The 288,358-nt window shown below is 42.3% G+C and overlaps 5 protein-coding genes across 6 annotated transcripts; 3 read left to right on the forward strand and 2 right to left on the reverse strand.

Annotated features, from left to right (window-relative positions):
- Positions 1–4,547: 4,547 nt before the first annotated feature.
- dpysl3 (dihydropyrimidinase like 3) lies at positions 4,548–36,550 on the forward strand. The gene is made up of 14 exons (XM_053441946.1): positions 4,548–4,757; positions 15,041–15,129; positions 16,798–16,982; positions 18,705–18,869; positions 19,400–19,461; positions 20,271–20,351; positions 21,595–21,663; positions 22,940–23,060; positions 24,273–24,429; positions 24,775–24,916; positions 26,043–26,213; positions 29,605–29,784; positions 31,865–32,021; positions 34,808–36,550. Exons 1-14 carry the CDS (start codon positions 4,719–4,721, stop codon positions 34,900–34,902), a joined length of 1,713 nt encoding a protein of 570 aa, XP_053297921.1. The 5' UTR covers positions 4,548–4,718; the 3' UTR covers positions 34,903–36,550.
- Positions 36,551–38,090: 1,540 nt separating this feature from the next.
- On the reverse strand, positions 38,091–99,725 carry stk32a (serine/threonine kinase 32A). The gene is made up of 12 exons (XM_053441981.1): positions 99,382–99,725; positions 94,319–94,374; positions 92,592–92,743; positions 83,589–83,762; positions 71,211–71,248; positions 57,510–57,599; positions 54,979–55,082; positions 52,496–52,612; positions 50,659–50,784; positions 48,382–48,510; positions 42,116–42,180; positions 38,091–40,856 (listed from the first exon to the last, which is right to left on the reverse strand). The coding sequence occupies exons 1-12, from the start codon at positions 99,431–99,433 to the stop codon at positions 40,739–40,741; spliced, it is 1,221 nt and encodes a 406-aa protein (XP_053297956.1). The 5' UTR covers positions 99,434–99,725; the 3' UTR covers positions 38,091–40,738.
- Positions 41,133–107,851, forward strand: zmp:0000001268 (CYTL1 domain-containing protein). Its single transcript, XM_053441983.1, has 5 exons — positions 41,133–41,225; positions 105,576–105,741; positions 106,008–106,052; positions 106,297–106,443; positions 107,595–107,851. The coding sequence occupies exons 1-5, from the start codon at positions 41,161–41,163 to the stop codon at positions 107,637–107,639; spliced, it is 468 nt and encodes a 155-aa protein (XP_053297958.1). The 5' UTR covers positions 41,133–41,160; the 3' UTR covers positions 107,640–107,851.
- Positions 107,852–109,663: 1,812 nt separating this feature from the next.
- On the forward strand, positions 109,664–145,286 carry stk10 (serine/threonine kinase 10). The gene is given in 22 exon segments (XM_053441006.1): positions 109,664–110,154; positions 120,082–120,246; positions 126,201–126,249; positions 126,774–126,923; positions 129,131–129,203; positions 129,962–130,070; positions 130,072–130,157; positions 130,616–130,697; positions 134,363–134,497; positions 136,194–136,556; positions 136,689–137,135; positions 139,794–139,918; positions 140,991–141,114; positions 141,294–141,473; positions 141,592–141,684; positions 141,822–141,951; positions 142,085–142,209; positions 142,381–142,569; positions 142,662–142,787; positions 142,928–143,041; positions 143,381–143,553; positions 143,638–145,286. Coding segments are annotated over 21 exon segments (3,165 nt in total). The 5' UTR covers positions 109,664–109,995; the 3' UTR covers positions 143,522–143,553; positions 143,638–145,286.
- An 817-nt stretch (positions 145,287–146,103) lies between these two features.
- On the reverse strand, positions 146,104–179,707 carry sh3pxd2b (SH3 and PX domains 2B). 2 transcript variants are annotated; one of them, XM_053441675.1, is made up of 14 exons: positions 179,325–179,707; positions 176,158–176,238; positions 168,489–168,564; positions 162,633–162,709; positions 157,580–157,671; positions 154,548–154,573; positions 154,167–154,202; positions 152,704–152,835; positions 152,330–152,431; positions 150,394–150,511; positions 149,846–150,030; positions 149,661–149,707; positions 149,450–149,575; positions 146,104–149,330 (listed from the first exon to the last, which is right to left on the reverse strand). In XM_053441675.1, the coding sequence occupies exons 1-14, from the start codon at positions 179,394–179,396 to the stop codon at positions 147,786–147,788; spliced, it is 2,715 nt and encodes a 904-aa protein (XP_053297650.1). In that variant the 5' UTR covers positions 179,397–179,707; the 3' UTR covers positions 146,104–147,785. The 2 variants fall into 2 exon arrangements, with proteins under 2 accessions (XP_053297650.1, XP_053297651.1); XM_053441676.1 differs by lacking the exon at positions 154,167–154,202.
- Positions 179,708–288,358: the final 108,651 nt, after the last annotated feature.

Genomic DNA, 288,358 nt, shown 5'->3' on the forward strand with positions numbered 1-288,358 from the left:
CGGAGAGAGGAGGAGGGAAAGAGTCCGCCCGGGTCGAGATAAGAAGCAGCAGCGGTAAAGAAGTGCTGCAGAACCTGGAGGACGAGAAGGTGAGGAGGCTGAAAGTTGATGAAGTTGTCCGCACCGGCTGCAGACTGGTGCCCCTGCAACATGTGAACATGACAGGGCTGCTGTCCACTGTGTGTGTGCGTGAAAGTGTTACACTCTATCTCCTCTGTTAAACCTCCTGTAGGCTCAGTTTAATGATGGTTAAAAGAGGGTAAATATCAGTAATGTCAAGTACAATGAAATGAGATGGTGATTGAAGAGTGGGGTAATGTAGGACTGTTTAGCTGTGCCAATTTACTCTGGATTTGTGGACCACACCTTAATAAAAATCCCAAATCTGGCACATCACCATATGACTCAACAGACAGTGAAGATAAATATCCCTAAATTCAGATAATTTAATATTTTTGCAGAGTAGATAGTCTGAGCAACAAAACAATCAATAAGTAGGTATAGTTTTCAACAAAGGTTCAATTTATCAAGGGTTTGTCATTCTCTGCTCATGAAGAAGAGTTTAAAACCACAACCTTCTTTTAGAAAATCAAGTTTTAAATTCAAAAGAAACAATGCTGTGACATTTATTTCGGATAATATCGATATTGACTGATAAGGTTTGTCCAGCCTTAGTATCGTAGTCATAGAATCTCAAACAGTAGGAAACACAGACTCAAGCAGCCGAGAGTGAGGTTGAAGGTTGTTTTCTTGAGAGAGAAACTACAGACGTCTGCTTAAATGGCTGTGGAGTGAGACAGACACAAACATACAGAAATATTAGTTTGTCTTGTGTTATCTTGTTATAGAACCATGGGAAACCTCAAATGAGTTTATCTGTCACCACTGCAGCTCTGGGCCTCTGCAGACGTTGGCTCTGTTTTTGTGAAGCCACAGGATTTGCTGCAGCGTGAATGCAACACGTGTGACATTCAACAACATGTTGACTCGCTATCTTTGCGTGACGGACTGTTGATCCATTAATGCAGCAAGTTCAGATGAACAGTCAGCGACACAATCCGACTCGACAAATCTCTGTTAATTCCATCATCTCATTACGCCTTGTTCTCCTGCTGAGTTTAATGACACCTGATGGGAGAGTCAGAGCCAAGAAAACAGCAGTGGTTACATTTATTTGTGTTTTTGACGATTTTCAGCAGTTTCTGTTTAAATCTGTGGTACATTTGGATCAAATCTAACTCCCTTCAGTTAAAGAGTCCCACTAAACCATGACTTTGTGACAACATGCTCAAGTTACAGGTGTGTTCAGTGAGCTGCATGTTCTGTTGGTGTGTGTGTGGCACGGTGAAGAGAGGTTCAGTGAGAGGTCGAGGTTTAGTGTTTCAGCACCATGGAGAGGGAGGCAGAGTTTGACCTTTTCAGCTCTATAGAATCAAGAGAGAGTGAGTGATTGTAAATCTATATACCCTTTAAAAAAACAAAATTCTATAACTATGACAAACCTCAAGATTTAATTTGAAATTTTTGCTGCAGAGAATTGTTTTTAAAGGCCGTTCTGGATGAAATGGAGATTGTTTTTCTTTCTTCTTCTTGAAATGAGAAGCAAGGCAAGATTATTTGTTCAGCACATTTCAGCAACAAGGCAATTCAACATCCTTTCCATAGAATATAAAAGGCATCGTGACAAATTGTAAAAGCAACATAAGATAATACATAAAAGAAGCATTTAAAGAGTTGAATACATAATAAAAAACACATAAATAAGATGAGAAATAAGAGTGAAAATAACAGTGCAGTGTTAGAAATGAGCCTAAGAATGAAAGAGCAATTTGAGGCCAAAGTTTAAATGTGTGGGAGCCAAAAAGAGTTCAACATTACAAAATGATCTGCTGTGATACAATGCTTCAGATTGAAGTTAATTAGAATCTATCGTAACGTAATTGTCTGCTGATACGCCTGATGTCAGCTCAAACCATTCAGCTCTAATTCAGCTAAATGGTTTTTGTTGCTTTTTACTTGAATTCTTCTTGATACAAGTCTAATTGCGTAGTGTCGGTAAAACCAAACTTGTCTGTTAATGTGTATGTGATGGCAGATCCCAGATTTGCTGTTAAACACACACTCTCACTGACCTTTCTGTGTCTCTGCATCTGAACAATGCATCTGAACTCTAGCTTTCCTTCAATGTCACAGCCCATTGTAGTCAAACATTATTATCTTATCCACTAAGTGTGAATGTGCATGTCTTCAGTGTGGTGGCCTGTTTCCCTCCTGGTGGCCTGGTCCCGAACTGCAGTTCTGCACCTCCTGAGCTAAAAGGTGATTCAGCAGAAATCCCCAGACACCGAGTGTGTTTTTCTGTTTTGTGTAGAAAGTGTGTAAGGACACTGGAACAACCACAGAGACGGAACATGCTTATTTTTCTGAATTTAGTACATTCACTTAGGTCTAGTGTCACATACAAAGTAATGACAAGTTGAAAAAACTGCCTGTTTGTGGTGTTTCATAAGAGTGTGTCCTTTTTCCCAGTTGAACTTTAAAAGCTTAAAACTATTTTTTGAAGAGGGTCCTTATCTAATATTTAAAAAAACTGAACCTTAACTCATAAAACCAAATATATTAGCTTGTAGATAAATATTTTTTTTAACTTGTGTAGTTATGATTTGAAATATTATTATGAGTTGTGGCGGTGGTATAATCAGACCGACTGTTACATCGAGGGCTGTGAAAAACGTCGGTTAACCACATAGAAACAAAGAGAGTCGTTGAGTTGCATTATGGGAAATGTAGGATCCAGTCTTTTATACCACCTCCTCATAGCAGGGATCATCTCAATCTTTGTTTATATTGGAAATATGTTGCTAAATTGCTGATGCACCCTTTTAATTCCACACACACATTTATCCCAAAACCCAAATTCAATTCTTCATTAGTGTTTAACCAAGAAGAATTCAAAGACAGCAGAGACATTGAGGCTGCACTCACTATTGCATTCTTAAATCCTGGGTCATCCTTGGGTAAGAAGTGATGACACATGACCAGGAGTATTAAAGGTGATCATTCTGGGCCACCAGGGTGCAATGGCTGCTGGTGCATGTCTGATGATCTGACAGTGTCTTTTTTCTGCATCCTTGATCTGTCTGTCCCTCGTCTGTCTGTCAGTGTCCGCTGGTTAATGGGATCTGCAGAGGAAGCAGGCGTACATACTTCAACTGTGTTGTTGATGCATTCTCCACGGCCGGGGAATGCTGAGGTAATGCCTTGCTGCCTCACTGCCATGAAAGGGCATGTCAGCAGAGAGGAAAACAACCAGTGGCTCTTTGTTTATCTGTTTATGCAAATTATCTCCTCCCAATATACACAAATACAAGTATACTGTTGTTTACATTTTTGTAGAAAACTTCCAAAAGTCACTTTAGAGTGTAGATGCATACATATGTTCATGCACAGGCACACCCTAAGTCACGTGTCTGCGCTGACATGCACATCATTGGGAGTGCATTAGTACTGAGGGGGGGGAGTGTTGGAGGAAATGGCTGGTGGAGTGAAGAGGGGTGGGTGGGGGTCGTCCACTTTAGGTCCAAACAATAGAGACACATGGCTGGGTGGGGACATGCACAGAGAGGGAGTGTGTGTGTGTGTGTGTGAGTGTGTGTGGGTGTGTGTGGGTGTGTTGGGGGGGTAGACATGTGGGGGGTGTAATGTGGTGGACAGCCTCTGTGACAGCTGCTCCACCATGTCGTCCCTCCCTCTGTAGAAAAACATAAACCAGTTGTAAATCTCTACGATAATGATAGCATATAATAATAATAATAATAATAATATATTATGTCAAACTTTACAATGACTGGTGAAGTGTGAGTCTCTTTACTGTCTTGAATATCAGGGTTATTCTTTTATAGTTCTTTAACTAGACAGATTTTTTTTTCAATAACACATCTAAGTTTTGAAATAATTACTCTTAAAAACGATGTAATGGTCGATGTCGATCAATAATAAGTATTTGTATTTGTACTTCATGTATCTATTATTTAACCTAAAGGTACATATGATACACAACACCTCTTTTGCCCTAGAGTCCTTGTCGAGCAGTAATGAAGTAAATGTTTTTTTTTATATAAATACAAGCAGGAACAAATCAAACACACACACACACACACGCGCACACACACACACACACACACACACACACACACACACACACACACACACAAACACACAGACACACACACACACACACACACACACACACACACACACACACACACACAGAGAGACTTGTTACCTCCTTATCTGTCTCTGTGACCAGCAGTGAGACACAGACACAGGACAGACATCCTGTGGGTGGATTGTTAAACCAGCTAGTTCAGGTTAGCTCGATTAATGTAATAATGAGGGAGGAACGACCTCTGATTGGTCAGACTCACAAACTACCACAATTTGAGGGATAACGAATGAAGCGCTGCAGGCTGCACCACTGCGCCCTCCAGCGGAAAGCTCGCCACACTGCTCCTCTTCCAGTGGAGCGTATTGAGGGAGGGGCCGGGCTGAGAGAAGCAGAGACGCTCCTGATTCTCTGAGCCACTTTACATCGCACTGACAGAGGGGCCACCATTCCCTGAAGCTCCCATCCAGGCGAGGGCTGCAGCATCCGCACAGAGGGAATCTCCATTTTCGAACCGCTTAATCTGTGAAGGTGGAACCGAATCAAAGCAAACATGTCTTATCAAGGAAAAAAGAACATCCCGAAGATCACAGTGAGTAGAGAGAGTTATTCGTCCTCTGTGGGAACTTTGATGCTGTGCTGTTGAGGGTGTGTGTGGGGGGGGGGAAAGATGAATAAAAATCACTGCGCTTCTCTGCGCCATGGATCAGAAACACACGCTGCGCCGGGCGTGTGCGTTTCCCTCTCCATTGTCAGACTTGGCCGCAGGAAGCCGATGGGGGTGAAAAATGCTGCACAATGAAAAGGCACGAGCCGCTGCCATAGAGACCGGCCAGGCAGGGAGACGAGGCGTTTTCTTAAAGGTGTCCTGCATCTTCTTTGTTGAGCGGATCACTGCGCGCAAGAGGAGCCGGCTCGCCCTGAAAACCATCACTGAGAGGTTCCTGCAGGGACGAGATGGTGCTCAGTCACCGGGTTTTACATGTGCTCTGGTGGCCGTTGCTTATTACACGTAATGAATGGGCTTTGTTTTCACGTTTTAGCCATTTTGACAAGAATGTGCTCAGGCCTTTCTCTCTGTGGAGATGAATCTGGGCCTAATTTAACTCTGCTCTCATTTTCCCTGAGCTTTCCCCTGATGCACAAATAATTTGCATAGCACATGCTTCAAAGTATCCTAATGAAATTATAACCTTATGGTGGCCTTATGTTAATTTTGGCTTGAAAATAATTGAACAAAAGTAAAAACAATTTGTAATTCTTGTGCATCGGCTCATTGGTTCCAAACAGCACCTTATTTCTTTTAAGGTTAATAAATAGAATAAATATGTCCCCCCTTCACACCTCAGACACTGTCTTCTGATCATGATGCAGGCTGCTGCAGAGGAGAGTGAAGAGGAGAAGGGTGGTGGTTGGTAGGTGGGGGTGGTGTACACGCCCATTTGTCATGAGCTGTGAGGAGCCGGCCTTGTAGTGAGGCCGCACCTGCAGGAGAAAGAATCAGGACTCCTGTCATGGTCGGTCCACTCCTGATGTGGACCGACCATCGGTGGTGAAACAGCCCTGCAGTGCTACACAGCCGACTGGGTGTCGGTGTGTGTTACAACTGCAGAGAAACACTCCCTCTCGTTGTCTCTGTGTGTGTGTGTGAGTCCCAATCGCCTTCCGTCTAGTTTTCATTGTTGCTGCTCAGGGCTGCAGTCGGGGGTGTGATGCCCAGCTGTGGGAGACACAGCCTTTGTCTCCTCCTCTCAGCTGATACCACACCAAGGAGGGAGATTTGGGGGGAGACTGGGCCAGTTGTAATCTATATCTCTATTTTCAGCCATATCTTGCATTCTTTACACTTAAAGTAGGACATGTCTCTAGCACGTGCTCGGGTGGGCCAAGATTTTCCAAGTCATTAGAGGGATGGAATTTCTTTTCCACTATTTGCCCTCATTTAGTCAGGCTAGTGCAATCTTTCTTCCGATCAATTTAACTTATCAAGATTTCCTTCCTGGTTGATGTGGTGACCCCTGTGGTGACTGGTGGTAATAGCAGGTGTCGGGACACATGATTCTGCACAAAGTGATACCCCTATCAACCACCGGGGGAAGCGACCACACCTTAAGCAGCTAAACTGAAACGATTTGCGAAAATCCAAATGAAATTGATCACGTTTTCTTTTAATAATGAAGATCGTGAACAGTTTTTTTTCATGGTTGAATTACCGCCACACCAGCCGCCAATCACACCAGACTGTGCCGGTGACAATGAGAACTCTAAAGAAACAGTTACACAATGGGTGCTCATGAGACATTTTTGGCTAAAAATAGCATCCACATGGGAACTGATGTAATGATTTAACTTTAAGAACGACTCTAGTTTTTCCTTATCTTCAACATGAAAGAGTAAAAACCAACAAGAATTTGATCTTTCTAACCAAACACCACGATGATTGTGGAACCTTCTCAAAGAGCTTTTTCTTTAATGTTGTAACAAGTGGTTAGTGTTATGTGTTATTCCCATAACCACAAAATATCTCAGACATTTTGACCCAAGCAAGGTCAGTCACAAACGTTTTGGTATTTAAAATCGTGCTATTAACCGCCACTGTTATCCAAACATTATGAAAAACACTTAAACTGAGACACATCCAGTGTTCTCCTGTACCCCTTGAGTAAGAGGAGTTAAAAAGTACATATAAGTACTATAAGTATATACTTCATCCTTTGTAAAGTCATGTGCCTTTAGGATTCAATGGGTTTCTGTCATAGCAGCATTGTTGATTTTAGGCTGTGTCTGAGATCCACTCATTCACTAAACCCCCACTTCACTATATAGTGATTTCTAAGTAGAGATCTTTTGGACACTACTCGTTTCATTCTCTCTGCGCTCCTATTACACTTTTACAGCCACAACTCTGATTGGTGTAGACATCTAGCTAATCGGTCTGTGAAAAAAGGCCGGCAAATATAAACCTGTCAGTCTTTATCCTATAGTGATAATTCAGACATTTTTAATAAAGAGTAGAATTACCAGAGGCGGAGATTAGCTGCCCCTCTCTCCTCCTGCTTATGGTTAGTGACCAACGGTTGTGCTCTACTTTTCATGATGCATTGTGGGAAACGATGAGTTCACTATATAGGATTTAGAGATTTCCGTGAGTGAGTTTGGACTCAGCCTGTTCGTAGAATTTGATGACAATAATTTCTATTCTTTAACTTAACTAAGACATACTGTAGTTATTGTAATGTCTGCAACACTGGTCTGAGAGATACACTGATCATAGTTAGACCACATGAACATCTTCACAGGAAGCCGTGGTACTTTCTCATTCTCATTTACTTCCAATAAAAGGACCTGGAACACGCTTCACTCCCGCACACACGGAGGGACCACAGCCCTCTCCCCCCCCTCCTAAACTCTCCCTCTGTATTTCCAACGTCTGTCCACTCCGTTCCAGCTGTTTCCTTACGTCTGCTCTCCGCCAGAGTGTCTCTGTCACATTTCTAGGTGTGGCTCTTCCCTTCCCTCATCTACCCTCTCACAGCGGCCTCACTGTTGCTCCGAGCTGGGACATGTCCTCGTAAACCCCCTCCAGCTGGAACCGTCATCTGTGGGCACGAACCGGTGCCCGGCAGACGGTGGCTCTGCCCGGGGGGAAACAGGGCCCCCACCACACCAGACTATGCCTGTGCCATGCGGGCTGCAGCGGAGTGGGCCCAAACCAAATACCCCGTGGCTACCCAGATGTTGCCTCGCGACTCGCCATGACTACGGATATATACAGCACAGTTGCCATGTGAGGAAAATACAAGCCGTGTGTTTGGTTGGTCGTGTGGGCTGCTGATTCGACACACACGTTTGGGAGTCTGTCATACAGGCACGTCCTCACTGAAGGAGTAGAGCCTGTGTAATTCAACCTGTCTGGACCAATCAGATCCAGATCCACACCGGGGGTTGTTTCTCTCTTTCTGTCATCGCCATGGTAACGTGGTTATACACTACTCCTCCCGCCTCTCACGAGATCGACATTCCGGTCGGGCGAGTTTTCTTCCCCCCCCCCCCATCCCCCGACCTCCGAGCCTCTGCAATTAGTTCAGATTGATAAGTCCCATTGTTTGCGCTTTTCCAGAATGTGCAGGAGAGAGAAAAAAAAAAGATCCTGTGCAGTTTTGGGTAAAGAGTAAATATTTTTTGCTCGCTAGGCAACAGGGGCTGAAGCGGAGGCACTGGTGAACATTGAGGATGACTCTCCTCTTCCAGTGGTTCCCGGCCTGCCCCCCCCGCCCCCTCGCCGCTCTCCCCCGCCCACGCAGCCCTGCCTGTCGCAGCCCCTGACGAATGTCCTCCCAGGACCCTGCAGACCTTCTCCTGTGTAGCTGTGGAGGTTTTTCCAGGAGCATTCCCACGTATAGAGCACCGAGGATGAGTGGTTATTGTGCGTTTCCATCCCGGTTTATGACAATTCTCCCCTCTGCTGTCTGGTGGAAGGTTGGAAAAAACTTTCTCAGTGGCCGGGCAGTACATGAACAACATCCTGCCGTCTATTTTGGATTCCTGCTGTGCTGGCTTGTGTAAAAGAAAATGACAGTTTCCTGTGCAGTGTGAAGTGCTCTATTTTTGGTGCTTTGGTCTGTCAAGATATTCTCGTGACGTGAACTCAAAATGACTTTGTTGCCAGAATTGTCAGCGACTGTAAAAACTCTTTCTTATTACTTTCTCCAGTGACTTCAAACCTTGAGACTCATCAGAGGAGTGAAGCAGCTTGAATCACACAGTCAACCCAAACCATCCACATTTTTAATTTTGCAAACTGGGATAAACCCTTTTTGTAAGGATTTGTTGTTCAGTTGTAACGTTAGCATGACGTTCGCAGTAATCCTCCTCCGGCTGTCCTAATTTGTCGGGGGAAGAAATCCTGTGCTCAGTGACTTTCCGTAGAAAAACACCAAATCCTCTTCTGTTTACCCGGCTCCAAAACACTGAGATTAGGTTACAGTCCCGCACGCACACTGTCATTAAGTGTGGAAGTGAAGGTTTAGTGATCGTTGAAGCCAAAGATATTTCTTTACGTGTAAGGGTTCAGGGTTCAAATAAACTGAAAGTCTATTATAAAGGATTTTAATATTTTTTTAATTTAAAGTTGTGTTGTTTAGCACAGTTTGTTTTGTAGGCAGGACACAGCTAAGCCCACATATCAAGAATTTTCTCCCCTAACAATATAGGTTGCTCGGTGAAAATATGTTTCGAGATAACGTTAGCAGCAAAACACACAGATGTGGGTGATTATATTAAAATTAAGCCCAGTACTAACACAATGCATTCAGCAAATTGTATATGTATGCATTGCAACTTGCACAAACACGTAACACAATATAAATTCATTGATCTGGTGTGACAAAGGCTAGCATGAGCGCTAACCACTTTGGAATAACTGAATCCTTCCATGTCAGAATATGACATGTGAATGCAGCATAATGCATATTGACTCTTATTGGTTCTACCCTGCGTCTGTACAGTTCATTATAACTGAGATTCCCCCCCCCCCTTTAAAACACTTATCTGGTGTAACAGTGACATGACTGACAAAACGAGGACATGGTCAGTGACCCTGGAAGGTCGGAGCAAATCAGGATCAACACCACCGACGCCCTGTGTAAATGTTTTAATCCAGATAACATGTAAGTGCAGTCAGGAGCTGGAAATGCTTTGTAATAGCAGCTCAATAAGGATTCATGATGCTTTGTTCACCCTCATTTCTCATCAAGATTAAAGCCTGTCATTAGTTGCACATAGTGATTATCTAGACTCTCATATCGAGCGAACCCAGATCCTCCATCTTGAAATGGTTGTGGTCGTACGGTGTCATCTCAGACTCGGGGCTCCACCACCACAGCCACTGAACAGAATGAAGTCTTCCTCGTCAAAAACTAGGGTTGCAACGACAACAAAAAATCAAAACACCACAACGGTTGTGGTATCTGGTCAAAGTGTTGTCTCATTCATGTCTTGACAAACGGTTTGTGTTATTCCCTCAACCACAAAATAGCACAGGCAGTTTAACTCCAGCGATGTCATGGTTACACGGTCGCTGTAGTTTTGTTACTTTGTGGAGAAAACTGTGAAAAGTTAATGACTTCCTGTCGACGCGGTTACACGAAACCATCAGAGCCCCATTTAAAGTGAATTAAATATGTAGAATAATGCAGAAATAATTAGAAATCATATTTGGAAATGAAACGACAGAATCCTGTGGCACATCCACTACATAGCTGTGGCGGCAGTGGGAAACAGCTGTCTCCTGCGATGCCTTCTATGAATTACTGAAGTGTAATATGTTGCTGTTTGTGGCCGAAGGACCTGAACGTCTGTGAACGAGACAGTTCGAGGCTCTCAGGGAACCAGCCCCCCCCCCCCCCCCCACCCCTCAATAAATGCTGCCTGCGTTTAGATTCTTTGAGTGTGATCAAGAGGCTTTATTGAAAAATCTCCTGTCTCAGATAATGTGCTGTTAGTTTGCCAAACAGCACCACCGCATAGATTCAAGTTATATGTGGTGTGACAGGTTGGATACGAATGTTACTATTAAAATCCTATTTCTGCATCATTATTTAAGGTGTTGAAAGGATTTCAGCATTTGCTTTGGATGTGAAAATACTGAAGACTTATATAAAATGCAGTTGAACAGTTAAGTTCATTATGTATTTTCACTGGCAGATGCATTAACGGGGGAATCAGACAGTTGCTGGGTTGTAATGGAAATGGAAAGCTCTATTGATTGTCCAATGACTGCAGTCTCCTGCATGCTGTTATAGGCCAGTCAGGAGAGTGGGCGGTAGTTGACAAAGGAGTGTGTGTGTGTGCGTGTGTGCGTGTGTGCAAGGGACCCATGCATAAGGGCACACCCCTCACTGCGGTATCATAAATCTGATAAAAACTCACTGTTGAATTACTATTGCATTAAATCATTACATTTGATAATTTTGCAGTGAAACAGTTTGCTGTGAGGCATTTATCACTGTTTTAACTAGACTGAAAGCTGCAAGTTTAATATTTATTTGTTGGTTGCTTGAGCTGCATCAGTTAGTTGATTAGTCGATAATCCGAAAATTAATCATCAGCTATTTTCATAATCAATTGATAATTTTAGTTATTTTTTCAAGTACAGATAACAAGCCGGGTCTGGTTCAGTTCTCACACGTGACAATGGGAGGATATATCAATTGTTCTCATTTTCAACTAATTGATTAATTGATAAATCATGGCTGCACAATTGTGTGATCACCAAACAATTCAACAGAAACAATAACGCTGCCGAGCATTGTCAGTCCTCATGGTTTGTGCGTTTTAAAGCTGCAGACTTTGATGAAATCTGAAGCGTTTCTCGTCTACGTCAGGCTAAAAATAATATCCTACACGTCATCTCCATGAAAGAGATGAAGGTATCAGGATCCACTCCCTGTTCTCTCCTCCCTGTGAACCACAGTTTTAGTGCAGCGTGCGCCATGTGCTCTCTGCAGCGATGATCTATGCTGGTGCTACGTTTCCAGCCAGTGATGACGGTGTGTTGTAATGTGCTGCTTCAGGGTGTGGTTGCCTGGGCTCTGTTTCACACCACTCCATCACCAACACACACACACACACAGGCGCAGGAACACATGTATTATGAGCTCAGCAGATATGAAGCTTGTTTCACTCGAGCTACAGACAAACCGTATTATGCTCGTTGCTCTTTTCCTCTGACATGTGAAGGAGTGGCTGCAGTTCATTGCAGTGATGAAATAACGGGTCCGCAGCCAAGACATCTCCTCACACATGTGCTGAAGGGAGAATAGAGAAGTCTGTCTTCTCTGCAGGAATCCATTATGCTGAGAGTGGACAGAGGAACAAGCTAATATTATTGTTTTTCACAATAACTTGTTCCTCCAGTACATTGCCTGGTTATTCATAGCAGACTGCTGTTGACAGGCAGTAACCGATGATTATTTTCACAATGGATTCATTGAGCTGTAATCTCATATGAGAGCGGCAGCGGTTCAAATCAATCAGATTAAATTTAACCAGCGGATACTTTGTTGATCAGATCTTTTCCAAGATGAAAAGCAGCAAACATCTTCTTTTCTTGACGTCACGGTCTACAGCGGGCACTCACGACTATTTCTTCAATGTTTTATGGACAAATCCATTAATTTATTAATCTAGAAAATAAACAGTTGATTGATCCCTGTAATGAAATTAATTAATTGACTTCCTACAGTCAGACTTGGCATAATTAAACCAATTTGAGCTGAAGCCAACACATGTTAAATCTTTCATGCTTGATAAACGACTGAACTTATAGAACTTATGCAGAGCTTAAAAATGGGGGAAAAGAGTGAACCCCTGAGGGATCAGAGCAGCAACAAGGATCCTGCTAGGAGAACTACTCCACATGTCATACATGAATACAAGTGAACAGTGTGTGTGGGGGGGGGGGGGGGGGGGTAAGGAGCAGAAGCAGCATACAGTACTGTCATGAAGGTATCAGACATGTCAGATCATACTGCCTCCACCACACACCTGCATAATAGCATATTACTGGGACTAGAAATAGCAGTTCTATTAAATTGATGGTTAATGAAATGACATGAATTGATGGAAATGTCTTCAGTTAGCAAATTAAACCCAAATAAAATCAGTCCAGAATCAAATTAGATGAAATAAAAACAGCATATTCTTATGAATTATCATTTCTGAGTATTTGATCAAATCTAGAAATCCTTCCTGCCCTGATTAAGTATAAACAGTTAACTCACAGACGACTCAACCAACCAGCTGCACCAGTACCCGTCTACAAACCATCACCCCCCCCCCCGCCCATGTTGTCCCCCGCCCTGTTCAGCAGCAGCAGCCAGTTGAAACCCGAGCAGCCGTCCAATAAGTCAGCAAAACCAGGCCCGCTCTCCCCTCCTCTCTCTCTCTCTCTCTCTCTCTCTCTCTCTCTCTCTGTCTCTCCCTGCAGTCGCCATGACAACAGAGTTAGTCCTTGGCGCAGCAGCAGCAGCAGATTTGATGTCCGACTGTGATGTCATGGCAACGCCCCGATCACACCACATTACCAGACTCAGGGCTGAAGGCTCCCTCAGACATTACTGTGCTGTAGATACATTGTGTGTGTGTGTGGGGGGGGGGGGGGGGTCACATTCAGGGATTGTTAGTTCCTAATGCAGATGTTTTATTAATATCCTGCCTCGTAAAGTGATCAATAATCCACAGTGTCAAATATAATAAATCTCTCAGATGAATGGATTTAACTGAGAAAATACCAGCCACAGATTCTGTTGCACAACCAGATCTGGATAAAGGTTGTTTGGATGTTAATCTGTGATCAGTGGTAAAAAAGCAGCTTCACTTCTGTGTCCTGCAGCTTCACACATACGTTATCACCATGGGGGGTCCAGGTCATTTATAAGTTACAGTCTCTCCATGAATATCATCTCCTGCTGTAAAGATTGAATATAATGATTTATCATAACTTGATGCTTCTTGTTCTCTGAGGCTTCAGGACGTTTCTTTCAGTGAGAGATGTAATCTGTTGTGTCTGAGAGAAAAATAATCCAACAAATAATCCCAAAACATATTACAGAATTATGCTTTTATCAGGATCACCGTGGAAAACATGATGTTTGGTTTGTAAAGCATACGCTGACGTGATCAGACTGGAACATATTCATCAGTATAGTTCACCACTTACTATCTGTTGAAGGCAGCTGCATTGTGACAGTCAAAATGAAGAAGATGAAAACAACCATCAATTTGAGAACCAGTAACCGAATTAACTTTTAATCTTTTATAATTTATTCTATTGCGTACACAGACAAAACACACACAGAGAGAAAACAACGAACACACAGAGCCAGACTAACAAACAATAATGACAGTCATTGCATGTTCAATTTAAAATGGCTTCACTGTGCCACACCTATCAGGGCGTCATGGGCGGAGAGAGGTTTATCTTATTTGTTTGACTCACTTGATCGACACTGATCAAAGTGGCTGATGTTGTTAAAAACTACTATAGTTTTATAGTTAAACTATTTTATAGACATATGTATATATACGAAAATTTGCAGTGATTCCTTAGATGTCATTATCAAACCTTTGTGAGCAAGAATGGAAATTGAAGCTTAATATTTTACAGTTCAACCATAGCCTTTATTTAATGACTATAAATGCAAATAAAACACAAATACAACCAAACCTTTTGAACTTGAATGAAGAAAATAAACGTAATTTCTTTTAGCAATATATAAATATAATAATAATAATAATAATATACACACGAATTCACATCTTTTATGCCATTTTTTTGACATAAAATAAAAGTTTGCAAATCTGCGATATGTCTGTGACTGGTTCATATTGGCTGATTTTTATCTGCTCCTGAATAATCGATCAAGCACAACAGTGAGCACGAGTGTGAAGAAAACATGGATACAAATATGGGTTATTCTTGCAGCTGGAGTCAATCGGCTTCACTACACAAGACCACAGGGGGAGAGACGACAGTGTGTGGTCCTGTCCACAGCCGAACTGTGCGTGGTGTGTCCACTTGGGACAACAGCGACAAACATGCCCTGTCTCTTTCAAACTCTGGATGAATGAATGAATGAATGAATGAAACATTGTCCTTCTCCTCCGTGTGGGGAAAGGGAAGGATAATATTTAATGACAGAGAAATAGGGAAGCATTGTTCAATTCCAAATCTAGAACCCGGAACGATCTGGCTGATACTCACCCTGGGAGATGATGCCTGCCCAAACTGGGTCTTTGTTGCAAGAACATCTGATTAAACTCTACTGTCTCTTCTTCTCCCCCCCCCCCCCCCTCCCATCATTCTCTCTGCAGAGCGACAGGCTTCTGATCAAGGGCGGGAGGATCGTGAACGATGACCAGTCCTTCCATGCCGACATCTACATGGAGGATGGCGTCATTAAGTAAGTCATCCACTGCCCTCATTTCTGCTCCGTCCCCATTTGCTCTCATTCCTCAGCTCAGACAAATCCTCCATTCACTGTCCTTTAGTCCAGTTAACTTGTTTCTCATATGTTCCAACTCCTTCACGTTAAACAGCGTCGTTCTTACGAGAGCACAGATGGCTGCTGCAGCTATTACGGAAACATGTAACTCTTCTAGACATGTACAATATGTTACAGGTTGTTCAATCCATCCAATGGATTGTCCAGATGAGTTTGTGTAAATGTCAAGAGTGAAATTCCGTCAGAGTCGTTTTCCTGGAAATATCTGTATATGGTCATGGTTCTCTATTACCTAGATTCTATATAAAGATGAAGGCATGTTTCCAAATTCTTCCGCTATCCAAGAATCACGTCATAAATTATAGCCACAGAAGTGAGGTCCTGCAAAAACACACGCTCGACCAATCACAAGTCAGTTTATACACGTTCAATAAAATCAAATAATGAAATAAAATCCAATTTAGCAACTTCATTGACAGGGCAACATTTTAAATGAGCCGTTCAAGTTTGGCTCATTCATTAACATGGAGGAGATGGGATTAATGACCTTTACTGCAGCCGGCCACCAGGTGGAGATTGAGACGTTTCGGGTTCACCTTTAGGGAGCCATCACGTCGTCCATCCTTATAAACAGACTCTGCTCAAATATCAGAGGTTGCAGGTAAAGTCTCATCTTAACCAATAGTCTTCCATCCATGGGGGTCGTGAGGTGGCTGGAGCCAATCCCTGCTCTTATTGGGTGAATGACGGGGTAAACCCTGCACAGGTCGCCCGTCCATCAACAACGCAACAACATTCATGCTCAGATTCACATCTACAGGAAAAGTAGTCTCCAGTTAACCTGACCTGCATCTCTGGGCTGTGGGAGGAAACCAGAATACCCATAGTAATGGAGCGAACATTGAAACTCTGGACCGAGACAGCAGTAGCCACTGCACAAAATATACATAGAGGTCTATATAGAGTCTATAGAAGGGAAGTTTACAGGTTAAAGTAAAACAACTGAACATAACAGTGACTTCTAGATAAAATGTACCTACAACACAGGGAGGTTGTAGTTAATAGTGATGAACAGCCACACTGGACTCAAATTCTGTCTCTGCCAGAAGAGGCCGAGTTTCCTTTCTCCTGAATCAGTCAGTCCTCCCCCCCCCAGTAATGTTCCCACTCGATTCTCCAATTATAAACCCTTTGTCCCTGCTGCCCGACTGAGGGGCAGCTCAGAGAGAGGCGCCCACTGGAAGGCTGGTGTTGCATAATAAACACCCAGAGGACTGCCTTGGCCTGTTCCTCTGTCTGGACTGTCCCCTCTATAAACTCTGAACAACAGCAGGGTGTTTTTTTCTTTTTGATTTTTATCAGCGCTGAAATGTTGATGTGTTGACATGGTGACAATGTGCTGCTTCGAGGTTGGCTGACTTTGTGTTGGGGTCATTTTAAAACCTGTTTTTGCTTTAGAAACTCCTCTTGGCAAATGTTGGGCTGGACCAGCAGGAAAAACCCCCACTGTTGATGTTTATTTATTTCGAAATGTATCAACATAATTTGATTGTCATTGCTTAGTAAAAGCAGCAAAGTGTGAAAGCATTATCATAGAATTCTGACCAAATCCTTTTCCCTCAACAGGCAGATCGGAGACAACCTGATCGTGCCCGGTGGTGTGAAGACCGTGGAGGCCCAGGGCAAGATGGTGATCCCGGGCGGCATCGACATCCACACCCACTTCCAGATGCCGTACCGCGGAACCACCACCGTGGACGACTTCGCTCAGGGATCGAAGGCCGCTCTTGCCGGGGGCACGACCATGATCGGTGAGGTTCTGCGGCAAAGGAGCTTCCACACACACAGAGGGGGTCGGGGGTGGGGGTGGGGGTGGGGGTAGGGAAGGTAGAGAGAGACCCCAACTGAGGAAAAAGGGAATGGGAATTCTGTGTTTTGGGCAGCTCTCCAAAAGAGGAGCGCACAAAAGACTAAGTGTGAGGGGGATAGCATTGGGGAGGGGAGACAGGGGGAGACGGGGGGGGGCACGGAGAGAAACACTAATCCCACAGAAATAGAGCACCAGTGCGTGTCCTCGTGCACGTCCGCGTACAGTGTGAGTTTGTGCATGTGCACAGTTCATGAGACCAGACGCTATCACAGCCAACAGCTGGTATATACCAGAGTCTCATTAGCACCATTAACTTCTTTGGAGCTGGCTGCTGCTCTGTTGCTTATCTGCCACCGTGGTTCTGTGCACAGTCACCAACAGGCGTGCTACTGTCAGGCAGCTCCATTCACGGTCTTCCTCCAGCGCCAGATGATGTTGTGTCTGCGCGCTGGTGCACAGAGAAGTGAAAACAAAAACACTGGCTCATTCGGTTGGCGCGGTACACAACAATTGCTTTGTTCGGTGGGCGCCATTCTTCCAGCTCAATCCTATTAACGTGCAAAGACTAGATAAGCAGATCGGGTCGTCTTTAATGAGATGAAGAAGCCGGTCAGGTGGCGAAGCAGCAGGAGGCTCTATTGTATTAGAGCTGAGTAAGATGGAGCCGGATATTCCGTGCACTGTGATACTGTTGTGCACGAGGAGGATTTACTTTGTGCACAACTCATTTCGAAAGCTGACTTAGAAGATTGATCCGACAAACATGCACCAGTGCAAACGTTTGTTTCAGTGGACCAGCGAATACGTCCCTGTATGAAACCACATTAAACATTTTATATTGCAGATTTTTATATTTATTTGCACCAAATTTCACACAATCATTGATATCACTCCTTATAAACACGCCAGGGTTTTGTTCAAGATCCATAAAAGCTCTGCTCCGGATCCACACTAAAGTTGAATGGGGTCGTCCTTGGGTCAAGCTGCGCCCTTCCACAAAATGTCATGGAAATCAGTTGAGTAGTTTCTGTATAATCCTGTTAACAATCAAGCAAACAAACTCAGACAAAACCATAACGTCCTTGATGGAGGTCATAAATTGACTCAATTTACTTTTGTGGGACTACTCTAACTGATGTTTCAGCTTAATGCATCTAGAAATGTTATGTTCATACGCTCCACTGAGTTTTAAGCACACACATTATCCAATATCCCCCAATCCCCTTTAGTGTCAAGCTGTAATCTATAAAAAATTACTATGGTTATGTAACGGTGTAAAAGCTCCACAAAAATACCCCCCCGATAGAAGTGTCCCCGGATAGTTCAAGGACACACCGAGACAAAGATGTTCGAAATGTAATGTGACATCTGACACTGTGGCTCGCTGCAGGCTGAGCTCTGCAGGAACTCAGACAGACAGCTTGTTATGCAAGATCAACAATAGAGGGAGGGTATGGGAGCAGGAGCAGACAAATCCTGACATCACCTTGTCATCATCTTCCTACGTGTGACTATTCCGACCCCCCCCCCCCTCCTAATTTCTGTCTCCTCTTTGTTCGTCTATTCATTTCACGTCACCTGCCTTCTCCCCTCTTTGTGTCCCTCTCACTCATCTCCCTCTCACTCATCTACCGTCCTCATCCCTTTGTCCTCTCTCCTCCAGTGGACCACGTGCTCCCGGAGCCCGGCAGTAGCCTGATGGAGGCCTACGACCAGTGGAGGCAGTGGGCCGACGAGAAGTCGTGCTGCGACTACTCCCTCCATGTGGACGTCACCCACTGGAACGACAGCGTGAAGCAGGAGATGGATACCCTCATCAAGGAGAAAGGTGGGCGGCGATGCCGTGTTTAGATTTACAAGTTTTAAATTGTCTCCGAAATGTCGTCACAGTTGTTGCAATAGTACAATTAGTATCTCACACACGTATGAAAAGTCAATATGAACTTAAAGGCAGCCTATCGTGTTCATTGCTGCAGCTCCTCTTTTCAGCCTCTGTCTGAAATGCTTGGTTTTAGCTCCTGTCTCTTTAAGGTCCCCCCCCTAGATAAGTCTGCTCTAATTGGCCAACTGGTGCATTCTGTTGTGATTGATCAGCCGAGTGTGTGTTGGAAATGTTTATCAGTGTGCGTGTCAGACTAGTCGCCAGGCGTGCATTAAGTAAATGTTTGGCCCTATGAAGTCATGTGACAGGCAGAAGTTTTACATTCACAAATACTGAACTGAAAAAAAACACATGTCTCCTTTAATTTAGATAAACTATGGTACTTACTTCTAAATATAATATCATTTTTCGATTTGGGATTTGACCTCTGACCTTTCACCTCTTCTCCATCGTGTTGAATCCTTGTGTCTCCACAGGTGTGAACTCGTTCCAGGTCTACATGGCTTACAAGGACTACTACCAGATGACCAACAGCGAGGTACACTTGAACATTTAGTTTGCCAGACATGCACAAACACAGCCTGTGTGGTTCAGTGTGTGTGTGGCTGCAATGCCAACATAGATTATCTTGGTTTCACTTGGTTTCACTTGGTGTGAAATGTAGAGTTTATTGTGTAGCAAATAAAAATCAATACAATGAATCCTGGCTGACTGGCTGTGAAACTGGATTGGTCGTGCCTTGTTGCACAAGGGTCGTAAAGACAAAAACAACATGGCAACAGTTTGGCTTCAAGTTCAGAAAAGGAGAGTAAACTACGACCCACCGTTGGAATTCACCGTAAAACACCATTTCCAAATTGAATTATAGTTCAAGCAAAGCATGAATCTGGTTCCTCTCTCTCCTGAAACACCCCGTCCTTGTGTAACCCATAGCAGATGATGTATTTTGAGTCCATAGTGTAACTCAGTGTGATGCCTGTGAAACACAGAGTGTGCGTCCAGGCGCTGTGAGGCCGGTTCCTCCGTGTTTCTCATGCAGCTGTGGCTAATTCCGTTGGTCAGAGGAGCCCATGAGGCAACTGAAATAGTCCAGCTTGAAAAAAAAACTGATGTCATGCAGCAACAACTGCAGCTCGTCCCACATGACTTCGACCGCCTCTGGAGACCACACAAGATAATTGCAGCGTGTCGCGGTGCACTGGCATCATGTTGATTATCAGGTTCCTGTAAAGAGTGGCTTATGGTCGACCCCCTCCGTTTAAAATAAAGGAGTGTCTCATGGTTGTGTAAACATTTGGATCGGATGACAAACTTTGATTTCCTCTGTTAATGTGTTTTCTCCACCAGCTCTACGAGGTCTTCACCTTCTTGGCGGAGCGGGGCGGTGTCGCCCAGGTCCACGCGGAGAATGGCGAGATCATTGCTGAGGTAAACCCAACGGATAGGCCTCTCAAACATGTCTACTTCTCTCCCTCCTCCTCCCCCCCCCCCTCCTCCTCCTCTCTCCACTGCCTCGTTTGCTTTTAATCACTTGTCTCGGGTCCAAATCTGCTATCTGTTTCGCTTTAGTGTGATTTATTTCAGTTTATCTCACGTCAGTCCACCTGTCGGGTCCCGACCTTATCGCAGCACATCTCACCACCGGCAGACTAAACACACGCTCGCCGGTTGAGGGAGAGAATGTGCTTTGTGTTGGACAGTAGTGTGTGGGTGTAGTTTATACAAGGCCCCGCCGTTTTGTGGACGGATGAAGGTGAATTAACCGTGAAAAGTTGGTGGATTGAGAGGGTTGGTTGTTAGTCAGAGCTCCAGAGCATGTCTGGATCCTGTCACTGTGTGTGTGTGTGTGTGTGTGTGTGTGTGTGTGTGTGTGTGTGTGTGTGTGTGTGTGTGTGTGTGTGTGTGTGTGTGTGTGTGTGTGTGTGTGTGTGTGTGTGTGTGTGTGTGTGTGTGTGTGTGTGTGTGTGTGTGTGTGTGTGTGTGTGTGTGTGTGTGTGTGTGTGTGTGTGTGTGTGTGTGTGTGTGTGTGTGTTGGATCGGATTCTTTGCAAAGCCCAGCTGTCCTCTCCAGCCTTGGAGACCAAAGTCTGACTTCCATCAGGTTTAAGATCAGAAACGTCTCAGCCCGTAGATGATGCTCTGACCAGATTTAACCGCAGAGCTCCTGAGATAGAGGGGCCTTTGTTTAGACCAGAGTGGGATTCAGAGGACATGTTTTAACCCAGAGACAATAAAGGGTCTCTAGATGCATGATGGAGGAAAACTATGACTAAAAGCCATTGCACATTAGTAACATTGCACATGGAATTAATTAATATGTTATTAATATATTTTTTGAACCTTCTATGAGTGATATTTTGCCTTCATCTAACCACTCAGTGGAATTAGTAGAAGAAGAACAACTTCATCCTCTATCCTCTCTGATGTAAAGTTTATACGTTGATGTATTTGATATATTTTGCCCCTTTGTGAGAATAAAACCTACAACTTTCCTTAATTGCTCAAAACAAATCTTTTCTTTGGGGAAGCTCCTCCTAATAAAGCAGCCATGGTGACATCAGGGAAGCTAAGTGTCTCTATAGGGGTCACATAGTCGTTTGTGTGGGACCTGATCCACATGTTAAAGCTGCTGTTAACATCCCATAACACTTTTTCCCTGTTTGTTCAACAGGAGCAGTCTCGCATGCTGCAGATGGGTATCACTGGACCAGAGGGACACGTGCTGAGCAGGCCGGAAGAGGTACAACACACACACACACACACACACACACACACACACACACACAAACACACACACACACACACACACACACACACACACACTCACTTCATATACCGATACAGTGAATATATTAAATGACTTAAAGCTTGTAGTCATTTATTTAAGATAAATAGCCTTAGTTTCTATTATAATATTGTCTATTTCCATGTGTGTGAACACCTTGGTAGTTTCTCATGCGAGTATATGTTCTGCCATTTGGCTCCAACTCTTTCAAATCATCAGATTTGAATCTCAAGACACTAACTAAGATGTAGTTGTGGCCTCACGTACACACACACGCTGTTCGTGAAGATTCTCGCAGACTTTTCATTCGCACGTTTTTCTCGTTACGAACATTTGGTTTCAGGCTCGTTTAGAGACGGTGGGTGAAAATTCTTCGGTTCCCGCAAACTGTTGCCGCTAATGCTCCTTCAACAAAAGGCGAAATGAAAGCCATGCGCTCCCGTCGGCCTTTGGCTCGACTGGGATTTTTCCACTCAGTGGTGCAGCAGGGTGATGCTGTCCCACTGTCACGCACTTCCGTTGAGTGTTAAGAATCAAAAGCTTGGAGACATAATTTAATTGAGCAGAGGCAAAGTCGGATTAATGTTTTTATCGATGTCCGGTGCATGATAATCAGTGTGGTTGGCGTCACCTCGCAAACTAGAGGAGACATGAAGGAAACAGCCGGGTCAGACTGAAACAAGAACTCAGGCTCCGTCATGCAAAACCATCCACTAATTATGCATAAGTCATAAATCCCACCACTACGCTCCTCTGGGTGGAAAGCTATTCAGATTACACAATATAAACATTTGTGACTGACCAACAAAATGAAAACAAAATGTCATTGTAAATATTATTTTCTAATTCATTTTACATACAATTTAAAAAATACATTTTAAACCTAAAAATATCAGCCACCAACTTTTTTTCCATGTAAAGCTATAGTGGAGTAATGAGAGTGAAGTCCCCCAGCATGTTGGTGTTGAAGCATGTTAGTGCATGTGAATATCAGTCTGTGAAACTGTCCCCCCCCCCGTATAAAACACGAGCCCCTGGTGGAGACAGCAATCTTTGCCCCTTTTCCTTTCTGTGTCTCAGAGCGCTGGATTTTTACTATTGCAGGTTATTAGTGTATGTGTGCAGTACATCATGACTTATTCAAATTTTTGAGCTATTTTAAGTTTATTTGAGAAAGCATCGATGGGAAACACGTTTTATAACCAACCACAATGTCCCGTCTCTTCTGTAGCTGGAGGCAGAGGCGGTGTTTCGTGCCATCACCATCGCCAGCCAGACCAACTGTCCTCTGTACGTGACCCGGGTCATGAGCAAGAGCGCCGCTGACATCATCTCACAGGCCCGCAAAAAAGGTAAAGACGTATACAATTTATTATATCCGGCGAGCATCAAGAAATGAAATGATATGTTTTATGATAATAAACAATTGGTTTGTGTGTATTTTACATGTCAGTTACATAATAGTAGCAAATAACAAGTGAATAAGAGCATCACCAACAGCGGATTAATAAAAAAAAAGGGATTTGGATTAACAGGAACAGATTTTATCCTTGACAGATTTTTTTAATTGCTCAATCCCAGTATCAGCCACTGACTTTTGTTGATATTGCAGTGTTGTAGTATATAGTGCATCAAAAAAGAGAAGTATTGCAGTAAGGGCCATTTTTTTATAATGAAAAGTCTTCAATATACAGATTCTCACTCAAATATGAGAAAAAAATGAAGTTGAGTATTTCTCCTTCAGCTTTATTTTTGTCACTTAAATGCATATCTGCTGGTTGGTCTAGGAGGGTAAAAGTGCAACACTACATCAGAGTTGAATTATCGAAATAAAAAATATGCTGCACATTATAACTTTGACATAATTCACCTCCACTCATAGGTTTTGGTCATTTATCGACTTTCTTAGACGTTTGCGGTGCACGTCCCAGTTTCCCTGCACTTATGCCCCGATAATATAATGTTTCTGTCTCTGGTTTGCAGACGTCCTCAGCTCTCGACTCTGCTTGACATAATATAAACGGATGATTTTCTATTCTCAGATGTCACACAGCAGATTCCTCACAGTCCCAGTGAAGAGCACAGGTGACCCAAATGGTTCCACTGGCCGTGATGGATTGTGAAATGTACAGTCCAGGAAAAAGTTCGAAAAGGAAGAGTGCTGACGTATAAAGGAGTTTTCCGTGATTTAATAAACAGCCATCAGGTGCCTTTAAAGGCTTTTCACCTTTATTTGGATCATGGAACATTGCGGTCTGAGCGAGAACATGAAGAAGTGTTAGTGACATGAATCAAGCTCTGCTCGGCCGGGCATTGGAAATAAAGGCTCAGCTACAAATGAGCCAAAGTGAAATTTGCACATTGCCAGGGGTGAAGTTTGGCTGAGTGCAGATTAGGCAGAGTTCCTCACCTGCAAACACTCAGCTGAATTACCAGAGCTTTTAGCCAGATTAAACCGCCGACAAATTAATCAGCGTCGATGCCAAGCAACCCTAAAATAAATCAATTTGATCCACTCGACATTTGATACCCACGCGGATTTTTGCCTTCGTTCCTTTTTCCAGGAAATGTTGTGTTTGGGGAGCCAATCACAGCCAGCCTGGGGACTGACGGGACGCATTACTGGAGCAAGAACTGGGCCAAGGCAGCTTCTTTTGTAACATCCCCCCCCCTCAGCCCGGATCCCACCACTCCCGACTACCTGAACACACTGCTGTCAAGGTACGTGTCACAACAACAGTAATACCACTTTACATGTTACCTGTACATACAGAGGTCAAGTATGACCTCTGTATTCGGAATTAGAAAATAAAACTACGCTATGATAGCTCAGGAGTTGTTACACTGGGGGGGGGGGGTGGCGTTGAGTGAGTTAGTCGAATGGAAACAGGAAACATTAGTAACGGTTTGTGCTGGAAGGACAAACTCTGGCACCGGGCGTGTGTCTCAATTGCTCCCAGTCCTTGTACCGTGTTGCTGTGCCTCGAGTAAACAAACATCACCGCTCCCCCGATCGCAAACTTTTCAACCTAACTCTGTGTTTCTCTGTGTTTCCTCTTCGGCCAGCGGCGACCTGAGTGTGACTGGCAGCGCTCACTGTACGTTCAGCGTGGCCCAGAAGGCCATCGGCAAGGATGACTTCACTCAAATCCCAGAGGGTGTCAACGGGGTGGAGGAGCGAATGGCCCTCATCTGGGACAAAGCTGTGGTGAGGAGAGCACTCAGAGGGCTTCTGTTTCTTCCTCCTCCAGGTTTTAAAAACAGGGGAGGAAAAGAAGAAGAAGAAGAAGAAGAACAGAAAGAAAACAAACAAGAAGAAGCTCACATTGTTATTCTTCTTCCTCCTTCATAAATTGTCTAAGGCCCATCTTTTGCCAAGTCGTCCATCTGTTGATCTCTTTTCCTCTTCAAGCTGCTGTTGTAAAAAAATCCACATCTTTTTCATCTGTGCGGTTTCTTTCTCTTTTTAATAAGGACGCTCTTGTTCTCTCGTCTTTTTACTATGATCACGTAAGATCAGTATTTTTCCCTCATCGCTCAGCTATCACTCTCCCTCCCTCCCTCCTCCCTCTCTCCTTCCTCTCTGCAGCTTTTGGATCAAACACACTACTCTCTCTTGTTCTCCTTCTTGCTCTTTAGTCGTCACTGCATTAGTGCACCGCTCACGGACTGGAAACACGTTGCTTCAGACAGCTGTGGACTGACAGGCTTTTAGAAAGTTAAACTAAATCAATTTCCTTTGGGCAGTGAACACACAAAAACGACACTCTCACTAAACTTGGACTGAATGCAGCCTTCTGAGGTGCTGTTCAGATCTGCTCTTTTAATTTTGCACAGATCCATGATAGCTCTATCCCCATGGACGGTCATGAGAATGTTATGAATCCAGCTCCTGCTGCATATGATATATTCACAGTAGAATGGCATTCAGAGAGCGCATACCTCCGCCAAGGCCTCCTCACTTCAAATATGCTGCATCAAATTACACACACTCTTAGATATCTGAACCATAAACATTCCTGTTTGTTTTTCATCCAGATCTCTTTGTTATTCCTCGAGGAATTCACAGCAATGTTGAAAAACGCCCTGTTTCTTAATGATGAAGATCAGGAATGTTGCTCCAACATCTAAATGGGTTTTTCCTTGAAATTTCATAGGAATCCGTCTGATAATTTTTGTGTATTCCTTATGTTTGAAAGCATAACCTCCTTGGTCGAGGTAATGACTAATCTGTCTGGGCTATATTTAGACGAAACATCAACGTGCATGTAAGATTAATGAAGTAATGCATTTCTTTTTGATAAATCTATGCTTTCCCTTTCTTTCCCACCCAGACTTCAGGGAAGATGGACGAGAACATGTTTGTGGCAGTGACCAGCACCAACGCAGCCAAGATCCTCAACCTGTACCCCCGGAAGGGCCGGGTCGCCGTGGGCTCTGACGCCGACCTGGTCATCTGGGACACGGACTCCATCTGCACCATCACTGCCAAGACACACAACTCGGTGAGTGCACAGATCAGAGTTTGCCTGAGGATTTGATTCAGTCGGAATACACCTCTCAATTTACGGCCCTTCTTCTGTCCTCATCCTCTTCTTTAACACTTGAACCAGTAGAAACCTGTTGTTTCACACCTTCTCCATCAATCTAGCATGGTGTAGAGGTGAAAACAGAATGACATTGAGGTTTTTGTTTTACATGAAGAACATGGTGGCTGGTATTGATACAGAAATCCTGATAGCGGTGTCAAAGCAGCATTTTTTTGCAGAGATAAAATGTGACTGACTAAATCAGACGAGCGGGAGGAGATTAGATTCTGTTAAAAGAGGTCTGATTGTCAGGGATGGATTAAGGCACAATATGAGATATGACATAACAGTAACATCTGTGAGAGAGAGAGACAGAGAGCGAGAGAGAGAGAGAGAGAGAGAGAGAGAGAGAGAGAGAGAGAGAGAGAGAGAGAGAATGAGCGAACATTCCTTTTTAGCCTTTTTGTCAAAAAAGCCCATTGCTCCTCTCAGCGGAAATGCAGTCTCTGTGGATTTTCGCGACTAATGCGAATCACGCTGAACTCGCCACATGACCAGCGCTCGTCAATTTGATCTTCACTAAATACAAAAAAACTCTTGGCACTAATGATCTGGAAAATATAGATTTAATGAAACACACCAGTTTGTCCAAAATACAAGAAAACTCTGCAAACCCTTTCCACAACGCCCTCTACACTCTGACAGATTAATCTCCAGGGGAATCGATGTGCTGTTTAATCAAGAGGTATTTCCTTCCTCTATATCTCATTCATTTGATCCAAAATATTCACCTGATTGGAAAAACCATTGTGGATTTAAAGAATGTTGTTCAGATTGGGTTACAGTAAATACAATATTTCAAGTATTCGCTCAGGCCCGAGAGATTTGGAACATCTGCACACGCTGCCTGTTGGACAACTACTTATTTCATTAGTAGAAAACGGATTTGGATAGAAAACATTTAAATTCATGGGAAACACGCAATATGAATCAGAAGTGGAAGTGGAGCGTAGCCACCAACGCCCTCCTTTAAATTCCACTTGTCCTTTTCTGATACTTGTGTTCCTGGCCAGTGGGTTTGAGTCGCCGTCCTTCAGTCCCTGCTGGAGGACCACTTGATTTTCATATATTCATATTTGGAAAACTCTATTCACCTGGCTGCATTTTGAGTTATTGGGCAGCTGTTGCTCCATTCGAAGTACATCATTGTAAGCAAATTAAATGTTACTTTTTCCAAGGTCAGTGTAGTGTGTGTTACACGGCAGTTACAAGAAGTTCCTTCTTTAAAGTCTTCACCATCTGCAACAGAAACAAGCTTATAAAGTCTCTTACGGAGATGTTTTGGCCAAAGTGCTTCTTTCTCTGCAAATTTAAAATGCTTAGAAAGGCCTGGCCGTGGTCTTGAAAGCCCCCCCTACTTCCATGTGATGGTTTAGATGTTGTGTCTCGGTGTAGATTTGAAAATGGGATTCAGACTCAGGAGCAGTTGCTGGTAGCAGGGGATGTAAACTTTGTCACATGTAATATTCATGACGTGAGAAGGTTCCAAATTGTTCACACTGTTAGTATTGGCTCTGAAAGGTCTAAGGCAGTTTGAAACACTAGGTGGCGTCGTGAGCCGTTAACCCGTAAATCTAGTTTTTTTTTATACATTTGGTCATAAATGGGATATTAAAACCAGCAGTATTGTATTTCATCAAATAAAAGTGATTTGATTTTGTTTACAGCTCAAACAACACATTGAGAAGTATCTCTTAAATTACACTTAATGATACTGAGTCAGCCGTCGTGTCCTCAGAGTTATTAAAAAAAGAAACATGGTACATGTGAGTAACGGGGTTTCTACCATTACACCGACATTAGAGGTTAGAGGTTGTAATGTAATAGAGGATCCCAAACCCAGAAGGCAGGAAATGAATGTTTCGAGCACAGATCCTGCTTTCACAGAAATATACATGAGTGAGTGAACCACATCCCAACAGTCTCTGTAGCTTGGTCGTATGAATGATGAGGTTAAATCTGGTCATTTTTTCTTTCCCCTGCTTTAAGGCCTAGCCGTTGTTTAGCAGGAGTGCAAGAACATCGCTCTGTCTCCATAAGGAGGAGCGGAAACAGGGAACTGGACTAATAACATGCCTTCTCCAAATGTGGAGTACATCCACTGAGGATCCGTGGCTTCTTACTTAATGATGTCACCCCTCTCATTTCCTGCTCAGTCCAGATTAAATAGCAGAGAGAGAGAGAGAGAGAGAGAAGGAGGGAGGATAAAACTGGAGCACGGCAGCTCCCAACTCCTATAAATCTACCTTAATGGACGGTCTGATGTGAGGCCAAACAGGAGCAGTTTACTCAGGAATGCCTTCTCCTGTTCACTAAATATAACTTAGACTGCGTTGTGTCTTCGTTTGTTATCGGTAGATCAACATCTGGTCCGCAGCGCTTGTTATTCTTTATATGAATGCATGCATGCACATAAGGATATTCTGACACACAGACAAAAACAGGCAGCAACACAACTTTTTTGGAACGCACACTCAGCCGAGGCATGACATCATGTTTGGCTCACGCTGAGTCGTAGTCATGTCCTGTTCTGGCCTGGATCTGGATGGCAGCAGAGAAACAGGGCCGTGTGTAGAGGAAATAAGCAACAATGGAATGAGGGGAGGGGGACAGCGAAAGGTTGAGAAAACAATGCGAGAATGCGTGAGGAAGAGAAAGACGGGATTGGAAAAACAGACGGGAAGAGGGATGAGTGGGTAGAGGCGGGCAACTGGAGAGAGCGGAGGGAGGAGGGTGAGAGAAGGAAAGTGAGGGAGAGGCAGGTGTTGCTATGTCAATAAGAAACAAAGTGATGAGTGAGGGGTCGTGAGAGAGTGGAAGAGAAAAACAGCTCCCCCTGTTGTCCTCTGACTCTCCTGCATCCTTTGTTTCATCAGGAAGGTTGAAGAGTCTACGTTTTAGTTTTTTTCTCTCTCAAACTTGATTTAATCTGTGAAATTGAATTTCCTTTTTAAAACCACGCCCGGTGAATTTTAAGCATTTTAATCATGTGACCACATGACAGATAACCAACCTCTGCTGATTCTCATTCGTTTCATTTGTCTAAACTTGTGCTTCAGTGTAGAATTGATAAACACGATTATCTTTTGTGCATCTCAGAGCTTTTTATTCTTAAATAGAAATGTCTTGATTTTTGTGAAAATGTATATTTACACATCCTATAGATATAATTGATAATTTATAATGAGCAATTTTTTGTTGATGCTTTGTAATAATCCCATTTATTCATGGCTTCTTAATTTATACTGTTTTGCTGCCAACCTGATTTCTCTCTCAGGTATATAATAATTCTATGTTTGTGCTCCAGGCTGCTGAGTACAATATCTTTGAGGGCATGGAGCTGCGTGGAGCCCCACTAGTGGTGATCTGCCAGGGGAAGATTGTGATGGAGGACGGGAACCTGCACGCCACCGCTGGCGCCGGCCGCTTCATCCCCTGCTCTGCCTTCCCTGACTTTGCCTACAAGCGAATTAAAGCCAGGAAGCAGGTAAATCTGGTTTTACCTTTTCACACTGGTCCAGTATGTGCACTCTGTCACCGTAATCGCCATTTTGTCAAATCTCCAAACGAAAGGCAAACTCTGATACAGAGAAAATAAGTTGCTGAACATATAAAGTAAAAAATAATCCATGCTGAAGCTCCTCTGAACAGAAGGTTGAGCCATCATGCTGCTCATCACTCGGGAGAAAGAATGATTGTTGCTTTCGATAATCACACATGTCAAACTGTGCTGCTGTGGCTCAGGAGGTAGAGAGGGTCGTCCACCTCTAGAAGGTCGCTTGTTCGATCCCAGGCACCCTCCCACTGCATTCTGAAGGGAACTCATCCAAGGTACTGAACCTTAAACTGCCCCTGACGCCTGTGACAACATAGGATGATGATGCACACTGCGTCTGGAAGGTGCATATGATTTGTACTGTGCTGTTCCTGACAGATGAGACTGGAAAAAACCCTATATGTATTATTTACAGAAGATAAGAAGTCAATTGGATTGTGACATGTGGGAGTTTGGGCTGTGATACAAGCTTCAAGGATGTTTCAAAGTGGGAGGGAAAAGATGGTGTCAGTGAAATGTGCTCTGGGGGAGATACAGTCTTACATCAGCCTCCTGAGTTCAGCCACAGGCTGACGGCTGCACTTTTACTAAATGTTGAAGCACTGTGCAGTGAGGGTGGTCAGGGCTTTGTCATCATGGCTTTTTGAATATGGATAACTTTCCAAAGAGAGCAACCACACGCAGTAAAAGAGTTACCAAAGTCCACAGTTAAAAATGAGCCTAAAAGTTGTTTAGGCAGGTTGCCCTTGTTATAGGAAAGGCCACAAGGTAGCCGAGTCTTTCCAGTAACCGGAACGTCACAGGAACAGCAACAGCCAATAATGTAGAAATAATATTTAAACTGGAATTATAGTTTCTAACAATTTACAGACCTACACTACTCTTAGCGCAATATAAAAACCAGAACCTGGCTAGCTTAGCTTAGCACAAACGACTTTAAACTGGGAGAAACAGCAGAATCTGTCAAAAAGAAACACAATCGCTTAAGGTAGCAAATCACTGTTCTACATCTTGTTTGTTTAATGTAAGTGTTGAACTGTCTGTTGTTTTCTTGACCTCACAGTGAAGACTAGAAGTTCCTTGTGGCTTCAAATTTAGTGTTCAGACATGAGAAAGACAGAAAAAGTGTCTTTTCCAAAACAAACGGGGTTAGAAGACGGTAACAATACGTGAAGAGGAACAACACTTTAAATGTGAAGTGAACTGTTTTACAAATTACAAACATAACATCAGACTGTGAAGAATCCAAGTTGAAGTGCATCTGGATGGAATACATTACACGGCTCTCACAGTAATATTCCCTCAAACCACAAGCAGAGCGGTTGTTAAGTTGCTTTACCTCGTTGGAAACAAAGGTCACAGGGCATTAAGAGTTTATTACAATTATAAGTTTAACCACTTCATTAAAAACGGGGAAAGCAGACTTTAAAGGAAACTTTAAACGTCTTTTTATGGCCCTAGAAATCTCCTGGTTTAACAGTGTAGCCGTTTGCATCCGGCTGCTGGTGAGAAAACGGAGCCGCGTGCTGTTTGTCTTGGTAGCAGTCACTATTTTGCTTTGTTCATTCACAGATGTCTCTTTTTAACTCTTCACAGAGGCTCCAAGTCTCCACCGAGCCACAGACACACAATGACCCGTTCACTACATGGAGTTTCAGCTTGATTTAAAGCACACAACTTCTGAATGCCCTGTTTTTTTCTCTCTTGCTCCGGTCTGTGAAAGAGTTTGCCTTCCTGTGTCTGTGTTTGTATTTGTGTGTGTGTGTCTGTTGATCTGGAACTGGTTCCCGGCAGGAAAAAAAAGAGTTTCCTGAAAAAATGCATATATCATTCGGACACAAACAACCATGTAATTCTAAACAGGTGTGGGCTCGGTTGCATTCAGAGTTTTGTAATGCCAAACGCCATAATGTCATTCTTTGTTCCATCCTTTTTTTCTCCCTCCTCCTCTTATGCTTCTTATGTCTCTCTGCACCGCTCATCGTTTCTCTTCTTCTGGTTCTTCCTGCAGCTGGCGGTCCTGCGGGCGGTGCCCAGGGGAATGTACGATGGCCCGGTGTCCGAGTTCTCCATGTCCCGTGGAGGAACCCCCATTGCCTCGGCGCGCACCTCTCCCACCAAACAGCCCGTCAGAAACCTGCACCACCAATCTGGATTTAGTCTAGCAGGTAACCCTGCACTCTGTGGTGAGCCCGGCTTCTTAATATGACCCCCCCCCCACCTCTTGAACACGCAGTCCTTCCTCCTCTGTTGTTGGTCTGTATTGGCTTTTACCAGCGTGGCATGCATGTTCAACCACATGGAATGATGCATTAGGCATTAACAACGACGAGAGACAAAACCTCAGAAAAATAAAGGTTAGCATTGTTTATCTTACAAAAATCAGTCATCTGAGGTCATCCCCCCCCCACCAGAAGGGGGCCGCTCCCTTCGTTTGAGAACCACTGCTGGACAGAAACCTAATAATCTTTCATTACCCTGTCTCAAGTGTTATGATGTGCACAGCATGGCATGCATCTGCCTGCAGTGCGTCATGCTCCTGGGTAAGAAGTGGTCGGGTTAACATGACGATTTGTCAGTTTATTCATGTCATTAACTTGGCTGACTTTGGCTTCTTGGAGGGGTAATGAGGCACTGAGCTGACAACATTAAGTCCAATTTATATCCAGGCAGTTACAGTTGGCTTCTTCAATGTTTTCGCTTCATTGTGGTTTTTAACGTGACGTCAACATGACTCCCAAATTAAAACCGCACAATGAGAACGTTGATTGTGCGTTAGCATTCAGGTTAGTGTGAGTCTGTGTTGTGCACATTGCTTTAAGAAAAAATTAGGGTTTCTATCAACCTGCATTCTTTCATGTATTTCAGAATGCCTGTATTTTGCCTGGAATCTTTCTGACTCTGATCAGTGTCTCATCTCCAAAGAATGCCCCTGAAATCCTTTTCTTCTCCTGAATCACTGTTAACATATCTCACACCTCTCAGACAAACCACTGCAGGCTCTTAAGGACTCTAACCACAGCTCACATGTTCAACCAGAGCAGGAAATGAAGTTTTCCCCACGGATGCACTCATTGTAAATTACACGGGATGTGAGTGTTGGCTCGAGGCCCTAAAATGTACAGCCTACCAGATTTCAGTCCGGCCACTTGGACACGGTCTGCTAAGAGGGCTTGTTTAATCTGAGAGGTCACAACACCGAGGAGTCACATCTCACATCTGCTCCGTCCTGCAGAGCCGCTGAGCGACGGTTTCTGCCCGTTCGTGAGGTCAGCACCGGATTAGCTCAGATTTAGAAAACAAAAGTGAGAAATTGGTCTTGTCAAGCTACCAAATGTACACACGAGTTACTCAAGCAGCAGATATGTCAGTGTTTCCACAGTTTTATAATCAAACACAGCGACTGTAGCTATTAGCTCGTCCTTCCGTCCTCCCCCGGCGGACTAAACGTGTCCATGTGCAACCTTGGGTAACCTGGAGAGACTGCAGCTGTATCCAACGTGATCCTGGAAGTCGCTCTGCCAAATGCACAAACTGTTTTTAATGACTGATAACTCATTTAGAGGGGAAAGTCCACGGAATTGCGTTTATCCTTTGGCTGTTTATGCAACCTATGTTTACAAATGGGGTCGATGTGTGATACCTCACCGATGAAAATGGAAGGTGACCTTCGCTGGAAAGAATTTGGAGCACAGAATTGACTGTAAAGGGGAGTAAGGCTCCTGGTTTTTTCCCAGGAGTTGTAACTGTTAGGCGTTTAAGTATATGTGTGTGTGTGTGTTTGTGTGTGTGTGTGTGTGTGTGTGTGTTCTGCTTGTGCGTACTTGTGCACATGTGTGCGTGCTTCTCAGAGCGAGTCAGTCTAATGTCTATTTTAGTTGTTTCTTTTCCAGGGTCACCACCTGCAGAGTTGATTTACTTCTCTGGAGCTGAGATGTGAAGGACTGTTTGCTTAGATGTCAGAGTGTATCACAGACTGACATCATTGGACTTTCCATTTATACACTCTCTGATAATCGGTTGCAGCAGATATACGCTGGCTCATCCTCTGGAAAAGCACCAACGCTCAATGTCAGGCTGTAGCTTCTTTTGTCAGTGTTTCAGCAGCATAAATACCATCGATCAAACAATAATAGTGTGTCTTGAAAAACCTCTGGAGCACGGAAAGTAATAATGTGAGTATGTGACAGCAATTTTTCGTGCGGCACCAAATCTGTTCCGTGCAGAGTGAGTCTGAGAGAATTGACAAATGGTACCAGCACCAGTTTCCAAGGGAGAGCACAGGGAGATAATGGCCTCATCAGTATCTGTATAGTCCCAGAGGTCTCCTTTGTGATTTATTGAATCCGTTTTATGGCATTTTCTGTAGCGAATGTCCCTCCTCTGTCACAGGAAGGTCTTTGCGTAAAGAAACAACCTTGCTGCATATTTGTCGATCATATTTAAGGAAAACTACTTAACAGAACAGCAAACTGCACATTATTCCCACTGCAGCAGAACCTCTCCAATCATAGAGTGCGTAGACACTTAAAGTTTTTTGAGACCTTTGTCCATTTTCAGGGTAAATCACAGAGGTTCAGTCTTTGTGGAAGACATCATTTGATTTAACTGCACTATAATATTTAGTACTGTTGGTGATTCCCAAATCTAAGCTCAATATACATCGATACAATGTTTTACTGTTTATAATGTAACAAAGAGTTTAAAACCAAAACCTTCCTTCTGGAGCATTTCTTCTCACTGCTTCGGGTTTTACAAGTTTTCATTTCTCTGCAGACTCGCAAGAGTTCGTCTTCTCTCTCTCTCTCTCTCTCTCTCTCTCTCTCTCTCTCTCTCTCTCTCTCTCTCTCTCTCTCTCTCCTCCTTGCTCTTCCTTTCCTCCTTCGTTAGGTGTCCTTTCCTCAGTTTCCTTCTTAACTCATTTTAACTTCCTTTCCTTTTCTCTCTGTCCCAGGTCCCACCATCCCAGACGACCTCCCCATCAGGCCTGCAGGCCGCCGTATTGTAGTGCCCCCCGGTGGTCGTTCCAACATCACATCTCTCAGTTAAATGGCAGAGAGACCAGGGGATGCAGCCAGTAAGACGGCAGCAGCCAGTGCAGGATGGAGGGAGGAGGAGGAGGAGGAGGAGGAGGAGGAGATGCAGAGGACCACGATTAGATTAAAAGTTAAACGAGCAAAACACTGAATCCTCATGCCTTACCTGTCACAATGCAACCTGGCTCAGATGAGAACAGTATCTCTTTTCCTGGGGAACTTGGACTGGAATCATTAGCACCAGAGCACAATACACATAAACCAGTTTACCGTCTCTTCTTCTTTGTAGAGAGTACACGACACATACCGTGAAAACATGCCAAGAATTCAGTGCTTTGGCAATTTGGAAAACACACTGGTAAAACTTCTTAACAATCACATTCAACCAAGACAACACAAAACAAAACAATAAACTGTTCTCGAAGGAAAAAAGATTCGGCTTTTCTCAGAATGATGCTTTGGTTGTTTCATCCTGTTTGACGTTCAATGTCACCCCCTTTTTCAGTCGCCCGCTTTCTCCATAGGCAGCGAATCATAACACTAGATCCCGCATTAGTCCCGTATTATCACGCAGTACCGTTGGTTAGCTCTAGGTGGCATTGTATATACACTAGATGTGATGTAGCTTTGTGAACGATGTCGTTGCAGCCAGTTTGGGTTTATTGGATCAAGTCAAAAGTGGCGTTTATTAAAATCCCAGAGCAGGAGCGCGGTGGGGACATGGAGCCGCGTGGGCCACATGAAGATGGGCGACGTGATCCGTGATCCTCTCGCCCCCCCCCTCCTCTGAGACGCTTTATAACGACCCGCCCCCTCGGTGTATTGATTACATGATTTTAAGGCTAAAGAATAGAAATGTTAGAAAGGGATTTACATTTTCCTCATCCCCCTTTCTCGCGCCCTTGTCATGGCTGTTTGGAAAACAACGTTGTGAGAATCCGTCCTTTGCATTTGCTTCTAGCGTATCGCCTGCTTCTGTCATCCTGAAATCATCTTGAGAAAGACAACAGAGGGAACAAAAGATTTGAAAAAACAAAAGAAAAAGAAAACCTGAACAACAAGTACGAGTGAACTCAACCAACTTGAAGGCAACTACTTAAAAAAAACAGTTGCAATGAAATGATGAAGTATCAGAAACCTGTTTTCAGTTAACAGCACTTCCCCTCTGGCTTTTTCCTTTTCATTCCTGACAAACCCGGGCTGTCGTTGCGGGACAAGGAACACACCATCGTTCCCTTGTCACCTCAGCGTACAGCCCCGTAATGCATTCCTGACCAGTACCAATTCAACATCAGCCTGAATATGACCTGAAACGCTCTGGATGAGCTCGCGTCAGGGTGGGGGGGGGGGGGGGCCTCAGAGCTCTGTTTTTTGTGTCTCTGCTTTTTTTCTGACGAGGCAGAGGATTGTAGTGCAGTGAGGGAAAATGTGTGTTTTTTGGGGAGGGAGGGAAGGAGATCTTTATTTGGCAGTAGTGTGGCGAACCGATGCAGGCACCAGTGGTGGTTTGTGTGTATTTATGTTAGTTTGACAACCTTATTGTTTTTATGTTGTTTCTTTTTTTTTCACTGTTGTATCAAAAACCCAGAGATGGCAGGTCAAAATAAGGTGTGTTGTGGATGGTATGATTTGTTTCCTGAATAAACATGAGTTGCAACTGACTGAGACCTGTTTTATTGTGTTATTACTCAACTTGCACAAAAGGTTGGCATTAAGATAGAGATCTAGATGAGAGGAATTGTTTTCTATATTGAAAGAATCACAGACATCCGTTCATCAAAAGAGAACAAGTAGGCTTGTTTTCCTCTATTATATCAGTGCTTTGTAAAAATTATTTAAAAAATGGCCTTCTCATTGATTAACTTTGCATTTCTTTAAAATAAAAAGAGATGTATACATTTTAAATTTAAGGAAAGGGCTGTAATAGGTTGAATTTGTGTGATATCGGTATTATTGATATGGAGTTGGATGCTTCAATTCCTAGCACCATCTCGATAGATCTTATATATTGCTTCTATAAATGTGCATTAAAATGTGCATTACAATTCTAAGAATTTAGTCAAAAAGATAAGACTTATTGGAAAGATGTCATTCAGGCAAACAAATCTTCTTATGATACTAAAATACACGGATTTGGTGCTGGTCTATGTTTCAAAGCTCAAGAGTCGATTATGGGCAGAATGTGGATTTCCCTTTACGTTAACTTGAATCCAACCTGCTCCTGCGTAGTTACTTGAAAGTTCTAACCCCATCAACAGATAGGGGGCGCTATGGGAAACAACAGGAGGGCTTCCAACAAAAGGACAGATTATTTTAAAAAGTCCATTACAAAATGTAAGCTTTACTGCAGATAAAATCTAATGTAGCTGAATAAAACTGAATAATTCCCCTTCACAGTGAGGTGCATTGGTTCAGCTGTATGATAATATATGATGACATCATAGATGGCAAAGATGAAGATTGTTAAGATGACTCAGCAAATCAGTATAAACAGGAAGGGCGTGTGTTTGTTGCATATGAGGAAGTAAACCTGTAAACATAAAACTGTAAATAGAAGACACTTCTGAAGATGAAAGAATTACCTGATGTAATTCATTCTTTTATTAAATAAGAAAGATTTTGTTGTGTTTATCCAGTGTAACGTTTATGCGGTAAACTGAGCTTTCCCTGCTTCAGTGATGCCAGGCAGACATGGGGGAGTATTTTTCAGCTGAATCCCCCCTCAGCTCAGCCACAGTGGAGCAGGAAGGAGACTGTGCCCTCTGGTTGACCTTGTACAAGAGGTAAACAACAATCTGTAAACTGTGCATGTGTGTAGGAGGGAGAAGGAATACAAAAAACAAATGGTGCAGGCCTGATGCTGAAGATATTATAAAAAGTAAAGAATGTGTTTTGGAAACCAGCTTAGAGCCGGTTCACGTGAAGATAAAATATTTGTTATTTTTTTGCATGTTTATAATAAATGTTCATATCAAGTATCATATGCTAGTGGTTATGTGAAGCTACTCCCAGGACCACTGGTTCTGAGTTCAATGTTATCATCAAAAACAAGATACTAAGATATTACTACGGGATAGGTTAAGATAACATTTGATCCTGTAGGTATTATACAAAATAATCCCTGGATCATCGAAGTCATTTGGATTCATATTTAGGAAACAGGAATTTCCTCTTAAAAATTACATGGCAAACCTTCTAGTGTACAGCCAATGCATTTTTTATTTTTCAGTCTGGAGCTTGGTTAATAACTGTGCTTCCAGTAATCGACCACTAGGGCGCAGCATTGTGTTTAGGAAGCTGAACAGCAATCAAAACCTACACACATACAATATCTTCTTTCCAAGTTTAATTTAAGATACAAATCTTCTAGCATCCTTTCACTCTTCATAATAATGATTAAAAAAAAAAAGCTTTTATTACCAGTGGCTTTCCTTTCCCCATTTAATTCATAAAGACAAAATCAAAATGAAGTACAAGGCAAAGTCAGAACGGTTCAGAAAAACTGAAATTCATTTTTTAAGGCACACCTTAATAGTTTGCAACTCCATCACGTTTGAATACAATGAACATACAGTGAAAACAGAGGAACAACAAAACATAGGTGGGGGATGAAATTCTCAAATGGGAAACAATTCTATTATTATTAAAGTTTGTTTTGATTAATTTCTAATTTTTCCACTGTCAATTACTATTTGTCTGTTATATTTTATACCTTCACTTTTAGTAAGGATCAAATCTGCCACGTCAAAAAATGTGGTGCTCCTATTACATATGAAAGAATTAAGATAATCATTAACAAATGTATTTTTCTCATATACAGTCCATCTGTATCTAACCCACTTTATCTTACAACTAATACAGGAAACCAACTCTGAAACTGTTCAGTTACATCAGTGACGACGATAACAACAACAACAACAGCCACAACAACACAAAGTCAAAACATTGTACCAATTGTAAATAGAAAAGTGCAGACAGTTTTGAACCAAGTATTTATATATGTTTAAATATAATTACAAGTATTATAGACTTGAAAGGGGTTGAGTCTTATTAGAGATAGATAAGTCAATTGAATGGCTCGGCCTTAGTAGAAATCACAGTTATTTATTGTTTGTGAAAAAGCTCAGGTTTTAAAGTTGAAGCAAACCAGACGTGTGCCATGTCTCAAGAATAAGGCAACTTACAGCCTCTTCACATCTCAGAGGCCGGTGTGGGTTCGTCAACAAGTCTAAAGTTAATCTTACGAAGGGCAGTTCCTCGCCTGGTGTTTGTTTCCCTTCAATAATTTGAATCAAACATTTTGAAAAATCAATTTTGAGATTTAGTATTTCCCCACTGTGTTTTCCAGATGGTGTGGAATCCCAGATTATTGTTAAATACCATCTCCACACAGCTGCTGATGAAGAGGAACACTTCAAATTAGAGCAACTCATTATAAACCCACTGTACAGACTCATCCGGTGGCACACGTGTAATTGATTGTATCCAACACAAAAGAGAAAGGACAATAAAAAATAAAAAAAAATGACAAGAAACAAATATCATTGCAGACAGTAACCAAAGAAGATTAATCTTATCTCGGACTCAATTTAATCCTCGTCTATAAAAACCAGTCCTAAGGGAATAAGTATTCACTCACAGTTTAAGATTTTTTTGTCTCTCTGTGCATTAATGCTACAATTGATGAAGAAGCATGTGCAAAAGCGAGGCTCAGTGCAGAACACATAACATCTACCGACTAACTTTTTCTAATTCTTCGTAGCTTTGCCTGAAGAACCTAGCGGGTCACCTGCAGATTGAGGCGAAGGTTCATCCAGATTATCGGTGTGAAACAATTCATCAGAAACGACACATCAAGTGTGGCCCTAACTACAAAGCTCCATAAAAACTTTCAAGGTCGCGAATAGACCTTCAAGATTAAATTCAAACCTTTTGTTTTCTGCATTTCGAAGTTCTCTATTGGCTGTACAGCAGGTTGAATCATACAGAAGTGAAGAAAAGCTGCGTTTTGCCTTTGTCTGCATCGGATGAAGCTGGTTCCTTGTACCAAATGTTGCAGTCTTTGTCAGCTTGACTATCAAAGCTCGGCATAATGACCACTACCAACATGTGTCTGCTGCTATGATAAAGTTAGCCGTTCATGCTCAAGTCTACAGCTCAGCTCCCTAACTTCTAACCTGGAGGAATCTGTGGTTGCTGCGATAAAAACAAAGGCCTCGTTTTACCTTATTAACCTCTCTCCCTTTAAATGTTTATGGACTCAGTGTTCATGTCGATGTCGGAACTCTTTCACTAGCCAACCCAACTCCCTGTGCCGTGCCATTCAATGTAGCACAGGAGGTACATTGCTATATTTTTCATAATTAACCAGAAAGTGCCTTGCTGAGACAAAAAAATCTAAGTCTAAGCCGTAGTAGACCAGGTCTGACTTTATTTCCTTATGGCAGCCGATGTGGCGTCGTCTCCTCTGTGACCTCCACTTCCCATCAGCACACGGCAGGTTGAGCCGACCTCAGAGCACCAGGATGATGAACTGGAGCATGAAATATGAGTGACGCCCTGCACGGAGTCATTCCTCTTGGTGACAGGAGAGTGAAAACCCTGGGGTCACTTTCACTCCTGCAGTCGTGCAGCTCTTCATAATGTGTTTCTTTATCTGTGTGAACCGCGATGCACGGGGGCGTACATTTAGTTTTTTGAATAAATGCAATGGTGGTGCAGGAACACTGGTGACCTGCTCTGAGAGTGTCTGTGTGCTGATTGAGCAATGTGGTGTCTCGTGTGCAAATTGCTGATCTACAAGCTGTGGGCAAGTGAAGGTGATAATGGAGGGAGTGGGGTCACGGGATCTATCCTGATAAGTAGGCAGCCGGCTTAACATTGTTATTCTGTCCGTCCTCTATCGCCTTGTTCTTCTCACACGTGGAAAGCTCTGAAGTCTCCGAGTCCACCACCGCTTTCTTTGACCTGTTGAGAAAAGAGCATCTCCTGTTAAGATGGAACAGATGGAAATCCCATTATATATCAGACGTATTTCAGGTTGGCCTCGCCAAATGGAAATGATCTAATTGACTGTATTTTGTCTGTTGATTAATGAGCAGAGACCCTATAGAGTAAATAAACAAATGGAAATATCCACTTCCTGCAAGCTTTTATCTTGCTAGCGACTTTTTGGGGGGACTTTTATTTTGAAGCTTTTAAGGAAGTAGCGTGTGACAATGATTATTTGACTAATAAGCTTGATTTCAGGAGGGAAAACAGTGTTTGTAAGATGTTCTTTTTCAAGCTAATGGTCATGAAATGGATTATTAAGCTCCCAGCCGGAACAGGAACAAGGTAAACGTTCGTTTATTGTGAAATTTGTCCATTTCAGTGACATTTGATGTAAATTAACCTGCAAATTGAATGTGTGGTTGTCACAGGATGCTACAACAGTTAGCTTAAAGGTACCACAGTGATAAGCTAATGCTAGCTAGCTCTTGTTAGAGGAGATATGTGACGCAGTTTTTTCACCTCACTCTTGTTCAGGGTGACCTCCACTGTCTGTATGTCTAGTATTAGAAGATTTTAATAAGAAAATGAAAGCTAAAGTTTGCAACTTTTTCATTATGGCACTCAGAACTTAAATATTATCCTTAAGAGTAAAGTCGGGCCATTAGTTCCATAACAATAACTGTAGTGATGTACAGAATGATGGACCGTACAGTGTTTTCAGCATAGATATATATATATATATATATATATATCTAAAGGCTAGATGTCTCGGCCAACGGAGTCGAACGTCCTGACATGGTGGCCATCTTGCCACAGGCGGCTCGCTCACCCGTAACATTGTGTTGGTATTGGTACGTACATTTTAAATAACCATAACTTGCTAAATTTTCAACCGATTTTTAAACGATTTGGTTTGTTATAAATGTCAAGATGTAGTTATGACACTGCATACTTATGAATAGTTATTTTATTTTTCAGAAAAATAGAATAATGCTCTAAAATAGTTACATCTCCCTTTACAAATATACATCAATAAATATTTTATTTTATTTAAAAAGTACATGGACCACTACCAACACAATGTTATGGGTGAGCGAACCGCCTGTGGCAAGATGGCCGCCATGTGCAGATGTTCGACTCCATTGGCCGGCAATGCGGACGAGACATCTGGCCTTTATATATTATCTATGGTTTTCAGGGCATGTGCATGTAAGGTCATGTAGGCTCCTTACCTTTCTCTGTTGAAGACGATGAAGTCTCTCTGGACGTTATCCATTCGCTGCTGCATCTGACCGTTCTGGAGGAGAGACAGCAAATCAAAAATCACTGCTGGCACAGCTTAAAAAACAAAATCAGGATCTAACATTATAGCCGTTATTATTCCAGGAACTGAATCACAATCGGGTAGAGAGGTAACAACACTATACTTTTGTAGTACCTTTCACATTTCTGTGCTAGAGTCAGTTTCTTTCCAGTAGAGGAAACAGTTGACCTAACCTTAGGTCAGAGCAACCGTCCCATGTGCTCTGATCTGTCCACCTGCACCGTGTACTTGTACATATTTGGCACATTAATCCCGCTCCAGACTGAGCTCTGGCTCTGGGAAGCTGCTGACTCCCTGCCCGTAGCTGTCAGTCACACAGCCCCGCACAGCGGCTCAGTACAGGTGCTCTCACAGTGGGGGACCCATTATATCGGGGCAGCCATGTTGTTAGAGGAGACAAAGACGTGTATGTATACATTTGGCAAGTGAACCAAGAGGGTTTAGTGTTCATTTTGTTATACTTTTGCTTGCTGGCAAGAGAGAGAGGGAAAGAAGAAGAAGAAGGTCACTTGGCAAATATCTTTCTTACCCGTGGGTTTATGGTTAAGGGGCCGTGTCACTGCAGGTTGGCAAAGTAACAAAACAGCAGATTCACATGAGCACCGGTGGATGGTAAGTGCATTAAGAGAAGAGAGTGAGCCTGTGTGTGGCCGATGCAGGATAACGAAAGGACGAAGAAGACTGACACAGAGGACGAATAATGTATCATCTGTCAAATGTTCTCACCGTGATAGACGCGATAGGAAAAAATGTACAAGACAGATTGGACACAGAGTATGATGCAGTGTCTCACTAATGCTGCTGTATCTTAGCTGGAAAGGTATGTCAGAACCTGACAGTAAAAATATTTGAATTTAATAACCGTTCATTGCTTTGTGAACATAACCCCCCCCAAAAATTACAGTGGTGGCAATGGTGGAGACGGATTGCACACAAGTTGTACTGTCAAAATGCTTGGGGGGGATGGATCCACTTAATTCTTGGTATATTGATGGAAATATGTAAAGAAGCTTGACATTCACGCACAATGCAACAGGGACATTTCCTAAACTGCACAGGTCTCCACTTGCTAATCCGTCTCTTTTCCCCTTCATTAAATGCTTTGAGAAAGACAGTTCAGGGGCTAATTGCTCCAACTGCTGGATTAAACTTTCAATTTAATGAGACAAACCATCAGGGAGTGCTCCGCTGGATGAGAGCCCATCTGGGACCTTTCTTAGCAATCCTTCTACTGGGCTTACTGTGCTTTGTCTGAACACTGAGCCAACTTGTGTTTTCAATGTGACTGCTAATGTGTACAGCAGTTGAAAGAGAAACCGAGTGATGGTAGCAATTCCATCGATTTAAGACAATACCGTTTTTGAGAAGTAATGTGGTACGTATGGTTCATGAGATTTAAAAAAATTATATTTATTCTATGTTGGGGAATAATGAAAAATAAAGTTTAAATTCAATTCCCCAGTCACATATTTAACTTTCAGTTGAGTTTGTCATCGTTGTCAACATCCTGGACTACAACTGTTTGACTGCTTCTGAAAATATGCATTCAGAAATAAACTTTTAAGTAGTAATTTTACATTACTTATATGCAGCTTCTGTTTGCTATAGAAAGCACAACTCTTTCAACAGTTGGAAAGTATTAGGAAGAATGCCAAAACCCCATCCTCCAACTTTGCCACACTTAGAGCCACAAGCTGCATTTAAAGCCGTGTTTGACCCCACTTTTAACTTTACTGCTGAGTTTTCCTCTTCATCATAAAATTCAATTTAATGTTACATGCAGATGCAATAAAACAGGGCATCTTGATGTGAGAATGAATAATTCCTCTTTTTACTGCATTTGGCCACTGTTTGAATCGAGAGTCAAACATGTTCATGTACGTTCCCATGACCAAAACATTTAAAGACACAATGTTTGTCACTGTGTCTCTTCCTGTGGTGCTGAAACACTCACATAACATGGTGTTAATGCATTTTTAATATTATCTCAAACTTGATATTCGTGATTCATACCTCATCACATTTTAGGTCGATATGCTGAACTTATTAACAAACAATTACTTGTTTACACATCCAGAACCTTCTGCACTCACAGTCTTTTTTGCTTTATTGTGGTCGTTTTAACCACTCTACATCTGAAGTTAAATTTCAAATACCTTTTAAAAACCCTATCAGGACTATAAAAAACATGAATGATGTGTTCTTCTATAATCTGTTGTTATTTTCTACATTGTCTCTGCTCTTGTGATAGAATTATTACACCGGGGCTGGATGCAGGACACTAAATGTTATCACAGGCACAAATTCCCAATAACTCTCCTGCAGTTTATCTCTCTGTTTGTAACATTAATGCCCCAGTGTGTACATTATCAGGATACAGTCTATAATAACACAGTTTTACAATGTTGCACTCTGTAATCAATGTGAATGAAATCTCTGATTAAAAGAGAGGTGTGTGTGTGTGTGTGTGTGTGTGTGTGTGTGTGTGTGTAATTTATTTTGTTCTCACGGCACGACTCCATTTTTCTGCTTTATATTATCCGTGATTTAATTGAGCTAATTCCATGCTGCATTATGAGCCTAGCAGCGACGGGGAGGCAGTGGCACAGAGATAAGAGCGGCTAGAAAAATGGATGAGGCAGCTGACGTATACTGTTTAAGTGAGGAGTGAGAGCGACGTGTCGACGGCAAGAAGGAGTCTGAGGACAAGGGAGGTGAAAGAAGGCCGGAGAGAACAAGGGAAAAATGAGGAGTGAAGTCAAATATGCAAAAAGAATACAGAGTAGCCTCGGGGTAATGAGGAGGAAGTAGGCTGGGACATCTTTCTTCATTCAATATTGATCTGCTATGCTTCAGAAATGCTGCTCAGAGCATCTCAACACACACACACATAGACACGCACACACGCTCTTCGTGTCAGTCTCACATGCATCATCACAAGTGGTCCCACAGGTTTTTCTGTAAGTGGATATGCTGAAGCATTGCAGCAAGACAAACTAATATTTGTAGAGAGTGAAGCGAGCAGTGTCCCAGACAGCCCACACGCTGCATCATATGACCACTTGTAATGAATAATAGATAACTCATGAAGCGAGTCACTTTTATAGAAAGGTGAAAAGTTTCGCAGTGTACTGAATGTATTTGAGTTAATGAAACAGAACTAGAAAATACTTTATTGTCGTTGCTTCCTTTAAAAACACAGCATGTCAAACAGACAGATAACATTTCATTAAAGACACTTTCATACAACCAAATTAAATTGATTTATAAAAAGTGGGCAACACTAGGAGTGACTGTCTTTTAGTGATTGGGATATTTGGTGGCGAAATGGACAAATTATTTCCTGCAGATGTCTTTCTTCAGTCTGGGTGACTCTGTACTTTGCTGTGAGGGGAAGGAGCTGGAAGTATTGATTTAGGGGATGGCTGTGGTTGTCTAGGATTTTGCCACGAAAGCGTTGTACTGCCTTGGTGATGGGACAGCGGGGCTTGTTTACAGCCAGTTATTGTACAGACCAATTTTCCTCCTCTCTCCATATTCATTTTATTGAAAGTTTCTTGAAGAGGGAGCTGGTTGACATACATCATTATTCAACATCTTGGCTCGAGTTGGTTACATTTTTATAGATGTAAAGCCACACTAGGCAATGTAACGTTTACTGAGGAGCAGCGCCCTCTGCAGCTGTTGACTGCAGTGACTTAATATAAATTAATTTCAATGATCTGCGTAAAACCTCCAAGAAAGCACACAAACTTCATTCTTTCTTATAATAAACGAGTTACCATGTTTCATAAAGACCTGCCTAACAAATACAGCAATTCTATTCACCAACAAATACGGTGGTTTGATTAAACAAATCAAGTTACAAAAATACGATACCCTTACAGTTACTTAATATTGATTTCCCTTAGTTTGACCCTGTGTTGTTCCTTCACCAGTCTCCGTAGCCATCATAGATGTTTTCCCTGAAAGGCTGCTATCTCCATTTCATTAGAATATGAGACTTTCTCTTGGTGAACGTGGGCCAAGGGGATTATGGATGTTGTCTGGCTGCACAGCGAGATATCACTGATATATTACAACACATCGACAGGTCCCCACAAGCTGTTGTCAACTTTTATGAAACACGGTGTACTTTGGGCCAGCTCTGATTTCTTAGTGCAAGCTGGCAAAGTGTAGTGGTTCGGGAGTCGAGACCAGACGTATTGCTCCGCTTCTGTTAGAGCAGAGTCTCACAAACTGTTTTGCTCGTTGTAATGTGCCAAAGAGTCGAGGGAAGAGAGCCTGACTCACTGACTTTGCAATGGCGTAGGTTACATGTGCATATCCGTGTGTCCATAGGGCGTGTTTTTTATTTCAAGATAGCAACCTGACCCCAACTTCACTGCTGTTAATTAAAAGTACACAAATCTAAAACTAAGACCAGTTTGATTGCATTTAAAGCGTTCATTACCTAATCTCTCTGAACTTCTACTGTCTCCGTGGAAATAATATAAAGGTTGAACATTGGACAGATGCCTAGAATTCAGTGTGGCACTTCCCTGTTTTACTGATCAATGGACTCTTTTACTGTAAATACGTTTCTCCTGATAAACCCTGGATGCCTGTTTTAAAGCGGCATCACAACAATGAGAAAACTGGCAGGAAAGGGTTTTAGTTTCGTGTTTTAGTGATTAAACCATTTATTTTATGCGCTGCATCGATCTAATTGAAGAATGACTCAGGACCATGGACTGTATATAATGATGGACTCCATGACAGATGTCCAAAAAGCGAACAGAAGCCAAATCATTTTGATTGGTCCCTGTTGGCTGGATGCAGTGTGGGTCATAAACCCTGCCTTCTCCATGTTAGCGGATGGGACATGAACGAAACTCAAAGATCTATGTACATGTGAATTTTTCTATTGAGTCTGGCTTTAATTAGTTATTTGACGCTATAAAAACTGGGTTAAACGTCAGGATTGAGAAATGACTCGCAATTAGTGGAGCACATGTATCAGCTTGACCTTGACTGTGCGGCTCCTCAATCACTAGTCCTCAGGTTCTGGATCCAAAGCACATAAAAAACACAAGATGGCGGCACAATCGAAAGAAGTGGACACGCGTCCTTCATGTTTATACTCGGTCCCTGCTCAGGATTGGTAGTTCAATAACCTGCAGGGTCACATAACGATTTATTTAACATGATGTAATAAAGGCATGTCTTTGCATTTCAGATTGCAGTGCCTCCAGAACTACGTTCGTACAGAGAGGACATTTAGAGAGCGCATGCAGGGTACTGAAGGAAGGGTAATAAACAGTAAAATTGTATATGGCAGCAGTCGCTTGTGACTAATGGCACACATACCAGATTTTGTGTTTACCCTTAGAGGAAGGCCTTGCATCAAAACAAATTACTCGATTTTTCTTGTCCCGGAGAATTTTTTTATGTTTTCTCTAAGCGATTTTAATACTGTGGGTTTTATTTGGACTTATGATGCAAGGACACATAAATGAATGTGGTGTATTATGTTACATCTAACCACAAAACATAGACAGTGGCTCTGATCAGTTCCCACAACTGCACCAGACTTAAAAAAAATACACTCAGTGCTGTTGGTCGTAGCTGTCAAACTGCTTTCCACTTCTCATATGTCTCACTTGACCGGGTGATAAAATGAACCTTTCATTGCTCCCCTCTCGCTCTTTTGTATAAACACCCTGAGGACCACAGCTGATTTATGTATAGATGGAGGGAAAGACTGGATATAAAATGTAAAAAGAGCTTTGATGATTGCATTCATCGCCTTCACCATACACACAGCTAGCCGTCGGCACATTTACTCTGATGAAAGGGCTCTAAAATGTGTCCTTGGCATTCCTGATGGCACTCGAGACACGTTTAAAAAGACAAACTAAGGACCAAGTTATAACTTGGAACTGGGGCAAGTGAAAGCAGTGGTTAGCTTTCTTTAATGCATATTGGAGAATTGAGAGGGAGATGTGCGATCCACTCAAGGACATACTAATCTAAATTGAATAAGAGTAAAAGTGATAAGCAGACCTGTCTTAGTAGGTATGTCTTTGTGATTCCTTACATGTGGTTGTTGTCTCATCATGGTCCAACCTCTTTTCAACAACAGTGAAATGTTTATTTACTTATTTACTTAATGTTTATTATTGATGGCCTTACCTGCGGAGACCCATCCGATCCCTGGTCCTTGGTCTTCCTAGCGAGCCGTTTCTTCTTCTTGTGAAGTGGTTTGGACTCCAGGATCATTTCCTCCAGCTCAAATGTGGGGTCACAGTTTAGCCTCCGCCTCTATAAAGACACACATACAGGCCACCATAAAACAAATGTGCATCAAAGAGTGATCTCATTAATCAAGCACTTTTAATAACTCTTTCAGTTGATATTGTCATAAAAGTCAAATTGTCGAGATTACAGTTGGAATAATATTTCGTGAATAAAGTCAACTCCTCAGGTCCATCAAATCTAGTTAGAGGAGCCATTGGCAGCTTTACATCATTGCAGTGTTAAAGGTGAGATTCTGAAGTGGTGAAAATGTATTCATTGTATATAATTGATTGCTGTTTCATATCTACATTGTGAAGTCTACCCAATTATCCGTAACCTTGACATTACCAACCATGCAGAATTCAAGAAGCTTCCCCAGAATGTTGGTTGTTCCAGCCCAGGCTCCTCCACACACTGAATCCTATATTACCCTTGACAGCTGTGTGTGAATGATAAGTGATACAAACGACTGTGTGAAGGTGACCTTGGTCAACAAGAGTGGAAAAGCACTATACAAATGCAGTCCATTTAGAAATCCTTTTCTGGCTTAGCTGGATATTTTGACTTTATTCTTGAAATTGGGGTTGTGTTGATTTGTACAAAACATTTGCTCGTGTGTATTTCTGTGTCAGTGTTGTAAATAATACTTGCCGATAAAAACAAGAAGATCAAAACCCTAGAATCTCCCCGCACTACCATCTGCATTACGTAAACTAATATGCGGTGATTCGATTTGGTGAGTTTTATATTACACTAGGATATGATAACACGTGTTTCCATACAGAATGATGCCCACTTTGATTTTGACATGCAATATTAAAGTTGTGATGGCGGCAAGCCAACGAAAACAAAGCAGAGATGAGGGGAAGTTGAAAAACAAAACATCAGGCTGACTTCTCCCTTCCTGTTCAAACATTGATAGTCCGTAAGAGACTAAAGACGGAGGATGGGCCTATAATTAGAGAGACACTGTCGATTCCCGAATCGATCCTCTGTGCTTTTCCTTCTGCTGTGCCAGCCCGGCCGCTTGGGGATAGCTGCTGCTCCACACACTTTCTACTGGATTTAGATAAAGACATTTAGCCGCGTATTCACTAGCAGCAGTCATTATTCTTTGTTGATATAGCGCTGGCACTAAGCGGAGACAGTTACTGTCACCATGCTGCCTCACAAAGACCCACACAGGATGGTGTTTTGAATTCATTCATCATTCTGTTGCTGCGAATGACCAGCGAGACGACTGTATTTACACAACTGATATCTCCACGTATAAAAGCTTACACATTGGCTATGTACTTACAGTTAAAGGAGTTATAGATTCAGTGTGACCAAAGTACTCCAATGACAGCTATAGTTAATGACTTTTTTTTTATTGGCAGTCGTATGACATTGAATCTGATTAACTGTGAGGTAGGATGTGGACATTGCAGCCTCACATTCAGATGCTGCATTTTATTTTCTTCTGCCCGGCTACCTGCTGTGAAATGGGCCACAGTAAATCAGTGCAGCCTCTTTAAGACCCCGGCAATACAGAGAAATCATAGCACGTCATCGTGCTAAACCGAGCAGCTTGAAGTCATGAGGCCTGATGATATTATTACCTGTGAGCACTTTCTCTATAATGATGCGGAGCACAGCTGTAGACCTGCAGGTAGAGATGCAGCGCCTCCCGCTGTCCTCTTGTATCTAAGAATCATGCACGAGTGTGTTGCTCTGTCTTGTTCTGCATCTGTCCATTCTGTGTGTCTACACACTCAGTGGGAGAGCCTGCTCAGCCCAGCAGGGGGCAGTGTATACAGCTCGACAAGAAAGAAATGACATGAAAAGTGGCTACAGCTTCCTCACTACATCTGTGTCCCCTTGGGAGAATTACTGGAATGGGCGAGCGGCTGCAGGTATAGATGATGTTATTATGAAAGTTTTAAAAGAGTAGAATCATGCTATTATACTATGTTTGGAACAAGGCATCCACAATTTGCTTATTCACTGTATTCTTTTTTTTTTGTATTTTTTTTTATCAGATTCTGCTGTGTTTTGTATTTTATTGAAGCAAAGCAGGGATTGGGGAAAGAAGTGTCAGAAAAAAATAATTTTATTCTCTTCTATTCAGATGGGAGCATTTTGCTGGGTAGCATACAGAGGACGTGCTCAGCTTTTTTCCCTGATACTTACATTGGGAATAAAGCCTGGAGGAAGATGTTTGCTGAGCACTGCGTCCCAGTTGACGTCTGACATGTAGTCCAGATCCTGCAGCTCAGCTAGGCAGGAAATGCGCTTCTTGACATCTATGCAGAGCAACTGAGGGAGACACAGGGATTAGAATAAAACAATTGTCCATGGGTTTGAAAAGTTAGAGACAGAAGCCCACTGAGACGGGAGCATGTGTTTTGCCCGCAAGGATGTGTCTGAGAATGAGGACACAGGGACAAAGGGGGTTGAGGTGGCTGACACTGAGCGGGGGACACGGCAGGGTGGAGAGGAAGAGAGATAAAGACCGACAGAGGGAGGGGAAAAGGAAATGAGATACATGAAGCAAACGGTGATGAGTAGAAAAATCGGCAGGTTGTGAAGTGTGAAAGATGAACGACAATTATACAGAACATGAAATTCTCCTCTTACAGTCTCACTTTCTATACATCTCTCTCCACCCGCACACTCTCACGCACACACACATGCGAGTGGAATACCAATGAGGTGTGCGGAGTCTGAGCACGAAGCAATGCAACAGTTTGACTGCAGTGGATCCCCGCCAAGACAAAACCCAAAAGCTACAGCAGCTCTGCAAGTGGTTTAATTGGGATGATGGAAGAATAGAATTCTGTTAATTATGGTTTAGACTGTTGCATTGACAGAAGGATGTACATAAACAAATTATTGTAATAAAGCAATGGCATGAGTAGACATAATTTGAATTCTCTAGCTGTTTGCAGTTTGTAAGACCGTGTCGACTTTGTACTATGTACTTTGTATGTTCAGAGCAACAGTTACACCACGGATCAACATTCTTCGACAACAACATCCCTGTTTATGAAAACTTAATTATAATTCTGAAGCTGTACTGCTTGCTGAAGGGTTGTTATTAACAAATAAGACATCTGTAGACAAACAGCTGTGGCTGAATTGGCGTAGAGCGTTTGTCCTCCAACCAGAAGGTCGGCAGTTCAGTGTTCCCCATCTGCGTGCCTAAGTGTCCTTGGGCAAGATACTGAACCCCCAATTGGCCCCTTATTGGTTGTTGAATGCACTAATTGTAAGTCGCTTTGGATAAAAGCGAAAGATGGAACTTACGCCCTAATTAAAGACTTTCTAGATGCCACGTTTTTTCCCAAATGAAGTGCTGCTGTCAGTTATAGAAAAATTAAGTATTCAATTTTGAAAAGTCAAATCCTAACTTTTGCACTTTGTTTGGCCAAAATCTAAAAAAGCTTAACTTCATCAGACTGATCCACGTCTGCCTGATGTCATGTTACATCTGAGTAGTTCGCTGGTTTGAGTTCTGTTTCATCACCTGAGGAAGGTTTGGTATACACAACATATTTAAGAGCCTTATTGCTCATAAGGGCCAACTGTTAGATAGAGTTTCCATGGGATCAGTGGTAAAAACATCTAAAACACAACTCAAATGGCAGTAGAGTAGTTGTACACTTGGTTTCCAGTTTTTTTTATACGAAACATGCTTTGAAATTTTAATATTTTAAATTGTTACAAACATTATTGAAACTTTGTTTGTTGTATCTGCTGTCCAGTGGGGATGTAGGGCTGTGGCAGCCCCCTATTATATTTGCTTGTCTTTTGGCTTTTTAGTTCAACCTTTTTATTAATTATTGCATCATACAAACTAAGAGGTTCAAAGGAGAAATCACTATGCGGTTTGTTAGCGGCAACAATTTTCTCACTTATTTTCAGTTTCAGGCACAGAATTGTCTGAAAAAGTGACATAAACCTCCCTTTATATATTATATATATGTATAAATATATATTCTGCATTATACATGTGCCCCTTATTTACCTTTCTGAGAAGAGACTTCATCTCCAGAGACCAGCCTGCTGGGAAGCTGGGATGGACCTTGTGGAAGGTCTGAAGGATCTCATTAGCTGGTGTGCTGGATCTCATCACATATGGTCTCTGCAGGGAGGAAAAAGGAGTCGGTCTGTTACAGAAAGCTTGTACCTGTAGCTACGCACTGCCTGGGGGACTTTCTTTGATGAAGTACATGTCTTAAAAGTTTGTTCCTCTGCAGTTGGCCCTCTCTATTCACTGTCACACCTCCTCTTCTCAAGCACACCATCTGTTCTTCGCCTGTTCCCTGCACTTATGGGGTCAAATGACAGAGGAAAAAGAAAATGGGCTATAAATCTCAAAAACTCTCTGACTCCCAGCGTGAGAGTGCTCTCTGTGTGGGTCAGAAAGCAAAGGGAAGCCTGAGAGTTCTTCACACCCTCACACCATCTATTCACTTGAGTTGGAGAAGCTGTAGGTGGACAGTTGTGTCCTTAGCTTTTCTCTCCCAGGTTGTTTACAGAAGAGCCAAGGTGTAAAAGGGCAGATATTCTGTTAACTGGTCCAGAATGAAGGGATACAGGAGGGATGAAAGATAAAATCGGAGCAAACATGTGGCTTGGGTGATTGCCTTGCCATTCTCCACTTTTATTACAGTCTCTTTCAGATGCACAGTGGCAATTATAGTCCAATTCCACAGATGTGCCCTGTAGAGGGCACATACTGCACAAGCCAAGGTGTCAGATAACGCTGAAATATTCTTTTGGACTCAGATGTTCAAAGTCGGAGGATTCAACACGGACAAATTGCCTCATGTTTTACAATATATTTGTATTTGTTTGTAAGTTTACGAGGTGTCTCAGTATTCCTCCTCTGGGGCTGCAGAAGTTTCTTCAAGTTTAGAAAAAAAAACACGACGAGCAGAGGAGGAAAAACTAAGTGACAGTGAATGTTTATGAGCAGTTATAGAGAGATGCTAAGATGCTGGGATTTGTATGTGCAACCCGTGATCAGGCCCAACAGGAGAGCATGGTCAGTGAGAGACAGGAGATAAATGGTCTAAAAACAGGGTTTGACGATGAAAGAAATTCAGCCAAGGACTTACAAGTACAGGCAGAGAGTGAGGAGACTGAGATGCCTGGTAAAAACTTTATGAATCTTTGTGACGCTCCACTGGCCCACCAATGTGGAGGCCTGGCACGAATGCAGGCCAGGCCGACCCCTGTCTGAAAGTGAAGCAGGAAATGGAGCGAGAAGTGGTCGGAGCTTATGAAAGAGAAATGATGGAGTGAAGGCTGAGAAAGGGGGTCAAAAGTTCCCTGGAGCCAAATCATTCAGCACATCCAACAGAACGCTGTCTCAACGCCCCGAGAGTGATTTATGATTTGTAGACGCTGTTGAAATGTGGCAGTCAGAAATAAATAAAATACAGAAGAAAACCATTCAGCGACAGAGGTGGAGATGTGGAAATGAATTGACAGGGAGACGGTGATGGCGGTGTGCAGAGAGACCAGTGGAAAAGTCTCAGACAGGGATTATAGAGACACTTCCTAAAAAAGTGGAGCACGAGAAACGGGAGTGAAATGGGGCTAAACTCTGCTGTGTGTCACTCAAAAGTGATTTCTTGGTGTGACGTTCTGCTCAGCAACACTCTCCTGGATGACTGACGATTGAAGAGCACTTGAAAACCACAGGGCACAATTGTGAGGGATAAGATAAGGCAATTTGAGGTATCGGTGTCGTTTCGAGGTCGGAAAACAAAACGTACTCTAAAAGGGGCAAATGGGGGCTTTGTGAGAACTAAAGATGTCTCAGGGGGAGTGAGTTGTAGTTCCAAGTGCCAGGAAGTGATTTCCACTTCACTTTGTGACAGCTCCGAATCAGTTTCAGGTGTTGTGCATCCTTGTCAACGTAGCCAGAGGTTATTGTAGTTTGTGTGATCATCATCCTGAAACACGAGAGGACATTCTTCAGCTGCAGCCTGACTTGAATCGACAGTGATCAGGCCGCTGCATGCTCCGATGCTCGTCCTGATAGATTAAGGCGGTAAAAACAATCCTATCCTGTTTTTATTTCCATGACATCCAAATTAAACTCCTCCAGATGGGACCAGCGAAGAATCCATTAAATCATATTTAGAAGATCAATTCCAATTATGTGGCTCTCAAAATAACTCAGAATCAATTTTTTTCCCTCTCCTGCTGCAATTCGTCTCACACCGTGACTAAACATTTTAGCATCCTCCCTCAATACGGCCAGGGGAAATGTAAAATTAAATTACGGATCCACCCGCCTGTTGTTCTGTGGAGGCCGAGGAGCGTCTGTATATCTGCTTTCTTACTGACAGGACCTCTCCAGTACACTCTTGTACATGTCATATGTATTATTAAGTTCAGTAAGAGTGCGCCAGGCCATGCTGGAGTGAGAAGAGATGAGACTATAATCACTCTCTGTGTGTGCGCGTGTGTGTTTTTTGTGTGTGTGAGTGTTACCTGTCCTCTTAGTAGTTCATAGGCTGTGATCCCCAGCGACCACCAGTCGACAGAGAAGGAATAGCCCGGGTGGGAACCCTCAAAGGTCTGAAAGAGCTCAGGAGCTGATGGACAGAAATTGTTTTGACAAAATTAAATAGATGCATGGTGAAGAATAACACTTGAATTAGTTTTTGAGGTTTTCGAAGCATGACTGTTGCACTAAACACAGTATTTGGCACTGAATTGTGATTTATTTAAAAACTAGACGCTTAAGTTAAAGCCCTGCTTTAATTTTCTCACAATTTAATAGAATGTATAATAGATCGCAGCTATGGAATAAATCATAAATCCCATCTCCTCCATGTTAATTAAGATTAAGATTAAGATACATTTATTTGTCCCAAACACATGCACAGACATGCACAGGCACACTCATGCAGGTAGGGAAATTTAACCTCTGCTTTTGAACCATCTGGTGCAGGACACACAGAGCAGTGAGCAGCCATGCACGGCGCACAGGGAGCAGATGTTGGGGGAGTAAGGTGCCTTGCTCAGGGGCACTAGACAGGGTAGGGAGAATCCTCTTGGATTTTTGGACAGATCAATCCAGGTTCGTCTTTTGTTGTTTCTCTGTGGAGTCGAACCAGAGACGAACCAGAGACCTTTTCTGCCCATAGTCCAAGTTTCTGCCACTAGAACTGGACCTAACTAAAACGGCAGAGTACAAGTTGAATAATATTTCATCGAAGATTTGTGGACATTGTTCGAGTTGTGATTACACTGACGTATTTCTAATTGTTCAGTGGTTGAGCAAGTGTATCGATGGGACCATGGTACCAGGGCACTTTCACCTGATTGCAGCTGTGCAGACTTGCCTCTAAATACAGAAGTGGTTTAGCTCCGTCCATCATTATATTCAGTCTTGAATTTTGCAGCTTGTTTCAGTTTTGGTTCTGAGTTTGGAGAAAGCTGACAGTAGACTTTACAGAGGAGGCTGAACTCATAACCAGCCAGTTTTCACACCTGATACCCAAGGTTTTGTTGATAAATCCCATAATCATTTACTCTGATACAGTTTGGAGCCGAACAAAGGAGACCTGGGTTCACAAAAGAAGAGATAATTGAAACCTTACCTTCTAATTATGAGAATAAGAGAAGGTATCTTTGTGAATCCATTGAGATTGTAAAGCATTGCAAAGTCTTTGTAATACATAATTGAGTAAACAGGTTTTCTCTGAGGTTGAGCAATCAAAACCCTTTATTTGGTTAGTTAAGTTATTTGTTTTCCTCCCTCCGTTGAATAATCTATCCCATGGAAAAGGCGGCTCAGCTTTAATCTTGTTCCAAATGGTCAAAATGAATTTCAATCACTCAGCAACAACATGCAAACATACACCCACAGACACACACACACTCCTCTCCTTCATGGTAGGTTTGCTTTGCCTTCTTGCAGGGGAGGAGGGAAAAGAGCAGTTAATCTACTGAACCCTCTGAGAGAGGTTTTACTTTTTCCCAGAGTAGCCATGAATTAGCCACGACACCAAAAACTATTCACCCTGAAATCTAGTCACATACGGTTTGCAAGGGCAGACACACATAAACCAGTTTGAGCACACACACAGTCACACACAGGAACACACACACACACAAAAAACCACATTGCCGCAGCATTCATATCTCCCTGAAATCCTGTTAGCTCCTGTCTGATCTGACCTGAATCCACATTGATCTGATAACTACTGTATGAGTCACGAGGAGGACAAGGGCAGCTGTACGGAGATAAAACCTGCTCTCAGGTTTTGGGCTAATGCATCAGAATAAAACAAATATGCCTCTTGCATATATACTAAATATACCTTCTTAAAATGTTGATATAATAAAGTCACTAACATGGAGATAATACATTTAACAGAATTTCCGCACAAAGCTCTCAAAGCTTTTAACCTTCATAATGTGCCTGACAACAAGTAGTGCCTGTGTGGGTCAATAAGTCCTCACTTATTTTTAGATGTGTCTTCTTTGGGGATAAGACATTACCGACTGTGAAGGTGATCTCAACTGGAGGAGTGAATGTCTCATTATACTGGAGCCATTCCCACAGATCTTAAAATAAAGAATGAGTTCTCTTTGGTTGTTCTTTTCATCCAGCAGTCCACCCACTATAATTTTTTTTTTTAAATAAACATGTCCACAGTTATGGACATGTATGTAGGAGGATTACTAAAAAATTGATTTTCCACAAAACCTATAGGGAAAGGATGATAAGGGCCCAAAGAACAACAGATTAAGTTTAAGCTCAGATCTAGACGATCTAGGGAATCGAGAATTATTGTTCTTTCACATTTCACTTGCTGCAAATAATGTATTGATCTTGATCTGCTGTATTTTGGTGACTGAAATTTATAAGTGTGTAGAATTTGTTGCAGCTTGATTGATTATCAGGGGACTGTTGGAGCGTTGGCAGACGTTTGCATTTTACTGCGTGCCATTCTAGTTTCATAATGTTTTTACAAGCCTCGCTCTGTATAGGTCAACCGTGTATTACTTACCCATGTATGGCTTGGTCCCAGCAATGGACGTTGCTTTTAGGTCCTCTTTGACGATAGCTGCTATGTTGAAGTCTGTGAGATGGACGTGGCCTATAGAAAATAAAAGATTGCATTACCTCAGAGTGACAAGAATTTTTCATACACATATTAAAACCCTGAGGTGGCCTGGAGCTCTAAGCTCTGTTTCCGGCGTCAGTATAAACCGTGTTTTTCCCTTTTTTCTTTTTTTGGAATTAAAATGTAACCACAGCTCACAGAGAGCAGGTGCTGGATGCTGCTTACGTGAGCATTAGATATGCAAAAATGTGCATTGAAGGGCTTTTAACCTTCTGATGTAACCCCCTTGCCATATACTCCAGTGATCCTAATGCACTTACTCTGAGATTATTGATAAGTATCACTTGTAAGTGAACGGAGGCTTCGTTGATGGAGGGAAAGTTGCATGATGGTGTATTGTGACGGAGGTGCTGGAGCAAACTCAGTGGTTTTCAAAGTCAAACCAGTGACCTGTGTCTCACCGTGCTGCAAGATGGCCAAGAGTCATTGCCATGCACGCTGAGCACAGAATAATGAGGTGTGTTTGTGTGTGTGTGTGTGTGTGTGTGTGTGTGTGTGTGTGTGTGTGTGTGTGTGTGTCGTACTGAGTAGGAGAGTAATACAGAGTAGAGGAGTTTTTGCCGCAGTGATTGTTTGCATGAATGGATATCCCCAGTAATCCCCCCCCTAACAAACACGTACAATACCACATACATAACAGCTTCATAGCCATACTGTACATTATATGTAAATATATGTGTAGTGAATCACACTACCCACAATCAGATAACTGCATGTGAATTTAAAGCAGGCGGGAGCTGGCCAGTTGAAGAGAGTTTATCTGTACTGAAACACTGGGCCTTAAAGATAAGCGCCTGAACAAAGATATCCCTCTCGTTACTCTCTTCTCTCCGACTGTTATCCACAGCAGCCAGCGGGAGGAAACACATCCATAATCATAATGGCGGGCTGCTGGGCCAAAAAGAGTCTCTTGAAAACAGCAATTTTGAAAATTTAACTGGGGACCAGTATCAAACTGTTCCGATGATGTCAGCTGTGATCTATTGCTTGGTCAGTGCGAACTGTTTATGGTTCGGTCGGGTTTGGGGAGGAGAACAGCCTCAGAAGCTTTTACAGTGAAGACTTTGCTTCATTATTATAATTATAAACCCTGTGCACTGGAATAGCCTAAAGCAGGATATCGATTTAAACCCTGTAAGTGCAAGTGTTACGTCACATACACAGATTTTAATCAAACTTTGTAGGAATATTACTTTCGAGGAAATCTCAGGATGATTTACTTTTGGAACTGATGAGTTAAAAGTTTAGGGTCTTAATGACTTAATTATGGCATTTAAAAAAGGTTGGCAATACCTGATTGGGGAATACACAGTGCATGCATACTCCGCTGATGCTTTTCATTAGTATATTTTCTAGTATTAACTATGGAGCATAAAACTGGACATCACAGCATACAGTGTCTACACTGTGCAGGCAACACTCAGTACAGTGAATGGGTGAAATGTGGTTTCTGATTGGTTGGGTCTGTGAAAGTGATATTTCATTATCACTATAACTAAAAATTTTTTAGTACAATGGCCTCCTGTAGAGTAACTAGCAGGAGTCTGCCATAAAGAAGCTAATCCAGCTCCTGTGATGAAATATGTGAAATTTCCAGTCGAGCTTGACAATTACTTTTCCTATTTTTGTTTCATTAATGTAATTGCACTAAATCCATCTGAATTACCTGCGGTTGCAATGCTTCTAAATTAATTGTTTTTTAAAGCCTAATTACAGTTCTTTGTTGCAGTGTAACCTTGGATATTAAGCTGCTATTACACTTGGTATGAGATGGCCACTACACTCTGCTAATGTGTTTGCACTTAATGAAGAGAATACATTTACAAAATTTGAATTGGTGAACAGTAGTTTAGACAAGTTCTCTTCACTTGAATAACATTCAAATCTCTAGCTCTTAAACAACAGTTTGTGAGTGAGGTTAACCCTTGTGCAGCCAAACTGTCTGCTCACAGCTTAGTTATCTAACATGTTTTACTGGGATTACCTGCACAACTGTTGATGTTTGATCCTTAGGTTATGTCACACTGCTGCGTGTCTCTTCTATTATTAATATCTCTGTGCAAACCACTACCTCGCACAAGCCTCATCACTGACGCCAACTACATAACATCTGCACATACACACAGTCACAAAGGATCCCAACGCATATTCCCGGTAGATACAAGACATAACTCATGTATTTTATTAAAACTATTATGCAATGGGTATTATAGACGAATATCAAATATCTCATATTTGTTAAACTTAAGGGTTCACAAATACTGGAAAACAGATGATTGTAGAGTATGATTTAGATATCCTCAATACATAATGATGAAACAATAACCATATAACTGTTTGAAACTATTCCCAATCATTGCAAGTAGTCAAATACATTAAAGAAAGAAAACTGATTTATGTTAGTGTTCACACAGCTGGAATCATTTCTGCATCTCGCTGGCAGTTATTCCATCAACACCAATGCAGCTGAAACTGATTAACAACCCCTTCTGCTACTTAACTGACCAGATAATTATAAAAAAAAGTGCAATTGAATTCATGCCATACCCTGATAAAAAAGTGTTCCTTTAATTTGTTTCCGACAGAGGCTGAAAAGAGGAGCTGCAGCAATTGACAGTATGAGGAAAGTGATGCGTTTTCTGAACATTAGAGCATGTGAACCTTTTCAAATCAAAATAATGATTTTTAATATGAGCATAATATGGGTCTAAAGAACTTTGTCTATTTACATGTTAAAGTCTCCCATCTAGAATTTGAGTCAGTTTTCTTCATTGGGTGACAAGAATTGAAAGTTGCATCTGTCACTCTAATACCTCTTGTTTGCTTTCAAGATTGCTTATTGACACAGACAGAAAGATAAACACTATGAGAACATGAAGATATGTATAACATGGCAGGCCATACAACCTAATGCTGCATCATTATTATATTAACTTGCAGGGATTGAGGGTCTTAATGCAGTTTTTTAGGAAGGGGAACGAGCCATGATTTTCCACATAATATCCCTTTAATAAACTGCCTGCTTTTATAGGTAGGTATGTGTGCGTGCTCAGGCCAACCCTTAACAACGCCACTACTGGAGCATCTCTCAGCATCCCAGGGCTCAGCCATTAAAAAAAGAGACATCACACGTGCATGAGTAAATTGTTTTTCCTCATAAGAAACAGCTCCCAGAGGAACACAAGGCAATTCCAGTTTGCAAAATTTATGTGGTGTGCTGTAGCAAACAGCCCGCTAGCCCCCCTCGGATACCTTGTGTTGTTTTAGACTTGGAAAGGAGATGTGTGGCTAGAAGGCATGAGGAGGAGAGGAGGGTTTATCGAGGTTGCACACAAACAGAGAGAGGGAAAGGGAGAGGGAGAGAGAGAGAGAGAGAGAAACCACAGGTGAACGTGTGCTGACACGAAATCTTGTAATCAGGCTGAGGATGAACAAGCTGCCTCTCTCCTCCTCCTCCTCCCTCAATCTGTTTATTCTGTTCTCTTTATCTCCCTTCATCGCTCCTCCTTTGACAAATCTCTCTTTCCCAAAATGTCGGCTCATCACTTTGCTCCTTCTTGTCTTATTTTGTGGTGACAGCAGGGCTGCCATCCCACGTACCCCCTCAGCTCTCCTGAGCAGCTGCTTGGTGCCCTCTAAAGTCTCAGGACTTTCGTGTGAGGCGTCTGTCTGTGTATGTGTGTGCAATATTTAGCCAGAAATATAAGGTGGTATCAGGTTATTTTGTTATGACGACCCTCTGTAGACTGCATATAAAGATGAACAACACATCCACACTTCCTCCTGTTGGGCCAGAGCCCAGCGGGGGGCCGCCAGACACTGGAGCCGAGAGGAACAAAGGGTTGTTAAACTTTGGGCGGGAAAACATCCTCCTGCAGGCTCAAGAATCTCCCCCTGGTGGTGGAAAAATGTCCTGGGGTTTTCCCAGAAGCCCCTGCTCAGTTCCAAGCCCCGCCCACTCAGATCCATTTCTGACACTCAATTGGCTTAAAGCCAGCATCATCCTATGACCAACTCCTCAAGGAGGAGGACCTCTCAGGTAGAACAAAACCACTGAGACCCCAATAATCGCTGCCATTTTTTTACCCTGCTCTGAAGACAACACCAGGCCCCCTTCGGGGCCTCTCAGCTGATTCAGTTGCTAACGGGGGCAACCTTAACTTTTAGTTTATCAACCAGAGTTATTTTATTTCATTTCTTTTATTTCTTTATTCAGTCGACGTTTTTATTTTCAAAAGGACTTTTGCTCTTTTAACTTGAAGAGGCCGCGCACAGGAACTCGCTCGCCGGTCGAGCATCACAGACTTTCTTTCCAAATCCACAGCGGCGTTACCGCTGTTCATCCCCTGCAGAAGCGCGAGATTCATTCCGCTGAGGAGCACGAGCTCCACATCCCTGAAGAAGAAGGACGACGTTCATCCCATCGAAGCAGCACGAGAAAATCCGCTGCTTGTCCGGTCCAGCGGCCGAAGACCGCTTGAGAGACCACGTGATTCACTGGCCCGACGCGCACGCACACCGCGAGGGTGGTACAGTAAGAGGCTTTATTGTCTGGGCAGATGTTAATATAATACGTAGCGTATTGTTTTAATAATTGAACGTATTTGTTTTGTATGAGACCGCCGAGTCTCTAATGTTTAGCGGCGACTCGCCACTTCCGGTTTCCGGTTACGGCCTTGTGCCACAGTTCTTAAGCGCCGTGAGCAGCGTCTCCAGCTCATTGTGACCGTTTGAACAACTTTAAAGAGACTTTACCGGTCAAACCTCAGCACACAACGCCACTTGGGTGCTGAGTGGTAAAGTAAATGTAATTTGTCTCTGACGGTGCTTTTAAGAGCTTTGCTCCCTCCTTGTATTCTCTCTCTCTCTCTCTCCTTCTAAACCGACCTATATACACATCCGATCTGTATTTAGAATACAGTTCATGTAACATAGTTAAATCTATATTCAGAGAGGCCGGACACATCTGGAAGCCATGCGGCCGAACGCCAAAGCAGAGACAAAGAATTCTCTTTGTCTGAAAATCCCTTTGTGTAATTCATGTGACGACCACCAGTGTGAGCTCCGGCCACATGGTGTCATTAACATAGACTCCATTTTGGATAACGCAAGTTAACCACCATTTTGAATCTATTATTGCCACACCTCCTCTCTCCCTCTTCTCCCATTCTGGCTCTAAATTCATAACGGCTCCGCCATCTTGTTTTGTAGTCAATCCGCCATTTTGAGAGTTTTTAGGCCTTGATTCCACGAATCATGATCGGCCGCCATCTTAGATGTGACGTCACCAAGTGACTGCGTCATCGCCACGCCCCCCCTTCTTTTTCTCTCTCTCTCTCGCTCTCTCACACACCCACACACACACACAGACACACCCACACAGACACACATTGATAGACACAGACAGATACACACACAGATACACATAGATGAATACATGGGTTTTTCTAAATTGTGATAAGCGGCTGCTGTTGTTATCTTTGAAATATGGGAGTTTGTTAAAATGATGAATCGTTAAATAACACTAACTTTATTTCACATGCATACACATAGACACACACACACACAGAGAGACACTTTGACACAGACACACACACATACACCGAGACAGACATACATAGGTAGACCGCCGGTTTTACATGTATTTTCTGAATTGTGATAAGTGCTGCTGCTGTGTTTATCTTTGAAATATCGGAGCTTGTTAAAATGATGAATCATTGAATAACATTATAACTTTATTTCCCCTTTTTAATAAATGCTTTTGTAATTAAAGTATCTGTAGTCTGTGATTATTTGTGCATATGTATGTGATTGCAGCTGGATTATGATTGCCTGTGCTCGAACTTAGTAGCCTTCACTGTTAATTAAATAATTATTAATATTAAATATTGAGATTATTGATTTGACATTTATCATTATGAGACTGATATTTATAGATTGTATCGTTGGTCCCTGTAACCAGGGTGGTGCCCCGCGACAATAAGCAATGATTACAGATTTGTATTATTCTTAATTGATAATTTTATTGTTTTCATTGATTATTTTAACTATTATTAATGGATAACCGTATCATTTCGAATTAAATGTGTTACATTTCTTAATTAATAGCTTTATCATTTTTGATTATTTTAAGAAATAATTGTTATTTTAATAATCATATTTCATGATTATTAATAATTAGCCAACGTCAATTCTACTCCTACTATTGCACAACATAAATGGTGCCCCGTGTGAGGGATTCTAACTCCAGCTGTATCATAATACTGTACAATAATCCAGATTCATTTTCCCCCAGAAATTAATTTTTGAAGAAAAAGATATTAATTAATTTTTTTTTTTCTTCCAAAACTTTTTTTTTTATCCCTCACAACATAAATGGTGCCCCCGTGTGAGGCATTCTAACTCCAGCTGTATCATAATACTGTACAATAATCCAGATTCATTTTCCCCCAGAAATTAATTTTTGAAGAAAAAGATATTAATTAATTTAATTAATTTTCCCTTCCAAAACTTTTTTTTTATCCCTCACAACATAAATGGATCCCCGTGTGAGGGCGGAACGCTTCACGCATGCAACATAAATGGTGCCCCTGCGTGAGGCTATCTAACTCCAGCTGTATCATAATACTGTGTACAATGATCCAGAAATAATTTTGAAAGTTATTTCTCTGCAAATAATTTTCTTTTAATTTCTAAATTCCCCTGCACCTTTGCAACACAGGTATACTCGTGCCTTGCGTATCTGTGGTTGGCTGCAGAGTGCAATCGGTGGTTGTGTATTCGCGATGCACAATATTTATGATTAATTTCTTAAAGAGAAAAATAATTTTGGAAATTTATTTTCTCTTTGAATTTTTTTATTTGTAATCCCTTTGCACCTGTGCCAAACAGGTATACTATTGCCTTGTGTATCCGTGGTTGGCTGCTTATTGCATATTAGTGGTTGTGTCATCTCAATGCACAATAATTATAATTAATTTTCTTAAGAGAAAAATAATTTTAGAAATTTATTTCTTTTTGAATTTTCTTTATTCTTAATTCCCTTTGCTAAGCAGGCGTTGTGTATAGCTATGGTTGGTTGCTGACTACGTTTCAGTAGGTTAGTAATATTTTTATAGGAGATTTTCTGCATGCTTTTTAATTTTAAGGAAACAAACTAGATTTGAGAGACTAGTTTTGTTGAGACTTGTTTGTTAACCAACTAGGTCTTAAGGATTGAGCCATCGAGCTATCCTACATAGCGCTACTATATAGACACAGAGTGAAGCTCACCTGTGCATCTTGTGTAGTGTTTATTAAATTTTTATCCGCTTTTAACCTAAGCAAGCTTGAGCGGCCCACCAGGCTCTTTTCGCACTCAGAAGATGAGTAGCATGGACCATCCTGGGGCAAGGCTCCCTCAAGACCAGACGACCTGTCAGAGACAGTCGCCAGTCTGATCAATTTTTCTAGTGATGAAGTGAGTGAGTTGAGTGAGTATGATTTAAGTACCTGCGATCGTAAGATTAAAGAACTGTCCATTCACCTGATCAACCCCACTGGCCCGCATCCAAAAATACCCCATGCTCTGGGTCAACTGACACTCCTCTACCAGCAGAGAGCCGAGCTGCAGGCCCAAGAACATGCGAAGGAGCTCCAGGCCATGCCAGCAGCATGTCGAGCGGAGCAGGAGAAAAACTCCCACCTGCGGCATATCATCGAGACCCGCACAGAACAGGACCAGGCGGTGCAGGAGCACGAAGCTCTGCACGGAAGGTCAAAGGTCAGCAGAAAGGGGGGCACAGTCAAACAGAGCTGCCCCCCCTCGAGCTGATATCCCTGATGACAGGGCCAGGAGCTGACGTCATTCCCGGTGGAGCCAGCGGAACAGAGACACTGGGAGAAAAGCTGCGAGCACAGCTACGCAACCCTCTTGCAGAGGAAGCTTTGCTCTGGAGAGCCAGACACACCCAGCAATTGACCGCTCCAACCCCCTCAACACCAAAGGGGGGGCCGGGCTCAACCCCTAGACGTGCAGTGACCTGGGACCGCTATGAGGCACTCCAAATGCCTTTCCAGCGGACACACAGCATCCACTCCAGCCAGAAGGAACACATCCTGCACGGAGCCATGCTGATCCACACCACAACGACGGAAGGAATCCGTCCTGGAGGGCTGAAGGAGATTTCCCAGTCTGCCACTCAGGCAGGGGCGCACCATGACTCACGGTCGCGTCCTGGATGGTCCTCCACTCCCGGTGCAAGAGATGGTGGCCACAAAGATGAATACTGTGGCACACACAATTCAGAAGACCCTGATGACTCAGCACCCCCTCAAAGAGAGGAAATCTGCACCCGGCAGCTAGAGCCCCTTAAAAAAGACATTTATCGCTTCGACCCAGACAACCGAGGGTTCAACGAAGACGACACCGTGGTTCTGGCAGTTCAAATCCAACTAAATGTGGACCCGGCGCTGGAAGATGACAACTTTCCCCACGCCAAGATGAACCCCAGCAAAGAGAACCAGGAACAGCGACCCTTCCAACAGGGCGCCCCACAAAACCAAGGGGGTGAGGATTTCAACCAGCCCCACAAACAGTTTCGACCTCAGCACCTGAATCCCTCTCAACAGAGGAGTAGGGGCTGGAACAGACGGAAACCCTATCAGTACCAGGAGTATAGATGTGGTGACCGAAATCCAACACATGGGATGCATCCTGGGACAGAGGAGTAAATACAGAGATGTGTGGATGAAGCAATGAGAGACATTGTGCCACGTGTTCCTCCAGGCTCCACTGAGAGACCAGACACTGAACCCCGTTGGCGAAACTAGGAGCAGACGCCCTCCTTCTCCACTCCCAAAGATGACTTCAATGACGGGGAAGGACCAAGGCGCTGCCAGAAACCCCCTCTCACCTCCACATCTGAAAAGGGGGGGAAGAAATCCCAACTTTAAAACAAAAAAACGCTCAAACCACTCACTCCATCAATAGCTGCATGCTTTAGACCCTCTGTCAGTAAATTGTATAACGTAGTTCAGGTAGTGAACCTCCTTAGACCTCGTTGAGGATTTTGAAGTCGTTACCACTACGGTTGTGCAGCCCTCACGGGTACACTTGGCAATTCAGTCTTGGCAGTGAAATTCCAATATCTGTAGATCTGAAAACCTAGAAATAGGATTTATCATAAATTCACAGATTAGCGAACAACAGAACGTGACTCGCCGTTCTAAATGTTTTGGTTTGACAGGATAACACACATGTTTACCTCAAAACACCAGCACCTACTCAAACATTTTCTTCTGTTCGTGTTTCCACTTTTCTTTCATTTCACTCTTCACCAAAATTCATTGGTATTTTAACAATAACTGCCGATAAGCATTATGTGAAGTTGAAAGTGTGTGCCGTGTTTTAGAATATATGTTATTTAGCCTGTCTGCCCAGACAATTACCTCTCTCTGTTTAGACTCATGCCTCGAAGACATTTATGCCTCTCTGCCTCATAATGAACTAACTTTCACTGCTTCAACTCCACTCAAGGATTACCTCTCATGGATTATCACTGGACTCTCGACCATAGTTTGCCCTGGAGACCGGGGTCACAGCCCACTCTCCAGACCAAAAGGGGGACTGTTGGGCCAGAGCCCAGCGGGGGGCCGCCAGACACTGGAGCCGAGAGGAACAAAGGGTTGTTAAACTTTGGGCGGGAAAACATCCTCCTGCAGGCTCAAGAATCTCCCCCTGGTGGTGGAAAAATGTCCTGGGGTTTTCCCAGAAGCCCCTGCTCAGTTCCAAGCCCCGCCCACTCAGATCCATTTCTGACACTCAATTGGCTTAAAGCCAGCATCATCCTATGACCAACTCCTCAAGGAGGAGGACCTCTCAGGTAGAACAAAACCACTGAGACCCCAATAATCGCTGCCATTTTTTTACCCTGCTCTGAAGACAACACCAGGCCCCCTTCGGGGCCTCTCAGCTGATTCAGTTGCTAACGGGGGCAACCTTAACTTTTAGTTTATCAACCAGAGTTATTTTATTTCATTTCTTTTATTTCTTTATTCAGTCGACGTTTTTATTTTCAAAAGGACTTTTGCTCTTTTAACTTGAAGAGGCCGCGCACAGGAACTCGCTCGCCGGTCGAGCATCACAGACTTTCTTTCCAAATCCACAGCGGCGTTACCGCTGTTCATCCCCTGCAGAAGCGCGAGATTCATTCCGCTGAGGAGCACGAGCTCCACATCCCTGAAGAAGAAGGACGACGTTCATCCCATCGAAGCAGCACGAGAAAATCCGCTGCTTGTCCGGTCCAGCGGCCGAAGACCGCTTGAGAGACCACGTGATTCACTGGCCCGACGCGCACGCACACCGCGAGGGTGGTACAGTAAGAGGCTTTATTGTCTGGGCAGATGTTAATATAATACGTAGCGTATTGTTTTAATAATTGAACGTATTTGTTTTGTATGAGACCGCCGAGTCTCTAATGTTTAGCGGCGACTCGCCACTTCCGGTTTCCGGTTACGGCCTTGTGCCACAGTTCTTAAGCGCCGTGAGCAGCGTCTCCAGCTCATTGTGACCGTTTGAACAACTTTAAAGAGACTTTACCGGTCAAACCTCAGCACACAACGCCACTTGGGTGCTGAGTGGTAAAGTAAATGTAATTTGTCTCTGACGGTGCTTTTAAGAGCTTTGCTCCCTCCTTGTATTCTCTCTCTCTCTCTCTCCTTCTAAACCGACCTATATACACATCCGATCTGTATTTAGAATACAGTTCATGTAACATAGTTAAATCTATATTCAGAGAGGCCGGACACATCTGGAAGCCATGCGGCCGAACGCCAAAGCAGAGACAAAGAATTCTCTTTGTCTGAAAATCCCTTTGTGTAATTCATGTGACGACCACCAGTGTGAGCTCCGGCCACATGGTGTCATTAACATAGACTCCATTTTGGATAACGCAAGTTAACCACCATTTTGAATCTATTATTGCCACACCTCCTCTCTCCCTCTTCTCCCATTCTGGCTCTAAATTCATAACGGCTCCGCCATCTTGTTTTGTAGTCAATCCGCCATTTTGAGAGTTTTTAGGCCTTGATTCCACGAATCATGATCGGCCGCCATCTTAGATGTGACGTCACCAAGTGACTGCGTCATCGCCACGCCCCCCCTTCTTTTTCTCTCTCTCTCTCGCTCTCTCACACACCCACACACACACACAGACACACCCACACAGACACACATTGATAGACACAGACAGATACACACACAGATACACATAGATGAATACATGGGTTTTTCTAAATTGTGATAAGCGGCTGCTGTTGTTATCTTTGAAATATGGGAGTTTGTTAAAATGATGAATCGTTAAATAACACTAACTTTATTTCACATGCATACACATAGACACACACACACACAGAGAGACACTTTGACACAGACACACACACATACACCGAGACAGACATACATAGGTAGACCGCCGGTTTTACATGTATTTTCTGAATTGTGATAAGTGCTGCTGCTGTGTTTATCTTTGAAATATCGGAGCTTGTTAAAATGATGAATCATTGAATAACATTATAACTTTATTTCCCCTTTTTAATAAATGCTTTTGTAATTAAAGTATCTGTAGTCTGTGATTATTTGTGCATATGTATGTGATTGCAGCTGGATTATGATTGCCTGTGCTCGAACTTAGTAGCCTTCACTGTTAATTAAATAATTATTAATATTAAATATTGAGATTATTGATTTGACATTTATCATTATGAGACTGATATTTATAGATTGTATCGTTGGTCCCTGTAACCAGGGTGGTGCCCCGCGACAATAAGCAATGATTACAGATTTGTATTATTCTTAATTGATAATTTTATTGTTTTCATTGATTATTTTAACTATTATTAATGGATAACCGTATCATTTCGAATTAAATGTGTTACATTTCTTAATTAATAGCTTTATCATTTTTGATTATTTTAAGAAATAATTGTTATTTTAATAATCATATTTCATGATTATTAATAATTAGCCAACGTCAATTCTACTCCTACTATTGCACAACACTCCCAATGTAGAAAAATGAAGCCAAAATACCGATGCAGGCGCTGCCAAACTGCGCTGATGACATCGTGTGGAACCAGATGTGCATATATAGTCTTGGACCTTCGATACTCACTCTCGAACCAATCACAAGTCAGTTTCATTTATGAGTCATGATGAGTCACCCCGTTTAAAAGCATCAAATAACTCATTAGTCAAATTGCTAGATCATTGGAGATCGATGTGTACGAGAACTGCCAGGAAATGACAGGAAGGACATTTTTGGCCAATGTCCCCTCTTCTAACATTAACGACCTATTCTGTTTCTTACCACGAGGGCGGCAACAGTGTTTATGCAGTGTGGAATAGCTTAATCTTTCAAGTTGAACTTCTTAGTCGGCAGTTATGCGTCACTTCCATCACTTGAACCAGGTATGAGTCACTGTTATGATTCCTAATGTATTCACTCTGCCCAACAGATTCTTATACACATGAAGCTAATGTTTAATTTCATGTAAGAGCCTGCTTTTCTTTTATTAACAATGTGATGGAAGTCCTGTCTCCAATAAACAGATCAAGCTGAAAGCCACCATCCCGGATCTATAATAAAAGCGTTCCCAGTTTGTTGTGGAGTGATTTGATTGTCCTTCAGAGAGCCCCTGACCACAGCACCATCAAACGTACAATCCTTAGAAACTGGAATACAGACTGAAAGCCAGGAAACAGTGGTCAACCTCAGTGTTGCTCTGGAGGATGTTTGGGGGGAAATCGGTGCTGCCTTTGGGAAAGGCCTTTGTAGAGGAGAGGAAGAGGCTGTAGCCATGGTTTAGTCTTTTCGGTTTAGTGCAGCCACATGTGTTTATCTGACGATATCTGTATGTTTCTCTGCGGTGGATCATAACATGAAGTACTTTAACGTTCTTCTTGATTACCATATTGATTAAGGAATTCACAGCTTCACCTTGATTTACAATCGTCACCCTCCCTCTGACATAAACACAAACAGCTCTGCAGGGCTGCTTTCTCACCGGGTGCGTGGGTGTGGGTGTGTCGGCACCTTGCCTATTTCTGAGAAGCTGAAACTGACACTAAAACCTGTGATGCTTCGATCAATCATTCAGAACAGGATTTCCTCTGGAGGAGGCTTGATAGTGTTCTCTCCTCCACAGCCTGCTATCACATCACTCCTTATTCCATTTCATAATTCAGAGGGAAAAAACAAACAGCTAACACGAAGGAAATATCAGAAGGCTCTAACCCAAGACACACAGAGGTTGTGCCCTCCTTCCCTCTGCTGCCTTTAATAAAATTAATTAATATATTAGGTACTTTACATCTTTATGCTGCGCACTCATCTATGCAATGAGTGTGAAACCTGCCTCGGGGCAATGCAACTACTTTGATCTGTGCAGAAATGATCCCAGAGGCTGGAGGCTTGGTGAAATCCTGAGGGCACAAGCCGTTAAGCCTTAAATTCGGGACGCGAAGTCATGTTAGGTCACCATGTGTGTGAAGTCAAATGATATATACATATGTTAAAACAACTACAACATCCAAACCAGTCTTACCATGCTCGTCCAGTAGTATGTTGTCAGGTTTGATGTCTCTGGAAAAGGAAACACAAACAGTACAGTGGGATTAGTTTGTGTTTTCACTGAGCAGTCATTGAAATCACGAACAGTTTCGATTGGCTTGTAATTGCTGAACAAATATTTGTCATATTCTTATTAACAGTATTGTTCGGAAAATAAGCTGAAGTAGGAGTTGTATTTGTATTCGAGCCGTTAAACATTACTGACAGAATAATAAATGTAAAGTATAATTATAAAAAGGTCAGTTTTCTTTTCTTGAAACCTGAAACCACCTGAAACCTTCCTGATACAAATTAAACTTGGGGTGTGTGTGTATATATATATATGTTTGTGTAGATTATTGCAAATTATGCAACTATTTTACCTGATTTGCTCGAGGTAGAATTTCTCCTCTTTCTCTCTCACTCTGAACCCAGAACACCTGTTCTTGAGCTACATAACTTTGGTGACAGGGAACGATCGCCTGCGTGATATTTAGCGAAGGCACTTGTGCCATTATGGCGTCAGGAAGCAGGGGATCATGACTATGAGTCATTTCAGTGAGTCAACACTTCACAATAGAAGTGGTTTCCTGTCCATAAAATCTCTCAACCGAGTTGGAGGCCAACAGATGTGATAACCACTTATGACTGTAGAGGCCACTGGTGGTTAGCAACTCATGCATAGTGATGCTTTAATCACCACACAGCTTCACTATGATCTCTTCACTATTACTCTACATCACTGATTTATAACATGTTTTACATTTCCATTTTCATTAAGACGATTTGAGGCAACACCAAAACACAAGCTCTTGAAATATTTAATTTTGAAGACCTGGATTTGCAGCCCACTACGTTAAAAGAGTAGGTTGGAGATGATGAGGTTTAAAACTCAAGCACGACTTCACAAGCCTCAGAGGCAGCTCACTAAAAATTTAAGTTAAATATTGATCATTTTGAATTAATGAAAAAACAACCTGCTTCATTGCTTTGGTACAGGAACCTGCTTAAACGTCCCCACGAACATCATGCATCTTGCTCTAAAGTTTAGTTTACTTTTTAATGCTTGACGTCATGTTACAGTGAAGCCTTCAGACCAGTCGTAGGAATTATTTAACACAGCAGCAATCAAATAAGAGCAGTTCTGTCGGAGTGAGATGACGCCTCTGGTCCATGACTGTATTAGTCACCACTGTCTCATCACATCGTCTCATATTTGCTTCCTTAAGAAAAAAAGATCCTTGACTTTGGCTCGTTGTGAAGCCTTTAGCAGTAATGACTGTAGTGCTCCTGCCTGACAATGAATCAAATGAATTAAACAGCGTGGGTGATTTCTTACTCACTGACGATGACGTTTAAGTTTCTGTAGGTGGCACTCCGCTCCTGGTCCGCCCTCGCCCACTCTTCTTCTACTTCTATTATAAGCCAACCACTGTTTTCTGCCACAATAATATTTATCCGGAAAAATCATCAAGTGTCAAGGATTTTCAAGAGGTGAATAGAAAAGAGTTTGACTCATCATTGTGTTGAATCATCTCGCTTCACTGATGATTAATTAAAACTTACCGTGGTAACTTTGGCATGGCATTGTGTTTGCAGCAGTGTGTATAGCAGGTGTGTGATGAAAATAAATGAATATGCATAAGGGAGGGGGGTCACATCTGTGACAGCAGGTGAAGGTGTGGGAGTGCAGTGGAGACACATGAGAACAGAAACAGGTGTAAGATGAAGCTCTTCTCGCTACTACTGCTCATTTCTCCTCCTCTGTTGAGTCTCCAGTTTTTCTCCTGTTTACCAAGCAGATCTATTTTTCTCAAGCTATTTCTTTTTTCTTTGCGACGCCACATGAATCCTAATGGCGTCCAGAAGAAAACAGTTACTCCACATAGTGTTGGAGTCCGTACTTTGAAGAAAAATCTATACAATACAAGATTTATTGGAGAAATTACTACGAGTGTATTTAATTAAAGTATGTAAGTAAAATCACAACTCATAGGTTGTGGTTAATATGTAAATACAAACTCTTATCTTATTTTAACTATTTAGATCGACTGTATATAAAGAGGTGTTGATGAACCCTATTTGTTTTGCAATATTTCAATGTATTATTTCATAGTTGTATATACCTTTATTTGATATTCAAATTTTTATTATTATTTATCACCTTATTTCCACATTCAGCTTTCTGCGATGGTTTTGTGATTGTTTCCGAATCGCCGGCTCCTCTCATGAAAGCAATGCACTGTGGGTGGCCTGTTCAATATTCCGTACACACACACACAGTCAACAGTTTCTATGAAGAGAATGATGAGTTTTTAACAGCAAATTCAAGAAGAGCACAAAGACTGTTGATTCCCAAATTGTAACACGCTGACTAAAAAAATGACACTGAAGAATACCAAGGTCCCTGATGACGAGCGGTCTGCTCAAAGAAGAGATCAGGGCCCAACACTGACGTCCTTCCTGGGAAATGTTCTTATTCAAAGCAATGAATATATTTTTCCTCATTGTCACTGACCTTTATTTGCCCTTGACCCTGTTTTAGCTTTCTTTCACACCATAACTCTGTCTGTGCCACTCAGACCATTCCCTCAAATCATATTTAACTTTCTCTTTTTTTTTTGTGTAAAGCACCAACGCTGATACATTTGTGTGGCTGCGGACTGAAATTGAAACGGAGCCGGGGTACAGGGTGTTCTCGGCTTCTCCCTGGATCGTTTCCAAGCAGCTTTAAAAATGCTATGAACTCGGATAGATGATATTCAATATTCAGAAACCATCCTCAAACCTTCCATTTGTGCTTAATGCTCAGTGGATATCCTGAGGTGGACATCGATGGTAACTGAATGATGACATTTGAGAGGATGCCTGTGGTTGAACATTAGCCGGGACGGTGAAGTCACAATAGTATATATTCCTGTCCTCCTCAACTTTGTGTTTCAGACAAGTTGATTGACCTGTTGTTGGAGCTTTTCATGCATCAGCTGCAGTAAGAACCTTGATTTCTCGGCGTGAAGTCATTCATGTGCTCTGATGAATCACAGCAGTTCCGAGGCTGCAGCTCTGTAACACTGTAGCTCCGGGTGACAGCGAGCGTCTCCTCTAATTAAGTCTCCCGCCCCGTAGGAGCTCAGCAGTTTTTAGCACATCAAAGGCCACGCTGACCTGCGTGTTGTGTGCACGCGTGTGTTCCTATGCCGCCCCCGCCCCCCCCCCCCCGGAGACGAGGACAACCTGTTGCATCGAGCTCGGCAGGTGGGTGCTTTGGCGGATCAAGTGGCGCAGGCTCAGGTGGGGGTAAGAAAGGTCGGTCGTGTACGGCTTAATTAGCTGACATTTGCCTCAAAGGCTGGAACGGAGGCAGAGACCATGGGCATGTGTGGCCGCTTTAAGGGAGAACAAGGAAGCCTCTTTAAAGGCCAATGCCGCCATTGTGAAGCCACGGGACAAGAAGGGGAGGAAAAGACAACTAAAGAGATGGAGCAAAGTGGCGAGCCTCGTTAGGAGGCGACGTGTGGTAAAAGCCAGGCTGTTGAGGTAGAGGTGTTGATAGTGATCATAACTGATTTGTTCTTCTGTGAGTGGAAATATAGGAGCAACTTAACCCTTTGTTTCCGCTCTGTACACATTTTCACACACATTCCACAGCTGTATGTGTTTGAAACACCAGTTAACTTTCACAAGGCTTCAATTTATAGTGGCCGAGACCAGTATTATGATATATGTAGAGGCATATTAAAACATTTATGTATCATTTTAATTATTCCTAAGATGTTATTATCGAACCTTTAAGATAATTAAAACTTGATATCTTACAATTTAACCTTAAACTTTATTATAAATGACTGAATAAGACGAAAAGCCAAATATATCAAAGTTAAACATATTTTACCCTAAATATAAACAGAACTGCTTCTCTGCATTGTTTACTCTACAAACTAAAAGTTTTCATATCCCTGCATGTCATTGAAAATATACTAAAATAAAAAGAAGAAATATCAATTTGAAAACAAAACGATTTGGCACCAATAGTTTAAATACACACAACATTTTTTTCAAGATATTTACAAAAATCTAACATTATGAAATTTATTCAAAAGAAATCAAATAACCAAAGAGGTCAAAACTCCAGCAGCTTCTGCAGGAAAAAAAGCAACTTCATTGTTCGACCGACGTGTTTTAGCTTCCGGCTTCATCAGGGTCAAACTTCCTAAATGGGCTCAACTCGAGGGGTTTTACACTAAAATAGCCAATATTTATTACGTCTCTTAGACTTATGAGGCCTACTCTAACAGTCATAATCAATACACACAGCTTCTCTGTTGCATTCAGTTTAATGATCCGTGAACTAAATTCTGTTTTCCTTTCACAGAAGCTGACATAAAAGAATTACCCAGCAATTACAGCGAGTCTTTCTCTAGAAAATTGTGATAATGAAAAGTGGGTCAGTCTGCTCTGCAAAGACAATGTCTAGGGAAAGAGCGTTGTTAATATTCACGGGATCTTTTTTCCCCCTTAGCTCCGTATTGAATGAGAACTCAGATTGTCATCCAGCCATTGTTGTTTTAAGACCGCGTCATTGTGGCCACGGGCGGCGATAATTCTGATTGAAGTCGTTAGAAAACATTAGAAAAACCTCCTATAGTAAAAGAGACCGATATGAGTTGTCACCTGCTCCTGTTTATTATGTGTAACTGCAGTGCATCATCTATCAGTGCTGAGAACCAGATGGGTCTCTTGCAGCCGTCGCCCCAGCGGAGCTCTCTGAAGACGGCTCGGCTCGGCCAGGTGACACCTCGACCATCTGCAAGCCACGTGAACGGGCTGCTCTCAGAGGTGACACGACAGAAAGTCCCACGAGACTGACAGCGCAAAAGTGTGTGAATGTTTTGGCCAAACTTGTGTTACTGCAGCCTCTGACGACATAACCTGCAGCGTGCTGACAGTAAACTATGAGGTGAGCAATTTGTAATCATCACTCATTGCTGTAGGATATGAAATTGGAGCCATTATGATTTTCTGGTTTTATATATTCGTTTTTTCCCTGAGGCATAAACAGCAAAACTACATTACAGTGATCCAAAGCACTTTACATATGAATAGACACCTGTGTGTGAATCACTCGGCAGAAGAAAGAGTGACAGAGAGAGACGGAGCGGCGAGGAGGGAAATATAAAGTAGGTGTATAAAATATACCAATATCAACTGAGAGAGAATACGTAAAAGGGATGAATAGGGAGAGATGAACAGGTCAGACTGAGAAGTGAGTGAAAAAGATGAAGAGTAATGTGAATGAACTGGGAGAGTGACTATTGCAGAGAAAACTAAATGTGTTGGATGAATTTGGAAATGTATGTGGGGGTTCAAAGAAATGGCCTTTGGTCAGAAAGATAAAGAGAGGAGGAGATACAGTGAGTAAAGAGTAAATGAAGAGGGGTAGGTACACAGAGCAAGTTGAGTAAAAGGGAGGAATGGTCGCTCCTCTGGGTGAAGACGGAGGGTCAGGAGAACTCGGTGCAAGTTGATCCCCTCGGCTTTTCTCTCGGTTGACTGGCCCTACAAGCTATTAGCAGGATCTAATGGCCTCATTACACCCTTCTATCAGAGGCAGAGGGGTAACTGGGCACCCCACCTGCTCATATGATACCGCAGCTGACACTGGAGCAGGCCAACCTATTGAGAACGGAGGCACACATACACACAAACACACACACACACTCAGAGGTCATCCAACCATACTGCAACACACTCAGATCATTCAAGGAGCTCAAGTAAAGCATATACATGCTCACACACATGAACACACACAGGTCTGTGAAGTATGAACCTGTTCCTTTTCCTGCCCTGATGATAGAACCCACAGTTGTTATCCATGGAGCACATTCAGAACATTTTACTTATAGTTACATTGTTAATTACATTTGCTTATTGGTTCTGCAGTTTATTTTGGAGTTATAAACAGGTTCCTTGCGATAGCACAGTGGCTATCAACGTTTATTCCCAAGGTCTTCAATTTAATGTACTGACCTTCTGGCCAAACAATTGTTATATATTTGCACGTAGAGACATTTAAAATTAGGCATTTTTGCTAGAAAACAATTTAAACGAATAATGAATCTCGACTGGGATTAATTCTCAGTTCTATGAAAAATATTTTTGACATGAAGTGAAATTTAGTCTTGTCTGTTTCTTGTTCTCAACCATCTAATATCTTTTATTGTTTTTCCCCTTAAATTAAACTTGAAATTTCACAGATGAAACTATTTCTGAGTATAGATTACTGGATTTTTCAGGGCGTCAGTTGCTCTCTGTGAAAAACTAAAGACCTGTTCGAGAAAAGCCCACGGCTCGGCAATAACACAAACTCCCAGCAAGCAGCACACACATAAATACACATGAGCACAATACAATGCAGTTTATGTGCATAGAAATGCATAGAGAAGCAGTATGAGAAGCCTTCAGCTCCGAGTACCCACGCCCACCAGCCACTGAGGAGCGAGGCAGACAGCCGCTGCCTTTGAACGTGAATTGAAAGCCCAACTACACCCACGGAGGGAAACAGCTCCGACCCAGCTAACTGCTGCGTCTCTCACTCAGCCTCACTTCTCTCAGCTAAAGACAAACCGCTCTGACAAGTGTGAGAAGGGCACAGGTGTGTGTGCCTGTCGCTGTGTTCATGCACACGCATGTAGATCGTCACTGCGTGTGTGTGTGTGTGTGTTTGTGTGTGTGTGAGAGTAGCCCTCGAGCCGAGGGATGTTCATTCCTTATTCAGTGACACATTCTGAATGTGAATGGTTGACAAAGTCTGGCCTGACAAGTCCCCGGTCTAATTTGCAGCTGAGTTTTGGGAGTCGGAGAGTGCAAAGCTGAAAGCAGCCAGTCGGCACTAAAAATGTCCCGCATCAGAAAGATTAAAAAATGTCAGCTCTCTCCCACCCTCTCCGTCTGGGCTCTTTAACTTTCTATCTCTGCCTTTATCTCATTCTTGCTGTCTGCCTACGTCTCTCTCGTCCTTTCTGCGTCAGGCAGGCATTTCGAATTAGATACACAAGCGGATAGTTAGTGATCGTTTCTCGGAGCAGACTCGCTGGTAAACATTCTGTTGTGTTCGGAGCGCAAACCTCCTCCAATTGGCTAATCTGCCGCTGCGAGCTGGGTTGTCCAGTGGGAGATTTCCAACAGAGATGATGCTCAATTCCCGATTTCGTGGTGTAAACTCTGCACCAGCTGGCTTCTTAATCTGCATTTGTGAAATGTGAGCGTATAATTTCTCCCACCCTTTCTCCCCTCCCTCACCGTACTTCTTTTTTTCTTCCTCTTCTGCTGGACAATAAAACATTAACACACTCCATGAATAAAGAATACTTCACTTGAAGACATGACAAACGCTCGCCGTTTCCGGGAGCTGATAGAGAGTAAGAGTAACGACTCTGTCTGCCTCCATGCAATCTGTGGTGCTATGGAACGTCCCTTCGTTTTAAGAACCGAAGTCCCACTGAGACTCTTCTTTCACCTTCAATTAACCAGAAAGGTGAATTAAGAACGTATTCCCTTTCGGCAGTCTGGGCTACAGGCCCCTGAACGGGAAGGGGATAAATTATTTGAAGCACACTTCTTGTGCCACTCCCACGGAGAAATAGTCAGACCCTGAACAACCTAAGACTGAGAAATGAGGGTGAAGGGAGAGAGGAGCATGGGAGAAAATAAACGTACAGTCGGTAGAGAAAATAGCACAGGAGGGGAGAAGAGGTAGAGCGATGCTGAGGGAGATTATGATGGAAAGGTACTTTATACTGTGTGCGTGAGAGAGAGAGAGAGGGAGAGGGAGAGAGGGAGGCGGAAGAGACGAGAAAAGAGATCAGAGCTAGCGGAAGAGAATCCTCCTAGGCTGGAATGGGCTTACTCCATGCAACAGCTGGGTCTCAATACGCTTCGGCTCATTTGAAAAGGAATCTGAACATAACAAACCACCTGCATGATTTCCATGGCAACACCAAAACCATCAATGTGTTAATCTGTCTCACAAACTTCTCCATTTTGTTCACTTGAAGCTGAAAAACTTGTGTGACGAGCATATTGTCCATGATTCGAATTTAGATTCTATTTAGTATTGTAGCGAACTTTAATCAAATAAGAGGAAAGAGTATTTCTGTTAGCAACTATTTCCAGACGTGGATTGATACACATTCGGAGCCGAGGGATTGTTTTGAATTGGACAAATTAGTCAAAATAAACTAAAGTGGTGATTTTGACGGTTGTGAAGTTGTTCAGACCCATCTTTTCATGAAACTAGTAAAAGTGACACATCTAAAAATCCAGCTTTTCTCCTTTGTTCAATAATAATCAACAATCGCAAACCTTCTCTTAAATAAGGGAAATTAAAGGATCACACAACCATATATAATATTCCTGAAGTATCTTATAAATACTCTTTTTTTGTTTGGATTATGTCCAATTTCTTCAACAATATTTATATTATTGATGCCTCACTCTTAATGGATAGTACGCAGTGTCTGCTGCATCACTATCCATCTCTTTCAGTTTGTTAGGAGCTTAACAATAAGTCCCATAACCACTTAAATGGAAAGTATAATCCCTAAATGAAACGCAGGCGTATTGACTTGTTCAGAGTGCTGCATGGCTGACAATCTTTTCCATTAAGAGGAGTCCAGGAGGCACTAAAAGGCACCTGGGGATTGAACCAGTAATAAGTGGTGTTGATGTCAAAGAGCCTGTGGTGAGGTAGACATACACGCACAACCCCTCCAACCCCCACAACCGCAAAACACACAAATGTGTCTGTCTCCGTCATGCGCTCGCCATTTATCTTTCCACTTGTTTGGAGACCCATCAAGTCTCCGAAGGTGTCGTCTAATTGAGACTCATTCTGTTGTGAGTATTTCAGACTCCTCAGAGGGTTCGGGGTGGTAACAGCACAGACTGACATCGTGACTCAGGTTAAAGAAGATACAGTATATGACACTTTGATTTGACTCATAACGCAAATACTGGAAATGACCTCTAGTAGCCTATAACAACAGGCTGCATACATGTCATCCACTTCACTATCTGATCTGCTGCAGAATATAAACTCAAGTTGCCAAATGTTTCACAGAGAAATGGATGAACAGACTTTTTTTGCCGAGCAAATGGAAAAACATTTAGAAAATCTCCCCAAACTGTCTCTGATAATCTCCCATCACAGTTTACAGACTATCGGCTTTAATCGTCCAGACATCACCGCTTACATTCTAATTTGCTTCTGCAATTTAACCCCCTGAATAAATAAGTGTTGATCTTTTCACTCAGCGTTTAGTTTTGTGAGAATATATTTTCATAACCAATACAAACTTGTAGACTAAATTATTCAATTGAGACCCAAGTTGCAATAAAAAACTAAATTATTGTTTCTTATTTAAATTATCTTGGTTTGTAACATCCACAGCATAATCACACACCATCCACCTCCACTTAATAACATAGAGGAATTAAATCAACTCTCATCTTGCATCACTCTTCATGCTCAGAGGCTCCTCTTCTCTCCCATGATGACGCTCCCCTCTCTTATTTTCCGTGCAGGCGCAGCCAGGATTAGCTGAACTCCTGTTGTTAACTTCTCTCGCTCCTCTGAGATTGCTCATATTTGCCGTACGCTTATACGGTAAACAGTGCACGAGCTCATCATTGGAAATAATTAGCAATAAACACAGAGACGTCTGTGGTTTTCATTGCTGTTGCTGTATTCCCAGTCTAGTGCGATTATATATTCACCCTTATCCTAACCACGCCAAAACCTAAAATCCAAACATAGAGATTTCTAAGCTACTAGAAGAGTTTGTTCATATTCCTGAGGTAAATTATTCTGTTTGTGCTTCTGACCAGAGCCCGGGTGGAATACACACCTTTAGGCTGATGCTCCTAAACCAAATATTTACTAAAGCTTTACCATGAGGATATAGGGCCTCTGTTATTTGCTTTATACATAATGAAACAGTTTTTCTCTGAGCACTACCATTCCTGTTCTATGCTGATGATACCACCTTGAATGCCAGCTCGATCATCCTAATAAAATTCAACTTTAGTATTATTATCAGAATCTAGTTTGTTTAACCTTTCAAAACTAGATTATTTGAACCGTTATCTGTTGTAATACCAACACTGGATTATTGAAATTTCCCATATTCTCCTTCTGTTTCCTCCACCCTGAAATAACTTGGTGAATAAACATGACAACACATCACAGGTTAGCTTTCTCATTCCAACCCCACTGGTTTCCAGTACAAAACACAACAGTGGAAAAGCTGACGTGTACAGCATGAGAATTAGCAATTTGTTTATATCTCATCGAAAGTTATTGAAGTATACAGTATAGTATAAGACATCTTTCCATCACTAAGCGATTGACGACCATGTTCCACCTTAGTCATTATCAAACTTGTAAATCAACATAATCCCTTTACCGTCATGTTGAATAAAATTATGCAATGATTACCATCATATCTCCTCATAATCAAAATCATGAAAGACCAGCGGAAGTCCAATGCATATATCCTCCCACACATTCACTCTCAGAGATGTAAGTGCTGTCACTCGCCGCACCAGAGTCAGCTTGTCCACATCTTGGGGAGGAAATTAGAAATACAATTTCCATAGAGATGAGCCATGAGTTACTCTCAGCTCCTCTTCCTATTCGAAGCTAATGAATGCAGATTGAAGAGATGTTGATTCCATCTAAACAAATGCCCCCGACACCTGCACATCAAGTGGCAAGTCTGTCCTCTCCAGCACTAAAATAGAAAAACATAATTTAAATATTCATCTCCCTCTATGGACGGAGTGAATGAGCAAATTAATAATATATACCACTTGTTTCTCTCTCTCTTTCCTTTGGAGGCCTGAAAGCATGGATAACAGCGAGAAGACTACTTTGAGTTAAATGGTGTAATCTGTTATCAGGCTGTGTTGATAAGTTTCTGTTCTCCATGACATTTTATAAAAGAGGTAAATTTGATAATATATTAATAAGGCCTCAGAAATATTAAATTCAATGTACACAGGTATTCCCTTCTATAATATATATTTTTAAAATATTCTAGGTTTAATATGTACTGGTTACATCCATGTTTTTATTTACACTCTTCACCGGAGTGTCGCTTTTCATCGGCATGAGCAAACTATTATTTTGAGCCTGTTTCTAAGAGTTTTCTTTAATCACTGAGATAAAAACAATCCAATACTTAAGAAGCTATGGCAACATCACGGGACATCTGAATTTCAGAGTTTATGTCTTTTTGTTGCGTATCTCCAAAACCGTTCATCAGCTTGGCGATTCCTATTCCCTATTCCCTAGGTAGTGCAGAGTCAAATCTGGTGTGATTTGGACATGTTTAATATGAATACACTTTGAATAAACAGTCTACATGAGCTGTATAGCAGCAGCAGCTGGGACTCATCAATTTAAGTGACAGTAAGTCACAACAATACCATCAAGTTAACGACAACGAGAGCTGATTCTTCAGTTTCTGCGTATGGAGTAGAGTCCGGCAGCCAGTCTTTACATGCAGAGAATCAAAAGTCACCTTTACAGTTTCATAAAGAAAGCTGAAACCATCATTACCACAGCCCCTGCCAAACCGGCATGTTTAGAATGGGCACTGCTCTAGCTGGATTGAAATCCAGGACTCTGAGAACCACCCACGCTCACGTCCTCTGTTTGACCTGTATTGCTGGATCGGTAAAAACTAGCAGTGAAGATGTTTTTATCCCAGATGTAATTGGTAAAGCAAATTAAAACAAATATTTAATATAAAAGGGATTTTCTGTCTTATTGGTTTAGGTCAACTTCACATTTGTCAGTCTTCAGTGTTCTTTTGGCCGCATCGATGTATTCTAGATACCCTAAGCTCCTTGAGTCACTCTGGGCTGTAGCCATGTCTTTGTTGCCCTTGAAAATCCATGGGTCTGCCATAGCCAAAGATATTTCTGCCTAAAAAGCACTTAACCTGCATTTTATAAATTAGATGAGGCAGCACTGAACCGGTGCATTTCGTGATGGCCATAGTCTGCGGCTCAGGGTAAACTGTTCTGTCAGGTGTGACCTTCATGTCAAGATAGCTTGACCTTTCTGCACAGCGGTGGGGCAGTCATATTAGAAAAATAACATAGAAGTGGCCAGCCAAGGAGAAAAGAACACTGGGGTGCTGGATGCTCATACCTGGTGGTGGTGGAAAAACAAGGGAAAATACCGTACAATATAGAGAAATAATGGGGCAGCCTCTTAAACACCATTTCTCTTGTGTATTTTGAGTAAATAGGGGGGATTTAATAAATGGTATTAAACTAGGATGTCCAGTTGAGAGACAATTCTCACCTGTGTATGATGCGCTTGGTGCGGAGGTACCCGAGAGCCAGGGCCAGTTCACAGATGTAGAGTTTGACAGTGCTCTCTGAGAAGTGGACGTTCTGCTGGAGGTGGTAGCGCAGGTCTCCTCCCAGGAGCAAGTCCACCACCATAAACATGTCCTCCTCATCCTGGAAGGAATACCTGCAGGGAGAAGGCAGGTGGTCATATTGACGGGGGAGATAAATAGAGACGAAGAAGGAAGAAAGGTGGACAAAGAAACAGAGAAATGAAAGGTGAAATAACTGTGACGATAGAGAGGATGAGAGACGGGCAAAAACACAAATCAGCAACAAAGGTGGGGGTAAATATGGAGATGTGCAATTTGCAGGAGAAGAGAGAGAGCAGAGAAATGAGGGAAGAGAATAAAAAGTGAGCGGGGAAAATAAAAAATCACACATTACCATAGATCAGTGATTAAGAAGAGACACCAACACCGTGAAAATAGCACAAACCGAAGCCACGCTCGCAGATTGTGGGTTGTCAAACTGATTTTATTATCTTTCTGTAGACAAAGACCAAAACCCATCAGCAATAAAAGAGGATGACAAGTGCAAATTGAACTCGTGTCAGCCTTTCTGCTCCTCAGGCAAATCAGCCTTTATAAGACAGTATTTTTCAAGACCTTGGTACCGAAGGTTTCGACGAAAACAAACAAGACAAAAGCACCCATCAGTGTTTCGGCCCTGTGACGTCTGAAAACACAGACTCCGGAGCCTCCAGGGCTGTTTGAGGTTCGCCGGTGCTCTGCTCTTTGTGTCTCAAACCAAGCAGAAGGAAAACACTCATCACTCTGCTTCATGTTGCAGGAGGAGCAGCGACTGTACGTAGAGGCTCAGTCCTGCCTGAGGAAATAGTCTTTAATACCAACCAGCTCAGAATGAAGCTGTTATGATAGAAGACAGAAGAGACATATGGAGACAATATGCAACTTGAAAGGTTGTAGATTTTGCAATGATCAACAAGTAGATAATTCTGGCATGTTGCTGTTGAGCGTCTATCCCATCACCATTTGCGGAATGAAAATCTTCAACTTTAGCTCAATAACAATCGGCCTCTTCTCAGCAACACTCTGCTCAGATGGCTCCACGTCCTGCTTCTGTCTCTCTTAAGGCAGAGCAGCTTTCCCATCACACTGTTGCTATTTTATAAAAACATTACTCTTATTAAATATTCCTTTCGTTAATGCGGTGTACAAGAATAAAAATGGAATTGTGTGCTTTGGTTTCACCAATACGGAAGGTTTCACAATTGCATAAAATTAATTTCTAGCCTGATAATGTTTTTTTGGGGGGGGGCATGCACCTTGGTGGTCATTCAGCTAATCACCCATCAGTCATGCAGAGCAGGGCCACGGTGTCAGCATGCAGCTCATAGTGTAGCCGTTTAAGACGCTGTTGCTCAGCTCATCACTGATTTTACATGCTGAGCATCCTGCTGGGTCCAGGCTCCCACCACCACCACCACCACCCTCACTCCCTCTCTAAACGATGAGCTAATTAGTGTCTCTCCCACAAGAAGCTAATTTATGCAAAATTCATGTGAAAGAAATTGCACAAGCCAAAGATTTCCTGGCTCGCCTGAAGCACCGCCCTGTGTACAGTGTGCAACACGACGTCCTACATGTGCAGCCTCAGATCTCCAGTAAGTTTGGAGAACACCACCTCCCTCTTTAAGCCCTTCAGTGAGTTCCTGACTAGAAACCCAGACGGTTCAATTTAACTGAACACTTCTGAGAGGTTTGAATAAAAATCAACGCACAATGACTTAAGGTAGAGTATTTTTTTTGCCACCTAGGTGAACTCCTTTCCCCGGTGTTGGTGCTTTTCTGCCCTGGATGGACGGGGATTGATTGAGCTGACTCCAAACTGTCTGCTGAGGCTCAGATAATGCTGAGGCCACTTAACATCTGATTGCCTCCGAGTGTGGAAAGACTATCTGGGAGACGGCCCGTCCTGAAGATGCACACTCTCATACAATGCTGTCCTTCTGCCACCTCAACCCCATGTTTCAGTAAAAACAGACTCTTTAAACATGATATACTATTATAAAATAATTTAACGACAACAAGCACGTCACAGCGCATCAGATTAAATGTTTTTTGCCAATTAATATCAATTTTAAGGAAAGAAAGTATTGAGGTCAGTTCACTCTCTACCCAGGCATTGACTTAGCGATACCTGCACACACAGAGTGCTACAGTTAAAGTAGAAGTGAAATCAGTGATGAAAGGGTTTAAAATTAGTAAGATATAATGACTTTAAGGAAAAGAGTGTGGTTAATATACAGTTGCTTAAAATAAAGAGAAATCAAAAGTATTAAAATCTAATGTTTAATACAAGTATTGGACATTTCTTGCTGTTTTCGTACACGATAAATCAATCTTGAAATGTTTTAAACCAGCAGTGGCGCCAAGACTCTCCTTAATAAGGAGAAGAAATGACATTCTGAGATGAGTGGACTTCATGGGGAGTCTACAGAGACTTGAATCTGGAAAAAAATCTAAGTTCCAGTTGCTGCCGTTAGATGTAAGGGAGTAAGCAGCTGAGTGGATCAGTGTGTGTGTGTGTGTGTGTGTTTGAGTGTGGTCATGTGTTTGTGAACATATGGCACAGAGAGTGGGGAAGTACGGATCAAACGAGTGTCACATTCACATCATATTCTCTTAAATATCAAAGCGATGCCACACTTTGAGACAGGATTTGTGGCTTTTGGGTCGAACACAAATCTGACTAGTGAGTTCTAGATGGTCAACAAACACTTCTCCATCCACAGTGCTCCTGCTAAAGTTTGGCTCCATCTACATGCACACGGAGACTTTGAATTAGTTTCAAGCTTTAGTTTTAGGATACAGGCGAAGGCCATTAGGGAGAAAATATCGCGGAGGAGAGAAGCATGATACAGGGAATAAAACATTCGTTATTGCGAAACCAAGCATGCAAAGAGTGTGCAAAGCAAAATGTGTGTGAAATATTTATGACCCAAAATATGCTAACCAAAAATACAAAGCTGTAAACTGTGAACCGAGGCTAGGAAAACAAACTTGTCAGTGGTTTGCTGAGAACAGACTGTGTTTGTTGGATGGACTCCATTTTACCCCAAGTCTATTAATCTTTTGATTAGGTGTCTTAGTTGTTCACTCTGTCCCTTTTCCTGCCCCCTCCCTCCCTCTCCTCTCTCTCTCTCTCTCTCTCTCTCTCTCTCTCTCTCTCTCTCTCTCTCTCTCTTTCTCCCTCCTTCTCCATCTCCTCTTAACACAGCTAACAGCAGACCGTTAGTTAAGGTGCTGAAGAATCGGAGGAGCATCTGCTGTCACAAGCTGTTAGGCGACGCAAACTGGACCTTAATTGCCTTTTTCTTTTCTTGGCAATAAAAGACACTGGCTGTTTCCAGGAAAACGGCCATTTCTTTGAACTGAATTCTCACCTTTAACTTCATCTTTGAATTTAATTAAACTTTTCCTTTTTCATTTCCTTATTTTGATTGGGTAATAATGTTGTAAATGTACCTACATCATTACATTTAATGTAATTGTCACTGAGCAGTCCCGGTGGTATCAGTGGCGATCCTGGATTATTTCAGTGGAATGGTGTCTTATAAAATAAAGTGGAACAAAACCCAATGAATACTGACTAAAGATCTCTTATTGGTGATTTCAACCAAGAGTCAGTGCTTAGAAAAACCCTAGATAAATCTAAAATGTACATCAATATGACAATGTGTTATTATTACGTGGCAGGATGATGTCCTGGTGTTTTCTTGGGTGAGAAGGTCGAGTTGGTGTTAATGGGGGACATCGAGTCAATTGATGGTACACTTGAGGCCCCCTGTGATACCAGTTTAATTGAGTAGAAAACTGGCTCTCATGCTTGGCTGAGGCTCCCATGTTTTCTGTCCCATAAGTCTTTCCTGCTGAAAGTCAAGGTGATAAAACCTGAGCAGGCCTGCACGTCATTGATTGGGAGGTTTGTTCCGTTCCTCTATGAGCAAACAAGACTCTCTCACATGGTTGGTCAGGAACAAAGCTGCCACAAAGAGGGTTTACAGCTATAATATTGTTGTATACATTTACTGTATAGTTCAATCTAATAACTGTGAGGACCCACTAGACACACTCACTGCCGGACAACACTTTTTTCTTAAGACTGCAGTACCTGAATCTTGGTTATCTCGACTAGGAGGATGTGTTAGTGTTTGTTTTTCTGTAGGATTACGCAAAAACTACTTCACCAATGACCTTGAAACTAGGTGAAATGTTGGGGAATGGTCCAAGGAAGAAATCTTTAACTTTAGAGTTGATTGGAATAAGGTGGTTTCTTCAACATAGAAAGATAGGGTGTTAGCCTTGCTGGAGGGATGCACTGTCAAAAGGCAAAAATGGATAGTATACAGCTGTTTCAACACTTGATTATCTGCATGAGTGCACATCATTGCACTGTAAAATAATTTATTATTCTATGCACACAGTATGTGAGGTTTTAAAGTCACAAATCAACAACATCCCTCTGGGGCTGACTGACCTGGTGCTAATAGTGTTTTCATTGTATTTCACTCTGTACCTGGAGTGTAAATTGTCTTCCTTGTTTCTCTCTCTCTCTCTCTCTCTCTCTCCCTCTTTCTCTGAAATGGTAACATTGTGCTTCGAAGGTGCTTGAATATGAATGAAGGCCTCCTGCCACCGCTGTCAAAACGAATTTGAAATGGTGCTCATTAAGTCGTTTGTCACAGGTACGCTCCGGGTCAGGAGAGTTACCCAATTCACCATGAATGACTGATGTGGTTTTAAAGAGTCACTCTCCTCATTAGGCCACACATGGTTATTTAGAGCTTAAGCTTGAATATAAATATCAACAGAATTAGCCATCATTTGAGGACTCACACTCTTCATTCATGTTTTTCAAATGTAAAAATGTGGATGTCACTGTTTAGCAGCTTTGGCGAAATGCTCAAATTTACACTTTGTTGGTGTTTCTCACTTTTCTTTAAATACATAATAGTCTAAGTATTAAGAATAAACAACGGATGCCAAGATTGATAGCATAATGCCATCATTCTGGTTTTCAAAGCTGCATGCAACATGGACACGGGAATCAAAAACTTAAAAAGAAAATAGATATCATTTACTTTTGATATGGTTTAATGCAGCACGTAGAGATTTTTGCCTTGTTAATAACATATTACAGGAAGTTCTGGAGAGAAGGCAAACAAGCATATAGAAATGGAAGCAGATGTACAAGTATGAAGTGGAAAATAATCACTCCACTGATGAGTACTTTCTATTTTAGCAGAACTATTTTTAAACTGTCGTTCGCATTTTGCAGCTGCAAAGAACCGAAAAAGTCTCAGCGACCGAACAGAAGGAGCTTCTCAAGCATCAATTAGCAGCTGTCACTTGATGCCTGGACCAAAGTCTTGGGTCGGGAGGAGAGGACAGCATTCAGACAGCGGATTAGCACCTGGACATCATGTTGAAATGGTGCAGTCTTTTCATTAGCCTCCGTGGCATCAAGCCTGTGTTATCACCAGCTTGCTGTGTTTCTCTCTCTTGTCCGATTGTTGTTTCTATTCCCCCCCCCCCCCCACGATATCTGTTACTCTCTCACTCATTCTGTTTTCCCTTTGGTGTCTGCCTCTACTCCGACACATGCATTTCAATGTGACCTCCTCATGGCCTCCAGGCAGTCAGTCTGATGGGAACGCATCCTGCACGGTGCTTTTAGAGGCAGAGGCTCCCCAGGCCACCTCGGTAATGGAGGTGTCCGGAAACCTTTGGGGGGGTTTGGAGGCTAATGGGAGGGTGTCCTCTCGAACACGACCCTGTTTCCTTCTTCAAAATGTAACAGTTTTGACATGTGAAGCAGCAAAGTTGAACATAAGAATACTGAAGCAGCTGCAGTTTTCAAATTCCATTAGATGTCTGTCTCTTACTGAAGGACCGGCGGATTTAGCAGATTATGGACCTTAAATCATTCTGAGCAGATCTCCATACTTCAGTATTCAGCAAAAGTTTTTTATTACAGTACATTATGTGCTATAAAAGACAGAACAATATTGATAATATCTCAAGATGTATCCATTCTGTGAAAGGAGAATATCACTCTCATTCATTGCTGGGCTCCTTGGCATGAGTGTTTTTTGTTAATCAACATCTATCCATGGAACGTCGCCATAATAAAGAACACATCAGTGAGATCTCAAACCAACACAGCCAGGCCGACTGCTCACACTGTGACGTGTTGGATTGTTGCCGACAGCCCTGTGACCTCCCTCCACCCCATCACAAACACCTCCGTGTGACTGACAGCTCCCATCGGTGTGTGTTATGCTGCCTGGGAACACATGCATCGATACACTCTCGTGTGAAAGAAAAAAACCATACACACATCGCTTTCAGTAAAACACAGAGGAATTGGGTGTGGACACGCATGCTAAATGTAACTCTCAAACTCCATTTACAGTCAGTGAGTGAAGTGATAAGTCTCCTCCACCAAAGAGGCTGTCGCGTTGGTTTGTTAGCAGGAATTTGAAAAATCAGTAGGCGGGGTTACCACTAAATTTGGGAGTTATTTGGGAATCTTGACAAAAAAGTTCATACATATTTCAGGGATTGTTATTTATGAGCAGTGTCTCTCACAGAATTGATTCAGTCCGAATGACAGGTGCACAGACGAGAGAAAGTGAAAGAGTTCCTCCATGTGATGGAGCTACTTTGAATGACACTCTGCAGCTGAAACTAGGAGGTCTGACCGTCTTCCTGGATGGTAAAATCTTTATGGGCGACACGATAGTGGAAAAAGGGAGAGATCAAGCAAACATGAGGCAATTTACGCAGACAGCTCTACGTGAATGAATTCAGCAAAAACAATATCTTAGACAACTGTGGCCGTTACAGTCCAGAAAATTGATGAGAAACACTGGGCTATTGAAATAACATCAACTTAACAAAAGACACCATCTGCAGTGCGTGTGAAATGTTACTGCCCGACTGTTCTCCTTCTGCTTGGTGTCCCGAAAACAAATGTGTCGCTCACAGTCAACACATTACACACACAACACATCCTCCAAACAGCGAGCGTGCACTTTACACAACCTCCTCCTCTTAGAAGTCCCCTCCGTCAAGAAACAAATCAGCCGCAAAATCTGCAGTTAAAGGGGCAACAAGACGGAAAGCTGAAGACAGCTGCTCTCTGACTGACGTCTCTGAAACGATGTGAGTGGATCCCGGCCTGCCAACAAGGGCTCCCCTTACACAGTGGGACTTATTGCAGAGCAGGCACAAAGGGATGCCCCACCAGTGCTGGCACATCGATAAACTGACCGTATCGCGGCCCCAATGCCAGAGGGTACGCTTCCTCCCAACCAGTATTCCAGGAAAAAATGACTTGTTGAATTTTCCCTGCTCCCTGTTTTTTCCAAATCCATTGTTGCTTTGCTGCCCGGATAAACACCTGAGGTCACGCCCAGGTGCAGGTGCAGGAGAAACGTGAGGTAGTGAAGGAAGAGGAGGAGAAGGGATTAATAAGATGAGGTGGATGAAAAGAGGACCAGGGTACAAAAGAAGAGAGTAAAGCCAGATTTGTCTGCATGTACAGCCCGGCACAGCAATCTCTCCCTGTCTCTGACCTTGAGCGCTTACCTCAGGACAACCATAACTTACGCCAACTCAACACAGCGAGAGACAGACACAGAGAGAGAGGGAGAGAGAGAGAGTGGGCGAGCGGGCACGGCGCTGACCCAAGCACATCTCCTGAGGAAATCACCCCCCGTGCACCCCGAGCGGTTAACGCTGCCAAACGCATTAACTCCCAACCTTTTTTTTGTCCAACACAGCAGGCAATCAAGCAAGAAAGAAAGCAAGCCCTGGCATTGTTTTGTCTGATGAGTCCGTATGCTGCACTTCTCTCCACTCTGTCGTTTCCTTCTCTGCGACTCATTCATTCCCAACGTGGGAGGATTTGTTTTCCTCAATTACTAATTAAAAAAGGACCAGGCACCGATTCTGCCTGAGCAGTGCTTTCAGAAGCAGACCTAGCTGAAACGGGAGCAAGGTGAAGGGAGGATAGAAAAGACTAAAAAAAAGATCACTGCATGGAAAACATTCTCACTTAGTTGCTCAGATGTTTGCGTGTTGTTTTTTTAGGGAGTGATTTTAAAAGCGAACGTGAAAAAGAGGACTAATACGTAATGCTCTAAGTAAATAGATAAATTAAAAGCTGGTTTGTTTTTAAAAACTGGACTGGGAGGAATATGGATGTTATTTTCAGCTTTGGACTTTCAGCTTGAAAGAAAAACAGTGTGTCTTCCTCTTATAGCCCTGCAGAGTGGGATTTCCTTCTGAAGAATTAATGACGCCCTTTAGATGGAAAATTAACAAGCCATCCTTATCAGGCATCTCAAAATGAGCTGGCTCCTTCAAACTGTGATGGAGGATTTTTCTCTGAGATGCTCGGTGAGTCATCTGGGTTTAGCGCTTTCAGATTGAATCAGCGCGAGCGGGGTTGAGGAGGAGACCTCCTCAGCTCCCCCCAAATGTGGTGAGACAAACGGAGAAGCTGCCGAGGGAGGAGAGTCGTGTCCCTGAGAGTCGAGCTCGGATCAGTGAGCAAACTAGATTTTCCTTTTAGCAACTTTCAGGAGTGAGATGATGTGGACAGAGATTCGTGAGTGTTCCTCAGTGGTCCACACCTTTCTGCAGGCTCAAGTCCAGACTGTGAGAAAGGCCCTTTCTTTCAATGGGGCGATGCAGTAGTGCGTCTCTGCTTGCAGGGATTTAACAGACGGGGTGCAATCACAAATAAAATCAAATGATCGACACAGAGCGCGCCAAAAAACATCCAAATGGCTGTGATGGCTGATTGAAATAACCAGTGTGAAACAGAAGCCCATGTGGAGATGATTTGATGAGGTGGAAATCAAGGGGAGCACATCAGGAACCTTTGCAGACCCGATTCAAACTCTCCTTCTGTCGCTTACCAGAAGTTGACCAGGAACGGATGCTCCAGGTTCTGCATGATCTGCAGCTCCTTCAGGACGTTCCTCACTTCGTTCCGCTCCACACACTTCAGCTTGTTCATGTACTTCATGGCGTACATCTTCTTAGTGTCCTTCTTCTGCACGATACAGACCTAATGAGATCACATGAGGATTAATACTTAATCCCTGCCGGAATCAGTCTGATGAACATCGTGTGCGATTATGATGAATGTCGACATTCGTTTGTGAGTAATTATACTCTATCATTTGTTTTATTTAAGCCCAAATTGTCAGATGCAGACGCTACTTTATTTATTTCTAACAAACATTTAAAAACATTCTGATATTCTCTTTGGAAAATAAAAAACTAGTCCAGTTTCACAATATGTTTCGGCCCACAAGTGCTTTTTCCATCACTCAGCCGCGTTTGTCTGCAGCTGTATTGCATGTGACACATTGACACTCCCACGAGATGCTTGTAACATCACTGCAAGAACTGGAAATGTCCATCTAACAAGACAGAAGGGAAACCTCAGGATTCTTCTTTAATCTCCACAATCCCAGTTTGAATCCTCTCCTAACACCTTCAACTTTTCACGTCGGTATGTTTTGCAGCTTAGAGATGGGGAACATTATGTTAACCTTCATTAGAATTAATAACTTGTCAGCAGGGAACAGAGAATTTCTTGCAATATTGCAAGATAAGAACGGCTTCAAACGGCACTCGGGGCCGCTTGCGTCAGTGGAAGTAAACAGCACGGCGCTGCTGGATGTGGTGGTGCGGGATGCAGAATACAACACCTGGTGCAATCTGTCATTGTGCGTTTACATCACACTGGGGCGAGATTGCCCCCTTTTTGACAAGGTGTCTGAGAATACTCAGCATTTCCAATATGCGGCAGTGTAATTCCCCATATTTATTTGTGGTCGTGCTCGTCTGTGCTACGAGCGTCAATAAGCCAGTGATTACTGCTATCGGAGAGAGTGATCTGTGGCCCAGCTGGCACAGTTAATCAGCCAGAGCCTGATCACATCACTCCTCCCTTAGAACAGCTTGCCATCTACTGTGATTAGACTGCTTATCTGCTGTTGGACAGTGGTGTTGCCATGTGGGTGTGTGTTGTATGAGTGCATGTGCGTGTGAGTGTGCGCGCGTGTCGCTATATGTGCTTACATGTACTGTAATTGCTGATGTGGATTGCACTTCGCCATATAGATTAACAGCGAGAGGAAACATGTCTGCTATCACCTCGGATGTGTTTCCACAGAGCAAATTCAACCTGAAGGGCTTTACAAGACCGTATATGATATGAGACTGAGAGAGTGGGGACATGGCATATTATGTGTAGTATTATATGTGTAGTAACATGTACCTTATGTTGAACGGTCTCCACAAGCAAATCAAGTAGTTGATAGACAGATAAATAACAGCCAGCTATTTTGAAAATCAGTCCTTTTGTTTAACTTGTGTATTAGTTGCTTGTCTTAAATGATAAAGTTAGATTGTTATCTATCATAAAGTTATTTCATCTGAGAAAATAAATGAAGTAGATCATTTTGTTGCCACAGTAATATCGATATTTTTGCATTACTAACAGCATCAACAACTTCAGGCGCAGTTCTTTCGATATTGTTATTGTTAAAAATGTCAGTGTTGGAGGCAATCTCCCTGTTTCTAGAGAAACCAGGAAGGCCTTTGGAAATCCCAATGGTAAACATTGGCTTACCTTTCCGAAGCTCCCTTTTCCTATTGCCCGTAAGATCTGGAAGTGGTCGAAATTGACTGTAAAAAATAAGAGATGAAAGTACATTATTGAAAGTCAAAATGAAACTACTTTGCTATAACTAAACATACCAAAATATATGGCTATCACCTTGAAATATATTAGAACACACATTTCCATCCTTTTTCTAAATAGAAATCCGATCATTGAATCACTTGAAATGGAGAAGGATTCATTTAAAGCCTCCGTACAGTTACAGTAGTTTCACCGTGACGTTTTGCTTTGGGCTTATTTTAACAATAGTGACAGTCAAGCTGAAGGAGATGGAGATCCCCAGGGCAACTACAGGTCCACGTACATTATACAGCGGAGAATGGAAATGAGCCTCAGCACAAAGACACAGTTTTATGAGCAGTTCATGTATTCTTTCCCCCTGAACAAAAGCATATCTTCAGCTGCCTGGTGTCATCCCAGCCTTTGTATCATTCTGCACACTGTTGTGTCTCCCTCACACACGTACACACGACATAGACCAGAGTCCCTATCTCCTCCTCCTCCTCCTATCAGCAGCATTTATCGCCAATTGGAAACCGGATGGGTGCTGTTTGTGTCTCGCTGGCATGACAACCAGGACAGAAGGTTGTCCCTCCCAGAGGACGGAACAGCTGCTGCCCACATCCTGCACTCATCGGACCACAGTCACAATCCTGGGGCAATGAGTCTTTCTCAAAAACACACAATTATAGTGCTGACTTCAAGCATTACCTTCCTCTAACAACACACACACGCACACAGACTCACACACTCCGCCTGCAGACACTAGATCTATTGGATGTGACAGCCAATGTTATGCTCTGTTAGTCACGTATCACTGGCACTTCCTCCTCTCACACTTTCTGTGTTGGAGTGTTTATACAGTCTCCTCTGATACAGGGCCATATGATGTCCACTTTAACACACACACACAAAACACACACACACACACGTGCGCGCCCCTGCGAATATACTTGACATATATACACGGAAACACACTTCGGATAAACATGGTGCTGAGCTACTTGGAGATCCTGCACTGATGTTTTTTTAGTTTTTTTTTCAGAGAGACAGCTGTGGATGACGGGGCAGAGCTCGGTGAGAATAGAGAGAGAGAGAGATAGAGAGAGGGAGAGAGAGATGGAGAGAGGCACGGTCATACCCATGCAAAGAGCGAGTCCGACACTGAGCGAGAGACGGGGAGCGAGATGGATATTATCGTATTTTGTTTCCCCAGCTGAAGTTTGAATGGTTTAATCTGCCGCATGAAATGACGGACACACCAGTAACAAAAGCGCGTAATGATCGGAGTCGTCCAAAGTGGAATTGACACATTGACAGCCTCTCTGTGGCTTAAACCCACCGAGGAAATCATCTCACTAAGGAGCTCATCGGCTGGTCAATTTAAATTTGACTGACACACGCTAATAAGTCTGGATTGAATTCGCCGCGTGTTCGGTTTGAGTCTGTGACGATGCTCTATATGTCCTGTCTCTCTCTCTCTTCCTGCCAGATGCTGTCTTTAGCTCAGTGTCCAAGTCCGTCCGCACTAATTTTGGCTAAATTCGAAAGTGCATCTTCTTCTTGTCTCTCACGCTCCATTTACCCTCACAGCACTCGTATACTCTCCAAATGCTTCTATTTTTACTTCAGCCCCCGTCATGTTTACACGTGTGCAGTCATGCGTTGTGGGGCTGCGTGTGGACGTCCCCCCGAACATGTCCACTCGGCCCTTTTGCAGAAAAGGGCAGATGACAAATTTGTCTTCACGCTGACCTGCACAGCAAGTCAGGCAGAACTTGATGATTTCAGCTTAAGATGCTGTTTTGACATCTTGTCACTGACCTTTTAAAAAAAGGGTCTGGACACAGCAGCAAACACCAGCTGCAGGTTTTCATCTAGAAGAGAAAAACCTTCCAGCCTCAAGCCCTCTAGCTCCTGCTGAAGGTCTTTAAGAACTGGTCACAGATCCAGTACTAATAGGTCACTGTTGCTCTTACAAAACAGGTCTCAAACAGAAGTAATATAGAAGAGTGTATTTGCTGAGGGACTATTTTCACCCGTGGATTAATACACATTTGAATGCACCCTCTAGTGAAGGTGTAGGTGGGAATGACTTGCAATAAAGTGTGTTTGTGTTCATAGTAATGATAGAACGCTGCAAAAGCTCGGCTCACTGATGTGTCTGGCTGCACAGTGCGACCAGTTCACTGCTGGTCCCTTAATGGGATTTCATAAGATCACATATGATCATCAACCTATATTTATATTAAGCTCCCCTGGTTACTCATGACTCTGGATCAAATTTTGTGTCTGACACTAACAGAAAAATATGTAAATGAGAGAAAACCAAAGAATGAGAGATGCAGCTGAGCGACTGTTTGCCGTGACGCACATGTTGCTAACACACACCATTGTTTAGTAACATGTTATCACCTCGATCTCTCCCCTCATCCTCCCCTCATCCTCCCCTCATTCCCAGCCCTCACACAAAAGCCTGTAAATCACTTAAGGATCCACCGGAGTGGGAACATCTGCGCTCACACCGTCGCTCTGACAGCTGAAACACAGCCCATGGGTCCATGTGCCACTGCAATGTGAATAAAGTATGATCAGCGGTTAATGGGGCCTGTCCATTAGCCGGAGTCTCCCAGTAACGCGAAGAAGGGCGTGTGGCACGTAAGGGACCCGCATCATTCTCCGAGGAGATAAACATGTCTGGACAGAGTTCACCTTCATGCACACACCTCTCTGTAGATCAACTCACATGAAGTATGAATTATAAACCAAGCATCTGCCTTTGCACTGACGCTGGTAAAGAAAACTGTCTGTGAACACATTCTGCAAATAAATGTAGATTGTTGGCAGTGAGACACAAAATTATTAAAATGCTGAAGCTTTATTTAGATTGTTGTGTTTAGATTAAGACAAAATTCATTTTTGTGTCTTGGTGAAAAGATTGAATCCGACAGTAAAAGCCAGGGTGTGTTGGTTATTTAAATATTCCATGTATAAAATATGTGAGAGATTCACAAGCCGTGGCTCATGTGTCTAATCTGCTTCATAGCAACAGGTCATCAGAGATGGCTTGACATTTTTTTTTAACTACGCATGTTGCCATTCTCTTACTTTACTTTTTCACGACGTCACTAATATGACCTCTTGAGATCGGGGATCATTTTCTGATAATTCTCTTTAGATTAGGTGTCTATTACTTCTGACAATATCTTGGACCAAAAAATATGGGATCATATTTTTGTTGACCAAGTTTGTTTTTGTACGTTGATATATATTTTTTAATTGCATCATTTACCAATATTAACCATTTTAATTATCAAACAAACATAATTCAACATCCTTGGTCGATATCACCTTGCAGCGACCTTCGACGTTTATGAAGTATGAAGAGGAAAACTCCATTTGCATCTTTATTGCCACTCAGAGGAGTGACTGTATACAGCCCGGGATGCAGGAGCCCCGGGAGAAACAGTTTCCAACTCAACGACACATGAAATATTGGAACGTATGGTTCCTCTTTTCAGTTCCATTTCTGACTTTTGAGGTTTTTACCAATTTGTTCCATTTCTCAAGTCTTTTAACGATTTTCTGTCTCTACCTCTGAGTATCTCTCCTTTTCTTTCCCATCCCTGTCTGTCTCCCTCCCTCGATCGTGCCCCCTGTTTCCCAGGTGTCTTGGGATTGCATACAATGTACTGAGGGGACTTAATGGTCCCAGTACAATGTCAAACAATAACAACAGTGGCAAGGAGCACCCGTCTGGTTATTCTCTGACGTGAGGTGCATCACTTAGTTTCCAGCCAGGATTTTTTTTACATTTCTAATTAAAAAATTTGAACAAAAAATAACTTTCCTCTTGTGTTTATTATTTCACTGCCCTCGGTGAAATCGCCCACGCTGCTTTGCGAGGGAGAGAAGCTGCACTGTTCCATTAACTCGGAGTTCACAGAAGCGCCGGCTTTGAGTGACATTCCCAGAACAGCACACTAGATGAGTAAGCTGCAAGGTTAACCATGAATAATGATTCTCTCTTTGATAGAGGGCTGCCTCCAATGGAACATACAGAAAGCCAAAGAAATGGATTTCATCACAGGGTGGGAGGCGGTAATTTTACACAGGCAGGGTGAAAGAAGTAAGTTCGGTTTGTCAAACTGAGAGGAAATTCATATCAGAAAAACATAATTATAATTATCCAAATCAGCTGAAAACCTATTATAACATTAGAAAAATAAGCAAATGCTTATCGTCTAATAGCAGATATACAGAAGCACCTACTTCTTCTACAGGGATTGAACAAACAGGGAAAGCCTCTTCACTTCTGACTTAAACACTGACTCGTGTAACACAGACTTATTTGAAGTCCCCCAGGGCCACAGCCCGAGTGGAATTCATTTCATGGACCGACTCAGATCAATAAGTTCACATTGTGTTATCTGCAGGTCGCAAACATAAAGGAGGACATGAGTTCATGAAGCAGAAAGCTTTTCCCCTTCGATGTCGATCAGTCATCCAGGATAACAGCTTGGCAAGATTCTACCAATTTTAAATAATCAGAAATGTCAAGAGTTTATCACAGCCAAAATAACTGAGATTAAAATGTCCCATAGATATATTTGGGCTTCACAAAACAACTTTATACTCTGTTATTATATTTTATTTTCCATCATCATATGTATGGTGGCATAAATATCCACCTCCCTCTCCATCGCTGTGCCTCCCGCGACGGGGTATTCCTTTTTTTCCATCACCGAGGCACTTAATCAACATTACATCACTCTACCCATTTACTGTAAGTGCACTTAATCTTTCCAGCTAATAGAATAGAATAGCTTAACGCATTGATAAGGCTGCAGAGAAGGTGGACAACCCCTGGGATAAACTGACGGTGTTAATCCTGCTCACGACTTGTGTTGCCAACTTCCCAGCTGTAAGTTCTCCCTGTTAGAGCCACAAAAGCAGATAAAGGACCAATAAGATGTGGCCTGATAAGACCTTTGGATGTTCTCGGCACTCACCCTCGTCCGTGTCGTCGGTGACCGGAGCCTTGCTGGATTGTCCGAGCCCCATGGCTGCTCCTCTCGCAGTTCTCTCCTGTTCTGGCTCCTTTTGCTCAACTCAGCATCGAACGGCTCTCCCTCTGAGACGCACTCATAGCCTGGTCAACACTACAGCCCCTCACACACACACTCTCACACACAAACTCACTCACACACACATATAGCCCCACGTGCCGGACCACTCAGCACTGTCCTTCCTCACTGCTGTTTAGATGAACGCAGGGAGACGGATGACTCTTGCCAGCCGGCAGAAGCAGGGTGGTTGATGTGTTAGTGGCTGTGGCCCTCTGTTAACTGAGAGTCTAACCTGTGAGTGGAGGCAGGGAAACAGGACACCGCCACCACCACCAGGGAGGAGAGGAGAGGAGAGGAGAGGAGAGAGAGAGGAGAGAGAGAGGGAGGGGGAGAAAGTAAAGTTTAAAGGCAGAGCTCCTGGGACATGGATGGACAGAATCGAACGATCGGTGGAAAGATCAATGCTGACCTTTCTTAGATGGAACAAATATATATTTTGTGTGTCCTGCAAAAGTGAAACGTTCACTATCCAGACGCCTTGATGAGTAAGGAGAATGACTTTCTTCTTCTACTTTTCAAATAAGGAGGTCTTCTTCGTCTCGTCTTCTTCTCTCCTTCGTTCCTCCTTTCCGTTATCAATTATTGAACCCCTTATATTTTAAACAGAACGTGATCCTAAAAGAGCACCCTTTGACTGCGTGTGTGTATGTGCGTGTGAATGTGTGCGTGTGTGTGTGATGAATGATATGATCCATTTTCCATTATGAGCACAAGATTGGAGGCTTTTTGATTTACAGTTTGCTGCCGTTGTGTACGGTAATCCCTCAGGGTGCCTCACTCCAATGATTCAATGAGTTACTACATTATTCTCCACTAGCAGAAGACAATAATTAAAACTGTAAAGAAAACTGTCTCGTGAAACATGTGAGCTTATAAATGGCTGTTTAATTTAAACACACCGCCCCTGCATTACATCTTATCTCTGTAGCATCCTGCTGTCAGAGGTGTCAAAAAGTAAGTTTACTCGAGTTATGTCATGGTAAATCACAACACGTCATAGCTTTACTGCTCTGTTGTCTGCAGTCGTATCATTTCTAAACCGAGTGACGTCTTGTGCCAAAGCAATATCTACTCAGAAGAATGAGTATAACTGAGTCATGATTTGGATTTGTGGGGTTGAACAGGCAAACTTCATTTCGCTGAGGCACCGTTAAACCCTCCGGGGGGATAAGCCCTGCATGCATGTCATCCTCCGGCTGCATCATAAGGTCAACACAGCACATCTGAATATCCCACAATCAGTGAAATGTTAAAAAAATAAGTGCGTGAAGCCGCATTGCCGCAGAGGACACGGTGCCCGGAGCCCTGATCCGATCATATGTGGTAGACAGACAGAAACATGCGCTGAATAGAAAGTCCCTGTCTCTCCATCCTCTGCCTCCGATGCAGGGCACCTACCTCTGAACGGAGCCGGCGACTCGAGCACGGGACCATCTCCAGCCCCGGTTTGCTGCAGAGACGCGAGGAGACCGCGGAGCAACAGCGCAGCTCAGAGCATCACTTGTCTGGTCCCGTGTCCGGACCGACGACGCACCGCGGGACACCTGGAGCCACGCAGCGGGACGTGACCTGCGGGATGCGCCAAAAAAAAAGAGACGAGAGATCCCAAATGTTTCTGGAGGACGGAGGGAAGAGAAGAGAGGGATCCGGAGGAGAAGGTGCGCTGGTGAGCGACTGACCTCCACATCGCCGCCTGTGTACTGGGCTGGGAACCAGCGTGCGTCTGGAGAGGCACGTTTCATAGGCTGATGCGATGGAGCTGCGGGGCTGAGGATCCCTGTCGTCAACATTCAATCACAAGGAAGGAAAATAATAAATACCCCTTATGTATTTCAGTAGATGACACTTTATCATATTTTAAAATCTACTGGAGTCTTATAATGAGACAATCATAACAAGTATATTACCACAAGTCCACTGTAAAGTCTTATTGTACCGTTTTTCTTTGAATACAAAACTCTCTTAGTCTTTTCTTATCTATAAAATCTATAATGATATTCTTTATTCAAAGACCTGCAGCAAAATAGTTTGTCCCCTTTAGCTTGTTGTCCTAAAGTCAGAGGTCACGGTCAGCTTTAGAACAGCGCCCCCTAGAGCTGATGCCGGTTTATAACTCACCCGGAACAGGTCACTGGTACATATTCATACATATACTCAGCTGGAGTTGCTTGAGTTGCTTAAAGGCAGATTGTCGACAGTGCTGTTTCAACGCGGTCCCAGGTGGGGGGCGGTCTGAGCCGGCTGCTGCCTCCTAATAGCCTTTAAACTTATATTGAAATAGTAATTACACAGAGAGAATACTCAACACTAATGTCTCTCTGGTGTTTCATTGTGAGTCTATACTGAGTTTATACTGTGCTTTATATTATTGGCTTTTTAATATCCTTTTAGAATCGATGTAATATACGTTTAATATTGTTGAGTGGTGAAATGCTCAGTTCACCATATAGGTATAAGTATTACCTGCTTCTGTTTTGTATTAAAGCGGTCTGTGACCTTTAACCTTTGGTATCAGTGGGTCAAATAACCACAAAGAAGTGAGAAAGTCAGAAAAGTCACATGAGACAACTACAGAAAACCAGAAACCCAAAACATGATGTAAGACAAATAGACGACAATGCAGATTCATTGTTTGTGATCTTTTTACATCACTTTCTGTCTGTGCATCTTGCAAGAAGGGTTTCGGGGGGTGGGGGGGGCTCTCTTCTGTTTACCAGCTCCTTAGACGATTGTCACATTGCTGAAGGTGAAAACTATGATCTTTAGACAGGATCTATCAGACCTGGGCTTCAATGATCAAACCTGACAACTGAGGGACTTCGAGGCTTCAAGCAAAGATCCAGGCGCTCAGGTCGAGGTGTTAAAAACTCACGGCAGCGTCTCCTGTCAGTGATACTAAAGAGTCTCATCACCAGGAAAAAGCAGATCCTAAGACTGGAGCTCAGTGAGCAGTCACAGCAACAAAAAGACGGCCGTCAGTATCAGCAACTCAAGGCAGAAGATTCTCATGCCCGAAAGGGAAGAGAGGATCAGGAGCTGATCCAGGAGCTGAGGAGTGAGCAGGCTGTCCTGTGTCAGGAGTTGGAGGGCCTGGAAGAAAAGAGTGGACGAGCTGACCTCATCCAAGCTAAAGGCCGAGGGAGAGATAAATCAGGCCCTCCGGAGGGAAACAGTCTGGCTGAATGTACTCTTTTACAGGCACGTGCCAAAACTTGATGTGCCTGAGTAGAAACTGCTAGAAAGAGGCTGGAGAAATAGTGTACATCCAACCACGACTCCTACACCTCAGCTGTTCTGCACCTTCCACCACCAACAGCTGAATTCCATAAGGCAGGGGCTCAGTGGTTGGCACGACAGCCTCTCAGACAGACAGTAGCTGACCAGCTGGGCTCTTACAGCGTGGAGTCGTCACTGCCACACTCCATAGACACGAAGCTCAGGTGAAACTGACCCCTTATTGACCCCTGTTAATCAAATTATAGTATATGAAAATGTTTAAAATATATTTTTGTCTTTGGAATTGTAAGTGGTATTACAAGTGGCAAATCACTCAATTGACAATGTTTAAGGACAGCAGGGTCACTGGAGTCAATAGATTAATAGTTCAACATGTGTGAGAGCTGTAGAACGATACTGCTTTCATTCCATCTGTTAGTGAGGTTTAAATTTGTGTCTAATATCCCCATCTGCTGATTATATAATGTAACTATTCATAACCATAAAATAGTGATAATAACAATAATGATGTATTGCTTATATAGCCCCTTTCATACCATATATACGGTAAAAAAAGGGGACCCAGAATTGATCCTTGGGGGACCCCACAAATGACAGGAGCACATGAAGAGGAATCTTCTTCTAGTATTACTGTAAAGGAGCGTTTTGACAGACAGGAGATTCACCAATCCAGCGCCACATCCCCGATACCAACAATATTCTTCAGATGAAACGGACAAAAATAGCAATATATTTATACAGTGTAGAATAATTCTGTCGTCTTGGCCTTTTTCTCCTGATACAATTTGGAAGAGTGCATAGCGAATTATATATACAGTAGAAAGATAGCTAGATGGATAGATAGATACTTTATTGATCACAAGGGAAATTTGGGTAATGTGATCCAAATGTCCTTTATCGTTCACCTCACAAAGGTTCGCCGCTGGCACCTCACAGCAGCACTGTTCCTGGTTTGAATCCCAGCTTGGCAAGGAGCTTTTTGAATGTTCTCCCCGTCTCTGTGTGGGTTTTCTCTGGCTTCCTCTCACAGTCCAAAGAAATGCAAATGTAATATTACTCACTTGATGATAAACATTCACACAAGTCGCCTAATCAAAATTTGGATTGAAATGTTCTTCAAGATCTGAAAAAGAAGAGTCCTGATGCAGATCCAATAACTGAGGAAAACGTAAGTGCTTATACATCATGCATGTCAGCTCTGGGAACTCGTCTGCGGTGAATAACCAGGGCTTTAAAATCAGAATATATGTTTGCAGCTTCAAAATTTAGTGCCTTTTGAGGAGATCCCTCTAATCCAATCTCTCATCATCCATTAACTTTCACGGCCACCATTAACGGAATAACACACCCATCCATTATATAGACTGTCAGGTCACCTCTGTCCAATGTTAGAGGAGGAGACCAAGGTCAAAGAGGAGAATCGCTGAGTGGTCTGGACTCTGAGACCAAGGATATGCTTACAGGGCACACTGCATATTTTCCTCCTCTTCATGCCTCTTCGTCATGTCAAGACCCACTCAGCCCGGGTCATCCATCTTCATGCTGCGGGAGGGAACAGACCTCCAACTTTTGGCGCGCCGCGAGACGTAACAAGCATCAGTCAAAAGCACAACAATCCCCGATTGGGTGTTTGTCAGCATCAGGAGGTCTGCTGCTCTTTTAGATGAGATAAGTGATTGCAATGTCATATCACAGCTGGACGGAGGCCAAGGAAAGCCTCTCATAAAGTAGGAGACCTCAGCTTGTGCCAGTGTTGTCCTAGTTCTGTAAATGACGGTATTGTCTGCCATAGAAAGCCGGGGTGTGGTACCCTTAGGGAGTGAGTAAGGACTTTTGAAGGAACTCAAACATCATGCTTTAGGAAGCTGGACTTCTAGAATTATAAGAGGTACATGTGAAGCTGTAGTCTTTGCAAACAGCACCATCTAGTGGAGAGGAAAAGTGAGCAGTCGGTTTTGTTTTAATATTATACTGCAAAGTTCCTCTGGCAAAAGACTTTACAGTAAATTTTCACTTTTATAATCAATGTTGCAGCCTGAGTATAAACAGTTAAACACTCTCCTCCTCCCAGATGCATGAAAGATTCATTATAGCAAACCTCTATTAGTGGAAAGTGTTATTAAAGCTTTTCTCCTCAAAATGCTCATGTGGATGGTTTTCTTTTCACTTTCATATCTTTTTGAAATTTCGAACCATTTTACATTGTGATGTAAAGATGATATTGAAAATAGCTTTTATGGCATATTAATATCATACACTTTTATTATCTGATCCCTTCCTTGGTCTCAGGACTGGATTATTTATATAATACATTTCATCACAAGTAAACCTAGAGTGTTTAATATTAAAATCCAAAGAGCTACAAATAATCAAATGATATAATTCAATCAAAAATTAACATTTCATTCCATTGGAGCTGTCAATTGAGTCGGGGTCTTGAGCCGCCCCAGGCCTCAATATTCCTGCAGCATACACACAGATTTTATTTAAGGAATGAAAAAGAAATCTAATATAGTCATAGTAAGAATGAGGTAACCGGAAAAATGATAAAGACGGTGAAGATGCTCACACAGTCACTGTAAACAAAATTCCAAATGTATTGTTGTTGGAGTAAAAAGTAAAAATATTGTCATTTATCTCATCTTTTACCAAAGTCACAGTGATCCTTTTAACCTGGCTCCAACTCCTCCATAGAGATAAGTACTGTCTGTTGTCGCCCGTCATTCTTCTGCAGATGCATAATAACTCTGGAGTTAACAGAGGGGGTGTGTTAGAAGATGTCCACATGTGTACGTGGCTGAACGTGTGCATTTGACACAAAGGCTCTGTTGGTGCTGCAGGTGTCACAGAGTCATGGCGATCTTCAACCACTTGCTGCTGGCTTCCTTTTTGGTGCCTCTGGTGCTGAGTTCCCCTTTCTATCCACCGACATGCTACACCAAGGTACTGAACCTGGCCCGAGAGCTCACCCAGTGGGCCGCACATCTGAAGTGGGACCCTGAAACTGTAAGTGAAGATTTTGATGTGATATTTCATTCGGCCTTTGTCTGATTTCAAATGCTCCAAATAGGGAGCACATTGCAGATATGTTAACTTTCCTTTATCTGGGTGTATAAACATGTTTCATTTAGATCGAAACTCATCAGATAAAAGTGTATAGGCTAGATGTGAGAATATTTAATTTGTATATGAGACTGTAAAAGTTGTATTAGATTATTCAAACAATTATAGATATTTTAAACACTAAGATTCATATTGTTCTTTTCATCCAGAGTAGGTGCATGGCACACATGCCAGATCTCTACCTTGATGTCCATGTAAGTATGACTTTGAATTCCACGTTATTATGAAAAAAGTTTATAAATTGTATATTGTTTAATTTCTAGAATCATAGTCAAACAAAGTGTTTTCTGATCTGTTCTTTCAGCTGTTTACCTTTCACTCTGTTTTCGACCATCTGGCTATTGTGACATTTTCTCTGACCTCTGTGGTGTTCTGACTGCAAAACCTCAGCTTCTTTAAATCATGCAAACGGACACTAATTGCTACTCATGCCGCCAGAACGCCTGCGTGATGTACAAAATAAGGAGCTACATCTCCCTGCTGGAGAGCCTGCGACAGCGCCGCTGTGCCTACACCCGAGACGTGAGGAAGCTGTGGGGCAATCTGAGACAGCTCTTCATCTTCATGGGGGAGAAATGTCACGGGGTAAGACACAGCGTCTCAACAAGGGTAACACAATCAGATTCAAATTGTGCCATGAAGATGGATTGAATTGTGCCATGAGGTCGTTCAACTGGATTCAATTTGAGGCATAAAGAAATGTCTTTAAACTATTTCGACATAATTGTCTCTCAATGAATATATCAAATATTAATTAATGCCCTTATTCAATTATCAATGACTCTGTATCTTTAAAACAATCTTGAAGTCAACTGTTTGATAAACCACTTAAAATCAGAATTCATCGCAAGGATCTGATGATCAAAAAAGTAAAGTTTAATTTGCAAGGATCAGAATTGCTTTAAAAAAAATAAAGCACACTGACTCCACAGTGTGACCTCTGTGAGGAAATAAAGCCCAGATCTGTAGTCTGCTTCCTGCCATGATCTTCATCATCACCATCTTCACTTTGTCAGTGGCCACAGCCCGAAACCTGAGGTGACAGCCACAAACTGAATTGTCACATTTCTTAAAAACCAGCACTGAGGTTCATTTAGTTAACAGTGAACAGTTTCCATCTAATATGGATTTTTAGATAAATAGAATCGATCTATTCATTCATATTTAAGTCCCCAACAAATAAACGTGTAAATCAAATGATCCAGACTTGAAACAGGAAAAGTGAGTTTAGCAAACACAGATGACACACATTCAGACTGACTGTCATTTGACGGCTCACTCGCTGAGTCACTCCACGGGATTAAACAGGGTTTATGATGCAGATTATATTATTATATAGATTGGTCCTGGTTCCTCCCTGAGCTGTGAAGTGAAGCACATCTGTCTCTGTGGCTGGTCCCCCTGTAAAACACTGACAGGACCTGTCTGTGCAGAGCAGACCGAGCCGTGACGTCTCAACGCAGCTTTGAGAGTTCATGCAGTTCACCAGTTTCATCACAGACGTGTCAGTAAACATTAACAGAGAAGAAAACAGAGCTTGAGGTTGGTTATGGCCTGGAAGTTTTGTGCTGATGTTTTTTATGTGTACCTGCTGTTCCAGTCTAGATTTTGATTCGTAGACACCTGAAATTTAGCTCCTTATAACAACAAATCCTGAGTAAACCTTATTAAATCCCACATGCTTTAATCCGGTTTAATCACAAACTTTTGTCTTTCTTTCTTTCTTTGTTTTTCAGGACTTGGTGTTCACGATCTTTGACTGTGCTGCACTGGAGCGTTAACGTCTGGATTCTGAAATCACCACGTCTGCTCAGACAGAGACAACATTACAGTCCTCATGTGGAGTGATCGACAGACACAAAGCTGATATTAAACATATGTCGACTATGTTTCTGTTATTAAAAAAGTTGAATATGATTAGTGTTAATGCCACTGATTATCACAATGATCTCAAAGAGGAAACATTTTAATATAATAAACTTCATTAAAAGTCCTTTTGTTGTTTTCTTTTTGGATGATGATGATTGGGAGAGGCTCCGTTCATTAGACTTAGGTGTGTTTTTTTTAATGTTGTTGTTAAAGGTCATCCACATCTCTCACTTTGTCTTAGAATGAGTAATAATATGTGTCATGTAGGCTATGAGGTCAGTATAGGCTACTCTAGAGAGAATTGTAATTATCACAGATACAGAGAACATGACGTGTGTAAACACATAGATCTTTGATGTCCATCTTTCTTTATAGCTTTATAATCGAAATCTGTCTCATTTAGATAAAATATTTTATTTTACTTATCCACCAATAACATGATCTAAACACTTATATTTAGGACTTTTTAGGCATTTTCTCAGTTGTTTCTTGAGTCTGTTTCTGTGTGTCTATAATAATGAACAGTTATGTAACTGTACAAGATAAACACACACAAACAGTTCATGACCAACAAGTCAGTGCTGGGATAGGGGATTAGTAGAAACCTTGAAGGGCTTGTATGGACTTGTATGAGCTTGTCTCTTCCCTGTCGTAGACTAATTATACTTTGGGGATTTAGTGGAGATGTGATCAAATCCCCCCCGCCCCCACAGAGACGACAAAGCAGATGACTGTATTAAATGTCTACAACAAAGATGATCATGTCTATCGTCCCTGAAAAGACAAAAACATTGTAATCAACAATGCTAAAGTCAATACCTTGTATCCTTTTAAACCCATTTAAACATGTACAAATACATGCAGGATAACTGTGCAAGACAAAATGACTCCAGCTAAACCCAGTTAACTGTGATGTAAATAATTTAGGACTTCAACTAACTCACTTTTGATAATTTTCCAAACTTATTAAATTTAATAAAAGAATGTTTAATAACAAGAAGCCCATTGATTTGCCTGAAAAAAAAAATATATATATATCCTTACAATATCAAAAGGGCCTCACTCTCTGTCAGTTCCTGTCAGTGCTTGGGCCCTAAATAAACTCCTCATATTGAATCATTTAGTTTTTTAATGAAAGTCTAGTGAAAGACCGGCAGATTATATAAGATTATTCTACTTTCTGCTGCTTGTCATTCAAGAATTGAGATTTTGTGTCTGGCTGTTAAATAAATCCTGGAGAAAAGAAATATTCCTCAATCCAAAAATATTAACTGATGGATTTTTGCCAAATCATTTCAGTATTAATAAGACCTTCAGAGATGCCCTGCTTTCTGCTTTGAGCTCATGCTCCACACGCTCAACAGGTGTTCACTGAGCTAAATCTGCCACTAGAGGGCGCAATAGCCCAGCTCGTGCAGGTAAGGAGTCATGTCTGAGTGAAGTCTGCTGCTGTTGACCTCAAACAGAAACTACAGCTGAGGTTCAATGATCGAATTTGCTTTTAAATATACGAGTTGCAATAAACGAAACTGTGACGAACACACTCAGAAACTCATCGTCACTTAATTGGCTCTTTATTTACAAACTCAACAATTGAATAATCAGCACCATTACACATAGAGGCGCGGCAGGATTAAGAACCAACAATGAATTGGTTCTATTATGACACATAGAGGTCCATCTGAGTTCCAGTGGGCTTGTTTAATGTCCCAGCTGTTTGAGAAGTGGGAGGGGAGGGGGGGCACGCCCAGAGCCCAACCCGGACATGGAGTCCCTGCGTCTCGTTCTGCGTTCACAGTGACGCGGGCCTGATCTCTCGAAGAAACTACATTTCCATGACGGCAGTGGGAGGGCTGTGGGGCAACAAGGTGGGGCCTGTGTGAGGCGACAAGTCGTGTGGAGCAGAGGAGGCGCAGGCGGACACACACTCACACACACTCACACAGCTTCTCTCCATCGTGTCACTTTCCAGCCGCAGGTGGTCCGCGCGCGTCCTGCGCCACTGCACTTTGTCAATGGGAATCTAACGTGTCCCAACTCCAGAGCTCACGCGCCAACCCAGGCTGGACATGGACGCAGTGGGATCTCTTATTTGAAACCACCTCTCGTTTTATTTCCTTTTTTTTTTTTGGTTCTTTGCTCAAGGACGCGGGAAGTGAAGACTAACTTGGCAGATTTGTTAAGTGGCACCGCGCGTAATGCTCCGCGTGTAGACACCGGAGCCTGTTCATTTCTTTTTAGAGTTGATTGTTTCTTGCGGTGTTCATCATGGCATTATCCCGACTCAGCAAGATGTTTCGTATCCCCACCATCGACATCAAGAAGAAGGTGAAGCAGTACGAGCACGTCCACCGGGACATCAACCCCAACGACTTGTGGGAGATTGTTGGAGAGCTGGGCGACGGCGCGTTCGGGAAGGTCTACAAGGTGAGTGTGGATCCAGAGACACCTGCTGATCGATCTAATGGTTCATCGATCGTTTGATCTCCTGTTGGCTGCCACTTCGAAAACTGTTCATCATCTGTGATGGCTTCTTGGCTGTTTCCACTTTTAAAGTGTCACTCTAGAAAAGTTTTTGTCTAAGTCAGAGATGAAGAATGATCTGTTGTCTACTCCCTACATTGATTTCCTTGTAGTTTGTGTTCCTGTGGTTATTTTGATGCTCATATCTTTGATCCTGATCTTTCCTGGAATGTAAGTTTGCATTGTTTAGGGTTCGAACTACTTCCGTTCACCTCGAGATGCTTCATCATCCCAGCAATTACCTACGAGGTGACTAATGTCTTAACCATGTCGCCTGTCCACAGTCCCACTGAAACTCCAACTAGCTTCGTCACCATTCTTTAACTTTGGGTAACAGTTAAGCTCGATACGAAGCCTTTGGTGGAACAAATATTATTTATAAAACACATTTTCAAAAAGACAGTGCTTAGAGAGGACAAACAAAACATCTAAGACAACAAGTAAAAACAGTTAAAAGAAAGGACAGAAGAAACTATAGCAAAGACAATCAAGTAAAATCCTTTCGATAAAGGTTTGTTTTGAGAGATAGTCAGTTAGGTTTCAAGATTACCTAATACTGTCCACTTCCTCCTGCGACATCTACCTTCCACCCTTTATTTTGAAGATGTTTCAGTTGCTGTTTTACTGAGTTGCATGTAAAGGCCTCACTCACTTCTCTTAGGATCCTTCCCCAACATTTAGAAAGTTCTGTAACCCCCTTCCCTCCCACTGCCCCGTCACATCTTGCTGTGAATCCAATGTGCAGCAGCCGGAGGGGACAGTGAAAGCCTCCTTCATTAGTCTGGTCCTCCCAAACCTCAGCAGCAGCAGCAGCAGTAGTTTTGGCTCGGAGGATTTATTTAATGTGGATGTGTTGGCCGGTCAGTCCCCTCTGTGAAGCACAGGCGCTCTGTGTCCGCGCTGCCCAGAGCACAGTGGAAGTCTTTGACACATCAGGGGAGGCCTCAGTGGAAGAAGTGATTCCTTAGCATGACTTTAGGTTTACACTGAGCAGGAAAAGGTCGACTTCTCAGAGGACCCCACCTCGTTCAGGTATTCAGTTTGTAACTCGCAGGTGGAGGAGGACGAGGGCGCCTCCACACCAGCCTGGTTTTCATACTGAACATGCATGTTTCAGTGGAGGCGGCGACTCGTCTGCAACGAAATGAAAAGACCACTGTTAAATTCACAGGTCTGAATTGAACTCATCATGACTTGCCCTGTAATGTTTATTTTTAGCAAGGAGCAAACATGTGATAATCTTTGGCAACATATAGAAAATTTGAAAAAGCATGGAGCAACCATGAAAACAAAAAGAGGCTTTTACTTTCCTTCCACGAGGCTGCATGTGGAGCTGAGTGAACACAGGGCGCTGTGAGTGTGGAGAAACCTTTTAATATGTGTACACATGGAGGATCCTATTTTTGCAATGCAGGTCGGCTCAAAAACTCCAACTAAAGCCAAACTACCCACATGATCGGGCGTCCTCTCCCTCAGTGGGCTGCAGGAGGGCGGCTCCTGCACCTGCACCTGTCAGACGCAGCGGAGGGAGGCAGAGTGGGAGCCGAGGACCGAGGGAGGACATGGTGGGACTTAAGTCAGGGGGACGACTTCCTCTCGCGGCTCCCAAAATTCAGAATAAGCCCCTCGTCCGTGGGAGGCGAAGCCCTCAAGTGACGAGTCGCACATGTTTTCCGTTGTTAGTCTTTGATAGAGAAGGCGTGGAAGTGGGAGGAGGAGGAGGCCCCAGTATCTCTGTCACCAGTAGAATCAGCTGGTTTCCAGACTGAGAGGAGCAGGGGTAATGAAAACAGCTGGTGTTACAGACTGCACAATAAGATCATCCCTGCATAAGAAGACACTTTGAATTCTTATCACGTGCACATGGTGCTCCTCAGGCAGCTTCTGTTGTTTTTCCACATCTGTCTCCTGGAGATGAAGAGCAGTCCTCTGTAATGGCACAGCGGCGGCTGAGGGTACAGAGTGCTCCTGTCACGACTCAGACTCTGGAAAGGTTAATGTCGCCACTGAGGGAATAAGCACTCACTTTGTTACGTAAGCAGATCATTGAGGGGAAATCAAGCCGTGTGTTTACACTGCAGGGACACGGTGGAAAGAAGGGTCCTATAAAATGCAATATAATCCACCCGCTTATCAAATACGTCCTGCGGTATTTGCAGAGCTGTATAGATGTGTCTGATTTTTGTAGTTGATCGTGTGCTGCAGGTTGTAGGCCTCAGATCAGGTTGAGGGGACACAGGGTGATTAGGAAGACAGGAAAGAGAACCGCCCACTTTTAACTTATCAACTTCTCTAAAGTGCTGAATATTTTGTATCTATTCTGGCCTCGAATTGTCTTTATGAATATGAAATTGCTATTTACTTTAACTGCTGCACCTCATTATAGTGCCCAAAAACTTGATCTACTTCCTCAAACATTAAAATATTTTCATGACTTTCTAACTTCAGCTCGAGCTTCTTAAAGATCCAGATTGTTGAGCATAGTTTGGCTCTTATTAATGAACCTTTTTTGAATGTGGCTGCGTAGTTTATGGAAACACGTGCACACAAGCAACAAGCTGTTGTGTAGATCTCAAGTCTTCCGTGTCATAAGGTTACAGTGCTGCCAAACCTCCGGTGTCACTCGGTAGTTAACCACAAACACAGCAGGGAGTCTGACACGTTGTGGTTTTTCTTACTTCATGCTGGTATCAGGATGTTTACTTGAGAAGTGCTGCATCACACAAGAACCTGGTTCAATAAACAAATCAAACACTTGTTGATTTTGAGTCTAAACTTAAAATAAATTCTCAATTAACTTTACTAGCACCTGTTGGAGTTTGGCTATAAAAGGGAAAAAGTAATCGGCTAAATCTGTATTTTATTGATGTGCTATGTACATTAGGTGGTACTTTTATCTTTCGGTTTAATCGTCATGTTCGATTTCCTGTTAGTGCATTGTTGTAAGCGCTTGACACATTGTTAAATTTGTTGCGCCATGTTGTGATTCACAAGTTTCTCCTCAGACATACAGGGCTCATCTTGAAAGTAACCACATGACACGAGAATGTCTCACATCTCGTCCTTCCAGTGTGTCAGGATCCGTCTTGTTTTATCTGTCTGTCCATGCATGCTTGCACTTGTTAGGGTGTGTGGCTGCGGTAGAAGCATGAAACAGAAGTTGTATGGTTCCCCTCACTAATTAATGAGCCGCGTGCCGCTGAGCACATTGCCCTGCTGCTGCTGCTGCCACCAGTGAAATGTTTCCATAGACACACGCGGGTCTGTAAGGTTACGCTCCAGCCCATTCCCAGTGAGGGATGGAAACATGGAGCATCTTTCCCTCTGTTGGTCTGTGAAGTGAAAGACTGTGTGCTGTAAACCTGGTGGTCGAGGGGATTGTGTGTGGGCACCTGCCTGTTGATCTTCATGCAACAAACTGAGGCTTGTTTGTAAAAGTGTCTACTCTGCACAGTTTCTTTTAGATTTTAAATTATTTTTGGCTTTTCTGAAGAGAAACTAGCTGGTCAGTAAATAAACAACTTTAGTTACAGGGTTATAAAAGGAACTAGAGGTTTGATAGACACTGTACAGTTGTGTATTGAGGCCACAGTTTTCTTGTGATGCCGTTATTTGCCTGGTTGGACTTAATGGATGTGATTGTTTGTTTTTGTCAATGCCAGAACATGTCTAATTGTCCCTGGGTCCAATTCAGAAAGGGTTTAATCCTGAGGACCATTTGCTTTTTAAACATTTCCTCGTGCACATGAGGTTTGAATAATTGGTGTTCTTTTTAATAGGCCAGATGTTGTGGGGAAACCTGAATTGCTTTATGGCTCGAAAGAGGAAAAAAGTGTTTCACTGGTCTAGTTTAGATTGTCTCACAATGCCAGAGGTTACAATGACTACAAGGAAATCACTCTAAACACGATGATCCTCTTCTGTCGAGTAAAAGCAAAACTAGTTGGGTGTCTTTGGTTTGGGTGGGGGTAGGTAGGTAGTTTGCAACATCCTCTTTGCAAAGGAAAGCCACAAGGTTGATGTGAATCGCAAAGAGCCATAGAGACACACGTGCTCTTAGTGACACCACCGTCGTCTAGAGGTTGGTGGGTCTAATCTCCGGGGGCAGATGGGTGCACAGTGACTGATAAGAGCCGTGCCGGGTGGGTGTGTGCTCATTAACACTTTGCTGTGTTGATCAAAACATGCACATCCGGAAAAAATTGCAGATGCGTCCTCGGTGAGGGTTGTTAACTCTGAGCTTTGCTCCGTCATGTGCTTCACACCCATTCATGTGAATGCATAACTCTCATCCAGCGAGTGGGTGGATTGTTTTCAAAAGAGCAACGATCTGCTGAGTTGATAAAGAACAAATATTGACTCTTCATCCTCATTCTTGATTCTGAACCTGTTTTCGAGCACCTTTCTTTTCGTGTTGACCTCGTACCCATTCTCTGGATGAGCTACAAATCCATCTTTTCTTTATTTGGAGCTGGAGTTTGCTACTAGATGAGATTTGAAGTTCATATCCTTAATGAAGGCTGTATCTTGAAACAGGTTTTCAGTCACTTGAGTACTAGGCTCAGGCTCCCTGCATTAAAAACAAGTGAACTCTTGAAATATAGCTGGTGTCTTGTTTATGGCTCATTTATGAAATCATACTGCACCGAGCGCTCCCTCCTGAACGGCTCACAGCGATGTCAGTGGATATTAACTCACACAACAACTTTAGTTTTAACTGTAATTATACTGGAGCGACCAACAGAGCCTGGTCACTCATTCTCTCATGAGTGTTTGCGCCATATGTTTTTTAAAGAGCACCAGCCAATGGGAGAAGACTCACTGTGACCAAGGATGTAGCCTTGTCACTTACTCACTCACTCAGTCCTGGACATAAGCGTGTGTAGGGCTGGCCCTGAGGATGAGGGTCAACCGGAATGTCAAGCTTGTGTTTTTTTATATGATTTTTGTCTTTCTTGGCTGCGATTCGCCAAGTGACTCCACTTCCTGTTGTTTCAAATTAAAGGTCCACTGTAGAGTTGAAATGCAGCGGTGGCAATCATTTAGCAGCCCGGCACTGCCACTCCTGTCATGTTTATTTTGTGTTGACACAAAAATACAACTTGTACCGTAGTTTCAGCTGTTGAAAGAGAAAAATGTGCAACATCCCTTTACATTACGGGCACAAAAACACGTTATCCTTCTGATATGTCAATTGTCACAATTAGAAATATGATGTAAATTCTTACCTAAATTAATGTTTTGATCCTTGGAAAAAACAATCTAATCTCCCATGTTGTTTTGAAATCTTGTGGCTCTATACACCTTTTATACTTTTATAAAACATTATGTAATAAAACATAACTTTCTTGTATTCCAAAACAAATGAGTAGCTGTCAAGTAGTGTTTGCTGGTGCACTTTGTTCATCTGAGTGACAGATCGTGTCTTCTGCAGGCGTCTGCTGTCAGAGGAGAGGGTTTATTATGGGCTGTGGTTGTGCAGGAGTTGTAGGTTGTACAGGTTTTATGAGGGGCAAAGGTCCAGCCTACACACATTCCCCTGGCGGTGACTGTGTGTGTGTTTGTGGAAACTGGGACACCCTATGCAAGCGGAACATGCTTTTGGTATGTTCATTCAACCTGAAGGTGAGCAACCCCAGGGAAAGTCCTCCGGGTGTTACTGGTTCCAGGAGGTCATTCTGGTCCATTGACACTGGAAGTAATTACTCCTTGTTCTAACAGTTTAAAGACAAAAACTCCTTCATTGAGTTATAATATTAAAATAATGCTGATGGAGAATGACTGGGAGTGTGCGCTTGTAGGTGTGTGTTTACTCTGCCAGTGCACGCAGTGTGTTTGTATTGTAATGTGTCATCAACATCTGCTTTGCCAGCTTTCTCTAAATCTTTTGTTGAGCGGCAGCCGGCGTCCTCCTCTGTCACTGCGGCCTTCAGACAGTCGGTCACTGAAAACAGATGGATGAGTTTAGACGACAGACGAAGGGGGGGGGTAAAAACAGGAAGGGATGACAGACAAATCTGGTGGTTGGGGGGGGGGGGGGACAAAAGCTGTACAGTTTGGCTGACAATGAACAAGGCAGGAAAGTAAAGACGCAAACATGTGCAGCTGAACAGGGATTGATACCACGAGGGTCTTAAAAAAAGTCTGAATTTTAGAACTTAAAGTTTTAAGTCCCTTCAAATATTAAGCACTAGGTCTTTAAAGATGTTTCTGCAGGTGAGGGCCCATCGGGGGATCCCTCTGCACTGAAACGACACAAAAGCCAAGTCACTAATGAACATGGGGGGGCAGAAACACCCATGCAGCGAGGGATCTGGTGAAATGAGCTGCTGGGACGGGGCAGGAACATGTCCTCCTGCTCTCCATGGAAACCTGGACCCAAACAAAGCCGGAGACTGTTGTTCTCCTCTGGAGGAGAGCTGAGAGAGAGAGAGAGAGCTGAGAGAGAGAGCTGAGAGAGAGAGAGCTCTGAGAGAGAGCTCTGAGAGAGAGAGCTGAGCGAGAGAGCTGAGAGAGAGAGCTGAGAGAGAGAGAGCTCTGAGAGAGAGCTGAGAGAGAGAGAGCTCTGAGAGAGAGCTCTGAGAGAGAGAGCTGAGAGAGAGAGCTGAGCGAGAGAGCTGAGAGAGAGAGAGCTGAGAGAGAGAGAGGAGTCAGTGGGTTAGAAACAGTGCAGCGTTGTTTCTCTCCTGGGATGGCGACAGCTACAGTGTGCAGCCTTATCCTCCCTCGGGCCTGTGGTTCTGTGTCGTTGTTATGTAACGATTTACAGTGTTTTCTGTACAACTCTGACGTCCATTTCTTTTGTTTTCTTTTGTTTTCTCTTCTTTTCCGAGTTTGGTGTACACATGGTTCACATAAACATGTTGTGAGCAGCTGGGTGCCTGGACGCCCAGCTGCTCACAACATGTGGACTCTACTCATTCACTCTGTAACTCAGTTAAAGCTGCTGAGTGTTACAGCATCCATCACGCTACAGTCATAAAAACACATTATCTCTCTGATGTGGTGTTAAAAATTGGATTACATCTTGATTGTTGTTATCGCAAGATATCATTTTTTAATTTTAAACTTGTGTCTCATTTTAGATGCACATGTTTGCTGCCCTGGGTGTCCGCCGTCGTTTCTGACATTTAGCGGTGCAGAAACGAACACTACTCATCTGTGAGTGCATGAACAGTGTGGAAGTTGTGTGTCTCTACACAACCAAACAACAATTGCAGAAAGGGTTGAAGGAGAATTTGACATGATCACTAATATGACAAAGATTGAAAGGACAGACGTCAGAGTTTGTGTTTTAATGGGAGAGGCGGCTGCTGCTGGTGTTTCTATGGTTTTTAAGATTAAAAAGCTTTAAGGAGGATGGAATGATGACGACGCCCCTTTCTGCAGTTTTTAACTTGTTCCTCTCTCATGGTGACAAATGCACTCAAACATCCACACACACACACACACACACACACACAAGATGTCACACTAACTGGTAGAAGGTCAGGTAAAGTCCCGTGTGAGACACAATGAGGCGTTTCAGTGTAATTTCCTCTTTCTGCAATGTGTACGGTTGGAAAGACACGCACACACACAAACAGACACACTACACTTGAGGAGCCCCCTGTGATGTAATGCATTCCTCCGGATCATTCAAAAAACAACCACATTAATGCACAAGGCTCAATCTTACCCACTTTGTCCACTCCCCCCCCCCACCGACCATCTGAAGGCCAGAGGCACATTCCTAAGCCTTGTTCCCACTGAGATATGAAGGTGTGTGTCTGTGTGTGCATGTGTGCGTGTGCACAGCTGGTTCGGGGATTTAGCTGTTGACAAGTTAAAGCTACGAAACAGCTCAAGAGTCTCAAACTTGCAACTCTTGACTTGACTTGTTTACTTGTGTATTTGTGATTCACGATCATTCTGAAAAAAAACAGAAACATCTGGGGCACATCTGGAGTTTTTTGCCCACCTGACAAATCATCTTTGCAAATTTGGCAAAAAATCTTTAAAAAACACCAAACCTGCATCGCAATGTGAGAGAATGTGAAGTGGATCTTTCCTCCTGATCTGGATCTGCACCAAACTGTTTTCCGACCCACACCACATCCTTCCACCAAGTTTTGTGGTAACAGACAGACAGACAGACAGACACACAAAGATGAAAACACAATCTCATTGGCGGAAATCGATTGTCTTACTGTGTCTGTCAAATAAACAACACTTCAACTAATTGTCTAAATCTCATAATGCACGTAGCGATAAAAGTAAAGGGGCCAATAAACAGGAAAACTTAACCATTTCATGACTAGGCTACAGATGCATATACCATGTGTGTGTGAGTGTGTAAACAGATGCATGTGGTAGTAAATCAGAAGTCAGTCCCTGGACAGTGAGTGTGTGGAGGCTGACGGTGCAGCTGCAGGGTGGAGACTGACCGGTGGAGAGCTGAGATGTGTTAGAGTAGTGAAAGTGTCTCCGTGTTGACGGTGGAGGCTCGTCCACCCGGCGGCTGACGGTTTGACGGCAGCAGGGAGACGTCCTGTTGACTCGCACTGCAGGGTCACTCCGCCGAGGCTTCCCCGGACCTCTGTTTGACAAACACGCTCAGACACACACACACGCGCAGTCACGGTGTGCTGAGATGAGTCAAAGAGTGTGTGTGTGTGCGTGTGTGCTGCTGTGAGCCTGCTCTGTTTATTCAGATGTTTTCCCACAGCCCTGGTAAAGCGCGGAGGCATCGGACCCCAGCAGGCTGTTTAGTCTGTGAAGTCCCTGCAGGTCACTGGGTCGACACGTGCACGAGGACACACACACACAGAAATGTGCAGAATTCCTCCCCATGACGTTCTCCTCCATGCACCAGTTTTCACACTTTCACACTCGACACCCTGTCTGCAGCTGAAGAGGCCGTGTAGTTGTTGATTGAACTTTTTTCCAGAGATGACTTTGGGGTTGTTCACACTGTGTGCAACATGAATCACAAACCCTCAACTCTGTTTGTGAGTCTATTCTAAGTCCTGGCACATCTTTCGCCCGGCCTCTTGCAATTATGGCAGTGAACCTGTGGCTCTGACTGCAGGCGCACATTAATGTCGTGTTTAGCCACAACATCCCTTCAGTCTGCACACACACAACACCGTGACTCTCACACAAGGATGAACACTTGCTGTGCATCTCTCTGAGTCACTGAAGGGCTTCGGTGTTTAGATGCTCCCCAGAAGATAAAGAATAAGTTTACATTGGAGTCAATTTATTTCTCAAGAATTGACTGGGATTTCTCCATTTGTGTGTTTGTGTGTGTTACTTTGACACCTGATGGGTTTAGTGGTCCTTCACTTTCCCTCGTTGTGTATAAGGAAAGTGTTGGACTGTCTTTATAGCCTCGTCTCTGAATGGAAATCTGTCGGCGTTTAAATCGCTGTCTCTCCTTTCCTTGACATTTTGTGTAGATGCCACAGAAAGTAAAGTTGATTTAATTCAGTTCAACGTGGTTCTGTGTTCGTATTGTCTAAAGTTATGAGTTTTGTGTTCTCCACCTTTTTATTCTAAGCTTATTTATATAAAGAGTGTTTGGTAAAAACGTGACACTTATTCTTTCCCTTTCATATCAAACAGCCGACACCCAGTATCCACTCTGTTCATGATGTTTTCAGTTTGGGTTTAAAGAATCAGAAGGTCTCTCTGGAGAAATGAAACTCTTGAGTTTAAAGGATCAGTTCCTCTGGGCAGAACAAAACCTCCCTCAATCCTTTTTTGCTTTTAAACACTTTAAACCTCAATAGGAAAAGGCAAAAAACGTGTGTATATTGAACTCATAGTTTTATTTCTTTTGACTTTCAGGCCAGGAACAAGGAGACCGACGCTCTGGCCGCAGCCAAAGTGATCGAGACGAAATCCGAGGAAGAGCTGGAGGACTACATCGTGGAGATCGACATCCTGGCTAAATGTGACCACCGCTTCATCGTCAAGCTGCTAGACGCCTTCTTCCACGACAACAAGCTGTGGGTAGGTGACACCCGGGCGTCTGCTTTCTCCAACCAGCTTCAAGTGTTAACCACCGACGACCTTTCACTCCCTTCCTCCTTCCTCTTTACTGAGTGCACTCATAATGAACCCATATATTTATAGCACACAAATATATAACATGTAGAATAAAATAACTATAAAACAAATTTTCAAACTAGGAAACTTAGCAAATAGTTAATAATTTTGTATAGGGCTCAACCAGTTAGTTTGGATGAACATGCTGCTGCATGGGAACCCTGTTATCAGGGCAGCTGTTGTATAGGACTGGTGCACATTGTACCAGAGGCACCGTGTCTGCTGTCCACACTGTGACCCTCCTCACAAGATGTATTGTTTTCACCTCTGTCCGTTTTTTGTCCACAACACACACAAATGAGAGATCAGCGGGGAAGTGGTAAAACAAACTGTTTCCCCTTTTTTTTACTTCAACATCTACAGTATATCTTTTTCCAGCATATGAAAGCTCTGTAGGAAAATAAACATTTGAGACAAGAGAATTGCATAAATGCCTGAAGACGCCCCGGGGTGACATAACACATCGGAGGTAACACAAGCCGAACCCCGACGTCGCTGCACAGACCGCAGATCCATTTCACTTTTACAATTTTTCTGCTCGCGAGTTATTTTTCCTCCCCGCACTCGCTCGCTGGGTCAAGTGTAAACTTTTCAACTCCCTCTTTAATCTCCCAGTGGGTCAGGCCAAGACAAACACCAGTGACCTCATGCTGGGGCACAACCTTCAATACGTGAGGAACTACAAGGCCGAGTCGAGGCTAAAGATAGTTGTCGTCTTTCTGTTGTCGTTTCTGTGAACATGTAGAAATCAGATTTAACCTTTTATACAGCAATATATGAATAATAGTTATGAATCCAGTCGTGTTTTGACATTGAACATTGTCACCTGTGAGACTTCAAGCCTGGTTGATTTGGTGATGCACGGTTAACCTGGTAACAGCAGCTCTAGAAGTCAACACTACTTGAGCAGCTACAGGCAAAACAAAGCTGCTTCTTCTTGTTCCTTTCACAAAGTTAAATAACCCTTCTCACATTTTCTATATGGATTGAAGACAGATTGTGGTCACTGCGAACCACATTACATTTCCTTCGACTACTCCATTAACATTACAAAGTGTAAGACAAATGTCACACCTCTACACACACAGACACACACCACACACACATGCATACATCTGTGTCACAGTCCCAGAGCTGTTAATGGTTGTGTTGAATTCCTGAGCCTGGAAGGTGGACGTCCCCCATCAGTCAGAGCCGGACACTGTGAGACTGTTAGTTTGTGCTGATGAGTCAATTGTGCAAAGGTCTCAGCTTGCAGCATTCAAACCTCATGCTTCCTGTGTGTGTGTGAGTGTGGTGTGTGTGTTTGTGTGTTTGTGAGTGTGTACATTAGGTTGCTGGCTTTTTCTTTACAACCTCACTACCAAGCTTTGCTCAGATACTAATGCATTCTGCAACACATTTGTTCTCAACCTCTGAAGGACATTTTTCTGGATCAGTGTTAAAACATGAGGCCAAAATGTAGAAATATGTATCTCTACACAATGTGGAAATGAGAAAGCTACTTCTAGGCTCAAGTGTGTGTGTGTGTGTGCTGCATACATTACAACCTTAGTGGTTCAAAGCCCAGTGGTTGGCGGTCAGGCTCCAGTAACCTCTGGTAGGGTGGACTATGGGCAGGGGTGAGGAAGATGCATTCCAGCGCTGACCCACCCGTTCTGCTTTCTGCTGTGTAAGAGAGGAATAGAGGAAGACAGAAAGAGAGAGAGAGAGAGAGAGAGAGGGGGAGAGAAGGGTTGTTTGTTCCCTCTCTGCCACAATCTGGACTTGAGGCTTGTGAGTCAGTCGGGCTGGCAGCGTGAGAAACAGAGGGCCTTTACCATGGGGATGGGACCGCTGACATCAGCACGATGAGAGGAGCGAACAGAAAGAGAATGAAAGGGGGAAGAGAGGAGGACTGTAAACCAAGAGGACATAAATGACCAAAGAGGAGCCTGCAGTGAAATCTAGTCATGCAGAAAGTTTAGATTTCTTCTTTTTTTTTTGCTGAGATTATGATATATGCTTCCACATCAATCCTCAGCTCTCAGCAGTTTTCTTGGGAGTGATGTCATTGATCGGAGTTCCCATGAACATTGTTGACAGTGCAGCCTGTTTGATTTATTGACAGGAGCAAGTAAAAGGATTCTGGAAACAGATAGTTCTGTTGATTTATTTTATTTTTTAAGTAAATGTAAATTTAGTTTTGAGCTCCAGGAGGTTCCACTCCCCCCTGCTGTGCTAGAGAATATCTTGATAAAAACCCCACATGTTTTATGATGTAATAAAGATCAATGGATCACATCAGCAGGAATTGAATCACCAATAGTAAAACTTGTTCTTCAGACGTCTCCTTGATCCTCTAAGCTCCTGCTCGCTTCACTTACGGTGGCCTGTAGCTGACATGTAGTGACCAAACGTAATTCTGCTTTCAGCTGCTACTCAGTCGAAATCCAACAGGAAGGTCTAATTAAGAGGTACAGAATAACAACAGCCATAGAGACGGGATGAGAGTATTAGAAATCGGAAAAGAGCCATTGCTCCTTCATGTCAAAAGGGGCCAGTTGAGGTGGTTCGGGCAATATTATATATTATACATTGTTGAAAGACTACACATCCCATCTGGCTCTGGAGCACCTCAGGGTCTACCAGGAGGAGCTGTAAAGTGGAGCTGGGGAGTGGGATGTCTGGAAAACCCTGGTTGGTTTGCTCAACTGTTGTGAGTTTGAAGACTTAAAGGTTCAGTGTGTAGAATTTAGTGACATCTAGTGGTGAAGTTTCATGTTGCAGCTGAATACCCCTCACCTCACCCTCTCCTTCCAAACATGAAAGGGAACCTGTGGCAGCCTTCAGTTTTCATAAAAACTCAAACTTACTGCTGTAAAAAAACATGGCGGCCTCCATAGAGGGGACGCACTCCCGGTGTGAATATAAAATATTTAAATATAAAGGATGAAAAACATCACTAGGATTATTTTATATTCAATTTCTGCCAATAGATCCCTTTCACCTAAATCTTACAAACTGAACTATTTAAGATCGTGTGGTTTAACCTATTAAAGCACTGAGGTCTTATAGAGGAGAAAACCAGTTTGAAAATGTTAAAGCCTCACAGCTCTGTAGTGGGAAAGTGTTGTTCCTCGTAATCGGTGTGTTTTCCTTTCATGTATCCCGTCGTTCTTTATAAGAGCTTTGAGTTTGATAGAGTAGGAAGAGACGAGCGGGCTCTCGTTACAAAGTCCTGCTGGTCGGTGTTTTTAGACACAGAGAGACAAACACAGTCATCTCTATTATTTTACACTATTTGCAAACAGTGGGGTCGACGTTAGAAAACAGCTTATCAGCAAATCCTCAATAAAAGCTCTGTGTCCCTGCTGGCAGCGTCTCACCAGAGAGGAGACACAGGTCACGGAGGCATTGGTCATGTCCATTGAATGGCAGGAGTGTGATTCACATTTTAAATGGCTCTATCTCTTAATCCAGGATCGACTGCAGCTTCAAAGCAGGTCTACGATCAGATTTTTAGATTCTACAGACGAGCTCGGTCATTATGAAAGTGCAGAGGAGCGCACGGCGGGTATGCTGTGCAACCAGCTGGACCAGTCGGGGCACATTGCTCACTGCAGAACATCATGTCACCTCTCTCAGGCGGGAAGTGTGATTGAGCCACTGATGACAACTCAAACCTTTTGCCTCAGGCAGCAGTGTAATGAGAGGAGGTTGTTTTTGGTTAGTGGTGAGCGGGAATAGGGAACTGGTTTGTACTGAAACATGCGTTAAACCACGCAATTGTAGTGTTGAGGAAATACATTGAGGAAGTATGATACAAGTGTGTGTGTGTGAATATGCATAAACGCAAATAATCTTCATAAAGACTCTAGATTGTTTCGGGACATGACACAAACTGAGCAAATGTTTCACAGAAGTTATATAAACATCATGTTTGGAACGATATATGTGTTTCATTAATATAGCACCTTTAACAAATCCTATAAGACACTTTACATCGGTTAAAAAATTGAGAAAGAAAATAAAAGCAAATGACGATAATTATATAATACACATCATGAAATCAGCTTAAACTTGTATGGCAATTTCTTCTTTCTTAGTGGCCTGATAAATCAAATTGGCTGACTTTTTGACTGTTACACTGATTAACACTTGGTTACACATAATTTATCCTCAATGTATTGGAAGCAGTGGAGCGTGTGACACACGGGCCAGACTGTCTCTCCAGTGTCTGCCGATAACGACGAGAGATTAAGATTCAAACGTTCGTTCGATGACAACGTGACAATGTGACTCATCCTCTGTAACACGTGACAAAAACCTCAAACCATCAGGGTTTGTCAATCAAAACTTTCACAAAGGAACATTGTGGAAAACCAGAGAAGGAGGAATGTCAACGTTGGCATGCAGTTCCAGGTGAAACAAAGTGTGTGGGGGTGTGTGTGTGTGTGGGATTGTGTGTGTGTCCATGTGACTACGTGTGCTTGTAGGTATGCGTAGCCTCTTGCGTTGGTCTGTTCTCCTTTTGTACTTGTAATTCTCTGTGTTTCTTTGTCTGGCCTGAAACTCCACGCCCTGTCCAGCACAGGACGATCCCTTTAGACAGTGCTGTCATTAGTAGCCAGGGAGGAAATAAGAATGAGATCATGAGGTATGCAGCACAACACCTATGATGGATCATTTGACCATCAATGAATCATAAGAAATGAAACAGGTTCATACTACATTTATATTAGTCAACTGTTCTGCACATGATTAATACAAAATCCTGATGTTTTTCATTTTCTTAGGCCCCACTCGAATGAAAAATGTGAGATGTTTTCCTGATGTGTGTTTCTGTATTTGTGTGTGTGTGTGTGTGTGTGTGTGACTGACTATGTAAGGAGAGAAAATGAAAGGTGATTATTGGAAGTTCTGTCATCCAACGAGACACCATTTAGGGAGCGTGCTCTCAGAATCCATGTGTGTGTGTTTGTACTACACTGCTAATCTGTTATTAAATATTTTGACTGGAAAGGAAGTGTGTACACAGCTTGACTGTTGGTCAGTGTGGTGCTTAAACCAGAGAGAGTTTGATGCAGAACAGTTTGCAGTACAAGCTGCTGATACGCTCAGACAGAGAGAATTAATAACAATAGAAACAGCTAATACAAATAAAATAATTGACATTTTACCTCTTTACAACCGGATGCAGTGTAACATCTTGATTCTCTGTCTTCTGCCTGTGTTGGGTATTAAAACAGTATAGTACAGTTTTCACTGCTGTGAGAAACACTCTTAGCTTCCTCCTAATGCAACAAAAACACGTTCTATTTTTAAACTCAAATGTCAACAAACAAAAATGTAATCCACATAGTTCTGATTAACTTCTATAGAAAACATATTTAAGTGATTCACATCAGGGGAAATGGTCCCATGGGTCCAGAGTAATCATAGGTCAAATCGACTCTCCGTTTGAGTCATTATAGACAATATTCGAGTAAAAACAATTTGAGGTTTCTTACAAAATCTAGTAAATGGTAGTGATAGTAGTAGTTCATGTGATTGGATGGATGTGATGTTAATTCATTTAAGATAATTTTATTGCTGTGCTTCTTTCAAGTGCTCTTAAGTCCAAACATCAAATCCTTCAGTGCCAATCCAACATTTCTAGTTAAGGAATCACATACAGTTCATTATTAGAATATTAGGAGATTCAAATATGACATGGTTGTGACAGTGATGAGTTGAAGAAGAAACAATATCTTTGTAAATACTAGTTGTGCAGAATGAAAAGTGATCTATAGTTTGTATTTACAAAAATCTGTTTGCTGAATACTCCACATATACAATCCTGGTTCAAGCTAAAACCCCCTTCTCTCTTGTCCCAGATCATGATCGAGTTCTGCCCCGGAGGTGCCGTGGATGCCACAATGCTCGGTAAGCCCCGGTGTCTCTCTCTCTTGTTGTCTTCTTTCTGTGTCTGAAAGATGTCCACTGTCCTCCCTGTCCCCTTCTCCACTGCTGGGACACCTACACCTTCAGCCAACTTTGAGACAACGTAGAGATGCACCAGCCCCGGCCTTGAACACTTTTAGAAAGCTTGGATTTGGACATAGTGGAGTCCTCCTGTGTGGGAAATCCCCCTGGTGTGTTTTCACTGTGTAATCCACATCCTCATAACTGTCTGCGTCCCCGCTGCAGCTAACCAAACACAGACACCGGAGAATAAAGTCTTTAGGGCAGGACTGAGTGTGAAAGCCCCTCTGATCTGGGATTATTTATCCAGGTTTAGGTTTACCTGTTTCTGTTTTTCTCTAGCGGGGATGAAACACTAGACGAGTCCCAAGTTAGTTTTCCCATGATTGTATGTGCTCTATGAATGTGTAACTTTCAACCCTCTTGTCTCCATCCCTCTCTCCCACCTTGTGTCTGACCTCTCTGTCGTCTCTCTCCTCCATCAGAGCTGGATCGGTGTCTGACGGAGCCGCAGATCAAGGTGGTCTGCCGTCAGATGTTGGAGGCTCTGGTTTATCTGCACAGTATAAAGATCATCCACAGAGACCTGAAGGCTGGAAACATCCTCCTCATGCTGGACGGGGACATCAAGCTCGGTGAGGGCTTCAAGCATCTTGCTTTAAACTACTTCTGGGTTTAGGTACTCTTATGTAAGGTAATGCTTCAGTGAGTACAGAAAGTCAGAACAACATTACAGTGTGTATAGAAGTGAATCCTTAATGGAGTTAACCTTGAGGACAGACATATTTCCCTTCTAATGCATGAGCTGACAATCATTTAGAATAGAACATTTTAGTTTTGTACAGTTGAATCTACATTTAGAGAAATTAACCTTTCAGCAGTTCCACTCATGAACATCAGTCCTGTAAATATGCCTGAGGATCCCCCCCCCCCCGTTCTTCCCTGACCTACATCCTTCCTTTCAGTTTTGTGGTGATCTATCCAGCTGTTTTGTGTTATCTTGCTAACAAACAAACAAACAAGCCTACAAACAAATGGACATGGGTGATAATATAACCTCCTTGGTGGAAGTCTTAAAATCTCTATACTCGACCTATACTCTGTTGTTGCTTTGTCTTACATGGAAGACACACACACACGCACACACACAGTTGGCGTGTTTTCATCTGTATTCTTTTTGAAGAGTTCTCCACATTCTTCACATTGCACAGCTGGAGTTCTGGATCCGTCCCAATGCTCAGTATGGTTTGGATTAGTGAAGCTCTCCAGAGGCGGCTCAATCTCCTTCAAGGTGCTCCATGTGCAACTGTCACTTGAGGCTTTGCTGATTTGGAACCTCACACATAGAACCTGAAACAAAAAAGCACCAATACACTTTTACATACACAATGTTTTACTGTCTTTAGTCTTTTGTGTTCTCAGTCACTTTGCATGACCAACAAACCAAAACACTGAGAACTCATTGTGGCTTTGTATGAGCCAGGTATTATTAATTTATGGAACTAGCTGCACCTTTGTGTAGTTTATGCTGATTTCAAATGGTTTATTGCTTTGTGGTTACATTCAAACTTCTTCAATTCATTATTCTTCATTCTATCTTTACATTTTAAACTCTCACAGTTTGTCGACCCCTGTGCTTCCCGAGCTGAACTTGTATTTCCGCTGCTGCTCGTTCTTCCCCGAGACGCCACAGAGCGATATAATCACAGGGAGTTGCCCCTTTTCAACTCATTTAGCATGACACTGACTCGTTGGCAGTCTCCAAACTCCTCAAACTGCATGTTAATTCAAACAAGGGAGTAATTAAGTGTCTCTGTGGCTGCTGGTCACGTGGTGCGCTCCTCTCCGCCTTTGATGAACATTATGTTCTCCCGTTCAGTGCAGCTCCCTGTTTATAAAGATCTTCAGACACTGTTGATCTCTGAGTACAGTGTGTTCAGGAATGTGACTGATTTAGAAAAGATACATACATGTCAAGGTCATCAGAGAAAAAGCTTCTTCCTCCTTCCTGCTCTTTTATCAAGGCCACGATCAATAACAAAGACAGCGTTACTCGTGATTAAATCCTTTGTCTGTATTTTTCCACCGAATTCCATTTGCAACTTCATGACTCTGCTGGGTTTCCCCTTTAAAACACCTTTTATTTTGCTGTTGAGTACTTCCTTCTCTAGTATTTTGATGTATTCTGATAACTTTTATAGTTTTCTAGTGTAGAAATATTTGCATATCATCAGGACAGTGCTTATTGAGAAACACACCCTGGAGAACTGTGTTTTAAGGGAACTTGAGTGTAGGTTCAACCCAGTGATGCAGCAGATTTTAGAGCAGAAGCGGAAGGAGCCCGGTGGTTTGAACCCTTTATTGGTATAATTGTGCAAAAATACAGAGGATGTGAATGTGTGAACTTGTATTCAGTGTTAAATCAAATCTGTACAAGAGTTTTTGTCTTGTGTAAGAAGTAAAAAATTCTAGGAAATTTCGACCGCAACAGTCAAAATGATATGTTTGACTGGGAAGTCGAGGATATTTGAATTGTAGTCTGCGAAACCACGACAGCCTCGCTGCCTTGTGGGTAAAATCCCCGGGACTCTGCCAGACACTCCTCAACGCCGGGCATACCACCGCTCGTAAAACTCGTACTCACAGAGAAACAGAACATGTTCAGCCAAAGTGAAAACACTCCTGTAATGTGAGGGTAATATCAGGGAAAAGGCTTTAGAGAAACTATCATCCTGGCTTTGTGTCTCTGCCCATCAGAATTTCACGAGTCTTCTAATAAAGGGGCTTTTGCGGAGGGTCTTTGAACTTATCTCATATCATCTTTCTGTCTTTATTTCTACAGCTGATTTTGGTGTGTCTGCAAAAAACACCAAAACCCTACAACGGAGAGATTCATTCATTGGGACACCGTACTGGTGAGTACAACCTAGACTCTGCACCGTTCACCTTGATAAGAACCATATATGAAGCCATATACCACCCTCACGCCAGCTATATAAGCTGTGGGATATCCCTTTTGTTGATAAAGCATAATGCAATGTGTACACACACTTAACCTAACGCTCACACTGTGCTTTAATCCTCCGTGCAGTCGTCTCTTTACCTGAGCAAGTTGGAAACGTGCTCTCTCAAGTCTGCACAGTGAACCTTGACCTTGTCTCTCTCTCTCCTATGTGAATATGACCAGTTAACCATTGACCAGAACAGGTTATCATCCATCAGAACTACCCTCCCTAGCTCCATGAAAACACGACCGTGCCCTCCAAGTTGCACAATCCCATGCGGTCCTGAATAGAACCCAGCAGACGGCTTTGCATTATACCTTTTTCTTGAATGCGCTGATAAGCAAAGTCGACAAGGAACCGGAGGGGAGCAAACATTGGTTTCTTTGCACTTGAGTAAATCCGAGAGCTCAGATTAGAGTTGTGAGAGAGCCGCTTTGCAAATCCTTGGCAAACACACACACGCGTCAAGTGTGCTTGATGTTGACACGGGCCTAAGTAATAGGAATCTAAGAAAAAAACACAGCTCAGACATCATCAGTTAGTCTCCACTGCTGCTTCCAAAGGGTTTTTATGATCGGAAGCATCCGGACACACCCACAAATATCATTCATGTGCAGTAAACCTCATCTGCTTTGCATTCAGGCTGATTTCATGTGTCTGTTTCTCAGGATGGCCCCCGAGGTGGTCATGTGTGAGACCATGAAGGACGCTCCGTACGACTACAAGGCCGATATCTGGTCCCTGGGGATCACGCTGATCGAGCTCGCCCAGATCGAACCCCCCCCACCACGAGCTCAACCCCATGAGGGTGCTGCTGAAGATCGCCAAGTCGGAGCCGCCCACCCTGGAGCAGCCGCACAAATGGTGAGGCCGGTGCAATGGACAAGGAGTCAGAATGAGGATTGTTTGAGATTTCACCGTGTCATTTACTGTAATCTCGACTCAGTGCATGTTGTTTTTCCACTTTACCAAAAACTGCAACACCAGCTCACAGAGACGCAGAATGTGGGCGAGCTCCAAACTATAACTTTTCCATATCAGCCTCTTGAGTCTGATTGTTCCACAGCTGCAAATCCACTGCTACAAGAATCAAGTTGTCAGTTGTTGAAAAAGATACGTGGGGATGTGGAGCTGACTCATCCCCCCCCCCCCCCCCCGCTGAAAGCTGAGCACTCGTACACGAGGATGCTCCACATGCACTGACATCACTTATCTGGAAATGTTCTGTTTTGTTCCTTTCTCTCCCCCCCCCCCCCCCCCCCCCCACCTCTTTCCTCATCACTCTGGTTTTTGATTGAATACTGTTGCTTGTGTGATTCAAGGTCGCAGCAGTTTAAAGATTTCCTGAAGAAAAGTTTGGATAAAAACCCGGAGACTCGTCCGACCGCAGCACAGCTCCTGGAGGTAGGTGGGCCCCGCCGCAGTGGGCAATTATAATCCCCGTCAAAAATTTTACCCCGGTGCTGAACTTTGATAAATGACGGAGCATTGTCCTCGCGCTGTCCTTATCTTGCACCGACACACATCTATACGGAGCAGTTTAATCTTCTATTTTAAGAAGTGAATGGAGTGATCTATGGCAGGGGAGCGAGCGGTGCCCCCCCCCTCCCGAGCGCTGGCATGTGAGTGGGAGAGGAGTAGAAGGAGTGGAGGGGGCAAGAAATGGAGTAAGATGGCATTAAAAGTTAAGTGGAAGAAAAAGTCAAAGCTGTTTATGGTGCAGCAGAGGGAGGGGATGGAACTGATGTGAAAACGCACTCTGAGAAAGTCCCAAGATTGTTTCAACCTCCTGTGTTTTATAGAGACAGCAAAGTGTTTACATACATCTGCACCAGGGACATTGCCAAAAAAAGACCTAGATGACAGCTCCTCTGGCTGTAAAGATATCTGAGGATGAGTTTTCACAACTGTTTCTCAAAATCCACAATCTGGAGTGAGAGAGAGAGAGAGAGAGAGAGGGAGAGAAAAAGGGTGTGGATTAAAAGCACGGGAGCAGTGGTTATTAAAATGCAGAGCCACGGTTTCCTGTCTGCATCCCGCAGCCGAGGGAATGCCAGCTATTTACATTCCCACTCCGTAGCCAATGGCGTGCCTGCATTCACCACGAGCTCGCCCCCTCTGGCCAATCGTGGGGAGGCAGAGATGAAAAACCCAGAGACCCGGACCCTCCGGGGAATCCTGCATGTGTGCTCCAGTGGGGTGGGACTTGGGGGAGAAGACAGGCGCGGTCCGTTCTTTTTGGTGGTTTGCTGGAGGTTTTAGATGTTTATCATGCCGGCTGCGCCTCACAGCTGTCAGATAGCGCTCACTGCAGATAGCTGCGATAACGACGGCATTGAATGTTTCTCTGCGTGACGTCGGTCCACAGGAAGTTAGTGCATGTGACAAATGTTCGATCGGACCTTCTAATCCTGTAATTCCCTCTAGATGTGGTAACAGATGTTGAAAGAGACAAATTAATCATAGACCTCTGTGTTTAAAAAGAGGAAATGAAGGTAGAACACATCATGAAGTCTGACATCAATGTTTTTATTAGAAAAGTTAGATTTTTTTTTTTTTTTATCCGTTTAACCATCTTACGACCTCCTCCATCCCTCTCTTGTGTGTCTGGCCTTTTGTGTGCCTCATGTGTTGTGGTTAGGAATGTATACAAAAACAACATAACACAGGATCAGTCACTGTGGCTGTGCGGCTGGCGGGAAACCACGCAGTCATTATACTGAATATAGCTACTCCTCCCACACACTGTACTGCTCATGGATTCATACACAGCTTCCACTATGGATGTTTTCTCCTGTAGTGAGTCTGTAGGATGGGTAGTTGTACAATCGGGGTATTTGGCAGATTTATAGAGATTTATAGTGATTTTGCAACATTGAGATTTGTACTTGAACCATAACTGACATCATGAAATCCTTCGCGTTGAACCTCTTTGTTTAACACTTGATTGCCATCATCTCCAATGTCCATCCTGAGGAGAAAAGCTCCATTACACCAGTTACTTATATCCCGAGACCTTTACTAAGCATGAACCTGGCTTAGAATAACGATGTTAAGTTTTCTTCAGTATCTAAGTAAACAAGTGATAAGGCCATAATTCACAGGAGGATCATTTTCACAGGGACTATTTTTTTTTAGTAGAAAGAAGTCCCAGTGAGGTTTGAGGATTATACAGAGAAAGAAGAGAACCTGAAGTGAGGCAGGAAAATAACCAGTAGGCAAAGCTGGTTTAAAAATAATTAATGCGAGTAACATCCCAACTCTTGCTCCAAACTAAACCTAAACTCAACCAGACAAAAAATGTTCACCCACTGTAGGAACTCTTATGGCACCTGAAGATAAATATGAAGAGATTCACCGATAAAATATCAAACATTTAATAGTTACAGCTTCTTAACTGTAAGAATCGGCCATTTTTCACTGTCAGAACTTTCCCTGTTTCCTGGTGTCAAGATATCAGTAGATAATAATGATCCTCTTTAACTGCATCACTCTTTTGATTGAGCTTTTTTAAAGTTTCATTTACACTTGAAATGCATCTGCCCGCTGCAACACCCACTCCGCGCACACACCCTCCTCCAGGCGTCACAGATAAGGAGGAAATATGTCAAGTATTATCTGAGCATTACACAAGATGCATTTCCTCAAGTCACTCTGAGCCTCTTCAGGTTTAACAGTCTGATGCCAGCTCCCTCCGCCTGTTGGTGCTTACTCACAAACTGGAAGCATGGCTGCTAACCGCTAAGAATGTCACATATTAACCAGTGTGGCTGTCTCCTGCATCAGTTGCTGAACTTGTGTTCCTTAAATTCCAATCCCATGATGCTCTCTGTGCACTCGTGTTTCCTGCTGCTCTCTGCTCTGCAAGACATCTCTTCACTTCCTTAGAATGAAACACACTTAATTGCAGTAGTATTTTTTATGCATATGTTTGACAGTTGAATTGAGGAGTAGCTTGAGTGGCAGTATTTTAATTTACAAGTAACATGAATACAAATGAAGATCATTGGACTTCTGCCATAAACAATTGCATGTACATACAGTACATAGTATTTAAATATAATTGATATCTTCGACAATATCATGCAAACTTTTCCACTGCGGTGTAGTAAATGCTGGGATGGCTCTGAGAAATTAAACACAACCTGACTCATTAGACAATAGCTGACTGTTGTTTGTCACTGGAGAAGTTAAAAGCCGAGCACTAATGCAGGGGACAAGACCAAGCACACAAACAACTCATTAAGCACAAACCACACGCACACACACACACACTTCGACACACTTCGTGGTCCAGCACCACTTGTTGCCTTTTCCCGCTTGTCAGCTGTTCCAATTATCTTACACAGGAGTGCAAAGCATCTGAATAATTGACGACCAGTCTTTTGTCCCGGCTGCACTCAACTTTTAATTTGGGCTTTTATTCTCCTTCGCACTCAATTTATTATTTCCTTGTTTGCTCTGCAGAGGCAAAATACACAATTTCTCTCAAGACATTGTTGGACTTAAGATGTTTTTCTTTAGGGGGGGGATATTATGCTATTGTTAAGTTGGTGTGTCATTAAAAGCTGGAGCTACATTGGAAAGCTGCTATTGTTGTGGCTGTCCAGGAATCAGCAGGCGGCCGAGAGTAGAGTTTCTCCTGCAGTGAAAGTCTCCTGTAGCCTTCCTGTCTCTTGTTCTTGTCGCTTACTGCTCTGTTGTGGGACTATTGCAATATTTAATTCATCCGCTTTTATTCATTCCTATACATGTATTTTTAACTTATAAAAATGTATTTAAACAGTTTACTGAAGGCTTTCAAATGTCTTATTTTAATCATTTAGACATATTGTTGTGTCTTTATAAAAGAAGAGATAAAACTGAATGAGATAGACAAGAGAATGAAAATATAATAAATATAATTAGATAATGCCAGTTATCGAAAAAGCCATCAACATTTATAAGATGTTATTGCCGTAATGCCGAGACATGATGTTTTCTAGGCATTTTGCATCGTTCAATTTCAGCTTTTGATTCGATTGTTAATTGGCCTCAACACCCGTCTCTTCTGTCCCTTGTGTCCACAGCATCCGTTTGTGAAGTCAGTGACGTCCAACCGTCCTCTGCGGGAACTGGTGGCCGAGGCCAAGGCTGAGGTCATGGAGGAAATAGAGGACAATAGAGAGGAAGGAGAGGAGGACGACGCCATGGAGCTCACAGTGGTACTAAACCTCTTCCCCCCCCCCCCTTTCATTTCTGTCCCTTCATTTTCGTCTCCATCATTGTTTGTTTCTGAAAGGAGAATAGGCCACGCCCCCCTGTTCAGTCCTGCAGCTTCTCTGACAGGTCTGGTGGCTTCGAGCTGCAGGTTCAGAAGTGTAGGTTTGATTTAAAGGGGAAGATGCATCGTACTCTGAACCCTTTCTTCTTCAGAGTGTGTGGTCCAAAGTTCAAACAGACAAGTTAAAAATAAACTTTTGAATGTCACCAGACGATATAATTAAGGTGGAACTCCTGCACATAATCACACAGAAGCATGCACTTACCTGCACGTGACCCGAGGAGCACAACGGTTTGAGGGTCGGCTCTACAAATCCTCAGAGGGCATGGAACTAGAAAGTGGTGTGAGGGAGCACAAACAAAGGAACAGAAACCGGAACACTGGCGTTCACCCACACCCACACGTGGTTAAATATAAGTGCAGCATCTGACATCGCTGCTGCTTAGAAACGCCATGACATCGCAAACCCCTGATGGAAATTAATTATTTACGGTCGTGCATTGTTCTGCCGCCGTACTCCGACCCTTAGATGAAGAAACGGGGGGGTTTCCTGTTCACCAGCAGAATCCCTCAAGTGTTGAGGATCCTAGAAATACTCCTGCTCGACAGGAAGCTGGAACGAGACAGACGTGTTTGATCACATGCTGAGCATGGATGTTTTTTTTCTCTTCCTCCCCCGAATGTCAACACTTAGTCATAATGGCCACTGAATTGATTGAGATGAATAACGTGGCTCCCAGTGCAGTGACGGGGGACGTTTGAAACGAGGTGATGCGGTAAATGCCGTGGTATTTGGCACTTCCTGTTTTAGTCATCTTGGCAATTGAGCATTATTGACCTTTGGTTTGAATTCAAGTTTATGTCGGGGGGGTGTTATTTTCTTTATGTGTATTATTAAAATAATAATACTTTTAAATGGTTGTCACCTAACTGACACTTTTGTGGGCGGCGTAGATCAACATTTCTGACACAATCACAAAGCCCTGAAAGTCGGCCAAGCAGTTACCACTTAATCTCTTCCTGTAGATCCTCCGGAGCCAGATAGAAATGTTTGCTGAGGCATTAGAGAGGCTGCACCTGATCATAAAGATGTCAGGTGTTTCACCTCGAGTGGGAGTGCTGGCAGAGGTCTCACCAGGCATCCACAGGCTTGGGAATATTAGTCCAGGCCTCATGCAGTTGCCCTTGTTCGCATATTTAATTTGGCCAGTTTAGTATACTGCTTTTTTTGAGTTATTAAAAATGTCTTAATTCTGAGTTGATCAACCCTACAGAAACAAACGTTAAGTAAATGGAGGTTTACAGAAGTTTGAGTTCTCGTGCAGCTGGTGTAATGCTCCAGAAAGGAAATATATTTTTAAACATTTTCTTTTGAAGACAAACGAATAAGAATGGGCTTTATTTTGAAAAGCACTCACTCGAACATTACCTCTCTGTCCCTCCTGGTTGTCAGCCATGACTTGCACAGGCCTTTGACGTCTGTTGGTGGAGGACTTAATCCATTTGGGCTAAAAACCAAAAGCTGGAAACATTAACATTTAGAAGAAAACCTACGACTTAAAAGCCTTCAAACATCAAATGATTCTTCTCATGGTGCTTAATAACACTTCTCTTCTCACACCTCCTTGTCCCCGCAGTCACCAGGTAAGGAGCCATGTCAGACCAGTCAGACCAGTCAGACCAGTTTGGAAGTGGATCAGTCTGCGGACACCCCGAGCCCCACCACCCCCTCCCCGACCACACTGATGCCTCTACCCAGGAAGGGGCCCGAGCCAGACGCACCGGCACAGGAGCAGCCGGGCTCCATCATGGTGGTCCCTGTGCCCCTGCCGCGGCAAAATCTCCCCCCTAAAGATCCGGAGGAGCTGGGGGGGGACAAACTGGGAGACGACGTCCTGCTTGAGTCCGAAAAGTCCGAGAGCGAGTCCTCGACCAAAACCTCCAGCTCGGACTCGGGCATTGAGGATGGAAAGAGCACCCCCACGTCAGAGGAGGAAAAGGTGCACTGTAGTTTGACACTTTTTGCCCTTGCATTGTAAATAAAATGCTGATGTTTCTTCTGCCTCATAGAGTTATGACTGTCCTGTGTCCAAATATATTATAATATTTGTGTAAATAATATTTTTTTAAAGGTTGCTGTCGGCACCCCAGAGACGGAGCACCCGCCATCTCTCTCCGAAGCCTCTGAGGAGCAGGTGGACATCATCATAGACTCACCAGACCCAGAGAAGCCCACAATCCTGGCGACTGAAGATAAGAGAGATGTTCTTATTGCCAACGGACAAACAACAACAGGAATCACAGAAACAATGGCCCGGAGCCCGAGCCCCGCTGTCGCTCCTCAACCTTCTCCAGCACCTTCCTCTGCTCCCACGCCAGGCCCTGCGTCCCTCTCAGGGCCAAACGGCAGCCTCACCAAGCACCGGCCGGAGCGGATGTCGATAGGAGGCAACGGTGAGCCCATCTCGCCTTACATCAACGGAGGGATCATCAACAAACGGTTCTCCTACTCGGGCAGCATGGCGTCCGAGAGCATGGACATGTCCATCCACAAGGAGACCATCTCCATGTCTGCCAGGGTGAGTCAGAGGCAAAACCTCTCACTGCTTGTAGGAACACTTGGGTGACACTTTTTTGCACCGAGTACACAATACACACCCTGATCTATCCAACACTATTATTATTATTATAAGTGCATACCTCCCCCAGGCCCAACAGTCCCCTTATATTGAATCAAGCTGCACCTCCCTAAATATGCCAGATTATTAAAAAAATGATCAAGGTCCATAGAGGGAAAATGTTAAAAACAAAGTATCTGCATGAACATCCAGCTGGTTCTTTCCTGACTGGTACAAAACCCTTCCACCAAGTTTATATGAATGAATCCAGTTGTATTGTGTAATCCTGCTCACTATCAAACACAGCAACAAATGGACAGGGGGGAAAACGGAGGTACTTTTTACATACTGGTTTGACCCCGAGAAGACGTGTCCCTCGTTCACACATGCAGGTGATTCAGTAGATCATGTTTTTCTGGAGAAAAAAGAGGTCAGACTGGTGTTGCAGTGTCGAAGAAGTACCGAGAACTGCTCTCAGCCTCTGCAGGAAAAACTCCACCCTGGAAAAAGTATTTGTTTGCACCCACAGAGGAACTGAAAGTGCATTGTGTTGTGTTTTGGGTTGTGGGTGTTCACCATCTGCAACAGACCACCGCCTGTCTTCCATTAGGCTCACAACTACAGTTACATTATGAGCTCAGGGTTTGTGGTGAATATGAATACCTTCTAACAAGTATCAAGGATTTGTCTTGCCACAGACAGATTTATCACAATTCAACAAATGTATGCCTTTTTTTTAAATCCTGCTGAGGCAAAGATGTGAGGAAGCTGGAGGATACAGAAACCGTTTCATCATCGGATACCGAGAGTTTAAAAAATATGCAACATGTTCCATTGAGCAGCACCAACAGAGCCCTTTGTGTGCACACAGCTCGGTATTCATCCCTGTGAATGGAAGTTTCTGTGCAGCCCATTGTCACTCGGCTGCTTCTGGATGCTTATGGACTGACCACGATTGAACTCTTATTGACTGGGCACGGAGTCGTGTCTGTTCCGGGCATGTTCACGTTTTTTTCCAGAACACATTGTTCGGCTGAATCTTTGTCTCAGGATGGGAGGTCGGGCGTCTGCTGCTTTGTGTTGCCTTAGTGTTTCTGCACTGCACAAGTGTGTATGATTTAGAGCGTTAGTGTTTGCATTTGCTCATGAATTCATCTGTGTATAGGAGAAAGTGTGTGTGTGTGTGTGTGTGTGTGTGGGACATTTTCATTATAGCAACAACCTGCACACATGAACTCATCACAACAACAAGCATGTGTATTTACTGCTTTAGTAAAAGGGTCAGTTATGTGAATCAGCAAATCAGGACAAGCCTCCTCTTGCTCTCCTCTCCCTGTCCTCCCCTCGTCCTCTACCACTACCTGTACCTCTCCTCTCCTCCTCCTGTCCTTGTCCTCGTCCTTTACCTCTTTTCTTCCTCTCCTTGTCCTCTAACTCTCCTTGTCCTCTAAATCTCCTCGTCCGCTCCTAGTCCTCTACCTCTCCTCTCCTCTAGTCTTGTGTCTTCTCCTCTCCCTTTCCTCTCCCTCTTATATGAACTATTTATAAACCAGGAAGTGACAACCTCCAGGGGTGGACCTACCCAGTGTTTGCTCAGCAAACGCTGCCATATCCGTCTTGTAAATATTGAGAGTTACATAGTAGGCCGTGGAGATGTCAGGTTAAACTATGACTAATATGTAAACATTAATATCATAATTAACATATTAGTGGGAGATATTACTTGGTTGGCCTGTGCCTGTGGCCTGTCTCTCTGCTACCTGCTCAAATACATGGACTTTGTTCAACTCTTATCTGGGACCAAAGTAAAAAGTCCTGGCCCCTTGTTGGTCAACTTTTTAAAAACCACAATCTCAATATTTCAGTCGAGGTAACAAAAAAGTTGTTGTAAAGAGTTAAATACATTTTAAAAGTAGGTTCACGTTGTGTCATACTTCATAGAAGAGGTTGTGTTGTTGTTAAAAGAGGGAATTCCTGCATGGCCCTCCCCGGTGTGCTGACGGATGGAACATCTCACCGCTTTTGACAATAGAACCAGATCGACAGGAATAGTTACGCCTCCGTCAACACAACACAACACAACACACACAACACACACAACACACACAACACACACACAACTGCCACTGTTTTTCACCAGGTTACAACAAAACAACCGAAAACTTTGGGAATCAAAAACTCACACAAATCCAAAGATGATCAATCTGTTGCTGCTGATTCAAGCTCTTTGTGATTTCACATAGTACGTTTCAATTTAACATCAAAGTGTCTAAATACAACCTATGTTATATAAGTTGTTGAATTGTGAACTGACTTTATCCAAAACGTTCAACCCAGAGAAATCCACAGTTTTATTCAAGGTAACGGGACGTTTCATTATGATTCCCCTTTTAATTTACCTTTTAAAAGCTTTTAAAGTGCAACACTAACTTGGTCTACATTGAATAAATAGTTGTGGGAAATCTTTGTGACACAATGAGCGTCATGTTCATATTCCCCCAACATGTCTCTAAATCAATGTACTCCAAATAGAGTTTCTGAGGTACCACAGAAGGGTGTATTAAAAGATTTGCCTCGTCTTAATCTAACTGAACCTAAATCCCTGTGTCTGTTCTCCAGGACTATTCGAGTAAGACTCTGAAGCGAACCAGGAAGTTTGTCATTGACGGCGTGGAGGTGAGCGTCACCACCTCCAAGATCATCAGGGACGATGAGAAGAAAGATGAGGAGATGAGATTCCTGAGGTATGTGGATGACTCTCTACAGAACACACACACTGTACGCACACACTGTACACACACACTGTACACACACTGATCTAGTCACCATCCAGATAAGACCAGTCACAATAATCTGCGTCCCCACCTCTCTGTCCTTTTTTCTTCTTCTTGGAAACTCATCTGTTTTCATTCCCTGTAAATGAGCGGCTGTGATCTCAGGGGTCAGTTCATTCCTGTGACTGAAATCCACTCTGTGATAAGTGACCTGCTGGATGTAGATGGAACCTGCTATTTAAGGCATCCCTCTCTTTTGGGCTTAATCCCTTTGGGATTAAAGTAAACTAACAATCCAAGTGGAAAATTACTTATTAAGGTAATGTTCTGAAAGGGGAAGAAAGATGTCTCTGAAGTCTCTTTAACTCTCCAGATGTTGTTGAACTTTATCAATACGCTTTTATTTTGTTGTTACATGTATTTCTAAATACTCTCTCATTCTTATAGTTCAGCGCTGCCTTTGAGTTCTGGATGCATTACTCCTGCCATCTAGTGGTGAAGATATGATATTACATGAACGACTGTAAAAAAAACAGCATAATTTGGGATTTCTCTGAAAATCAGGATTCAAACAAGAGAAATACAGGTTTCATATGTCATATAAATATATATTAGTTAGTTTTCGCTTCATTACTCCACTAAGGGCCAGACAGATTGAAATACATGTTTTGGTAAAACGTTCATATCTGAAATATATTATCTATCACATGCAATATAATATCTATCTGTATTATTGATATGGTTCCTTCGCTTCAAATTAGACACACAGGAAAAACATCTTTAATATATCCTCATCAACTGTGACTGACCTTATCTTGCGAAAAACGGCAATTAAATATTAAATTCCAAAACGGTCAACAGCTCAATATTGGTTTTGTCTGAATAACATTTTTTGACTGATATGAAATTATCAGTTTTTCCTTCAGATAAAAACAAATTGTGATTTTTCAGTTGAACTTTTTAGTAACAGCACTGATAACTTATGAACTCAAGTTGTTTACATGTTGAAACATAATGACGGTGTGTGTGTTTGTGTGTTCAGACGTCAGGAGCTGCGGGAGCTGCGGTTGCTGCAGAAGGAGGAGCACAGAGCTCAGGCGGTTCTAACCAGTAAACTGGAAACACAGAAAGAGCAGATGCAGAGACGATTTGACCAGGAGATGAATGTGAGTCACACAAACACACACACACAGACACACACACACACACACACCTGTTACTTTATTGCCTGAGATGTTTTTCCCTCATGAAAGTAGTTTATACTTCAATAAAACAGCCCGACAGTGTTTCGTATCATAACTCCTAAGCTTCGAGTGTGCTTGTGTCTCATTGGTTCTCATCCCAGGCCAAGAAGAGGCACTATGACGTGGAGCTGGAGAACCTGGAGAAGAATCAGAAGCAGACCATTGAGAAGATGGAGGCCGACCACACCGTCAAACTCAAAGAAGAGACCAGACGCATCAAAACATTGCAGGAGAAGGACCTCGACAAGTTTCAGGATCACATCAGACACAAGAAGAAGGAGGTACGTTTGAAAATATGAGGAATCTTTTTAACTGTCTCATCACAACAGGAGTGTTTTTGTCTCCAATCATACTCATGTGTCAAAGTCACTGAATGCGGCTCCACTGTGACTTCTCTAGGTAAAACAGACGGTTGATAAGTTGCCCAGAAATCAGCGCAAAGAGTCCATGAAACAGAAGATGAGCTCCTTCCAAGAAATGAAGATTAAAGAGGTGAGCAGTTTGGTCCAAACTTGGGCTCATGGTGTTTTCATGTTAACCATTTCGTAAGGTATTCATCTTTTCCTCTTACGGATGAAATGTCCGGCTGCTAATCGTCTCCGTCCTTCCTCCACTTCTCGTGTTTTTAGGAGGAGAAGTTCTTGGCGCAGCAGAAGAACTTCCTGGACACCACGCTGAAGAAGATCATCTCCAACAACAAGAAAGAGATTGCAGCCACAGAGAGGCAGTGTCTCAACAAGAAGCAGAACCTAATAAGAGGTACAGATTCCATTAGTCACACAAAACCTGATCACTACGATAAGTCCTGTTATTGATCTCTTCATTGATCTGGTGAAGTGGGACTTAACATGTGCACAGTACTGACACATTGTGTTCCAATAACTTTGATCAGAGCGCGAAGCCACGGTTTGGGACATGGAGGAGAAGAATCTCTACGAGAGACATCAGCTGTTGAAGCAGCAGCTGAAAGACAAATACTTCCTCCAGAGGCACCAGCTGCTCAAGAAGCATGAAAAGGTAAACCAGTGGATCAAACCTCTCCACCTTCAAACACTGAGCTTTCCATATTTACTCAATCATGTGATGGCATGTCAAAATCCAGGCTGGAGTCCAGAACCAACCATGTTTTAATATTCTGCTATCGTCTAACATACGGTTCATTTATATCTATTTTCCCCGTCGCTGCAGGAGCAAGAGCATATGCAGTGCTACAACCAGCGGATGATTGAGATCCTGAAAGGTCGGCAGCAGCAGGAAAAGAGCCGGATGCCCAAGATCCAGCGCGGTGAAGCCAAGACCCGCATGGCCATGTTCAAGAAGAGCCTCCGCATCAACTGGACGGGAAGCAGCGCGGAGGACAGAGAGAAGATCAAACAGGTAACTGGCTCTGGGTGATTGTGTGTCTCTCCGTGTGTAAACAGAGAGTTTGTTCTTCGCTAACCCCCCCCCCCCCCTCTGTGTGTCTGTAGTTTTCTCAGCAGGAGGAGAAGCGGCAGAAGGCCGAGCGGCTGCATCAGCAGCAGAAACACGAGAACCAGATGAGGGAGCGGATCGGTCAGTGTGAGAGCAACATCCGAGAGCTGAAGCAGCTGCAGGTGACTGACCTGTTACACACTTGACTTTATCATCCTGTCACAGCCCAGTCATCTCCGAGGCAGATCTCTGCAGTGGAGACACAAAGCCTGAGCACCAACAAATGCCTCGTTGTTAAACAAAAGATTGTTTTGTGCTGCAGAATGAAAAATGTCACCTGCTGGTGGAGAATGAGACTCAGAGGCTCAAGTATCTGGATGAGCAACACAACCAGGTGATGAAGGACTGGAGGGATCATCTGAAGCCCAGGAAGAAGGTGCGTTTCCAGATTTCAGATTTCAACTAGCGTATCTAGACTTTTAGGTTTTCGAATAAACGTTAATGTACTTCAACCTAAAAATCGTTCAATGTTAAATAAAGTAAAATCTGCCCCTTTGTCCCGAGCTGCAACATGTATTACCACATTTCATTTATTTGGATCCGCACCAAATTGCAAATAGTTCTTTAAATCATTCACTGGTGGAGGTAATTTCATCCTATTTTCCCCCATCCTTGTTTTATCAATATTCCACCTGCATATATACATTTCCCCTCCCTCTATGTGAGCATGGTTATGTAAATCTTACACATGTTTTGGTTTCTGTCTTCCCCTCAGGCCCTGGAAACAGACCTGACCATGAAGAAAAAGGATCAGGAGGCGTTCTTTAAGATGGGCGAGAGTTCGGACTGTCCAAACCCCAGCTCTCCCAATAAACTCTCCAAGTTCGTGCCTTACCAAGACTCTTCTACCACATAGAAGCATCTGCTGTGATACCGCACACCTCCTGGCACACACACACACACTCACACACTCACACACTCACACACACACACACACACACACACACACACACACACACACACACACACACACACACACACACACACACACGTTCACACACAGGCCTTACAATTGTCTGCTGCCTCAGTTTTATTTAGCTTTGCCAGTAACAGCAGCCAAGTTACCCCTCCATCAGGTCCCTCTATTGTTTTAGTTCATATTTATGTTTTAACACGTTTTTCTTTGAAGACATCGTAGGATTGAATTGACCGAAAAACCCCAACGTGCTTCAGAATGATTTTCCTTTTAACGCTCACCAGTAAAACCTCTGGATCACACAACACAGTGACTTATGATTCGGACGAGCTGAAGACACCAAAGTGATTTTAATTGGTCTTCATCGTTTGTTGTCCTGAGGAGGGAACTCACTTTTTGTACGATGAGAGTTTATGTTTGTTTCTAGAAAAGCTGGTGAGCCAGAACCTAAGCACTTTTTGTTCAGCCCCAAATGATCGGTGTCGTCTTCCAGAAATGACCAAAGATCAACCAAACTTTAATTGGTTAATGACCCTTTTGTGAATTTCTCTATGTCTCGGCCTATTCAGCTGCTTGTCAGACAGACGCATGTCATATAGCTGCCAAAGTTCGCTTATATTTATTTTTACTGATTTAGGAAAAAAATCCAGATTTATCACTGTAAACTCTTCTTTTAAGCAAAACCCATGGTATGAAGGATGTTCTAATTTTTTATATTGTTTAAATTGTGTAGGGATGACGCTGTGTCCAAAATCAAAAAATCTATAATTTCTTTTTAAATGATTATTTAGGTAAGAGATTTTAACAGACAAGGAATGGCTTGCTTCTTATTTTCATATCGTGTTGGATGCGGTGACGTTTGTTATTTTTCTGTTGTATTCTTACTGTAAAATCATTCACACTGGACGGGAACTGACCAAGCCAAAGTAAAAATACTGTTATGTTCTTTGAAGGATGTTCAACGGGGGATTTAAAGCTAAATAATAAATAAAAGAAAGACGTATTAAGTGTGTAATTGTTCTACCGTGTGCAGTAAATGCACTTCCTGCTAACCAAAGTGCAATATTACATGTATTTCTTTGCTAACCTTTTATAGGTTGTTTTTTTTAGTTCTTCTTAAATTTGCCTTCTTTTGCACTGAGAGGGAGAATAATGTGAAGAGTTTAAACCAAAAACAGATGTATCGGAGTCATGCAAAGGCAACACTGCTTAAAATTATTTTATCTTTTATGTTTTTTGGGGGGGAGGGGGACTTAGAAAGCAGGGGTCTCAGTTTTAAGTGATGATCTGCGATTGGAACATGACTCTTCATGTATTTTTTTAAGGGAGTGCAACTATGCGGGCTGCTGTCAGATGCCTCCGGATGTTTCATCCACGTTTGCAGCCGATAAACGTGTTTCTTTTAGGGAGAGAAAGTGATTTTTAGAGCAGTTTGACCTGCGGGTATAAACCAATCAGGTCAGTAATCAGGTACAGCTCCGTGTCTCTCTCTCTCTCTGGCTCCCTCTCGCACACTGTCTCTGAAGTATTTAAAGATGTTGTACAAATTCTCCTTCCTGTCATGTTGAGTGGCTCCATCTCGGTGTTCCTCTCTGCCTCAGTTTACATGACGTTGTTTGTATGGAGGGGTCGTGAGCGTGAATGAAACTGTATCAGAAGGAACCATTGTTGTAAATATCTAAATAAATGCAGATTTTCTAATTACTGTGATGTGGCGGAGGCTCTTTTTTTTAATGGTTGCGTCTTCAACACAATGTGATGATGTCTTTTCAACTGAACATCTGGATTTTCAGTCAGTGTCCACTTCAAAGAACAAAAGATTTGGAGGAATGGTCAAAGCTCCCTCAACATTTTCATAAAGTTGACTCCAAATCTCCAATATGGTCAAACTGAAAGTTACAGACTAGTCTGACCATGAAGAAAAGGTGAGACTAGATCTACATCTGTACATTACACTATGTTTCATCCAGTACTTCCAATGACTTTCTCATTGTTATATTTAATCTAATGTGCAGGGAAAAGAACAAACCCCACTGGAGGTGAGTCACCACAAAATGTACTCGTCTTTTAGCCACTTGGAGCCATCACATCCAGCTGTAAAGACGACACTGACATTATTATATAAAACTAATGTGTTAGCACTCCCATTTATACGTCCATTTTGTCTGTGAGAAGCGCTCCCTCCTGTGTCGATGAGCGGTGGGAATAAATCTGTACGTTCACAGGCTGGAAAAGAAAAACCACTTAGAAAAACAAGGCTAAAATACCCCAGAGTTCTGAGTCCTCATCTGATTAAATGGATAAAGGTGACTGGGGGTTTTCTTGTAGACAATCAGACAAAAACTTTAGTTTGTTTTCACGATCTAATAAAGAAACTGATTTAATTCATCTAGAAACATAAAACCAGTGATTTAAAACAATACATATTTGGTCTTTTACTACTTTTAACTCGGCAATGAAGAAAAAGCCAAGCCCCCTTGTGATTTTTCAAACACCAATTGAGACACAGTGTGAAGGCGTAGTTGAAAAATCAAAAACTTTTATTGACTCGGGTAAAAGGAGACTCAATGTAATGAAAAATACATTGCAAAAAAAGTAAATAAGATTACAATACTGACACCATCATACCACACATTTTCTTTGCACTGTACTGTACCTTCTTCACACACATTATACCAAACAATAACATTTTAAGTGTTTTTAAATTCGGCTCTTTTCTCGTTGGTGCTGTCATTTTCTTTATAAAACATGAGTGAAATGTGGTTTAACATTAAAGCGACTAGAAGCAGAACAGAATCGGTGTTGCAGCTTGTAGCTTTGTCTGATTACGTCCAGAACCATGAACGCACAATTGTTTTATTGTCTAATTTTGGTATGTATTTATCAGTGAGTGGTTTTCACATACTTTTCTCAACGGACCTACTTTTCATTTATCTTAAAACAATCCATAAATCAACCGAACGTCTCCCCTGGATCTTCCTTCCTTCCTCATAACTCGATCAGTACAGCGCAAAACCCCTAAGAGATGGACCCCCCCCAGAAGGAAAGTAATAACAGTTCAGGTACGACTCTCATTACTGTACAATAAAAAATAATTTGCTGACCATGCTTGACCAGTCAAGCATCAATGTAAAATATTATTTTTATACAATGGTCATTCTTTGCTGTTATTCAAGCACCAAACATCCAGACTGTACACTCTTAAAATACTGTAAATCATTGCACAAGTCACCGTAGGTTTCCAATTCCTCGCGCCCGGTCACACATCTGGCGCAGGGATGCAGATGTGCTCGGCAAAATCCCACTTTTCCCTTCACCACCTCAGTTCTGCTGCTCGAGCCTCGTCTCTACGTTGACGTTTTTTTTTTGCAACAATGAGTATGAAATAATATGGCAAATACAATGACAAGTAAAGATAAGGAATAAAAATGCACGGTGGCATTTTTTTTTTTTGTATCCTTCCTGGAGCATGTGCAAACCCTAAACCTCATCCCACTGGAGAAAGTGCCCGTTTGTTACAGGTCACTGCAACATTCATTCAAGAAGGAAAAACATTAGAAAAAACTAAGATGCATGTTTCTGTTATAACAAACAGCACTTCTACTTGGCAAATACACTTTTTAGTAATTGCTAATAGCACTTGAAAGCCCAGTCCTCCTCTAATGAGTTAATGTGCAGTCTTTGATTTAGCGACTTTGGATTTTTTTTTGCGTCTACTGCTGGATATGAACATCTAGCTCAGTCTCCTTTGATCTAGATTGTTTTCAATGTTTAGCAAAATGATTCCCACAAGGACCATGTGTACAGTCACAACCAGTTTATAAAGCACTGAAGCACTTTGCATATAATATCGAGGCAACGTATCGTAGGAGGATCTAGATACATCTGTGGCTGTTATAACGTCGAGCCTTTCTAATGGCGGCAACTAGCACGTGGCGATGAAAGCAGATAATATTTCACTTAATACTTAGTCAATAACTAAAAGAAGTAAACATCACAAAACCCAGGAGGGCATGTGTTATTGCTGGTTCAGTTTAGGTAGAACATCCTTGCAAAAAATAAACATTAACAAATGTTTCAATAATAAAAAAAAGGTACCTATAAATAAAAAAAAAAAAATGCTAATCAACTACAAAATAGTGATAATTTGTTCATGGAAATCCTTATTGATTCGTATGGCGGTGGTTGTGAGCGCACGTTCCCACTAAGGTTTCTTGCTCAGGTAATTCGAGGGGATCCAGCCCTCGACTTCTCCTCTGACATTTTTACAGAACCACCAGCCGCTGGTGTTTTTCTCCTGCACCTCGAACACTGTACCCACTTTGAAGCCGGCTGTTTGCTCGTCCCCTTCAAAGTCCGCCACAGCCAGATACAGCTCCTCCCTGCTGGGCTCCTTGAGTAAAGGGGGAAGCTTGTCCTTGGGCGGACCAGGCTTCTCGCTCTTCAACTGGGGCTTGGGAGGAATTGGGACTTTATTTACCTTGTTCTCCTCCTTCTCCTTGTTTGCAGGCACCGGGACAAACCCTTTGGGTTTAGGGGGAGGGGGCCTGCTGAGTTGGGGTAGTCCAGCCTTGAGAATATCCTGGATTTCTTGAAGAGCAGGTGGAGGTCTGAGCTCAGTTGGACTGGATGGGTCTCCCTTCTTTGGAGGAGGAGGTCTTCTTGGAGCCATGGCGGGGGGTCTATTAGGCGCCTCCTTGTGGGGAGGCACTAATGGTTTTGCATGGGGTGATGAGCTCTCGTGGCTGTGACCATTAACGTGTTTTGGGGGGACCTTTGGCTCGTCAGAGTACTTAGTATGGTTGAGAGAAGGGATATGAGTGGGTGGCGAGCTCGTGGGGGATCTGGGGTGGGAACTATTGACTGCTGCTGCCGCGCCGTTCTGATGGTTTGACTCACCCGATGCAGAACCCAGGTCTGCAGGTTTCGACGGCCTCAGCTTGCTCCGCAGGTTGGTGATGTCTAGTTTCTTCTCCGCTGGGGGATCCGGCTTGGCTGCAGGGACAGGTTTAGGTCGTAGCCCAGGTTTGGGCTTCATTAACACCGACGGACCAGGTGCTTCTGGTTTCTCCTCCTGCACCTCGGGCTTGGGTTTCGGTGGCTGTTTCGGCACAGGTTTCAGATTAAACTTCTTCACCTCTTTGGCAGAGATCTTGTGCCCGCATTCAAGACCCATCTCATTCCGAAGGTGAAGAACTTTGTTCTTATCTTCTTTCTTGATCTCTGGTGGTTTGTCTAGTTTGAAGGGGGCTGCCTTGGGCGGTACCAGTGGCATGATGACTCCAGGGGCCGGGGGCTTTGGGGGCAAAGGCTTGGAAGGATCAGGTCTTGGTTTGTCTGCTACCTCCAATTCAAAGCTCTTGTTAATGGACTCCCTTCGAGGTGGGAGAGCTGGTTTCTCCTCGGCTGGAGGGGCAGCTGGGGCTGGAGGCAACTGCCCAGGGAAGGCCGGGACCACCTTGACGGGACAGGGCTTCCACTCTCTGAGTTTAGGTCGGGCACAGGTCTCGGGGGCAGTGGGTGGCTCATCTGGTAACGGCTTGGACCAGCTGTCATCTGAGCCTGATGCATTTGAACAACCACCATCTTCCAACCTCAGCTTCTCCATCTCGTTGGGCAGAGGCGCAAGGAAGTTGGGTCTCAGGGCATTGCTGGTCTTCTTGTACTTGTCGATAAAATTGGCTGGGGCCCAGCCCTCTTTTTCATCTATCTGGATGTACCACCAACCATTTGAATTCTTCTCAATCACCTGGTAGGTAGTGAATAATGAATAAACAGATTAAATTCCAAAATTCATAACTTAATTAATTATTCAAGCCAAATGCTTCACTATAAAATCCGTTTTCATATTAGCAGTGCTCGACCCACCTCAACTTTAACTCCGGCCTGGAAGCTAATACCATCAGGTATAGTGGTCTGGAAATCCGCTATTGTGTAGAACTCTTCCTCAACCGCCGGAGGAACGGGTGGCTTGGGTAGATTTGCACCACGAGGCTGTGCAATATGAGAGAGACAAGTCAAGTGAGAATCCCAAGTTTTCATCTAATACATAAAGAATCGTTGCTGTGCCAAATCTTACGATGGTGAGATCTCTGCGAGGAGGAGGTCTGTGTCTGGATCCCACTTCTGTGGAGGGAGAACACATGTAATCAGAGAGTATGTTGAGTTGCACAGCAGCAGCGAACAGACATTTTATTAAAATCCACTCCCTCTCTCAAGCAAAACACTAAATCACAAGCTTCCTTTGTTGATTTCACGTATTACTTTTGTTCTCAGAGAAAAAGGAGAGGCGGTTTTCTTTGTCTCGAGCTGCGTTGTTCTGCTGGCCCTGTTTGGAGAACCCGTCCAGGTCGTTGGTGCTGGCGTGAGCAGCGCCCCCTGCTGACTGCTTCTGAATGTCCGTCTTCTTCAGGTAGGAGGCTGGGGCCCAGCCCTCGCGGCCCTGGTACCTGAGTGCAGAAGAGATGTACCCTCACTGGCTTGAGATATAAAAATGAGAGGGAAGACTAATGGGCAGTTAGTTCAACGTGCAATTAACTTGTGTCTTTAGTCAGTGCAACATTTTATATTCACGAGCAGCCTGTAAATCTGGAACAGGGTATGTTGGCAAGTAAAACGAGAAATATCACATTCATAGTTTTAGTCTGTGTTATTACTTGAAAAGGTTTACACGCTCTAATGTTATGAAAACACATCACAGCTCCTCTCTTTAGCCTCTGTCTGAAACACTTGGTTTTTAGCTCACTAGAGGAAAAATAAACTCGGAAAACCAAACATAATGTGTCTCCTTTAATGTCACTGGGTTGAATTACCTGATCTTCCACCAGCCCTCCAGATTCTTCTGAATCACCTCCACAATCATGCCTCTCTCCAGGTCGATCTCATCCTCGTCCCTGGCCGAGTACGGGTAAATCACTGTAAACTTCTCATCTAGAGTCGGGGGGGGGGGGAAACACAATATCGTAAGAAATATAAAATCATAATGTCCGTTCTGGGGATTGTTGTGCACAGGTTCACAATAAAAGCGGCGCACAAATAAATGCCGATGGAGCATAAAGGCTGCGGTGACAAAGCACGCGGTTCAAAGCACTTTGTCCAACTCAACCCTGTCCCTTTGTGGTTAAGGATGAGAAACTGTCATGGCTACTGAAGTACTTTGGCTTTATAGTAGCAGAGTGATTCAATTAAATGAGGCAAGGCTTGAGCAGCGTCTTGTGGAGTGAGAAGATGTGAGATTGACGCACAAAACACACAAACATCCTCCACAAATATTGACCACAAACACAACAGACTTTGTACTAGAAATGTCATTTCTACAATTTGTATTATTTCTACTATTAAACTACTACTACATCTATATTGATCTATCAAGTGATTATTAATGCTGGTTGAAATAGCCCTAACCCTAACCCTAACCCATATTAAAAATCGTAGAAAAACACAATTCACTTTGCATGCAAGGGTTTAATTCACATGCTTGGGTCTCTCAAGCAGCGTACATGCATACACATAAACACACACACGCAAACACACACATTGAGAATAGGGGGAAAAGAAAGGCGTGCGCTCCACCTTGCCCAAAGCCTGTGCTGAATAGATCCCCTAAAGTTCTGCGACGACCCACGTGCCTTGGCAGTGACCAGAATCTCCTCGGCACTGTTCCAGGCACAGTGAGGTGGGCAAAACAGGAAGTGAACATAACATGTGTCATCCCGTTGATGTGTATTCATCCTGAATTAAAGCATTTTCAGTAATGGTCGACCTAAAAGAAAGTTCAACTCACAGCAGAGCACAAATAGGAGGAATTATTTGGGAGTAAATGGGAATCGTTTGCTGATGAATGATCAATAAAGCAATCGATCAATGAGCGATCAATAAAAGAAAGATGTTTTTTAATGAAAGGGTTACAGGTTCAATCCATTGTAGCTGGAATCTCTTATTTATAATCTCACTACCCATTTCCAGTTTAAAAAACAATGTCCTGAACAAAGATATGTCGGTGATATTGTGCATCATCTGGGGTCTCTTAAATTAAATCTTACTAATTACTGGGTAACAAATAGTGTTGGGATAACTTTAGCATATATATTATGTACTTGCCTAAATGCTCATCTATCCCCCTCTGTGTTTTTGTGTCGTTCTTCTGGACATTTGTGATAATGTCAGTGAACGTGGATGTGACATTTGAGTCATTCTCTAATTCCAGTCCTCTGAAGAGCAGAAACAGTGCAGTGAGCTCAGTGTCCACTTTTAAACCCGAATACTTCTCCGGCTTTCCAGGGACTTGAAATATGCTCTGTAATTTGCACTTTGGCTCGGACCCCTTCATTTGCTCAGGGCTCCGACCAAACGCTGCATTATCATTATAGTGTCGTTCCTCTAAAATCTACATCACAGTTTTTATGGATCCTGCTCCAATGTATGCAACAGATTTTCTATTTGTTCATAATTTTTCATTTTTTGATGTCCTGCTCATGAACACACATTAGTAGGAACTAGTGTTTGACTAATCTTCTCCAGAAAATAAGCAATTTTGTCACATTTCCTCAACAGATCTGCAAACCATCCATTAAATTAGCACTTATTCGAAATATAGCATAGGAGTCCAATTAAACCTCTACTTGCTTCTACATTATACCGAACATAAAAATGAATTTGCACATACATTTACTGTTAGTGTTAAATAGCCTCTCTAAGTCCTTGACAATACTGCGTGTCATCGACAGCAGAGGGAAAAGTTTCATGTACCTTCTTCTCCGGGAATACTGAAGTCATCCGGGTCGTCCTGAGCCTCGAGGCAGGTGGCAGGGACCCAGCCCTGGGCGTCCTCCGAGCTCACGAACCACCATCCTGAGTGAGCAGAATATAAACAGAGTGACCTACTGGATATCATGACACATCTTTTGATTTAATATCATTTAAAGATAATGTATTCATTTTAATATTTAATTAAAAAAGTTAATTAAAGAATGTCCGAAATATTAAATCCACATATAGTCACATCAGCTGTTTCCCAGCATGCCTCAGTCCCTCCACTAGTGATTGATTCATAAACCAACTACCTTTGTGCACCTTTTCAGAAACATTAAAAAAGACTGTACTGGAAACTGAATAGAACTTACCAGACTCATTTTTCTCAATGACCTCCACCGTCTGACCCGCATGCAGGCTGATCTCAGAACTCTCCTGCTTCTCGTAGTCTGTTACTGCCACATACTGGTCGAGGAGGAGAGGATCGGCTGAGCTGGAATCTCCTGTTGAGGGGGAAGAACCAGAGCAGAGGCTCATTTAGCTCGTCTCTCTCCCTGATACTTTCTTCGAGGAGCTACGGATGAAATCTCAATAATGCAAATAAAAGCCTCTACTCCTCAGGATGTTGGGTATAATTTAATAATGTCTTATTAAGGAGGTGTCCATTAATTTGAAATCATAAGAGGAAATGTCCATGGCTTTGAAATATTGAGCTGATGACATTAATTCAAAGCTTTAAATTCTGTTTACGTGAGAGGAGGCTTATCTACAGTATTGAGATTCACAAAAACAATGAAGCAGAGGCGGTAACGGATGTGATTGGAGAGATGAGCGTGAGGGAAACAATGAGCTGACAGAGGAGGAGTAAAAAAGGGAAACTTACAGGAGTGAATGAGGAAGTTAAAATGTTTCAAGGGGGGTAAGGTCAATCATCAACAGACAGAAACCAGAAACACGGAGACCCACCACCAATGTTAGCTCCAAGCCGGCCTGAATCAAATCTACTTTTAATACACAAGGGGCTCAAAACACAACCGGGAACCTGAATCCCACATATAGCAATAACTGGGAAAAAAAACCTTTGGTGAACACATATCACTTTGTCTACTGTAACCTGTATGTCTTAAATGTGATAAATCTATAAAGTACAGATGGGGTGAATCCACAGCCACGAGGTCTCTCAACACCATTAGGCGAGCAACAGCTTGTGAATTTATTTAAATTGAAGCAACTTTATTTATTTTCTGCAACAGATGCTTGATTCTGTCAGTTTGAAAAGTGAGCAGGTTTAAGAATATAAGAAAATAATGAGTTGCTTTCACCCTTATTCTGTTCAAAAGCATATTGATATACATAAGTTAATAGAAGATAAAGATTATGATGTGTAAATGTCTTATTAATTTTAACTGTACTTAGTACGCAGACACCCTCACACGCAAATTGCCATTTCCACCAACTCTTTTAACTCCAAGACTCTATAGTACTTAATATAAGTTAAAAAATAATTGCATGATGCTGTTAATGTATCTAAAATTGAATATCTGGCCATTCTGCAGCTACACTATAAAATAATAAATCCCTCTGATGTAGATCCAAGGTAAACATCCTGCCCTTATCCTCAACACCACAAAATACTTAAATTCACAAAAATGAGCCCAACAGGGTCTGAAGTTAATGTGTATGAATCCATTTTAGAACCAGAGCAAGCCCCAAGCTTTCAACAGAGCCCCATCCCACCTGCCCAGGCCAGGGGAGGAGGAGAGGGGGGGGGGGGGACAGGCCACTACAGCGCCCCGCTGGGGTCACACACACAGCACGACAGCGTGTTCACTACCTCGCTTTAGGAAAGAAGTCGCTCTCTCCACAATCCCTGATGGAAAGGAAAATGAATGGAGAAGAAAACTGAAAAAAAGTGTCATGGATGCAACTTGAGAATCTAAGATGAGTGAAGAGGATGAAGAGGAAATAAAGAGGAACGGCTTCTGTGTAACTGGTGCAGTAATGGTCAAGTCCTGGAGAAGAATTTAAATATCTGAATATAGACAAAATGTGAATGGAACAAGAACAAATGTGAGTGACCACTAGATGGAGCAAATGTTATATTATATACTAGGCTACATAAGAATGACTGGACTTCTATTCAAAGACAAAATGACCAGAGCCAAGACCACGAAACCCATTTTCATGAAAATACACAAACAAAGCTGTGACTTACCTGATTTCTTCTTTCCAATGGGTTCCCTGGTGAAGAGAGGAAAACATCACATTACTACCGGGGGGGAAAAGTACGGATATATAGTTTATCAAGAAAGAGCAGATTTTATATAGTGCGGAGAACCTTCAGACGTACAAGAGATATTCATCATCTTGTGCTTTGTTCTAAAATATACATTTATGATAATTCCCAAACTCTGTGACTTTTACTGACGCATTATCTCTTAATCTATTCAGATGAGCCTTCTAAAGACTGGAGGGGGTTATTGTTGGGTTCAGTTCCTTAACTTGTGCATTAACTTCATGATACTTCTGATGTTTTTACCCGTATTCGTGTAACTACTTTGAAACGATGATGCATTAAGATCCTTTGGAAATCTGTCACATGATTATTTTTTAATGTGCTATGATGCAACGACACAACAGGAGTGATTCATGCAGCAAACAATGCCAGTCATGGCTGATATCGACTTTTTGTGTTGGATCTATTAATAAGCAACGTGTGAGAAAGGCCTCAGTTTCTCTGCCTGTTCTCTCCCTCACTTCCATCATCTTCCTTCTCCCCCCCCCCACCCCCACATCCTCCACGTCTACTTAACTCACTCCTTCAATCTCCCTTCACCGTTTTCTTGGCAGCTCCTCGTCGTTCGCTCCCCGGCATTAACATGAACGCTGTCAGCCACATAAAGCATTGTTCAGTCGGCACAGCTGTTAATTGCAGAGGCTCAGGTCTCAGTAAATCTTCACCCACGAGCGTACCCACTGACGTACTGTAAAAAATGTAATCCCTGCCTATAGGCCGACAGAGGCAATACCATTATTATAGAAGAGCAGTGTTTGTGTATTGTGTATCTAAAGGCTCACTTGAACCATGAGCCCAATATGACTATTTTCATGAATATCAAATGAATCCTCCCAGTCCCAGTTACGAACAACTGACATGATATCATATTTATTGATTTCTTGGAATTAATGGATCTTGATGGAACATTTTAGGCGACTGATATTTATGAGTGTATGCAATCTGGTGCAGATGCAAATAAAAAATCTGGATCTAGTGAATTTGAATGTGGTTTCATACGGGGACTGTTGGGCCTTGGTGGAGGTTTGCTTTCTCTGAGTGCCATACTAGTTGTATATGATCTCCTTTTTCATTCTTTCCATCAAGCTCCAGTTCCATCTTGCTCCATCACCTAATTATATTTCCTTCCCTTATGATCTCTTCTACTTCCCCCTTTCCTTTCCTTTCCATTCCATTCCTCTCCTTTCCTCGCTGCTATTCACTTTTCCTTCTGTCCCATTTCCTCTGCCTCCTCTTCACAGTGAAATCCTCTCTTCCTCCCTCGTCTCTAACTCCACTGCTTCTGAGAAGAAAGTTCGAGATGCCCCTCTCAGTGCATGTAGATTTATGCGCCATGATAAATCTTCTCCCACAGTGGCTGCTGTGTCTGTGCACCAGCCCCATGTTGTCAGTGAGCCAAACAACAGGCTGCACTAGCAGAAAGCACTAATCCAATTTCAATAAAGACAAACCAAGGTCTTTCCTGTATTCAGCCGCCTCGAGTGAATGCTCCCTCTCTCTGCAGCTTCTTCTCCCGGCGCAGGCCTGGGGTTTTATATGAAGACGGAGGTGTAACGTGTCATTGCCGACCTCATTCAGGGGAGGACAGAGACAAACTGTGTGTGTGTGTGTGTGTGGCATGTCTATCTATAGTTATAAAGTCCATTTTGGTTCAATACCATCATTGTGAGGACATTTTGGCCGGTCCTCACAAATTGAATGGGCTGTTTGAGGTTTAAGACTTAGATTTAGAGTTGGAATTAGGTTTAGGTTAGGGGCTAGGGCTCAACTATAAAGAGACTTGTGTGTGTTTGTGTGTGTCTATTACACAATCATCATTTTCAGAGAGCAGTTTATGTCAGATTATCATATAACTGGTATAGACAGCCACCACAGAGGTAAGGCAGAGCAGGTGATCCGCTAATCTGAGGGTTGATGGTTAAATTTCCGGCTCGTCCGGCTCACATGTCAAGTGTCCTTGAGCAAGGCTCTGAACCCTAAACTGCTCCCGAAAGCTGTCCCATCGATTTCAGGGGAAATCTCAGAAAACATATCTTAGTGGCAGTGGTAGAAAAAGTGAAGAAATATTCTTTCCTATTGTAACTGGCATACAAAGTGCACACTAGTGTTATATTCATATAATTAGTGCAGTATAAGTATCGTTTTGGTGTAAACTCTCATTACGTGACCCAGATTTCTCAACCTTGTCTTGCAAATTGAAAAACCCCACCTCCCTGCTCTCCTCACACATGCTCCTGGGGCGTTTAACAGGATTTATCCACTAATTTCTCCTGCCGACCGATGCAGCCTCCGAGCGCCCGGTGCCTCACATCAGCATGTGATGACAGACGGGTTAAAAAGCTCAGGGCCCAGCTGACAGCTGTCGGTGTAAAAAGCCTCTCTGGTCTCCCTGGAACCAGCCGCCCGTCACCTCTGCTGCCCTCAAGGTGCTGCTAACCTCAACAACAACACATTTGCAAAAAACCGAGGCCTCGAGTGGGTGTGTAAGTGAAGTGTGTAATCGACAGGCGCCTGTGTGTGTGTGTGTGTTGGAGGCTGGAGCTCGCTGCCCGCTGATGTCTTGGTTTTAGCACATTGTAACTGTCGGCACCGGTTATGATGCTAACGTGTTGAGTGATATTTACACAAGACCACGGAGCAGGTCTGCACACCTTCAGATCAACCACTTGACCCCCCCCCCCCCGCCTGGGGGATGAGCGGAGCCGCAGCTACATGCTTCACATGCAGACTCAGCGTACAGGGGGGGGGGAAGACCCATTAAATGTGTTTCTGCTTGAAAGATCGAACAGGAGGTCACATGGGAATATGAAATCATATCAGAGGGTGTGATGAATTCTGAGTTTGGGGCGGAAACGCTGAGGGGAAGCGACATGACCTCAGGCGGGGTGAACATCGGTGGGTGTTTCCCTTTGCATGTGACTCTGAGGGTTTCTAACGCGTGTGGTACCTACTCCTTGGGTGGGTTGAGGTCTTCAGGTCTGGTCTCAAAGAAAACTCGGACCTCCTCACACTGGGAGATGTAGACCGGCAGCTGGATGAGAGCCTGCAGGGACAAAGGAGGACAAGGAAACTTAGGAAATGACACAAACTGACAATTACACTCACTTCAGTATATATATATATATGTAGAGGTCAACCAAAGGTTAAATATAGTTCACATTGAGAGTCTAGGCAATAAGTACAGTTTTCAATATGTTAATTATTTAGCTGTCTTGTTCTAACAATAACAATAATTTTACTGATTATTTGTCTAAAGCAAAACATAAATGAGAATCGTCCATTTGTTTCAACAGAATAACCAATACTTCTACAATCCTGCCTCCCGTGTTTTTCATTTTCATATGTTTTTTAATATCCCAAAAACTCTTTTTCTATACCACGTCCTTCGAACAAGCTGCCATAATAATAAAAATAATAGTATTTTGGCAATTACTTTTTAGATTGAAGTGCAAAATGTAATATCATTTTGTGTATTGATGACACTGCAGCAGTATGAGTCTGTTGAAAGTTTGTCCGGATGAAGATTAAAAACATTTTCTCTTATTAAAATTGTAACTTTGGATGATTGTGGAGCTCGGGCGTAGGAACAATATGTCTGCCTCTTTTAATATTATGGCTGGTTTTTCATATTTATTGATATTTAGAAGTGAGATGGTTTCAGAATTTCGGTCTAGTGTCTGTTTACTGATCTGGCGCGGCTGCCGTCCTCCCTCACCTTGTGCCTCTGTGGACAATCACGAGCATCAGTGAAGAGGCGCACACACATACACACACTGGCATATACACACGCACACACACACAGCTAGACACGGTTTTATTTTCCAACTCCTGCCCAGACTTATGTGCCTCTCCTTATCTGTCTTTCACTTTCTTTCAGCCAAACTTCTTAAGAACAGCAGTGAAACAGATAATCACCCCAACAGATTAACCCCCCCCCGCCCCCCAGAAGACAGAATAACTGCTGCCAATGACCCTGTGTTGACCGTCTCTCCTACACTGCTTAGAAGGCTGGGCCACTCCTCCTCCCTCCACTTGCTGGCAGGCTGAGCCCGGTGCTATCCATCAAGCCTCCTCTGCCGGCCTCCTCTTCTGATTTTAATACTCCTAAGTGTTTCGGCTCTGCCCTTTAAGGCAGCGCGGGCCCTGTCTCCTCTTTGCACTCTGTGACACGCGCCGATATACCGTCAGGGCCGGTGATGGATATGGAAGCAGAGCCAGAGCCCCCGACCAAGGACACCTTGGTAGCAGAGACGTTTGCCTCGTCACGCTTCTGATCATAGGTCTGTGCCAACAGCTCGAGTTGGAAGAAAAGAGCAGGTACACGGCCATGGACACAGTATGAGTGGAGGTTTCATAAGCTGAGAGGGTTCATCTCTTCCTCTTCCTGATTCATATTACCCCCATTTACAGTAGCTCCATCCATATCTTCAGAAACAGAAGCTAAGCAGCTGATGTAAGAGGTGTATTTTATACTGGTGACCTCCAGAGAACCCCCCCCCACCCACAATGTCTGCTCCTGCAGCCCAGAAAGCTGCGCTGCTCCTGAGGTCAGAGAAGCAGCTCCACTCTCCTTGGATTTATTTCTCTTCTTGTGTCAGCCTGCGGTCTGTCCACTCATTACCATTCTCCCCAGGGAGGAGACGGGACGGAGGCGCAGGGTACATTACAGCAAATGGACTTTATGGGTGTGTGTGTGTTTTTTTTACAGCAGGCAGCATTAAGGTAATTGTGTGTATGTGTGTGTGTGGGTGAGTTCTCCAAGAAAGAAACCTGGACTGTGGAAATGCATTTCTTTAAAATGTGCTGTACATTGAGATACGTCAATGTTAAAAAAATACCTTTACATTTGTAAATCTATATCTGTTATATCTATATTTGTAAATTAAAAAAAGTCAAAAATTTTCACAGTGAAGGGTATCTTGAGACATTATTTATCCAAAATCTTAATTACTCACAGATTATATTTCTATGTTTGTGAATAGAGACTGATGTTGATCACGAGGACATTGGGACTTCTTGCTGTGATGCTTTTCTGAGCGGTGTGACATGGCAGCCCATCCACGGCTCAGCAGTCTTCCTCTGGCTTTGTACAAACAATCTCTGGTTCCAGGTTTTTTCTCCTTCTCTCTCACTCTCTCTCTCTCTCTCTCTCTCTCTTTTTATATACCGACAGTTTTTCCTGACTTGAATGAAAACACAAGACTTCACAACGAGGGGAAATTCCATGATGCCGGGTTAAAACCTCAGCTGTACAACAGAAGGGCTGACTCAGCTCTTCCCGTAGAAAAACATGTCGTTTCACCTTGTCGAGGCCGTTTTTTGTTTGTGCTTACAGTCAAGTTGAGATTTGTTTCAGCAGTCACTGCAGAAAACAACATTCCCTGCCCGAGCTGAAGACTGAGATCCAACCTGTACGATGACTTCTAAGGGCTGGAGGATGTTTTAAGTGTTTATCCACTGTCTCTGATTTCCGATGCCTATTTCTGCCAATCCTGTAACTCTTAACAAGGAAAAACTTTATCGAAATAAGGACTTAGAGTCTCACAAAGTCAACTTTTCAATCTCATGATTTTAACTTAATTTTCATCAGTTTTTTTGCTTTCACAAGTAGAACTCGGCTCCTTATGTGACAGACAGGCTGTTAATGTGTGAAAAAGCTGAGAAAAGAGTTGTGACTTCTCACTGCTCGGGGTTAAAAGCATCGCAGCACGATGGTACTGATTTATCGCCACACAATCCTCTCACATGCTCTGAGGTGTCCTGTCCTCAAATGCTACTTTAACAAAAGATTGTAAACTCATGAAGAAGAGTTCTGAGGACAAACATCTGGCCTGGAAACATTTTGACACAATGTGGACCCAAATCCACGGAACTCCAAAAGTGAACAATCCTCACCAAGTAAATGTGAATTTTGTTTTCTTTGTATATAACTTCACACAATAACAACCTAAAATTCTACAGCAACACCACTGATGATAAATCCGTCTCCACTATTCTCATAAACATCCACCCCCACAGGCATGAATCAACAACTCTACCCATCCCTTTCCCAAAACTCCTATTTTTCACTTAAGTGGTTGAAGATGTTTGTTACCAGCTGTACAGTCGGAGGAGATAATAAACTATTCTCTTTCACTTTATGGCCTTGTAAATCAAAACTCCTTTATTCGGGAAGGAAGTGGTGACAGCCTATCAGAACGGTAACAATCTGGAGATAACATTGAGTATGCAGTCTGGACTAAGTCAGAACGAACTTATAAAAACCTCCTCAAACATTCCCTCTCAGACGGAGAGGAGGAGGTGTGGATGGTTTAGAGGCTCTGGGGTAAGAAGCCTGTAATATTCAACAAAAACATGAAGCCTATGGGCCGAGGATGTGCTGACACGGAGCGAGCTCAGCGCCGGCGAGCGCTTCGCCCTTTTGGCGAGACTCCCTGCTGACAGCGAGCACCACAACACATCTCCCTCCCTGGTGGAGCTCAATACACAAGCTCCGTCTCGCTTCTACACCACGTGGTCATGAGGCCACGATATCCAATTGTAAACGTCCTGTCATAAAAAGTAATGATGGTGTGATTCATGACAGACCCTCTCTCCCTGGTTAGCACTGCAGTTTGCACAATAATGCAGAAAAAGGGGGATTTTTTTTAAACTATTGCTTTGGATTTATTTCCAGGACAAAAAAACCTGTTGCTAAGATGCCGTGGTTACATTTCGGTCAAATCGGTTATTTGCCGGCTATTGGCAGTTTTACGGTCACAGAGCTGCTTCAGTGGAGCCGGAGTCTGTGCTGTTGCATTTCTTTTCCCATGGTCCTGCCAAGTGATTAATCTCCCTGGTAAAAAAGCTGTGTAATGGGCTGGATAATGCACAGTTTTACATTATCTTAAAAAACAAACTGATGGAAATTTGTGGTGATTCAACAACACGCATCCACTCAAGTCTCGCGTTCACGTCATGAACTTAGATTTATAATGTTCCAGCCCCAGGAGGGATCGTGAAGGGTTACTGCATATTTGGGTGTAACACTTTTCTTTATCTCCACAGCAACAGATTTTTCTTTATATGCTTCCACACTATTGATCCCTTAAGAGACATTAACCTCTCATGTGTCTGCTGTTGCAGGGACGGGTCGGAGTCAGAGGCACCTGGGGAGCTTTGAGGACGCCTCAGCCGGGTGGACGCCAGCTGTCACACAGGTTGGCTCCAGGGAGTTCAGTACAACACACACCACACAATGTCATCTGATAAATATCACGTGAATCTTGCGTTGTGTGGCTATGAGCTTAGTCTTAATTAATATAACCATATGTTTGAGACTTTGTGAATTGCTACAACACTGAAGTTAATGGAGGTAATGACATATAAATTTGATAAATATAGGACTAGGGAGTCAAATATTACAACCAAGACATTTAGCTACTTGTGTTGCTCATATATACGATTTTTTTTTTAAGATACATTTATTGGTCCCACACACATGCACAGACACACGACATGCAAATGGGGGGAAATTTGTCCTCTGCTTTTGACTCATCTGGTGAACACAGGAGGACACACAAAGCAGTGGGCTGCCATGCACGGCGCCGGCGGAGCAGGTGTTGGCGGAGTAAGGGGCCTTGCTCAGGGGCACTTAGACAGTGGGGTAGGGAGAGTCCTCTTGGACTTTTGAACAGATCCAGGTGTTGTCCATCCAGGTATGTTTTTGTTGTCACTCCGTGGAGTCGAACCAGAGACCATCCAGTCTGATTTTCTGCCCATAGTCCAATTTTTCTGCCACTAGTCCACCGAAATATTATTTTCCATTTTCCTATTCATGGCTTGTTTGAAACAATGTGGGTGGGAGACTGGAGTTTGTTTTTCTTATCCTCTAACCACTCTAACTTAACATTGGTTTTCATATGTTGTAACACTGACTGGTCAGCGTTGTTTGTCATGCATATTCAGGAAATACAACTATTGCAGATTTACAGGTTAAAGTGACACATTGGTCAATGCACTCACCGTGCAGTACTCGTTGATGGGCCTTAGCCTCTTCATGGCCACATCTCTGATATGACTCCTCCTGAACAGGATCTTCCCTGGAGGATTGTAGAAAACAAATGATTTAGAAGAACATACAAGTCAAAGTTGTAGAATAGAACTGATGTGTTGCTATAGATCACAGCAGTAAAGTAACATATCCTAATAATCATCGATATTATGATAAAATTAATCTGTGGAACGCACATCTCGAGAACTGCCACACTGGGCAGTTGTATTGTCAATGTCCAAATGAAGAGCTGTGTCTGATTTGGAAATGTGTTGCGTTCAATATTTTTGGAATTTGAATAAGCAGGCGACCAGTGCTCTGCAGCAGCGGTGGCGGAGACTCAGCAACCGAAGTGATGATGTTGATCATAACAACATCTTCAAGACAATGGCAAAGACAACTGAGGCTCCAGTTCGGTGATGTCCTGCTACTGAGTCCAGCTCCACTGAACTTTGAACAAACAGCTCTTTGTGCAGCAGCGGTGGCGGAGCTTCTTTACTCGCCACCATTTAAATACTGCAGGTCACCTCTGTAAAGAGTTCGGAAAGAAAGCTACAACCAGCATCACCACACGCCAATAAAACAGGCCATTCCAAACAAGCATGTTTAAAGGTTTATTGAAGTCTGCTGCTGGTCAGCGGTGATGGAACTTCACAAAGCTTTGAGCTACAGTCAGGTTCATCACTTTTTGGATCCCCTGGAAAAGTTTCCATTGTCTTATTCCAAATTTGGCCTGTGGTTCTGTATTTGCGTGTGGTGACCTTTTTGCATGTTTTTTCTTAATTTGCAGTGTGTTTAACCTTCTCGGCCAACTTTCAAAAGCACCTCTTTTAAAAGGTAGGGTTCACTGGTTAGCCCGGTTGGCCTATTAGAGTGCAGACACATGCAGACTTGGCGTCATCAATAACTCTGACAGCACAATGAGGCGGGTAAGGAGCTCGGTGAATAGCTGCCCTTTCCAAGTCATGAATAAATGATTTTTGGGGAAAGCAGTGACAGCGTAAATGCTCCATACTTCACCATTCTCATCGCCAGACACAAACAGTCGCAGACGAGCTGGGTCGCCACAACAATAACAACAAGGGGCCACAAATAGGCCTCTTAAAACCCTCCTCTGACTTAATGGCATGCAGGAAACTTCCAGAGCCAGCATCTATTTTCTGCTCCTTTTAGCTGCCGAAGTTTCTCTGATAAATTCACAGCGGCAGCTCTGTCGGCATGTGCAGCAGGAACTGGGCAGGAAGTGGAGGCTGACTGGGAAAAGATCCTGAGTGCAGAGAGGGACATGTTTTTAAAAGTCACTCTATCACCTCCATCACAGGACTGAGGTGTTTGTTCAGCGCGTGTTTAAAGCAGACTTGCTGAAACATGAATCAGGCCCGCTGACCGACCGGCCTCCAGCTGCACTGGTTCACCTGAGTTACTAAAAATGGCCTTTTCTGCTTCCTTAACCCACAGAGCTGAAAACCACAAAAGTTGTTTTTGGAGTGTGTAAGCGTGAATCTGAACGATATTTTGCTCATGAATATTGTTGTTTTGTTTCTGCTCGTCTTTGAAGTTGGTTAAACTCAGAAAAAATAAGGTTAGATGCCGAATAAGGAAACATGAATAACAAATAATGTATAAAGAGCTGGAGGAATGTGAAGCGACCTCACGGAAAAGACTTTAGATCAATTTCACAAAACAACCATCTTCCAAATTCTCCATCTCCGCACTTCCAACCACGCTTTGCTCATGATGACCTAAAAGTTGACTCAGGTCGGTGACAAAAACAACACACAAAATAGTTTTCAGTTATATTGTGTTTTCACCATTGTGATATCAAAGAGCCGGTGAATAAGCAGACCTGATTGGTTCAGAGCAAAGCAATGAGAAGATGGGACAAGACGACAGATCATGAAACTCATGTTTGCTTGTGTAGCGTCAATCGTGGCTTTTGTTTTTGAATTCTGTTTTTATTTGCCATGTCAGTAAACCACTTAGTACACAAATGAGTGCAGTTTTTTTAAATACAGGTAAACCCACTTAAAAAAGGCAGCAGATGTGTTTTCGATGTTTTCATTTCACTGGCGTGTTGTGTGTAAAGCGCCATGTTGGCCAATGACTGAACAGGGAGGTGGTTTCAGAATGGACGACACGCCTTCACTGCTTTGATGATACATAGCTTGAAGCATGTCCACCCGGATGTCACGTTTCCTTTACCGCTGTTTGGAGCTGAAGCCGACAGATACCCGTGACTAACGCAGAGTCATCTGACCCGGGACTGAAAGCTGATTGAACCTTTTCCCACTGAAATAACAAATCCAGATGTTACTCAGTGTTTTCAGGGGCTAGAGTTAATGTTTAAACCACTTTTGGATTGATTGATTCACGGTCAGGCCCATGGAATGAATCCTACAGCTCAGACGCTCCCATGACTCTGCTACTTACCGCCTTGAAAAGCGGTTCAGGGGCTGAAACTAACCTGATTCATCACTACATTTGCACAGAGGAGAAAAGTACATCTCAATGTGAGGGAGACTCATAAAAAGGAGAGTGACTCGCCGAAGAATTAGAGAAGACATTCCAAATCTCTTAGGTGTTGGCAGAGAAACCCAAAAAGGACACTGTCTGGACATCTCTCGAAAACTAAAGAGTTTTGAAAGTCAACCCTTGACGTCTCTCTCTCGCTCTCTCTCTCTCTCTGTCTCTCTCTCTCTTTCCACCTCTCTCCTCCCCTCGTCACTCCTCACACAGAAAGCTTTTTTGACGGTTTTCCAGAGCTCTCTGGGGTCCAGGGGGAGAGAAGCACTGACTCAACACTGCCCACTCTGTATGCACGGCAGCCCATGGGTGCAGCTGATGAAAAGGGCTTGTTTGGGGAGGGGAGAAAAAAAAAATCTGCTCGGAGCCCCGGCCGAGGCAGGGTCGACTTCGTGACGAATCTTGAGAGCCCGCCGCGGGTATCAAACAACTCCTGTTTCCTGGGCCGAGCGAGGGAGGTGACGGGACAGAGGAGACGGAGGTGGGAACACAGAGAGGGGGATTGTTACACGCCTTACACACAGTAAGCTGTTCTCAGGACTCGATTCCTAAGCACCGGACTCGTCACACATGGTGATTTTGAGAAGCTAAAACCATTACATAACACAGATCCTGTAGACTTCGGTCTCAGCTGGGTCACTGCAGTGAGGACTTGAGGTTTCAAACTTTGTCCTTGTACGCCACAACAAGAAAGTTGAGGAAATAGCTGAGATTAGAAACAAGCAGCTTTTATGGGAACACAGTGAGTATTCATACCCTGAAATGACCTGGCCTCAGTTATGTGAATAAACAATATAAAATCAGCTTTGAGAGGAAAATGCTGTGTCACTTTCATCGCCAGGGTTCAAAGGTCTGAAAATACTTGACACACACTTTGGAATATTGGACTCCAACTTGGGTTTACAAGAAGTGACTTCAACTTGTATTTCATGACGTGAGGATTGATTTAAGACTTTTTATAAAACGAGTTTTACCAGGGCTAAATCCACTCTAATGCATTTTACTTTAAAAAGAGCTTTTCTGAAATGGAAATGATGTCCAGACGAGCATTTAAGCTCAGAGTCAGAAGTAATTGGTTGCAGAGAACACAAGGACTAAGCATAATCACTAACTTAGAATTAACTAAGGAGCAGTAATGGGGAAGTAAAACCAGGAGTTCTTTTCTTGGAAACAACAAAGAAACAGTTACTGATAGACGGTAGGTTTCTACATGTCCAGACTACCACGATACATTAGAGTTTCCAAAGTAAAGGGAAGGAAGCAGTGTTGAAGAGAATTGTCATGAAGCCTGTACAGAGGTAGACTTGCAGTGGAAGAGTCTGTTTATTACAACATCTGCTGCAGCTTTTATATCGTTTGATAAACAATATTGTTGCCAGTGCTGACGTGGACGCGTGCATGTTCCACTTACAAAGATCGAAAAGCTGAGTGTCCACCGACTTGCCTTCAAACCCAAAAACCTTGCCTGAACTTACTGACTGCGACAACACACGAGTAGAAGAGAAGACCAGTGATTGCTGTCCCCTGCAGACAAGAGATGAACGTGATATGAATGAGGCACAGACACCAAGGTCATTGTGACTCTTTGGTAATTTTTTTGTTTTTAAACACTTAATCCAGGACCGACTGGGGAATGTGAGTTATTCAGCTCCACAGAGTCATATTTGACATGTTACAACTGTGGTAGGCGGATACATCCCAGCAGCACTGAGTAGCTGAAGTATGATGTGGCTATATCAATAAACAGAAAAGGACAGGGGGGAAATCAACACAATTTACTAATTCATAGAAAAAAGTTTCACCTCTTCTTTGATGCAGGGCCCCTAAAGAAACAGACCCACATTCCTTCTGGGGTTTTGACGAATTATCAAACAACTGCAGATAATTGGTCAAGAACATATCAGCTCTTTTTCGAGGGCCGGGCTGCTGACATCACCTTAAAGAGCCTCGCTTGGGGGTGTCACATCAAAGTGAGGAGGGCTCAGATGACAAATGGCTTCCTGAGGTAATAAAATAGTCAAAAACATCAAAAAGCTGTGGATTCAACTGGACAATGCTGGGAAATGTTGGAACCATTTCACTGAGTTCAACTTTAGACTCACAACTAAATGCAGCCATCAGGTTTGTGGTGCTTACCCCTGGTAAAATTCTGCACTCTGCACACATGCAGACAAACCACTTTGCTGATGTGGAAACACCGAAGGAGTAAAAGCACCTTGAGGCCTTGAATAAACCCAACAAGAAGAGAGAGCCACTTCCGTGCCGCCTCCGCCCACAGGCCCGACTTGTGCTTTGTAAGTGAAATATTTCCTTGGCGGAAAAAAATTATCTGCAAATTAGGCAAAAATGTTCTCGTAGAATCCCACTCAGACGGAAGTATGACTCTTATTATTTTGGAACCTCTTTTGGTTTCACTGTCTTTTATGAACAAATCCAAAATAGCGCTACTGATGGCATTTTTATTCTGACAATTCTATTAATATGCTTTTCTTTCCTATTCAATTTGTTTTGTCTGATTGTATGAAGCAATGGTAGGAGATAGTATGAAAAGCTAAGTTTTTTCCTCTTTCCCTCCTCCCACTCAGTTCATCAAACAGTCCCTGTGTCTGTGGGCGCGCACATGTGTGTGTGTGTGTGTGTAGTATCTCAATGAGTTCCAGACCTGGATGGCCACAAAAATAATCCTATCCCCCACCCGTCCCAAGCCTGCACGGTGGGGGAGTTGTGGGTGGAGTCCCAGGGTGAGGCTTTCTTTCAAGCTCTCATAAAGAATCACTTACAGCGGGATCTAAATCTTAAACTATTTCAAAAGTTGGTCGAGCTGACCCCAAAAGCCTTTGTTCCAAAAACACTTCATTGCCTCAAGACAATGAAGAAAGAACTTAAATGAACTGAAATGTTATAGAAACCACAGCAGGTACTTGGTGTGACACCATAACGGCTTCAGGCCTTATCTTGCATATGCTGTGTGTAATACAGTTTTTCTGTTTGTATGCAGAAAGATAAGCTTAATCAGCTGAATGTTTAAAGAGCAGATGAAGAAACATCTCACTTGGTTCACGGAACAGTGAGATTGTTCTGATTAATCTGTTTTCCTTTAGTTCCTCCACCGTCTGTGACTGAGACATCGTGGTCCACTGTTTAAAACCCAAGAGTTCCTCATGGAGAAACCAGAACTCATTGGACTGATGGTCCTATGTGGAGGTATATGCCCTATTGAGTGCCATTCTGTACCACTTTAAAGAGTTTGTGTGTTAGGCATGTGGGGTGGGGGCATTAGGGGACAGCGTGTGTTCAACTCTTACCTGGTAGGAATGGAATGATCCTGCGCTTGGGGTCTTTCTGGCCTCCCTCCACTGGGAATTTATCCAGTAACTCCATCTGAAACCGCACAGTTAATTCAAACTTGTTAGCACACACAAAGTATCTGCGCTCGCTTATAAACATGCATTTCACATTACACGCAACAGGGTAGCCGAGGCTGGGGAGGAAGAGTTCACATATTTTTTTACAAATCAGCAGTTCCTAGAAGGATTTGGGCCAAATAAAGGAAGGCCTGCCAACGATTAGGAATGCACTGAGCAGATGGTATGGTTTTTCCTCTCCGCCTCATGTGCTGCTGGAGCTGTTTGCAGCAAGGCACCGCTGACAGAGTGGAACATTTCTGTCATTTGTAAAGACCAGAGAGAAGCGACTCCTCAGATCGTTTCTCTCAATCTCACTTGATCTTTCTGTCCTTTCAAAACTCAATCTGCTCCGATAGTAAATCAGTTTAGCCGTTCTTTCCCTGTCACATCTCATGTCATCTTTGTTGATTACTGGTGAAACCGTTGAGCATGCATCCATATGGTCGTCTGGAGATGTGCATGTGTGTGTTAAGAGTGCGGACACCAGAACCGGCAATGTTCAGGGAATGATATTCTTGAGTCTAAATCAAAAAATATATCAAAACCTGGACGGGTTCAGTTTAATTTTAGTTTTCTCTTGGGCTCAGTCGGGTTTGGACAAAAAAATGTTGGCACTCTAGTGTGTGTGTGTGTGTGTGTTTGTGTGTGTGTGTGTTCTATTCTCTAGCTACAGCTGAGGCCAATAAAAATGGCACCTGGCCATATTAACCGATGAACTCTAACTCTCACCCTCTCTCTCTCTCTCTCTCTCTCTGACACCTGCAGCCATCAAACTGAAAGGTTTAAGAGTGAAATAACTTGAGTTTAATGCTAAATTATAATCCAGAACTTTAAAAACACTCGTTTGATTTAACCACAGAAAACAAGCTGTAAAACGTTCTTCAATCATTTACAAGGTTTATTGTTTTTATAGATGGTTTCTACAGATTGCATCAAACGAGCTTCCTCATAACTCTATAATTATTATAGATCGTGTAGTTTCAACCTCATCATAACAGGACATGCATTTACTCATTGATATATTTTAGTAATAAGTTCTGACATCAAACAGCCAGACGCAGGCCCCCCCACTCCCTCTCCTGCACTGGGTGTTCTGCCATCGCTCTCTCATGTTACAGATAAAGTCTTTGATGTTTAAGTAAAGGAACATAGTCAGGATTAAGAAGATCAGCAGATGCAGTTAGAGCTAAGCCATGTGAGCCACGTCAGGGTCCAGCACATAATGACATTATTACCAATTTCTGACTGTGGTCTGTTCCACGTCAACCTGATACAACGATTTTATCTCTCAAGCTACAAGGAGGCATCTGAGGGTCAAAACTAACCGGCTCGCCACGTACACTTGAACCAGAGAGCGTCTCGTTGCCTTCACTGTAAATAATATAATAATATATAATGAACAAATGTACATTTTGATCTATTATGTGTTTGAGATTTACTATTATTAGTGTTTGTCTTATTTAGTTATCCCTCATATTCGATAAGAGGCATCCAGCATGAACCATAACATCATATACATCCAGCATATATGATAAATGAAAATGACGTTAGATTGAGCCAAAGCTAACAGACGGAGGAGGGGGGGGGGGGCAATGTATTATGAGGTGAGGTGATGGAGAGGTTATGGAAAAAGCAGAGACTTGTGCCAAAGACTCATCTTTAATACTTTTTTATGGACTGTCTCATAGTGGACAAAGAGGCGTTGTTGTCTTTAAACAATGCGTGTTCTCAACAGTCTTAAAGATAAATAGGTGTTCAAAATTACAAGTCTAGAAGTTTTTTCTATTAAATATAATCCCCTCATGGCCTTTGAATGCTGTGGATGGAACTGTGCCTATTTAGTATGTTTGGGTGGATGAATGCACATTGGCTCTGCCTCTGCATCCACCCATTGGCTCTTCTGCTCGTCTAGTAAAATACAGATCGGCTCCTTATTGTGATTTGGATCCTTCATTTAACTGGTACACCATAGTTTTAGAGTAGAAATACTCTAAAACTAATCTGAGTGAAATTTGAACATTGACTTGAAATTCAAGGTTAAATACAACAACCAAGCAGAGCGCCACTCAATCCAAAGGCAGTTCACCATTTGTGGACAGATTCTAAAAGGCCTAGATGGCTGCAGACATCTGGATGTGACAGCACCAGTCAGGAAAACAAGAAATAAAACATCATATATGTTCAAGCATAAAAACAGACACGTGTTTGACATGTGACTGCCTGTCTATCTTCAGATTTGCAGAAGGACCCACCTGGCCTTAGTTTTATCTTTATTTCTTGCCCATATATTATGTTTCAAATCCCCCTTCGTTCTACGGACAAGGAAGTCCAACATGCTTATTTTAACCTAATCTTAAAACCCATCTAATGAGCTCCGTTAAGCCCCCGGCAGGAGCCCAGCAGGCCATCAGGCACACCGAGATAAAGGATTTAACATTTTAGAAAATGTAAATCAAATTCTTTAGATATTTGACTTGAAATATTGTCCCACTTCAAAAAGGCATTCGAAAATTTCCCTAGTTAGAAAAATCAACAGAATTCGCTGAAAAATAACAACAAGCTGTTCGTCGTGATATTGAACGGATAAGAGTGCAACAAGTTAATTTGTTTTCATATCTGATATAACAATATTCTGACAAAATGTTTTATGTCTACACGAATCATAACTCTGGCATGGATTCGGGTTTGAATTACTTTAATATCATATGTAAGAAAGAGAAGATCATCCCTCTGTCAAGCATTTCAAGAGCAACACACGGTTTCATTTAAATCCCTTCTCATCGGCTCCGACTGCTGAAGCTCCACATGACAACATGTAATTCTCCTGCTGAGAACAAAACAATCAGTTTCCAAAGAGAAGTGGTCGCTCTTTGTCTGAAAGTTAAAGACCTGAGTCCGTTTGGTTTCTTAAACAAAAGGTGAGACAGGCAGACGATGACAGAGAGACACAGAAGAGCCACGACCCCCCCGCCTCACCCCCTGCACTGTAATCGTTCCCATGTGTCTGACTTTGAGTGCAGGCACACCCAGCCTCTCTGTCTGCTCCTATCTGCTCTGTAATCAGAGCCACTCCAACAGGGAGAAGGCATCTGCACAGAGCGAAGACCGTCTCCTCAAAATATTTGTTACATCACCCAACCCAGAAATCAAATATTCATGCTCTACAGGCAGGAGGATGTCAAGCCAAGGCGGAGCACGGCCAAGCTCCACATGGGTTTCCAAAGCTGATGTGAAGTGTGTTGTTTTTTGATGTCTCCATGTCGCTCACAGAGAAAAACACATAGGCGCTGTGTAGATGGTATATATGGATATCACACCATGATAAGCAATACAGAAATTATCATTTCAATCTCGTCAAACTTTAATTAACTGTTCGAATTCAAAATCTACGGAACAGTCTTGAGGTGCATCCAACCGTCTTGCCTCCAGCAGAGGGCGCTCTATCAGCATGAACTTAATTTAGCTATTAGTTACAATATTTTGCTACGACAATGGATGACGCTAGCAAGCAAAACCGTCCTGATCGTGAAAACTGAAGCAGTGTGTGGAAGTACTCTGGGCTCTACACTGTAGATGGGGAAGTAACGAACAAAGTTGAGGCTGTCTGTCGACGCTCTACAAACATGTCAAATTTGAACTTTTTTTTAGAACTTTAATAAGATATTTGTGTTGCACATTTCAGTCATTAGATGAACACATTAGGACCAACAGACCGAGTGGAATGAAGAACCAGCCTCTCCACTGTCTGTTAATACGCCCCTGCCGCTGTAAACCTTTAAACACTGTTATTTAATTTAACAATTCTTGCTGAATCAGAGGCTAACGCACTCTTCCGCGGGGGCTATAATTTGTCTAGTCCGTATCCGCTGTAACCGCATCATCGGCCTTCACATGAAGGCCTAATAAAGAAGATCTGAGAAGCCCCAGACGGGCGAGCGAGAGAATAAACAGTCCACGAACAATGACTGCTCTCTTTTCAACATGCCTCCCTCGCTGGTCTCTCACTCCGTCACTGTAGATTAATGGATGAGGTCATGTTTAACCCTTTGTCAGACAGTCATACTGTTAAATACTTCACAGAATGCTAAACTATTAGTCCACTTATCAAGCAGTGAGAGGACAGTGTGCATGGGCAGTGACTCAGGGTTAACAGTGGCTGCAGGCTAATGTCAAGGGCTTATTATCAACCACTTTAATGCTGGTATTAAATGGAAGGTTGACTTGATCACTGGATTTATGGGGAACAGTTGTAAAAAATGTAAATCTATACAAAATATTATTTAAAAATCATAGTTCTCAGATAACTTTCCCCGTTTCTGTAAAATAGTAAGTTAATTAATAAACAGCATAAAAACAGGTACAGATAATGGTCAGATGCATAGATAAAAGTTAGTACCCTCTTACTAAATTGCCTGGGTAGCATCTTACATGCTAATGTTAGCATGTAGTAAACCCAAAATGCAAATTTCTGGGAGCACGAGGATGATGATATCAGTGCCTCGGTTTAATGTCGCACTTTTAGTGAATCCCTGAAGAGCCATTCTCTGTCTACGTACCCACCTCCAGAAAGGTCACCGAGGAGGGTCACGTTAAAAACAGCACCCGAGGGGGTTGTCCTGGTTCAGTGATTCTGAGGCACACTTGAGTTATTACATTGGATTGACCTTGACATTGGATTCTCAGTTTAAGGAAGGATAAATGGACGAGGGTGAGCGATAACATTGGCCTGATTTGTGGTAATTATTATGGAAATGACCAAATTATAAACTTTCCGCAAAAAAGGAAATACAAATATTGTTGCTGCTTTGGGGAATTTTGTAAACCCGTCTGCCCCCCCTCCCCCCCTTTAAAATGATTCGTTACTCAATATAACTGCGGATGGAAAATATGTGACAGCTGTGCCACTCTACATAAACAAGTAGCGACGTATTGGATTTTTTCCAACAACTTTGAAATCTAAGTGTGTCCTGTGTCGACAGTGAGAGGGAGAGCTGGAGGGGCCGAGCTGGGGAGGTCGGACACGTGTGCAGCATGGAAACTGTTAAATCTCAGAGCCGCTATGGATGACCCCGCGGCCCAGAGAAACATCAGCACTTTCCATCTTTCTGAAGCAAACAGCTCTGTCTATTTCTGTTCACGATTTAATACAAGGAAACAAAGGAGGGAAAGAAAATGTCACAGTTTTTATGTTGAAATGCTTAATTCCACTCTGTATTCAAGAGCTCCGGCAATGGAAACACAACTCCCCCGTGCTACTTAGGTGACGCCGCTGCACAGACTGTTATGGGTGAAAAAAGTAGGTGAGTATGAGCTGAACTATCCTGGGTGAGAGGACCGTCTGGCTCTTAATATGCTCAGGATGTGTTGGTAATTAGAGCTCTGAGCCACGGTGCCAAGCGTGTTCCCAAGCAGATGCTTTCCATTTAATGGACCATTTTTATTTATCATGTCCATTAACAGGTAAATACTTAAATCTGCCAGGAGAATCGTTACAGCAAAAACAATACCATTGAAAGGGTGAGGGAATACAAAGTATGAAGATTATAACTGTGGCCTTTAGGGTCAATGGAATTCAAATATACACTAATATATAATTAATGTAGAATTCATATTGAAGTCAGGCTATATTGAGTCTGTGGTCAGTGATCTCAGTAAAAGCTCATGTTTCGATGGTTGAACTGAGGCATCAGCTGCTCGGACCAGCTGCGGTGACAGGATGTGGTGAATAACACTTCCTGTCTGGCTGCTAACCCCACGTATCATTTTGTTCTCTATTCATCTGAAGCCCTCTTTACGAGAGTAGACCAGCGGAGACAAAAGGTCAAACAAAAGCTTAGGAGGATGAGAGGAAATGATGAAATGGTCATGAGAGGAACAGAGGGACTCGGTACGTCACCATCTATACGGGACACCTGATGACACCGGATGCTTAGCGCTGACCCAAAGTGAACCTTCCGGTCTAACCATCCCCTTTTAACTTAGACTTTTTACAAATCAAGTAAAAAGTCTAAGTTACTGTTTACTGCCTCCAATGAGCACTGACTCAATGTCCAACAACAACCAAAAGCTTCCACCTTCTCCCGCCACTTCGCAATTTAATTATTTATTAACTTGGTTTACCTATATCTCCCTCACCACCCACCGGCTGTCGATGCAGCAGGAAGCAGCTGAGAGCACTGTGGAGGAAACCACCTGCCGGGAATCCCCCCCCGCTAAGAATATCTCATAGGACCATAGATCCGATACTGCATTTGTCAAGGATGGTATTAGTCATTTGTGTGGAATAAGCCTGACATGACGATCTGTGGCAGTTAACTGTGTTCTATAAATATTTGTGGAGGTTTTAAAAATGTTTCATAGCTTAGTCAGGGATGCATGCTGCTGTAAAGATTAGTTCATGTAATGCTGATTAGGATTTCTAGTTTTTAAGACTCACTTTCTAGCCCATATTGGAAACATTAACCTTCAGATAATAGATATGATATGCTAACAGTAGTCACACAAAATCTACAATGCCTTTCTTGAGCCAAAACATCAGAAGCCGGATGAAGAAACCAACATTTTTAAATTTGCAAATCACTAATATTTACCTTTTTTAGATGCAGTTTAAAAAAGATATAAACATAAATGTTTTGAAATCCAAATACGATATGGCGGTAATATTAACTAAAGAAGGCAGTATAGTAATAATTTAAGATTAAGATAAAATAAGAATTTAGCGCTAACATAAAAAACATTTATGCTCCTTGTATCTTTTTTAATGACCAGCAGACAGCAGCCCTTCCTTCAAAGTTCAGTCATTCTCCCTTCTGATTACTGTTTATAGCCATGTGTGCACTTTGACTCGGGCAAACCCTCAACAAATAGAAAGGTGATACATTAAAAAGTAATTACGGATGTTATATCCGTGAGACTGGAGGCTACGTCTATATTCTTATCATCAAATTAGTAATGACATGGTTAACATCCTTCTGGTTAACATTATATTTTCAGGCTCAGAAAACCTCAGTGGACCACGAGGACGCTTTACTTCACTACTCCTGCTTTGACCACCCTAATCAATTAAAAGGCATTTAATCCCATTAGGGTCGACAGAATGCTTTGCCTGAATTGACTTTGTGCCCATCGCCTTTCTGCGTTTCCTGGAGTCCGTGCTCTCCAAGCTCAGACGTGGCCCCGGCCTCAGATGCATTACCTCTTGAAGAGGAAGGGAAACTAGGATACTAATGAGATTCCCTCCTTGTGCAACACACAATTTGCCAGAATGACGCTCGCGAATGATTCAGACATTTCTGTGGTCATCAGTGTGGTCGACGCATTCATCACTGTCCTCTCTTTACTGCACTGGGACGTTTTCCGACTCCTCTCCAACAATATAATTACCAGTGCCATGCGGCCGGATGAGGAGAGTCTCTCCCTGGCCTATCTTAGAAAATCGCTGGTGGAAACGTTCAAACCTGTCACATTCCTAAAACCTGAAACTGTGCACCTACATTTTGAGAACAACATATCATGACACACCAACACAGCTTCACACGTGCACGGACACACACACACACCTACTCACCTGCAGGTCAAAGAACTTGCTGTAGCGTCTGAAAATGTTTTCAGCGCTGCCATCGCTCCACAACACTTTGATGATGTAAACCTGGAAAAGACAAAACACAAAAATAAATGCGACACTCGAAATAAATCATATATTGTTATTCACTAGAAAACAAGGCCCGAGGCGTCACTGCTGACTCATGCTGCCGGTAATTGCCGTTGCCGTCAGTAAACATGAGGCAGCAGTCACTGTCGTCATCATCCTTCCACAGAAACACAACTGGGACTTCCAATGACTTCACTTCCTGGTTCTAGTATCACTTCCTGCGGAGGAGGATGTCACTATCCTGGATCTGAGGCCTTCCACATAATGTCACCATCTGTATCTCAACACCGTTCGAGTACAGAGATAGTTGAAAATGATCTCATAGCACATCTCCAACCACAACTTCCATCCGGCTCATATCGACGAGATTAAAACATCACAAAGCATTTAACCGAAAGCATCTGGCCTCATCACTGCAGTCTGGAGGCAGCAGACACTGTTCTCTTTCTCTTTTTTTTCCCTTCCCTAAAGACGAACAAGAGAGGAGGAGAGGCAGGGAGGCGTTTGGAAACTCCTGGGTGGCTGGCTGTGTCTGACTGAACGCTGTTGGCCCGGCTCCCGGAGCTTCTCTGGCCTCGCTCTCTCTTTCAGGCCACTGGAGTCAGATGCGGCCACGGAGAGAGAGCCGGTCTGAGAGCTGCACATCAGGCCAGAAGGGAATCTGTTCCAAATTTAGTGTGTGCGTGGAAATTTCAATTTATGAAGGGAGATTAAGACATTAACAAAAGCATCAGGATATTGTTTGTAGCGACCACTAGGGCTTATTCATTTGCTACCGTTTGTATAAAACCCTTAGGCTGCAAGGGGTCTCTGAATCAAAACAAAAAACAAAAGACCTAGATTGATAACATTGTGAAGCAGCATGGGATCATGGGAGTTTTCGTCTCCACCACCATTGCCAATGAAAATTTACCTGAGGCAACTCAGCTACAAGTCAAGTTCACGGATGAGTGAAATTCAGTTGTATTCACGCTACGCAGCCAATGGTAAGGAATTATCGTGATTCATTACAAGTGGAAGGAAAAACTGTCAAATGGCTATAACTGGCCAACAGCTGGTTTTTCCTTCCTCATATGTCGTTAGCTCCAGAAGTTATAGCGGAGTCAGGTAAAGCTAATGTGAGGAGTCCGGTTACCTTATATAAAATTTTGGATTTCTCTGGGATTGAAAATTGTTGGATACATGTTTGATTGCTTAACTACATCTGTTAACAAAATATAAAACATTGGATGATCGTTTATGGACATGTAATAAAGAATTGTTACATTCGTTATCTTTAACCACAACTAAAAGCCTTAGGTCAGAGGAGGATTGAAATAAATGTACCAACAAGTCAATGAAAAACTATTCTCTTTGGAATGTGATTTTTCCCTTTCTGAGCAAATGGCTCAAATCGAAGAGCTTTAAGCTGCCTGTTGTACTCGTAACCACACTTCAGGGTTCTGGAAGCTTTAAGGTGTCCTCTGTGTGTGTGTGTGTGAGACACAGATGGAGACAGATGGAGAGGACACAGGACCTGGAGAACTCTGTGTCCTTGACCACTGACACTCACAGCGGTATAAGGTCCTTTCAGTCCTTCCACCCACCCATCACTTCCACATACGTGGGCACAACCCAACACAGACACACAACATGTACACACAGCTAACACGGACACCTGCTAAGGACTTGGAACAGGCCGTCTGCTCATAAGCATGATGTCATATGTGTTACTTTAAAATGACACGTGTGCACTTTTGTACACACACACACACACACACACACACACACACTCAAGAAAGATGAAAGCTCCTTTGTTTATGAACTTCAGATTTAAAAAAAAAAGAAAAATGGCTTTTTGGCATTCTTGTCTCCCACTCAGGCTTTGCAGTCCCAGTGGGAGACGACTGCTGAGAGGGAAGATGTCCACACACATTCTTCTTGTTACACCCTGCAGGACGACTATTACACTAAAGTAACACAATACAGATCTGTGTGCCAACAGAGATACTGTTAACGGGATTATCACAGAATCATCACATGACATCTATTACACACACAAGGATATTGAAGCGTGTAATGTCAACAGCAGCTCAACACTTCAGAGCCAGAGCCTTTCTGTGTAAAATGTCTAATCATCCATGCAGTTGGCATGTGGGGTCAAAACATAAATGACCCAATAAAAGAGAATAGAGTAACTGTGAGGCATGAAAGCACATATGCTGCACGACATGTGGTAGTATTTAGGCCCTTCCCTTGTTCAAACATCGCCTTGTTTTCCCTGTGTTGACCTTAAAGAGCGCCGCTGCCATCCAGACTTCCTGGTTATCAGGGAGAGACCGTTGTGGTTTGTAACTCAAACAGCCTGGGGGCACGACAAAGCTGAGACGCTCACTTTTAATTCACTTCTCCTGAGGATTACCGTTGGATGGTTTGTGGACCGGACTGATTTGTGGTATTGAGAAGTTTTCTGGGAGCTTCCTCTGCGATGGCACACATGAAGCAGGCATGTGAGAAGGGTGTTTTGTTCGATTGCAGGCTCTGGTGGTGTCAGGACAATGTTATTGTTCACATATGCATGTGATACATAGGAATGATGTCACTTCTGTAGACTGAGGGCAGGTCAGAGGTCACAGGAGCTCCAGACGCTCAGCTGATCTTTAATAAAAAAGGCATCCAAAACAACTACACTGAGCTTAAATCCAAGATAAGACCTATAAACATAGAGTTATTTGTCATATATTTGAACTTTATAATGAACTGACAAAGCAAAACGCCCTGATTCACAGGAGGAAACACCCCAATGAGCAACTTTAGGAGGAATGTGTTTCTTTAACACTTCTTTTTCACTATGGACTTTTTGGATCCTAAAAATTAATAATCTATGGACTGTTTTGTTTACAATCCTTATCTTTGTTTCGCTCTGAACGTGGAAGTCTCTCTGTCCAGTTCTCCTGCTGAACTGTAATCTGACACTCTCTTTGTTTTTAACTTTTAGCCCACAGCAAAAGCAGAAGAGCTGTTAAATTGAAACCTCGATCTGTTGCTCGACTCCACAACCCGAGCGCAGTTGATTAATTATTATACCACAGAAGGAGCCTTACGTAGTGTTTGTTCGGATTCCTCCGCTTCTGGACATCCTGCACGGTTACTTCTTGCACGGTACGCCTGGGCATGATGTCCTCCTCGGTTGCTCCCCGTTAAAAAAAAGAAAGAAAAGCTGGATTTCTCGTTGGGTTTTCTACGAGCGATTAAAAACCCGGTTGAGAAAGTTTGCACGGGGACGTCTCTTTGTCATCCGCGCCGCTCAGATCCGCGTCCTTTCCCAGCAACAAATGGCTTCTTCACGCGTAAAACGGTCCAACATTCAGCCACTGAAGTTAACACTCTGTGGGCTCTCTCTCTCTTTCTCTCTCTCTCTCTGTTTCCTCCCCCTCTCTCCTTCTCCTCCCCTCTCCCTGTGCCTCGTCCCGTCCCGCTGGCGGCTTCAACCACACTCCCAGCCTATCCCGGCTCGCCCACTCCCATTTCAGCCACTGGGACGACCATGATTACGCACCACGGACCAACCCCTCCAGCGTCAGAGAGAACCACAGGCTGCGGGGTCTCACAGCTGGAAAGGGCTCCGCTCCAAACAATTAAAGCTGCATCACTGGTAACGTGTCTATGTCAGTAAGAAGAAGACACCAAGATTCTAAAGTGGAGAGTCAAATCTCCATGGAGGTGTCATGCTCAAGGGCACAAAGGGCGCCCATGCTGCTTATAGGCTACTTAATATTGTCATTGTGAATCTTGTTTACAGCCTTAAAGTAGAATGTGTAGGTCTACTGTGTTTAAACGTTTATATTTCAAGCTTTTTTCATCAGATATACACTCAGATTTTTCTGATGGATCCAAGTTGAGCTCTTCAAATTGTTGAAGTCTGACAAAAAGTGATGGTTTCAATATCTTTCATCATTTGTTCCATTTGGCTGTGTCAAGCATTTATCCTCCAGCTTATTATTAAATCAACTATTTCAATGGTAGCTCACTTTTAGTTTTACAGCTGTATTTCAACCATTTTTATATAAAACCTGTATCCAGTGAATCAGAGTAACTCTCACTATTTCAATCATTTATTGGTTTCTAGGCAGGTTTAAAAAAAAGTTTTTAGAAAGCTGGATAAAATATAATGGGAATATGACTAGTGTGTGTGTGTGTGTGTGTGTGTGTGTGTGTTGCTTAATGTCGTTCATTGTGGGTGTAAAGCTGTTATTGGTACGTCCTATTAATACTACAGTGTCATGTTGTAGGTTGGGTTGTAAGTTATTTATAACTATAGGTTAACAAAACAATTACTTTCAAGACATCTCATCTTTACAGATATTTACAGACAAGTTTAAGATTCTACAATATTGTTGCCAAATGGCTCCATCTCTTGGTGTGTTGCACTCATTACACTAATACTGTATATGTGGCACTTCTCCCTCACCTCACTGTAGAACTGCAGCAGATTCAAGGCTTGCATTCAAGAAAAAAACTCAGTCATAGCAGGTCATAATTTATTATACATTGAAATAAGTAAGTTTCCATTTGAATATAGGAAATACAGCCAATTCTAATCAAAAGCTGAAATGAAACAATAATTGATTACATATCCACAAACAGGGATATTGCAAAAGAGAGTGAGTCAATTTGAGTCATATTTACCAGAAATCTTTAGTAATAAACCACATAACATTAAATCATTCTCAAAATGTGAGATATTTTCAGAATGCTGTCATGAGCGAGACCAAAGTTTTGTGCGGCTTTGATCTGCAGACGACGGAGAATAGATTTTCATGACTTAGAGAGGAACTTATAGAGATGTGTCGTTATCACGATTATGCATCTGGGAATGAATTTCCTTTGTCATGGGTCAAATTTAAGTGCTGCAAAAGGTCAAGTGTAACCTGCCCCATGACAGAAGGAATTCAGAAGTCATATGAAATGTGAAGGGTCACTGCCGTCACACATTGCAGCTCCAGGTGTGAGGTGATACCCGAGAAGGTGTTCCTGCAGCGGCAGCAGATAACCCAAGGCTTGTTTTTGAGACGCTGGGCCCATGTAACGGTAAGGACGGATGTTGAAGATCTTCACATAGTGCACTGTATTAGACAGAAACAAAATAAACAAATTTAAAGACAGTGCCATCGTTGTTTTTTTTCTGTGGTAGCTATGAGAGGCTTTCCAAAAGTAGTGGTCTCTCCAGGACTAGAGAGGGTCCAAATCCAACATTCAGTTGGCATAATATTCTACCTCAATAAGTTACAAATCCTCCCTACATACAACCAGGTGGTTTACTCAGCCCTATAATAGAACTGACGAAAGAAAGCCAACAGTAATATAGGCTACTTCTGGTAAATAGGGTGTAATGTTGAAAATGTATATATAGTTGAAATAAGACACGAATGCAAGAATATCTTTGGGAGTTTAAACTAATTTCTAATTGTAACAACAGGCTTTTGTCGTTTCTTTGCCTTCACAGGGTTAAGCTTTGTAGAAGTTATATGCAGCTGAGTTGGAAGAACATTTCAGGACAAAGCTGTTTGCACACCTCAGGTGAGTGATGTGTAAAACGGGAGTTAATGGCTGATCAATAGAAAATCTTTGCGTTTGTTGTCGAGAAGCAGAGAAATAAAGCAACTACAGGCCTAAAGCATCTTCATCTCACTTAGGACAACTGGTTCCTAAAAGCTTCAGATCTCTCTTAATGTGCTGTAGACAGTCTGTACATATGTACTCATGTGTGGGCGACTGTGGCTCAGGGGGAAAAGTGGGTTGTCCACTAGGCACAAAGTTGGTGGTTCAATCTCCTATAGTGACCTCGGACAAGGCGCTGAATACCAAATTGTGTCAGTGTTGAATGTTAGAGATAGTGCTGCACATAGATGCAGGGGGATGAATGTGTGTGTGAATGGGAGAATGGCAAAATTGTACATATAAGTGCTTTGAGTGGTCATTAAGACCAGGAAAATCTATATATATATATATACCCCTCATCAAATATGAAATATGGAAATTAACTAAGTATTCTAAGTAAGTAAGCAGCTAAGTATTCCTCCTTAATAATTCCCAAAGGGGAGATCTGAGGTTCAAGACCCCTGGTGAGAACTGTCTGGACGTCTTTCCACCGTCCTGCAGACATAAACAAGCAAGCTCCCAACTTGGAAAAGCAAACAACCCTAAAAGTAGGCTAGGGTACAGCAAGTGCAGCAGCATCATTAGACCCTACGAGCTCCTAATGATCAGTGTCTCAGCATTAATGTGGGTATCATGGCGAGGTAATGTGTCTCTGTGATGTCTAATCATGTCTGTGCTTCACCCGGAGATGAAAGGAAGCCGAGAGTACATGTGTTCTTCTGATAACACAGTTCAATTAGGGGTAGAGGCGCACTGAGGACTAATGATGTTTACTCATCACGCCGGTGCCTTATCAGCTCGAGACGCTCTCAAAGTGCACTCGCACGGCCACGGACAGACATAGTGTACGTCACAAAGGCCCGTCTGTGCTGCACCGGAGGGCTCCCCAGGTACAGACACAGGCTGATGGATTGCTTTGTTCTCTTAGGGTTCCTTGGGGTTACACGTGAACAGCCTTTTGATGGGGTTTCACATGCGGCTGGGCGCTCGGGGTTAGAGGCAACCAGGAGTTCAGCTGAGTCTCAGCTTTCCTCCTGAACACCTTGACTAATCCCTGTAAATCACTCCTTTTCATCCGCACCCGACGCCTCCGCCATATCATCCCACCGTCGCCTTTGACCCGGCTACGGCCCTGTATAGTGGAGATTATAGGAATTAGCTTTTGAAGGGTAACAGAACAAGATTACTGTGGTTTAAAATAAAAACCTGCCTTTCCATTATTTTCCTTTTGGAGCTCGAGGAAATTTCCCAGGGAATTTTTAGCAGGATGGAAGGCGATGGCAATATTTGTTGGTCCATCACTTTGTTCCTCGTGAAATCTGAATATTGATGAGTTCAAACCTTCCTCCTATCTTGTGAAATCTGCTACGTGGATTGCTGCAAATTTAGCTTTTCACATTATAGTTCACAGATGATAAAATCGTACTGCATTCTTTTGTCATCCTTGACTTTTGCTCAGTTTGTGGTTCAGCGCACACATATTAACATCTTGGGGTCCTTACCATCGCTGGCTAACTTGACTCCTTCGTACTGATTCCCTGCTCGGCCATTCCGACTCACTGGACCCACGGAGCGTTAACAATACCATAGTCATCGCACACCAGGTCCACTGCTTTGCGGAGGCCATTACCTCTGGAGGAGAAGAGACAGGAAAGGTTATTACAGAACCATCTTTCAAAAGGCCTGTTTCTATTAGTCATATTTCCCTAAACTCCCTAAACAGAAGTACTAATGTACGAATATGGTCTCTCTTCTCCCTTTAGAAGAGACAGATCATAGAATTTGCCTATCCAGGATGTGATGTCCCCTTAAATGATCACTGAAGGTGCAGCCTGTCATGAATTTTCTCAGGCCCGTCGAGGTGTCGAGGTTGGTCCCAGTATATGCAGGTGATAGCATTTCCATCTTAAGGTGTATGATGACCTGGATGTGGGTTAATAGGAAGATCCATTGGTCTGCAAAACGTATAAGAAGGCACAGTAAGCCCAGCTAACACAACGGCTGTGGCTGAAAAGGAAGAGCAGCTAGAAGGTTGGCGGTTCGATCCCCCTGCTCCTCCAGTTGCATGCCAATGTGTCATTGGGCAAGATATTGAAGCCTAGGCTGCACCTGACAGCAGTGTGTGTGAAAGGAAAACCACAGAACATATGGTAGCATTGACTGTTTGTGTGGATGCGACTTGTACTGTTAAGTGCCTGGAGTGGAAAAGCACTTTATACATGCAGACCATTTCCACTTGTAAGGATTGATCATTGAATGGTTCCTGTGTTCCTCTGCTTGTTTGCTAGAAGCAGCTTATTCTAAATATATTTCATATTTCTATTTTTCATTGATGAATGAAGCTAATTGTAATATGCATGTGTCGATATTAAATTGACCAGATCTTCAAATATGTCTTTGTGTGAAGTGAACTCACTCGCTGATGGTAAATTGAAGTTAACCTCAGCAGGAGGTTATTTCGGGGAAGTGTTGCTGTTCCTTAGTCACCCTGCTGCACATGGTGCTTCCATAAATGCCAAGAAATTGGCTGAGCTTCTCTCTGCATGCGTCTCCTAATTCATCCACGTTTGAAGGCAAACACAACAGAAATCCTGCCTTATCATCTAATCTGCTCTGTGAAGCTCTGATCCTGCAGCGTCACTGATCTTCTAAGGCTAACGCGTAAACAATCCCATTCGGAGGAAGAACAACCTTTTGGAGTTGAAAGCTCTGGAGCCGTGGACGTCACAGACCCTCACTCTGCTGTTGTGGGGTCAAGTACATTTCCTCCACAAGTACACAACATTTCAAGGCTGCCGCATTACTGAAGGCCAAGCATGAAAACGTTATATAAAGCATCTGCTGAGTCTGAGTCACCTCACGCTTCTGTCATTTGTTGAGCTCTTCCATGTGAGTGGGGCAGACATTGATACAACCTCACACCAACAATAACACATTGCCGTGACTCAGACTGGAGAAAACATGGACACAATCCTTTCAATCCTTATTGGTGTATTCGTATATGACTGTTTATTTCGAGTAAAAGCTCTAAACAATTTGTGCGTGTTTGTATTTACTGTATTTCTATACCTTGAGCCAGGGTTCGAATTATCTTTTTGTCTCTAAGGGGGTCTCTCTCTATCTCATAAAAAAGTTGGCACACCACGCACATAGCCTACCAAGGCTAAACAATGAAATAGCCTAGGCACGAGCAGCGCTTTTGCGCACGGTAGGCATAGGCTGTATATAACTTGACACACGCACACCACAGACAGACACATTTCTGTACAGAAATTGATTTATTTTAATTAATTTCAATATATTATTGATTGTAATAGTCCATATATATGTAGCCCTATAGTCAATTCCCTGTTAAGACTCGGCTTTTACCTGAGTTCACTTTAAACCACCTGAATAATGTCTACTAATGGAAATGAATGGAGTCCATAACACAGTCAACTATTTACAAATAATTTCAATATTAATAATTTTATCACTATTCTTGAGTGAAGGTCATTACCACCAACTGCTGACCATTTCACCTAACTAGCATGTTAGATTGACTACACTCTACCTATTTAACTTTTTTAACTTATTACTGAAACTTTGTAGACATATGATTGCCCAACCATATCCCCTTGCTTTATCAACAGTTATTTAATTAGCATCTATACACTTTAGGAATGGCAGACACCTTCTGATATGAGAGACCCCCTCAGATTTTTGACTTTGTTGCTTTCATGGGAGCTAGTCCTCACTCTCTGGGAGCTCGGCTCCCTCTGGCTCCTACGTAATTCGAACACTGCCTTGAGCACAACACCGCCGCGTCTTGGCCCCTGAACACTTGTCTCTCAGGTGTCGGCCCTGGCAGATGTGTCGCTTCGGTTGGCAGACGCCTCCGACCCTCGTGCAGCTGATGTCACTTCTCGGTCCCAGGGAAACTCTCTGACTTCCTTTCTTCTCGACCTTCCTCCCTGGAGTCCCAACCTCAGATCTCCCGACATGTGCTGTTCTGTCATTTGTCTTCACCTCTATGATGCTGTTGGCTTTTTTTTATCATTTCTTTGAAATTTGTCACCTTTTCTTTTGTCACGCTCTGAAGCACAAGTTACACGACATCTTAAGGAGAAAAGAGTTGGAATGGAGAGAGTAATAGAAGGAGGAGTTTACATGAGAATGTGACTTTGAACAACTTTATTGGTTTAAATGTTAAATCTAAGATTAATAATTGGGTTTGCATTCAATTCTGAATGTTCTGAATGTTCTCACTGTTGAGAGAACATTGTTATTATGGCTGAACAATCAATGAAAACAATCAAAATCCAATGATGGCTAAATGGATTATTTTTGATGAAGGTAAACTGGTGTCAACATGTAATTATATTGAAGCATTGTGGTGCTATGGAGACAAGGGAACATGAGGGGTCTGGGGAAAATGGTTTTCCATTCCCATTAACACTGTGACTCATTTCATTATATCTGTCAAAATTATTATCACTCAATAATGTGTAGACTATCTGCACTCAGATTCACAATCTACATCTGTTATACTTTATCCATACATGTACACAGCTATTCATATCTGAGAATGTTGATGTAGTGAAGTGGATTCAGAAACATTTCAACAAATAATCACAAGGGACTATTAAAAAAGAGCAAATTGTTAATGTGTTATTCCTCAACATTTGTGAATCTGTAAGCAAATTTGATGATGATGATGATGATGATGATGATGATGGTGGTGGTGACGACGACAACAACAGCTACGATTATTATGATTATTATTAGATAAGTCAGAACTGCAAATTACTTTAAAATATAAAAAGTCTTCTAACATAAAAGTAAAAGATAAAGATTACAACCATGTAAACATGAACAACTGGCTGAAAATCAGCATCATTTTGATGATGTAAATTAAATACTTGTAACATATGGTTATTTATCATTTGCTTGATATTTCTCTTGGCATGTCTTGGCTCACTGTCTGGACACACTTGCAGAGCAAATGTGATACTTGTCCAAACAGACAAGTTAGTTCAGATATTCATAGTGTGTTTTGTGCTTACAGCAAACTAATTATGCTGCCCAGGCACGAGTCTTCGATCTTCATTAACTCCATTAACCTCAGAGGCGCAGAATGTTTCAATCACGCCGCCCTGACCCAGGAGCACACACTGGGCCCAGTGAGTGAAAGAAGCTGCTTATCACTGGTGGGACTTAAAGACAGTAGGGTAGCATCGGCGGCTGTGGCGTTGCAAAGCAATTCTCCTCAGCACGCGAGTCAAAATGGAAAAAGGTAAAGCTCCGAGGCAAAAAGGAAGTGAACTTGTTGTCTTTGACAAATGTTGATGCTGCTTAACGTGGCTGCCAGGGTGTTTGGGTGCTAGATGCTCTGCTAGAGAAGGGTACGGGTGTTATCTGTGTTATAGAATTCAGTGAAATCTAGTGGTGGAGGTGCATGTTGCAGCTGAACAGCCCTCCCCTCACCCCCCCCCCCCCCCCCTCTCCAAACATGAGAGAGAACCTGTGGTAGCCTTCAGTTATCACTTTATTCTGAGGAATTCAGCCTCACTTGTTTTCTATTCAAGGTGCAGAAACCTTCAAACCAACCCTCGGTATGTCAGAGCAAGAGCACCCCATCCAATATTGTTTTGTATATTTATGTGTTATTGAAAGAAACTTAATTAGTGTGTTCACTGTGGCGAGCAGTGCGTTTGCTATTTAGATATTTATCATTTTTAAGTTGCTCCTTAATGCTGATTTGACAGCCCAATAATTCATAAAGTCGCATTAAAACTGGCGCAACAACACATGCACACATCAGGAAGGACATAAATATTAGCAAAATTCACAAAGTATTTTGAAGAGGGAGGTTCGGTCGAACTTTATCAGTTCACAGTAAAACAGTCGTCCAAAAGAGACGCATACAACAGTTCTGATTGGCCAGCGTGTGTCCATTTACTCCACACGACAGCCGGTACCAAACCTCCTCGTGCTACGGCAGTGAGCGTTGTCCATTGTGTGGCATGAATCATCTCATCTCAGTAATAGACGTCTAAGTTCCATGTCGCTGAATAGATCCTCGGAGTCACAGCGTGCCTTGAGCTGTGCGGTTAGATGCAGTGATGTAACGTTGCATTAGGATTTCAATCATATTTTTTAAATGTCTCATCTCACTTGTGCCAACGAACAGTGACGCCAGCAATTGGCTCGAGCCCCCCCGAGGTTTGTGTTTACAGGAGTTCAGAATCTCTTAATAGGGCTCGGTTCATGGTAATTTCCAACTGCAGAGAGATATTTATACACCATTTGTTGTTGTTGTAATGGGATTCCTATTAGTGCCCCGAATGGCAAATTGCTGTGTGTGAATATTAGTGTGCCTCCCCTACACATGCCTGACTACCATACATGGCTGAGAGTAGATGTTTTTTTGCATGTGCATGATACAGTGAGAGGTGTTCATGAGCATTTCGGTTGCATTGTGTGTTTTTTGTTGTGTGCATGTTGAAACTTGTATGGATTTTCTGTGAGTTTCTGTGAACACTTACAGCATAGTGGCAGAGCTGCAATGAGAAAGACCCTTAGGTCGGAAATCTAAAATCTGTGGAATTAGGATAGAAAGCATAAAATGAGCATGATCTTAGACCGGTTAATGTGTCGTCTGTGATATTGTCTCATGAAGCAGCAGATGTAAGAAAATGAAACTAAACTTACCAGTCTCATGGAAAAGTTGCAGTGTGGGGCTGCAGGCGCAGTGGATCACAAAGCAGGGACTGTCAGAGAACCAGTCCGCTGTGGAGGCTGCAGTCCCAGACCACAGGACGGTCCCTTCCGTCAATATTGAGATTGGCTTTTTGAAAACACGATCCATTTACCTGCTGAAAAAAGGCTCACTATATTGACTTTTTGTTGCTGTACTGAGAGGTACACAGGGATAGTTATTTTCTCCAGAGAGTGGAGCAGCTAGCAGCAAGTCGGGAACAAATTACCCTCCAGCTCGACCTGACATTAGTCATTACCTGCCGACCAAAAGTATAGACAAACTTCACTCAAATAGTTTTACTTCATTTTCAATCATTTCTGAATCATAAAAAAGTTGAACATGTCTAATCTCTGCTCAATATTACATGTTAATCAAAGAGTTACTTACTTGGACAAAACCTAACTGTATCTTCGTTATATGGCAACTGGTAATTACAGCCTGATCAATTGGAGCTTTTATTTTTTATAGGTTTGCCATTATGAAGACTTTATTGTAACACAGTCAGCAATACGGAAAACATGTGAATCTATGTTTAGATTTGACGTGAAACAAATCGTGTTTGTTTGTCACGTTCTATATATCTGTGGTAATTTAATTTTCTTGTTATTTTTTGTTGTTTATTATTAAATCGTAAAATATAAATAACGATTTTTTTAAACAGCTGATATAGATGGGCGCGGGAAATGTTGGAATCAACCCCCGAGACTTCTACATAATTTGAAAACTAAATAAATTGACTCTCATTCATAAGCATATTGCATTGATATTAATGTACTTTTAGTTGAGTGGAAACCAGGAGAAATCAATTTGATGTAATAATGTGACGTTTATAGTATAAAACAATCACAATATTCATCTGACTCGAGACTCATGGAAATTTTTCTCCACTTTCCATTCTTCTCGACATGATGCTTATGTAGACGTGTGTAATTGCAGCCTGGATTACATTCACAGACTTGTTAGGCTTGTCAGGACAATGTCACAATCACTTTTTCATCCTCTGTGCCAAACTAAATCATCCACAGCTGCAGTGGGAGCTCTTCAAACATGCTGGTAATTTCACCTGAGGCTGCCGCGACATGCAGTAAAGACTACAACACCAATTATACTCCCGCTTAGAAACCCATCAGTGTGGCCAGTGCAGTTGCCAGGCACAGGCCTCGTGCTGCCGTGTGCCCTCACGCTTTCACATCCTGGCTTCTCCCACTTAATGAGACCCTTAAAGAAATCATTATTCGTCATGCATGAGTCGAGCATCTATTATGAAACAATTAGGTTTAAGGCCTCAGACAAGGCAATGGAAGTCAATCACTGATATGAATCCCCTCCTCAAGGGAGAGGGAGATCTAGATATTGTAAATGTAGGGTGCTTCATGCAGCTTGTAAATGTCTAAAAACAAACAGATTTCTTTGAGCCTTTATATATATATATAAAGGATGTATATTTATGTATACATATGGATGATAATCAATTGAAGAGCTTGGGTAAAACCTTGTGTCCCTCTGGCAGAGAGCAGGTTGAGGAGGCTTGTCTCCCTTTCAGTGATGCTACCCTTTTATTTCACTTACAGAATTGAAAACAAAACAAAAATAATGGTGGCTGTCACCAGGATGAAGCCGACTCATGTGTTATAGAAGCTCGTAATTATGTTAACAGATGTGCGACTCAACCATCCCGGCTTTTGTTCTTTTTTTTTAATGGATAAGTTATTTTTTCTTTGCTCATTTAAGTTTCTCCTAATTTGTTTGTCCAAGTTTATCTTAGTCTGAAGTACTGTGGCGCAGTGGAGGTCACTGTAGAATATGAATGCTTTTATTCTAATTCTGAGCCGGTGACTCTCTCTGAATTACAATACACAGTGGGCACACGGGGAAGGAGCCGAATGGCGGCCGGTGAAGAGTTGAGGCTTTTAGCAGCCAGACAGCTTTGATAACCAAATATCTGCACGGAGGATTACTGATGGACCATATGGCTCGGAATTTGAAAAGGAGAGAGGGGAATTAGGGAGCGAGGGAGACCAATAAAAGACGCAAGAAGAATGCGAGACAGAGTAATGTGACTGTTAGTGAGTGAAGGGAGGGAGGGAGGGAGGGAGGGAGGGAGGAGGAAACGAGAGGCAGAAACAGAGTGAGGGGGGGGGGGGGGGGACAATGACGGCGCAAGAAGGACAGACAAGGAGACAAACTGAAGATGCAATAGAAGGAGTAGAGACTTCAGTCGGTATGTTAAAAGCCACTCTGCTCCGGCAGAACACAGGCTCGTGTCGACTCGTGGATAAACATGACAACTCAAATAGAAACACGTGCCTCATCCATCAAACTCCTGGGAGGATTCGACTGTTTCACTCCGGCCTCCACGTCAGTGAATCCTGGCATTTCAAGAAGAGATGCCACAAGTGTCTCCTAGCAACAGTTTGCTGCAAAAGCGCACACCCTCCCTCCCTCCTCTCTTCCTCCTGCTCTCCTCCACACACACAGACACTCCCCCTCCACCTCCACCACCCCCCCCCCCCCTTTAAACTCCCTCCTTCCCTGAGATACCAGTTGCAGCAATGCACCACTTGCTTCAGACCTGAAATACATTCTAATTCTCCCGACTCTCCCTCCTGCTCCCTTCTGCAAACTGCCAGGCCTGCATCTGATGACATTCAGGCCACTGTCATCTGAGAGGAGAGATAGAAGCACACAGCACGTCGAGGCCACTCCCTGTGATGGCTGAAGCCACTTAGGGAGACAATATTAAAAGAATGCAGCTATATGTCACCCATTTTACAGGCTGAGCACCTCCCGGGCATGAGGCTGACTTACACTCATTCATTTCTCCGAGGTCCTTATGCTGCTCAGGTGAAAGGAACATCTCACAAAATGAGGTTTGTGAAAAGGCTGTGTGGTCTGTTGATGGCTCGGAGCGGCTCTGCGGATCTAAATCCTTCTCCTCTACACAGAGGTGGAGTCACACCCTTCTTGGCTCGGTTGATTTTTAAACATATTCATGGGAGGTGGGAGAGCGGGTGTTTGGGCCTGAGAGGACAATGGGGCATGGGAATCCTCTCTGCAGTGCTGGTGGCAGCAGACAGGGGGCAGCAGGAGTCTGAATAATGTGCTCCATTTAAAAGCATTTCGATGTCTACCAAGGGAGGACTTTCAAAGGGCGTTGGTGGATGGACTGAAGTCTGGTCACACGTCTCTGTCTCTCTCTCTCTCTCTCTCTCTCTCTCTCTCTCTCTCTCTCTCTCTCTCTCTCTGGGTCTGCGGGGAACACGACAACATTCAGGCCGAGCATATCCTTTAAAAAATATACAAATGTCAATCCATGTCCTTCATCCCCCACGTGAATTCCCATGAACCTACATCACAAGTTAAAAGCGGATCTGAGAGCAGTGGAGAGACAACAAAGCAGACGACTGAATGTGACTGGAATCTTAAGGCCTCTCTACCTCAAAGGTGCAGGCTATAGCGTCACATGAAAGACAGTGTTATTCCAGAGCATTAAACAACTTATATTCTCAGATGAATGTATTTGATGCAGTACTATTTCCCCAAGTACAAACAAATGAATAAAAAGGACAGAGGGAGAAATCGTATGTCCTTTAAAAACTCTGCAATGGTTCTGTTTGTTGAAGTGAAAGGACACTTTGAACAGCTTTTGCAAAAAAAAGGAAAGTTACTTAAATGTTTGTATTCGAACAAAGTGCAGCTCTTCTGAGAGTTCAACCTGCGACATGTCCCTGATGTAGCCTCACAACCTTCACTCTGAGAGATTTTCAGGGAAGGAGAGAAAAAGTGAAGTGACGGAGGAGAAAGTAAAAACCAGTTCCTCGGAGTGATCGGGGAGAGCTTAAACTTTAAGGACAGGAGCCTTTGAACTGTGCAGGAGTGGACACACCGACAGCGGCTGGATGGGAAAGGTCAAGACGATGAATGTCACGGCCAATCGTGTGCGGATCAAAGGGTGTTTCATAATTGATGGATAAGTGCGGAGGAGAAGGGGAATATCAGACGCAGCAGGGGAAGGCAGCTAAATCACATCCCTCTGCTTTGATGAGGAAGAAGGCCGCGGTACGGAGCCAAAGATGAGGTGGAGCAGGCGGAATACATTAATTAAAATCACTGCTGAGAAAACATGGCAGTCAGCCAGGTCATCCTCACGACCCAAACTGGTGCACGGAAGAAAAAGGGTGGATGTTCTTTTTAAAGCACAGCTGTCTTTGAAGAAAGAGTTTGATTCATGTCTTATTTTAAAAGCTGAGGATTCACAATCTTACTTTCTCAGGCTGGGAATAGCCATGCAGGAACATGCACCATAAAAACCCTGCATACATTTCAGGCACATGAGAGCCGAGCAATGTTTGACACTTTGCAATCTGCGGGATTTATCTGCAGAAGCAGGGAAATGAGAACGAGATATTCCGTTCCCCACCGAGCGTATACCAGGTGCTAAATGGGATTTGCACGAACGCAGCAGCTGCTGGATCGATTTACCTGCTCTGTGAGTTTGCATTGATGAGCAAACAACTCGGTTGACCCCCGTTTTCATGTCAAACATCACTATGGCGAGTTCATACAGGAGAGTAGACCCCAGCGAATGAGGACAATGTATTAGAAGAAAGTTGAATCGGTCTCCCCCTGTCCCGTCAGGCTCCCACTCTCATCTACGCAACATCTTATTTAAAGTCTGTTCATTAAGAAGTACCTAATTAAACCCACATTATCCATAATTATGGTGTTTTTACATCACGCTTCCAAGATAAAACTCCTTCAGTGCTGCTTCAATGTATAATTAGCCTTGGTAAGCACCTACTGCACATATAATTACAGGGAAATTGATACTAATATACCTGTCTAGCAGGCAGAGAAAAAAAAGAATAACTACAAAGACACAAAGCAAACCACTTCTCAGCGATGATTATTATTTTTGCAGAATACCATATGTTTAAGTCCTGCAGGATTAATGCTCTGCTGAACAGCGAGGGTGTGCAGGCCTCCCTGTCTTGAGCGTGAGAAATAAAAATAGCCCAAGGTAGAGGTGAGTATTTTATGGACAGGCAAGGTGAGCAAGGGGTGGTGGTGGGTGGGGGGGCTTCCAGGGAATGACTGATATAACTCCACTGTATTGACAGCTACAGCAAAAAATAGCTGTTCTAAATCCACCGCTTCAATGACACAAACCTGCAAAACCTCCCTCATGGGGGCCCTGTTGCATTCTGGGTCCAGTGTCACACTGTGATATTCATTTGTGTCGTTTGTTTTGAGGCAGAAACTCTGAGGTGCAAAATGAGGAGCGGTCCTCTCAGCAGCCGTCAAAACAAAACAGACACTGAGGAGCCTAAATACTCACATTCTACAGGTTCCCACAATTTCATCCTTTTGAGCATTTGAAGAATTGAGCAACAGGTGCCAGCTTGCACAACAAATCCAAAACCAATATCAATAGAGATATGCTTACCTAGCTGTAGAGCTTTGGCCGGAGTGCACATGGTAATTGAGGAACAGTGTTATGTGGCTTATTGATTAGGAAACAGTGGAGATCTATGGTGCAGTATAGTGGGATATTTCATTGCTGGATTTGCTCTTTTTATTGGATATAATAAAAATAAGTAGACAGTATCCCCAGGGATATCTTTAGATAATAATGGGTTGTCAAATGTTTTTATTTATTAAAATGAACGTATATTAAATACCCCCCGCGACCCGACCCCGGATAAGCGGATGACGATGAGATGAGAGGAGATGAGGAGTATATTAAATACTGGATTTATATTTTTTCATATGTCTAATTTATTTCTTCAGCTCTAGGCTTTTACTTGTCCATGTGTAGTTCAGAGTGTCAGGATTATTCAGGTCTCACCGGGTATAATCAGGTTGAGGGTTGGCCAGTAGATGGCAGTAATAATCCACCAGAGCAAGGCAGGCAAGAGGCACGTTGCAACGGCAGGAATCTCATAGGTTAATTACATAGCACTCTCATGCCAGGGAACGTGATCTTTCAAACAGTATCTAACTGGATAGAAGCTCAGACAGAGCGATCAGGAGAGAAGGATACAAGAGGGAAATGTGTGTGTGTGTTTGTGTGTGTGTGTGTGTGTGTGTGTGTGTGTGTGTGTGTGTGTGTGTGTGTGACATGTCAGGCGTCAGACAAAAAAAAAAGAGAAATCTTTTATTTTGCTTGCTCGTAATTATGTCACTGTGTTCCTCTTCTAATAATCTGAGCACAGCTCCTCGGTTTGCCATCACAGTTTCCAGTGAGTCGTTCCTCTATCCCTGTCCACTCCAGTGACAAACAAGACCAGGCAAAGATGGTGTGCCAATTTCATCATCACCCATTGACCCGTCCAGAGAGGCAGAACTAAAACGGGTTTTTTTCTTCCCCTGTCCTATAAAAACCTATTATATACAGCCCTAAATGAGGTGGTGGATTCTGTACCTTGCCTCAGGGGACAGCAGCAGGGAGGGTTTGTGGTCTTTAAGCTGAAACTGCCTGAATTTACTCTCCTTACAATGATAGAAACCAAATAACTAACAAATAACAACTGAAATTGAGACAAATAATACATATATCGTCACTTTTCCAGAAATGTTATCATTTATTTTACTGTAAATGCTTATATCATTCGACAACTGGTGCTTTCTTTAACTGCTATTTAGTACATCCTGTAGATGGACATTATAGTATTTTTGGAATCTGAATCAATTTTTTCACTATTCCGGTTTGCACTACTCTCATCCTATCCACCGTGTGCCTTAGTACTGCATACTATGTTGTACTGAGTACTATGTTTTGAGTACTTAAATGTCACGTCTTATATGTTCCGACTACTTATATGTTTACACCGGGGATCAGAGAGAAACGGCATTTCAATCCTGTCTATTTCCTGTACATATGGCAGATGTTGACAATACAATTGACTTTGACTTGACAAGAATTGAGATTTGATGCTGTAAAGACAGATATACTCTGCATACATATTAGCTTAGCTGAAGCTAATTTGAGCCTTTAGCAGTTTTGGCACGTCGGATGATATCTCCCATAAATGTAATTTATTTTTGTGCTTCCTTGCTGAACTGCTGTATAAAGATATTAGCCTAAGTCTTTGCTCTGAGGCCAGCATAATGCAAACCGAGGCCGGTGGTTGGATATGTGCTGAAGGGCAAGATAAAACCACTTTGAATCTGAAAGGGCCGTCACTTTGCAAAGAAAAAGACACATACAGTATGCACAGAATTATTGGGACACATCTCTCAATCGTCTAATTCACGTGTTTAATCCAGGCCCCTTAGCTCCAGTGAATGGAAATCCTAATGCCTTACCAAGACAACTTTATGCTTCCAACTTTGTGGTAACAGTTTGGGGAAGCATGAATCTGCCTCGGTGCACAAAGCGAGGTCCACAAATGCCGAGTCAGGTGAGTTTGCTGTGGAAGAACCTGACCTCAACCCCATCCAACACCTTTGGGATGAACTAGAATAGAGATCGCAAGCGAGGCGCTCTCGTCCAACTTCAGCGTCCGACTCACACAAGCTCCTCTGGATGAATGGGGCAGAATTTCTACAGACAAACTCCAAAATGTTGTAGGAAGGTGTCCCACAAGAGTTGAAGCTGTTATTTGTCATAAAAGTTCCTGTAGGTGTGATGTGTAGGTGTGACAATACTTTTATCCAAATAGTGTAGATCCGCTGGAATAACAATAGCAACCCATTGGAATTCCTGTGGTTTGTGTGAATACTATAATTTACAAGATAAATAATAAATAGATACATGAATAAAAACATTTATTCTAGAATAAAAGGAAACACGGGTGACCTGATTCAACCAGCGGGGGCAGCGCAGGTGTTGAACTTCTGACCTTTTGGAGACTTTCACTTCCTGTTTGGGGCGACGTTAGCATTAGCATTAGCACACTGGACAACAACGTAACCGCTGGAGTCACACATACGCAGGACGGAGGAAGAGGAAGAGGAAGAGGAGGAGGAAGATGAGCTGCACCTGCTGCATACCTGGAAACTTTAAGCGAAGTTTGACGTCTTGTCTGCGTTGTTTAGAAACCACACAAGGATTGACAGTGGAAACTGTGGTTCCAGAAACTAGACGGTTTAATATCAGTGAGCAAACAAGGAGCCTGGACTAAAACTACATTACTGAATCTTCTCCATCAACAACAACAACAACACACGGTGTCTTCTCCTCACATCTCCATGGTGAGTACACAAGTCTTTTCCTCTGGTGCCTTTTATAACTTTAATGTATTTGGTGGTTGAGGCTCTAACTCTGACTCTTTATAGTTATTGATGCTTGTTCAGGTAACATTAGGTCTGTAGAGGTGAGAACTGTTGGTTTATTAGTGGTGTTTGTTGGAAACTAGCAGCAGGTGTTGGCCATTTTAAAATCTGAGGCTGAAATACTAACCTGCCTGTGTTGCTCGTAGCAGCTTTCATCCAACATAATGATATCGTAATTGTTACAGAGCTTCTCTACATATGTGTGCGTTTGTGTCGACTGTTTTGCTGTAGAAATAAAAAATAATTCGGATCTAGAAAAAAATAAAATCACAATTGAGCACCGAGGCTTGCAGTGTAAAGGTATTGTGAGGTTTAGTGTGAGGATTGGGAGCCTGTAAAGAATGATGAAAAGTCGATGGTAGCAGCCTCCTGTGTTGGCCACCACTGGTCTGGGATTCCAGAAAATCTCTCTATCATGTTTCAAAATGAGACGTAACTTTTTTCAATATCCAGAATAATGCAAATATCTAATGAAAAAGTCAAGTCCTTTCAAGTCATCCATCTCAACAACTCAAAGTCAAGGCGGGTCAGTTGTCAACCAGGTCCCGAGTCTTCCAATTTGCAACTCAAGTCTGTCTCAAGTCAAGCGATTCTAGTCCCTCACCTCTGCTGTCCTCCCTGGTTATAGAACTCAAACTATATTCTATTCAGATATCTCCAGGTCACAGTTCAGTTATCATACCTGTGTCTGCTCTGCTGTCAGCTCCCTCCCTACTGTTAAGTAATCCAGTCAGGCTTTGAGTGTATTTGCCATTTGTCACTTAATGAATGGTAGGTGGCAGCCACCACATAGCTTGCCACATTCACTGCAGCTGAAAGAGTAATAGTGAGGGTGTGGAATAGGACTCTGGAGTTTTGATCTAGAAGGGGTTATGAATAAGGAGCGATGGGGCTCTGTAAAATAATTCTTACCACATTGAAGGTTGAGTTTACACCATTTTGTTTAAGGGCAGCATTTTACTTCATGTTTTCTCACCGACCTGCTCTGCCCTCTTACTCTGTTTCAGTCTCAACCTCAACCACCTTTATTTCACCACATAATCATAAGAGTGAAAAAAACGATTTCATGCTAAGATGGCGACTTCATGAATGGAGAACTCCGCAGGTGTATGGAATTTTAACAACCCCACAGATGGAGCTTTGAAAACCTTGTGACGGCTCCATTAACTTGCTCCACAATACACCCTCCTTTCATAGATTTAGTCTTTGTAAAGCAGCACATAGAAATGATTCAAACTTGTTTTAATGTGCCGACCGCCTATAGGGCACTTTAACAAACCAACCATCCAACCAAACATCATTTCAAATGGAGTGATATATTGTGTTTTGTGTGTTTTCGTGATCATGTGCATATTTGTTTGTCTGTGTATTTGCATCTAGAATGAAAGAGGAAGACGGAACGAGATAGAGACTTTGAAAGAAAGAGAGAGAGAGGGTGTGTGTGCTTATAGGCTTACAGTCTACTACCATGGCCTGGATACTTGGACATTGTTAACAGCAGGCATTACTGTCGCCACAGTGAGACATAAATAGTATAAAGAATGCACAGGGGTACCTTTTTGCCCACTTAGCTCAGAAAGCATTGACCAACTTGGTGAAAAAGCTCTGTGTGTGTGTGTGTGTGTGTGTATGAGAGAGAGTGTATCCCCAATTACTGCAGTGACCGTGGTGCCAATGTTCTTTCCTAATGCCCATGTATGAATCAAACAAACCCAAAGTAAACTTCTAGGACTTTATGAGTCCTAACAACTTCTTATTAGTGTTGGTGTTTATTGTTAATGTGTAAAGTGAACGCGGATCAGCGGGGGAATGAGGCACAGAACTAAGTGGAAACCCCTCAGTTCATGAATTCATCCCAAATCCGTTTGAGGTTATAAATGCTGCTATCGCAGGAGAGACCAGAGTCCAGCTTTGTATACAGTCTATGATTTCAAACAGTCAATATGAGATGTGTTGTAGATCTCTCTCTCTCTCGCTATATGTACAGTATATAGATATATCATATTTATTGATCAAATATTGCAAAATTATATGAACACTATTTATATCCACACACACATTTATGCTTTTATCTTCATTTTTTGTTATCCTACACGTGTTAAACCTTGTATAAATTAACTGTTTGCTTATTTGCTATGACAAACATGCCCCATAAGACGACTTGAATATGACAATAAAATTGGACACAGGAATTATTCCTCGCTGGAGAGATCCCTTGCTTCCTGAGGCTGTCACTTGACTGACACTCGGCAGGATTGAACCTAATCAAAAAGACAAATGTAAAAAATCGGTCTATTTCCACTGTTGGTAATATTACACGGCCTCGGGTCTGAGCTGGTCTGTGGTCATAGAACAGTTGAGTAACAATTAATTGTGATCTAAGAACACACAATAATGAACAACAGCAAATGGCTCACAGACATAATCAATGTAGTATAATAAGCCAGTTAATAAGCAGGACGCCTCTCAAATAGCCCTCTTTTCTATTTCTCTGTCCCGGTTTTCTGAATAGACTGCCCTGTGATGGCGACTGAATTTAAAAGAATGTCGATAAAAGCTTTAGAGTTCCTTCTGAGGAGAAAATAGTGAAGAAGAAAGTAATGTGACTGAGAAGAAAAAAGGGATCTACGAGTCCTGAAAGATACAGACCGGGCAAAGAAAGAACAAAATGCGATGGGGCAGGAGTTGCCGTGCGCTGTGCAGTTTGATTCTCCTCAGTTAGGAGTGTGCCACTGGATGGGGTTTATGGGCTAGACAGACATCCAATAGGGAGTGACACACACCCCCCACCATTGCTCTCCTCTGCAGCGGTAGCCCCAATCCTATTATCCACAAACTTTTTTGTTAGCACCTATACCTTACTTTAAAAAAAACGACTTTTCCTGAATCTGAAGACAATTGTCCTAGAGTCTTTGACCTTGGAGTGTAAGGCATCACTCCTCAAGTTCACAATCATCACTCACTCTCTTACATATCATTATATTGTCTAAGTTTCATTATACACACTCATGTTATATTATGTACTTTCAAACTGAAAATGTGAAATCGTTTGGCTTAAAGCAAACCTATTGAGCTAATAGACCTCTCTCACATTACACATGGCCATTTTAGGCCTTGCTAATGTGTAGCTTATTGGTTAGAGCTGTAATTCAAGTATAAGTCTAACAGGGTAGACCTGTGCTATCTACACACTAACTCACTTTGGCTTTGTGAATGTGTGGGGTAGAGGAACCTCTTGTGTGCTGTGAGGCAATAGTGGTGACGGACGTGCTGATTGAAGGCAGGCGTGTGTGAGTTTGCATCTACTCTGTAGGTTATTTATGCTACAAGCAGCCACCACTTCTGTCCTTGCTGCTCCACATGTTGCAGTCTGAAGGTCTAGTCGGGCATCGTAAGACTGAAGAGAGATGTTGGCCACATCTATGATGGTGCAGAGAGGACTGCCATCATGTGAAGATTGAAAGTTATCGAGGAAGCAACCAACAGTGCTGCTGACCTTGGCCTCAGAATGTTCTCCCCAGCCCTTTGCCAAAAGTCATCCCCTTGTGCATTTGAATATAGTTTTGCAAGACAATAAATCTGAATTTTAATCCTGAGACTGAATTGCCAAATTATGAATCTGTAGGCCCACTCTAGGCATCACAGAGTACATGTAAAGTGTTTTTTAAAGTGGCCAACTCAATGACACTAGTGCAGTGCCCAATCTAAACATGCCATTTGGAGTGGCCTTTATGCTTGGCCTATATGGTAAGGCTGGTTGCAGCTTTGTTTCTGAAATTGTAAAATTGACCTGCCGTAATTGATCTGCGGCAAGTACAGACCTACTGTGGGACTCAGTCCACAGAACTCTGAACTCACGCCACCACTGCTGCACAAGAGCTGTTCACCTGTTTAATTAAAGTTTGGTGAAGCGCAGCTCAGTACACAGAACCCCGAACTGGAAGACAAAACGAGAATCATTCGTCTTTACCGTCGCCCTGAACGTGCTCGTTGTCGTTAATGTGCTGTTCTAATGATAGATGTCACTCAAGTTGATGAGTCCCAGCTGCTGCTACGACAGAGCACTGGTTGCTGGGTGTTATTTAAAGTGTATTAATATAGAACATATCCAAGTGTGAAGCAGATAAGATGATCGGTTCTCTAGATATGCGAGCCACAGACACCAACAGAGTTCTGGAAGTGTTTAGATTGATCGATGTGAGCATAAACGAAGAAACGCTAATTAAAACAAGCGTCTACCAAGATTTCAACAGGAATACAACCCACTCCTGTTGGGAAGACGGAGCTTTGCCTCACAGCAGATAAGATAGATCGTGTGATGTACCATTGGAGCACAAAATGTGAATAGCACCATTAACCAAATGATTCTATCCATTGTGTGATTAGGTTATCAGGCCCTGTGTTGTTGTGTGCCCGCAAGTGTATGGAGAGTGAATGCAAGTGTGAGTGAATGAGGTCATAATGATGTATACATTATTGCTGCGCTGGTGGGACAAAAAGTCATGACTGAAAAAGGTAGAGCTTGTTTAACGGTAAATAAATTGAAGCTGGCAACTGACCAATATAAAAAGACAAAGTTAGCACTACTAGGTAAGGATCCCCCAGCTACATTAACATGGCATGACAGATGGAAAAGCCACACATCATTAATGCTACTTAAGCAAGCATCTAATAGACAGTGATTAATCAGGGCTTTCCACTGACACATAGCTTGCTCCAGTTGTGCTGGTGAACTTGTCATGACCTATTCCCACTTGAAACCAATATGCATTGTGATTATTTCAAACCGAAATCAGTGTCGGGTATGGAGCATCTTATACTCCTGCTGCACAAAAATGATATTGCACATCAGATTTAATAATAAGAAATAATAAAAAAAAACAATCTCAAACAGACAAAATGACATCCGTCGAAAGATAAATTATGCTAAACTCAGTTTATATATCTGTATAGTTGTGAGTCTGAATTAAATTATTAGATTAACTATAGGATGCACATTGGGTGAAACATGGGGAGTGTTGAACATGCCACTCGTAAATCACAGATCCTCCTCCCTCATGCTAAATGCATGTTGGGAAAGGCTTTGAGGCTGTGCCCATGAAAAGGATTAAGTTTGTGAGGGAAAGAATGAATGATAGAATAAAATGATCCTAAGATATTGAAAAGATGGATTTCCCGGCTTTATAAGACATTAAATCCTTCACATGCCACAGAGGGGACAGCTAAGTTGAAAATATACGAGACACTCACACTCATTCTGTGTATTTCATGTGGAAGGTGCACACACATGACAGTAACACTAACATCGTATCATACATTTTCCCTCTTTGGAACAAACACTGAATCACATACACACTCTACTACACGTACACACACAGAAGCATCATATCTCTGGTGTTCACCTTGACTTAGCAGAGGGCTGCTTTCATAAATCCCTTCTTATCTCGGGTCTCAAACGCACCCAGATATATGACCATGGAAGCTGACTGAAATTTGTAACGCTCTCAGTGGCAGTGATGGGCACATGCATCCCTGCACACACACACACACACGTACACACACACACACACACACACACATGAAAAGACTGATACCAGTGTTAGAGGAGACTGCCCAATGAAAGAGCTAGAGACCAGTGTTGGTGTCACAGAATATAGTTGTGTTGTGGTTCACATCATCGTGAGACAATGGAACTGATAACTTTTGTAAAAACCCAGTGACTGTGCTGGTTTGATTGTCTAAATTAAGCCATTGCCATTGTTTTAGAAGTTGCTTGAATAAACGTGTGATATGTAGCCTGAAACAACAATGAGCTCCCTTGGGCTTTATGGAGATTTGTAGCAAGACATAACAAAAACACAGCACATAACAAGTTGTTTACTCTTGGAACCTGTGATGATAAATGTATTCTATCCTGAATTAAGGACTCTTTGCCAAAACTTATCCAATTTGTTTTTGTTGTGGAACCGTACCAAAACTTTGCCATAGATTTATCACATCATGAAAGGCTTTCAACAGTGAAATTGTTTAACTTGTGTCTCTACTGCTCGCATGGGTGGTATGAGAGAGTCTAAACTGTTCCCACTGCCTCCAACAGGCCAATATAACGTCAGGTCTTGCAGAATGAACAATGAGTCAGCCAAAGTTCTGGAAGTATTTAATAAAGTATTTAATTGTAAGTGTCAGCTTCAAACACAAGCAGCGCTGTACAGTTATGGTATGATTCTGCCTAATGGTATAGTCTACTGTCACTGGAGATGTATGTGATATGCTGTTAACAGGTGTATCACTTCCTGCTGTTTAGTCCCTGCATATGTTAATATACAGACAACATAGTCAGAGTCAGACAATCGACCTGAAAGTCACACAGGTATAAGCCCCTTCAACATTCATCCACTTTTAGGCCTGTACAAACAACTCAATACAGAGAAAGGAATAGATAGTGTGATGGAAATTCATCTTGAGATTTGAAATAATGAAATTCTCAGACTGGAGTTGCCATTGAGTCTTTATATTAGTAAGCTCTGCAGAGTTTATACGGGTGCTCAGGATGGAACAACTGGCTGCGAAGGTGAAAAAGCCAGGACTTATACAGAGAGGCGTTTCACAAGACAGTATGAGAAAAAGAAGACATGCCAGAATTAATACAAAGAGGTGCTTCATAAAACGTAATATGAAAAAGATATGAAATCCTCCTCAGTGCCTGTCTGCTGTGTCCGTCCGCTGTAGCAAACTCCCTGTTTGCCAAGGCCACTGTAGTGAGACAACTGGTCAGTTGAATTTTCCCTTACACTCCCCCATTTGATCATCAATACAAATATGATCACTAACGAAAAATAATCAAGAAACATCATAATCATTATCAATAACAAACATCAAATCATAGAAGAAAAATCGACGAGTCTGCAACCCTGGTACTCGTACATACAATAGGTAGCCACTGCTGTTTTTGTGGAAAGAAAAAAAAAGTTATTTTCCTGTAATGGAGCAAGCATTTAAAATGAAAAAAAATATGGAAGGAAATCAGGTCAAACAAACATCATCTTCTAATAAACCATTATCAAAATTGTACATACTGTATTGATTGGCAAAAGTAACTTATATTAAAATATAATAAAACGTTAAATGTCAACATAAAGTATATCTAAGGTTGAAAATATCCAGTAAAAGCGTGTGAAATTAATGCTAGGAAGTCAATAAAAAAATCCAATTTCATTTGTATAGACCATTCACAAATCACAATTTGTCTCATAAAACTTAAACATGGTGTGACATTTTCTGCCCTTAACCCTCATAAAGCGTAAGGAAGAAAACTACTAAAAAAAAAACCTTAGAGAGAGAGACATGTGAGGGATTCCTCACCCAGGATGGACTGAAGTGGTATGTATAAATTATTAAGTATGTACAAACTTCATAAAGTTATTTACATCAACCTTAGAAATTCACAGAGATTTAAATTAAGGCATCAGAAAATAGGAAGTTGAAAGGATAATTGCAGTAGCTGTTTTTGTCTAGTGAAATCACTAAGAAACACATAAGCAAGCTGGAGGGAGAAAATAACATAAAAAGGAAATGAAAATGAAAAATAAAAAGTGTAAAATAAAAATAAATTTGAGTATCGTCATCAGAATCATCTGTGCTGTCAGTGTCCAGGTAAGGAGGGATGGGGAATAAGTTACAGATCAAGGAGACCTGAATCACTTTTATGGGTCTGAGAGGACAGTGTAGGAGTTCGTTAGATCATCAGAAAAAAGTAAAAACAGATATTCATAAACGTGATCTGCTATATCTGTCACATGTGAAGTGCAGTGCAATGAATCAGTGTGCATGAAATCAGAAAAAGGGTGATGAGAGAGTGTGACGTGGAGAGCAGATCAGTGGAGGCATTTATAGGAAGTTGCAACTGATATGCAAACAGCTGCTCATGTGTGGTCTGTGACATTGTGAAGTTGGGTGAAAAATAATTGTGTTACCGCCACTCCATCAGAGGAGGATACTAAATTGAGGCCTAACATAATCATTAAAATCTCTTCCTAATAGATTAATTGGGCAACAGGGAGACAACAGAAAATCATGTTCAAACCTTATGGGGTGTTTGTCTAACTGAGCGGCGCATTTGAAAGAATATAAAGCCACCACTCAGCTCAGGAGATGTGGGCAAATCTGACATCCTAACCAAAGAATAACCTGCACCAGATTCAACCATTACATTAAGTTTGTGACCGTTAACTTGGAGTTAAGGCATTTTCTTAAAGGCATTACTATTGTACTTAACATAAGAACCACAAAGTTGTGTGTAATCTGGTGTGTGTGTGTGTGTGTGTGTGTGTGTGCGGTTAGTAATGTAAGCTGATACTTCTTTGCAGTGGCATGTATTTGTGTGTGTGCTGGCGCTTCTGTGTGTGTGTGTTTCACTTCCCTTTCTCTGATCCTCGGTGGGTAGGCTGGACGTCTCCTCTCCGTCTGCCCCCTCCTCACTTTCTGCAAAGTTCAGTCGGCAGTGAAAGTTCTTGTCTCCCCGTCCCCTCGCCGCTGGGGCATTTCGTTGCCCAGTGTCCTTTTCCTCTGCAGATGAAACGCTCATCTTTGGGAATTTTGGGTTGTCGAGAGAGCTTCTCCCACGGCCACGTCCGCGCCCCTCTCTTCCTGGTTCAGTGAAGATGGCTCTGCTATCAGTGCTATCTTGTCTGCTTGGCCTTGACAGGGTAGACACAGCCTGCATCATAAAGCTGTGTTGATCAAACAGGACAGTCAGACTTGTGAGGAAATCTCCTACGATTTCGTCTAGTTGTTGTTTGCACCCCGTTATTTTGGACATGTCACTTTTATTCGGGAAGGCGGTCCTCAGGGCGTTGAGGAGTGTGTTGAGAGCGTTGACGTATGTTGCATTACCCGCATCATCCCAGTCTGGTGGAGTCAGACGGAGATCTCCCCCACAGTGCGGTCATATCTTTGCAAAGTCAGTGGGGCCTAAGGATGAGGAAGAGGTGGCGTCATGATTCAGTCCTCCCACTGCCCCGTCTCCATAGACTGGGAGAGCGGTGGGTGGCGTCTGAGATGGGCCTGAGCGTTGATTGGTGGAGTCTGGTCTCTGCATCATGTGGAGGAGGGTTTTGTCGTTGGTGAGGAGAAGGCAGGCGTTGAGAAGAGGACTGCCACACCCTTTCAAAAGGAGAATACAGAGATCTATATGATTACTTTTCAACATTCTTTCCAACATTATCACTTTCCTTCTTGTCAACCTTAGACAGAAAACGACCTTTAAATTATCGTTTTCTGTCCCTACACTCTTTTTTTATGTTATTTTTTGTTGCCTTTTTTTTTTTGATTCTTCCTCTTTCTCGAGGAGTTTCTCTCTTAAAAGTAAAAAAATGAAATGTCGACACTGAATGACCCGTTATGAGGAAAAGCAAAGTCTCTGGACCATACTGGAAGAAATGTCACACTATCCCATCCGTGCCTTGCAACCACAGAGTCCACAATAGGACCCTCTGGGCTTTGGGGTCCTTGACTTCCCTTGTTACCCATCCTATCTGGTCTATGAAATTGGCTTATCAACAATTTTCATAACCTTATTAATTAGCTGTGTGAAAAAGGACTCATCAACTATTTTCACAACACTCTAATTTAAGACGTGGACGTCTCCACGAATCCTTGTTTCTTTTTCCGGCAAAACAGGAAAAATGCCTTCAACTAGGATGATTGCCACAAAATGGGTCAGATTAACATTAATAATCCACAATAATCCAGAGAGAATGACTAATACACCTGTTCCAAATAAAACCCTTTAAAGGTATTATTTCTTATGTTTGATTTCGTATTTGAGAAATCATCTAAACAGTCGTGAAAATCAGAATTTCAACATCTCACCAGATTTAAGATGACCAAAGAGAGGTCTTTGGATCCCTGTGAAGAAGGTCCAGAACCCCAGTCACTTCGGTCCTCTCGTCTCTTAAATGTTAGAGGTAGAGGCAGAACATTTCTCTCCCGGGTGGCCAGCCACCGAAGACTTCTGGGGTCCAGACGATCTTTCAAGGGATCCTGTTCGTGACGCCAATTTGTGATGGAAATTCATCTTGAGATTTGAAATAATGAAATTCTCAGACTGGAGTTGCCATTGAGTCTTTATATTAGTAAGCTCTGCAGAGTTTACACGGGTGCTCAGGATGGAACAACTGGCTGCGAAGGTGAAAAAGCCAGGACTTATACCAAGAGGCGTTTCACAAGACCGTATGAGAAAAAGAAGACATGCCAGAATTAATACAAAGAGGTGCTTCATAAAACGTAATATGAAAAAGATATGAAATCCTCCTCAGTGCCTGTCTGCTGTGTCCGTCCGCTGTAGCAAACTCCCTGTTTGCCAAGGCCACTGTAGTGAGACAACTGGTCAGTTGAATTTTCCCTTACAATAGGATGAGGAGACAGGTGTGTGAGTGGAACAAGGCTGGTCAAGACACCTTGAGACCCAAACGGCTCAGTGCTTGGATTACTAAATGGCTGATGCAGGTCTTGCTGAGTATCTTAAAACCAGTGCTATTGTCTGGGGAAAAGAGGAGCATGGTTGAGAGAGGAGGAGAGGTGGAATGATAGGGAGGATTGAGGTGAATCAAGGTAAAAGAAAACTGAAATAAAGAGTTGAGACTTGAATTTGTCAGACCACTGATGGACAAGATGAGAGAGAACATAGGGGTAGAACAGGGCTAGAACACCAAGGTTGGAGCCCTGGCATCCAGAGGGACAACCCACCTGCAGAGTTATGCCACTGGGCATTAACTCTCCTCCTTTTATGATTAATAGAGCTGTCATGCATATGACAAATGCAGCACTGTATTTGTGGCCTACTTCAAGATAGCAGAACTGTAGCCTATCTGCTTATGCTGCATCTTGTTTACCCTCTTTTCCTTCCTTTGGAAGAAAAGACTCAACTACTCCTTCAAAATCTATTTTTCCCTGCAGTCATGTTTCTGAAGTCCTGCTAATGTTCCTCCTTCGTCTGGGGCTATAAAGATCATCTAAACTGACAATGGGCAGTGCTCTTTTATGTGATTGCAGAAGGACTGTCAAGGGCAGCACATTATAGACCAGAGTAGGACATTTTCGCACTTAGAGACTCAGGACTACCACCAGTGAGAGGACATTCAAGTCAGAGGCCTTCTCCTGCACATTGTCACATTTCTCATAGGTAATTCACAAAGGGAGCTCCTCTTCCCCACAGAAAACTGAAACGCCTCAGTAGTCCGGCCGACACTTCTGGGGCAAAGTGATGCCACGTAACATCATAATGCCCAACATCTGCATAATGTACCTAACGACCAGTCAGGCATGCTCCCAAATAAAGCCAGGTCAGGAGGAGGCCAATGAGGGCTGGGATTTGTTGACACGGTGCCTGTTCTAAGCATGTCTGTTAGGAGTGGGCTGTTTGCTTGGCCTGTGATAATGCTCCGGAGCCCACTTCAGAATTATTCTTTGTCATTAGTGAGCCTTAAAATAAGTCCTACAATGTACTGTCACTTTGTTTTGATTGCCTGCTGGATTGTGTGTTCTTTGCCGAAAAGCCACAAAGACATCTGAGCAGGCGGACACAAAGTATCATAATCTAATGACAGCATTGACGGTGACTTTTGTAACACTCAATCGTTTTGTGATTTAATGTTTGTCCCTTGGGCTGCTGTGCATCCCGACAGTACCCTGGTACCCCTTGCATTTGCCATCTGTGCACAGCTTAACCAGCCGTGAGCGCTGAGCCCACAGCTATTATAATATCCACGAGTTGGTTGGGAATTTATTTAAATATAAGCTTGTGCAATGGGTAAATCGTGGCACTAAGGGTAACTGACAAAACTGGAGCTGTACAGGACTATAACTTGCATTTGGTTACAAGAGGTGTTACAATATGCCACATTTCTGCATTTATGTCTTCTTCTAAAACCTCTCTTGCTCAGTGGAGTTATTTTCACCTAAGGTCTGTCAGCCTGCATGGAACAAATACACAAACAAATCAGGAGTTATAAGCTGAAGGTGATCTTTGTAGTTCAACTTGTGATAAAATATGGAACGTGTATGTGTATCGTGCACGCTTAGAGGAATTTCTTTTGTTGTGGCAGGTTAAATGTTTTTCATATATTTTTTTCTATTCCTTGTTTTTACCTTTTTTATTAGATAATCTGGGTCAGAGAGAAGACAGCACTTTCCATTTGTAGTTGTGAAGTTTGACAGTGTGGGTTGTGAATTCAGCTCCTCGCGGCAAACAGAGACGGCTTGAGCCTAACAGACTCAAATAAAATCTTAAATGTTTTCCTGGAAACTAAATAATAATGATGGAAGAAGTGAAAAAGAGAAGTGTCTTTAGGGCAGCAGGGATTTTTTGTTTTGCAATTTCACAACTAACTCACCATAATCAGCCATTTAGCGGCTGCAGTCTCTCCAGGGAGTTGGTACATCAAAGGTTAGGCGTATGCAAATTGTTGCTTTTCACCTGAATTGCTCATCATAGCAGAAAGCACAAGGTTTTTCATCCTGTGACCTCCCTTCCCGGAGAAGCTGGGTGGAAAATATCTGACCGTGAAATCTTTGTCATCAAATAAAAGGGGTCAAATCTGCTGCAATGCACTAAAGCACTGTGAGAGTCTGCCCCCCTGATGACTCTGTTTAGTTTGTTGGATCAGAGCAGTAGAATGGAAGCATGGTTGGATTTTTCATGCACAAATCAATTTCAGAATTAGGGACACTGATGCGGCTTTTTTGCAGCAAGTGAAACTTTGAATTTAAAGGAAAGACAGAGTTGCTATTTATGTCAAAATGTAGGTGGCTCTAACCAGCTGATCCAGGTGGGCAGGGTTTGTCATGTAGAGAATTTTGAGGCGGCCACCTCCGTCAATATTCATGCCTCCTACACCTCAAAATCCATCACTATAAGTGGTTGGTTACTATAAACTAATTCTGTACGATAGGTCCAGAAGATAAGGGTGCTAAAAACAATAAACCTTCGGGCTTGGTGGAGCTGTGCATGGCTCCCGGGCCTGGTTGCTCGTCTAATTCTTGTCCAGAAAAAGCCCTGCAGGTTGGTGATCCTTCACATTGAGATGTGCTCCTGGATTCCTCTCTTTGAAAGTGGCCTGGGACACGAAGGGTATGTTGAAGGTTTAAACATCGATACGTGAGAATGTGGATTTTGCAAATGGATAGATAGCTGAATTATAGTAACTTTCATCCAGGACAGGTCCACTGAGCTCCTGAATGGTGCCAGCTGTTTGCTTGGCTGCCTGTCACTCAGCAATCTTACTGTAAACCATCAACATGGTTCTAATTCTAACTCCCATGCAGGCACCTGTGGCCCATGTGGTTTGTAAGTGCATGTGAATCAGCCCGGGTGTTGGTGTCGGCACACATCCTAACACTTACCCCTTTGTCTGAGTGCCTCCTTGTATCGCCTCATGTGTGAATGTCACTTGTGTAGAGTGACTTGTGAACTTTGAGTTGTGCCTGAGCTCTTGCAGAAGTGTGTCTGCAGCAGAGGGGAGGAGATTGACAGCTCATGTCAGCACTTTCACCAGACAGTGGGGCAGAGCGGAGACAAGGAAGACTGACTCCCTGGCTTGCTCAATAGAGGTTGCCTGAAACATGAAAAGTGCATTCACATGTCCTAGAAAGAAAAAAGTATGGAACACTTATGCACGCTCGCACGCACACACACAACCATCTTTTGTAGTTCTAATAAGTTTTCACTATTATGAGATTGCGACCGGGAACCTTCTTTATGGTTTTTTGGTGTTAGCAAAACACTGGTTTAGTCAGATTTTGTTTTTCTTACTAATGAAATGGTAAAATCTAGTTTTTTCAAGGTTTTGGCCCTACTCAGTGGCACCCCCCATAGGTTTGCATTGGGCTATGGTAGTGGAGTTCAAGACCTTTCCAGAACAGTTCATATCATGTCTGTTGCATATTTAGTTTCCATCCTGTAAGCCACCAAACTGACTCAGGTGCAAGGTTCAAAGGTCATCCCTGAGGAGCAGGAGCCTCCACAATTTCCCCACTGACATAATGTTACTCCAGAGGTCGAGACCTTTACGATGATTTCTTTGCTTTTGTCCTACGACAAAGTCTACATTTCATCTTGCTCCAAGCACAGGCCCTTTGAGGTTTACTTTCTCAGACCCCTTTGACGTCCAAGCTGGATCAAATCTGTCAAATCTGTTTTAAGTGGTATTTAATGGCCAGATATGGTCCAAATATGTATGTTTGCTTAATACACACTCTTGTGTTTTACTTTGGACCAAGTTCGAGACACTTTTGTTCATTACTTACCCAATTTCTCACACCCCAGCCTCAGACTCTTTGCCCTCCTCCCCTCTGGGAGGCGCTACATGTTCGTCCGTTCCCGGACAAGTACGTTCAGGAACAACTTATTCATGCGTCTGTCACTCTACTGAATCACCGTGGTGCAGAGTTCATATGTATTTTTCATATCAGGGTTAGGGTTAGATGAATGTTCGCCATGTTTTTTGTTTTCATGAAGAGAGAGAAGCACATAGGTCACGTGTCCCCAGCCTCCTGACTCACAATTACGTGGAATTCATACCAATTCTAATGCATTACTTTTGGTAGAGTTTCCTTAGAAATTTTGATTAGACCAGCCTGAATATAGAAGCGGATATACAGGCTTCTTTTAATAGACAAAAAATATTTTTAACCCAACCAAGGAGGTTATATTTTTGCCCCTGACAGTTTCTCTGTAGAATTCAGCAAAAAGTGTCCAAAAGCGGATCTCCATGATCCTTCCGGGGAAATTGTGCCAATGGCCAAGATAGAGCAGATTAATGTTGATTTCAACAAAGGGGTGGATCAGAATTTTTTTTGTCACTTTCTTTAACATTGTGAGACTATTCAAATTTACATTGTGTGTATTTTTTCAGGGATCATGATGAAATGAATTAGGCATATTTAAGGGCCTGATATCTAAGAGTGTGGGGGACAAATGGGCCTCAGCAAGTGTGTGATAGAAACTTTGTGTCCCTGGGTCCAACGCCATTGATTGGTAATGCTTCTTGGAACTCCTGTACCGCCTTAGAACCGGATCTGCAAACACCACAGCCACAATGCTCACTGCGTATACTTCAAACCTCCAAGGGCGGTCGCGCATTCACACACACTCACTTGTGCACCCGCGCACACATTGATCGATTTGACAGTGGGCATTGGGGGACATGTCATCATGGCTGTAAAATTGAAATGACTTTCATCACTTGCTGAGGGTGACAAACAAATGGATCTGACTCCTTCCACGTTTACAGACTCGTGGTTTGCACATTCCTTCAGTCAACAACACCTCCATTATGAAATATCTTTTCCCTGGTGTCCTCTGCCTTTCCCTCTTCTCTGCCTTGAATACTCCGTCAAACATCCCTTTAGTTATTTTCTCCCACTTCTCCTTTCTGCCAACAACCTTTCATTTCTGTTCCGTCCTCAACTTCTTTCTGCCGCATAGTCTCAATTTGTCTTTACCCTACAATCCCTCATTTATAATCTGCTCGACAGCTCCCATTTAATCTTATGTATGCTATAATCCTGCATTTATCATCCATCGTCAGTACATTACTCAGCTTTGACCTTTACACAAGAGAGGTTTGCATTGTGACTCTTCTTTTGAGAAAATATGTGATAAATATCAGTAACAAAACACAATATACTACAATAAAAAGCAGTGTGATAATGTACTGTGGGGTTTATTAGAGTGACAACAATACTGTTTCAGTGTTGATGAGGAATTGAACTGTCTGGCCTTGAGTAGGACTACGCAGTCTAAGTGCTATTCAAGTGATTGATGGGCTTTGTTTTCGGGATTCTGAACCCAATGGTAATAATTGGCACATGTAGATTCTGTTGCTCAGCAAACGTTTCAGACGGTCATAGTTTTTTTTCTTTCTGTTTTGTCTGTACATATATTACTTTCCTATGCATCGAGTCAGACTTAAGACTTTATAATGCCTACGGAAACTGTTCTCTTAATCACATCTCTCAAGTGAAAGTAAAATAAACTAAACAATATTCCTCCAATTTCCTCAAATGAAACCGCAGTCGAAGCCCAAGACTTTAAAACTCTTCTCCCACAAGTGAAAGAAAAATATCCCTTCGCCCATTTCTGCTTTGTTCCCGAGACATGTATTGCCGATGTGACATACAGCCTTGTGATGTTCAACAGTTTTTCTCCTCCACAAACGATAGACGAATAAGGACTCGCACACACCTTCCATCTCCGTCTAGCTGTATCGGTTGTCTCGCGTCATCTCTCTCTCTCTCTCGCTCACTGCTCCTTCACCCTGGCACTTCCTCATCTCCTTCACTCTCACATCACAGCGAACATTGTCCAGAGCAGACAGGAGAAGCTGTCATGATGTATCTTGAGAGACAGATTATGACGAGCACTGCTTCTGACATGGCAAGTGGGTGTAGTGGGGGCCCCGAGGAAAGTCTCTCGCATAGACGCTGGGATTTTCGAAAAGAGGCTGATGGTACGCCTCTAGTGCTTCAGCGGCATATGCCGACCCCTTCAGCTGCATATGCTGAATCTCGTGGTGCTAATGTATTCCACTAGCACATACCGTTTCCTAACAGCAGGGGTCGCTTGAAGTTGTAGGCCACTGTCAGACTGCTCCCTGATGAATTGGACCCCATTGGGCATGGTTAAGCAAAACATAGGCCCATAAGTAAGGGCATTTTTTATTCATCTCATATGTCTCTATTGCTCTAATGTGTGAAATGCTTTTGAAATGAAACTACAATAATTTAATATTGTAGTGTACATTCTGATATCCTTGTTGGTGTACCCAATGCTTGCCTTAGCTACCACCATAAGTGTTGTTTTGACGCGGCATGGATAAGACTGGCATGTGTCTCATCTGCTAACATGGAGGAGACCTATACTGCAACCAGCCACCAGCGAGCAAATAGCCTCATGTTGTCCATCTTCATATACAGTGTGAATAAATAGAGACAAGGTCATGTAGCTGCCGGGTAGGAGCCCTGTATGTATTTGATAATTCAATCTCATTAGGACTAAATCCATAGCGCAGTCACAGTCTGAATTATTTCATTAAGGAGCTAATTTCTTTCTTGTGTTTCTCTCTTTCTCTTTGTCTCATCAAGGGCACAGTCTCTGAAGCATTTACCACATCTATTGTCTGTGCTATCTTCTCTTGAAGGTTTTCTTGAAAGAAAAGAGATGCACTTGCAAACGCTTGTCAAACTGTATATACCGAATGTATAGGACCACAGCTGATTCTGCAAACTGTAGAGCAACAGTAAATCTTGCCCCTTGATGTTGGCAAAGGTAGGATTTCCCTCCTGACGTATTTCTTCAGGCACTTTGCACAGAGAGTGTTTGCTTGGTTCTCCTGATTTTAAGTATGAAGAACTAGGTAGTTGTGCAATTAACAGCAATCAATTCTGCAGGTAGGTAGTTCATATTTGAGCTTTGTTTAAGATGGGGATTGAATTTATATAAAAGCTAGATTTTAAAGCACTGTTGCTCATCACAAGGCTGGATAAACACGTACATGTTCCCCTGTGGCTCATTCTAACTTTTTCCCACATTATTTAACAACTGTAGTTTACAGTTGGATAAATGTTATTATATTGTAATGTGTCTCTCTGTGAAGGACGTGAACTAAAATGCAGAATTGGACAAACATGTATAAAGATTTGACAGGCCTTTGTGAACTCACGAGTGCTATTCAAGGTAATGGAAAACTGATGGTAGATTCGGTTGGAGCTATCACCTGCTTTGTCAGCAAAGTGTTTGTCTGAAAGCTTTGCAGCAGTGAAGCGGAGACATCTCTCTGAGCAACATGACATTCAACTGTCCTGCAGGGGGAAAAAACAAGTTCCGCCAAAATTTAATTCACAGCTTCTATCTGCTTATCTGACCTCCAAAGCGAGTTGAGCGATAGTTTGAGAGCATTCTCTGGAAGATTAAATTCCTCTCTCGCTAAATCTCTGTGGGTCCCATTTGATTTCTGAGGCAAGCGCGCTGTAATCACCCTCTCAAATATTGTGTTCACTTTTTGGAAGGCTGATCAAAAGTGTATGAAGTAAAGCCAGGAGAAGCCTCATTTTGAAGTAATGTTTTTACAATTCGACTGAAATCACAATTATGTTAGTTTAAGCTTTCTGAAGCTTTTTTCCCTTGCCATCCAAACATCTGAATACAGTTCATGTTTGGGTTTTAAGTAAAACTTTAAATGTAAAATTGGAATTGAGGGCACACCATCAGTTAACTGAAAATATGTCCAAAATAGTCTCTCTTCAAATAAAAACATAAAAAACATAGTTATAAGAGGCGATATCTCTAAATTAAGATACAGGCTAAGGTTGAAAAAAAAAACATGGCTTTTACCACTTGATGACATATTCAATGTTATTGGATAGCTTCATTTTCTCTTTGCTTCAATATTCCATTTGTGAAGATCTAAATCATTTACAGAGTGTCTGTCTTTAAGATCTAAGAATGGCTACGTCTTAATCAACCATTTCAGAGAGTTGAATGCTGGAATATTAAAAATAAATATTTCTGCCTTTCCTTCAGACACTAAGGATATATCAGATTTCGGTTAAAAAAACCCAGAATAATTACTTTAATTAAGAGTGCATATCAACTTTTTATTTAATATTTTTGTCCTTTTATTATTTCCCTGCATTTCAGTGCTTTTCGTGCTCATGTAACATGTTCTGTGTAAATTGTGGATTTAACCTCAGAGGCCATTTCCCCACAGTGTCCTTCAAGTCCGGTGCAACATCAGAGATTAACTGCATTCACATCTATCTAAACCCTTATCATAATATATTTCGGTTTCCTTGCCCCGAGTCAGACCTGACATTGGGCCTCTGAAACGTAACAGCCCCTGGTCACAAAGCTCCACGGTAATCAGTTAACAAAAGAGCTGAAATTAGGGATCAATGTGAGTTAGTGTTATCTCCCCTACTGCCTGCAGCACATAACACACGAAGGAAATGTCAGTGAGGTAAAGTGATTCACATTCAGTGTTGGAACAGGGCTACGAGCTGCGGGATCCACAGTGCAGGCAGGTCTGAGAGGGATTTAGTTCCGACGCTGGGACGGTTCAAGTCGTGGTGTCGTGAGAAATAATGAGTTGAACCAGAGGCGAACATCTGTATGGAGACATCAAGGGTACGATACTGTAAGGCGGTTTATGAAATCCCATAAATTAGTCGTCAAAATGTTACCTGCAACACGTGTTGACCTTAATTTGCCAGGTGGTATTTATGACTCATCCCAGTTGTTCACGTGTACTACACCCATGGGATAGCTAACACAGAGAATGCATTTAATATATGGGGACATTTGAGAATGTTATCAGTGTCCACCAAGATAGTCAAAATGTCCTTTATCTACATCCTAGCTCTTCCTGCTCAGGTGGGATATAGAACCTCTCCAGAGTGTCGAGGGAAAAGTCATTGTGTGTCGTTGGATGCGACCTCTGTACTTTCAATGAGAAGTGATCTGGGGGCATCCGCATCAGCTTCTCCCAACAGATGTCCAAGCTTGTCTTCAGATGAATTTAGCCATAGTGTGAAGCAAAGCTTATTCTATGAATTGTCTGTTGGAGGGTTTTTTGTGGAACGCCCCAGTTCTTTCTGTCTCTTTTCATCTTCTCTTGTTATCTTCTGTTTGCCTTTTTTTCTTGTCATATTCACTTCAGTCCGGACTCTGTTTGACAATATGCCCAGAAACATGATTTGTCCACTTTCATCTTCTCAGTCTCAGCATCTCACTCTTTCAGTCACCGCTCAAACTCCACAGTGCTGATACCATTGACTGTAGAAAGATGAATAAGATGACAGCGCACCAAAAGTAAAGACCACATGTTTAGATATTTCAAAGCTGGGGAGGTTGTAACGATGTAACCAGCACATGATGACCATGCCTGTGCTAAGGATATTGTTTGGCTTGATCTTTGCACAGTGGTTCATCTTCCTCTACCACTCTGGTATCCCTGCTGTATTGCTGTTGTAAACTATGAGCATCGGCACACCCTAGCACGCATTTTGCAGCAGAGCAATTAGCAATCACATTACTGAACGTCGGACTGTTAAAGCAACTCAATATTGATGTTGTAACAATGGATTAAATGACTGCTTAATGTGAGAGGGGGTCAATCATAGTGATGGACCCACAGGTTCTCATCCGATCAGTATCCTTCAGCTCCATAGAGCGTAGTAGCATCTTTCAGCTAAATGTTTTGCTTCAAACGCTCACGCATTAAGCATAAGATCAAGGCAATCGACACAGCTATCACGATGTCACACCCCTTCTCAAGCTAACTTCTCATCTTGGCTTCCTGTGATCATGGCGGTTCATTCAACTGGGGTCAATAAAGTCCAGATCTCAGTGTTCTTTTCAAAAGTAGACATGTATTTATAAAATAATTGCCTAAAACTTTACTTCGTGGGCTGCAGTGATGTTGGAAAAGGCCAAAATCCCAAACTTTCTCATCTGATCAATGGTGTCATTGCTTCTCTGTCCGTGGGTGGAGTCACTGGTGTTTGATAATATCAACAAACCAGACAGGCAGCTGAATTGGCCATACTGTAGGATGATTCAGGTTCTTTTTCTCTTGCTGACTTTTGCTTACTGCCTCTCACCCTACAACATATCGCTTTTTAATGTTACTTAACTCACGAACTGAGGAAAATAAACTTTGGATTATCCTCGTACTGATTTTTGAATCCCATTCTTAGTAAGGCCACCATTAAAACTGGTGACTGGGCAAACTGAGCTCTGTTGCTGGATTTATCCTCTCCCAGTTAATTTTGGACCGCACAGCGATGTTTATTTTGGGAATAGACGTAGCGCTTGCCAGAGTCTTTGACAGATCCTCAAAGGTTCCTCTGTGATGGATACCACACATTGTGACCACACTCGATAAACATCTTAGACACAACAGCGACCTCTCTCTGTGTTGCTCAGGTTTCTCATTTGAGACAATCTGAGACAAGAGTCTGTTCCATTATCACTTCTCACCTGGTTGGCTCTTTACCAGCCTAAACCACAAATCAACTGAGCATGACAGAGAGGGGAGAGGTTTGGGTTTGATAAAATGTCACACATACATTTACAACAACATTAGAGAACAGATCTCGTCTCCTGAAATGTTTTAACATCTAAAGAACTGAGTAAATTGATGATAAATTGTGGTGAATTCAAGAGAAATGTCCCACACACAACATGAAGGTGAGGTAATGCTAACAGATTGCTGGAGCACAGGATGGTGGAAGATTCTGTGGCTTAGTGGACATAGAGGTGATGACATTGATGGAATCTGTAGTGTACATGTTCAATCAAAATCTTTTTATACATACATGCATCATCCAATGTTATAGATGTTCTGCTTAAAGTGATTCTAACGCAGAGTCGTTTCTCTACATGAGCCGTACTGAAGCACAATGTAAGGCCAGTTGAGTTTAGTATTGTTTTTCCAAGTGTTGTGCCCTGTTTTCAATTTTTTCCCCAAATGTCACAACTTTTAAGTGTTGAACAGTGGATTCCTTAGTGCTCTTGACATTTTAAACAGCCTTCAGACAAGAACACATTAGATGAGAAGAGCAGCTCCTGAATAGGATTTACTTCGTCAGTGAAACTTGAAATTGGCAATTTGTTTATGGCTGGTGTGTATGTGCCCCTCTGTGTACCATTGTTTGTTAGATTGTGTTCTTTCGTGTGTGTGTGTGTGTGTGTAGAAAGTGAGGCCCCCTCCCTACATTTGGCCTATAACACGCTGGCAAGCTAACGTATGGCTCTGAGAGTTCCCGAGGCTTCCATCTAATTGGTTCTCGACAGGGAACATTGACGCTTCCATGCATCCCATATTGCCGTCACTTACTCCATGCAACCATGCCAGTTAATTGTAATCCTTCACAAGCATACATACTGTACTTGACACATTGTGTACCGAGGAAAGCAAACGCTGTTTTCACCCAAGGAAAAGTGCTTATGACTGTCAGTGAACATTGTTGTTGGTGATTTAAGCCCATGTCAATGAAACTATGTTTATGTTCTGCTGCTGTTTCTAACTCTTGTAGAAACTCTATCTCTGGATTTCATGGTATTTATTTTGTTTTTATCTTGCTTTTCACATTACGTATACTTATTTTTAAGTTTATTTAATATACAAACAGCATTTCCTCTACAAATATATATACATTTTGCAACAAGTCCTCCAACCTGAATGACCATTTCAGTCTTCTGTATAATTTATATATAACGTCATTTAAAAACAAGTTTCACTTCTCACTTATAAATGTAAATTTGCGAGACTATGTAGTAAAAACTTCATAACTCCTTCAACTGTGTGACCCAGTTCTTCGCATTACCATTTAAAAAGTATTTTCCAGGAATTACGCCTCTTGAGAATAAATCAGGCAACCTCTCAAAACACTGTGCAGGTCTGACAGGTGGATTCACACAGGAGTTACAGAGCTGAGACAGCAGATGGTGAGACATCCATATGGGGACTTAAAGACATTGATGCTGTCACAATTAAAGATAAAGAGCCTGTGGAGTATACAAGAGTTTGTTGTAAATGCAGTGTCAAGGAACTCTGAAAATGTAAAAAAACATTAATTCACACTTTTCATTTATAAGATATAAAGTAAAAAGGATCTAGCTCCTCACAGTCTGATGTAGGTGCACAAAACTGCCTTTGTTTAAATCAACTGACCTGTTGTGCATGTTTTAGAGCAGGATCCATCAAGTACACTGCTATGAACAAAATCTGTATTCAGTTTCCTTTTATAATAACAATGCATGGGTGTCTGTCTCAGCTTGTGTGTTTCCTAATCTGTGGGCAGGCCTGAGGATAAGGGATCGATCGTTTACAACCTTCTCCTTTCCAGCAGTGATTAAGTTGGGCTGGTGTGTGTCGCCTCCACTTGTAACACAAATAAATTATAGTTGATTCGAATCAGACACGTGTGATTGAACAAAGGCCAGAACACATGGGGAGTGTGGGCAGGCCATCGATTCCCAGTTGTGCCAACATGCTAATGTGAAAGGTGATTTAAGAGCGAGAGACTAACAGGGCTGCTGAACTCAGAACCAAGGACATGTCCTTCAGCTCAGAGTTGAGCCACAGCTGTTTTCCTACAGAGACAGAAAATAGGTTGAAAGTGCTTAATCGTTTTCTTAAGCACAGTTCTGATGATTGGTTATTTTAACCTGCACTGTAGCCCGACAAACATCTAGAAACCAGCCCAAAATATACACAGCAGATGTCTGTAGATGGTTTTTAAGTAAGATTTAAATCGTACAGCTCACAAATGACTTCATTAAAAATTTAAAAAAATCTTCCGTACACGGCAGATGAATATATTTGGTTCTACGGAGGTTATTTACCAGCTAGCAAGATGGGGAATGTGGGATTGACTCATTTTTAACAACAATGCCCATTTTTCATGGTAATGAGAGAACGTGAGAACAGAGTGAAAGTCTGAGGCTCATTAATGTGTTTCTAATAGTTTTGTAAGTATTGTCTGGCTTTAGTTGCAGAAGCAACACTTTGTAGAAGGAATTATTTAGTCTTGGTTGTGGTCGTTTCATGGGATTTTCATTGCTAAAAAAGTTTATGTATAAAAAGTTCCCAACCTTATCCTTTAAAGTACCATACATATTGCTAAATATACTGGATGGGTGTCCATATTTGATGTACACTTTGTGTATTGATGAATCTAGTGCACTCTATGATGTGATCACAGGGCAATCTGCTTTGGTTTCTTAAAGTAGCATACTTGAAGATTTTTATTGAAAACATACATATTATATTATTAATAAAGGAAATCTAAATTCTACAGAGAAGCTATCTCTTGCTGAAGTTTACAGGATGATGACTGAGCCACTGGTGACAGAGCTGCAATGATTATGGATTTGCATTATTCTGGTGTTGGTGAAATAAATGCTGCAATATCTTCCTGCTGATACCAAACAAATCCTGAATTACTGTTTTAGCTTCAGGTAAAAAATATTTTACAGTTAAAATTATGAGTTGACTTTATTGTGAAGTAGGCGCAACAAAATACAATAGGTTTGTTGGTGAGCTTAGCATTTTTCTGCTATTGTTCATACAAAACAAGAAAATCCTTTCATCAGGTTAAGTGAAGGAGCAGCTACAGTGGCTGTTAGAGCTGCACACTCCCCCCTTATCAGTGAACTAACCAAGTCGTTTCACTGTACCCTGGATGTGACCGAGATTCACACAGTCCCAATGGGACTCTCTGCGTTTTACAGACATGTGGTTGCAACAATTTCACTTTACATTGTGTCAGTCTCACTTTCTGGTTTTTCACCCATTCACAGATTAGAAATAACTGAAAAACTGCCTGAATGACATGGCTAGGTCAATAGTAGAACTGTGATAGTGTGCACCTGGTTGAAAAACTAGCCTGACACATTAACACAACACATGTGGAGTACAGATGGGGAGGCCACTTCCATTTATCGTGTTGAGAAAAGCCACTGTGAAGTGGAAATAGATTGATTTGGTCCTCACATCATTATACGTTCTTCCATATAACCTTCACCCCTGGGCTGTCTTTGATGAAGAACAATGCGGAGGAGAGAAATTGGATTGACTGTGTTGTATTTGTCAGAGGCAAGTCTCTTAACATGCCGACCTGTGAGCAGATGGCCTTCTTATCATTTAATAGGAAAGGTTGAACCATCTGATTGTTCCTATTCCTCATTTATGCTGGATCCATACAGCTGGGGAAAAAAAGTAAAAATCCCAGTGAGTGAAAGTGTGGGCAGGAATAACACAGACCTCATCCAAGCATCAGCTATATGTCCCAAAGAAATCCTTATTTTTAAATCTGATTTTGAGTTTTAAAATGTTTGTGTTTGCAGAAACCAATGTGCATGCATTGCGTTGTGTCACTTGCCTTTTCTTAATATTTTATTGGCAGCTGCCATTAAAGATATAAGAAACAGTTTAGCATTTTAACATAGAAGTTAGTCAGCATACCAAAAACATTATACAGACCCAGAGTCAGGAGACCATTGAGGAACAAATTGTATTAAAAGAATAATCATCTTGAAGACAAATCTATTACATCCGTATGAAGCAAAAGTTAATGAAACCAATATCAATCATCTTTGAAGTGTTTTTATGTAAGTGTTTAATTTCTGTGCTTGTTTGTTGCTCTAGGCCAAAAACACCGGCCCTGTGTTTTCTAAAGCTGCGACAGGTTATAATTACAGAGCAGTTGGGTAAAGAAGTGTTGCAAACTGGGAAAACCTGTGATTAAATGTGCCTCGTGTTCGCCTTCTGCTTCCTCAATCCCTCACTTAAAACCTGGACAGAATACCGATGTGGAGCGTGCAGCTGTCAAAGAGCTTCGGTGAAACCCAAAGTATCAACATCTCCAGTCACACTAAATTACCTGTTAACAAAACCAGGGTATGTTGGGACTCAGAATACAATCAGCAGACAAGTATTTTCACTGAGCACAGGCAGCAATGCCAGAATCAGTGCGTTCTAGCTTTGAGTGAAGGCGCCTGCAGAGGAAAGACACAGGAACTCTTCCTTTGACACGGAAATGCACGGAACCTTTACCGCACAGAATTCATCTGCACCTGCCTGGCTGAAGATCCTGAGAGATGAAGGAGAGGGGGGGAGGGGGATTATTTTTGATTAAAGAAGAAAAGGCTTCAAGTACTATCAGTGGAAGTGGATGAAGCGAGGTGGAGAAACAATAAAGTCAAAGCCCTGAACAAATTTTGAACTGAAATTCCGATTACTTGTTTTCGGTCAATCGCGATGTGTGCTGCAGTGAACACCAGGGGGTCGATGGGTGTTTTGGAAATGGGTGTTTTTTTATTTGTCACACATGTGAGACACCAGCCGTGACAGAACAAGAAAGCGGTGGATGTCAAGTGAAGACAATTTCGTTGCTTGTTCTTTACGCAATCATAATCACGGTGGTCAGAACGCTGGTGTTCTCTCGTGTGGATGTTTGAGGCCGTTCGTCTTTTCAGCCATGTGAGAGACGAGCTGAATCCACTGGGTCTTTGCAGGCTTTGATCATATATAGCCTGACATTTTCATTTTAAGTCCGAGTGAGAGGAGATTTGAGTCGCCTGCTGACAGTGAGTCGTTCAAGTGTATGGTGTATATCTACAGTTGATAGATATAAGCCTTATGAGGTCTTCCATCACAGCTTTAATTGCTGATATCAACCTCAATCTCACATCTCTTTTTCTGTTGATGCTTTTTGTTTTTACGTAAACTTTGTCTGGCATACTGGAAATTTCATTAAAAAGCCATAATCGGGAATGAGTAAAAGCAGTATATGTACCGGTGTAAACAGGAAGCAGGTTGTCCACTTGGGTGCTGAAGGAGAAATAACAATGGTGAAAAGTAAGAGCAGGGATTTACTCTCTTGGACTGATTAGGTTGAGCTGTTCTTGACAGCAAGTGTTAGCAGTGCATTCACCACTGATAGTCAAATTGTGACAGATGAGTTCCAATCAGTCTAAGCAAAGGCAGGTCATTGTTTCCTAACGTCTCCAAATCTGCTCTTCCACGTTTATATGCAGCCGCAGTTTTCAAACTTTAACAGGGCCAGCATCATTTTAAAGTGCCCAGGCCCACAAACTCTGGTGTAGACGAGAGGCGATAATGTATCAACAGTGATGCCTTTTTAAAAAGAAAACCTGATGCATTCAGCTTTGGAATACCGTGTTTTTGTCTGCCTGAATAGCAGCTGTTTGAGGCTTTCAGCAGCATGACCTCAATAGGCACTCCAGACTTTGCAGGTACACGTCCAGCGTTAAGTGCCTGTAGAAGAAGTCCAGACATTTTCAGTCGGAGTTTGTGACTCATCAAATCATCTACAGAGTCCTTCTTCCGAGAGCTTGATGTTAAAACATTGGTCGCTACATTTATGGGCTTTCTGCATGAAGAATTTAAATGTGCGGCTGCTTTTACCGATGTGGAATAAACCATCAGACGGGATTGTTCATCAGCACCAGTGTTTAACAGTCTTTCTCTTAACATCTGCCATTTGAGACTAAAGTGGTGCACTCATGCACCGACATCAGGGAGGGAGAGTGACATATCCATTCAGGAGCATAGTATTTAGCCTGCTGGTTGGTGGAATGGATCACAGCAGTCTCTGTTACTGATGAATTACCCGGTGTCTCTCCTCCTCCCCCCAGAGGGTCAGCTTCTCAGAGGCTGCGGTCTCCCTCCATCACCATCTCCCCTCAAACATACTTCTACTTTGCTTTGAAAAGCCTTCGTCAAAATTTAATTTGTGTGGAAGTAGACATTCTGTGTCCCGAGATAAAGTCTGCATTTTCAGAAAAGTTGTGAGAGGCAGAGAAATAAACAGTTTCCGAAGTAAACTGGCCGTGTAAAGAGGGGACTGTATATTCTGGTCTTGTGGGCCATTGAGGTAAACTTAGAAACTGAGAAGCATAGCTCTGTGTAGGGAGGGATCACACTTTTTTTCTTTGGGGTTTATATGTGAATATATGCATCTGTGCTACCAAGGACATCACCTGCAAATGCAAATGCAGAGCTTTTTTTGGTCTAATCTCCAGTGCCCTCCTCTCAAAATCCACTTTAATCAGAATTTGGTGGAGAGGACTGAACTCACAACTCTGTCTGTAGACAGGAATAAACTAAGCCCTCATTTTTTAATCTGTGAATAGGCCTTGATATGACTCAGCGTCCAAACTTTTCTCTTTGTCTCTCATCACACTCTGTCACGCACAGATGAACACACACAAATATGCACCAACAGCCTCAGAGGGATATCAACACAGATCACCTTGACACAGTTTAGTTTAAACTCTGAGATCCACAGATAAACTACTTAAATGTACAAAGGGGAGCTCTGTACATTTATTTAAATGTAAAACTTTCCACCGGAAACCGTCTCAGTCCAGAAAGAAATATATCAGCAAGTGCACTTCTCTCTGCAGATAACAGAATGATGTATTCATTATAACAGCGTGCCCTTGGGTTAGATAATATAGAAATAGAACTGAATGCGTTTCTATTCTGGCTCATCCTACTATGAGCTGTGAGCTTTGGAGACAGCGATCCCAAAATACTGGCAGGATGACACAGGATAGAGCACACACACACATTCGGGGATGCAAATTCACACATGCACGCCCCGGCATCTGCTCGCACACACACACAGTCAACATCCCCCGAGCCCGGCGTGCGAACAGGCTTTCTTGTGTGTTTTTCTGTTTTTATCTCCGGAGCACCTTCCTCCATCGGGGAGAGTTGCTCGCGGTCTCAGGCTGTGCAGCTGAGCCAGATGACTGGTGTCCTGAGCGCCGAGGCACAACCACGATATGACACGAGGAGCCGCGTTGTCACCTGGAACAGGGACACGCAGAGTGACAGCTGCCACCAGACACCGGAGTCCGTGTACCAGTGGCCTGCTGAGACCGGGGCAGGGTCTCCTCAGACACGCACATATGCATATGACTTCCAACACGCTTAACACTGAGCACACACACGGCACACTACAGACATATCTGATCATGTATGCAGTCAGTCAAAGAGATGTATTGCAAACCACAGCAAGATACAATCTCACGAGGAGGAGAGGCAGGAGGCATTGCTAATGCAAGGGGATACAGTTTGAGCAGCATAGATGGACAGATTAAAGAAAGTTTGTGGTATTGTGGCAAATTTTGAAAGAAAAGAAGAGAAGGGGAAACCGTCTAATTGTGCAGTTTTACATGATTCAGTGACAATGACGTGAAGAAACAGAAAAGACTTTCTAATAGTTCCCTGGAAGAGATTTGCTGTATGGATCTGTGCCGTGTCAACAGAACCAGCGGAAGACGAGAGACACTGACATTTGAGGCTGTCATCACAACTCCAATTTACCAAATAAGGCACAGCACTCTTTACATGATGCAGTAGAGAGACACTGAAGGAAGCAGCAAAAGTATTTGCCGCAATACTTCACACCTGCAAAGTTCGTCTGGCTACTTTTACTGTACTACTTGAACTGTCCTTGAGAAGAAGTAAAATCGCCTCCTTTTCAACAGGAAAGTGAAAAACATGAAAAGGTTTCTTTAATAAGCCTGACTGTCAATCATCCATTATTTAAAGGGTTTGGTGGTCGGGCTTTTTTTCGCTCCCATCAAAGAGTTGTTAGGCAACTATTGATCGTCCTGAATTATTATCAATAGTCAGCTTGCTGTCAGAATAATAACAATTAGTCCATCAGCAATAGTATTATAGAATATTATTATAAGTGTCAAGGTTTTTTTATCAGTACACTTTCACAATTATGATAATAGAAAATGAAAAATAGACCAGCTATATAAAGTCACCCTCTGTGTTTGCTTTACAAGACAGCCCACATACCATCAAATGTGAAAGCTCACCGCGCCTGGGTGTTCCAGAGTAACACGGACACAGTGAAACAAGCTGCATTCAAGCTGAAAGCCATCAATTAAAAGGCAATTAGTCTGGAGCTCAGAGGGAATACAAGGTGGCTCCGGTTCCTCCTTTTCATCAAAGTCTTGTGATGGCTTATTAGCATCAAACAATTCATTCAAAGTAAACTTGATTTGAAAGTGCACGGCAGTGAAAAACGCAGGAGGGTGAAGTTAGGCAAGACAAATAATGAGCCGGGCTGACAGAGACAGAGAGAGAGAGGGAGAGAGAGCAATAGCAGACAGAATTTAATAAAGGTCAGCAAGGCACAGAGTCAGAAGGCGGAACATTCCTTACATGCATTTTCATGTGAATTAATATGAATCCTCTCGGTTTCCTGCTTCCTGCTCCCCCATGTATTTTCATTAGCAGCTGCAACACAGGGAAGCAGTTGTACCACTCTTCATTACAGCGGAAAAAAAGGAACCGATTTAAATCACGATGACATTTTTCAGAACATGATCCAGGTCCAGTTTGTGCAGAGTATAGAACAAGACCCCCCCCCCCCCCGCTGCAGGAACAAACCTAAGGAGAAGTCAGCGGTGCATGTACGCCATATTGCCTGGAATTGAATTGACAGAGTGACTTCAGCGGCTGTGTACACTTTATCAGCATGAGGCCCATGATTAGAAAGCTCATCCGACTGGATCAATATGCCTAGGCTCCATATAATTAGTTTGGGCCTCACCATCGTCATCTACCCTACAGCAGTAATTATTGCCAGGGATGGCTGGCTTTAGGACGCTGTCAAAATATACATTGGATAGTCTGTCACAATCCTGTTTAATGAGGACGGGTGAGTGTGTGCTAAACACTGTTTGGAGCCTCGTGCTGAGACGGGCAAACGAACAGGTTGGAATACACTGATGATGTTGACCTACGTAGCGTGACCCCCCCCCCCCCGTCACTGATGAACCTGCAGGTATAATTGGCCCCGCACGGCTGCACTTTACGAGAGTCGACCTGCAGGGGAGGATGCATGTTATAGATATAGAATTACCATTAAAGTCCTGTTAACGCCGGCCTAAATTATTTCTCAGTAGACATCATATCCGTGTGATTATTGTTCCTCTCGTGAATCCATTCAAATTCTTACAAGGATTCAATATAAAATGATGCTGTCAAGCAAAGTGATGGTAATGGGCGAGCCCCTACTTGCCTATTCTTCATGAAGGCCGAGGCTGGCTACGGGCCATTGCTAAACTTGCAGCTAATTTTCTCTGCACAAAGCCTGTGGGGGGGGGGGGGGCATCTTATTGCGGCTAATAAAAACTCAAGAAGCCATGAGCAGTATCAATAAAATTGGACAAAGGCATTTAGATATGAATTACTCAGGTGTTCAGTGACCTTAATCAAGTTTCATAAATGTACTGATGGCTCTGTAGAATATCAATCTGGATTTTCAGATATAAGTGTGACTTTTTGTCCGAGTGCATTACGCTGAATATCAGATTCCAATTACTTATGGTGAAAGTTTAATATGTAGGTTTAGTCACTGCAAGATTGGAGTTGCAGCCCTCCTGCCTGTCAGTGTTTCTGCAGAGCAGGAGGATGACCGGGGGCATGAAAGGCAGAAATTAGAAGTTGGATGAGTCTCTGGTGACTTTGAGCTGGAGGTGATGAAGACTTTTACATGTTTATTACAAGTCGTCTCCTTTTTAATGAGAATTGTAAGGCCTCAACTTTTAAGAACCTACTTCTCAAAGTTTTTTTCCCCAAACCATTTATGTGAGCTAATTGTACCATTTATGGTAAAGGATACTAGCTGCTTACTAGCACACACAACAGGAGCATATTTGCTCTTTATTGGTCGTTATAAAGCATTTATTCATGTTGTATACTGCATGACCATTTTTTACAACCAGTAGGGCCGTTAATTCAGATTTTTCCATTAATAATCTCCCACTTCTGCTTAATGATAATAAGCAAGTTGTTAGCCACTTTCTCCTGATTTATGAAAGGCTAAAATGTCACAGATATGGAGGCCGCACTCAGGAGGTGGAGCCATGGTATTGAGACTTGGTCCTGGCAGAGTGTCCTTTACTTTACCATCATCATTATTGTCCAGACAGTGAAGTGCACACTCAACCTCAGATTGAGATTGATTGATTTGAGTATTTAATCCAGTTACAATAAGCCGCCTTACAGCTCGTACACACATATATTCAGTAGATGTTGCTGTAGTTTAATAAAGTGGGAAATTACATCTAGAATTAAGACCTATATATAGTTATATATATAAAAAAAACTATAGCCATTTATCAAGTGCCATTATTCCTGCGCAGTGTATTCTTTTCTGATAACTTAGAGAGCAGATATAATCCTTACTTTTTTTGTGTGTCCTCAGTTTATTCTTTCAGGTGAAGTTTTTTAGCGTGAACATTTAATTAATGCTCATGAGTGTCACTTACTTGCTGTATCCAACCCCTCAGGGACTAACCCTGGATAGATAAAAAGCTAAATGTGTGCACTTATGATTTGATCATTTTCCTTGTCTCCCAACTAAAGTCTGATGACAGAACGGAGTCATTTGCTGGTGGACCTCTCGAAACCAACCAGAGCCAGTCTGACAGTACTTAATTAAAGTTATGTTTTCTTAAGTGCTGAAATAAAAGTTAAACTTGAACAGATTTAATAGCTTCTGCTTTTATGATCCATTATTTTATCTCCTCTCTCGACCTCCAACACTAAAGCAATTATTGTTTCTTCTAGGAATATATTTTTAGCTGAGGGCCACAGACGGCCGATCAAAATAAACATCACTGCTCGTCCAACTCCCCCAACACAAACTCCTATATATATTTACCCCTAAAAGATAGTTTGGTTTACTTTGATCAAAGTTATCCTCAATTTTTTGTTTACTATGTGTTGTAGTGTGACTGTCCAATTTGTGCTCAAGACTACAAGGTGGGTAATGGGACCGGCCAAAGACTGTAGACAAAAAACGATGGACTACATGACTGCTTCCCAAAAGTGAAGCAAAAACTTCCCATTTGCGACCTGGTAGCTGACTGCAATATAGCTATTAAATCCTGTGTCCTCCATGTAGGTGGATCGGACAGGGACCTAAATCCAACTACAGATAGTTCTTATTGCACTTGTGTTTTTCGTAGTGCACATATTTACATTGAATTTGTTTATAACTACTTATTTAATGCCAAAAAAACTTGGGTAAATGTTACGATTGACCGTAGAGACTGACTTGCATTTGTTCTAGCTATAGGGACCTCGATTCCGCTGCTCCATCTTAATTTTTTACACAAAATATGGATTCTGTCCAGTCCTTGCGGTACCACTTAGTATTTTTTCAAAATGACCCACATTCGGAATGGTTTGGCGCCTGTTTCCCCCGACTTCAAGGCAGATGAACAAACTCTCTAATTTGCTGCTTGACATATAATAAAGGTGAGATATTGAGCAGCAACTCTGTCCAAATTGTTATCTCACAAAAGAAAGGTAGATCTCTCTCCGGTGTATTGTAGAATTCAGATGTGATTATTAAGATTGATGCTTTTTACTCCCCTTTTGGCTGATTTAAATCTTTTATTCACATATGGTGCATTACTCAGCATGATGCATCACTTTGGTTCCAGAGCTTTTTTTAAATGTGTCTGTTTGTCGTTATTGATATGAGGAGCTGCAGGGAAGTTAGCTGGAGGATGACTGCTTTTGAATATCATTACAGAAGTGTGCGCTAAATGAATATCAATGTGTTGCTGCTCGTTTTAGCATATCCTCCAGTAAATTGGGTCTCACTGTATGTCCTCTATAAGTCAGAATGCTTTGAATAAGATAAAAAAAAATCCTCTCTTCTCGCACATTCACAAAGCTCCATTCTTCACAGTGGAACGATCTCCATATATAACTGGGTCTCAAAGAGAGAATTTCCACTTCATGGGGAAACAAATCGGAAATTATGAGACATCCAAACCATTAAAATGCTTCCCCCAAATTAACAAACTCAAAATATTTCAGAAGACGAGCTGGCTGCCATGTTGTGATTTAGTCTCTCTCTCTCTCTCTCTCTCTCTCCCCCCCCCCCCCCCCGATGCATGAATGAGCAGATGAATAAGCTCCATGGCTAATTTACAGATGATTTCTCCCATTAATCTACAGTCTGCAGATGTTGTTAATTTATTTTACTCCCCTAACCTCCTGTTGTCGCAGCTGTTGGGGCCTAGAAAGGGCAACTTTGTGTCTGCTTTGTGTGTGTGTATGTGTGTGTGTGTGTATACAGTGCATATGTAAGGTCTATGGGAGCATATGTAGGTGCTTGCTCGTGCACACGTATGTCATTGTCTGTGCCTTCTGCATGTCCGCGTGTGTAGCTACTCTACATGTTTGTGTGTGCTTTTTATGCTCCGCCAACATATTGTGGTGTAAAGGGCACAAGAACAGGTGGAGCAGGAAGTGAGACATGCACAGCAAGCGAAGCCACTTACATTTCTTTGAACGACGTGACCGGACTCCATCACGGCCAAACTCTACACGTCTGGCTCCGACAACTAAGTGAGCAGCATGCTTATGTGAATGCAGGTGCAGATGGAGTGTGGAGCAGGGTCATGGGATTTTGACACCAGTCCCATTCCAGCCAGCTTTCTGATTAGGTGCAACTGCACTTTAACTTCGAGGACTTATTCCACTGTCGGCCTTTTGAATTGAAATGACTTGATGTTCTCTACAAATCTGGTGATGAGAATATATGACTCTTACTTATAGTGTCAATCTTCTTGAATTGGTTGATGGCAACCGTCTATATACAATCAATACTTCTTTAAAGATAGTTCAATCATTGCTTGGAATACTTAATATCATGCAATATACTCAGTCATCCATCTTTATAGCCCCAACTCTGTTGAGATTTTTGACTTTAACATGCCTTTTAAGATGTCACAATGTTAATTATGAAATATTTTCTATTATATATTGTCATATATAGTATTGTACAAGTCAATTTAGTAGTAGGCTACCATTTTCTTTAACCCCCTTCTGCATTTCCTGCTTTAGATTTTAAAACTAACATCAGATACACAGACTTCACACTTGCCCACTCATTGATCTTCCTCTCTAAGACTCACCGACCTCTAATCTGAAGGGTCAAGAGCTAATCATATTGATAAGTCATTGGTTCTATTGATCCCTGCTCAGAAGTTAATTGGGTATTACTCATTCAAGTTCACACTAATTAACTGAATTAGAAGCATTAGAAGCCTTAACAGTAGCAGAGTCGGTGCTCGTTATTACAGTCCCGCTAAACGCCTCTGGTGAGGCCTCCTCATTATCTCCACAAACATCCACAGGAAGTCTGGCAAGGTGCGAGGAAGCTCAGCTGAGAGAAGGCCACTGATGGGTCAAGTCTCTTTTTATCATCGCAATCAGAGCTGTCTGTTTGTAATCAAAAGGCGCAGCGTGCGCTCAGCCAAAGTGTGTCAGGACATCCTGTAAATGTGCGCTAATTAGAAATAATGACTGACACTCGGAGAGCAGCTTGAGGCTTCAACTCCCAGCATGTGAGGTGAAGAAAAGGGAAGCGTCGATAGCTATGCTACTTTTACCGTATCTTTCTTCCTGTATGTATGATGTTTATTTGAACTTGCTGGCAAACTAGACCAGATGTCCATGGCTTTTTTTTTTGCTTTGAACTAGCCCTCTTGCTGCAATGCATCCATATTCCAATTAGCGTGAAAAGCCAGCAGCTCACCTGCAGAGCAATGGTACCTTTTGAGATCATTTTACATTCTTGCAATATAATAACTATAAAAGGATCAAAAACAAATTCTGTATTTCTGTAATGCTTTTTGACTGATGCTCTGTATCATATAAATGTATGAAATGTAAACAATAGATTTTCATATGAAACAACTGACTGGAATCGACCATTTAAGTCAGTTAACAGTAATAATAATAGAGCCCGGGCGAGACTTTACTTGGTTTTGGCATTGGCCCCCAAAAAATCGTCTGTCGGAATCAAATAAATAATGTGTGAGACTGATTACAAAGTGCTTGACTGTAAACGATGGAACCAATAATGTGGCGAGTGTTAAGAAGCCTGTGGGATTATTTCTGGTGCTGAAAACTTTACTTCATCAACTAAAAGGCAGAGCGACTTCTCACAGGAGCTTGTGTTGCTGTCATGCAGCGTTTCATACAGCGCGTCTCCGTCATACAGCGATTCACACCGTCAGCACATCCTGCTGCGGGGCTGACGCCTGAGGCAAATAAACGAAAACATGACGGAAACTGCATGAGCCAAAACTGCTCAAAAACAACCACCTTTTTCCGTGCCTCCCACAGCCCGCACTGATAGTGTCTGTAGGTGGGTCTGTTACCTGCCAGTGAACTGGATGGCAGCAGTGGAGAGTGCATCATTGGAGCCCAGTTGGGCCAAGAAGGCCATATGCCCGGACTGAGGGGGGGCTGAGCCACATGGGCCTGGTCCTGTGGTCAACAGCTGAGTCAAAAGCACTGGACCATATGGGAATGAATAATGTGTGTCTTTTGTAATAAACTCCGGACTTTCATGGTTTCATGTTTAAAAATGTAAAACCTGTCTGAATTCTCTAGTTACATTGCTATAATCTTACTTTTCTATGAGGAAACACTGGTTGTATAAAAAGTCACATGCAAAAACCAAAGATTCCATTAAACTATGATAAATATATGTATAACATTTCCTTTAAACTTCTACCTTAGGCCATCTCACCTCTGAGACAAGCAGGAAGTGACAACATGGCTGAACTACAGTACAACTTCCTTCTGAAAGGAGCATGAAGCTTCCTTGAATCCAGCTTCTTCAGGACACCTTGATCAGATCTTGTAGGTAGCTCACACCAAGACTTTGAGAGTTTTCAGAGAAGACTACAGCTTGGCGGGTCTGTAAATTAAAAATGTTGCCAGGTCAGCAATTTCTGCAAGAAAATTTGCCAGATATTTCATAAAGTGTAAGTATATTGACTGGTGCAACACTGACCCTGGCAGTATTATAATGCCACAGGCTCCAGCAGCCTCTAACGCAAGAATGAGCAGCTGCAGAGCTTTGCATCACAAGCTGTGCTGTCAGATAATCAAAAATGAAATGGAAACAAAATATTCAACGTTGAGATATATCAAAAGGTTTACTGCTAAAATACATTTCTAAAGATCATGTAACATTTCATTTGACGGAGAATTGACCTGACATTCTGGCACAATGAAAGACAGAGTGACCACGCGTTACTGTCGACCTCTGCAGTTTGTCCTGTTTCATAACTGTCATAACATCAAAAGGGGAAAAAAAGCAGAAACACACAAACCTGGATTTTATTGCCATTCTGCGCAATAGAGCACAACAATCATTTTTATAGTGAGAAGCAGGTCAGTTGAACTGGTGGTAGAATGATGTCTGGTAATAAGTGGCCCATTGAGAGCATTGGCGAGAGGTAGCACGCTGTGCCACTATAATAGACAGAATAATCAAGATGCCCGCTCTGGCAATAATAGAAGCTTTGCTGCACTGGGAGAATAGTCAATTCTGAATGAGATGGTCCTCTTTGTGGGCAAGTGAGTATGTTTGTGTGTGTGTGTGGATGGGTGTGTGTGTGTGTAAGGTGCATATCTGCCCTTGTGAGCTGGACATTTTCATACATCAGGGACTCAACACTTTGATGGCCTTTAGTTACATTCCCAAAGTCCATCCTGCAGCTCAATAAGGAATTGTGCAAACACATTTATTCTTATCATAGATTTTGAACAAATGATTCCAGTTTTGTTTAAGAAAGAATAATGCACCGTGTCTTAAAAAAAAATCATGAATGAGACATGCATAGGGAGGCAAGTTAGGTCCAAACAAGACGACTGAACACCCCCTGAAAAAATCAAACCCCTGTGCACCTTGCAATGATGGCAGCAACATAATTGAATGTGTTGACTGGCATGAAAATGGCTATTGTCAGGGTTCAGAATAAATGGAAATGAGAAAGGCAGAGTCCAAATGTATTAGTTCAAGCCTGCAGAAAAATGCCAGGATTAACACTTTAAGCAAGGGATTTCAAAGACATGTGTCAAATGTCACAGCATTTAAATCAAATTTAATTGAAGTGCCAGTGAGATGGCCGAGGATTAAAGCCGTTTTTCATGAAAGTGCAAATGCAAGTTAGCATTGGTGAGCTAGAGTGTTATTTTTTGTATTATACGAGCACATTCATCAGGGAAAAATAGAGCAACCATAGCTTCCTCTTCCTGGGGAGATTGCAAGAATCCTATTTCCTGCCCTTTGGCTTGGAATTATCTCAATATCATCCTTTTTCTGACATGCTCATCAGAATTTCAACAAACACGGATCATTCATGATGGACGTGTGGTCCGACAAGATGAGTCTGCAGTCGACCCTGACCTGACCTCCCGAGGATGGTGAGAAAACCAGCAGAGAATGATTTCCTGGAAATCAATAAAATAATATCATTTTATGGCCATAATGCAAGAACTTACAGCTATTCTGCAGTCATACTATACCAATACGACCTGAGTCATAGAACAGCATGTTGAAACAGTTCGATGTGAGTCACTCACACTGTTTGCCTTGTCTCACATCGATTTTCTTTGCCAGCTGCATCTCAGGTTTCTGTGGATGTAATGAAAATAATACAGTAGCCGTCACACTCTCCTCGGCTGCATTCATCCTGACCCACTCTGGGTGTTATTTTGCAATGCATAAACAACTCTGGCATTCATAAATAACACGTCTCCCTGGATAAAGGGGACGGGCAGACATGAGACATGGCTGGCAGATGCCTGCATTTGAATTTGGCACACGGTGAGTGCAGATGTCCCAGCTCTTCTTTGACACTCTGACTCCCCCCCCCCCAGCCATTCATTGGTCAGTCAGTCAGTCTTTGTGCAAGGGTTGTAAAAGGTAAATTAAATAAAAGCCTGTCTTCCAAAATTACTGTTCTTTTTATCCCCTGAATTTTGTTTCTCTACATTTTCAGTTTATCCATCTCAACAATTTGGCTCCTTAATATGTTTGTGCATAGGTTTCGCACACCAGCATATATGGCACAATTATAAATATATGTATATATATATGGAAAAATGTATACAATCTTCCTTGTATCTGTCTTCTCCTGCCGTGTGTTTCTCTTATCATGGCTCACCACCACTTGTCAACGTCAACTGACAACAGAAACCTCATGGTTCATTTAAAGGTAAACACAATCCTAGGTCACAGAGAAGACGAGGTGTCACAGTGACTTATGGAGATTTTACGGAAATCATTTCTTCTAACGCTTCTTTTTCTCATCTACGTTCCGCTCGTCATTGTCAGGCGCACGTCTTGTTCCTCACAAGGCTTCTTATAGTTTTCTATTACCTTGCTCTTTCATCCATATGCATGCCTTGTTCAAGGTAAAACTGTGCGACACCTCCTGAGTCTCCTGTGCTCAGGTGTGTTTGCCCAGCAGTTATATGTGTGAACATATTAATCAATGACAAATTGTAACGGCTGAGGTGGTCAAGGTTTGTTGTAATCTTTATTGAACACTGTCAAGGTGGACTGGGCAAAAAAAAAATATTGGCTGGGGTAGTTCTTATTGCTTTTTCAAGTGACAAGAGAGAAGTCACAATGCAAAGTTAATACGTTCAACCAATTTAATAATTAATCCGTCAAGTGATTTATTGGGAGTTGCTTCTTTTCTCAGTTTTAAATAATTTTATATGGAATACTTTCTGAGTATCTGAGTATGTGTACTCCTGGTGTGCTCTGCTCCTGCACGTACTTGCCGGAGATTGGCTGCCAAGCGAGGAGCACAGTCTGTGTTCCTCACGAAAGGTCACCTGGAGGTCTGCAAGAGAGATATGAAAGGTCAGCCTGACTTACCACTGAGATTAAAGTGACCCGTCTCCACCCCTGGAGAGAGTGATTAAGAACAGGCCACAGACAGCAGCAAGACCTGAGGTGCTAGAATGCTCAGGGATGGACAATGTGTGCGTGTGTGTCTGTGTGTGTGTGTGTGCGTGCTCGTGCTCATGCATGCTGCTGCTGACACTTTCATGACAGTCACAGAAGTGTGAATTAACACCAGCTAAATGAGGCCATGACACACTTTACAGCATTGGATTCAAAAGACTGCTTGAACTTCATGTACAGCTCTCAAAGATGGGAAAAGAGAAAATTGAAGAACTCTTTGAAGATTTTTTTATATATTATTTATAGTCCACTGGTTTGAAAGTGTGAAGGCAACAAAGATTAACTAAGACGGGAATAAGCAACGATTCTTGTGCTGTTGCATTGTACACTAACATTGAGAATCATTGCTGATATCAAGTAGAGCATGGAATGTGTAAAACGACATTTTGTTGTTATTCGGCACTTATGTGGTTCACAGCTGCCGGCCTGGCAGATAGAGGAAATGTTCCTCGAGTAAATCCACAGGAGTCGTGTCTTGTTTTGGATGATTACTGATAAACAAGCACTGTGAAACTCTGATATGCAGCATAAAGACTACAGCGTACATACAGATTGTGCTATTCTCATGCTCATTATCTCGGCCTACTTATCATTAGCTAGCTAGCTATCATTAGTTTCCAGGATCCCCTTTCTTCCTTCTTCCAAAGAATTGGATCACACAGTCAATATGTCGACATGTCTTTTGATGTTTTCACTGGAATGACCCATTAGCTTCCCCTGATGGTGTTTTACATGTGCGTTGCCTCTGCATCCTCTCCCCAGTTTATTGTGTTTGACCGTTTTCCAGTGAGGACACAGGGCTGTGTTGATCAGACTGTCAAAGTGAGACTACCACACAGCTACAATTCACTGTCAGCACATCAGAAATGTTCCATCCTGTCCGCCTGAACCTTCTTACCAATGTCAATGGTAGCAATGGCATCCATTCCTTTAGCCATGTCTCTGTGAAACACATGAAGCTGCCCTCTTGGAAATGTCTCAATATGATGATGTGACTTTCATTTGTTTTCCTATTAAAACAACAGTATCCAACTGGTTCTTCCTTCTACTCAACGTCTTTAATATCTACTTTACACCAACCCTGACGCCCTGACTCGATAGCTGTTTACACAGCTTGAGATGCATCCTGTCACGATCAATGCATCACATTAACAGCCATTGATGAGCGTGCCAGACGTTTTCTCTTGCTGCCATTACCATAATTACCATTTGCTGCCTTATTGACAATCTGCCTTAAGCTCTGTCACCATTGTATTTGACTGCCACATGCCTTTAGAGAACTCTCTAGCAGAGTGTGTGTGACATTTGTACAACGCCAAAAAAGAAAAGAAAAAAAAAAAAAAAAAAATAATTGTTTGTTTTTCTCAGAAGAAATCAGAATAACATCAATATATATCGATGACGCTTCTTGTGCTTTGTACAAATCCTTGGAGCTCATATGATAAACTGCTACTATTTGGGAATGAGAAGAAAACATATATTCTCGTCTGTGGATGGGAGAACTGTTTACAACAAAAAAATATAAAGTTGGCTTATGCAGTGTATATGTAGCAGCGTTCCATTTATTTTTTGTTTGTTCAAGAGCATATAAAGTATGTATAAAAATGGTATTTTTACTGTAGTTAATAATACTTGTGTTTTCTCATCTACGATCACGCGCTCACATCCGAAGCCGATTCTGCGATCAGCTAAATCTAAATGTCACATTCCTGCCATCTGCAGGACGTCAGGAGGTCCGCCCTGATTCGCTCCGACAGTCCGTGGACGCTTGCCAGCCGCCGTCTCGGAGCGTCTCTCGGTTTGACGGCTGGACACTGAGACTGGGGGTCGCTCTGCATTCAGAGCACACTCGCATCGTGTTTGTGCCAGAGACGTTCCCATTACCTGACAGGGGGCCCAGAGAGCTGGGCTATGAGCCCCATGGCAGCGTGACCCACAGAGACGTTAGAGCAGATGGGTGGAAGTGGAATGCCTTTGTTTTGCGTGACCATTGTGGTTCCACTTCACCACCACAGCTTTTGAATAGTGGAACGTGTTCACATACTGTACCTGTGATATGTAAAATATTTAAAAAAAACACACATACATAAACTCATCCACACCTTTCGTTGTTCGGAGATGCTGCAATTTGAATTCACCTATTATAATGCTGCTATATTGAAGTTATGCAATTGCCAAAAGGAATATTTGACTTAACATAAACTATATGTATTATACAGCTGTTCTTTTCCTCTTTGTAGTGTAAATACTGTTGTAATTTCAACTTCAGGGTGTCCAGAGTGTGTAAAACCTTTAATTTAGATAAGCATGGTACTGATTGAAGTTTATTTCTTCAAGTACATTAGCATATGATGAAAGCATTTAACACTAAATTAAAGTAAAAAGAGAAAAGCTGAGACACAGTCAGTCAAATATTTAAATATGCCTGAAGACACCCACACAGATTGAAAATGAATTCATTGCAGAATTGGTTGATATGGCTATGCCTGTTTTCTCACAGCTGAAGTGGCACATTTTTACAATTGTATAGAGTATGATGTGTTGTCGTCTCCCTCGAAACTGAGCCTCGAAGGGCTAGATGGCTACAACCCCCACTTCCCATAGAGAAATGGGAATACACTACCCGTCCACGACCACATGCTAAACGAAGGGGTAGGGCCAAGTGGTAGGGCTATAAGGTCGAATTGGGGCAGGCCTCAAGCATTAACCTCATGCTTGTACAGTATCTGACCTTTCAGAAGGTCAATCACACTGTGTCATACCACCGTATTCATTGGGCCTCTGCAGTTATGATGGTAAGAAGAGTAACATGGAAGAAATCAAAGGGAAGCCAGATACAATAGGTAAATAAGAAGAGAGGATGCAACGGAGAGCAGGAACAAAGGATGAAGAGGGAATAACAGACATCCTCAGGGTCATAATATTTCAATCTGAGAGCTCTGCTTTTTCAGACCCAGGAAGTGAACGCAAACTCAATTAACATGCAGATCACAGGACGAGGAGGCTTTGGGAAATGGGGCGTTTTGCCAAGACACCCTCTAATAAATTCTATGTGCGACCTCATTGCAGCCTGCTGCCTGCCTCCCTGCAAACCGGAGCAGCCTCCATGAGCTGATTACAGAGTTTGTCCATAGTGAGTGCTTAGACAGACAGTCCATTAGTCCACTTAACATTAATCTCCATCACAGCAGCCCTCCCAGCTGTCTCCTCCTCCCCCCAATCCATTGTTCCTAAAATGAAACTACTCTGAACATTTTAGAGGATTGATCGAGGCTCAATATCATCATCTAACAAATTGCGGTTTGACCTAGTGATGATCCATCTCCGTTAACGGAAAATGAAGCAAAATATAAAGTAGCTTGACTAGCTCCCTCCCCCCCGTCAGCCTCCCTCTCCCTTCTCCTGCCCTTTCCCTGAATTTCACTCACTCTAGTGAGTCTAATTATTGATCTTTCCCTTTGAAGACAAGCATGATCTTATTGATTCCTTCAATGAAATCAAGAATTATACTTTAACAGCAGTGTTCACGAACCACACAGGACAAAAAAAATATCTTCTTTGGTAAGTTCTGAACTACAGCATCTCCTTCCTGCTAGGGTACCTGGAACATATCCTGCAACCACATTTGTCTCACTGGAGTATGACAACCACTGTCCCCCCGCTGGTTTCACTTTCCTTCATGTACTTAATCCTGATGGTTGCTCACGCTACATTCAAACCTAACTTTGACTCTGTGTCATCTCTCCGTTCTGCCAGCGCCAGTTGTTTTGGGTCAAATCTTCTTCATCAGGGAATTCACCACAGCAGAATCAACCTTCCAGAACAGCTGTCACTTACCGCTCTAATATGAAAACTTCTCTTTCTCACCATATATACAGTATATACATATACATGATAATATCCACTCGAGATATAGCTTAAGATGAATGTACCCTTCTGGATACAGTGTTTCTTGAATGGAGTGATTGAAGCGTCAGTGCATCTTGGGAACACTTTCATGTTATGCACCTATCCCCAGCTGGGAAGTTATCTGATCACACGAGACCCATTGATTTTAGGTGTCACCGCAGGAGAAAAGCCTCCGAGTCGAGTGCACTCTGCTGTTGGATAAGGACTCGATAGGAGAAGTGGTTTCTGGCGACATCATTTAGACAATTTAGTCAGTGATACGATCACAATATAACAGCCGACCGCAGCTGTGAATGGATATTAGAACAACCGTCAATGGGCGCCTCACATTTAATTTCAGCCGTCATCCTACATCAGCTTCAGCGCTTAGCACCAGCTTTGTGTGTGATCACTCACACTCATTACGCAGCTGAAATCAGCTGACTCTCCTTCCATCTGCGGACATAATGGTTTCTCTCCATATTTACACAACATTAGTGACCGTCATTACAGAGTCGGCGTCACTGTCCCTTTGCTGATTGCTGTGCGGTGAGGCGCGTTGGAATGCGACCTCTCTCCAGCAGCAAATGAAAAGAGGCAATCATCTCTCCCTCTGTAAAGCATAGGGCTGCTCCAAAATCTATTTTCCGGCATTAATTATTTATCCTCTGAAACTGATGGATTTACCCTTAAAAACCAAATCGTTTTTGTATTTCCGATAGAAAAAGTCAGTTCTGAAAATACTCAAATTTCCTCATGATTGCACTCGTCAAACTAACGCCTCATAGGTTTCTCACATTCTTCCACGAAGTACCTGGACTATAACCACTTCACAACTTCCTAACAGAGTTATCCTCAACAAGGCCATTCCTGTCCATGCTTGTCCATCCCCTCGAAGACAAGAATTGGCTGATTGACAGGAGCAGTAACAAAGTGAATCCTAGTCTGGCATGTGAGAATGTTTGGGTAGTGGAGGGAAAGAAGCAATTGTCACATGCCCTGGAGAAAAATATATGATACAAGAATTGTTTCACTTTTTCATCTCATACGGATGATTTTTGTTTTTGTAAACACAATATCCCTCATTTTCCAACCTGGCAACAAGCTGAGACAATGCTCAGTTCATCCCAAGGACAAGAATATAAGGACATTATCCATGCTGGGAAATACAATGAGGTAGAATCTTATGCATATAGATGAGACTGCCATTTGGAACACAGGGGCTATCATTTTTTTTTTTATGTAGCTCCACATTCTCACAGACCTCAGGCTTGACCTCAGAATATGGATATAAAAAATTACTTGTGTGGCTTATTCCTAATCGCCAACTTACCACACTCAATGGCATTTTAGTTGATCAATAAAAAGGCTGTTAACTGGCTCTTAACACCCACAATAAATCTAGAATAGCACAAACCATTTAACACGGCACTCAGTAGAGTGCATACCTTCGCCCGATAGTCCTCTCATGAAGCCCATTCAAATTTGCTACATCATGATTTTTTATTTGGATCGGCACCAAATTGCACACACTGTTTATCGATCCCCTAAATATGCCGGATATTTATCAAAATCCATGCATTACTCCCGAGGACACCCTTTCCATCGAGGTTAAAGAAAGAGATAAAAAAAAATCCTGGATCTGCGTATTTGCCCAGATCCACAGTAAAATGAAATGGGTTGTTTCTTGGCAAGGTCCCATCCTTCCAGTTTCATCAAAATGGTATCAATCGTTTTTCCCCCCCTAATCCTGCTGATAATCAAACGGGTGAAAACATGACCTCCTCGATGGAGGCAATTAACATGAATCTGTCTTCATCTCATTTATGCTCCTGATGATAATTCATCAAACACTCTTACTGTAAAACAGTCCAATCCATCCATCCAGCTTTCTCTTTGAGGGTCCCAGGGGGAGCTGGAGTAGAAACAGTCCCTATAATTAATAATACTCCCTCTGATAACATCTAGAGCTCTAAAGTTTGAATGATGGTATCAAAGGAAATCGTGTTTTAAAAGAAAGGGGAAGACAAATTTCAGATATGTCCTGCTGCTTGTGCACAGAAAATGGAAAACACAACCTCCCCCAACTTTTCTGAAAGCTAACCGGGTGAGCTGTTGATAAGCCGGTGGTCCGTCTCACAAGTGTAAGAATTTCTGTCGAGAAATGTTTGCCAAATCCTCAAACACAAGAACAAATAAGTCAAATTAAGCGAAATTCTTAAATGAGCATGTCTACGGATTAAAAGAGAGGCTTGGAAAAATAATAATTCCAGTAAAAAATGACTGCACCACCTCTCCGTGAAAGCCTAGAACAAAACAACCCTTTGTTACACGGGCAGAGATGAATCTAGACCAAAAGAGAACGTTTTGATCCATATCTCTATTTGTGTTCTGATACATACAGCTGGATCTTTTGTTTGTGACTGTCATCGGTCCTGGTGGAGTACAGGCACTTTTATTGCAGCATTGCAAATGATGAAGTAAAACCCCCCACCACAGAGCACTGTTATCATACTAAATCAGCTAAAAGGTGCAATAACTGTTCTGAGCAAACTGAGCACGCTATACTTCATAGTGATTAAATGCCTGCGCGTGTAAACAAAAACTTTAATTTGATTATTATAAAGAAAAATACCTGTTTTCCAGAAGTACAGCTTGATTTAACCATAGAAACGTGTGAGCGTACCAATCGTTTTATATGAATGGACAAGGCTAACATTTATATTATTCCTTTAATAAATACCGGTAACAATCCCTCTGAATACTTTCTTTACTTGTCTTTGTCCCAAACGCACTGGTTCCTACTTAACAGTTTCCAATAAAAGTCAATTTTTTTCATTTGAATAGTCAGCAGTTTCCTAACATGAGTGCACCTGATGTATGAAGACATCTCCACTTCCTCCACATGATAGAAGCTAAAATATCCCAGTTACAGTTGCTGCTATATTTTGTTTTTACAATGCTCTGACCAGTCCCCAGTCAGTGTCAGCTGTCAATCAGGACGTGCCACTGCTATATAGCATCAATACATCAGTTAAATGCAAACTACCTGTGGGGGAGGTGACGATCAATATGATTTGGCTTCACTGTTGGGAAGCTGTCTGAAGCCTATGTGCCACTCTACTCAGCGTTTATTTGTATCTGGTATGTGGGAGTGACTCAAAGTAAACAGTAGAATCCATATTCATTATAATGAAGGCAACTATGACATGATCTAAATTAAAGGGCAACATTCACTCGTCAGGGGGATAGAACTAAATTCTAAATTAATGCTTATCTTTGTTTTTAACGGATGTGAACGAAGGCAAATTGTTTGCCAACACTTTTGACAAAACAACGTCATTCAGCAGCTTGTTTTGGATTTTTCTGCCCCCAGGTGACTCAAATAAACAGAGGAATGGAGCTTTGAATAATGCACATTGCATTTTCACATATCCATGTCTCTCCTGTGCCCGTCTCCGTCTGTCTCTCACACATCCAAATGGAGACTTGTCTATTTTCTGCTCCTCTCCCACGTCCCGCCTCACATCTGGTTAAGCTGTGGCTTGTCAGGCTCAATATATCCCAAAATACTGAGAGACACATGAGAGGCTAAATAAAAAAAATATATGTTGGTATGTGGAGGATGTGTCATTCTCCTTTTGTGTGAGAGCTTTTTCTGTCACATGCTAACAGGTTAAATGTAGATGTGTCCCAGGGTTTGGAGGAGTGATATTTTTCACACTCATTAACACGTGGACCCGATTGTTAATCTGGTTTTCACAGAAAAATACATAAAAAAGGCTCCAATATGGAAACATCTAGATATGACGCGTGTGATCGTGGGGAGGGATGACGTTGTGTGAGAACATCACTGCAGGCACAAGATGTTTCCAGACTTGTCAGGAAGTATGACACATTGAAGCACAGCTCTGCCACAGGCCCAATAAACCTGCCATACATAGAATAAACATAGAGCCATTTTGAAGGTATATACGCCTGAGGCTGTGAAGTCTGTTCTGTATACTCCGCCTTCTCTGGTTTGGGTTCTGACTGATTGCGGCTGCTGATTGCTGTGACTCACACAGTGATGTAACTGAATACAACAAATGTTTTATTCATTTGCAACTCATCAAATCAGACTTAATCACAGAAGGAGCCAAATGTTTGTATGCAACACGGATCACGTGATTAACTGCTTGCATATCTGCAGACAGAAATGTAATTGGAAGCATAATTCTGTAATTCTCCCATTAGGTGGATTGAGAGCCATAAAGTTGAATGGACAGTCTCTCAGACAAATTCACACACACTTAGTGGACTTGTTGGTTAAAGCCTGGTCGTTGATGCTGCTTACCTGTCTGCTTTGAACTAGAGAGGTGCACTGAAGAGTGAAGAAGAAAGGAAGAGACACTTAATGTGTCTCCGGAGACAAAGAGAGTCAAGGAGAAGGGCATCAGGGTTATCAAACTGGATGTGTTTGGACTGTGGTGCTGCAGGATCTGGGATGCTTCAACTTTAAGCTACGAGACACATCTGGGTCACAACTTAAACAAACAAAAGAAAACAAATGTTTGAAAGTAAAAAACAATTTATCATAAAATGTACATATCATCTTTTTGTATGTAGACCCCCATTATCTACATCCACTTTAGGCTACTGTTAAAAAAAGAGTCTATCAGAACTGATCTAATTTTTAAAACATTATTTCTTTCTGGTACTGGTTGTATTATATTGGTTTCCTAGATTGTGCAAGTATAGTCCTTGTTTGGGATGGACTGTGCGTACTCTTGGGCCTCCACATGTTTCTGACTAAGCTATCAAGTCTCTCCATACGTCACCATGAAGTTGTTTACTAGGTATAATGCAGTTGCAGTGTAAACAGCTTTCAAGATATTTTTATAAAGTGCTCCAACCACGCATTTGCCACAAAGGCCTTTTCAAATGGTACGTGCATGACCACTTGACCATGGAAGCCTGGAGAGAGGTAGACTATACACATAAACACAAAAGGCAAAATGCAAGGACACACCATGCACACCGAGGGAGAAGAGAGGGCCAGAGGGAAAAACAAGAAATACTGTCCCTGTTTTGGAATTGCCAGTGATTGCCAAGGGCCTTAAAGATTACAGAGAGAGACAGAACTCAACAAAGTGGGGGTGAGGAGATGTGTCAAACCTCTAGAGAAACAGCACATCTCAATAATTTGCATAAGTGTAGGCAATTATCTTTAATGAGGCACACAACAATGGGCATCTTGTAAAACCCACTGGGACGTATGGTCATCCTTCACAAACAGGAAGTCTATTTGTCGATGATGGTTTGTAGATGAAGGACAAATTTAGTGTCTGATAGAAGCTCTGATAAGTTCTCGGATCTTTGATGGAGCGATGACGGAGACGGATGTTTGATTTCACCAGCTGACTCTTTAGAATTGCTGGAGACATACTTAAAAAGCACATATTTGTGTGCACAGCCTCTTACTGTGACACTTCACGCTTGTTAAGTGCCATTCGCAATGTCATTAACAAACATGGCCCCATGTTGCCAGTGTGTAAAGCACCAATACTCAAAGTGTTATTGCGTAGGCTTGATTGTCAATTAAGTCAGCGCGCCATTCATAGAGATGCTTTTGCTTTTCATTTTGTTTGGCATCACCGCCTTCCATCTTGTTACGCCCCCTGCTGTGAGTCTTCAATGTCGTTTCCTCATGATAAACACAAACTCCTATATGGAAACATGCTTATGCACTTTGCTCGGCTGCGTTCAGGCGACATCTCACTTGATAACATTTGAAGTTTTCAGTCTTTTACAGTGTCATAGCATCATTATATTAGATTTTGAAAAAAATAAATGATTTGACAACTTAATTGACGGACTGTCAGCCTTTGTGATGCAAGAGTAGGCTGTGCTTTAAATCTATTTATATGGATTTGCTTCATTCCTCAAATGGTACAGAGGAATGAGGCTGCTACAGTGTTTGCATTCACCAAACAGTAATACAGAGAAATGTATCTCCATCTGCGCGTCTCTAGTGAGTTATGCTGAAAACCCTGCAATCTATAATACCCTGGTGTATTTGCGGTTGCATTCTCTGTGGAGTTTGCATCACTCCCCTGAAGGTCAACCCCTTTATGTTCGCATGGAGAAGGCAACCAACACGAGAGCTGTATAACATTTTCATAAAAGGAAACATACGGTAAATGCTTGAGAGGAAATAGATACTTGATTGAACATTCTGGACAATGTTAGCTGCAATAAAGCTTTTTGCAAACCATTCCAATCTTTTGCCTCCATATAAATAAATAAAAATGTTGCCCTCCAGTTTGTTTATTTTTTTTATTTTCTATTCACCAACCTCATTGTGATGGTGTTACGTCACATTAACTTTTATTTTAAAAGTTAAGCTGTGAAGGTTAAGCATTTTAAAAGAATACCATTTAGCATTAAAATCTGGTATCCATAATAATCATTAGCTATTCTTTATTTTCTTGGAACCTCAGACCTCTGAATTGTCTGAAAGGTCAGCTTTTACGAGTTGTGACATATTTTCTAAAACATGATATAGGGTAGAGACAATAGAATTTCATTTTTAGTTGATTTATGGCCATTTTAGTTATATATATATATATATATATATGTATCTGTCGTGCCTTTGTCTCCCCTGCGCTACACTACCTGCTTCCTATCTTGCTAAATTGCCCAGCAGCTGTGTTGTCATGACTAAACAACATTAAATACCAAGCATACCAGTTACACAACATCCCACATTGTAAACACAAACTCACAAGTTCCATTTGACTGCTGAATGCGTCTTTTACTAATGTCTACTGCAATACAACGATGGTGAATCCCACCTCCAGAGACTTGTAGAGGTGATTTCATGATAAACTTGGTCTTCACTGACATATGCAGGGACACGTTTCACATCTGTCTATTTGCTGATTCCCAGCTTCCCGACACACTGAGATAAAACTGTAACAGTCTCCCTAGTCAGCTTTTTTATGTCTCAGTAGATTTATACAAAGACATTTTTGAGATTCTAAATTGCCTCACACTGATGATTTCCCTATGGTCAATCTTTATTTGGAGTGGCTTGGATGTCTGCTCTGCTGCAGAGGATGTGTTGGACATCCTCTGTGCATTACCCATGATTACCCATGATCCCCCAGGTCTGGAAGCTAGGTCTGTTGATTACCTAATAGGTAAACACATCAAGTATGCAAACTGTAGCTCTGACTTTCTCCCTCGCAGAAATTGGTTCGGCCTCTGGCCATTTAGAAAAGAAATATGAATCCCATGTTGCATTCTTTACCCACTCCACAATCTGGAATCTTAACAAGGCCTTCGATTTGATGTCTGGCCGGGGAAGTGGCAGATAGTGACTAATAAGTAAAGTAAAGCTAATGAAGACAAACACCACAAACCCTGAACCACGTGCAGCTGTAATTTGAGGCCAATTCAATTCGGTTAGTTGTGCATCACAGATAACCACAAAACTGTTTTGTATTTATTCTCCTACATGAATTAATTATCTGTAAACCACACTGTGTTTTTCGAAAAAATAAATGGTTTTACAACTCCCCATTTACATCTTCCTGAGAATTGAATCACGTTGACATGGAGTGAAAGCATCTCTACCCTTTTTTGTAAGTGCTAGTGTGGAAGTGGAAGTAATGTCCTTGCAGGATTCTTTGGACATATGTTCTTGTTTTTGTCTGACCAGAATCGGCAAGACCATAATTTCACTGCATATACTCAAATACCCACACATGCGCCCAGTAAGTTAGACATTTGGGATTTAGTGGGACGCACCACGAGTAACGTGGGCGGCATCATTGACTCAAGGGAAGAAAAGATGAAGTTGGGAGAGCTGCCGCAAATTCAACACTGAGACTTTCTTCAGAAATAATATGTTCATATTTATGTAGGTGGGTTGTGTTCGTGTTTTGCGAGTGCGCTGGTTGCACTGTGGGATATTTGATTGATGCACATTTTTATATTCCGTTTCCTTGGAGCTCCGTTTAAAAAAAAAAAGGAGCTGGTAGCTGCTTTCATAAATAATGAATCTCTGAAGACATCATTGTCAAAGTTTGCATTAATTCAGATGATGACCTAGGGAATTTACCGTATTTTGCCCTGTGCTTGTGTGACAATAAAACAGGACACCACTGTAGTCTGTTTCTATTTTTCATGTTGTATATCGAAGGTAGACAAAGAGCAACATTGACAAATAGACTTGTCTGCTGTCACTTTCAGCTGCTTTCATAACTTACAAAAACACTCTAATTTCCCTGGGTGTCCTTGTGGCCTCAACTAGCACACCAGACCAAAATAAATTGAAATACAAAGCATTACAGATCGGATTGTGGTGTGAGCATGCCTTCTTAAAAGTTGTATGTTGATTATTAAAGGTCACAATACTGAAAGACATTTTTTGATTTATAACAGCATTGAAGCATTTTAAATTATAACCAAAATTAGGTCTACATATCAAAACGTACAAGACATTTCTATATTTTGTTACGAATTGTCACGTAGGGTTTATATGTATGTGTGTTGGTCAATACTGTTCAAAAGAGTAAAATATGTCAGAATAAAAAACCTTAAAAAAAACGGTGTAATAGAGTGTTGGATGCAATTTACTTACTACATTTAATCCCTGTAAATTTTAGCACACAAATTAACAAATCAAATCCCGCCATTGACGATGAACATTCTGTGATCTAAACATAACTAAATGTACTACCTAAATCAATTTATTAATCATCAATAGATGACATATGACAATTTACAATAAACAACATGTGTTCACGTTGCTAATATTGTTTAAACAACAGTCAGTGTTGAATGAAAGTTAAAGTTTATATAAGACAACACAATGAAACAAATCTCCACAGAAAAGAGGGATTGTGCCAGGAAAGGATTGGGGTTTTTGCTTGTTGGCACCAGACTAACAGCTGTACCTAATATAAAGAATAAGGTTTTATTTGAATACACACTACACTTATAAATCAAATACAGCACAAATTTGCATACATAAGATTCACGAATACGTTGGAACCAAATGATGTTCTACAATATTCTCTAAAAGCTGAGTTAAGCAGATAAGACAGATTTACTTTCCCCTCCGCTGTTTCTTTAACATTTTGTCAAGACTTAATCCCTTAAAAAATTATAAAAGGTAAAATAGACTCGATGATTTATGACACGCAGGGAACTGCGATGTGTGTCTCTTGTGAGCTCGATGATTCCCATTAGCAGTCACTGAAAAGACATCTGCTGGCAGGGGTCTTGTGTAATGCGCCCCATTCAAATCCTTATCACAGAGACATTCAAACAAGTAGGCAGAGTCTGTTCTCGCAGAGAAATCACGAGTTCCCCAAGCCCTCAAGATCTTTCATGGGGTTTTCAATCCCTTTTCTTTCTTGCCATGATGGATTCAGTGTATCAATAATAGACAAGTCCACTATTATTCTGGGGTATCCAATTTAAAGGTATGAAAGAGTAATATACTGAAGCTTGAGTGAAATGAGAAACTGGAGAAAAAATATATAAAAGGTTTTTTCTTATAATGGGGAGATGAGCAGCGTAAATTACTCCTATGCAATTTGCTAAGTGCTTACAGTCTTGGAAACCTAGAGCAGATTCCTGCGACCAGATACATAAAGCCCTATAGATTCATGTCTAAAAAGCTTGTGTATGCACAAAAATATGCAATTTGTGCCTGATATATAAACCTCTTTGTCCGCATTGTTCCTAGTCATCTGAGTCACTGGGAAAAAACTATGCATGCATGCACAGGCCTAATAACAACTCCCACAGCTCCACAGTCATCGCTAAATATGCTCCGAATCCCACTCTCACCAGCTTTGCTGTAGTTGGCGTCTTTAGCTGTTTATTTGACTAAGATATGACTGTTTGGAATTTACTCAACATATCGTCAACTGGGGAGAAATTCAAGTGATGCAGGAGGGGTTTGAAATCTTTCCATGAACAGTTTAAAATATATGAAGTGTATTGTTTGCGCATTGCTGTGTAATTTATGTGAATACATTTTTGCAGTCTTTAACTCGTGGTAAATTAAAATCCTACTTTCGTAAAGGTGGAAACAAAAATAGATGAAAATACTTTCGGGAATTTGCTAAGAACTGCAATGAGTTGATGAGATTAAATGCCCAAAGCACTCATGGTTCAACTACACAGCTGTTGTCACTCTATCTGTCTCTGCTCTTATTAAAGACACACACACACGCACACACAGAGGGAGGTGTTTCCACTCACTCTTTCTGATTAGACCTCAGTGCTTTGGTCAGAGGAGGGTGGATTCCTCGAGGAAGGTAAAGGTGTAATTTGTCCCAATCTAGAGGTGCAATAAAGTAACAGGACATTCAGGGAGATGTGTAACCTGTACACAACACAACTACTGAGAACATTATATACATATAACATTATAACATTATACATTATGGAGGAGCAAGAAGTGGCGTTTTAGAATAAGAGGGTTTTAATCTGGATGTTTGCGAGGAGGATTGTGGACAATTCAGGGAAGATGAACTGATTAATAAATGCTTTATAAATGCTATGTGATTTCAAACCTCAAACTTAGCTTATTACCACCAAACAGGCAAACTACATTGTTGCTGTTTAGTTTTAATACTTAAAACAACTTGAAATCAGTGCTTTACAGGAAAAACAAAGTAATGCGTCAGATTAGAGCCTCCATAACGTTGAGTTTTCTTTTAACTACAAGGTCCAGTAATCAGTTGTTGGTGTTAAGGTCAAATTTAATACAGCAAATGAAGCAGGAGTCTGTTTTATGTAATAATAGAATAGTTCTTAACCCCCCTTATTCCACAACGTTTTATCTTGTTACCCAGCAACAACGGATATTTATTGGTATGTACCGGCACATGGAACAAATCATTACACCGTACCTCTAATGTAATTACTCTTTATGTTGCTGGCTGGTTTGTGAAGCATTGATGATTTGGATAAATGAATGATAGACAGACCGAGTGATTCCTTCAATTGATTATATGTAAGATGATGCCTGAGGAATTGGCCAACAAGGGGGCGGATCCTAACACATGTATTCCCCACTGGGTGGATTAATTGAGCCTATTCATCACGGTGACTGGATCAGTTTACCCTTTTGAGAAAGCCAGGCCCCTGTATACAAAATTATGTGAATCAAATTTAGCTAACCCCCTCTTCTTTACTCTCCTCCATCTCCCTCTCTCCTTCTCTGTCTCGTACCAGCTTTTTCCTGATCCGTCTCCTCTCTCTCTCCGCCTCTTCTGTATTCTTAAAAAAAGCCTTTGGGGAAGTGAGAGAGAGAAAAAAGTAGGAAAAAGAGAAAAGAAAGGAGCGCTCACTGCCAGCGAGTGATGAGAAATCCACTCCAAGCTAATGGAAGACAAAGACAACGTCTCCTTAATTTTCAGTCCAATTATCTTGTGATTAATGCTTTGAGAGGTGGGGGGGGGGGGAGTCTTCTTCCGTGTAGTCTTCATTCACTTCACCTGATTAAAGAGCCAATGCTTTGCCAAAACAATCAGAGAAAGATTTGGTGCTTCTCCTGTTATTGTTTCTCAAGAGGTGAATGGCAGACGAGAGAATTAGGCAGATTGTAATTACATCGTTACGCAGATTACGTCTATTCTCTGTGGCGGGCGGACTGTGTGTGACTGTTGAACCCTCCACTTCACTCATAGTCTATTGTTAATTATTTTTCTCCATTCACAGTGGCTTATCTGGACTCAAGAGGACCATTCATAGAAAATGTTTGGATATTAACCCTCGGACCATCATAATGGTTATAATGGTTTCCCCCCCAGTATAGGTGAGCATTTTCAGAGATAATGATGTAAAAACTCAGTATAATGACCTTAACCCCCCCGCCACACACCCTCGATGATCATATGCTGTACTGTGCAGCACCCACGGTTTAGATTTCCTCGAGCCCTGTCAGTGCTGCAATTGAATTTGCACAGATGAAACTGACTTGATTTGATTTGCCTAAAAATTTAATCTGATGCTTTCATCAGGAAGGGCAAATTTGTTGACAAGTTTAACCACTAAGTGCTTCTACACATGTGTTAACGTGTAGGAGAGCCTATTTGTGTGAAGGCTATGTGTACATAAAGTATTTGTGTGTGTATTTCCTGGGGGGCTGTGTGTGTGTGTGTGTGTGTGTGTATTGCACGTTTGTTTGTTACTGCTGCTGACCTTGAGCTGTCTGGATTCACCAGATTCTCCCCGCACTCTAATCTCTAAGCTGTTTTTCAATGCCATGTTGCCTCAAGCAGCAAAATGTCATATTGACATTGTGCCATTTCCTATTCTTTGATCTCTTTGATGTCGTATTGTCCAGGTGAGGTTGGGAAAGGTGAGCAGAGCTTTGCTTTTTTTCCTTCAATTCTCTTTCTCTAATCCAATGGGACAGGCTAGATAGGCCTAGGGGAGGTGATCAATGAGAAATGATAGGTTAGAGGCTTTTGTTTCAAAGACCGAAGTTGCACTCTGGCGTCTGGGAACCGATCACAATCTTCTGTTGTCATTGTGGACGATGTTGGCAATTACACTAATCAATACATGCAATTCTCTAGTGTCAGTACAACTCAATGTACACTTCAGTTTGGTTTGTCAGAGTGGAAAGACAGACAGGACGTCCAAATAACACTGTTCCTCACAGGTCAGTGAGTGAGCTCTTGTTCCACAGAGAATGATCAGGTCAGAGGAAGATACACTGAGGATATAACTTCACCCTGTGGAAAAGGCTTTTGGCCTGACTTGGATTCGTGGAACAAGCTTCCCCAAACTTTGAGACGGAATCTTTCTCCAGAAAGAGCGTCTTCCTTACTCAGGATTACTGCTCCTTTATTGTGAGATCATGTCACAAGATCAATCAATCAATCAATCAAATTTTATTTGTATAGCCCATATATACAAATTACAATTCGTCTCATAGGGCTTTAACAGGGTGTGACATCCTCTGTCCTTAACCATCAGCAAGAGTAAGGAAAAACTACTAAAAACCCTTTTAACAGGGTAAAAATACGTAGAAACCTCAGACGAGCCAGGACGGACAGAAGTGCAATAGATGCCACGTGTAGGAAAAGATGCATTCCTAACAACCAGTGAGCAGTTATTATGTATTAATATATATTGTAGTCTTTCCAGGGTTAGTGGACATATCTTTTTCGATGCAATTATTTGACACAACACAAACCTAGTAGTTAGATACCGTAACAGTTAAGTAGGAAAATGTGATTTTTATGACAGAAACCCAGGACAGTTTTTTTTGTAAACAAGCACAAACGCAAACACTCACAAGAGATGAAATCTCTGAGAATGAACAGCAAAACAAAACTGCGCTGCAATCAAGCGAGAACATCTTTAATGTAATGGGATGTGTGTATGCCTGGGGGTGATAGCGAAGTGTCATTAAATGGAGAGACTGCTTAATTCTTGAGCCAGGTCTCAGCCGAAAAAAGTATAAAAAGGATATCAGGCCTGGCAAGGGCTTGTTGTGGCCTAAGGGTGGCTTGGAGCAGTTTGATAGGTTGTTGTTGCTGTATAGTGCTATTAGGGTCCCCATCAGTCGGCACCTACCATTAACATCTAATTTGTACTTTAAGTTCAGCTGAATTTCTCCTCAGAAAAAGGTCACTGTGCTCATTAAAGAGGTGACTTTTCTTGTTCAAGTTGTAATTGGAAGTGGTTGCACAGGTGGCACATATAGCCTGATACTGCATAGGGGTGAATTGACATGAAGAATATTGAGCACCTACAATTCCCCTTACAATAAAATTAGCTCAGTTTTGAAAAGTGAAGTCTATCATTCATTCTCATTTTCTCTTGTAACAAACTTAAGTTAATTCATGAATCCACCACTTGAATAAATAAGGCGCCTCCAATTGTAAACGACTGTGAGGAACATTTCTGATGATGAGCTGACACAAAGAACCTGTCAGCATTTATCCTCTCATTCATCACACTGCTGCTGGGCAGACTTTAACAACCTCTCATTCAGTGTAGCCCCATTGTGGCTGAAACATGCACCACTGCATGAATATTTCATTACAACAAGCTAGAACTTGACCATGTACTGTGCAGCCCAACAAGGCTTCATTTCAATCAATTTGTTTTTTTTGATTGTGGTTCATTTTACTTCTGCTTTACAGTGTAATTCTTCTTTGAATAATAAATATTCATGCATTGGTTTGGGACTTTTCAAACACTTAGCTTAATTTCAGATACATTTCAGTTTATATAATGACAAAGATCTAAATCGTATGATTTGTCTTCTGTATAAAGGATGATAATGATCCTTCTGTCAGTTATACATGCATAATGCATTTAGAGCTCAAAATGACAAACTGGTAAGTAAAAGTGCGGCGGAGTGTATCATATTTATGGCAATGCCGTCTGAATACTAAACCAAAAAGCTCAAACTCAGACAAGAAATAAACAAAAAAGACATCAGCTGTTGCACACAGACAGATCTTTTATCATCCAGTGAGAAGTAAGGCAGGCTGTTGCATGGAGGTACATCTCGGCTGCATTGCAGATATAAAATTCATATTCTGTGGCCGAAGCTTGATCTTCCTCCTTCTCCCTGCACCAGGGCCTGAACAGAATGTAATCATGGCAGAGACAGGAGATCAGCCTTTGGCTCGACTTGACACTCTGTACCTCTCTATTTCTGTCTCTCTCTGCCACAGTGAGATGATGCGTGATATTAAAGTGCTCATCAGGTAGGGAGATGTCACGTAGTAAAGAGCCAGGATTTTATTTTTGTCATGGAAGGCATGCAACCTCATTGTTGCTGTGGAGACAATTTGAAGATTTGGATCTTACAGCTCCAAAGCAACTGTCAAACATGTGGTCACACGTGTTCACACCCTCACACAAGATAAACCTCCCATCGAACAGGGCTGTGTTCATTTTTAGCCTTTCAACACAGTATAGACTTCTCTTGTAACATCTGGCTGGCACTGCCACACAGGTCTTTCTGGTTCTTTACAGATACTCAAAGCACAAGACTTGAGTGTTGCTGTCAGAAGTAAACGCCCTCCACCTTGTCCTCGTGCTGAAATATCACTATCAGTCAGGGTGGCTGCTGTCCTGCACTCAGCGGCGGCTCAAAGAAGCACTTTTGGCTGCTCGGAGTGAGAGCTAAAATGAGCCAAAGCCAGTGCTTCAATTGGGGGAGGAGAGTAAAAGGAAGCTAGACGCCGTTTCCCCTTTAATACTCTGAGTCCTTTTTTTTCTAAATGCCTCTTGCTTGTGAGTTCCTTGGCATGCAAAACAGAATGAAGGGGGGAAAGCAGATGACTGACTGAGTGAGAAAGTGGCTGAGCAATCAGCCGAGCAATTGAATGAGTAATTCAACAAGGGTGTGAGCTGGCGGACCGATCACCCGACTGACTGACAGTGAGACAGCTGACTGATTGTCTGAGTGACTGATGTCCAGGTTAAGCGTTACTGGTTCTTAGCATAGCCTACTAATCATGACATTGCACGGGGGGGGCGAAAATGAGAATGAAGGAGTGAGAGAGAAATAGAAAGAGAGATGGAGTTGCAGCAGGTGAGCAGAAGAGGTCTGCACGAGGCTTTGCTGGAGTGCAGCTCCAAGTTGCTCGAGATAAGACTCAAACAGGAAATTGCAATATGGAGGCACAGTGTCTCAGGTGGAATACAAAGAGAGTACCTCTGTGTCTTTCTCCTCCATAAGTATTCAGTGTAGCACAGCAAGCCTCGGAAATCCCTGATGCATTTGCTCATATGATCATTACCAACGGCATATTAAACCATGTTTTGCTCTAATTATGAAGAAAAGACTACACATATCGGGCAGGGTGCTTCAATAGGGAAAGTGGAACATCATCGGACTTATAGATATTTATATTTGAGACTGCTTACTTACTATACAATGAAAGATGACCTATTACTTTTTATAGATTTTCCATAGGTAAAATGTTACTGCTTCTGTCATATTTCTGAGGCTTTAAAGAACATATTTTAATTCAAGGAGGTCTGCAGAACCACCACCAGGGGGAAGTGCAGATCTCTGCTAAATGTGACAGAAAACACACACACACAAGAACACAAACACACACGAACACACACACACATTGAGAGAGAGAGAGAGAGAGAGAGAGAGACCATTCATTCGTTCCATAACTCATTTCATGAGAGGCTACACACAACCGTGCTGTATGATGCAGTGTAAGCCTTGAACTTATTGTTTGATATTTCTGGGCCAGTTTCACTACCCACAAGAGAGAGTTTAACTGTTATTTAACTGTCACCATTAAATAACACTGGAATGAAAGAGAAGACACGTGTCAAGGTGCTGCCTGGCCACCGTTTCTGACAGGCAAAATTTAAAATGTACCATTTCCAGGAAGGGATTATTTCCTTACTTGAGGCAACTCACTCACGTCTCCTCACACTTTTGCAATGTTGCTGTCCAGCTTCTTGCGCCAAGCTTGGCCTCGAGTTAGAACTGAATCAGAAACTTAAACACTCTCCATCCAACAGCTCAGCTTGGCTGCAAACATATTCTGCTTCTTGGCTCGGCCTGCAGAAAGGTAGTCTGGAGACCAAAGTGGGATTAGAGCACTTGCTCCAAACTAGTCGATGAGGGTTTGGCTCACCGGTTGTAAATGGACTGCACCTGAGAGATGACAGCAACAGAGAAAGATAGAAAAACCACAGACACCCAAAAAAAACACTAATCCCGACACTAGTTGACTTGGCTGAATGTGAGGTTGAGATCCCAGCAATGCACCTGCCACCCTTTCTCAGCCATAAAACTCTAGATTCTAGGGAAACAAACTGCATTAAGTTTTCAACACTTAGTTTGAAAACAGTCCGTTTTACAGAGCTGATGATTGTGGGAGTCAGCCAAGAAGCTTTAGCCAAGAAGCTCAGCTATGCTAAGCAGGGCTAACAAAGACAGGGTGAAGCACCAGGGCCTGAGCTGACTGGTCAACGGCCGTAGCTGTTCAGGTCACAGAGGCTTCAGGGCCCATGACAGCAGTGCTCCACAATCCCTCGCTTCACCATCATCTCCATGTGCTCCTGGAGGGCAAACTCTGCGACCTTGTTTCCACTGTTACTCCATCCTAATGGGAGCACACACACACACACACAACTTGGCGGAATTGAACCGTGGCTGCAAATTTGTGGGAAAAAACAGAATGCCAGGAAGGCTAGGGAGTTATCGATAACACAGCCGACCTTAAGGACATTTTTTTTTTTAGAGGAATACTTGATTTAATAATAACTGAGGTAAGACAAGAGGAATGATACCACCTACAAATGTGAGGATAGTATATTTTCATTATAAGACCTTGGAAAGTTCAGTGCATTGCCTGGGCAGTATGGTTATGGTAAGTAAAGGGCAACTGTGCATGGCTTTTGTCATATGAAACAGAGCTCTGTTAGTGAGGCAGAGGTTCATCATCCAAAAAAATGTGGTTCAACGTCGTGACTGACAACTGAGACTTACTTGCGATTGGTCGGCAAGTGGCAGTGCTTTTATCAGGGATATATTTCCTTCATTACAGTCTATGGTCATGATATACAGTACACACTGTGGCTCAGTTTGGAGCTTCCCTGCAAGCGTTGCCTGCTCCCATGTCTCCTTATACCTTTAAAACCACATTGGCATAGTTTTGTACCTTGTTTCACAGACAGCCTTTTATGTTGAATTCTCCTGGTCTCATATAGCAAGAACGGCTGCCTCCTGCTCTGGTGAGGTATTCCAGGTTGCAGTCCATGAGGAGTATCAATCACTCGCAGGTTGGCTGAATCCACTCTGTGCAAATTCCCTCAGTGGCGGTTGGAATTAAAGGCTTCTGGCCCTGATCTCTTTTTTTCTTACTGATCATACTCGCCCACCTGGAGGGCCTTGATGTTGCAGAAGCCACTTTGAGAGTCTGAAAAAAAGAAACTTGTTGCTAGCCAGTTTGAAAAGGCTCTGTAGTGCAAGTGGAGGGTTGCATCATCGATTTCACGCACGTCCACGAATTACAGGGGTTCTGGTGAGACTCAGCGGGACTCTGGAGCGAAAAATGGTTCAGTGTCAACCTCGCAAAGGTTTTCATAATGAGAAATGTTTAGTGGTGGTGGAAACATAATTATAATAAGACATGTATTATTTTTACTTTGGTGGCTGTAGAAAAAGGAACAGAAGCCCCAGCAATAATACTACCTGTTGCTTTTTAATAGATAATCTAAAACTAAATTTAAAAGGATTATACACTACATTACCGTTCCAATACCAACAAATAAGTTCCAGATAATTTTAGGTACAACTCAGTCAGATATGGAAATTCGTGATAGGCAACATGGATGGAGCTTGAACTGGCTCAACCCTCATCCTAGGATCTGGAGTCTAGTCTGAGAAAAGATATAACCCACATTCACTCAACTAACCCCTTCAGCATATAAACAGGATGATCCATCTCTTTCAGCAATAGTGATTAACAGCATACTTGTCCCCTCCATTTGAAGCGACAGACAAGACGACTAAGTCAATCATGTAAACAAGAAACAGAGTGCACTCACATTGTATGCTTCTTTACTGCCACAGCAAACAAGGCACTTATCAATATGTCTTTCACTTGCGGTGATTGGGACCTTTGGGACTAATTAAGGGTTCAGTCTTCCGCTAAAGGGCACTTCAAAACTTGGACTGGAGGAGCTGGGGAACAAACCACCAATCTTGCACTTAATGTACCAGCCGCTCCACCTCCTGGGCAACAACTGATAAATATCCTTGATAAGGGCATTGGTACCTTCCCAGACTCGGTTCTGTTGGAGTAGGTCCAACCTGGCCTCACAGCTACTGCCCAAAAGTAATGGAAAAGAGAGGCCCTCCTTGGAGCCTCCATCTCATATTCAACAGAAAGCTTTCACTGCCTCAAGGGAGAACAAGCAGCATTGATATCCAGCCCGCAGCACACGCAGCATCATCTGTGCGTTTATGTGCACGGCCTATTTATATTCTCTGCTCAAGAGCGTGACAGCAGTGATTTGATGCTGCCGCACTGAGGTTAAATACAACTGTTAAACTCACTGTGTTAGTTAAGGGTGCGGATTGTGATGGATTCGGCTTCTCCAATAAACATCAGCAAGTGACTTTAAAGGGCAGCACCATCAAAGCAGAGCGTTTTCAGAACGAGGCAAAGGTGTTACCGAAGTAAAGTCCCACACGCGTGCTACTCTCAGTAGAAGAAGATAAAAAAGTGATGTACTTTGTATTCTGAAGTTAAGTGATAAGGCCAAAGGCACATATTAATGGATTTAGTATCTCCACTATAAATATTCCACTTTAAGCCTTTTGAGTCGCGCGTGTGTGTTCGCGTGAGGAAAAAACAGTTTGTGCTTCTCCGATGAGATAACAGGTTGGAACATCTTTACTCTTTAACATTCGAGAATTTGAAAACATAATTTCAAGGACTGCGGGAGAACTTGTTCTTTCTTTCTTGCTCTATTTGTTATTCTGTGCTTTTGGTGCAGCATCGTGCTGCACTAGAGGGGTTGTCATGTAGCCCAGTCATCTACCATGTGTCACCCAGAGGTGATGCGGCATTTTCATTTGCCGAATTACTTCCTCATACATTATGGATTTCTTCACATTTCCAAACAACAGGCAATCAATAAATCAAACATTCCTCAACATATCTGAAACATTACATGTATGTCATTGCGACTGCTTTTTCCTAAGAGGAACATTTAACCTTTATAAAGTTTATTACTCTAATTTACATTTTTGATACATTACAAATAGCCTATAGACTGTATTTAAAGATGGATGCTTCACCCCCACTTCTAGAAATGGATTAGAAAGGGAAAAAAACCCGGATATGAATGCTTCCATCTCGTGTTGATGACGTCCTTTGGAGTCTGTGCAGTAGCGATTAGGGAATGGAACCATGACTCAATCATGACCTTCACCCAATTTTTATGGCATCAAATTAATAATCATAACCACTTATTTTTAACATGAGTATAGATTTGTGTGAAAAAATCGATCTTTGAGTAATTTTAATTTGATGTGTGACTTTTTGGTTTAACACGGTGGTGGTGTTTTTTATCTTTACTGCAGCCAGCCACCAGGGGGCAGTCGTAACGCTTTTGATTCACTTTTAAGGCAGCAGTTATGTCGTCCAACTTTTTATACAGTAGCCGTTTACAAACAACAAAATGACCTTTACTAATGACAAGTGGGATAGCGCTCGCCATGTCATCTCATATTCGAGAGTGATATTTCCTGCACTCCCTTTACACTGAATGGTAAGGGTTGCGTGTTATGTACTATTTTATCAAATGTAATCTTTGTACCTGGCAGTCGTATGATAGTTTCAGCTATTAAGTTCATCTAGCGTGCACACAGGGCGAAAAGGTCACAGCACATTGTGTAGCTCATGAGTAAGATTCCCAATTTCTGTGCTGGTATTTATATCACATTTCATGACCTTTTGGACGGCTACAGTGTTTGTATGTAGGCCATGATGATCCCGCTTTGTTTTTCTTACAAATAATATTCCCCATGAACCTCCACAGAAGAAAGAAGTTGAATTGATTGTAAAAGGTATTCGGTAATTGTGCACGTCTCTTGAAAGCGAGACTGAGGAGAGACTTTGCGAGTTGGTAAGAAACTACAGGAATCTCTATGAGGTTACTTTGCCGGGGCACAAAACAGTTACTTCAGAACGGCTGGGAGGAGATTAGACAGGAAAACTAAATGTGAGTTGCACGGTAGGGTTAGTTTGGTCCCTTGTTTGTTGTCAGAAACTCAATCCAGCTCTGCCTTCTAGTGGATGTATTACAACTGTGCCAATGTAACCCAGAAAATAGCTAAAGAGCCAGAAAAGGAGGGTGGAAGAAAGAATTTGTGACATCGTTGTGTTACCAACAACCAGGATGCACTCACTTAGTGCCTGCACAATATCTCTACTACAGTTCAATGGACTGTCGTCTCAATTGTGTTTTTTGAACGACACAAAGGACACTTAACTTTCTTTAGTCCATAGTTGCTGACTTATCAATTTTCAGTATTGTTAGTCTGTCCGCTCTGTAATAAGGGGATCTGTAAAAATGTTGCACATATGTAGAATACAGGAGATTATCTCATATCGATTGCATATCAGGCAATTAGCTCACATTCGTCGAGAACAGTTAGTCAGTCCCCATCATTGATGATCATCATCATTGATGTCAGCATGTTGGCGGAGAAATTAGATGCAGCTTCTAATCACAGAGGTCAAGGACAGCTTTTGGCTCCTTCAAGTAATCTTCTTCTTCTGTGTTGACGTGAGACCTGGAGCTGCTTGTTTTCAAAGTGGCTCTGCAACACCCTCCTTAAGATGACATTAACTCAAGTTTCACTTAAAAAACTAAATGCATCAATAAATCAATATTGCCAATCTGTTATGATTCATAAGTGCAGAAGACGAACACATCCCATGAAACATGAATGCGTGCTGAACCAATGATCATACAGTAGAAGAAGAAAGAACACATGTCCGCACACCGTAGCTCAGTTCAATGCAGTTTTAATGAGACATCCACAAGTTTCCAGCCACATGCTCTTCTTCAGAGTAAACAAACTATATACCGACGCCATATTAAATAGTTCATGGGCTCCGGGCAGAGTCTGGTCAGCACTGAAGGAGCCGCAGTGTGTTGACCAATAGTCTTTGTTCTTCCAATTCAGTACAATGAATCACCAGAAGAAGATCTGAGAAACATGTACACTTCTCATTCAGGACACATATTCCTATCATGGTGTTGACTGTTCAGGGGCTCCGCTGCGTTGCACAGCTCCCCAAGCTGCACCATGTAGTAACGTTGCATACATTCAGAAAACGTATTCTTCATCCAATACGTGAGGTTTTTGTTTTCATGAACACACATCCGCACTAACATATGCAAACAATTGTCAAAACCAATTGCACAAGCCAGAACAGGCTGGAAAAACCGGTGTCCGCTATGAATAATGAACAGGCCTGAACATAGGTGAGGAATGATTTAAATGTATTACTTGTTACAAAATGACTTGATACCATCACACATTCTCTAAATTGCACATGCCCGTGCCCCAGGCATGCAGATGGGCCTCTGAATAGTTATGAGACATTATATGGAAATGGGAACAGCAAGCAGCCAAAATAGAAATAACCGATGTAATGCTGATTGTGGTGACGTTAGCTGTGCTGCGGCAGCCATGTTCAGGACGCACGCCCCCCCCCCCCCCCCCCCCCTCATTATTGCCCTTACACAGCTGTCCTATAGCAGCGCAAATAAATGCAAAGAATAACACATTGTTGTTGGTTACAAATCATTTGTAGAAATGTGTAAAAAGATTTTTCATATCGGGTGACAGCAAGTCAAGTCAAGAGGTGACTGATGGAACTGGTGTAAAAACAAAGACACAATTCATCCCTGGAAAGTGTCCAAGGGAATCTGTAGTTATTATATTATATCAGCAGGTATTTTAGTGGTTATTCTGTTCATAAGACAATCATTAAACACAGTAGAGGGGTTCTGGCTGAAATATATGCAGGGCGGTGTGGCCTAGTGGTTAGAGTGGTGGTTCTCCAACAAGAAGGTTGCCAGTTCAAACCCCACTCTCTCCCATCTGCATGCCGAAGTGTCCTTGGCAAGATACTGAACCCCTAAATAGCACCTCATGAATGTTGAGTGTACTAATTGTAAGTCGCTTTGGACAAAAGTGTCAGCCAAATGACATATAATGTAATATGTGAGACCCTCGTATTTGTTCTGTTTGACTAAGATCTTGTATAAAGCTTTCTGTACTGAAAACCATTCTTCTGATTCTTTAATGAGATGTTTTTATTGTACAGGTACAGTAAGTACACACACTTGGCCTTTGTCATTGTGCTTTTCTTAATGTCGATGATACAGACTGCTAGTATGCAGAGAAGCATATATTTTTCGTTAGAAAGCATAGAAAATGAAAACATAAATGAGCAGAGCTGTACGGGAATAAAAGGAAGCCTGCATGTCGTGTGCAAGGCAGATAATCTAAATGGATGCAGTTCATTACAAACCAATTTAAAAAAAAGATGGCACGCTCACAATTATGGCCACTTTATGAAGACATAAAATGTCTCTGGGTCTGAGGGAGTCAGAGGTGGAACAGCAGATCCTGTGAGTTTTTTATGTGATTACATATGTTTAGCGCATAACAGCCCTCCAGGATGGCCAGCTAATTAAACCACTGGCTCTCATGCACTGGCAGCTTGTGGACTGCGAGCTCGGAGTGTTTTTTTCACCAGGTTTAAGTGTGATTTACTGTGAAGACATAATGTTCTGTAAAGCTCAGTTCCTCTTGCTCGTTAAATAAAACACCAGCTCAGGTTTGGCAGTTTAGCACTACATGTATGCAGGTGCTCCAGTTGCGATCATCGGCTATTGTGAATGAATCCGTCAGATCCATATTAATAAAACATAAAGTAGAATTTGAGGGGCACAGCTTGTTATATTGTACGAGAAGGTAAAGTTTGGTTGGTGTAATACAATAACTGAGATTTTGGCTCTCAATAGTGGGTGAAAGACTTTATATGGGTGAGCCATATAATTTCTCCTGGTGTTGGCTTCTGTACACTTATTGTACTATTGATTTAGAATATTCATCATTCTTATTATCACCGCTAAAGTGTTATTCGGCCCCAGGCTAGATGCTGTTTTGTTCTTGAAAAGGTTCCCTGTCAGGTGTGACAGAAAATTCAAGTTCGATTTTGCAACTATTCTTACACACTAAAGAGTTTCGCATTTGTCTAAGCAAATTTTATATTGTTACAGACTGTACTGTCTTAATTTTACGGCATTGAAAATAAATGTGTCATTTAAATAAATCTATATTGATCAAAGCTAGAGCAGACTCAGCCCTCAACACATAAACGATGCAATATGATGTGCATTTTAATCCGCACTATATGAAATATGTATACCTCCGGTGAGGTTTGTGTCTATGCGCCTGGGCCAAATAAAGTGATTGCGCTTCCTGACAGTTCATGACCATTATTTTGGAAATCCTCCGGTCTTCCTCTGTCCCTCCTCTCGCTCTGGCTTCTTGCAACATGACTGGCTGGAACAATTAATTCACAGCAGTGTCCTGTCTGTTGCAATATCGGCTCAGTTCAGTGATGTGCATGGTTTAAGAATGAATTATCGTTAGAGGTAGGTAGGTATGAACCGTGTGTGTGTGTGTGTGTGTGTGTGTGTGTGTGTGTGTGTGTGTGTGTGTGTGTGTGTGTGTGTGTGTGTGTGTGTGTGTGTGTGTGTGTGTGTGTGTGTGTGTGTGTGTGTGTGTGTGTGTGTGTGTGTGTGTGTGTGTGCGTGCGTGCGTGTGCATTCACATGTTCCTATGCTCGAGAGGGAAAGACTTGTAGTTGGTGGAGAAGGCAGTAGTAGCTTTGCCTCAAATGGCATTCAAATGCTCTGGTAAGGTTGTAGTGAATGTGATGGTAGAGCAGCTACCATCCATTTCAGTGGTTTGTAGACCCTTACAAAATAAGATTCTTCATATGTGAAGAGGAATCAAATTACCTTACTTTGCCCCTTCTGTATCGGAGGTTGTTCAAGGTTTCACTCTCCCCTGAATCCAGTGAATTATTTCCTAATACTCATTCAGCCACCATAAAGCTGTCTCTTGAAATCATTGTTGAGAGCCATGGTGTCAAACGGCAATAAGGTCACCAGACGAGCGTAGCATTGCCCTGAACTGTTGTGTACATTGGTGCAAACACCAGACACAGAACACCTATAAATCACCAGAGGGACCTGACAGCACAACCCCTGAGGTTCAAAACGTTGTTTAAGCAAACTCTGGTTATTGAGTTTTGTTGGACTGTCATCCGTATGATTTATCCTCTGTTTCTGAGCCACCCAGGATTTTCTTTAATACAAGGTATTGTGAAGTCTATAATCCAAAGTTATTATGCCTCGTGCTTCATGTGCAGTGAAAAAAACTCATATTTGAAGAATAAAATAGCACCATTGTTCTCATATATCTTGTTCCTTTTCAGAAGGTAACTCCCTTGACTTGCAGGATATTCATGAATATTTCAAACACAGCATGCAATGGAATGATTTAGTTTGCTAAGTAGATACAATTAAAGGCCTTTACAGGTCAACTCACTTCCACACAGCAACCAAGACTCCATTCCAGACCAAACTTTGGAATCCTTTTCACTGCTGTGGATCTTGACTCAATATAAGAAATATTAAAGACATTAAAAATCTAATTTGCATGGATCTGTCTGAGCATTATTCTTTTCCCCCCATTTCGGTTAGTGTTGGTGGTTACGTGAATAATCTTAGTTGAAAAGCTCTCTATAAGCTTCCCTGTTTCATGTCGGTAACTATAATTTACATCTGGTGCATTAATTCAGAACCTGCCAACAAGTCAGAGATGTTCAGTAATCCAAAACCTCCCAGACAGTCAGAATCAATAAATACCAAGTGGAGGTAGATATGAACAATAAAGCACACAAAGCTGGAAAATTAAGTATCGGGACACATATACACTTTATTTTATATTTACTTGTGCATTTACAACGTGTCATATATAGAAAAATCTCCTCTTCAACATGCAACACACATTTTATTTTCTTACTCGACTGAGAATTGAATTTGAATTAGAACCTGTACATTAAATTACAAGGCTGTGCTCAATGTTTCCACTCTGTGTCCTTGTGAGTTTCCAGTCCAAGGTTGGTCCTTGTGTTGTGTGGCTGCGGGTTGAAAGGTAGTGAGAGCCCTTGAGCAGGAAACGCTGGGATGGATGTGAGAGTGTAGAGCCTGGATACAACACTATTGCCATTGTGGGTTTGGATGTTTATTAGTGGCTGTGTGTGCACATGTTTCTATACGTGCTCGTACGTGTATCCATGTGCCTGCTTCCCTGGCGGAGACCAGCTGCTCACAGCAGCTACTTCAATGGCTGTAGGCATGTAATTCTTCACATCAGCAACTCTTATGGATGGAAAATGGATTTGAAAATAGCCCCCGACAGCATTAGTTGTGCATCACATTTGGGCGTATTTCCTTCTGTACAAAACTGTGTTAAAGAACTGTGAGTCTTTAGCTTTACTCCTCTGCATCGCTGTGTCACTTTATTGTTACTGCTGATAATGATGTATTGGGATGTTGTGTGTGCATATAAGCTGAAGAACAGCTCCCTGCTAATGTTAAACGACTCCCACACTGTTGTGCATCCTCATGCTTTTTTTTAGGGCAGTTTTTGGTGCAGAGTCGAGAGAGCTGCAGAGCGGTCACTGGTCTCTGAGGAGAAATCCTTCCTCTGCATCCAGTCATCCTGTCTCCTTGGTGAGGATGTCTGCGAAGGGTACAGGCAGCGGTGGACCTTGACCCAAGGTCAGTCTGAGTCTGAGTGAGAAGGAGGCACCTCCAAGGAGGGCTGTTTGTTTAGAGGTTGTGGATTTACAGCTCACAGCAACTCAAAAGGTTGTTGCAAATTACCGAACCACCTAGTTTTCAGGCATTAGCTGGGATCAAGGACTTGATACCCCATAAATCCTGTTACAAAAACTGACAGATCAATAAAACACTACTTGCTATATTAAAAAAAGGAACACATTGTTGAATACTAATATTTAACAATGGAATCTGTCTCGACTGACGGCCTTTGCAGTGGTTTGTTCCAATAATCATTGGTGTTGTGGTCAAGTCTGGAAAGTATCGAATACCTGTTTTTGCTCTGTTTGGTTTGGTATCCTCTGGGTTTTTAGTAATTGATCAAATATTGGTTGTTAGATACTCAGACTATTTGCTGTTAAAAAAATAAACTTTTACCCAAGCTGCCTTATGTGGAGCATGACTTAACAAAGGCTACAGCGCGTGTACACACTTTTAGGACAGGGTTATAGAAAGCGAAGGGATTCCAAACAAAGTCAGTCCCAGTTCCCCGTAATTTTATCAAAGCACAGATTGTGCCCTCAGTCCTTTTTGTTCAATAACAGGCTGTCATCTTCCAAATGAAACAACCTGCTGGCTTTCAGATGTCAGATATAATCACTTTATAGGCCATCAAATATTCTGTGATCGTAATTGTCCATGCGGCAGCTCTGTCTTAGTAAAGGTTATTTTTGTGTGTTTTTGAGTTTGAATGCCACAATGCTGTTCCCCCCCTTGAATGAACCAAACTGCAGGAGGGAGACACTGCAGAGAACAAACACATTTGTGTGTGCCGAACACAGCCTCGGCAGAAATAGGCGGAATAATTTTTTTCAACATCTGCTCTGTCTCAGACACCCTCTTGAATTCAGAGCTATGTTTGTTATTGTCATCAGAAGTCTCTTTGCATTTCACCTTCGTGTCTCTTAAACAATTCTCCTTCGCCACAAACAAATAAGCAGAAAAAAAGCGAGTGCATGGATAAGGATTATTAATTGGAGTCTGACCATCGGGAAAAGACCTAAGCAATTAACTTTCCAGGTGAGTGGGTAATTGGCAGCATAATGTGATAATTAGCTCGCTGCAGTGGAAATGTGCAGTGTTTCCTAAACAGGGGGAATGTAACTTTGAACAATCTTGCCATTTCACAGAGCTCTAATACTTAATGATTCTCCCTACGTGTGGGGAATAAAACCGACCGGATGCTTTCATCACAAGGGAGCTTCCTAACAAATAAGCCAATATTGAAAGTTGTTTCACACAAAGCTTCTTAATCCATCCATGTCCTTTTAAAACACTGCAGCCAAAAAGTTACTGCTATTAATGTGTTTTTCCTCCAGTGTTATTGATATTTTAGATATAAAGTAAAAATCCTTCCTCACTGAGCTCCCTCGTGCCGGCTGATTTTCTTGATAGCAGGTGAAATGCAGTTTGCTCCAAATGGCACCTCCTGCTTTGCTTCAAGCTGCAGCGTGGACGGGCAATAACTCACAGATGGCTTGCCAGCATTAGCAAGTAGAGCAGCTTTAAGATATAGTCACAGAAAAGTAAATAGCTGAAAACAAAAGGGAGCAGAAAAGAGAAGGGCCGGGTTCTACAATGTTAACTTTATATGACAGGTTTTTTTTCTGTTCCATTTCGTCGTGTTGTTTTGATATTAATCGATAGAATCACACTCCTCATATAGTACAACTGACAAGTCCTGCAGAAGGAGCCAACAATGTGTTGGCACTTTCATCAGGTTCACAGAAATGGTTCTGACTTGACCACAGGGGTGAAAAGTGCTGCGTCCGGAAAAGGAAAGTGGGCATGACATCGACTGTGCCACAATCAATCTAATTTGAGCCTGAATGTAGTGCACAGAATCCAGTACAGTGAGCTTCCTCTGAAGTTGGTGGCAGGAGTCTCAAAGTATCACTGCCTCCCTTCCTGACACAAATGAATTGCTTCCACTTATGCCTTGGCAGCTCAGAAAATACGATTTGTACTTCTCTTCTTGCCGGTGTAACCAGGAAGATGAAAAAGTATCACTTCACGGCGCACTGTGTCGAATTTGTACTCATTCATATTTATTACCCGTCCGCCTTATTTGCGCACATTCAAATGAGAAACAAAGAAGGATCTGGATGATAATCAAAGAAAACAAGCTTGTTAGCCGGAACCCTGTCTCGGAATAAAAAGCAATTGGAATTCTGTTCCCCTGTTTGTTTTAAAGTGCTGGAACAGTCAGCCGCATTTAAAGGGCAGGACAGCTGATTGCAGCGCCACCTGCATCGAGTGCGGGGAGGACTATTTACCCACGTCAGGTTCCATTTGCTGCTTGGGCAGCGCTGGCAGGTTACGAGGACGGCTGACCTCAATAGTCAAATGGAGGGTGCAGGGAGAGCGGCTGCTTGTTCAGCGGCGGTGCAGATCGCTACAAGTGGGTGAACACACATCGTTTGATAAACACACACAGAGACGATCGCACACACAGGCGCGCTCGTGCAAATATTGGAGACCATGAACCAAGGACATGCTGCTGAATCCTGAAATGAACTTATTCTCTTCGTTGTGTCTGTCGTTACAGCACAGTCACACATGGGAATGCAAAATCCACAGAAGTTAACTCATGCATGTACAGTTGCAAAAGTTTGGCGCTCTCATCCAACTTGCATATGATTTCAGAAGTGAAAAAAAAGATTTCAAGAAAATACAGCTGCAGGAAACGGATATTTAAACCCAGCCTTTCTTCAAATGATAGGAAAGTTAACTTTATTTCTTAAACTTAAATTTTAAAGTTGAACATACATTTCAGTACATCAGAACTTCAGTAACATCGGGCCTTGCAGAGCAGATCAATAATTGTCATTAGGAAATGTTTCCAGACCTGATAAATTATACAATTCTTCAAACTCTGTAGGAACACCCCACAGCCTTAGGGTCTTCCTGACAACTGATGTGATGTGAAATTTGGGTTCAGCAGGTGAAGGATTTGAACTGCCTGAAATGTCGTGAAGAAACACCAGTCAAGGGCATCAGTTGTCTCGATGATCAAGTTAACTTTCAGATAAAAGTGTTCAACTGCTGTGGCAAAGGAAAGTTTCTACTCGACTGCCAAAGACCTGCAGAAGGGGTTCAGTGATTCACAAACGATATAAATAGAAACCCTCAACCTGCCAACAGCACGGAACCTGTAACCTCATCGTCTGAGTCCTGCCAGGTAACATCTGGATGCGACGCCGGAGTACTGACCTAGTTGAGAATTATACCAAGTATACAAAGTTGTTGTAAAGGCTGCTGTCTTACCTTTTAATCCAAATTACACATTACACATTCAATTAAAAAAACGTGATTTTCTTTAATAATTTTCTGTTAAATGGATCAAATTCCTGATTACTTTTCCACTTGAAGGTGGAGGGGTTAAATTGTATTGGTTGCGTGGGTTAATACTTCCCTGTGACAAAGTTGTACTGTATGCACAAGTCAGGAGTATCATGGATGAGCTGACATATGCACCTGACAGCAGAGTGGGGTGTCTTCCTTCAGAGGTAAAATCCCACTATCTCCAGTGTGCTATTTATCAGGCGGTGGAGCCGTTCAGCCAGCAGGCATGAGGAAGCATGATGAATGTCTGGCACTGGGGCACAAACCGTTCCCCCAGTCTTTCCAGTGGTAATTATAACAGCATGATAAGTCCCTGGATATTTGTTGAAATTACTGGCCGGGACACACGGTGTCAACAGCACAATCATCTCCCATAGATCACTGTTACTACCAGTGTGGTGGAAGGAACAGGACAACTCCACAAAGTCACAGGGCATACCGTTCAAGGGAACGCTGCCGGGCCGAAGACGAGGAGAAGAGGAAGGGTGAAAGTCGGCAGTCACGGCCGCGTGAGCAGGAGGTGCTACGCCGCAATCAATTCATGGATCTAGAGAAGTGAGTCAAATGTCAAATTAAACTAGGACGAGGAGATGATCAGAGAAACCAACCAGGGGAGAATGGGGACAACAGCTCTGCTTTATTATGGAGCCAGACTGTGCTTATGTAATTAATACAGTTTTGAAGTTTATATTATATTTCTCCGGTGATGCAGGGACGACGACTACCTTCAGTTAACAATCTAGCTGTAGCATTTTCAGCCACATGAATATGTTGTATCCTCGCGTGACACGACATATTCAAACGGAGGACATCCCATTATACTGACAGAAAACAAAAAAGCCTTTAAAACTTCATGCTGTGTTGTTTCTCTCAATTCCCTTACAGTGGATAATTGAGTTATTCTCGGGGCACAGTGGGCATTTGTGAGTTCTTCCAAAGACCTTCATTTCATCCCTGTGCTGCTGTTGTGGCTCTGTGGACATCATTAGGCAGACTGAGGGATGCCAGGCTGTGTTTGGGTGTGTGTTTATTAGCAGAAGTAGTACTGGAGTGGTACTGGAAGGCAAAGAGTGAAGGAGGTGGCAGCAAAAGGTGTACATAATGCAACAGTGTCACAAGGGATTCAATTTGACGTGTTGGGGTCCAACGGTCTCTGATTAATACCCAAGTATCAGTCTTCTGACATTGTGCTGCTTGACCTGTGCTGAGTATCCGAGATACAGTAAGTGATGCTCATATCTCATTTAGCAGCAACAGGAGACATGAGCATGCACTACTCATTAACATGGTGTCTCACAATATATATATATATATATATATTTGTTCATATGAACATTCTAATACAGTGTGAATTACACTATTTAGGAAAAACATTTTTACTGACTTCAAAATACTTGTGTTTCATGTCCACTCTGATGTTTATAAACAGTTATGCTGATGATATTCTATTTTACTCAGCCTTTATATCTAGAAATCTGTCAGTGACGAATAAGGGTCAATGTTGACTTTCTTTTGAGTCTGGAAGCTGATTCTTGACTTTAGAAAGTTAGCTTTCTTTAAGTCCAATAGTTTTGTCATATTTTAATAATAAATATTTTCTCAATCTTAATGCAACATTTATTCGAATATAGTTTATAAAAGCTTATTTTTCAATCATCAAGTTCCATTATCCTTTAAAAGTCAATAAATGCTGGCATGCTGGTATTTGTGTCAGAGAGCAAGAGTTCAGACTGATAAAATCATTTTTTATTGATATTCTAGCAAAAAAATAAGCGAAATAAGTGTAGTAAATTATTGCAGTGCGCTTTCTTCATGTTTTGTTGCCAATGAGCGATTCTTTTGTTGAATCTTCGAGACAAGGCTACCGTTGTTATTTTGGCACAGTCAGAATTCCCTTTGCCCTGCAAGAAATAAACAGTCCAAGGTGAAAAGTCAAGTTATTGAAGCAAAGTGTCTCAGCTCCATTCGTCGAAGCTGTTGGCTCCATTCGTTGCGGTGAAGTCTTTATCGCCCCATGCCAGTGCTTCTGCTGCTGGCTGGGTCAGTCTTCATGTTGCCGGCTGGGAGCTGGTAGGGGCAGCAGTGCCGAACAGTTGGGGATACCACACGTCTGTTTGAAGTCTCCTCCCAGGCCTTTTCCTCTAGCTTTCTTGATTTCTTGGAGTGGAAAAATTCCAATTTCCATCTCCAGCATTCTGGAGGCAAACGTTGTGGTTGGTGATTAAACATTTAAAAAAAAAAAGGTTTCAACAAATCTTGCAATCCCAAGTGTACTATTTAAAAAAACCTCATAAAAGCATGGCACATAAAAGTCCCACAGTGTCACAGACTTGTCTTTCAAATCTTTTCCCATTCCCGGCATGTTTCTCTCATTTCTCACCTTTCCACCAATATGCTTCAGGTATAAGTATAATACCTGACAAGTTGTATTTCCCCTGAGAGGTTCTCAGCCTCTGCATAATCCATTAATATCTTGGAAACATATCCACTTACACCACAACACTTGTGTGGCACACTTGATATACAGACCGAGCTCTTCCAGTGCATTAACTGTACCTTTATTTTTTCACTAGGTTCCCTGAATCACATCTCTGCTCATTAGCAGCTCTGGCTAAACTACAGCAGCAGTTACATTTCCTAAAGACCTCTCAGGTCCCCAGACTACCATTACCTAGCATCCCTGTAACTCCTGCACAATATATAGCTGTACACAATTACTGGATTTTCTTTATTGCTTTCCTTTTCAAAAAGATTGGGACATAAATAAGAAACTGCAGCTGTTACCTGGCTATGTTGTGCCATATTATCCACAGTGTGCAGCCAACAACTCCCACATCCTCCAGTATTATCAATTACTGAACCTATTCTGTGCAGTTGACATTTCTAGCAATAAATAACAAAGTATTAGAAAAAATGACAGTTATTGATTTACTTATAAAAAAGTGTTTGTTATTATGACTATTTACTTTGCTCTTCTTTAGATTTCTTGAAATAAAGTCAGTCTCCTCTAGCATTAATACTGTTTGTGCAATGCTAACCACCGAGCTTAGCTGATCTGGTGTCAAGTTTTAAGTATAGTTTGATTTGTAAGTACATGCCCAAGAATTTCTACGTAACCTAAATGTGTGATAGAGTTCAGAGATCTTTCCCTGTATATTTATTTCAATAATCATCTAATTTGTGATCCCCTAACTGCAAATTTGTCAAAGTTGGTCCAAAATCCATTGTCGACATGAAAATAACCTTTTTTCCTAATTTCTGTAGCCCTCAGTTTTCTCTCCATCCTACCCCCCCCGTGCCCCTTCATTTCCCCTTCTCTTCTTCTTTGCACCCCTCTCCTTCCTAACCTGGTGGGATTTGCTCCTCTTGGATTGGTCCAGGACCAGCTGGTGCTCAGAGGCTTAAAGGTTCTGACTGGCACCGTTTCGGACTTGTGCTTATCAGGCTGTGCGCTGCCTCACTCGCCACTGAAAACATCCGGGCCACTGGTTCATGTCTGTTTATGCAGAGCGCACACTGACCTTTGGGATCCCAGCCTTCCAGTCTGCTGCACAGGAGACAAGCTGCCTGCCCCTGGTGCTTGATGTTGCAAAGCGCTTGATACTTGATAAAACCTTGATACCACATGCGTGTGTGTGTGTGTGTATTGGGGCGTGGGGGAGCCATGCGTGCTCACGTGAAGCGCACACACTGAAAATCCAGTGAGAAAACTAACACATGGTGCAGAATATTCCATGTCAAGCAAAACCGTGTGACATTTTGGGTACGAAGTGGACACACACAAACACAACAGACTCACACACACACACACAAACACACAAAAAATCATTAGCAGATGATACCTCTCGCTCTTTCACACACAGATGCACTCTCAGCCCAAAAAAATGAAGAAGTAAGCAAACCACTGAAATGGGCAATTTAATATCATGCTCTGCAACTCTGAACAGTATCTTCTCTTATCTGACTCGTCATGTGGACAGCTGTGGGTGTTCAGGCTGCATGTGCTGCTGAGGAGGTGCGTGATAAGGAGAGGAGAGAGGGCTGCAAAAAAAGAAAACGTGACAGAGATACTAAAACCAATATGGTGTCTTCTCCGGATGACAACGGCCTTGGCAGAACCGGACTGGAAATGCAGGATTTAATTTGAGAAGAAACGGAGCCTAGAGGCTTCTTTTGACAGAACTTAGAATAACAAGGTGACTTAAAAAAAATAACATCCACATGTATGCATAACTTTCATTTGGGGTGTCCGAGACTTTCCTCTTTATTAGCCACGAATGTACACATCTAAACAATTAAAGACTTATTAGGTGTTGTGTGACTGCATTGAAACTTATAAACATTTAGCCATTTACTGAATTTTGAGGCCCTGTCGTGTTGTGGGTTTCTTTGTCAAGATATAACTGTGAAGGATCTAAATACAGATCTAAGTCAATATCAATGATAATGAACTTTTGTTTATAAATCCAGTTGGGTCTCAACACAGGTTCGTTGTTTTAATTAAGGGACTTTGAATTAGAGTAGAGACGATAGGATCACCTGCTATTTAAAAAAATACAGCAAAACATATTTACCTAAGAAATGCAAACTATTATTTGTATTTAAGGTTTTATTCAGCCTCTCTGAGATGACTCAGAATCTGCAGAGCATTCAGCGCTATAAACCTTTTTTTAAACTATCCTCGAAAAACCAATCAGTAAACTGCACCTCACTTAATTCTGTTCCTGAACATTAGATTGCACTTTGGACACTTTGCTGTGCATCAGTCCACTCACCCTACAGAGTTTTAAATAAATCCAGGGTAAGCCAGTAGGTGACACTGTTCTCTGTGAAGATCTTTGACTTTGTAATGTGACTTTCATTGTGTTATTTTTTTTATTAAAACACCCCATGGCTAGAGAAGCAGCAGCAGAGCAGCATGCTGAGAGGGAGACAAACAAAGCGGGTGTTCTCCTGTGCCACTAATTGTCTCTTATCGGGATTGATTTCTGTTCTAGATAATGTAACACTTTGTCAAGGACAGGGGCTCTAGAAATAATGTTTACATCTCTATGTGCATATGTGTGTGTGTGAGTGTGGACGTCCACTTTTGCCTATGCAGCAGTAACCCAGATTTGATTTTGTCCTGGTTTGCTCAGGTGCACAGAGCTGCTGTATTATCCGTGTTCATGCATCAGAGCTGACGAGAGCTCCACATCTCCTCTGATTGGAAGCAGAGCATGAGTTAAAATGTCCTTCAGATATAGGACACAACACAGTGGTGGACAGGCTGTCAGGTGCCTGTGTGTGTGTGTGTGTGTGTGTGTGTGTGTTTGTCAAGTCAGAGCCGTGTTTTTCCAAATGGCTGTTTGAGGGAGGAGATTTGGTTTTAAGATTAGAGTATAAATCTGGTCTTATTCTGTTTGATGTTATTTATTTGTAAGTCATCAAATCCAAAGAAAGTCCAGATTTTTTGTCAGCCCAATACCCCTGATGAAGACGTTATAAAACTCTTCATGGCTACATACTCTTATAAGGAAAATGTGAAATTACTTCTGTTGAAGTCGTAGTTGTTAGACGTAGCTTTATGAGTTTAAAAACATATTAAAATAGTATTTGATTGGAGTGTTTTCAGTATTTACAGCAGGAGCTTGCTGCTGTATTTTATTTCATAGCGGGAATTTGTCTAGTACATTTATAGAATACACAAAGATACACGTCATAAAGAAACACATTCTGTAGAATGGGGTAAACATGGGCAGAGGAGATCATGTGTAATGATAGAAGCAATACGAACACACAAACAAATGGATCAATAGAGTAGATAAATGCAAACACAAAAAAATATAAATGCATGAAGATTACAAGACATTTCAGAGATGACGACATACTGTATAACCATAGTGTGGAAAACAGGACCCAGTGTTGTTCAGACAACCAACAGGAGGTCACTTGGCCTATGAGGACATCATCCAGTTGAAGGGACGTGACATGTCCTCAGAAGGTTGGCCGAATTTCAGAAAATTAGACGTTAGAGCCACTAAGGGAATGTTTAATTTCACAAAGGGTGAGGCCACCTTCATCCAATGGGTATTAAAGGGGCAAGGCCTTCCGGTCCTTCACGCTGCTCCTCTCGCTCCATCTGCACCATCATTGAAAAGCAATTCCCTTGTCCTCAGATACCCAACACTCTTAAGTGTCAGACTGTTAACAGACACAGGTTTTTTTTATGTTCTCTTGACTTTCCATGTCATTCCATCAACCTGTTTTATGTATCCCGTCTTTTTTTCTTCCTCTCACAACGATGTCATCTCTCTCTCTCTCTCTCTGTCTCTCTCTCTCTCTCTCACACACACATACACACTTAAGTTCCTCTGTGCTCCCCAGCATGGGCAACAGTTTTCCCATTCCCCTTCCATTAGCAGCTGAAGGTCACCCTAATGGGGCCGACTGGCAGACCAATGGAATTGCAATTTAACACAAAGACAATTAGACATTGATAGGACAACCACCCCCTCCTCTGACACACACACAGACACCCACCCACACACTCGCATCCCACAGCAATTATTCTATTCTGCTCACAAATCCAGGCTTGATCACCATCATTTTCCCACTCTCCGTCATTCCATCTGCCATTCTCTCACTCCATCTGTCCTTTTCTCAGTCTCACTGACCCTTTCACTCATTAGCTTCTTACTCACAGTTGCCTACATTTAAAGAATGCCAGTGCTTGTGGCCATAGGCATGTGAGCAATCAAACCATTGCATCACTTATATTCAATTAGGGGCAGCAATGTTTGTCTTTATGAAATCAAGCCTGTTATATTTAGGCAATATACCATTGTACTATTTTAAAAAACAAGTGACAACAACAGCAGTTTGTCGCACCACCCATTGAATTTAAATTTAGTTATTATTGTAATGTATTCTCATGCATGTTGTCACCATTGGCATTAGCTTTTCAACCTCTCTTCTATTGTGTCCATGCATAACAGGTTAGGGAAAGTTAGCAAAATCATGACTGAAATCTAGTAACGTAACAACATTTTTCATTTTTGTCAAAAATTATATTAAGGGTTACCAACACGCTGTGATCGTTCTAAAACAATTCTATCAAATGTCACATGAAATAAGGGTAATTCAATTCAGGTTTATTTGTATAAAGCACTAGATCACGTAGAATAATTCAACACTTTTTTATTGTAGGCCTCATTCAGGAAAGAATATTACACCATGAGAGCCTTGTCACAGGCTCGTTTTGATGCTGTACATACTGTACTTTGATGCTGAAAGGGAAGCCACAGAGGAGGAAAACCAGAAAATGAAGTACATGAGTAGAGTGTCTGTCTTCTGTCTTCTATCTTCTATCTCGCCCGGCAGGTTAAACGTCCTCAGGGCATCAGTCATCTCTGAAAGTCAAAGCAGTGCGCAATCTAGTGTTTCTGGTAAATCGTGCAACACTCAGATTCGACTGCCTTAATGTGTAAGGCTGGATTGCTCGATGGAGGGAGAGGAGAGGAGAACTGTAATTCTATGTGTGTGTGTGTGTGTGTGCTCGTTCACATGCATGCACTTTACACAGTCTCAGCTGATGAATAGTTAAGGAGAGTTTTATTCCATCTCATTTGAAGGCTTCACATGTCTCCCCTGGTTCCTGGCTCCTTCTAATCCAACCACAGCTGTCAGAAAAAATATAAAAACCTCCAGCGAGAAAGCATCAGCGAGGAAACACTGCAGACTGAGATTGTTTATTGGATAAAACAAGTCTGATAGTGTTTGGTCGGGTTCAATTATCTGCAGCAACGTATATCTAGGTGAGTGTGAGAGTTTTATCTCTGTTTGAGAATTTGAATGCACTAGACTTTTATACCGTAGATTCTCACGACTGATTGAGCTAGCTAATTGACAGGGGACGGATCCAGCGTCATCAGATTGGTATCAATTTCTCCTTCTCTACATTTAGAAAAACCAGGCAGATTTTAGGGACTTATGAGAAGAGGAATGTGGAGAAAAGATGTTTGAGCAAATGCACACCTCCTTCTCTCCAGTCAAGCTCACACCACCGAATCCCATGGATTGTCAAGGCAACAAAGTCCACAGCTGACCAAAATAGACATATAGGCGAATCCAGAGTATTCGGTGCAGAAGAAGAGATCTCTCTCTCATAGCTGAGGAAAAAAGAATCTCATCAAACAAAAGAGCCTCCACACAAAAACTGTATTCATAGTATAGAATGGTAAATGGTTTTGTATTGATAAAGTGCTTTTCTAGTCTTGATGACCTCTCAAAGCTCTTTACAGTACAGTTTTAAATTCACCCATTCACACACTAATTCATACAGTGCATTTATTAGAAGCACTTTGTTATTCTTTGGGGGGCCATTCGGGGTTCAGATTCTTGCCCAAGGACACTCCGGCATGCAGATGGGGAAGACTAGGGATCGAACTGCCGACCTTCAGGTTGGAGGACGACCGCTCTAGCCCTCAGCCACAGCCGCCCACAACAGAGGAAAATAAAAAAAGAGACTTACAAAACTACAGAATGCTAACAACAAGCTTTTTGAATCCAATGGACCCCAGTGTGCTAGCAAACCTTTTGTCTTTGTGGCCATGAAAACCTTTCGCACATTGTTTGGACAAATACTATGTGATTGTAGCCCACCCGATTCTTTCGCACAGCATGTACATGTTCACACAAAGCATTCAAAATACTACGTGAATCCCAAATGACAGATGTGTACCAGCTGAGCCGCGACTTTAAAGTCAAAATAGATGAATAAATAAAATGACATCTTTGCAGTGAAAAATAAATTACATACCACCGCTGACTCATGTCCCCTTTGAATTGTACTTTTTATATAAAGGAAATATTTAGCTTTGGTCTGAACTTTCATCAATAAATCAGTCAAGTTAGTTAAAATGTTATAATTCAATATGTATGTAGTAGTTACAGCGGAACAGACACGTAAATGGTTAATTGTTAGAGCTGCAGGGTCTAGGCAACAGCATCCTGGGAAATAGAATAATGCAAAGCACATGGTCATTTATTAATGTGGCAGAAATATGCTTTATTTATTTTAATTTGTCCATGATTTAATGTAAAGCAACAAACAGTGCATATATGCAACATTGATTGGTGATGTCCTACTAATTTTCATACAAACGATGACAAGACCAGTGATGATGACTTGTGACAGGAAAATAAATGTACAAACCAATGGAATTTTTGGCCACAGCAGAAGTTGAGTCGCAAGACACAAACACTTAAAATGTTACTGAAACAAACACAGATCTAGTAGTTGGAGTTGTAGTTTGTGGTTCAAGGTTTCACTCATTCATCACTCAGCTGCAGCTGACAGCAAAACAGGTTCTGCTACATTTCTATACAGTGTAGCGACTAACTCAAAAAATACTGGTGCCGGGCACAATTGTGATTCTGTGTGTATACAGATCCTTGAGCTGAGTGAAATCATTGCCAGACTAAAGCACAGAGCCTTCCCCTGAGTGTCGACACGTATCTCCTCTATTACTATGACTGTGATGACTGTCAAAGATGACTACAAGACCTTTAAACACATTTTAAAATCAGAGTCAACAGCACGGGACTCGATGAATGTAGAGACATTTTAACATTAGCATGCCAAACGCATACTGTTGAAGTAAAACATGAATGAAAGATTCTATCAACCGAGACTGAATATGAGTAAAATTATGCAAAGAAACATTGACGACTTGTCCTGAGTATCCTCAAAGCATCTCATCGTGTGTTCAAGTCCTCTTCTCTCTGCTCGCTGCCCTCGAACCACCTGATCAAACCCCTCTACCGCCAACCACTAACCACTCGTCATGCTGCATTGCCACTGTTTTCAACATGAAAGTCATGCCAGTGTTCTTTCATTTACACTGAAGACACTTCTTGAATTTGCGTCAACTCCTCCGAGCTGATGCACGGCCCCGGGCACCGAGAATAAATAAATGCGGAAGCAGCTACGTAAGTGCTACAGTAGCTACGCATTCGCCATGCAAGCCAGATAATCCAACCTGAAATGTGCAATTTGCTACTTTGCCCTGAAGTGCTATGTGATCCAAATGCTCATGAGAAATGCCGGTTTATTTCAATGCTGAATATAAAGTGTCTGCAAGCTTAGTGCTTCAGCTTCTCCTCTCTGGCACCAACCATCGATTCTGGAAGAGTAAACACAGTGTGAAAGATGACAAAAGCTGTTTGGTTTTCGCCATGCAAGGTTGTGAATATTAAATATTTCTATTGCACACTGCTCTCGAATGATTATGGGTGGAGATATAAAAAGGAAATTATGACAAGGGAGAAAAAGTCAGGAAAGGAGGTTAAGAAAAGACGGCAACAAGGCTGTATTCACTTATACAAGGTCACCTAAGAACATACCTGAGGCTCTTTCTTAACTGAGACTACAACAACAACAACAACAACAGCAAGAAAAGAACAACAATAAATTTAAGTTTGTCATTTTCTTGTCTTAGAAGCTGATTGAAGGATAAACACATCCCGAGATCACTCAACAAACAGATCAGGGTCAAAGCTGCACGGACGCCCATGTTGCATTGGTGGTAAAGACAGTGGAACATCTATCAAACACAAAGAACTGGGACAGTGATCAGTTAATACACAGGGCTTTAAATTGATCGTTGGTGTAACTGTTGGTGTAAACGTTGTTTTTCTTTGTATGTCAGACCCGTCCGATGACAGCTGGGATTGGAATCCTCCCTACCTGTAACCCTCAAAGGATAACAGCGACATAGATGATGAATGGATGGATGCATTGAAGGATGCGTTCATGGATGGATGTCTCAGGAGGAAGCCATAAGCCATTTGAACTGCAGGTTTGCTTCTGAGTATTTTGGCCTCCTCATGGTCAAAAATAGTTTCTCGGGAGTTTACCGCCTCCTTTGCTTGTTTGCAAAATCGACGCAGCAGTCGCCCCAGTAGGTCTGTGCGGGTTTTCGAGATAAAATGCAAATGCTGCCCAGCCCATCTCATCCATCTCATTACCACTCAAGCTTCTGCTTTTTAAAAGTTTAAGCTCGTAATTTAAGCTTGCTGCTTCTCCACGCTCGGTAGCTTGATAAGCCCCTGAATGTGCACCCACCATGCTTTGAGAGCCCTGAATAATTATTTCACGGAGAGTTCAGCGAAAGCGTGGAGCTCCAGCACAATGCTGAATCATGCTGAATCACAAGGAGCCTACATGGTCAGTAATTTGCTGTGGAGAGTTTAATTTCACAGGTGAGGGACATTGCAAACAACACGCGAAATAGATTGCGGGGTTCTTCAAGAGAATATCAATTTAAACTTATTTTAAACTCATATTTCATTTTGTAATTGAAAGTGGCATTGGTGCGAGCACACCTTCGAATGAACCATTGTGGGAGCTTGACATTCTTCCATCCCAGAGGTACACCCACATTTCGCAGGGTGCTTGACCTCAGAACGATACTTTGGTTATGCTGATAATATCCCAGCGCTCTAAGTAAGCACTGGTAATGTGTGTTCAGCTTGTGCAGCACAGTCTGATGGAGCCGGTGGAATGCACGAGGGAGCAGATGCTATGCATTTTAATTAGGCATTGCAATTGTCTCCCACATTGGCACACACATACGTAAAACCCCTACACACAGGCATATGGATTCTGTAAACACACACAAACACACACATAAACATACTCCTCCTTTTGTACACACATCCTACATAGGTTAACTAATTCAGTCTCGGGATGAGGAGCATTACAAAACAACACTGAGCTAAAATAAAACAAGCTCAATTAAAAGGAAAAAAGGCAGAAACTCCCGACAATGAGAGTTAGCTTTGATTGACATCTTCATTGTCAATAACTCTATTGTAATTGTTCCCAATCAACACTGTACACAATGAAAAGTCAATACGGCAACAAAATATTCAAGACAACCTGTTATTACCGGAGGCGAGCGTGGCGTGTGATTAAAACTGTCACATCGTTAGAGTCACGTTCACCCACGTTTCTGTTTGTACACAGGAAAACAACAAAATCCCTTTGTGGAATCCGGGGCTAACGATTGATTTCGACAAATATGACCGTGTTGCCGTCACGTTCAGAGACGAGTGCTTTCCGCTCACTGTGGTTTTTGGCCATCTTGACTGGAAGCGTACCACTCCACGTGTGCACGAATTTGTTAAAGTTCACTTGACGTAAATAAATGTGTTAGTGTGCACTTCTGAGTCGGAACAGGTGCACCAGCTGGCGCTACTGGGGAGAACCGAGCATCCTCATTACCTCCAGCTGGTGCTCCAAATGCGGCCATCCGTGCTTACAAGCAAATAGCCTCACAGCTTGCATCGCCAACACTCCTACTGACGTGTTCCTGTAAAGCCTTTTTCTCTCATTTCAAACCTCCGTCCTCTCTCGCTTTCTACCTCTTATCATCTTCATTGCTCTCCTCATCGCAGGGAAGCTGTGAATCATCCTCTGAGGACACCGCATCTCTAGTGTTTGAGCCTGTATGGAATTCAGGGGAGGCCCCATGACTGCATTTGCCCATAGGGACCAAAACCACTAAAAAGGCCCCTCCATCTTTTTCATTGTCATCTCCCTTGTCGCCTTCCCTCCTTCCCTTCTTTGTCCCACTTGTCCTCACCATCCTTCTGAATGACTTCTTTAGCCAGAGGAGATGAAGAAAGGATGGAATTCAAAAAGGTGAAGTGCTTCCTCAGCTGACATCTCGCTGACCATCCGTCCAAACACAGGTCAGCTGTGAAAAAATAACTTTCCAATATGTACTGCATGTGTTCTCCGTTCTGAATTCTACATATCAGTTCAAGTTTATTTTTCTTTTCTTCCCCTCCCATGACACTGACTGATAGGAGGATTCCGGTTTGTGTCTAATTTAATTTGATCTAATTCAATTAAACGATATGTGTAGAGGTTCAGAACACACTGAACCACAGGATTTGAATATCTCAGTTGTCTTTAGGGAATTGTGACAAATTGCTTTAATAGCAAAGTAATCGCAACAAGCCCAGCGATTGCACTGGGCACAGCACAATATGTGGTACTTGTTTTGTGTTCACTGGTCTCAACAATAGATATTTATAACCGTATTGATTCGTGCAAGGAGGTCTCCCTCTGGATCCCTTTTTTCCACCTCCTCTCGTCCTTCCTCGTTACTGGAACCACAAGAGCGATGATGAAGCCATGATGCCTCATTGAGACATTCCAGTCCCAGTCCCTGGGTGAATTCCTCACTATGACAACTCCTGACATTTTATCCTCATCTCTCCCCCTTCTACTCTTGTCATTCCTCCATCCCAGCCCCTTATCCATTCCCCACTTTACCTGCCAACATGCAGGAAAATCTTTTATGAAAAATCTTTTCTTTATTGTATAGACATTTTCTCAATTCCTGAGGGAGGCCTGCTGGATTATTAAACTTTATAATCCACAAACAAACAAGCCCCCTGCATCACACTGACTCCGCATCACACTGACTCTGAATTTGTTGTTTGTAAAGTGCCCCAACACACCAAGGCAATTTCCTGTATGTGCAAATATACATGGCAATAAAAAGAATTCTGATTCTGATTCTGATTTATCTGAGGGAAGAGGCCTGAGATTACACACAGTTATAAAACATACCACAAAGCAAATAGGTCGATCTGTTGTGTTAACACATCTGAGATTGGAATGAGTGGAGTGAGCAGTGCTCATTGGACCAAACAAAGTTAAACAGAACATGCACCCCTGCTGTTGTTTGAATGGATACAGAGCAGTGCCCATCGATTCAGATCTGCTTTCATTAGCTGACACAGTGGGACCTGAACTGAATTGCATGATAAAACAAAGGCACAGGAGCATTTTTCTCCTCCATATTTGATGTCAGAATAAATCTCATGCCCTACAGCAAAGTCTGTGAAACGTCAATCTGTTGATTTATTTTGTTCTGGTTTTGATTATGAAGCTGATTTATGTAATTAACTGCATTCCTGCAGTAATTTCATTTGTCTCCTGGGCTGTCCAACTGTTAATTCAACTCCTATAAATCCCTTAAAAGCTCAATTCGTATGCCTTGCGGCTGCTCCAGTACTTGGAATGTCAGTACACTCTAATTTACCTTGAGCTCTATGGGGCATTCAGGACTCCCGGGGGCCCCTTGCACAACACCCACCCATACTTACGTGCATATTAGATGAGAAACGGCAGGCCAAAAATAAACAAGCAGATGCATGCTGAGGGATGACTCTCTGGGAGGACGTCTGTCAGAGATAAAGCGGATATTTGGATTCAGGCTCTGTGGCCCCTGGTGTTCATGTGAAAGCCCCAGCATGCCAACAAACATGCATATGTACAGTACACACACTCACAAAGGAATACGTGTCAGATGCCTGGGGACCTTTCCTTTCTGGGAAAAGGGCTTTACAGCTGAGAAACATGGTCCCAACCTGCATGAGGTGACACACACTGTTACGCCACCCACGGATCTCCCAATGGGGCATTCAAGACTCCACCACTGTCCCAACTCTGTCACAGTAGAGGGCGTTAATACAAACCATTTCCATGGGATGTTATTCAACAGAAACACAAAGAATCAAAACTTAACGCCTAAAAATAAAATCCCAGGACAAGACGCAGCAAGACTCCCTGCAAGCCTCTTCTGAATGAAGGGAGAGGCTCCACAGAAGACAGGAGCAGAGCAGGGACAAACAGAGGACCGGAAACACACACACACACACCTGTGCTCCCACAAACAGACTCACACACGCAAAGTCACCTGCAGATTACATTTACAACGCTGCTTGTCAAAAACATGGCCAAGCAGGAAGCCCGGCTGCCTTCGCAAGAATTACACACTGACTTCATTTTAACTGCGCGTCAGCGTTATTCAGACGAGGCAGGGTGTCGGGCCAAGCTTCTGCACATTCATTTGGCGACAGCACAAGAATTTTTCTTTTGAACTCGCAATCAGGTAACAGCAGTTTGCTGGATAATTGGGTTTCAGGCCCAGCTGCTGCCTTTCTCTTTAACCGAAATCTCTTCATGGAATCTATAAGTCAAATTGTGCATGTAAGAGGGAAATTGCAGCTCCTAAACGCTCATAATTGGTTAGTCTTGATAAACAATATAATACAATTATTTTTGTGTATTTGTGCTACTTGTGCCACAGACTTTAGCCTCAAGAGCTGGCATCATTTACACCAGGGACACGTCCCCACTGTACATTTTGAAATTGCCAATTGTGTCCCCATCATTTTAAAGCACCATTTAATTTTCAGGGAAAGATGTAACAAATAATGTAATCCTTATTCTAATTAAACCATGTTAGTAGCCCAGTGGTCTTGTGGGTAACCTGTGATGTAACTAGATCTCCCTTGTGTGTACGAGTGTAGAGTAATAGCCTGTTGTGGCACCAAGCAACAGTAATGTTCATGTTACAGGTAGTGAGTTATGACAATCAACATAAAAGTGTCCAGATAAGCTCAGGTTGCGTTGTCGTACTGTTAGTAGAACATATATTTAGTTTACTGCTTCCTTGTGTGGACATCTCCACAATGACAAATGGAGGCTAAGGCCTGTTACAGGCTTCGAGTCTATATTAGCCCATAAGAAACCAGTGCACTGCCAATCGTGGAAGCCTGTAGTTCCAGACCCAGTCATTCATACACAAACTGCAGTAGAAAAAACAGACAACCTACTGGTATGCTACAAGAAAGCAATATATTCTGGATGTGCTGCTGATCCCAGGATGTCTGTGTGTTGTTTATGACATAGATGTTCTTAGAGCAGACCTGATATTATATTAACATGGAACCACACATGAGGAGGCTGTTCGTGGTTGACTGCATTTATCATTTCTTTCAGGTGCCAGCAGAGCGATAAAAGACGTCAATGTTATTCCACAGATTGCAGAGCAACTACTGAAATATTCTTTTTTTTGCAGCTGGTAGACCTTCAATGTCTTGCTCTAGGACACCTCGACGGCGCATACACATAGAGCCTATTCATCTGGAGACAGGGGAGCCCCTGCCACTGGCTGTAGGTCGGGGGGGGGGGGGGGGGGGGTTGTACTTGCTTCACCGGCCGGATACCCGTAGCAGTGTCAGTATTCATATCTGTAAATTGCTTGAGGGAGTTGGATTCCATAAGGCGGGGAGGAAGGGCGGCAGAATGTTAAGATTTTTACAACTGCGTCCACATGGGACCGGGGTAATCAGGGTGGACACGGCACGCTAATTTCACACCCATGCTGTGAAATATGACCCTCACTAACCACAATTTATAAAACCACTTTTGCAACGACTCCTCTTTTGGGATTACACTATGTCTTCAAAGAATTAAAGACATCGTTGAACCTTGACCGTTGATTGCGTGCTGTGTATCAGTCTCCGCTGTCTTTAACCTCATATTAATTCAGCAGACCAGCTTCAAACACAATGATTCTCCAAGTCAACACTCGAGTTTCATGTAGTCAGGTAAAATCCATTTCACCATCTTTAGGATCACTTTGAGAGTAGTTGATGCAGGCTTTGTTGCAACTGGGAATATGTCCTTTTTTTGTTAGTTTCCATGTAGAAATAATACATTGTGTTTGTGTGTGTAGATGTGTGCACTTGTTGGTTGATGAGAAGCTGGAGAATGGAGTATAGCATACTTGGCCATGTTCCCGCTCAGCTGATTGTACTGATGCTAGTATTTAATTGGAGCTCACCAATAATTTCCACTGGAAGGCGCCACCTGGTTTCATTTCCCTCCCCACCCAGCTCTGATGGAAATCTACAATTTTTTGAGTCATAGTTTCTAAATTTTTTGATTGTTCAAGCTGGTGTAACATGATATATGATGCAGAATTTGAAAAAACTCCCACATCCCATAGCACCAGAGCAATTTGTTAGAGTGAGTAGAACCCGCTCTTATGTTACAAACAAACATTTCCCCATGGCTTGTAACGCTCCAATTAAAATGTAAAATGTATGAGCTCACCAATTAATCAAAGTTAGATGTTTATTTAGGAGATTGATGAATTTCCCATCACATCTGCTTAATTAAAGTCTCTCTTGGACATGATTATTTTTTTAAGGCTCCCACCGCCACCAGCACCACTCAACATACATGGATGGGCTTCATGGTATAATTAGCACTGAGACAGGATTTTATACTTTGTCCTCTGAGGATAAATTCAAACCTGGCTGATCAATGTTTTTGTGCTTTCGGTTAAACAGATTTTTTTATGATGACACTAACAATTTTATCCATAAGGTATTGTCAGCAGCTGCAAAGGCACTTGGGTAATTCAGTCCCTAAATGCACATTGTAAATTTCCAGCTTCACCCTCTTAAGTGTCTAAGTGTTAGTTTTTCATCAGTGATAAAACAAGCTTTCATAGTTTGAAAATATATAAAATTAAAAATAATATCATAGCATTAAATTTATAAGCCAAAATTTCACAATATTTCAAAGATCTCTGAGAAAAGCAAGTCAAGGACAAGTCAAGACTAGATAACTTTAAACTCTCTTTATTTTGCCAATTCAGGGGAACACCAGCAATTTAACTTGTTTAAAGTGGAGCTGATGACCTTTGGAGAATATGGAGAAGGAAGGGAGGTCCGTGTTTTACTGCCCAGACAAACAATCTCTCTCTTTTATGTGACCCTAAGGAGGAGGTCTTTTCACAGGAGTCTGTGTTTAGTGGTCATCAAATGACTGGTTATCTGTAGTGGGAGAAATTAGGGAGACGATGAAGGATGAATGAGTAGGAAGTTGAAGGTCACATCTTGTTTCAAAAAGCCGTGTGACAGTAGGAAAGTTACACCAGGCCTGATGTGCTGTGAAGTAATTTCCTCTCCATTAAGGCTCGTCAGAAAGAATCACAAAAAGAGCCACTTCATTCAATGAAACGCACACTTTTCTGAATCAAGCTGTTTGTGCACGTTATCAATCATTTGTTACATTGAGTTGTCTTCCTTGAAACACAAAACAAATACCAAAGAAATCAGTTGGAACAATTGTTACATATATAGTTGAAAGTCTCAACAGTAAAATGAGCTCATTACACAAAGAGAGAATGTTTTATGTTCGATTGAAGAGAATGTGCTCAGTTATATGTTTATCAAGGCCCAGGCACACAGAGTATTCTTTGATTTCACTCAGATATTGATCAGAGGGAGAAGAAGAACATGCTGTACATCTGATATTGACGCACGAAGAAAACAAACAATGAATACATATATTCTGTTCTACTGTTAGTCCACAATGAAGACATGGGATATTTCAAAAATAAATGAAACGTCTTCAATTTCTTTGAAGCCAATTGCCATTCGGTTGATAGATGGATTTGCACTTTGTCAAACGCA

Source organism: Pleuronectes platessa, chromosome 15 (genome assembly GCF_947347685.1).
Source record: "Pleuronectes platessa chromosome 15, fPlePla1.1, whole genome shotgun sequence".
Taxonomy (NCBI): Eukaryota; Metazoa; Chordata; class Actinopteri; order Pleuronectiformes; family Pleuronectidae; genus Pleuronectes; species Pleuronectes platessa.

Coding starts and splice junctions, on each gene's coding strand:
- stk32a (XM_053441981.1), bottom strand. CDS start 99,433: ATGGGGCTCGGACAATCCAGCAAGGCTCCGGTCACCGACGACACGGAC. Junction 52,613..54,978: donor ATGAACTACTAAGAGGACAG/GTAACACTCACA, acceptor TCCTCCCTGCAG/AGACCATATGTGATGAGATC. Junction 40,857..42,115: donor ATCGTCTTCAACAGAGAAAG/GTAAGGAGCCTA, acceptor TTTTCTCAACAG/GTCAAAGAAAGCGGTGGTGG.
- dpysl3 (XM_053441946.1), top strand. CDS start 4,719: ATGTCTTATCAAGGAAAAAAGAACATCCCGAAGATCACA. Junction 15,130..16,797: donor ATGGAGGATGGCGTCATTAA/GTAAGTCATCCA, acceptor TTCCCTCAACAG/GCAGATCGGAGACAACCTGA. Junction 19,462..20,270: donor ACCAGATGACCAACAGCGAG/GTACACTTGAAC, acceptor TTTCTCCACCAG/CTCTACGAGGTCTTCACCTT.
- zmp:0000001268 (XM_053441983.1), top strand. CDS start 41,161: ATGTTCTTTTTCAAGCTAATGGTCATGAAATGGATTATTAAGCTCCCA. Junction 105,742..106,007: donor TGAAGTGGGACCCTGAAACT/GTAAGTGAAGAT, acceptor CTTTTCATCCAG/AGTAGGTGCATGGCACACAT. Junction 106,053..106,296: donor ATCTCTACCTTGATGTCCAT/GTAAGTATGACT, acceptor TCATGCCGCCAG/AACGCCTGCGTGATGTACAA.
- sh3pxd2b (XM_053441675.1), bottom strand. CDS start 179,396: ATGCCCAGGCGTACCGTGCAAGAAGTAACCGTGCAGGATGTCCAGAAG. Junction 150,031..150,393: donor GAGGGCTGGTGGAAGATCAG/GTAATTCAACCC, acceptor TTCTGCACTCAG/GTACCAGGGCCGCGAGGGCT. Junction 149,331..149,449: donor AGGCCGGAGTTAAAGTTGAG/GTGGGTCGAGCA, acceptor ACTACCTACCAG/GTGATTGAGAAGAATTCAAA.